Below are 288,358 nucleotides of genomic sequence, written 5' to 3'. Positions count from 1 at the left end.
GGAATACAGTACAGTAGATCCCCGCCTTTTTTGGGGGGGGGGGGGGGGGGGTAATTGTTATGCTAGTAAAAATAGCCATTTTTTACACACAGCTGATTTTGTATCAACATTTGCAATAAGAATGTTGATGATTTGTTTGTAAACAAACAACTAACTTTTTTTGTGGCCACACCAGTTATGGTGCGTTCAAGGACTCAAAAACATAGTCGGTGAAGCACAAGACATAAACATGCTGTACTTTAACTTGTATAATCGCATATGTGATATTTCCCAGCTGTCTTTGGGCGACAGGCGGGGTACACCCTGGACTGGTGGCCAGCCAATCACAGGGCACATATAGACAAACAACCATTCACACTCACATTCATACCTATGGACAATTTGGAGTCGCTAATTAACCTAGCATGTTTTTTGGAATGTGGGAGGAAACCGGAGTACCCGGAGAAAACCCACGCAAAGTCCACACAGAGATGACCGAGGGTGGAATTGAACCCTGGAATTGATCAAATTTACTTAAGATTTGTCAGATCAAAATACAAGACTTCTTCCTGAATCATTCATTCATTCATTTTCTCAGAGATGGCTGAGGATGGGATTGAACCCTGGTCTCCTCGCTGTGAGGTCTGCACGCGAACCACTCGACCACCGTGCCGCCAATTTTTTTTTTTTTTTTAAATTGACCAAAAATTCTTATGTTTGTGGGCTGAATGGTGAAAGTACGGGGATCCACTGTACTGTACTTCCATTATGAAGTACAACGTCTACACTGTGTACTTAGTTCACTCACTAACAACGACGACTGCGGTAGTTTCCCGACGCTTCTTCCTCTCTTCGCTAACGTTTCAGCTCTAGTTGCTTCTCAGCCGCCATTATTTCAAAATGGCGACAACCCAGGGTAGTAAGCGTCCGCATAGTAGGTCCGCATCTTGCTCACCCGGGACCCGCTATTAATTAAACACGACTGAAGTTACTCTGATAATTGTCACTTGAGTTACTACACAAGAAGCTAACTAGCTTATTGATAGTTATAGCGTTTTGGTAGCATAACAAAGCTCTAATTGACGTCTCAGGTCACTAGCCTTACTCGAGATCCGGCAAAGATCAAAACAAACATCCAAAAACTGCTTTGGTCCTTTTTAAATGTGTTGATGGGGGGAAAAAAAAGGGCACCGAAACGGAATCGAACTTCTGTGATGGTGGACCGGAAAATGGTCATTGGGTGTTTTGGTACTGACGGCTGAGAAGCAAAATCACCGTGTCCGTTTGGATCTTCTCCTCTCATATTATTAGAAGTGCAGCATAGAAAAGAAAGTACAATAGCAATAAAAGAATGAATAATAATAATAATAATAATAATAACCGTCATCACACATCATTAGTGTTTCCTAAACGCCTCAGTCATTGGATGAAAACAAACAGAAAAGCTTCATTTACTTTCAACCACCAATAATATTTGGCCTCTTTATAGAGCGGTCAGGTGACTATGCACCGCCACTAACTTTATGGGCCAGTAGGTGGCAGTATCTACAGTCTCTGGGACAAGCAACCCCTTCATGGACTTGACTGACTGACTGACTGACTGGCTGACTGACTTAAAAGGCTGTGTTTCAATTCACTCGCTTCTATACTTAATTAAGACACAGCCGGGTCTCCCATGTTGAAAACCTCATTTTCCTCACTCCGTATTTTAAATGTTCCTTTATGCTAACAAAGTTAGCATATGCAGCTTAAATCACCCTTGTTTTACAAAGGTTGTTTTTTTAACCCTTAGATGCATGAGTGACTGGACCCTACACTCTTCCATAAGTGGGTCAAAAATCACACATACCAGAATCAATGCCTTTTTATGCCATTTTGGTTAGGTTATTATATGAATATTATTATATGAATAATATTATAATATAATATAAAGATAATACTCAAAGGTTCCGATTGGATTCCATAGAAAATACATGCGGGTCATTTTTGACCCACTTATGGAAGGTTGGGGTAGTAACACAAAAACTAAAATTTCTTAAAATTTATAAAAGTTAAAAATTTGAATGGTATGATAGCAAAAACATGTTTTTTTTAGGAATACCTGGACTATGAAATGATAACAATTTTTAATTACGAAGATATTTCAAGAAAACAACCTGACCGAGTCATTTTTGACCCACTTATGGAAGGTTGGGGTAGTAACACAAAAAAATAAAATTTCTTAAAATTTATAAAAGTTAAAAAATTGAATGGTATGATAGCAAAAACATGTTTTTTTGAGGAATACCTGGACTATGAAATGATAACAATTTTTAATTATGAAGATATTTCAAGAAAACAACCTGACCGAGTCATTTTTGACCCACTTATGGAAGGTTGGGGTAGTAACACAAAAACTAAAATTTCTTAAAATTTATAAAAGTTAAAAATTTGAATGGTATGATATCAAAAACATGTTTTTTGAGGAATACCTGTAATATGAAATGATGATAATTTTTAATTACAAAAATATTTCAAGAAAACAACCTGACCGAGTCATTTTTGACCCACTTATGGAAGGTTGGGGTAGTAACACAAAAACTAAAATTTCTTAAAATTTATAAAAGTTAAAAATTTGAATGGCATGATATCAAAAACATGTTTTTTTAGGAATACCTGGAATATGAAATGATAACAAATTTTAATTACAAAGATATTTCAAGAAAACAACCTGACTGGGTCATTTTTGACCCACTTACGGAAGGTTGGGGTAGTAACACAAAAACTAAAATTTCTTAAAATTTATAAAAAGGTAAGTTAAAAATTTGAATGGCATGATATCAAAAACATGTTTTTTTTAGGAATACCTGGACTATGAAATGATAATTTTTAATTACAAAGATATTTCAAGAAAACAACCCGACCAAGTTATTTTTGACTCACTTATGGAAGGTTGGGGTAGTAACACAAAAACTAAAATTTCTTAAAATTTATAAAAGGCAAGTTAAAATTTTCAATGGTATGATAGCAAAAACATGTTTTTTGAGGAATACCTGGAATATGAAATGATAATTTTTAATTACGAAGATATTTCAAGAAAACAACTTGAACTAGTCATTTTTGACCCACTTATGGAAGGTTGGGGTAGTAACACAAAAACTAAAATTTCTTAAAATTTATAAAAGGTAAGTTAAAAATGTGAATGGTATGATAGCAAAAAATGATAATTTTAATTAGAAAGATATTTCAAGAAAACAACCTGACCGGGTCATTTTTGACCCACTTATGGAAGGTTGGGGTAGTAACACAGAAACGAAAATTTCTTAAAATGTATAAAAGGTAAGTTAAAAATTTGAATGGTATGATAGCAAAAAATGATGACAATTTTAATTATGAAGATATTTCAAGAAAATAACCTGACCGAGTCATTTTTGACCCACTTATGGAAGGTTGGGGTAGTAACATAAAAACTAAAATTTCTTAAAATGTATAAAAGGTAAGTTAAAAATTTGAATGGCATGATATCAAAAACATGTTTTTTTTTTAGGAATACCTGGAATATGAAATGATAACAAATTTTAATTACAAAAATATTTCAAGAAAACAACCTGACCGGGTCATTTTTGACCCACTTATGGAAGGTTGGGGTAGTAACACAAAAACTAAAATTTCTTAAAATTTATAAAAGTTAAAAATTTGAATGGCATGATATGAAAAACATGTTTTTTAGGAATACCTGGACTATGAAATTTATAACAAATTTTAATTATGAAGATATTTCAAGAAAACAACCTGACCGGGTCATTTTTGACCCACTTATGGAAGGTTGGGGTAGTAACACAAAAACTAAAATTTATAAAAGGTAAGTTAAAAATGTGAATGGTATGATATCAAAAACATGTTTTTTTTTAGGAATACCTGGAATATGAAATGATAGCAATTTTTAATTATGAACATATTTCAAGAAATCAACCTGAACAAGTCATTTTTGACCCACTTATGGAAGGTTGGGGTAGTAACACAAAAACTAAAATTTCTTAAAATTTATAAAAGGCAAGTTAAAAATTTCAATGGTATGATAGCAAAAACATGTTTTTTGAGGAATACCTGGAATATGAAATGATAATTTTTAATTATGAAGATATTTCAAGAAAACAACTTGAACTAGTCATTTTTGACCCACTTATGGAAGGTTGGGGTAGTAACACAAAAACTAAAATTTCTAAAAGGTAAGTTAAAAATGTGAATGGTATGATATCAAAAACATGTTTTTTTTTAGGAATACCTGGACTATGAAATGATAACAATTTTTAATTACGAAGATATTTCAAGAAAACAACCTGACGGGGTCATTTTTGACCCACTTATGGAAGGTTGGAGTAGTAACAAAAACTAAAATTTCTTAAAATTTCTAAAAGGTAAGTTAAAAATTTGAATGGTATGATATCAAAAACATGTTTTTTTTAGGAATACCTGGAATATGAAATGATAACAAATTTTAATTATGAACATATTTCAAGAAAACAACCTGACCGGGTCATTTTTGACCCACTTATGCATCTAAGGGTTAAACAAAAACATCAAAAAAAAAATCCCAGTATCCGAACATACATACAAAATCCCATTGGTAATACAGCTGTATTTATCTCCCATTTACATGTATGAAAAAACTACACTAATCCTCTGAATTTGAGAGTCGATACAATATAAGCTAAAGATAAAAACGATATGCAACCGACCAGTCACTTCCTCTTCCGCTCGCAGGACATACAAAATACACGATTCCAACGTGACGTCCTCTCCCTCCGTCATTTTAAGGACATCAAAAGGTCCGGCCTCTGATGTTTCGCTCCGTCAAAACATCCACTTCCTTTTCCAGATCCCGAACCCCCCCCCCCACACTTTTATCGTGTCAACTCATTCCCTTCAACTTTCTTCTTCTTCTTCTTTTTTTACCGCGTCTCCATCACTTAATTAGCATATTTTCTTCAAGCCTTGGATAAATATAATAAAGTATAGCATGTTGTTGTAAACTAGCATGATGGCTACTCATGGGGTGTAAAGCTGGCACTCAAAATACGATAACCCATACCTGATGTAGTTTTCTTTCTGTACCCTTTAAAAGTAGCATCGTTATGTAAACAAAGACAAGGGGCCTTTTTTTTTCTTGTACAGGGACCAAATGGGCTTCAATGGGGCCCGGGTCCCCAGGGCGGGCGTCTCCTGCTCCGCTGATGTGTCGGTTGTAGTGCTTCTGATCTCCTGAGAGGGCGCCGTTCTCTCTCTCACACACACACCTGTCAGACCTTGTTCTCTTCCACCCCCCCTACATTGTTGGTCACAACAGGAAGTGTGTTTTTCCGACCCCCCCCCCCCGTCCCCGTCAATGCAGCCAGTGTGATGGCATGTGATTCTTCGACGCCCCCTTTTTGCTTGGAGCTCTACCTTTTTTGGCTACAGGAAGAGGGCACCGGAGGGCAGGTGACCTCAGGGTGACTTGTTGTGGGAGGGCCCCCGCGAAGCTTCTGACACGCTTCTGGCCCCCGTTTCATATTGTTGACGTGCGATCGGCACCGTCTGAGGATGAAGAGCACAGAAAGACGGCTTGTTAGTATCTTTTTACCGTGGATAAAAGGCGGAATTCACACTCGTAATTTCCCGTAAACCCGTAATTTCATTTGAACATGCGTCAGATTACAATTGAACGCATCACATAATCAGTTCCCAGTTCCACATGTCCAAAAGGAGTAGGAAGAAGCAAAGCTTATTAAATCCTACCCCTCCATCTGGTACTTTTACAATCACTAACTGTTACATTTGTTCACTTCCTGCTTTCTTAATATCATTTTTCATTTTCATTCATTCATTTTCTTCCACTTATCCTAACAAGGGTCGCGCGGGGGGTGCTGGAGCCTATCCCAGCTGTCTTCAGGCGAGAGGCGGGGTATACTCTGGACCGGTGTCCAGCCAATCACAGGGCACATATAGACAAACAACCATTCACACTCACATTCATACCTATGGACAATTTGTCGCTAATTAACCTAGCATGTTTTTTGGAATGTGGGAGGAAACCGGAGTACCCGGAAAAAACCCACGCAAACTCCACACAGAGATGGCCGAGGGTGGAATTGAACCCTGGTCTCCTAGCTGTGAGGCCTACATTTAGCCCTCAATTTAGTCATGTTTGTCTATAAGGCAGGAAGACCATTGATCAAATTTACTTAAGATTCCGGTTTCCTCCCACATTCCAAAAACATGCTAGGTTAATTAGCGACTCCAAATTGTCCATAGGTATGAATGTGAGTGTGAATGGTTGTTTGTCTATATGTGCCCTGTGATTGGCTAGCCACCAGTCCAGGGTGTACCCCGCCTCTTGTCCGAAGACAGCTGGGATAGGCTCCAGCACCCCCTAGCAACCTAGCAAACAGGAAGACCTCTATTAAGCTAGGAGAATACACATCTGTTGTTTAAATATTACATGTGGGGTACCCCAGGGGTCAATACTGGGACCAAAATTGTACATAGTCTGCAGTGTTAAAATGTGAAAAATAAGACTATATGTGCCCTGTGATTGGCTGGCAACCAGTCCAGGGTGTACCCCGCCTCTTGCCTGAAGACAGCTGGGATAGGTTCCAGCACCCCCGCGACCCTCGTGAGGATAAGCGGTAGAAAATGAATGAATGAATCTAAAAAAAAATCATAATAGCAATAACAACAACAACAATAAAACCCCTTATAGTAAATATAATTGTATTGTAGTATTCCGGCTTAATTCCGAAGTAAAGTACATGGCTGGGTAACATTTTCCTATCCAGCCCCACCAGAGGCAACAGCTGTCCAACTGTTGGACTGTCAAAGCCTCCATCTGTATTTTGACAGATGTGTTGTTCCCGTACGTGACAGTGAGGGACCTGACCCTTGACCCCTGACTGTCTGCCACTTCCGGGCCTCCTTCCCAAACATCACATGGCACGGTGAAATTCCCTGGTCATCGTACCAGCATCACAAAAACGATTTCACTTCAAATTCAGCTTTGTCAAGGTTACCGCATGCTAGGTTAATTAGCGACTCCAAATTGTCCATAGGTATGAATGTGAGTGTGAATGGTTGTTTGTCTATATGTGCCCTGTGATTGGCTGGCCACCAGTCCAGGGTGTACCCCGCCTCTCGCCCGAAGACAGCTGGGATAGGCTCCAGCGACCCTCGTGAGGAAAAGCGGTAGAAAATTAATTAATTTTCTACCGCATAATTAATGATTAATCATGATTAAATATTTGAATTTATTGACAATAATTAAATGTTTTATTCGGGCTGCACGGCATAATGAATGTGAGTGTGAATGAATGATTAATCGCGACGGATCATGATTAATCACGATTAATCGCGATTATCCATTTGAATTTATTGACAGCTCTGTTATTAACGCAATAATGTTTTATTCACAGTACGATGTAGTTTGGCCCCATAACTACTAGGTTTGCAGCTGGTGTGTGTTACAGTGTTTACAGTCCCCCCCGCTAATTACTGAACGTGATGGCGTCACATACGGTGATTACCTACTAATTCACGATTAATTTTAAAATATGCATCGATACTTGTAAAGATGTCTGCATGCTAGGACGACACGTCTGTGACATGCGTGTTTAAGAGTACTTATATAAGTAAAATACGTTTTAGTTCTTGGACTGGACGTAGTATAGTTCCACCTTAGCGCAGGTTGCTAATGTTTGTGTTTTGAATGCATATGCATATACATACATATGTTGGATGCAAGAGTGGAAGCAAGGTTCTACGTTCTATTAATTGGTGCTGTTCTGTGCCTTCTCGACACACACACACATACACACACATACACACACACACACATATACACACACATATACACAAAGCAGCACTTGTCAAAGGTTCCGTATGGAGAACTGAGGCCCTTCTGTCTTCACCTCGTTGGGTGGAAATGACCGTAACCTTTGGCTAAATCATTTTTCACACACATTCATACTCCCAACCATTACCTGATAATATTTCAGGACTCATATTGGATTGGTTTTCACCTTCTAAATACACTTTTTTAAAAAATATATATTATTAGAGCCCTCCTGACATGAAATAGCACCCCTATGGTCACCTTTCTACTCTTGTTACAGCACAGAATATGATTAACTAACTAAATTATTGTTATTTATTCAAAGTTCTTGAAATGATCTGTGCTGTACATTGGTGTTCATATTTGATGATCTATCTATCTAGTATCTATCTATCTAGTATCTATCTATCTAGTATATATCTATATATCTATCTAGTATCTATCTATCTAGTATATATCTATATATCTATCTAGTATCTATCTATCTATCTAGTATCTATCTAGTATCTATCTAGTATCTATCTATCTAGTATATATCTATATATCTATCTAGTATCTATCTAGTATATATCTAGTATATATCTATCTATCTAGTATCTATCCATCTATCTAGTATCTATCTATCTAGTATATATCTATGTATCTAGTATCTATCCATCTATCTAGTATCTATCTATCTAGTATATATCTATGTATCTAGTATCTATCCATCTATCTAGTATATATCTATGTATCTAGTATCTATCCATCTATCTAGTATATATCTATGTATCTAGTATCTAGTATCTATCTAGTATATATCTATGTATCTAGTATCTATCCATCTATCTAGTATCTATCTATCTAGTATATATCTAGTATCTATGTATCTAGTATCTATCCATCTATCTAGTATCTATCTAGTATATATCTAGTATCTATATATCTATCTAGTATCTATCCATCTATCTAGTATCTATCTAGTATATATCTAGTATCTATATATCTATCTAGTATCTATCCATCTATCTAGTATCTATCTAGTATATATCTAGTATCTATATATCTATCTAGTATCTATCTATCTAGTATATATCTAGTATCTATCTATCTAGTATCTATCTATCTATCTCGTATCTATCTAGTATCTATCTAGTATCTATCTATCTATCTCGTATCTATCTAGTATCTATCTATCTAGTATATATCTAGTATCTATCCATCTATCTCGTATCTATCTAGTAGATACGAGATAGATGGATAGATATCTATCTAGTATATATCTATATATCTATCTAGTATATATCTATCTATCTAGTATCTATCTAGTATCTATATATCTATCTAGTATCTATCTAGTATATATCTAGTATCTATCTATCTAGTATCTATCTATCTAGTATATATCTAGTATCTATATATCTAGTATCTATCTATCTAGTATCTATCTAGTATCTATATATCTAGTATCTATCTAGTATCTATATATCTAGTATCTATCTATATATCTAGTATCTATCTATCTATCTATCTATCTATCTATCTATCTATCTATCTATCTATCTATCTATCTAGTATCTATCTATCTATCTAGTATCTATCTATCTATCTAGTATCTATCTATCTATCTAGTATCTATCTATCTATCTAGTATATCTCTAGTATCTATCTAGTATCTATCTATCTAGTATCTATCTAGTATCTATCTATCTAGTATCTATCTAGTATCTATCTATCTAGTATCTATCTAGTATCTATCTATCTAGTATATATCTAGTATCTATATATCTAGTATCTATCTATCTAGTATCTATCTATCTATCTAGTATCTATCTAGTATCTATCTATCTAGTATATATCTAGTATCTATCTATCTATCTATCTATCTATCTATCTATCTATCTATCTATCTATCTATCTAGTATCTATCTATCTATCTAGTATCTATCTATCTATCTAGTATATCTCTAGTATCTATCTAGTATCTATCTATCTAGTATCTATCTAGTATCTATCTATCTAGTATATATCTAGTATCTATATATCTAGTATCTATCTATCTAGTATCTATCTATCTATCTAGTATATATCTAGTATCTATCTATCTATCTATCTATCTATCTATCTATCTATCTATCTAGTATCTATCTATCTATCTAGTATATATCTATCTATTATGGGAATAAAGTTTAAAAAAGTCAAAATATGAAATGATTTTAAGAGAATCAACTCAAACTCCGACTGAGGAAAAATGATTAGTCATTTAAGTAACGCAGTTATGACAAACAAAATACATAGTTCCGTAAAAGACACTTTTTCAACTAGCGTACATCAAATTGTTGCCAATATAATTTTTTGTTTGTTTTGCATATCCTAATGCGTTTGTTTATTAAAGTAGCTCTTGCGTCTCACTGTGGCCCTCGCGGGAAAAAGTTTGGACACCCCTGATACAAGCCTACGCATACAAATGCCATCTTGACCTTGCATGCAACTCCAATTATACAATTAATCAACAACTATTTTTTGTAGTCTAGATTAATCCTTATTAATTTCATAAATCCTCTAAAATGTCAATATTTGTACATTTTCTTTAGTTAGGGGTCTAGTTAGGGCCCTTCAGCCTCCTTGTTGAGGTTCCCTTTTTCCCCGAGCTGAGTGATTTTTATTTATTTTTATTTTATTTAAGTGAAGGAAATGTGTATTTTTGAAAAGAGTTTGAAATATCCAACTCACCGCATGTCCCTGAATGCATCTAGACTGCGTTCTGACTGCTGATTGGATGAGCAAGGGAAGGGGGTCTGTGTGTTCAGTCAGTGAGACACAAAAAAAAAGACATCTTGTTGAGTCTTTGATAAAAAAAAATGAACTAATCGCTCAAGGACTCGATAATAATAATAATTTTTAAAAAATTAATAAAAAATAATAAAAAATTAGAGCTGTATAAGCTATATATTGCTATATTTTGCCACTCCAAGATATGTTTTATTTTGATGGTAAAAGGTCACCAACCCCTGGTTTACGGCCTAAACCAAACTTTTTTGCTTTACAGTAAATATTGCCGTACATGAAGTACACATGGGTGTGCTCATATTTGTGTAATAATTATGTCTCCAAAAATAATCCACGGTCAAACGCTAACGTTTTTGTCGTAAACATCAACAAGATAAAAACGGTCTTACCTCCCAAGGCGTGCTCCGTCATACTCAGACATAAGGATTCAAGGCGATTGTTGATGTCTGGCTCTGTCGCCGGCAACTGAAGATCTACATGGATGGGGGGGTGGGGTGGGGGGGCAGCATAAGTACTTTAGTAAGCTAAACAAGTTCACTTAAACACTTAACACTTATTCTAAGATCAAAAACGTACTTCAAATGAAGTGAGGTCGAGGGACAAAGAAGCAAAAAAATTACCACTTCCACACTAAACGAGAGGATAACCTTTTGCACTCTCTCTCATTACATGCAATGTTCATCATAGCCAATGTAAAGGGACGACTGTAGGCGGGGAACACCCTGGACTGGTGGCCAGCCAATCACAGGGCACATATAGACAAACAACCATTCACACTCACATTCATACCTATGGACAATTTGGAGTCGCTAATTAACCTAGCATGTTTTTTTGGAATGTGGGAGGAAACCGGAGTACCCGGAGAAAACCCACGCATGCACAGGGAGAACATGCAAACTCCACACAGAGATGCCCGCGGGTGGAATTGAACTCGGGTATCCTTGCTGTGAGGCCTGCGTGCTAACCACTTGAACGCCTTGCAGCCGTAAACTTTTATTTAGGTGATTTTTTTTTCTGACATAAGTCAGGACTTTGACTACGTTTCATTTCAAATGAAGTGAGGTCGATGGACAAAGAAGCAAAAAAATTTACCACTTCCACACTAAACGAGAGGATAACCTTTTGCACTCTCTCTCATTACATGCAATGTTCATCATAGCCAATGTAAAGGGACGACTATAGGCGGGGAACACCCTGGACTGGTGGCCAGCCAATCACAGGGCACATATAGACAAACCATTCACACTCACATTCATACCTATGGACAATTTGGAGTGGCTAATTAACCTAGCATGTTTTTTTTTGGAATGTGGGAGGAAAACGGAGTACCCGGAGAAAACCCACGCATGCACGGACGGGGGAGAACATGCAAAAACAGAGATGGCCGAGGGTGGAATTTAACCTTGGTCTCCTAGCTGTGAGGTCTGTGCGCTAACCACTCGACCACCGTACAGCCAATATTTTAAAAATATAATGTGGGAGGAAACCGGAGTACCCGGAGAAAAGCCACAACCGAAAAATTGCCGCTTTAAATAAAGATGTTTTCTCGTCGATAAGAAGATAAGAAGGTGGTATAAAGTTTTGTATGGGACAAAAACATCCTTGATAAAAAATCAGTCAGGACGTCGGGCTAATATCCACTCGGATTCAGGTCATGGAATTTCCTGTCTCAATTCTACTACAGTCTTCCTACACTTTCCCAGTGCAAAGAATCGGGAATGAAACTCCCAAACGGAGGGGATGTTATGTATGTATGTGAGAGAGAGAGAGAGAGAGAGAGAGGGAGGAAGGGTCTGTGAAGTTGAAGGAGTTCCACAATGAGGTTCTTTGTGCAGCGAGGACAACTCCTTGGCCCACTTGGCTGCCTGACTTGCCTGCTCTCATCTTCCCTTCCTTTGACAAATCAGCACAATCACGCTGACTCAGCACAATAGACATAAAGCATAGTAGGGATAAGATGAGGCCACTGACAGAGTAAATGTATTTGAAGACTGGTGGGAGATCATTGGAGCCTATAAATAGTTGACTGTGGATGACCGCCTAACTTAGCTTCTCTCTCTCTCTCTCTCTCTCTCTCTCTCTCTCTCTCACCACAAGGGATTTTCACTGGCCACACTCGAGCTAAGACTGAATAGCTTGGCCAGGGGTTGCTTGGTTGCAACGGTTCAAAATATACGCCCGACACGCCCTTCTTACACTGCTCAACCTCGAGCTAACCTTCCCCCGTACCAAAAACAGTCAACCCGACTGTTACCTGGGAGATTTAAAAATACAGTAAACCTCGGATATTCATTCATTCATTCATTCATTCATTTTCTACCGCTTTTTCCTCACGAGGCCTGTGATTGGCTGGCCACCAGTCCAGGGTGTACCACCCCCCCCCCTGCAGTCGTCCCTCTACATTGGCTATGACGAACATTGCATGACATGAGATCGAGTGCAAAAGGTTGTCCTCTCATTTAGTGTGGAAGTGGTAATTTTTTTGCTTCTTTGTCCCTCGACCTCACTTCATTTGAAATACTTTTTTGGAGGCTAAGTACCACTGTACTATCCCAGCTGTCTTCGGGCGTAAGGCGGGGTGCACCCTAGACTGGTCGCCAGCCATTCACAGGGCACATATAGACAAACAACCATTCACACTCACATTCATACCTATGGACAATTTGGAGTCGCTAATTAACCTAGCATGTTTTTGGAATGTGGGAGGAAACCGGAGTACCCGGAGAAAGCCCACGCATGCACGGGGAGAACATGCAAACTCCACACAGAGATGGCCGAGGGTGGAATTGAACCCTGGTCTCCTAGCCGTGAGGTCTGCGCGCTAACCACTCGACCGCCTTATACGCATATAACGGATTTCGCTTATATCGGACAAAACCAGTGGGAACAATTGAATCCGATATATCCGAGGTTGGCGGCACGGTGGTCTGGGGGTTTGTCTATATGTGCCCTGTGATTGGCTGGCCACCAGTCCAGGGTGTACCCCGTCTCTCTCTCGCCCGAAGACAGCTGGGATAGGCTCCAGCACCCCCCCCCCGACCCTCATGAGGATACGCGTTAGAAAATGAATGAATGTTGCAAAACCACTGACTGACTATTAATTTGGTTTGTCTGGGGCCAAACCGATAACTCGATTAATCGTAAAACAAGCGTCAGATTAATCGACTAAGAATATAATTGTTAGTCGTTTCCTCCCACATTCCAAAAACATGCTAGGTTATTTAGCGACTCCAAATTGTCCATAGGTTGTCCTCTCATGTAGTGTGGAAGTGGTAATTTTTTTGCTTCTTTGTCCCTCGACCTCACTTCATTTGAAATGCGTTTTTGATCGTACTGCAAATCCTATCGTATCGTGAGGAAAAAGCTTATTATACCAAAGTCGACTTAGGTATAAAGTTGTGAAATCAAAGAAAGTACGTTATGGTTTCCTACCAGCTTGTTGGAACATGACCATCGTTTGTGGCGTCGTGTGAACGGGCAGGGAGCGTGTCCGTTGCACGGAGCTGTGGCTTCGACTGGGCATACTGTTGCTGCCTCCGGGGTTGGCAAACCACAGACCCTAAAGAAAATATGAAAACAACAGGATTTGATGAACATGTCGGAACTACAGTGTATGTATTATCTTTAATTAAAACAGAGCGGGAATTCTGGAAGATCATCGAGATCATTCTGGAAGATCTAGAAAGCTTTCTGTGCGGGTTATTGCGGGTAGCTGTTCTATAGGTGTCCACAACTCAATACAAAAGGGCCGGAAATTAGCATAATGCCGTATTCCGGAGTATAAGTCGCACAAGGGCAAAAATGCATAATTAGGTCGAAAAAAACATACATAAGTAGCACTGGAGTATAAGTCTCACGAGGCCAAAAATGCATAATTAGTTAGGAAAAAACATACGTAAGTAGCACTGGAGTATAAGTCTCACAAGGGCAAAAATGCATAATTAGGTAGAAAAAAACATACGTAAGTAGCACTGGAGTATAAGTCGCACAAGGCCTTAAATGCATAATTAGTTAGGAAAAAACATACGTAAGTAGCACTGGAGTATAAGTCGCACAAGGCCAAAAATGCATAATTAGGTCGAAAAAAACATACATAAGTAGCACTGGAGTATAAGTCTCACAAGGGCAAAAATGCATAATTAGGTCGAAAAAAACATACATAAGTAGCACTGGAGTATAAGTCTCACAAGGGCAAAAATGCATAATTAGGTAGAAAAAAAACATACGTAAGTAGCACTGGAGTATAAGTCGCACAAGGGCAAAAATGCATAATTAGGTAGAAAAAAACATACGTAAGTAGCACTGGAGTATAAGTCGCACAAGGCCAAAAATGCATAATTAGTTAGGAAAAAACATACGTAAGTAGCACTGGAGTATAAGTCGCAGAGTGCTTTTATTTATTTATTGATATGTAATTCTATTTATATATTTATTTTTGTATTTATTTTTAGTTTTTTAATCATGTTTTTTATTTTTGTATTTATTTTTGCTTTTATTTATTTATGTATATATTTTGTTATATTTTTTATATTTTATTTTTTTATATTTTGATTATATTTTACATATATATTTAAAAAAAAAATTTTTTGTTTTTATTTCCATTTATATTTATTTTTGTGTATTTAATTTTTGGAATTTTTTTTTTCATTTTTTGTTTTTATTTTCACTTTTATTTATTTATTTATTTATTATTTTGGCAGTTTTGGTCCTCCATACACACGATGCTCCACATCCAAAAATATGTCCCTGTGACCTGCCTTTTTTTTTTTTTTTTTACCTCTGACACCGCAATTTAGTCCTTCCCTGGTTCCCTCTTCCACCCCCCCACCCCCCACCCCCCTCCTGGCCCTCCAGTGCCGCAGGCCAAGGAAAAACAGGAAATGCCTATGCACTGTTCTCACTGCCTTTCTCTCTCTCTCTCTAATATAAATACTATGTCGCTCTCTCTTTGGCCCCTCCCCTCTACAACACCTCCACCAAACAATGACTCGCATACTTGTCTCGTACGTTGCACACATCTCGCAATGCAGACGAGCGAGGAAGAGGAACTGAGGTATTTCCTCCCATTGTAAGGGATGTGTGTGTGTGTGTGTGTGTGTGTGTGTGTTTCCAATGAAATGGGTCAGCCCAGACCAAAGCGTGCCAGGATGAGCAAGAAACGGCTCCTCCTGTTTCAGCGTCGGGGCGCTGACGCAGGGCTTCTGGTATGCGGCCTGACTTCCCTGCAAGTTCCATCCACCTTCTTTCATTCGTCAAACACCAACACCGACACCAACGCTACACCCTTTTTTTCTTTCCCCCTGCATTCTTATGTTATGAAATAAAAATGTGACTTTATATGGAATAAGTGATGAAGACGTCATTCTGCTATCCGGACTCTTGTAAACATCCTGGAACATATTGTTCCACATCTTCAAATGGTCTGTTGGAGACCACAACTTGCGTATTTCAGGCAGCACAGGAACAAACTGCTGGGGATTCACTCACACTGGTTTCATTTGATGACATTTATTATTAGAAATATACATTTGCAACTAAATACATACATATACATATATATATATATATATATATATATATATATATATATATATATATATATATATATATATATATATATATATATATATGTGTGTGTGTGTGTGTATACATACATATATGTATACGTATATGTGTGTGTGTATATATGTATGTGTATACATACATATATGTGTGTGTGTATATACGTATGTGTATACATACATATATGTGTGTATATATACGTATGTGTATACATACATATGTGTATATCTATGTGTGTGTGTGTGTGTGTGTATATGTATGTGTATACATATATGTGTGTATATATGTATATATGTGTGTATGTATGTGTATATATATGTATGTGTATGCATATGTGTGTATATGTATATGTGTGTGTATATATGTATATGTGTGTATATATGTATATGTGTGTATATATGTGTATATGTGTGTATATGTATATATGTGTGTATATATATATATATATGTATATATTCATATGTATATATGTATAAATGTATATATATATATACACACATGTATACATATATTCATATGTATATATGTATACATGTGTATATATATACACACATGTATATATGTATACATATATATGTGTATGTATTTAGTTAAATAAGTAAAAATATTTGATTGTGATTAATTGCATTTTTTCCCATCCATAGTTAACTCACAATTAATCATATTTAAGTTTTATTTAAGTTTTTAACTATAATAAGTAAATGACCTGCAAAAAATGCGACTTATACTCCAGTGCGACTTATGTATGTTTTTTCCTACGCAATTATGCATGTTTGGCCTTATGCGACTTATACTCCGGAGCGACTTATAGTCCAGAAAAAACGGTATACACACACACACAGTATATGCTAAGCTACAGCGTAGCTTTGTGTAATAGCTGATAAAGCTAATTTGTGTTTATCCATCATTTATGGCGGTTAATTTGAATTTCCGCTAAGTAACATTCCTTGTTTATAATTTGACCTTTTTGAATGTGTTTTTTAATATTATTAGAGCCCTCGAGACATCAAGTAACACCCCTATAGTCACCTTCACACGTGCCCCGTGTAGAATACTACATATTGTCGTACACATTCTTTGAATGCGTCTTTCTGAATGCCTTATATTTGTATTGGACTTCATTTTGGCCATTTGTCCAAAATATGTAATATTTTCCTAAAGATGCATTTTTTTATAGGCCGTATTCAACTACAAAACAGCATGATTTATTAATTATATTTTTTGGGGGAAAAATTACATTTCAAAAAGTCAGATGTAACAAGGGATTACTATGATATCTTATATCTTATATTATATATTATTTTATTTTTATAATATGTTGAGGACCAATAAAAAAAACAAAAACAAGCTGCTGGCCAAAAATGGTCCCCGGTCCGCACTTAGGGGACACCCCTAAGGGTAAGGTAACCCCTGAGGTTGGACTCACCTGTTTCCCTTGCTTGGGCCCTGTGGGTGTGCTGCTGCTGCTCCGAGGCGTCGGCCCCAGCAAGCCTCCGCTGCCCAGCAGGCCCAGCCTTGCTCCTGGTAAGCTCCGAGAGGGCATCTGGAATTGCCGAAGGCTCCTTCTGGCCATGACGCTGCTCCCGACGCAGCTCGTAGTGGGAAGGGAGTTGGACTGACCAAATCCACGACTGCTGCAGAACAAAAACACACATTCATATTCATATTCATACATGCCACTCCAACAATAACAACAATGAAGTGGTCCAACCGCAATATGTAGTACTATAAACACCATATATACTATACCTCCGCTGCGGTCGATAACCTGCTATGTCAAGGAGCGTTTTTCTTGGAATGGCCCGGAACAGCCTCTGGACCTGTTGTTTCCATGACAACAGCCTCTTCTTCTGAGTCTCGCTAAACGACTGATGAGCAGGGGAACATGAGGGGTATAGAGTTGAGTGGAGAGTATATTATATAGAATATATATAATATAATAGTACAGCATTCAACAGAAGTAGAACACCATGCGTACACACCAATACCGTATTTTCTAGACTATAAGTCGCACCGGAGTATAAGTCGCACAAGGCCAAAAATGCATAATTAGGTAGAAAAAAACATACATAAGTCGCACTGGAGTATAAGTCACATTTTTTGCGGGTAATTTATTTTTAACTACCGTATTTTCCGGTCTATAAGTCGCTCCAGAATATAAGTCGCACAGGGCCAAAAATGCATAATTAGGTTAAAAAAAAACATACATAAGTCGCACTGGAATATAAGTCGCACAAGGCCAAAAATGCATAATTAGGTAGAAAAAAAACATACATATGTCGCATTTTTTGCGGGTAATTTATTTTTAACTACCGTATTTTCCGGACTATAAGTGGCTCCAGAGTATAAGTCGTGCAAGGCCAAAAATGCATAATTAGGTAGAAAAAAAACATACATAAGTCGCACTGGAGTATAAGTCGCATTTTTTGTGGGTAATTTATTTTTAACTGCCGTATTTTCCGGACTATAAGTCGCTCCGGAATATAAGTCGCACAAGGCCAAAAATGCATAATTAGGTAAAAAAAAAACATACATAAGTCGCACTGGAGTATAAGTCGCACAAGGCCGAAATTGGATAATTAGGTAGAAAAAAAACATACATAAGTCGCACTGGAGTATAAGTCGCATTTTTTGCGGGTAATTTATTTTTAACTACTGTATTTTCCGGACTATAAGTCGCTCCGGAATATAAGTCGCACAAAGCCAAAAATGCATAATTAGGTAGAAAAAAACATACATAAGTTGCACTGGAGTATAAGTCGCACAAGGCCAAAAATGCATAATTAGGTAGAAAAAAACATACATAAGTCGCTCCGGAATATAAGTCGCACAAGGCCAAAAATGCATAATTAGGTAGAAAAAACATACATAAGTTGCACTGAAGTATAAGTCGCACAAGGCCAAAAATGCATAATTAGGTAGAAAAAAAACATACATAAGTCGCACTGGAGTATAAGTCGCATTTTTCGCGGGTAATTTATTTTTAACTACTGTATTTTCCGGACTATAAGTCGCTCCAGAATATAAGTCGCACAAGGCCAAAAATGCATAATTAGGTCGAAAAAAAACATACATAAGTCGCACCGGAGTATAAGTCGTACAAGGCCAAAAATGCATAATTAGGTAGAAAAAACATACATAAGTCGCACTGGAGTATAAGTCGCATTTTTTGCGGGTAATTTATTTTTAACTACTGTATTTTCTGGACTATAAGTCGCTCCGGAATATAAGTCGCACAAGGCCAAAAATGCATAATTAGGTCGAAAAAAAACATACATAAGTCGCACTGGAGTATAAGTCGCATTTTTCGTGTGTAATTTATTTTTAACTACCGTATTTTCCGGACTATAAGTCACTCCAGAGTATAAGTCGCACAAGGCCAAAAATGCATAATTAGGTCGAAAAAAAACATACATAAGTCGCACCGGAGTATAAGTCGCACAAGGCCAAAAATGTATAATTAGGTAGAAAAAAACATACATAAGTCGCACTGGAGTATAAGTCGCATTTTTCGTGGGTAATTTATTTTTAACTACCGTATTTTCCGGACTATAAGTCACTCCGGAGTATAAGTCGCACAAGGCCAAAAATGCATAATTAGGTTGAAAAAAAACATACATAAGTCGCACTGGAGTATAAGTCGCATTTTTTGCGGGTAATTTATTTTTAACTACTGTATTTTCTGGACTATAAATCGCTCCGGAATATAAGTCGCACAAGGCCAAAAATGTATAATTAGGTAGAAAAAAACATACATAAGTCGCACTGGAGTATAAGTCCCATTTTTTGCGGGTAATTGTCCATAGGTATGAATGTGAGTGTGAATGGTTGTTTGACTATATGTGCCCTGTGATTGGCCGACGACCAGTCCAGGGTGTACCCCGCCTCTGGCCTGAAGACAGCTGGGATAGGCTCCAGCACATAGCAAGGTCGGGGGTGCTCAATGCAACGTTAGATTACTGACGTTAAAGGATGCGCACCTCATGTATAAGGCACCTGTCAATCAGTTGCAGGTAGGAGCTGATGTTGTCCTCGTCTGACCTCGACACGAGTAGTTGAGTGCAAACTGGAAATAAGACAGAAACCGGACGTAAGACGATCTTTATTTATGTAAGATAATAATAGAATCGAACGTTAGCGCTATCAAGCTCACCTTTGCCCATGACACGAATAAACTGGCTGGGTAGATCCCCGTCCGCAATCACGCTCGAGCTCGCCTCCGCCTCCCCGCCTCCTCCAGCGAGGTGGGATCCAGGCGCGGAGCTTTTGGTTTCCGGGGGGCGCTGTAAGGACGCGTCCTCGCCACCGCTGAAAGCCCTGATTGGCGTTATGATGATATTGTGGAGTTCTTGCAGCGGCACACGGAGATTACCGCCTTCTAATACATCCTGGGGGGGTGGAAGGACCCAAGGGAGAGACAAATGGGGAAAAAAAATGAGGTGGCAAACTATCCAAAACCATTCAAAATATGAAGAGAAATACATTCTTTAAAATTATTGTCTACTTTATTTTTACGAGAATAAGGTAATATGAGAATTTTAGCAGTAAAATTGTAATTTTTGGAAAGTTTGGTTATGGAAAAAGTTGTAATGCTTTGAGAATAAAGGCAAAATATTAAGACAAACTGTCATTTCAGTAGCATAGAAATTAAGTATAAAATATGTTTTTAATTTTTTTTTAATTGAAAGCAATTTTTATAAAGGCAAAAATGTAAAACTCGACAATAGTAGTCAAAATATTAAGAGAAATACATTATCTAAAATTATTATCTACTTTATTTTTACAAGAATAAGGTAATATGAGCAATTAAGACAAACTGTCATTTCAGTAGCATTGAGATTAAGTATAAAATATGTTTTTAATTTTTTTTTTAAATTGAAAGCAATTTTTATAAAGGCAAAAATGTAAAAATATGTAAATATTAAGAGATATACATTATCTAAAATTATTATCTACTTTATTTTTACAATAATAAGGTAATATGAGAAAAAAAAATACTGTCATTTTAGTAGTAAAATTGTAATTTTTGGAAAGTTTGGTTATGAAAAAAAGTTGTACTGCTATGAAAATAAAACCAAAAATTGAAAAATTGACAATAGTAGTCAAAATATTAAGAGAAATAATTATCAAATTATTATCTACTTTATTTTTACAAGAATAAGGTAATATGAACAAAAAAATACTGGTATTTTGTAGTAAAATTGTTGTAATTTTTGGAAAGTTTGGTTATGGCAAAAGTTGTAATGCTATGAAAATAAAGGCAAAATTTTTAAAATTGACAATAGTAGTGAAAATATTAAGAGAAATACATTATCTAAAATTATTATCTACTTTATTTTTACAAGAATAAGGTAATATGAGCAAAAAATACTGTTATATTTTTAGTAGTAAAATTGTAATTTTTGGAAAGTTTGGTTATGGAAAAAGTTGTAATGCTATAAGAATAAAGGCAAAATATTAAGACAAACTGTCATTTCAGAAAAATATCTCCTGACTGACCTTTTCTAGACTGCGAAGCAAGTTTTGTCTCTCTTTGAGCTTTTGAATGCTGATAACAATCTTGTGTCTTGCTCCTTTGGTGACTTTCTGTAAAAAAAACAGGAAGAAATACAACATATACGCAGTACATAGTATGTGTACATACACTGGAGTATAAGTCGCATTTTTTGCGGGTAATTTATTTTAATAAAAGAATATAGAACAGGCTGAATAGGTGTAAGATATGCTAACACAATGGTTATTCAGCTACACAAAAATAAACATGAACAGAAAAGGTGTAACATAAACAGTTTTTTTAATTTTTTCAGTTTTTTCGCAAAAACAGCCAACCTATGAAAAAAAAGTGCGACTTATAGTCCGGAAAATACGGTAAATATTCAAAACAATGAAACTTATACTCATTTCAACTCATACTCAACCCGCAAAGCATGCTAGGAAGCTCACATGCACACTTCCAACAGGACGTTCCAACCCCCACAAATGGCAGAAAAAACAAACTATGGGCGCACCCATGGGCGCACCCATAAAAACTATTTAAAAAATGGGGCCATTTTCGGTCCGCAGCTTGTTTTTTATTGGCCCTCGGCGTGAAGAAATCATAATAATAAATTGTATTATTAATGCGATACAGTTTTTTTTCGCAGGAACAGCCAACCTATGAAAAAAAAATGCGACTTATAATCCGGAAAATACGGTATATATTCAAAACAATGAAACTTATACTCATTTACAACCCGCAAGGCATGCTAGGAAGCTCACATACACACTTCCAACAGGACGTTCCAACCCCCACAAATGGCAGAAAAAACTATGGGCGCACCCATAAAAACTATTTAAAAAATGGGGCCATTTTCGGTCCGCAGCTTGTTTTTTATTGGCCCTCGGCGTGAAGAAATCGTAATAATAAATTGTATTATTAATGCGATACAGTTTTTTCGCAGGAACAGCCAACCTATGAAAAAAAATGCGACTTATAGTCCGGAAAATACGGTATATATTCAAAACAATGAAACTTATACTCATTTACAACCCGCAAGGCATGCTAGGAAGCTCACATGCACACTTCCAACAGGAGTTTCCAACCCCCACAAACGGCAGAAAAAACAAACTATGGGCGCACCCATAAAAACTATGGCCTGGGGCCATTTTCGGTCCGCAGCGTGTTTTTTATTGGCCCTCGGCGTGAAGAAATTGTAATAATAAATTGTATTATTAATTATAAATCACACTATTTTTGCTTTATCACCTATAACACAGGGGCTGCACGGCGGTCTAGTGGTTAGCAACCTTGGCCACAAAAAAAAAAAAATCGGATTAAACAGCCTAAAAGCTAAAGATACTACCAGTGTAATTTTAACTTGCGGAACCTTGGTTAGCAATCAATCTGTTCCAAAAAGGTCCGTCTTTAACTGAAACGTACTCTAACCAAATAATTTCCCAAAATAATCAAATAATTTTTTTTTATCACAAAACCTCTCTGTTAGCAGCTTACTAATACATGGAAAACGGAAATAGCTGTCGCTTGTCTATGATGTCATCAGTGGTTGACTGTGTAGTTCTTTGCCACTACTGTTTCACCACAGTGTGAAAACATGTTTTTTTTATAGTTTTACAAATATAGTTTTACATGCACAAAATAATTGTATATTGTATAAATGCATATAAATGATGAATGAACATTAAGGTTACTATTAAGTTCCGCAAACCGGTCTCGGGGGCGTCGACTTAAACGGATTCTGCTGTACCTGTGCTTCAAGTTGTTCTTCCGTAAGTGACATCATTTCATCGTAGGTCATGGTGGAAAACAGCGCCGCATATTTATGGAGACGGAGACCCTTCAGCCATGAAGGAACATCTACGACAGACAGACAAATACAGTCTATTCCACTTGCATTTCATGCCATCAAAAAGTGGAATAAGAAATGGTAAAGAACTATTTATTTCCGTGACTGGACAGTCCACAACAACGGTGATATATGACTTTCATATTTGATATTTGATAGCTTTCAGACAGTTTGTGGAAGGCATCATAATATAATGTTTGCATATTGGGAATAACAAATGTGAACCATGGTGTCCCACAGGGATCAATTCTTTGACCAGTACAGTTCAGTATTTACACAAACTTCCATTGTTATGCTATCCAATCCGACCTTCTAAATACGGTAGCTCCCTAGCCATGCAGTAACACAATGTTGACTTTGTGTTTGTATACAATCTGTTAATCTCTCGTTTATCACTGTTATTATTCCAGATCCGGCCGTGATAAGTGAATTTCCAAAATAAATGAAACATTTTCGCAGTTAGAGTACAGAAAACCTGCTAACGACCTTCTAAATAAGGTAGTCCGGCTGGCCTGATTCAATGTTGACTTTGTGTTCAATGTATACAAACTGTTAATCTCTCGTTTATCACTGTTATATTTCCAGATCCGACCGTGATAAGTGAATTTCCAAAATAAATGAAACATTTTCTTAGTTAGAGTACAGAAAACCTGTTTACGACCTTCTAAATACGGTAGTCCGGCTGGACTGATTCAATGTTGACTTTGTGTTCAATGTATACAATCTGTTAATCTCTCATTTATCACTGTTATATTTCCAGACCCGACCGTGATAAGTGAATTTTCCAAAATAAACGAAACATTTTCGCAGTTAGAGTACAGAAAAACCTGTTTACGACCTTCTAAATACGGTAGTCCGGCTGGCCTGATTCAATGTTGACTTTGTGTTCAATGTATACAATCTGTTAATCTCTCGTTTATCACTGTTATATTTCCAGATCCGACAGTGATAAGTGAATTTTCCAAAATAAATGAAACATTTTCGCAGTTAGAGTACAAAAAACCTGTTTACGATCTTCTAAATATGGTAGCCCCCTAGCCATGCAATAACACCACTTTACACTCCTGTTACTATTATTGTTATTATTGTATTGTTATTATTGTACCATTATTGTTGACATTGAAAAAATTAAGCCATTTAAGATATACTAAACTGCAATACCGTACTGGCCCGTACTACAAGCTATAGCGTCAGCCTCTGTACTCGAAAACTGAAGTTATTCTTAGAGAAGTGAACCATGGTGTCCCACAGGGATCAATTCTTTGACCAGTCCAGTTCAGTATTTACACAAACTTCCTTTGTTATGCTATCCAATCTTCTGGCTTGATATCCAAATATACCAAACACTGGATGACTTATATAAATACACATAAGAGTACTAAATACTGTAGTACTACTCACCCCTCATGCCGCTACCCTCATCATGGAAGGAACTGCGATGCAGACCTGAGCCGCCTCCTAAACTGGCCTCTTCCAGATGCTCACTTCCTCCGCTGCCCGAGGATGCGATGCTGCTTTGAGGGGACAGGGGTGCGTGATCGGGGGCCGGGCCCCTGCTACTACGTAGATCTTCCTGGGACAACCAGACAGGACCCATGGGATGGTTGCTGGGTCCGCTCATTGGGGGTGTGAGAGACACCGAGCGCTTCAGAGGACTGTGCTGCTGATTGCTGCTTGTTAGTACTGTCAATCACAAAACAAGACGCTTTTAAGACCCTTCTGGTCTTCCCAGGATAAAACAGACATTCCCAATGCAAACTTAAAAGGTTAGCAGTTTCCAATCAGTCGCCAATTAACTTAGCATGTTTTTGGAATGTGGGAGGAAACCAGAGTACCCGGAAAAAAACCCACGCATGCACGGTGGAGAACATACAAACTCCATACAGAGATGGCCGAGGGTGGAATTGAACCCGGGTCGCCTAGCTGTGACGTCTGTGCGCTAACCACATGACCGCTTGTGCAGCCCGTAAAGAAAATGGATGGCTGATTAGCCTGCTTACCGGTTTATTTAAGCTTACCAATCGGTTATCAGCCCCAATCAGTCGCTAATTAACCTAGCATGTTTTTGGAATGTGGGAGGAAACCGGAGTACCCGGAAAAAAACCCACGCATGCACGGTGGAGAACATACAAACTCCACACAGAGATGGCCGAGGGTGGAATTGAACCCGGGTCGCCTAGCTGTGAGGTCTGTGCGCTAACCACATGACCGCTTGTGCAGCCCGTAAAGAAAATGGATAGCTGATTAGCCTGCTTACCGGTTTATTTAAGCTTACCAATCGGTTATCAGCCCCAATCAGTCGCTAATTAACCTAGCATGTTTTTGGAATGTGGGAGGAAACCGGAGTACCCGGAAAAAAAACCCACGCATGCACGGTGGAGAACATGCAAACTCCACACAGAGATGGCCAAGGGTGGAATTGAACCCGGGTCGCCTAGCTGTGAGGTCTGTGCGCTAACCACATGACCGCTGTGCAGCCCGTAAAGAAAATGGATGGCTGATTAGCCTGCTTACCGGTTTATTCAAGCTTACCAATCGGTTATCAGCCCCAATCAGTCACCAATTAACCTAGCATGTTTTTGGAATGTGGGAGGAAACCGGAGTACCCGGAAAAAAACCCACGCATGCACGGTGGAGAACATACAAACTCCACACAGAGATGGCCGAGGGTGGAATTGAACCCGGGTCGCCTAGCTGTGAGGTCTGTGCGCTAACCACATGACCGCTTGTGCAGCCCGTAAAGAAAATGGATGTCTGATTAGCCTGCTTACCGGTTTATTTAAGCTTACCAATCGGTTATCGGCCCCAATCAGTCGCCCATTAACCTAGCATGTTTTTGGAATGTGGGAGGAAACCGGAGTGCCCGGAAAAAAACCCACGCATGCACGGTGGAGAACATGCAAACTCCACACAGAGATGGCCGAGGGTGGAATTGAACCCGGGTCTCGTAGCTGTGAGGTCTGTGCGCTAACCACATGACCGCTTGTGCAGCCCGTAAAGAAAATGGATAGCTGATTAGCCTGCTTACCGGTTTATTTAAGCTTACAAATCGGTTATCGGCCCCAATCAGTCGCCAATTAAAATAACCTAGCATGTTTTTGGAATGTGGGAGGAAACCGGAGTACCCGGGAGAACACGCAAACTCCACACAGAGATGGTTAGAGAGTGGAATTGAACCCTTCTCTTCTAGCTGCGTGCTAACCACTCGACCACCGTGCAGCCTGAAAACTGAAGTTATTCTTCAGAATGACAGAAGTGCTGTGAACCGGTTTGTGTTGCTCTGTTTTCTAATCCTATATGTGGTCCTCTTACCGTCGGGTCTATGTATAGGACTTCATGGTCCCCGTTTAAAATAGGTGCCCAGCTAACATTACATGTTCCATTCCCTAAATATTAGCCATTTACCCTAAATACAGTCCCCCACAAAGGCCGCCTTACAAGGGAAAGGATGTATGGCATGCTCCGCTGTGGCTTGGGCTCCAGCTCAAACTGTGAGCGGGGTGGTGGGGGGGGGTCAAGCGGATGGTCCCATCAATAGCACACTCGGTGATGTGATAGGAAAAATAATATTCCGGTAAGAACGATCACAACTGGAGCTTAAGACTCGCTTTGTTACTTATTTAGCACCGCTAGGACGGTTAAATGAAATTAATCACATGACTTTGGAATGGACGCCAACGGGATGGATTACACGCCCGATCGTCATACTCGCGTACTGGAGATTCTCCACGTTTTATTCTGGTTTTTCAAGTAAGGGGTCGTGTTTGACCATGTACTGGTTTCCTGTTTGCAAAGATAACACCGGTTCACGGAGATCTTAGGTCTGAAGCTCCAAGCGGTCCAACGTTTCTCGGTGCTGCTAGCATAGTTTGAAATATGTCTTTATTTATAAACCTCAGCTGTTTCTTTCATGTACCAGGAAGAAAAAAAAAAAAAAAACAGAGCCCTTGCATTCTTGTCTGGAAATACCCTGGTCTGACCCGAGTTCCGTTCGGTTTCAGCGGGCCGGCTTCATCACTGGGGTGTCTTCCACATCGCGTACACGCTCTGCAGGTGAGCTTAATACCTGAATACCTTAATACCAGAAGCAGTACTTGCTTTAAAAGAGTTTTTTTGTGGAGTTCTGAGCGCGTAATATGTCTATTTTGGACTTATTTACTTCTTATCCATATGTACTGTTTGTTTGTTTGAGAACCCCCCCCCCCCCCCAAAAAAAAAAAAAAACATGATTAATCCCAAAGTCAGATGTGAAAATTAGGTTTGAATGATTGTCCAATTATTATTATTTCATGATTTTTTTAGGACTGCACAGTGGTCGAGTGGATAGTGCGCAGACCTCACAGCTAGGAGACCAGGGTTCAATCCCACCCTCGGCCATCTCTGTGTGGAGTTTACATGTTCTCCACGTGCATGCTCCCACATTCCAAAAACATGCTAATTAATTAGCTACTCCAAATTGTCCATAGGTATGAATGTGAGTGTGAATGGTTGTTTGACTATATGTGCCCTGTGATTGGCTGGCCACCAGTCCAGGGTGTACCCCCCCCCCCCCCCCCAAAGTCGTCCCTTTACATTGTCTACGACGATCACTGCATGACATGAGATTGAGTGCAAAAGGTTATACTCTCGTTTAGTGTGGAAGTGGTAATTTTTTTTGCTTCTTTGTCCCTCGACCTCACTTCCTTTGAAAAGCAAAATGAATACTATGGAGTAGCGTAGTCAAAGTCCTGACCTATGTCAGAAAAAAAATCACCTAAATAAAAGTTTACGGCTTCATGGCGGTCGAGTGGTTAGCACGCAGGCCTCACAGCAAGGAGACCCGAGTTCAATTCCACCTTCGACCGTCTCTGTGTGGAGTTTGCATGTTCTCCCCGTGCATGCGTGGGTTTTTTCTCCGGGTACTCCGGTTTCCTCCCACATTCCAAAAACATGCTAGGTTAATTAGCGACTCCAAATTGTCCATAGGTATGAATGTGAGTGTGAATGGTTGTTTGTCTATATGTGCCCTGTGATTGGCTGGCAACGCCTCGTGCCCGAAGACAGCTGGGATAGGCTCCAGCATCCCCCGCGACCCTCATGAGGATACACGTTAGAAAATGAATGAATGAATGTTGCGAAACTGTTTGACTATTAATTTAGTTTGTCTGGGGCCAAACCGATTACTCGATTAATCGTAAAACAAGCGTCAGATTAATCAACTAAGAATATAATTGTTAGTTGTTTCCTCCCACATTCCAAAAACATGCTAGGTTAATTAGCGACTCCAAATTGTCCATAGGTATGAATGTGAGTGTGAATGGTTGTTTGTCTATATGTGCCCTGTGATTGGCTGGCTCGCCCAAAGACAGCTGGGATAGGCTCCAGCATCACCCACGACCCTCGTGAGGATAAGCGGTAGAAAATGAATGAAAAATGAATGAATGGAATTATGGGCTGTGGTTTGCGTGCAGGCCTCACAGCAAGGAGACCCGAGTTCAATTCCATCCTCGGCCATCTCTGTGTGGAGTTTGCATGTTCTCCCCGTGCATGCGTGGGTTTTTTCTCCGGGTACTCCGGTTTCCTCCCACATTCCAAAAAAAAACATGCTAGGTTAATTAGCGACTCCGAATTGTCCATAGGTATGAATGTGAGTGTGAATGGTTGTTTGTCTATATGTGCCCTGTGATTGGCTGGCCACCAGTCCCGGAACCCTCATGAGGATAAGCGGTAGAAAATGAATGAATGAATGAATGCATTATAGCAGTCAAAAGTGCAGTCAACAATGTAGCGACCGACCAAACCAGCAACCTAACCTCAGAGTTGGCCGGCTTTTAGCCTCCAACAAGGAAAAGTCCAAGAACAGGTTGCACGAAGGACAAATCTGTCACATTATTAGGGTCACATTATATTGATATTGATCATAGTGATAACCAAGAGAGCAGAAGCCACTTACTTGCGTTGCTACCTCCACCAGTTCCAACTGTGTTAATGGTTGCTGGTACTGAGGATGACGGGTAAAGAGGAAGGTGTCCGTTCTCGTACGCCTGCTGCTGCCAGCTGCCACCCAATCCCGAATCCCTGGAGCTCTGCCACCCGTTCAGGCGATCATCTGACCCGTAGCGCTGGTGATGGTGATGCGAGGAGTACAGGTTACCCGAAGAAGAGCTGTTGGTGGAGGATCCCGATGACGTGAGCGTGGATGGCGGAGTGGACTGGCGATGATGATGATGATGATGCGGCCCGGTAGGAGATGGCCTTTCCAGCGAGTCTCCCCTAGCGGCCGCTCTCTCCTCCAGGTGGTTTAGCCACAGGGCCAATGCGGCACGGTCTTCCAGGGAGGTGGCAGGATGGATGAGGGCGTAGGATAAGAGCTGGCGGGACTCTTCCAGGTGGCGGCCATGCTCAATCGTGTGAGCAAGGATGCGCGGTAGCAGGCGCATGTACTCGCCCTTGGCTTCGACGTTGCCTGGTTTGAGGAGCGGCAAATGGGTGAGGACGAGCGAGATGACATGTTCTTTTGTCTCGCCTTGCCACTGGCTGATAACCTCTGGAAGAACACAAACGAGGAAAAGGAAGATTGTTATTCATTCCTCAATTAATGTACATCACTTGAGAGGCGAGGTGGCCAGCCAATCACAGGGCACATATAGACAAACAACCATTCACACTCACATTCATACCTATGGACAATTTGGAGTCGCTAATTAACCTAGCATGTTTTTGGAATGTGGGAGGAAACCGGAGTACCCGGAGAAAACCCACGCATGCACGGGGAGAACATGCAAACTCCACACAGAAATGGCGGAATTGAACTCGGGTCTCCTTGCTGTGAGGCCTGCACGCTAACCCCTCGTCCACCGTGCACCCATGTTCCAATCTTCATTCATTCATTTTCTACCGCTTATCCTCACGAGTGTTGTGGGAGGTGCTGGAGCCTATCCCAGTCGCCATAGCCAATCACAGGGTACATATAGACAAACAACCATTCACACTCACATTCATACCTATGGACAATTTGGAGTCGCTAATTAACCTAGCATGTTTTTGGAATGTGGGAGGAAACCCACGCATGCACGGGGAGAACATGCAAACTCCACACAGAAATGGCGGAATTGAACTCGGGTCTCCTTGCTGTGAGGCCTGCGCGCTAACCCCTCATTCATTCATTCATTCATTTTCTACCGCTTTTCCTCACGAGTGTCACGGGGGGTGCTGGAGCCTATCCCAGCTGTCTTTGGGCGAGAGGCGGGGCACACCCTGGACTGGTCGCCATAGCCAATCACAGGGCACATATAGACAAACAACCATTCACACTCACATTCATACCTATGGACAATTTGGAGTCGCTAATTAACCTAGCATGTTTTTTGGAATGTGGGAGGAAACCGGAGTACCCGGAGAGAACCCACGCATGCACGGGGAGAACATGCAAACAAAGGTGGAATTGAACTCGGGTCTCCTTGCTGTGAGGCCTGCGTGCTAACCACTCAAAATAAAATAAAAAAAAAATTAAAACAATTGTATTTTGTAGCAATGTGTGCAGAGGCTAGAAATGTTAGCTAAACGACATCCAAAATACTGGGCAAAATTGGCTAATGATGTATTATATTAATAAATGTAAGGATATTTGCATTTAATTAACAGACATTTTATTTACTGTGATAAAAATAGACACTATGCTGGTAAAATAAGTGTTAATGGTTAAATATTTGGGGAAAATATAATATAAATAATATAATAAGATTATATAATATAATAATATTTATACTGGCGACCAGTCCAGGGTGTACCCCGCCTCTCGCCCGAAGACAGCTGGGATAGGCTCCAGCAACCCCCACAACCCTCGTGAGGATAATAAGAATAATAATCATAATAATTATTATATAACTATAAATATAGTTATAATTAAATATTATAATACATTTTTAATTAATTATAATAATTATCATTATTATTAATTGAAAAATAAATATAGCTATTATATTTTATAATACAAATTATTTATAAATAATTATATAAATAATAATTATTATTATTAATAATAACAAATATGGTAAAATTTAATTATAACTATATTAATTATATTAAAAAATATAATATAATTATAATTAATTATAAAATAATAATTATAAAATAATGATTAATAAAAACTATAATTAATAATAATTAATGATTAATAAATCACATCAAATGAATGATCTCAAAGTGCACATATAGCAGATTGCATGACACTTTTACAGATACAATAATTCCAGGTGGAGTGTTAGGTGTAAAATATATAGTCCGGCCCCCCTGTCAATTGTGCTAAATCAATGCGGCTTGCGAGTCAATAAGTTTGCCCACCCCTGGGTTAGACCATACAATTATCATTTATTAATCAATTATTAATCTATTATTATGGCTAGTGCTATGTGTCTGTAACACTTGACAGGGTGTATTTACTATTGATACCGGGCATAATATAATAATATTGGCTGGCGACTAGTCCAGGGTGTACCCCGCCTCTCGCCCGAAGACAGCTGGGATAGGCTCCAGCACCCCCGCGACCCTCGTGAGGAAAAAAGCGCTAGAAAATGAATGAATGAATTAATATAATAATAATAATATAATATAATAAGATTATTATAAGATTTTAGATTTTCTAGGGCCGCGAATGTCAGTCTTGCATGTCAGCGTGTAACAAGTCACTTTGTGTGTGTGTGGCCTGTAAACCTCCGTCCTGTGATTCTCCTGTTAGCAAAACAAACATGCAACCGGCTCGCTAAGTCCCCAAGTACTGGCATCTCTCGCTGGCCATTGTTGATTCAACACCACATCCGACATCCATGGCTCCCTTTTTCCAGCCAACAAGAGACCAGAGGCTTCATTTAGGACAAAGTCACTCGCAAGTTGAATATGTACTTTCTCAAAACATCGCAGTGAGTAAAAGATCCTGGAATACTCTTTTTTTTAAATAAACACTTTACGACTGGAGAGTCAATGAATTCCAAAAATACAACAGTGGGTAAGCAGAAAATTAGATGGGATAGTGGTGAGGGTGAATTTAGCAGAATGGGCGTGGGGGGGTGTACAAGAGTGGGAGGATGTACTGTATGAAGGAAAAGTTCCCGCTGATGCTTTCTGAGCGGATTCTCCAGCTCAGCAGTTGGGAATGTGCTGGCATACTACGCAACCTGCTGCTGAAGAATGCCGTGATTCCTAACGGACCCGCAGCTGAACTCACTCCAACGCACGCACGTACACAATGACTTGAGTGGAAAAAAATTTTTTTTTTAAGTCATTCAACAAGAGGTCAGATAGGCCTGAACGCTACATACCAAACATGCACTTAAACACATCGATCTCAAGGAATTAAATATATATATATGGTTTTATTTCATTTGAACATGCATCAGATTACAATTGAACGCATCACATAATCAGTTCCGAGTTCCACATGTCCAAAAGGAGTAGGAAGAAACAAAGCTTATTAAATGCTACACCTCCATCTGGTAGTTTTACAATCAGTAACTGTTACATTTGATCACTTCCTGCTTTCCTAATATAGTTTAAGTTTTGTTTTTTTTTGTCAATTCAGATTTTTTTCCTAATTTTTATTTAAATAATATAATTAAATTTAATAGAATAATATATTATATAATATTAATATATAAATATAATTAAAAACATTTTTTATAAATATTTTTTTTATTTTTTATTATTTGGTACTTTTACAATCAGTAACTGTTACATTTGATCACTTCCTGCTTTCCTAATATAGTTTAAGTTTTGGAGTTTTTTTTGTCAATTTTGATTTTTTTTCCAAATTTTTATTTAAATAATATAATTAAATTTAATAGAATAATATATTATATAATATTAATATATAAATATAATTAAAAACATTTTTTATAAATATTTTTTTTAATTATTTGGTACTTTTACAATCAGTGACTGTTACATTTGATCACTTCCTTCTTTCCTAATATAGTTTAAGTTTTGTTTTTTTTTTGTCAATTTTGATTTTTTTCCTAATTTTTATTTAAATAATATAATTAAATTTAATAGAATAATAAATTATATAATATTAATATATAAATATAATTAAAAACATTTTTTATAAATATATTTTTTTAATTATTTGGTACTTTTACAATCAGTAACTGTTACATTTGATCACTTCCTGCTTTCCTAATATAGTTTACGTTTTGGAGTTTTTTTTGTCAATTTTGATTTTTTTTCCTAATTTTTATTTAAATAATATAATAAAATTTAATATAATAATATAATATTAATATATAAATATAATTAAAAACATTTTTTTAATATATATTTTTTATTTTTACCATTTGGTGCTTTTACAATCAGTAACTGTTACATTTGTTCACTTCCTGCTTTCCTAAAATAGTTTGTTTTTTTTTTGTTATTTTTTTTTGTCACATACTCAAGTACCAGGTGATATATATATAAATATATATCAATACTTTCTTTCGATCTTTCGGCTTCAAGTATTGATACGCTGAGTACCATTCAAAATAAATCGAGTCTTTGTTGTCAATTGTGCCTACAGTGTATGTCCACTGGACTGTGTCCATATGTGGTTCTATACCTTGAGGATATGTACCTTAAACCATCGTAGGAAGCACCTGTCTGTGACAACATATTTGTCTTTCCTCTCTACAGGAAAAGGAAAAACATCATCACGGGCTACTGTTCATGCCGGCATCCTGTTGGAATGACGAGAACACTGCAGTATTACACACAGACACACTTGGAATCCCGGCATCCCGACACAGTCAGGGTGTTGGGGGGGGCTGATAACCATTTTGGTAAGATTAAATAAACCGGTAAGCAGGCTAATCAGCCGTCCATTTTCTTTATGGGCTGCATAGCGGTCATGTGGTTAGCGCACAGACCTCACAGCTATGAGACCCGGGTTCAATTCCACCCTCGGCCATCTCTGCGTGGAGTTTGTATGTTCTCCCCGTGCATGCGCGGGTTTTCGCCGAGTACTCCGGTTTCCTCCCACATGCCAAAAACATGCTAGGTTAATTAGCGACTCCAAATTGTCCATAGGTATGAATGTGAGTGTGAATGGTTGTTTGTCTGTATGTGCCCTGTGATTGGCTGGCGACCAGTCCAGGGTGTACCCCGCCTCTCGCCCGAAGACAGCTGGGATAGGCTCCAGCAACCCCCACAACCCTTGTGACGATAATAAGAATAATAATCATAATAATTATTATATAACTATAAATATAGTTATAATTAAATATTATAATACATTTTTAATTAATTATAATAATTATTATTATTATTATTAATTGAAAAATAAATATAGCTATTATATTTTATAATACAAGTTTTAATTAATAATAATAATTATTATTATTAATAATAATAAATATGGTAAAATCTAATTATAACTATATTAATTATATTAAAAAATATAATATAATTATAATTAATTATAAAAATAATAATTATAAAATAATGATTAATAAAAACTATAATTAATAATAATTAATGATTAATAAATCACATCAAATTAATGATCTCAAAGTGCACATATAGCAGATTGCATGACACTTTTTACAGATACAATAATTCCAGGTGGACTGTAACGTGTAAAATATATAGTCCGGCCCCCCTGTCAATTGTGCTAAATCAATGCGGCTCGCGAGTCAAAAAGTTTGCCCACCCCTGGGTTAGACCATACAATTATTATATCTATTATTATGGCTAGTACTATGTGTCTGTAACACTTGACAGGGTGCATTTACTATTGATACCGGGCATAAACCTTTCCATTCACATTTCCATTCGTTCATTTTCTAATCCGCATGTTAAATAGTTGTGTAGTCTGCAGCACATTTACTTAGTATGAACAGCCCCAAATTTCAACATTAACCTAAAAAAAAAAAAAAACAGCACACTAGGCTACTGTACATTTCCAGCAACTGCCTCACAGTGCAGCGTGGAACGGTCTGTGCTCCGATGGTCTAAATGAGGAAACATCGAACGCTTGTACAGTATGTCTGTGCGGCCTGCTGAGAAAACCAGGACTGACTGGTGATCTTTGACACAGACTGCGAGTCCTCACCTGTTGTCACCCTCTGACAATCCATCACACGACTATGCACACGTTTACTGTATAAGCAATAGAATACTGCGCCATATGTAGCTAGCCGATGTTATTTATGGAAGTAGAAGTACAGGTTCGTCAATCAAGCAATCCTCTATATAGATCATAAATGAAATTTTCAAATTTCACACTCACATTCATACCTATGGACAATTTTGGAGTCGCTAATTAACCTAGCATGTTTTTGGAATGTGGGAGGAAACCGGAGTACCTGGAGAAAACCCACACATGCACGGGGAGAACATGCAAACTCCACACAGAGATGGCCGAGGGTGGAATTGAACTCGGGTCTCCTTGCTGTGAGGCCTGCCTGCTAACCACTCGACTCGACTCGACGTAAACTTTTATTAGGATGATTTTTTTTCTGACATAAGTCAGGACTTTGACTACGCTACTCCATAGTATTCATTTTGTTTTTCAAATGAAGTGAGGTCGAGGGACAAAGAAGCAAAAAAATACCACTTCCACACTAAACGAGAGGATAACCTTTTGCACTCGATCTCATGTCATGCAGTGTTCGTCATAGCCAATGTAAAGTGACGACTGTAGGCGGGGTACACCCTGGACTGGTGGCCAGCCAATCACAGGGCACATATAGACAAACAACCATTCACACTCATTCACACTCATTCATACCTATGGACAATTTTGGAGTCGCCAATTAACCTAGCATGTTTCTGGAATGTGGGAGGAAACATGTAAAACTCTAAAACCAAACTCTAAAACGCTAACCACTCGACCGCCGTCCAGCCCCATGCTGGTTCTTGTTTCCCAGAATTCCCAGATTGGTGTCCTATTGCGTTGTTTTGGAGTAGGCCCGTTAGCTTACTGCATCACTACGCCAGAAGTTTACAATTCTTAGCATTAGCTGCTGCAATAACGATGTAGCTGTAGCTTCCTTTATAAATACATCGTTTTTTTGATTTTGATTTATTTAGCGCTAAATAAGTAATAGTCTAAATAATTGTGTCCTAGTACGTGTATGTTAGCTCACACATGCTAGTTGTTTTTCTTCTCTGTAGAACACAGAGAAAAAAAAACGGGTGATCTTGTTTCACATAAGGATTGTGGATGATGGGCGACATTCCCCCAAAAGTGCAGTTTTCCTTTATGGATGCTGAGTGATAATATGGGATTTTTTTTTTTATAAGTGGGAAAATCTTTCTTCTGATGGCTAACCATGTTTATTATTATTATTATTATTATTATTTATTTTTTGTCCCGTCCAGCAATTGGGGCAGATAGTATTGTTGATCTAAATGCCCTTACATGCTAACTTCCCTGTACTGTAAAAAATTATTTGTCGTTATTTGATGTTTTTGTTATGCAAATTTGGAGCGGGCGGACCGGAACAAGAAGAAACAAAAACAAGAAGAAGAAGAGAAACTGGGGTAAAAAAAAATAATAAACGGGTGAATTTTTGTTCCAGAGTTAATGAGTATACAGCTGCGGAAAGGGGGGATGAAAGAACGACGGCGTAGTCGACTGCGAAACCAGGAAGGATCTTCGTTCCCACGACAAAGCTGTGAAGGCAAGTGGCAGTTCCATTTTCACCAAACCACAAATGCGCTGTAGGCTAAAAACACGCAAGCAATAACGAAGTTAACAAAACAAACAACTACGACCGACGAAGACTTAAGAGTTGGTAGGCTTTGACAGACTTGACCCTGTTGACCCCGTCGTAAACAGATGACTATTATTTTCCGATATTTACACCTTTCCCATAATCTGTGATCTGCGATCATCTCCGATGCTTCAAATGGTTTTTTTCGTCACTTCAGGGAACGCAAGCATACTTTTCCCTTCACGCTACACCGCTGACATGAAGGGGCCTTTGGTGTAGAAAGAGGCCTTATTCCGTTTTCCCCTCTGGTCGTTTTGGCAGGCTGTCTGTCCCCATTCCTGAGGTTCAGTACGAGTTCACAGAACCAGCCATCAATTTCCAGAAATAACCTGTTTGCTCATGCTTGGGTGCTGTGAAATACTTGGGTGTCCAAAACCGAGTGGAGTTTTATCTCCTAAAAACAAATTGTCAACGAGGAAAACAGCTTGGATTGTCTGGGAGTGTAGTCCCAGTGAAGAATACTGTGATCCCGGAACAGACTATGAGTATCACTATGAGTATTGCGATGCTAGTTCTCCCATTCAATGAATGACATGCTAACAAGAAAGAAGGCGAACAATTCCACGTTGGCAAATCAACGGACAGCCGTCCTCTACAAGCGTACCCGTGCGTCCTACTGCGACTGGCGCCATGATTCAGTTCAGTTCGGATATTTATGGACCGTGCACAATGGAAACAATAAAATGCATACCATACCGAATCATAATACTTGTTAAAAAATATACTATACTAAAGTTTATGCTGGACATGTCTTTCAGGAAACTAGTATAATTCGATTAAGATCTAAGTTACTCCATTCTCCGGTCATGGATATACTGTCCTTACCAATCCAATTTAAATATATAAAAGTCTTATGTTAATACACTACGGGAGTCCAACCGTGTTCTTAATGTATTTTTTTAACATTTTTTTTAGCATCCGACTAGCTAACTAAACTAAATAACAACTGGAACCGGACGCCACGCCGCTTTAACAAATGTTAACACAAAATATGCGTTTGTAATTTTACATTTCCAACAATGAAAAGGGATGAGGGTTTGCGCGGCGGTCGAGTGGTTAGCGCGCAGACCTCACAGACCTCAATCCCACCCCTCGGCCATCTCTGTGTGGAGTTTGCATGTTCTCTACGGGTTTCTCCGGGTACTCCGGTTTCCTCCCACATTCCAAAAAAACATGCTAGGTTAATTAGCGACTCCAAATTGTCCATAGGTTATCCTCTCACTTAGTGTGGAAGTGGTTAATTTTTTGTCCCTCGACCTCACTTCGTTTGAAAAACAAAATAAATACTATGGAGTAGCATAGTCAAAAGTCCTGACTTATGTCAGAAAAAAATCACTTAATAAAAGTTTACAGCTGCACGGCGGTCGAGTGGTTAGCATGCATGCCTCACAGCAAGGAGACCCGAGTTCAATTCCACCCTCGGCCATCTCTGTGTGGAGTTTGCATGTTCTCCCCCCGTGCATGCGTGGGTTTTCTCCGGGTACTCCGGTTTCCTCCCACATTCCAAAAAAACATGCTAGGTTAATTAGCGACTCCAAATTGTCCCATAGGTATGAATGTGAGTGTGAATGGTTGTTTGTCTATATGTGCCCTGTGATTGGCTGGCCACCAGTCCAGGGTGTACCCCCCCTATAGTCGTCCCTTTACATTGGCTATGACGAACACTGCATGACATGAGATCGAGTGCAAAAAGGTTATCCTCACGTTTAGTGTGGAAGTGGTAATTTTTTTGCTTCTTTGTCCCTCGACCTCACTTCGTTTGAAAAACAAAATGAATACTATGGAGTAGCGTAGTCAAAGATGCTCAGCCACCCAAATAATAATAATAATAATAATTAATAACAACAAACACACTTCCCCCAAACATGTGACTGAAATCGATAATGAAAAAACAAACAAACAGTATGCTACTCTGGTGTCAGTCCTTGGGTCACACAAACAAGGGAGCTTCTCAGTCGCTAAGAAGTAGGCCACTAAGGATTCCATTCATTTGTACGCCGCTTTTCAAAACAGATGCATTTTCCACCCAGCCCGGAGACTTCCAGCTGTAATTTAACCCCAAACCAACTCTTACCATTAACTCATTATGCACTGTAATACGTAACATGAATTCAATACAATAAAAAATAAAAAAACCTACAGTTTAATCACTGATTGGGAAATATGGGCTAATAACTATAAAAGCAATCTTCACTCGCTAAATGTACTGCAAAAAAAGGTCAGTAAGGATAATTCATAATGCCGCCTACAGAGAACATACTAACTCCTTATTTCTAAAATCACAAATACTTCAACTTGCTGATGTAGTCAAATAAAATAAAACTAACTAAAAAAAACTTTTTTTTTAATTTAAAAAAAAATGTGAAAAATTAAAGTTGAAATTTAAAAATAACAGCAGTATTTTTTTTTATAAAGTCAACATTTTAAGCCAAAAGAGTCATCTTCTAATTATATAAATAAAATCAAAATATAATGGTAATAACGTAGTAATTATACAAAAATAAAATTTAAGAATTTTTTTATTAGGAAAGCAGGAGGTGAACAAATGTAACAGTTACTGATTTTAAAAGTACCAGATTTAGATGTAGGATTTAATGTTTTATGTCATTGTATGGTCATATCACCTCAAAATTCTGTATGTGACAAAAAAAAAATCAAAAAATAAATAAATAAAATAAAAAACAAAAATTTTAACAGTATTAGGAAAGCAGGAAGTGAACAAATGTAACAGTTACTGATTGTAAAAGTACCAGATGGAGGGGTACGATTTAATAAGCTTTGCTTCTTCCTACTCCTTTTGGACATGTGGAACTGGGAACCGATTATGCGATGCGTTCAATTTTCATCTGATGCATGTTCAAATGAAATCAAACCATTACCATTACCATTATAAAATGTCTACTTTTGACACACAGCTCGCTCCTACCACCTCTTAACTGCCCTGCTAGCTTGACGTTGGCATTCTGGTTCGATTTTGGATCAACATTCGTAATAAAAGTGACAGCTCCAATTTGAAGTCCTGAATACGTTGTATACATATATCTCTGTATGTGTATAGATACTCATCTCTAATGAATACCAATGTAAGAGTGACGATGTAATAAGTTAGCACACAGGCCTCGCACCTAGGAGACCCGAGTTCAATTCCACACTCGGCCATCTCTGTGTGGAATTTGCACGTTCTCTCGTGGGTTTTGTCCGGGTACTCCGGTTTCTTCCCACATTCCAAAAACATAGATAAATAAATAAACACAAAATAAAAAAAATATTTTTTTATTAAAAAATATATACTTTTTTAAATTAAGAAATATATATATTTTTTTATTATTATTTTATTTAAAAAAAATATATATATATTTTTTTTATTTTGTTACTGAAAATTAAAAAAAAACTTAAACTACATTAGGAAAGCAGGAAGTGAACAAATGTAACAGTTACTGATTGTAAAAGTACCAGATGGAGGGGTAGGATTTAATAAGCTTTGCTTCTTCCTACTCCTTTTGGACATGTGGAACTGTGAACCGATTATGTGATGCGTTCAATTGTAATCTGATGCATGTTCAAATGAAATTCAACCATAACTATTAATTGATCAATGCCAACAAGCCTCGGCCTACTGTTGCTTGAATAAAGTCACAGTGACTTTAAGAACGGTACCGGTCAGTAAACATAATATTAATAATAATAATAATAATAATATATCAGGCAACATTAAAAGTAAAAAAAAAGGAGTTACCACAACATACCAGAGAGCTTACATAAGCGGACAGTCTACCCGATCAGCATTATTCCCGAATGAAATACTGCACTGTGTTACAGACTTCCAGGAGACCCAGTGATTACGTCCTATTTTGCTGATTCAACTCAAGCAAAGACGCCACAAGCAGAAAGCTTGAGAGAGGCGTCACCCCCGAACTCGACACATACACAAAGCTGAAGTGTAGAAAAAAAAATAATTGTTGTCGGTACGAATTGATTACTGCAAAGAAACGTTTCAAAATGATGCGGGCGGCGTCGCTAAACGGTACCGTGACCATTCCGGCAATTTGAGGTCTGTGCTGATTTCGTTCTCGGTTTCCCCCCCCCCACGACCCTGACTAAGCATTCTTGAGCGAGGTAGTAAACCCCCGCAATTACTCTTGATGATCAGTGTGTGAATCTTACGAGAGCGGTCATTAACATTGAATGCACCGCAGCTCAGGGCTTTTGAAGGTTGGGTGTGAATGATGAAACAATGTCAAATACGATTCAACGTTTCCATGACGACATATTTTGACTTTATTCTCGTATAATTAGAGATGGTTTTTCATGTTTTTATTTTCCAACTTTCAACTCTATTCTTGGAAATTCTCCTGTTGTAAATATGACATTAATCTCATAATATTTTGACTTTATTATTTCTTTCTTTTTCTTCTTGTTTCTCCTGTGACGTAAAAAGAATATACAGTATATTTTTTCTTTAGATTATTATTAGTATATAATATTTCTATAATATTTATACAATATTTATACAATATTTACATTATTATACTTTATATTTCTTAATTTTTTCCTGTATATTTTCTTGATATTTCAATATTATGCTACTAAATTGATGTTATTTTTCCTCATGATCTTACAGCGTTATTCTTATAAAATCAATGCTTTCAACTCTATTCTTGGAAATTATAATAAATAAATAATAAATATATAATAAATGACAAATAATAAATAATAAATGACAAATAATAAATAAAAATAAATAAAAAAAAATAATAAATGCCAAATAATAAATAAAAAATAATAAATAAATAATACAAAATAATAAAAAATAAATGCCAAATAATAAATACAAAAATAAATAAAAAATAATAAAAAATAAATGACAAATAATAAATAAAAAAATAAATAATAAATAAAAAATAAAAATTTGAAATAAATACTGCATTATTTCTATTCCAGATGGGCATGTAAAGCAATCCATCTGGAATTGACAGATTTCCTGTCATGCATGTACTCTGGACTATTTAACCTCCGTCCCTCGTTAAGGTAGCAGAAGCGAGCGAGTGACAAGTGCCTCCATTAAAAGCACATATACTCTATGGAGGCTAACTGTCGACATCAGCTTGTATTCTTGTTAAATTATATTTTCATAATGTGCTGCGGGACGATAAAAAAACAGTTGTGAGCTACTAATGGCCCCCGGGATGCACTTTGGACACCAGTGCTTTAATAGCGACTTACAGTACGGCCAATCTACAGTACGAGATGAGTAGTATCAATAAATGTCGACTTCACAAAAGACATTCCGGATGACTTTAGAGTGCGAGAAGTTCGCCGTCCTACCTGGATTGTTGGCATCCGCTTCCAGAACTTGCAGTTCCGTGCAGTCGGCAAGGGAATGCTCCAGACAGAGCTGCAGGAAACGAGCCTGAGTCCGGCTCACCCTTTTCAGCAGAGACAGCAGAGCCACCGTCTGCTCGCATTCGTTCCATCCTTTAAACCAGCCGGCAAGTACGCCCACCTGATCGCGAAACATCATGGCGTTGCGTTTTGCGTTGCGTGACCTCGCCTGAACTGTCCACCGACGTTCTGCTTTGAAGCTGGTGTAGGTTCTTGGTGTTACTCAACGAAGGACATTGCGAGTCTTGTCGTCGCCGCGAGGTATTCCGTCGGTATTCCGTCGTCCGGCGACGCTCCTCTTTGCTATTATTGACCGTTTTAAGCGGGCCGTGAGGAAATTACTCACTCACAGTGCAACGATATTTGATGAGTCAGCTTTCCACCTTGCAGTCCGTCTTATCGGTTTCGGGAACCCCTTTGGGGCCTGCAGAAAGGCATTACACGTTAGTGGACGCCACAGATACATTTTGACACATAACAAAATATTATCCTGTGTCGGTCCCTTTTGCGTCAACAGTAGAGTGACTGTAATGAAGCATTTATAGGCCGCCGACGACGCCAACGCCGCCGACGCCGACGCCGCCAGTGCGTTTAAGCTCGTGGTATTCATTCCCGAGACAAAAATAAATTATTTTCACTCCTGGTATCCACCCATTCCTAAAAATACAGCCGTGTGTGTCGGCTACTCCCGTCGGGCGCTGCATCCCGGAATGACCTACAGGAAGGACGCCAGGTTAGCGGGCGACAAACAGCAAATGTGTGTGTGTGTGTGTGTGTGTGTGTGTGTAAGGGGGCTGGAGTAACTTCCGTTCTTATTTTTTTTTAATGAGCTCGTCTTTTATAAACAAGCACTGAAAGTAGCAGTGTTTTTTTTTTCAGAGGGGACAGAGCAAAAAGTGGGGGGGGGGGGTCCATGTCCATAGGCTAAAATGTCCGTCTAAAAGTGTCACTTTGCTTCATCAGCAACACAAGGAGTGACTTGTGTGTGACTCTTAGTGTGTTTATGTGTCTTTATTCGTGTGTGTGTGACGCTTAAAAACAATTTAAAAACAACACATCCGCGCATTTACCGCGTAAAAGTGTTAGCTAACTGACTTACATGCTAATGCAGATAGACCCGAATACATAGCATTAAACTGCGTCAACAGGTAGCGAACTTAACTCCAATTTAACAAATAAATGAAACTAATTAATAAACCCAGAAGCGATAATAGAGGTAAAACGGGAACGAAAATAGACATTGGGAAATCCGGTTAGAAAATAAGAGCATATGTAAAATTCGTACGAGGTTTATTTACCTTGTTGCGCATTTTGCATCGCTGGCTTTGTCTCAGGAAGGCAAAAAGGCGGTATCTTTTTTTTTGTTTTGTTTTGTTTTGTTTTTTTGAAGGGGGGGAGATGTGCCCCTTTACTCCAGTTCTTTGGGATTCGCCATCTCGACTAACTTTTCCTCCGTCTCTCCTCTGCTGCTCTCCGCTGTATATAAAAAAAAAAGTGCTGCAGTCGCTTTCACGCATTATGCCGTAGTAATGTTTGTTTCCGGTTTTCAAAATAACAGCACAGCAACGTAAGAGTTCAGCGTTTTGTACAAATAAAACAACACACTTTTGTTATAATATCTTATCTCAAGTACTTCTACTTTAATTGCGTGTGTTAATATTTGTGTTAATACTGTGTTGCTGTAAAACACAGCCTGGTGACGATCTCAAAACATTTTATTAAGAATGCATGGATAAAGAGTTTCCGGCGACATTTAAGGAAGCTTGATGCTAACGCCCAGCGCAGCCAGTTTCCACATGCTATTCATTAATAGTGGAGCATGACGTCAGTGGGCTTGGCAGCAAGAGGGAGCACCAAAATAGAGAGAGGGAGAAAGAGAGACCCTGAGACAGAAAGGCGGCCAACCACCAAACGACACCAGAAGAAGGTGGAAGAAAGAAGTATTTAAGTATATAAATAAGTTATTTCATCCGGTACTGATGGTTTATCTTGGTATCGAAACTATCAATATTGTATCAATCCGTTTCCAACTGAAATGTCTGCTAATGTGCTGCTAATTATTCAGGTTTTTTTTTTTGTAATTTATTTTATTTTATCTGAAAAAAATTGCAATTTTATGACAATGAATTCATGATGTTATGAGGCAAAACATAATTGTTTTTATTTTTATTTATTTTATTTATTTTATTTATTTATTTATTTATTTATTTATTTATTTTTTATTTTTTATTTTTTATTTTTTATTTTTTATTTTTTATTTTTTATTTTTTATTTTTTATTTTTTATTTTTTATTTTTTATTTTTTATTTTTTATTTTTTATTTTTTTATTTTTTATTTTTTATTTTTTATTTTTTATTTTTTATTTTTTATTTTTTATTTTTTATTTTTTATTTTTCAATTTGTATACTTCAAAATTATACAAATGGATCAATTAAAATTAAAGAGGAACAAGAAAATGAATACATTTTAATGCAAATAAAGCTGAAATATTAATAGAATAAAGTCATCATTTTTTGTAATTTATTGTATTTTATCTGAAAAAAGTTCAATTTTAGTGCAATTTTATGACAATGAATTCATGATATTATGAGACAAAACATAATTATAAAAATAGAAAAAATATACAAATTGATCAATTGAAATTAAAGATGAACAAGAAAATGAATACATAAATAATAATAATTAATAAAATTGCAGTAATTAAATGCAAATAAAGCTGAAATATTAATAGAATAAAGTCATCTTTTTTTTTATTTATTTTATTTCATCTGAAAAAAGTTGCAATTTTATGACAATGAATTTATGATATTATGAGGCAAAACATAATTATAAAAATACAAAAATTATACAAATTGATAAATTAAAATTAAAGATGAACAAGAAAATGAATACATACATAATAATAATAATAATAATAATAATTAATAAAAATGCAGTAATTTACCAAGAATTATCAGGACAATAAAATCATAATATTATGAGAAAAAAATTATAAAGTCGTAATATTATTAGGAAGAAACATAATTATTAAAAAAGCAAATAAATTAAAAATAAAATGAAATCAGTTGAAATGAAAACGCTGAAATTTGGGAAAAAGAGTAGAATACTAAAAAAAAGTAAAATAATAATAATAATAAAATGATAACATTAAGAGGAGAAAACATCATTCTTAAAGTAAAAAAAAATTATTTTCTTGTTTAATCATATTTTTAGAACATTCCGTGGGCCAGTATAAAAAAAAAACAACTACAGCCAGGCCACCAATGGCCCCTTGGCCGCATTTTGGAGACGCCTACTGTAGTCCTAACACACTGAACTTTTGAATAACTTGTAACGCACCTGATGTCGCTGTGGAAATAAGGTTGGCGATGGAAGCCGACGTGACTACGACCGCAAAATGTCATCGACTATGACATCACATGAGAAAAGGTCACGATGACATCACACAGGGCCTCACGCTAGCAATTAAGCCTCACTTTTCCAGTCAAGTTAACGAGTATAAGGATATTAACTGTGTGTTTTTTCTTGTATTTTCAGGTTTAATTCTTGCTTGCGACTATCATCACTCAAGTAAGTACTATAGTAATATTATTATATAGTGTACTTATATCACGTATTGACAATGTCACTAAGGTTTGTTATGGCAATGGCCCAAACACCTTCAATTTCGGATCAACATTTGCTATAAAAGCGACCTCTTCAGAACTCTAACCTGCTCTCTTGAATTGCCACTCTTAAAAAAAAAACAGTAAGAACAGCAAAAATAGTTTTATGAATATGAAGCCAATATATTAAGAAAAAATCTTTTAAAAGTCCTTATGTTATGAGAAAAATACCAATAAAGTTTTTGGACAATTAGGATGCGGAAAAAGTTATATTATTATGGGAATAAAATTAAAATCTTATTTAAAAAAAAAGTCAGGATATTTTAAATAGAACATTTACAAAAAATATTTAAGATAAAAGGTGAAATATTTGGAAAAATGTAAAGAAAAACAGCAAAAATTCATAAAAAAATATAATAAAATATATATATATCTATTTATCAATTATTACCAACGTTACTGCATAAAAAAATCAGCAATTTGCGACTGCTGAATGCAAATATGATTTATAGGATATGTTGTATATATTTACCAAGTACAAAGTTATGCTATTTGAAGTAGTTTGTTCATAAAAAAATATATTTTATAGTACCAAAAAGGTATGAAAAAACAGGTAAAATATTCCCATATTAACATCTACATAATATATAAAGAATTTACAAGAGAAAGTGATATTACTAAAAAAAATAACCGAGCATCTTTTTTTTACACATCTGTAGTTGCATCTTTAAACCACTAGATGGCAGCAAAGCTATGTAAATGTAGAGCTGTTGGACCAAAAAGCCACAGACATTTATATTTATAAATTTATTTATAAATATAAATTTATTTCTAAATATATATATTTATATTATAAAATTATGTTTATTTTATTATTATTAAATATATTTTTATATTTATAAATATACATTTTTTATATATTTATATTTATTTATACACTGAATTTGCTCAATTAACATCAGTTTAGGGCATTTTTGAATGAAATAATAATAAGTATATATATATATAAATAAAAGTAATTCATTCATTCATTCATTTTCTACCGCTTATCACCATTCACACTCACAAATAGGCAAATAAACAGTAGTAAATATAACACAATATATTAATCTTAAATATTAATCTTTAATATTGTGATATTAGGTTCCGATGCTTGTTTGCCCCACGGTCCTGTAAGGCAACACGGTCACAGTTGTCGAGTAACTAAACTTCTCTTGAAGCCCGAAAACATAATCAAGTATTGATGTTTTGAAGGTTCGATAGCCGGGTTTCCCGACGGTCCCGGAAGGCAGCACAGCCTTTATCGGCAGACAGTGAGGGGTTAACGTGTAATAGGATGAATGGATATTGTGGCGAGCAGCGTCTGATTACAAGCCGGAGAGGACAGTCACGGTTGTGGAGGGAGGGCGTTTGGGTATCGAACACTGTAAACATAGCGGTGAGCACATTATTTCATTTTAGACTCTCATATATTTGTTTTTTTAGCGTTTTACCGACATCGACGTCGCTAACTAGCAACTTAAATCCGGGTATTATTGATGTAAACATGGCGGACGGGAGTACAACTTGGAATATGTTGAAATGAAGACTTAACTTTTGGAACAAAAACTCGGCTTTTAACATCTGATTGTTGAAGACTTCGACCCCGGGAAGGAGGCACATCGGCGGCCAGGTGGATTTTTACTGCTCGGTTGCTCCTCCAGAACGGAGTTATCGATACAGGTAAGCGACTCCACCTGTTGACTGGGAACATACGGTACTTTAAATATTGTATTATCAACGTAGTACTCTTAAATGGAAACTACAAACATATATTTTTGTGTGTTAAAGCCCAAAACTGAAACATATGGTACTTATAATGACGCCTGTACTATGAAGCGGTACTTTTGTTTGAGTATTATTTTATACTGCTACTATTAGTAAGGTATATCAGTGTTTCTTCGATCTAAATTTGGGTATAAATTAAATACTATGTTTTGTTTCCATAACTTGAATTGTTTTCATGGCATTAATTAAATACTATCTTTTGTTTTCGTAGCATTTTAATGCAGTAGTGTGATATTTTTTGTAGCAATCGACACATTTTAGCTAGCCTGAGGTTGCGTTCACAACTTGCAATGTTTGGTCCCGTTAAAACAAATTCAAACCGGTTCTGCTTCTGGAGTTTATTCGTTTTAAGTGTGAAAACAGTCGTTGGCATCGGACTGAACCAAATGCTTGACACACACAAAAAAACAAAACAGTAAAGCATTAACAGTATACTGTATATTTAACCGGTATCAATACATATTCATTATTATTAGCAATTACGGTGATTGTGAACGCACCCTTGAGCTGCTTTTTGACAGCTTATATCACAATATTGACAGTTATTATGGTACACATAATGTCATTGTGTGGTCATATCACCTCGTACTTTGGTACGTGACAAAAATCACAAAATTTAAAAATAAAAAAATAAATAATTAACAAAAAAACTAAGCCTTAAACTCTATTACGGAAAGCAGGAAGTGAACAAATGTAACAGTTTCAAGCCAAAAAGTCATCTTCTAATTCAGAAAAAAAGTTATAATTATAATAATACAAGAATAGACTCATCATATGATAAGTCGTAATTATGCAAAAAATAAAATTTATGAACATTATTTAAGAAAAAAGTAGGAAAAAAACTATATTAGGAAAGCAGGAAGTGAACAAATGTAAGTTTTAAGCCAAAAAAAGTCATCTTCTAATTCAGAAAAAAAGTCCTAATTTTACAAGAATAGACTCATTATATGATGACGAAAAATGATGTCATTTCTGTTGCATAAAATATAAAATAGAAATACCGTATAAAAATAATATTGTTTTTGAAATGCTGTAACACGAGAAATATATACTGTAATATTACGGAAATAAAATCAAAATATTATGGTAATTATGCAAAAATAAATTTTATGAACATTATTTAAGAAAAAAGTAGAAAAAAAACTATATTAGGAAAGCAGGAAGTGAACAAATGTAACAGTTTTAAGCCAAAAAAGTCATTTCTGTTGCATAAAATATAAAACAGAAATACCGTATAAAAATAATATTATTTTTGAAATGCTGTAAAATTAGAAATATATACTGTAATATTACGGAAATAAAATCAAAATATTATGGTAATTATGCAAAAATAAAATTTATGAACATTATTTAAGAAAAAAGTAGAAAAAAAACTATATTAGGAAAGCAGGAAGTGAACAAATGTAACAGTTACTGATTGTAAAAGTACCAGATGGAGGGGTAGGATTTAATAAGCTTTGCTTCTTCCTACTCCTTTTGGACATGTGGAACTGGGAACTGATTATGTGATGCATTCAATTGCAATCTGGCGGTAATGCGTCCATGTCAGTAGTTGGTACAGTCCGCACATCGGAAAAGATAAAGCATGTTTGATGTCTTGTTTTGACTGGAACTCATCCATTTTGGACCTGAATGCATCCCCATGTTTATGACCCCGGTGTCCAGACAAACAGGGTCATCGTGATGGGAGACACCGGAATGTCAATGACATTCCGTGATAATGGGAAGTCAAAATAAGTACATTTGGAGACCTCACAATCGTGTCATTTTCTTTAGGCGGTGGATTCCAACTGGAATCCACGTGGGGGAGCTTGGGAAGCCCTGACTTGCTGCAGTCCGGGTGGGGTTGGGGGTGGGAGGTGGGGAGGGGTGTGTTAGCAGGCACTTAGGTCAAATCCTCCTCCAGCTGCAAGCCGGTGGAATTTTGTGGAAACATGAAACAAGTCAATACTTGATGCTAATTCCCACCCAGTCCGTGTCAGTCCTTTGGTTGGCCTTGTTTACTATCCTAAACGCCATTTTCACATTTTGTGGAAAACTTTGGGAACCTTCAGTAGCCACGTTTACATGACTTTTTCTCTTTTTCCGAATGGAACCTTTTCCGAATGACATTTCCGAAAGCAATAGTATCCATGGAAAGGAATATTCCAATCTCTTGTCTACATGCGCCGCAATAATCAACCAGAATAGTCAATGGGGCATGCCCAGTAAAACGTAAACAGCATTCGCTGAAAGAACGCACCCGGGAACAGGAAAAGATAAAGTTCTTAAATCTTGCTAATATTTTATAATTAAGCTAGCCGCATATTTTATATAGATATGTATTTTCTTTTTTAATAAAACCAGACTTGTGAATAAAGTATAGAAGGGTTTAGATCATGGGGCCTCTGGAGCTAGGGTCTGGGCGAGGCTGGGCCGCATCAGGTTTCCCCCCCCCAAAAAAAACATATTTAATAAAAACAGAAAAATTAATAAACTTTGCTTTGGTTCCGATTTTCGACAATAAAAGCTCTGTTCTCAAATATCTTTTCATTTTTCTACACAAAATAAGATGAAAAATAAATAAACAAATCAAGAATAAAGAAAATCAATCAGTAATAAATAAATAATATAATAATAATAAAACGGCAAAATAATAAAAAATTATAAAAACTAAGACAAATGATTTTTTTCATATTAAAATGAACAAAGCATTATTAGAGCCCTGTAGACATGACAAAACACGACTATAGTCACATTTATACTCTTTTTATTTACAACATATTGCGCAACTGCAGGGTCTCGAGACACATGCTAACTCGCAAACTAGAGAGCTAGCGACCTCAACAGTAGCCTTCAAGTTATTTCCTTTCAACTTAAATCGCCAAAAACTTACCACTTCCACACGGATAGGGAGGATAACTATTAACAGTTATTTAACCTTTAACATGAACATTATTTACAACATATTGCGCAACTGCAGGGTCTCGAGACACATGCTAACTCGCAAACTAGAGAGCTAGCCACCTAAACGGTAGCCTTCAAGTTATTTCCTTTTAAACTTAAATCGCCAAAAACTTACCACTTCCACACGGATAGGGAGGATAACTATTAACAGTTATTTAACCTTTAACATGAACATTATTTACAACATATTGCGCAACTGCAGCGTCTCGAGACACATGCTAACTCGCAAACTAGAGAGCTAGCCACCTAAACGGTAGCCTTCAAGTTATTTCCTTTTAAACTTAAATCGCCAAAAACTTACCACTTCCACACGGATAGGGAGGATAACTATTAACAGTTATTTAACCTTTAACATGAACATTATTTACAACATATTGCGCAACTGCAGCGTCTCGAGACACATGCTAACTCGCAAACTAGAGCGCTAGCGACCTAAACGGTAGCCTCCGAGTTATTTCCTTTTAAACTTAAATCGCCAAAAACTTACCACTTCCACACGGATAGGGAGGATAACTATTAACAGTTATTTAACCTTTAACATGAACATTATTTACAACATATTGCGCAACTGCAGCGTCTCGAGACACATGCTAACACGCAAACTAGAGAGCTAGCCACCTAAACGGTAGCCTCCGAGTTATTTCCTTTTAAACTTAAACAGCCAAAAACTTACCACTTCCACACGGATAGGGAGGATAACTATTAACAGTTATTTAACCTTTAACATGAACATTATTTACAACATATTGCGCAACTGCAGCGTCTCGAGACACATGCTAACTCGCAAACTAGAGAGCTAGCCACCAAAACGGTAGCCTCCAAGTTATTTCCTTTTAAACTTAAATAGCCAAAAACTTACCACTTCCACACGGATAGGGAGGATAACTATTAACAGTTATTTAACCTTTAACATGAACATGAATCAAACATAATAATTTTTTCTGGGTACATGATACCATACAGCATCCGTATCAAACTTGCGCGGGCCGCGCTAACGTTAAACTTTCATATCAAGGCGGGGGCCTCAAATTAGTGTCATGCGGGCCACATTTGGCCCGCGGGCCGCATGTTTGAGACCGCTGGTTTAGATTCCGTTCCGCAGATGGCGCTAACGCACACAACGAAAGCTGCTTGCCAACCGCCGATAAACAACAGAAGAAGAAAAACACCAGGAAGAATCCGATCCCTGTGAATCCGATTATATATTCATTCGGATTGGCACTTTTCTTCGGGAATGAGGTGTACGCAAAAGTTACAATTGGAATATTTAGGTCCATGTAAACGTGGCTAGTGGAACGTTTTTCCTGGTTGAACAGCAGGACAATCAGATTCTGGGTTAATCTCTGTCAGTATCGCATGTGACATGTAGCGGATTACGCCAAGCCACCCTCGGCGAGTGTCCCCGGGAGGGAGCATGGGTGGTTGCTGTTGTTTGTACGGAATGGTAGAACATCTGTATGTGTGGGAAAAAAGGCTGACTTATCCCTTTTCCTCTGCTGTATTTTGCTTCTCCGGGATCCCGTGCATGTCTCTAAACATTGAACTGTCACATGGTTTCTTCCAAGAGGGACACAACGCCTCGGGCTACTAGCATAGCAAACAGTAATATTACTCAGTACTGCAATATTGACATTAACTCCGATATATCGATTTAAGGCTTTGAAGTTCGGGAACGCCGCTTGTTTCTCTCTGTAGTCTGGAATTATCATTCAAATTAGACACCAAAACATAAAATATTTAGCCTTTTGTTGTCTTTATAGCATCTTACATCTCGGTGATACAGTACATGGCTAAATGATAACTTCCTGTTTTCAATTATTGTGTCTCCTATATCCGGTAACACAAGTGTAAAGGTGACGATAGGGGTGTTATTTCATATCTAGAGGGCTCTAATAATCATATATTATTCATTCATTCATATCGTTAATTCATTTTCTACCGCTTATCCTCACGAGGGTCGCGGGGGGGTGCTGGAGCCTATCCCAGCAATCACAGGGCACATACAGACAAACAACCACTCACATTCATGCTAACAGGCTAACAATGAGCATGATAGTGCTAAGTCTTTATATCAGTCTACCTATGAAAATGGCTAAAAATGCTACTATGTAGCATGCTAGCAATACTAACATTAGCATGCAAACACATAACATTAATTCATTTTCTACCGCTTATCCTCACGAGGGTCGCGGGGGGTGCTGGAGCCTATCCCAGCAATCACAGGGCACATACAGACAAAACAACCACTCACATTCATGCTAACAGGCTAACAATGAGCATGATAGTGCTAAGTCTTTATATCCGTCTACCTATGAAAATGGCTAAAAATGCTACTATGTAGCATGCTAGCAATACTAACATTAGCATGCAAACACATAACATTAATTCATTTTCTACCGCTTATCCTCACGAGGGTCGCGGGGGGTGCTGGAGCCTATCCCAGCAATCACAGGGCACATACAGACAAACAACCACTCACATTCATGCTAACAGGCTAACAATGAGCATGATAGTGCTAAGTCTTTATATCCGTCTACCTATGAAAATGGCTAAAAATGCTACTATGTAGCATGCTAGCAATACTAACATTAGCATGCAAACACATAACATTAATTCATTTTCTACCGCTTATCCTCACGTGAGTCGCGGTGGTGGGGTGCTGGAGCCTATCCCAGCTGTCTTCGGGCGAGAGGCAGGGTACACCCCGGACTGGTGGCCACAGCCAATCACAGGGCACATATAGACAAACAACCATTCACACTCACATTCATACCTATGGACAATTTGGAGTCGCTAATTAACCTAGCATGTTTTTGGAATGTGGGAGGAAACCGGAGTACCCGGAAAAAAAAAAACACGCATGCACGGGGAGAACATGCAAACTCCACACAGAGATGCCCGCGGGTGGAATTGAACTCGGGTCTCCTTGCTGTGAGGCCCGCGTGCTAACCACTCGAACGCCGTGCAGCCGCAAACTTTTATTTAGGTGATTTTTTTCTGACATAGGTCAGGACTTTGACTACGCTACTCCATAGTATTCATTTTGTTTTTCAAATGAAGTGAGGTTAAGGGACAAAGAAGCAAAAAAATTACCACTTCCACACTAAACGAGAGGATAACCTTTTGTACTCGATCTCATCTCATGCAGTGATCGTCATAGACAATGTAAAGGGACGACTGTAGGGGGGGGTACACCCTGGACTGGTGGCCAGCCAATCACAGGGCACATATAGACAAACAACCATTCACACTCACATTCATACCTATGGACAATTTGGAGTCGCTAATTAACCTAGCATGTTTTTGGAATGTGGGAGGAAACCGGAGTACCCGGAGAAAACCCACGCATGCACGGGTAACACAAGTGCAAAGGTGACTATAGGGGTGTTATTTATTGTCTAGAGGGCTCTAATAATGTTAAAAACTGTAATTAGAAGGTCGTAAACAGGTAGTATTCAACTAATGAATAAAGAATCCGGGTCTCCTCGAACATGTAAACGCCACACAGAGATGTCCGAGGGTGGAATTGAACCCTGGTCTCCCAGCCGTGAGGTCTTGCTCGCTCATTAAACTCAGCCTACAAAGCTTCCATGTGTGACATTTCTCTCCGACCTCCAAAATGTGCCACCTTCCAAGCACCTCCAAGCCTTTAAATTAGGCGGCAGGTTCCGGCTCAAAAAGGGAGCGTCATCCCGCACGGGCATCGAACTGCATGTTGCCGCTTCGCTGCCGTTTAACAAACATCTTTCTGCTGTCTTCGTCTTTTGCTTGTGCAGGCTTTTTTTCCTCCCGCTCCGCTGTCTCTCAGGCCTGACGAGACATCCTTTGGGACGTCTGTCCATATCTATCTTTGTCTCTGTGAAGGTAAGTTCTGCTGGCTCAGTGTTCAAGTCCGCCCCTTCAGTAATGCTTTGTTGTGTGCTTTGCTGTCCGCATTTATTAATGTTATTTTTTATTGTCTGTTGTCCGGAATTGGACTGTTCAGGTTGTTTTCAAAGACGGCTCTCGACAACCAAACAAAAAAACTACAATTGCATGCAGTACAAATTTTCAGTTAAAATTGACAGAACAAATTTTTGGCCATCCATCCATCCATCCATCCATCCATCCATCCATCGTTACCTCAGATGAGTGAGACGGAATCATCAAATTCAGCAGAAGCTGTTCTAAATTCAAAATTCTACTCTTGATCAAACTTACTTAAGATTTGTCCGATCAATACACGATAGTTGATATCACCTTCTATTATGGAAATGAATTACATAAATAATAAATAATAAATAATAAATAATAAATAATAAATAATAAATAATAAATAATAAATAATAAATAATAAATAATAAATAATAAATAATAAATAATAAATAAAAAATAATAAATAGATGACATCAAATATGAACAATGTACAGTGTAAACAGTCGTTGCCTGGCTCTCGTGTAATAAATAATAAATAATAAATAATAAATAATAAATAATAAATAATAAATAATAAATAATAAATAATAAATAATAAATAATAAATAATAAATAATAAATAGATTATATCAAATATGAACAATGTACAGTGTAAACAGTCGTTGCCTGGCTCCCAATAAATAATAAATAATAAATAATAAATAATAAATAATAAATAATAAATAATAAATAATAAATAATAAATAATAAATAATAAATAATAAATAATAAATAATAAATAATAAATAAATAGATGACATCAAATATGAACAATGTACAGTGCAAACAGTCATTGCCTGGCTCCCGAGTAATCATAAATAATAAATGATAAATAATAAATAATGTGGAGAATAAATAGATGACATCAAATATGAACAATGTACAGCGTAAACAGTCATTGCCTGGCTCCCGTGTAATAATAAATAATAAATAATAAATAATAAATAATAAATAATAAATAATAAATAATAAATAACAAATAACAAATAACAAATAACAAATAATAAATAATAAATAATAAATTATAAATAATAAATAATAAATAATAATAAATAATAAATAATGTGGACCATAAATAGATGACATCAAATATGTACAGCGTAAACAGTAATTAGTACAAATAATTTAAATAATTTAGAATAAATAACAATAATTTAAAGACATTTAAATGTAATTTAAAGACATTACAAAGTGATACAGTGCATATAATGTGTCATATATATATATATATACGTGGTTATGTACTGTAGCTCGATGCAGGCACCGTAACAGTAGCTGCAGCAAAAAATAACTCCAAAGTGCTTCTGTTTATGGATGTTGGGGAGCCACCAGGCCCTAATGACTGCCTTCCAAACCATTCCCAATGTTGCTGGAATGTAGGAAAAGGGAAGCTCGGAGAACACTGGCCGAGTCCTGCCTGTGTCCGACATGTACGTACGTATATAGCAAGGGTGTGTGCGATAATCAGATTAATGACGAGTTTACTAGCGGGGGCTTACGAGGTCTGGACCGGGCCTGTCTGGCCTGACCCACTTTTGGCGTAAACCAACAATCACATCTACTTGTTTTTAGAAGCAGCAGATGTTTGGATTGTGCTTTGGGATGGCACACATATATTTTTTTTCCGTTGTTTACATTATTCTACGAGTAGCATAAATTGATTTACGCTTACAAATGGACAAATAGTATACAGTGTTCCCAAAATAGCCTGCAATTTTCCTATTATGCCCATTATTCCACCCTTTGTATTGAGTATTGAGGACTCCTATAGAGCAGCTACACACAATAACCTGCACATAAAGCTTTCTAGTTCTTCCAGAATCTGCACCTAATCTGCTGTATTTCTTTTTGGATTTTGTGCTTCCCGCGAATACGGTCTGTGAATCCGCCTCCAGGCATGCCCACTCCCGAGTGGTTAGGACTCGATGTGCTGCTAGCTAATTGGTAAACTGTATAGCAGTTGAAAATAAACAGCGATTATTCTTTTTAATTCCAACGCCTGACGGTGGCATCTTTAGGAATTGTAAACAAATGTGGCGTTCCCTTATTGAGCCATTGCTAGCAACGTAAACCGACAAGGAAGCCATTGCTAGCAAACGTAAACAGAGAAGGAAGCCATTGCTAGCAAACGTAAACAGACAAGGAAGCCATTGCTAGCAAACGTAAACAGAGAAAGAGAGCTCGGGGGGCAGGGCATAGATCTCATCTGGCTTACAGTCACGCCCATATAAGGCGGTCTGCTCTTCTGTGACATCACAAAGGGGGCGGTTTTACTGCGACTTCAGAAAACCGAGCGTTTTCAGCCATCCCGAACTTCTTTCAGGGCTCGCGAGTCAATATGATGTGATTTAATTATGAATTAATTATGAATTAATTATGAATTAACTATGAATTCATTATGCATTAATTATGCATTAATTATGCATTAATTATGCATTAATTATGTATTAATTATGCATTAATTATGCATTAATTATGACTTAATTACGAATTAATTACGAATTAATTATGAATTAATTACGACTTAATTATGAATATGACATTCATAACTATGCAATAAATGTCAAAATAAAATAAATGTGAATAAAATAATAAAAAATCTTAAATAAATAATAATAATAAATAAATGTCAGATAAAAAAACATAATTATGAGATGAGTCAGAATAATGATATAAAAGTCAAACTTTTGACATAAAAGCACATGAGATAAGTCATAATTATGAAAGGAGTCAAAATTATGAGATTAAAAAGTCATAATTATCAGTCATAAATATGAGAGAAAATAAATAAAGAGATAAAAAGTCATAATCTAAATATATATGAGAGCAAATAAATTAAGAGATAAAAAGTCATAATTATTAGAAATATATATGAGAGAAAATAAATTAAGAGATAAAAAGTCATAATTATTAGAAATATATATGAGAGAAAATAAATAGAGATAAAAAGTTACCGATACAAACCATGCATATGATAATTTTTGCATTTTATCTCATAATTATGACTTTCTTAACTCATAATTTTGGCTTTTTTTATCTTATGTTTTTGTTTCTTTCAGTGTCGGAAACAGGCTACTGTATTTTTAGCGTTTTTAATGCACAAAAAGTAAAAAGCAAAAAACATTGCGTAACTTTGACATCCGCACACCTTAGTTATTAACAACCACACCCCGACACGCAGACGAGTCGTTTTCTTCCCGTTTTTTAGCGAGTACGCATCAAGGCTGCGACGTTGCCGACTCAACCCGCTCGAATCGTCACAACCGATCCTTTAATGTCGCGTGGAATGCGCCGATTGTGCCGTCCTTTTTTTTTTTTTTTAAAGATGCACAAGCATCAGTTAGCAGCCCGGAGTAAAGTCAGGCTTTTTCCATACACGCTCGTGTTGTAACACGCTAGCGGCAGATTCCTGTGCCGTGCAGATGCCTTCCATTCATACTTGCTTGGTGCCCCCGGGGCCACTTTTTATAGGGCGCCCTTCCTCCATTGATGATTTAAATAAGCTTACAAAATAAATACAAGCTTTCGTTTTCAAAATAAGGTGTCACCTAATTTACATGGTTAGCAGATTATAACTAAATACACTAATAAAGAGGCGGGGTACACTTTGGACTGGTGGCCAGCCAATCACAGGGCACATATAGACAAACAACCATTCACACTCACATTCATACCTATGGACAATTTGGAGTCGCTAATTAACCTAGCATGTTTTTGGAATGTGGGAGGAAACCGGAGTAAAAAAAATAATAAATTACCACTTCCACACTAAACGAGAGGATAACCTTTTGCACTTGATCTCATGTCATGCAGTGTTCGTCATAGCCAATGTACCCGGAGAAAACCCACGCATGCACGGGGAGAACATGCTAACTCTACACAGAGATGGCCGAGAGTGGCATTGAACTCGGGTCTCCTTGCTGTGAGGCCTGTGTGCGAACCACTCGCCCACCGTGCAGCCGTAAACTTTTATTTAGGTGATTTTTTTTCTGACATAGGTCAGGACTTTGACTACGCTACTCTGTAGTATTCATTTTGTTTTTCAAATGAAGTGAGGTCGAGGGACAAAGAAGCAAAAAAATTACCACTTCCACACTAAACGAGAGGATAACCTTTTGCACTCGATCTCATGTCATGCAGTGTTTGTCATAGCCAATGTAAAGGGACGACTGTAGGGGGGGTACACCCTGGACTGGTGGCCAGCCAATCACAGGGCACATATAGACAAACAACCATTCACACTCACATTCATACCTATGGACAATTTGGAGTCGCTAATTAACCTAGCATGTTTTTGGAATGTGGTAGGAAACCGGCATACCCGGAGAAAACATGCAAACTCCACACAGAGATGGCCGTGGGTGGAATCAAACTCGGGTCTCCTTGCTGTGAGGCCTGCGTGCTAACCACTTGATTGCCGTGATTTTTTTCCGACATAGGTCAGGACTTTGACTACGCTACTCCATAGTATTCATTTTGTTTTTCAAATGAAGTGAGGTCGAGGGACAAAGAAGCAAAAAGTTTACCACTTCCACACTAAACGAGAGGATAACCTTTTGCACTGATGCATCTTTTTTTTTTGCATCTCATGTCATGCAGTGTTCGTCATAGCCAATGTAAAGGGACGACTGTAGGGGGGGTACACCCTGGACCGGTTGGCCAGCCAATCACAGGGCACATATAGACAAACAACCATTCACACTCACATTCATACCTATGGACAATTTGGAGTCGCTAATTAACCTAGCATGTTTTTGGAATGTGGGAGGAAACCGCAGAACCCACGCGTGCACGGTGAGAACATGCAAACTCCACGCAGAGATGTCCGAGGGTGGAATCGAACTCGGGTGTCCTTGCTGTGAGGCCCGCGTGCTAACCACTCGTTCGCCTTGACTTTGACACCTGTAGATTAGAGAGTCAGGAGCCTGGAACAGTGCTTGTTTTCCTCTCGGGTTGTTGTGTCTGCAGCAGGAAGTTTTCTAGCCTTGAGCGCTCTGCCCAATGAACAAAAAGCAGGAAGTGGATGTATAGACAAGTTGGGTCACAATGAACTGTGGACCGAGTTCTTCATCATCATCATCATCATCATCATTATCAGATTCCCATGGATGTACTGTTACTGAGCTTTTTTTTTAATCCGTTTTCTATGCCGCTTATCCTCACGCCAATCACAGTGCACATATAAACAAACAACCATTCACACTCACATTCATATCTATTACAAGAATAAATTTCTTATGTTGTAACGTGTGCTTATTGATTATTATTAAAATTATTATTATTAGTTTGTTTTTTTTTTAGAAGACATGAAAAACAAGCAAAACAAAAAATAAGCATGCATAATTCCAAGAACATTTAAGGCAGGGGTCTCAAACTTGCGGCCCGCGGGCCAAATGCGGCCCCGTGAGACGCTACTTTGAGGCCCCCCACCTTGATACCAAAGTTGAATTAACATGATTTTGCCCCGCCCATACTGTTACCCTACCCCGTTACCCCGCCCTGTTTTGCTTTGAATTAGCAATGAAGCTAAAGGCTTAAGACGCTGGGTACAAATAAATGCATCGAAATAAATTATTTCTACTTTTTTTTTTCCAATCTTTCTCAGGTTCAACCCGAGCTGCCACCATTCCGTGCTGTAAGGCCGACCGCAAAATGTCTTCCGACGGGGACCTGAGTAGCCTTGGAAGCTGCGATAGCTTCTGGGAGGTAAAGTTTGTACAACAATCCCGCCCCCCCAACCCCCCCGCTTATTGGGATTGGGATTCTTAACCGCGCTCACCACTACGTATCTTCAAACAGATGTGGGGGTGCTACACTGAAAATGCAAGACTCTAAAAATGTTATTTAGTAAGAAAAAACGGACAAAAGTTGTATTTAATGATTTAATTCATTTAATGAGAATAACATAATAATAGGACAAAAATTATTTTTTTTTAGTAGAATAAAGTTGAAATATTAAGGAAAAAATACTTTTTTTTTTTTAAAGTAAAGTAAGAAAAAAGTCAAGAAAAGAAACAAACAAGTAAAGCTTTGGAAAATTAGGTTAGTCCAGTGCTTCTCAAATATGGGGGGGAGGGGGGGCCCAAATATACTAACATAATAACAAAGATACTAACATGTACAAATTTATAGTACTCGATAGTACTTGCAATTTGACTCTTGAATATGCTTGTTGTACTCTCCATTTTATTGCATTTTCCTGGTTTCATTTTTACATGCAGTCTATACAGTACAGATAAAAGAATAATATAGTATATAGAATAATATAGTAATGATAGTATTTCAGATTGGGGGGGGCGTGAATTTACAAAAAAAAAGTTAAAATAGAAAAAAAAAAAACAACAAATTGAATTATCTCACAACAGGCACAAATAACATCAACATAATAATCTTAACTCCGAAACCCCAACGTCACTTCCTGCCCCCCCCCACCCCCCCACACATCCGGAAAAAAAAATTCCAACACAAATCACATAAGCATGAGCCTTATTTATATTTCATTTTCTATTATTATGTCCGCCATGCTGGCTAATATGAGTGTAAATGTGACTATAGGGGTGTTATTTCATATCTAGAGGGCTCTAATGATAAAACCGTATTTGTTGTACTCTCCATTTTATTGCATTTTCCTGCTTTTGTTTTTACATTCAGTCTGTACAGTACAGATAAAAGAATAATATAGTAATGATAGTATTTCAGATGGGGGGGGGGGGCTGAATTTACAAAAAAAAAGTTAAAATGGAAAAAAAACAAAACAAATTGAATTATCTCACAACAGGCACAAATAACATCAACATAATAATCTTAACAATTAATACATACTGTTGCAAACTCCGAACCCCCCAACGTCACTTCCTGCCCCCCCCCCCACAAGTCCAGAAAAAATTATTTCCAACACAAATCACATAAGCATGAGCCTTATTTATATTTCATTTTCTATTATTATGTCCGCTATGCTGGCTAATATGAGTGTAAATGGGACTATAGGGGTGCTATTTCATATCTAGAGGGCTCTAATGATAAAACCGTATTGCAGTAACTGGCAAAATATTCCATTCTTAAACAATTGTGCATTGTGTGTAACTTCACAGTCGGGTCTGGAACCAATTAAAACGCTATAAACAAGGGATTACTGTTCACCTAAAGGATCCCCAGTAAAGTACTACAGGTTGAAGTATTCTTGTATTATCTCCTTATGTTTCTGTAGTAAAATAAGTCAAATAATGGGTTCCGATGTATGTTTCTTTGGGGGGGGGGGGGGGGGGGGATTGTGTCATGGCCCGCATGAGAGCTCGTAAACACACTGGGATCGGTTCAATCACGCGCTGTTTATGTCTGCTTCGTGTCCCGACGCAGCCAGGAAACTACAAGAGAACAGTGAAGCGGGTCGACGACGGCCACCGACTCTGCAACGAGCTGGTCAGCTGCTTCCAGGAACGCGCCAAGATCGAGAAAAGCTACGCCGTGCAGCTGAGCGACTGGGCCAAAAGGTGGAGAAGTGTGGTTGAGAAAGGTCAGTTCCGATGCTACGACTGGGAAATTGAACGGTTAAGGGGTGTAAATATGGCGGCGGTGTCAAATTGCATCATTCTTGATGAGCCAAAGATTATTCAATCACATCAAAAAACATGGAAAAATGTATACCTGTAATACGGTGGTTCTCAACTGGTGGGTCTGGACATAAAAGTGGGCCACGGGACTTCATTCGTTCACCTAACCCTAACACTGGTGGCCAGCCAATCACAGGGTACTCCATAGTATTCATTTTGTTTTTCAAATGAAGTGAGGTCGAGGGACAAAGAAGCAAAAAATGTACCACTTCCACACTAAACGAGAGGATAACCTTTTGCACTCGATCTCATGTCATGCAGTGAAACCGGAGTACCCGGAGAAAACCCACGCATGCACGTGGAAAACATGCAAACTCCACACAGAGATGCCCGCTGGTGGAATTGAACTCGGGTCTCCTTGCTGTGAGGCCTGCATGCTAACCACTTGACCGCCGTGCAGCCGTAAACTTTTATTTCGGTGATTTTTTTTCTGACATAGGTCAGGACTTTGACTACGTTTCATTTCAAATGAAGTGAGTTCGAGGGACAAAGAAGCAAAAAATTTACCACTTCCACACTAAACGAGAGGATAACCTTTTGCACTCGATCTCATGTCATGCAGTGAAACCGGAGTACCCGGAGAAAACCCACGCATGCACGTGGAAAACATGGAAACTCCACACAGAGATGCCCGCTGGTGGAATTGAACTCGGGTCTCCTAGCTGTGAGGCCTGTGTGCTAACCACTTGCCACCGTGCAGCCGTAAACTTTTATTTCTGTGATTTTTTTTCTGACATAGGTCAGGACTTTGACTACGTTTCATTTCAAATGAAGTGAGGTCGAGCGACAAAGAAGCAAAAAAATTTACCACTTCCACACTCAACGAGAGGATAACCTTTTGCACTCGATCTCATGTCATGCAGTGTTCGTCATAGCCAATGTAAAGGGACGACTGTGGGGGGGGGTACACCCTGGACTGGTGGCCAGCCAATCACAGGGCACATATAGACAAACAACCATTCACACTCACATTCATACCTATGGACAATTTGGAGTCGCTAATTAACCTAGCATGTTTTTGGAATGTGGGAGGAAACCGGAGTACCCGGATAAAACCCACGCATGCACGGGGAGAACATGCAAACTCCACACAGAGATGCCCGCGGGTGGAATTGAACTCGGGTATCCTTGCTGTGAGACCTGCACGCTAACCACTCTTCCACCGTGCAGCCCATGATGGGAATAATAGTTGGGTCATTTGTTTCCAAACAGTAATTGTTCCTCGCTTGCAGGGCCTCAGTACGGTACCCTGGAGAAGGCGTGGCACGCCTTCATGCAGGCCGCCGATCGGCTCTGCGAGCTCCATCAAGAACTGCGCGACCGGCTGGCGGGAGAAGACAGTGAAAAGGTGCGAAACTGGCAGAAAGAAGCCTTCCACAAGCAGATGATGGGAAGTTTCCGGGAGACCAAGGAGGCGGACGATGGCTTCCGTAAAGCCCAGAAACCTTGGGTTCGCAAATTAAAAGAGGTGTGACGCATCTCGGGGTATAATGTACACGGCAATGTGGGTAGGCGGGGCTAAAAGAGCCGTGTGTTTCTATGTTCAGTTGGAGTCGAGTAAGAAGAGCTACCACCAGGCCAGGAAGGAGGAGTGGACAGCGATTAATCGGGAAACGCACGCTAAGGCCGACCCGTCCAAGTCTCAGGAGGAAGTACGCAAGTACACGACCCGGGTGGAGCGCTGCAACCAGGAGGCTGAAAAAGTACGACACACACATACACACACACAAAGATACACACACAGCCTTAAATAGATTTTCCTTCACTCTGATTGGCTGATAATTAGCACAACATATACTCACCACCAGTGGTTGAAAACAATAGATTGTACAAAGAAAAGTATATATTTTTATTTCACAATTATGCATTAAACTTAATTAAGCCCCACCTCCTTTCACACACGCAAAACTTTAAATTATTATTATTTATTCAAAATTATTTCAATTATTTGTGCAATTTACTGTTTACGCTGTACATTGTTGTTCATAGTTGATGTAATTTATTCTATTCTCTATTATTATTATTATTATTATTATTATTATTATTATTATTATTATTATTATTATTATTATTATTATTATTATTATTATTATTATTATTATTATTATTATTATTATTATTATACGGGAGCCAGACAACAACATTGGCAATTTCACTGCTGTGTTATTGTGCAATGACAAGGAAGGAAGGAAGGAAGGAAGGAAGGAAGTGAACGATGGAAGTGAACGATGGAAGGAAGGAAGTGAACGATGGAAGGAAGGAAGTGAACGATGGAAGGAAGGAAGTGAAGGAAGGAAGGAAGGAAGTGAAGGATGGAAGGAAGGAAGTGAAGGAAGTGAACGATGGAAGGAAGTGAACGATGGAAGGAAGTGAACGATGGAAGGAAGTGAACGAAGGAAGGAAGGAAGTGAACGATGGAAGGAAGGAAGTGAACAATGGAAGGAAGGAAGTGAACGATGGATGAAGGAAGTGAACGATGGAAGGAAGGAAGGAAGTGAACGATGGATGGAAGGAAGGAAGGAAGAAAATGAACGATGGAAGTAAGGAAGGAAGGAAGGAAATGAACGATGGAAAGAAAGAAGGAAGGAAGGAAGGAAGGAAGGAAGGAAGGAAATGAACAATGGACGGACGGAAGGAAGGAAGGAAATGAACGATGGACGGAAGGAAGGAAGGAAGGAAATGAACGATGGAAGGAATGAAGGAAGGAAATGAAGGAAGGAAGGAAGGAAGGAAGGAAATGAACGATGGAAGGAAGGAAGGAAGGAAGGAAGGAAATGAACGATGGAAGGAAATGAAGGAAGGAAGGAAATGAAGGAAATGAACGATGGAAGGAAGGAAGGAAGGAAGGAAGGAAGGAAGGAAATGAAGGAAGGAAGGAAGGAAGGAAGGATGGAAGGAAATGAATGAAGGAAGGTAGGAAGGAAATGAACGATGGAAGGAAATGAATGAAGGAAGGTAGGAAGGAAATGAAGGAAGGAAGGAAATGAATGAATGAATGAAAGTTAAAGGGGGGCCTATCATGCTCATGTTCTGTCCTTTGTATTGTGGACTCGTATAGAGTAGCTACACACAATAACCTGCACAGAAAGCTATATTTCTAGATCTTCCACAATCTGCACCTATTCCAGCTGTAATACTTTGGATTTCGTGCTTCCCGTGAAAAACTGTCTGTTTTAATTAAGAAGAAATATACAAACAAGCACCAATATGAGTTTGGAAAACTTACGGTGAACAAGTGGTTAGCACGCAGGCCTCACAGCAAGGATACCCCAGTTCAATTCCACCCTTGGGCATCTCTGTATGGAGTTTGCATGTTTTCTCCGGGTACTCCGGTTTCCTTCCACATTCCAAAAACATGCTAGGTTAATTAGCGGAATCTTGAATGACTATTCCATTACGGCACATTGCTTTAACAATCATTTTCAATTGACACAATTCCAAACACACACATTGGGGACTTACTCTTGTCCCAATCTGGGTGTGTCCGGGAGTCCCCCCCAAAAAAATACCCGTGTATAATTTTGCGACTTTGAAATATGACCCAACTTCCTGTGTTTTCTGCTCCTCGACACAGAAGAAAGAGGGGGGGGTAGTGAGGGAAAGGATGAACCAAAACAGGGAAATCCTGTGACAAATTCTCCATCAGTCGCTAACCAGATGTGAGGCAGCCAAGAAGAATCCAGGATGATGATTCCAGGAAGAATATAGACCATACAGGAGGTCCTTGGTCTACATAAGAATTCCGGAACTAAATGAAGTCACTCAAAGTGTACACAGAACACATGAAGGACATAAAGTACAGTGGATATCCAGGCTTGTTTTGCCTAGGAAGGCGAGGTGCATGTATGAAGTATGTTAGGAAACGGTACCACCGATCGCCGGCGTACAGTTGATTGATCAACGGAATGTCGTACTCTACACTCCAAACTGAAGGTGTTTTTTTTCGTGTGTGTTTTGCAGGCCAAGGAGCGTTATGAAAAGGCCCTGGAAGAACTGAACCGCTGCAACCCGCGTTACATGGAGGACATGGAACAGGTGTTTGACCTCACCCAGGAAGCTGAGCGCAAGAGGCTCTTCTTCTTTAAGGAGGTCCTGCTGGACGTCCATACGCACCTGGACCTGTCCGCCAAAGAAGGGTGGGACACAGACCGACTTTCGTTCATTCGTTCATTCGTTCTTTCATTCATTCTTTCATTCTTTCATTCTTTCATTCTTTCATTCTTTCATTCTCTCTTTCTTTCTTTCTTTCATTCTCTCTTTCTTTCTTTCTTTCTTTCTCTCTTTCTCTTTCTCTCTCTCCTTCTCTTTCTCCTTCTCTCTGTATTTCTCTGTCTCTTTCTCTGTCTCTTTCTCTGTCTCTTTCTCTCTCTTTCTCTCTCGTTCTCTCTCTCTCTCTTTTTCTCTCTTTCTCTCCTTCTCTCTCTTTTTCTCTCTTTTTCTCTCTCTCTTTTTCTCTCTCTCTTTCTCTCTCTCTCTCTCTCTTTTTCTCTCTCTCTTTCTCTCTCTCTCTTTCTCTCTCCCTTTCTCGCTCTCTCTCCCTTTCTCGCTCTCTCTCCTCTCTCTTTCTCTCTCTCTCCTTCTCTCTCTTTCTCTCTTTCTCTCTCTCTTTTGCTCTCCCTTTCTCTCTCTCTTTATCTCTTTCTCTCGCTCTTTCTCTCGTTCTTTCTCTCGCTCTTTCTCTCGTTCTTTCTCTCTCTCTTTCTCTCTTTCTCTCTCTTTCTCCTTCTCTCTTTCTCTCTCTCTTTCTCTCTCTCTCTGTCTCTCTCTCTCTCTTTCTCTCTCGCTCTCTCTCTCTCTCGCTATCTCTTTCGCTCCCTCTCTTTCTGCTTCTCTTTCTGCTTCTCTCTCTCTTTCGCTCTCTTTCTCTCTCTCTCTTTCTCTCTATCTTTCTCTCTTTCTCCTTCTCTCTTTCTCCTCTCTTTCTCCTCTCTTTCTCCTTCTCTCTTTCTTTCTCTCTCTCTTTCGCTCTCTCTCTCTCTCTCTCGCTATCTCTTTCTCTCTCTCTCTTTCTGCTTCTCTTTCTGCTTCTCTCTCTCTTTCTCTCTCTCTTTCTGCTTCTCTCTCTCTCTCTCTCTTTCTCTCTCTCTCTCTCTCTCTCTCGCTACCACTTATCCTCACATTCATACCTATGGACAATTTGGAGTCGCTAATTAACCTAGCATGTTTTTGGAATGTGGGAGGAAACCGGAGTACCCGGAGAAAACCCACGCATACACGGGGAGAACATGCAAACTCCACACAGAGATGGCCGAGGGTGGACTTGAACTCGCGTCTCCAAGTTGTTAGGCCTGCGCACTAACCACTCGTCCACCGTGCAGCCCATGATGGAAATAATAGTTGTTGTTTTTTTCCAAACTCATATTGGTACTTGTTTGTATATTTATTATTATATTATATATAATTATTATATTTCCTTTGAGTGTTAAGTTGATATGTGATGAGCACTTTTTACGCCGCCGTGTTTCTGGGCGACTTTGTCAAGCTCGAGTGGGCGAGGACGGACATCGAGTGGCACAACCGTGCATTCCGACGCACAGCTGCAGATATCTGCTGGGGAAGGTGGGCGGGGCAGTTTTTTGGTCCCAGATCGGGGATCTCACCGCCGAGCTCACCCGGATAGCGTGTTTGTGAACGTGCATTGAAGTTAATGGAAAACCTGCGCTGTTGTCCATTAACTGTTGGCCCAGCATTCTGTTTAAACAAGCCACGGTTACCATGGCAACCGTGACTGGCAACGCACAATGTCTTAGTGTTTACACTGAACACATTCTTTTGATTCACGTTGTGCAGTTAGTGGATCTTCTCACAGAAGGTGTGTCGTCGTGAAGGAATGTATAGTTATATATTTTTTTTATGATTATACTTTTTTTTAAATGTTTGTTTCTAAGGAAAACAAAAACCGAATTTGGTGCCATGACTATGCGTGAAAGACCTCGGTGATCCGGTTCTTACCGGAGCACTTGACTTCCACTGTCACAAACTGTAGTTCCGACGTCTGTAATTAAGCTAACCGGTCTCAAACGTCTTTCAACAAAGTTCGAAGCTCCGCGAAACGGTACATGAACACAACCCAGTAATTATAAGATACTGGAGCTGGGAAAAACCATCTGCAGAAGCCGGTGGGGGGTCATGGGAGGTTTTACGGGTCAGGAATACAGAATTATGTCACATTAAGCGCTGAGTATTAGCATTTACACGTGGATGCATTTTGCTTTGGACACACCTGTTTACGACCTTCTCTTTTTAACATGATTAGAGCCCTCTAGGCAATAAATAACACCCCTATAGTCACCTTTACACTTATGTTGCCGGATATAGTCGACACAATAATTGAAAACAGTTGTCATTTAGGGCTGCACGGCGGTCGAGTGGTTAGTGCGCAGGCCTCACAGCTCGGACACCCAAGTTCAATCCCACCCTCGGCCATCTCTGCGTGGAGTTTGCATGTTCGAGGAGACCCGGATTCTTTATTCATTAGTTGAATACTACCTGTTTTACGACCTTCTAATTACAGTTTTTTAACATGATTAGAGCCCTCCAGACAAAAAATAACACCCCTATAGTCACCTTTACACTTGTGTTACCGGATATAGTAGACATAATAATTGAAAACAGTCGGTTATCATTTAAGGCTGCACGGCGGTCGAGTGGTTAGTGCGCAGGCCTCACAGCTAGGAGACCCGAGTTCGATCCCACCCTCGGCCATCTCTGCGTGGAGTTTGCATGTTCGAGGAGACCCGGATTCTTTATTCATTAGTTGAATACTACCTGTTTTACGACCTTGTAATTACAGTTTTTTAACATGATTAGAGCCCTCTCGACAATAAATAACACCCCTATAGTCACCTCGAGTTTAAGTCGGCCGTCTCTGTGTGGAGGTTGCATGTTCTCCACCGTGCATGCGTGGGTTTTCTCCGGGTACTCCGGTTTCCTCCCACATTCCAAAAACATGCTAGGTTAATTAGCGTGTAGTTAGTTGTTTATTTAAATTAATTGAATAAAATTAAATTAAAAAAATATTTAAATTATTTGTCGAAGTTACTGTTTACGCTGTACATTGTTGTTCATATTTGATGTCATCTATTTATTCTCCACATTATTTATTATTTATTTTTTATTTTTTATTTTTTATTTTTTATTTTTTATTTTTTATTTTTTATTTTTTATTTTTTATTTTTTATTTATTTTTATTTATTTTTATTTATTTTCATTTATTATTTATTATTTATTATTTATTATTTATTATTTATTATTTATTATTTATTATTTATTATTTATTATTTATTATTTATTATTTATTATTTATTATTTATTATTTATTATTTATTATTTATTATTTTGACGAGAGCCAGGCAATGACTATCTATGTATCTAATGTGAGTGTGAATGGTTGTTTGTCTATATGTGCCCTGTGATTGGCCGGCCACCAGTCCAGGGTTGTACCCCGCCTCTCGCCCCAAGACAGCTGGGATAGGCTCCAGCACCGCTTATTTTTTTTTGTCTCTTTTGTATTGAGTTGTGGACTCCTATAGAGTCGCTACACACAATAACCTTTCTAGATCTTCCAGAATCTGCACCTATTCCGGGTGTATTTCTTTGGATTTCGTGCTCACCCTTGTAAGGATACGCGGTAGAAAATGAAAGAATGAATAATAATAACTTTTATAATAATTAATAACAACACACAATCCTCCCATGAAGGACACACACGACTGTGTGAGTGACAGAATTAAACCCTTCTCTTTGTCTGACAGTTTCAGACAGCTGTACCAGGACCTGGGTCAGACCATCCGAGCGGCTAACGAAGCGGAAGATCTGCGATGGTGGAGGAACACCCATGGGCCAGGCATGAGCATGAAGTGGCCACAGTACGAGGTAAGGCAGGGGTGGGCAACCTTTTTTTTTGGGGGGGGGGGGCAGACTATATATTTTACACGTAACAGTCCACCTGGTATTATTGTATCTGTAAAATTGTCATGCAATCTGCTATTATTATTTATTATTTTATATTTATATTTAAATATTTTAAAAATAATAAAATATTATAATAATTACAATAAAATTAAAATAATAATTATTATATTATTATTATGTAAAATATGCAAATATAACAATAATATTATATATAATTAATATAATAATTAGCATTAATATAATAATTATAATAATCATAATAGTTCTAATAATTATTATAATAATCTAATAATAATAATAAGGCGGCACGGTGGTCTAGGGGTTAGCGCACAGACCTCACAGCTAGGAGACCAGGGTTCAATTCCACCCTCGGGCATCTATGTGTGGAGTTTGCATGTTCTCCCCGTGCATGCGTGGGTTTTCTCCAGGTACTCCGGTTTCCTCCCACATTCCAAAAACATGCTAGGTTAATTAGCGACTCCAAATTGTCCATAGGTATGAATGTGAGTGTGAATGGTTGTTTGTCTATATGTGCCCTGTGATTGGCTGGTTAATGTCTACTATATTGTCTGGTAGGAGAGTAACAGTGACTATAGGGGTGTTATTTTATGGCTAGAGGGCTCTGATACAAGGTCGTAAACAGGTTTTTTATACTATAATGATAAAAATATGGTGGTTAGTGCGCATGCCTCGCAGCTAGGAGACCCGAGTTCAATTCCACCCTCGGTCATCTCTGTGTGGAGTTTGCGTGGGTTCTCTTCAGGGACTCCGGTTTCCTCCCACATTCCAAAAACATGCTAGGTTAATTAGCGACTCCAAATTGTCCATAGGTATGAATGTGAGTGTGAATGGTTGTTTGTCTATATGTGCCCTGTGATTGGCTGGCGACCAGTCCAGGGTGTACCCCGCCTTACGCCCGAAGACAGCTGGGATAGGCTCCAGCACCCCCCGCGACCCTCGTGAGGAAAAGCGGAAGAAAATGAATGAATGAATATTTATATTTAAATATTTTAAAAATAATAAAATATTATAATAATTACAATAAAATTAAAATAATAATTATTATATTATTATTATGTAAAATATGCAAATATAACAATAATATTATATATAATTAATATAATAATTAGCATTAATATAATAATTATAATAATCATAATAGTTCTAATAATAATTGTAATAATCTAATAATTATTATTATTATTATTTTGTGCTTGTGTCCCTTTTTTCAGGAGCACTTTGTAAACAACAGACCATGTCAAAAAACGAAATCGATAAAACCATCAAAAGGTTGGCTCAGGCCATGATGCCAGGTTGTATGTTGACTTTAAATGAAATACTTTGGAAAGATTGGGCGGGCCGTATTCAAACACTTGGCGGGCCGGATGTGGCCCCCGGGCCGTAGTTTGCCCACCCCTGAGTTAACGGGACGCACTGCTCAAATTCATACTCATTACAACAATTATGATTGATGTACGAATATAGGATATGGGAATATGAAAATATCATCTCGGAATATATATATTTTTTTACCAGTACCATCCAGTCAGTAGTACTGAATGTGTGGTAGTTTCTGACAAACTGAATGTTAAATAGGCTTTTTCTGTGAAAGCCTTGTTGTTACTGAGTCCTGAGTGGGTCAGTGGAATGTTGGCACACACACACACACACACACACACACACACACACACACACACACACACACACACGGTTTCCCTCAAACTGTCAGTGGAAAACTACTGATTTGGACTGATCCTAATAAAGATAAATATTTACACAATTCATAAATGCAACGGGGATTCTGCAAAGTAAAAAGCATAAATAAAATCCAGATTTTTTTTGTCCTTAAATTCCTCATTTAATTGTTAGATTATGCTTTTCCCTCAAGAAATAATGTATAAAATAATGCATTCAAAATATGAACCCAAAATATTTTCATTGTTTAACATGCAGAAAACAAAGCAAAATACTATAAATAAATAAATGAATGTTTAATATAACTTTTATTGAAGACTAATGAACATTGTAGGCATAAACTTATACCAAAATACCGTATTTTCCGTACTATAAGTCACACTTTTTTTTTATAGGTTGGCTGTTCCTGCGACTTATACTCCAGAGCGACTTATAAATGAAAAAAACAGTTTATGTTACATAAACACTGGACACCTTTTCTGTTTATGTTTTGTGTAGCTGAATAAGCATTGTGTTAGCATATCTTACACCTATTAAGCAAAAATAAATGCGACTATATATATAATATATATATATTATATAAAAGTATAAATGTGACTTATACTCCAGTGCGACTTATGTATGTTTTTTTTCTACCTAATTATGTATTTTTGGCCTTGTGCGACTTATACTCCGGAGCGACTTATAGTCCGGGAAATATGATAGTTAAAAATAAATTACCCGCAAAAAATGCGACTTATACTCTGGTGCAACTTATATATATTTTTTTCGACCTAATTATGCATTTTTGGCCTTGTGCGACTTATACTCCGGAGCGACTTATTGTCCGGAAAATACGATAGTTAATAATAAATTACCCGCAAAAAATGCGATTTATACGCCGGTGCGACTTATGTATGTTTTTTTTTTTTTTACCTAATTATGCATTTTTGGCCTTGTTCGACTTATACTCGGGAGCGACTAATAGTCCGGAAAATACGGTAGTTAAAAATAAATTACCCACAAAAAATGCGACTTATACTCCAGTGCGACTTATGTATGTTTTTTTTCTACCAAATTATGTATTTTTGGCCTTGTGCAACTTATACTCCGGAGCGACTTATAGTCCAGGAAATACGGTAGTTAAAAATAAATTACCCGCAAAAAATGCGATTTATACTCCAGTGCGACTTATGTATGTTTTTTTTCTACCAAATTATGTATTTTTGGCCTTGTGCGACTTATACTCCGGAGCGACTTATAGTCCAGAAAATATGGTAAATTTTTAGAATGGTCCATTGGTCCACAGAAACCAGAAGTAAAAAAAAAACAACAACTAACTCTTCCAATGCTAACACATAAGTCTATATTATGTCTTATTTATATCTGATATATCCTTAATGTGAATAAATATGTAAGAATTATGTGTGTTTTTTAAAGGAATGGACTCCAGAGACCGGTCGATCAATCAGCAGGAAGGAGCGAGGCGCTCAATCGGACGACAACGTAGTCACCCTCACCAACATTGTGACCTCAGGGGGGGACAACGTCCCACCCAGCCCCGTCACCCAAAATGCCACCACCAGGTACAGGACAACCTCGTCACCTCTTTTCAAGTTTTCCCCTGTAATGCATTTGGGGGGCGCTGCAATGACATCAGCCTCCCTCTGGAATCTGAGCTTCCGAGGGTCCTCTGGCTTCCTCTGGTGGACAGAGGCAGCATTGCGGTGACATTAGGCTGAGTGGTTAGCATGCTGGCTACACAAGTCAGACGATCGGGAAGCCCTGGGTTTGAATCTCGAGTGAGGATAAGCGGCATAGAAAATTAAAATTTGAGTCAATCGCTGATGATATCACAGACGGGTGACGTAGCTGATTTTTTCCACGAACTGTTGACGTTTTTTTTAGCTAGCTAAGCGCACGTAAACAAGTGATTAAGGACACAATGTGTTAATAACAACGCAAACAAATGAATGCAAACCGAGGTATTATTCTGGCGTGAAGTTTTGACGTTAAACATGCTAACTGGGGCAGATGCTAACTGCTAAACTTAAGAAACCACATATAGTTGGTGAAAAAAAAATATTTTTTTCCGATTAAAATAAACAAAGCATTATTAGAGCCCTGTAGACATGCCAAAACACAAATAGTCACATTTATACTTTATTTTTATTTACAACATATTGCGCAACTGCAGGGTCTTGAGACACATGCTAACTCGCAAACGAGAGAGCTAGCGACCTAAACGGTAGCCTTCAAGTTATTTCCTTTTAAACTTAAATAGCCAAAAACTTACCACTTCCACACGGATAGGGAGGATAACTATTAACAGTTATTTAACCTTTAACATGAACATTATTTACAACATATTGCGCAACTGCAGGGTCTTGAGACACATGCTAACTCGCAAACTAGAGCGCTAGCGACCTAAACGGTAGCCTTGAAGTTATTTCCTTTTAAACTTAAATAGCCAAAAACTTACCACTTCCACACGGATAGGGAGGATAACTATTAACAGTTATTTAACCTTTAACATGAAGATTATTTACAACATATTGCGCAACTGCAGGGTCTTGAGACACATGCTAACTCGCAAACTAGAGAGCTAGCGACCTAAACGGTAGCCTTCAAGTTATTTCCTTTTAAAACTTAAATAGCCAAAAACTTACCACTTCCACACAGATAGGGAGGATAACTATTAACAGTTATTTAACCTTTAACATGAACATTAATCAAAAGTAATAATTTTTGCAGCCGCGTATTAGTTGGCAATAGATTGAACAACAGCGGCTCCGAGATTGACCCCTGGGGAACACCACAGGTCATACCCATTTGTTCTGAGACACAGTTACCGATTGGAGACAAAGTACTTCCTGTCCTTCAGATAGGACTTGAACCATTTTAGAGTACTAGCAGAGATTCCAAAAGAGACTCATTGCAAGTTATCACAAGTCTTGACTGCAGTTGTTCCTGCTAGCTTTAGCTTTGGATTTTTTTTAATTTTTTTTTTTTGACTTCCACGCACGTACTAAACCATCTCCACCCTCATCTTCTCACCCAGGGTTGCAAAAGACTACTCGTCCGATTGGTCGGATGACGACAACCCGAAGAAGGTGGTGGTAAACGGTGTCGGAGAAGCCGAAGCCAAAGAGGAGCAGGTAGAGGGGGTGCGAGTCCGAGCGCTCTATGATTACACGGGTCAGGAGGGTGACGAGCTCAGCTTCAAAGCAGGTATTAACCCCAAACTAATTCTTGTTGAGAGGCACCACAGCAGGGATTCGAACCTTGTTTGCAAAAAGTGTTCTTGTGTGTTCATCATTTTAACAGGAATTTTATTTCCAAAAAAAAAAAAATATTCTCCTAATATTCAGACTTTATTGACATAATATTTTGACTTAGCTGCACGGCGGATGAGTGGTTAGTGCGCAGACCTCACAGCTAGGAGACCAGGGTTCAATTCCACCCCTCGGTCATCTCTGTGTGGAGTTTGCATGTTCTCCCATGTACGTTTTATAAATGGTGAAATATGCAAATTTTATGCAATTTTTTGGGGGGCCTAAAAGAAGTATTTTTTAGGGGTAATTGCCAATAATATTATGACTTTATGGCCATAATATTTTGACTTTATTTTCATAATATTATAACTTTTTTTAATTAATTTTAATTAATTTTATTAATTACTACTTCATTCTTTTATTTCTCATATGTTTTGAATTTTCACACACGTTTTATTACACGAATATGCAAATTCTATGTATTTTTTTAGGCTTAAATGAAGTATTTTTATGTGTAATTGCCAATAATATTCAGACTTTATTGCCATAATATTTTGACTTTATTTTCATAATATTATAACTTTTTAAAATTAATTTTAATTAATTATTATTAATTACTACTTCATTCTTTTATTTCTCATATGTTTTGAATTTTCACTCACGTTTTGTTAATGGTGGAATATGCAAATTCTATGTTTTTTTTTTGGCTTAAATGAAGTATTTTTAGGTTTAATTGCCAATAATGTTCGGAATTTATTGCCACAATATTTTGACTTAAATTTCATAATATTGTAACTTTTTTTAATTAATTTTAATTAATTTTATTAATTACTACTTCATTCTTTTATTTCTCATATGTTTTGATTTTTCACACACGTTTGATTAATGATGGAATATGAAAATTTTATGCATATTTTTTGGGGGCCTAAATGAAGTATTTTTTTAGGGGTAATTGCCAATAATATTCAGACTTTATTGCCATAATATTTTGACTTTATTTTCATAATATTATAACTTTTTCCCCCAACTCAATTTTCCAAAAAATATTACTTCATTCTTTTATTTCTCATATGCTTTGAATTTTCATTCACGTTGTATTAATGGTGGAATATGCAAATTCTATGCATTTTTTTTTGGCCTAAATGAAGTATTTTTTAGATGTAATTGCCAATAATATTCAGACTTTATTGCCATAATATTTTGACTTTATTTTCATAATATTCTAACTTTTTCCCCCAACTCAATTTTCCAAAAATTACAACTTCATTCTTTTATTTCTTATTTCACTCACGTTGTATTAATGGTGGAATATGCAAATTCTATGCATTTTTTTTTGCCTAATTGAAGTATTTTTTAATTTAATTTAATTTGTAATTGTCAATAATATTCAGACTTTATTGCCATAATATTTTGACTTTATTTTCATAATATTATAACTTTTTCCTCAACCCAATTTTCAAAAATTACTACTTCATTTTTTTATTTCTCATATGCTTTTAATTTCTCACTCACATTTTATTAATGGTGGAATATGCTAATTCTATGCATTTTTTTTGCCTAAATGAAGTATTTTTTAATTTAATTTAATTTGTAATTGCCAATAATATTCTGACTTTATTGTCACAATATTTTAACTTTATTTTCATAATATTATAACTTTTTCTCCAACCCAATTTTCTAAAGAAATGACATAAATACTTTTTTTTTCATATGCTTTGAATTTTCTCACGTTTGATTAATGGCGGAATATGCTAATTCTATGCATTTTTTTGTGCCTAAATGAAGTCTTTTTTAAATTTAATTTAATTTGTAATTGCCAATAATATTCAGACTTTATTGCCATAATATTTTGACTTTATTTTCATAATATTCTAACTTTTTCCCCCAACTAAATTTCCCAAAAATGACAGCTTTTATTCTTTTATTTCTCATATGCTTTATTAATGGGTGTTTCTGTGCCCCCCCCCCCCCCCCCCCTTCATCCCCCCCCAGGAGAGGAGCTGCTGAAGCTGGGTGAGGAAGACGAGCAGGGCTGGTGTAAAGGTCAGCTGACCGACGGTCAGGTGGGTCTCTATCCCGCCAATTACGTCCAACTCACCGATTCCTGATGACCCGCCCTCTTCTACGACTTCCTCTTCTTCTTCTTCTTCTTCTTCTTCTTCGTCACCTCGCCACCGCCAACGGTACACCTTAGACTCGAGACCAAGACCATGTCTATCAAAGCAGACCCCACTAGTGGATTTACTCACCGATACTCAATCATTGAGTTTTTTTTTTTTTTCAATTTTTTTTCTTTTTTTTTTTTTTTATGTCGAGCACATTTCAGTTTTTGCGAACACTAAGGGGGGAAAAACTCGGTTTTGGAGTTTTTATTTTTTTTGTTTTTGTTTTTTATTCGCAAATCACTAAACCGTGTGTAACCGCGCAAACTGTGAATATTTTTATTTACGGTTAGACACGTTCATGTTTTATTCTTAAAAATAATAAGAATTTAAAAAACATTAAAAAAATAAATTAATAAATATATAAAAAAATTATATAAAAAATAAAAAATATATAATAAATAAATAAATAATAAAAAAAAAATAATTTACATGTTCCTTCTCTTCGCTTGGTGTGGGCGACGTGATGCTACTAGCGGTGCCAAGCTAAGCTATCCTGCTGCATAGTTTTATGAAATGCTCTAATATAGTATATTCCTTATTATTCTTTAAATGAGCTCATGTAAAAAAAATATATATATATATATATATATATTTATATATATGTATAAAACCAAATAAGTATTTTAGGTGAAGTTTATGAATTCACCAATAGATTTCTTTATGTTTGTCGCTTTTCCCGGTGGCCGAAAATGGAACTGCATGTAGGTTATAATGACAGAACTGCTTTGCAGTGCAGAGGGATTTGAACCATCAACCGGGCGAGGGCACACTGTATTTCCAAACGCAAACGTTTTTATTTGGGATGTTAGCAGGATGTTTATTTTTTTTTAGCGTCATTTTTTTTTTTTTTTTTTTAGATATGTTAGCTTAACGTTACGAGGCTCGTTGTTGTTTTTTTTAATTATTATTATTATTATTATTTTACTCATGTATAAATATGCTTTTCGGATTTTCCTGTTAAATTTAGCAACGCCGGGGACTCGGATTCAGAGCATGAAGCACGCACGCACACACGCGTCTTTTTATGTTTTGAGGTTTTTGCATGTTTTACGTTCATATGAGGCTAGCTTGCGATTGCTAGCTCGAGCTCCCTTTTTTTTTTGAGTGTTTTTTCCTTTTACTTTGCCCAAATTGTCAACTGTGCAGCTCATAAAAAAGGTTGTCAATTCCAATGTTCTTTTTTTTTTGTCATTTACTCGCACTGACTTACTTACTCACGGTGCAACAAAAACAACACATTTGACAGCAAGTAATCTAAACACAACACACTGACCACGCGGGTTATTAAAACATACTCTTACACAATAATATACATGCAAAAGAGCGCTAAGCCGACAGGAAGTTACCCAGCATACCTTGCGGGTTATGAATGAGTATAATAATTAACATGCATATTTTAGATATCCGACTACTGTTAATGCTGCATTAAAATGCATGTGAATTGCATGGATTTTTATTTTTTTTTTTAAGAAATCTGCAAGAAATCGAGGCAAACTTAAGAAAATGTGAAGACATTTTTTTATTTTTTTTTATTAAATTAACATTTTTTAATCTGTACAGCAAAATGAAATGTCACAATAATTCTCTTCCATTTTCATATTTCACCAAATAACCTGAAAACAAGACGCGGTATATTTGCCTATAAATAGAGAATGGCTATTTTTTTTATTTGGCTTTTATTTTGGACTTGTTCAGATTGGACTTGTGCAGCCTGGGGGGGGTCGGGAGGGAAGGGGAGGGGCCGTGGGGAGGGGCGGGGCGGGGGCGTTGAGGTTACAGCAACAATTTTACATAGCTGCCATCTTAAAAAAAACAAAAAAAAAAACAACTTGAACACACAAATATGGTGCATTTGAGGACCGCCAAAGAACGTGTGAAATCTCACTGCCTGATAAAAAAAAAAAAAACATGTAAAAATGATGGGCTATTTTTTTACATTATTTATGTATGAAAAAGATGTATGTTCTGCAGAAATAGCCGCCATTTTTCGGAGGGAAAAATTAATATTAATAATAGGAAGTCAGCCGTGACCAAAATGTAGCCCATGGCTGATTTAAATTTTTTTATTAGCCTGTGGCACAGTCAAAAAAAATTATTTAACAAAAAAAAAAAATTAGAAAAAATCAGTAATTCTACAAGAATAAAGTCAAAATATTAAAAGAAAAAAAGTTGTATTAGAATAATGTAGTTTGAGGGGAAAAAATGTAGTCAGTAGTATTAAACAGAAATATTAATAGAAAAAATATATATATTTTTTTAAAGTAGTTATAATTTTTGCAACATTAGTTTGCAATTGCAAGTTTTACAAGAATAAACTCAAAGTGAAAAAAAAAAATAATTTTTGTAGCATAAATTTAAAACATGAGCAAAACAAAATAAAATTAAGAAAATTTAATTTGAGGTAAAAGTTATAATACTATGGCAATAAAGTCATAATATTATAAGAAAAATTAAAAAAATATATAAATAAATACAAATTACAAAATAAAAAAAAAATTACCAGAAGAAAGTCCAAGTAATTGGAACATATATTTTTCATAATATAAATATATTCTGAAGAAAATTAAAAAAAAATTGTTAGAATTAAAAAAAATGTGCAAAAAAATGAAAAAAAGAGCAAAAACAAAAGCTGTTTTTTTTAACTATGTGACAAAGCTGAGATGCAGTTATTTCTTGAAATATACTGTGTATGAATATATATATATATATATATATTTCATATATATATATATATGATAGATAACTTCTTAGCATATCTACAAGTGTTGCTGTACAAAAGTATCCTTTCTCTCTGTGGACCCCATTGGACAGCCCCCCCATGTGACAGCCCCCCCATGTGACCGCCCCCACTGGACAGCCCCCAACATCCGGTATGGATTAGTTTGTTGCCATGGGACCATAAAAATCCGTCGTAAAAATCCCGTCTTGGAGCAACGGCCATTGGAAAAGTTTGATACTGCATCCTTTGGCTTTCACGAGTACGAATCCCATCAGAAACAATGATCCGACAATAAAAAAAAAAAAAAGTCATATATGTATAAAATATGAATAGATATTTAATGCAAAGAGAACATGGCGGTCATGGCAAGCAGGTTGATCTTCCTGTACAAGCGGGGAAAAAAAATGTTGCCTCGTGGTTTCAAACTTGTGCGTCTTCTCGAGGCTCTCTTCATGCGCTCTTCCAGTTTTTTATTTTTATTTTTTTTTATTTTATTAACATGAAGTGGGAGGAGCAACGGCTGAACTCTACCGGTCCTTCAGTTCTCTGGTCACATGTTTGGTGATGCGACCGCACAGCAGCCCCACCAGGAAGAGGACGCACATGCTCAGTGCGATCATGAGCAGGATGTAGTTCTTGGAGGGCGACGTCATCACCTGCACCGCCAGGTCGGAGAAACCCTCGGCCGGCGCCACCTACGGGACGCACGGGCATAGTTGTGTTGTTACGTTTTTTTTAAACATTAGAGTCCTCTACAGATTAAATAACACCCCTATAGTCATTTTTGCACTCTGATACCCCAATATGGCCGACGTAACAACAGAAAATTGTGACATTGGTGGTTCAGTCAGGTTTTTTTTGCCTGAAAGATGTTTTCTCGTACGTTTTTAAACATTATTAGAGTCCTCTACAGATTAAATAACACCCCTATAGTCATTTTTACACTCTGATAGCCCAATATGGCCGACATAACAACAGAAAATTGTGACATTGGGGGTTCAGAGTCAAGTTTTTTAGCCTGAAAAATGTTTTCTCATAAGTTTTTAAACAGTATTAGAGTCCTCTACAGATTAAATAACACCCCTATAGTCATTTTTACACTCCTATTACTCAATATAGTCAACATAAGAACATAAAATTGTGACATTGGGTTTCAGAGTTAAGTTTTTTTAGCCCAAATGAGATGTTTTATCATATTATTAGAGTCCTCTAAACACAAAATAACACCCCTATAGTTATTTTTACACTCCTATTACCCAATATAGTCGACATAACATAAAATTGTGATATTGGGGGTTCAGAGTCAGGTTTTTTAGCCTGAATGAGATGTTTTATCATATTATTAGAGTCCTCTAAACACAAAATAACACCCCTATAGTTGTTTTTACACTCCTATTACCCAAATATAGTAAACATAAGAACAGGAAATTGTGACATTGGGGATTCAGTCAAGTTTTTTTTAGCCTGAATGAGATGTTTTCTCATACGTTTTTAAACATTAGAGTCCTCTACAGATGATATAACACCCCTATAGTCACTTTTACACTCCTATTACCCAATATAGTCAACATAAGAAAGAAAATTGTGACATTGGGTTTCAGAGGTAATTTTTTTTAGCCTGAATGAGATGTTTTCTTATACGTTTTTAAACATTAGAGTCCTCTACAGATGATATAACACCCCTATAGTCACTTTTACACTCCTATTACCCAATATTAACAATAGCCCTTTCTAAGGGTAACTCAAACCTGCAAGAAAAAACCTGTTGTTACATTACAGCACCATTGCTGACACCTAGTGGCCAGTGTTGAACATTACAGTGTCTTTGAATGCGTCATTTCATGCTTGGTAATTAATCATTTAGATCATATTTTGCCAAGCATTGAGATTCCGCGCTTTGTTCAGTGGTTCCTGAACATACCACAGTTTGTTGTAGCGGTGAGTATCAATAAAAAAAAGATACGTCAATCATCATGAAAAAAGTCAAATATGGCTTCCTGGTCGGTACCTTAGCGGCGTAGCTCCACATGTCGATGCGATCCTGGAGTCGTTTCTTACATTCAGGCTGCAGGCGAACTCGCTTGTCCTGTAACGCCTCCATCAGACACGACATCTCTGCATCGTGACGGAAAACCACCATCATGACATGGACACGTCTCGTACGCTATAACATCTCTGGATTTGTTTACAAGAAAAGCCACTCCTATTTGTGCAGTAAATTATCGTGGCCACAAGATGTCGCCAAAATCATCCCACTGAAAACTAGTGGAAACATAACAGTTAAACTTACAGGAGAGGCCACTGCAAATAGTGCAGTAAATTATCGTAGCCACTAGATGTCGCCAAAATCATCCCACTGAAAGCTAGTGGAAACATAGTTCAATTTACAGGAGAGGCTACTGCAAATAGTGCAGGAAATTATTATGACCACAAGATGTCGCCAAAATCATCCCACTGAAAGCTAGTGGAAACATAACAGTTAAATTTACAGGAGAGGCCACTGCAAATAGTGCAGTAAATTATTGTGGCCACAAGATGTCGCCAAAATCATCCCACTGAAAGCTAGTGGAAACATTATTTAACAGTTAAATTTACAGGAAAGGCCACTGCAAATAGTGCAGGAAATTATTGTGGCCACAAGATGTCGCCAAAATCATCCCACTAGAAAGCTAGTGGAAACATTATATAACAGTTAAATAAACATTAATAAACATTTACATATTCAATGATGGCCCCGTGTGAAAAACCTAATAACTGGTCGTACCACCCTTAGCAGCAACAACTGCAATCAAGCATTTGTGATAACTTGCAACGAGTCGGCTCTTTAGTTGTTCAGTTGTGGGGTCTTTTGTGACCTCTTGGATGAGTCATCATTTTTGATTTTTATTAACGGCAGCTCCTAGGGAAGGTTCACCACTGTTCCGTGTTCCATTTGTGGGTAATGGCTCTCACTGTGGTTTGCTGGAGTCCCAAAGCTTTTTTTTTTTTTTTTTTTTTTTTTTCAAATGTCTAGTCCAGGGGTCTCAAACACGCGGCCCGCGGCCCAAATGTGGCCTGCAGGACACTAGTTTGAGGCCCCCCCGCCTTGATATGATTAGTGTCATTGTGTGAAATGAAAGCACCTACGTCTTCCTCTGCCGGGTGTGATAGCAGCGCAGTGATGCTTCAGGTCCAGGGCGCAGGCCGTGTGGAGGACCGGGTCTACAAAGATGTCTGCTTTACTCTCCTTCAGCATGTTCAGCACTTCCTGCAGACGAGAAGTAGTCGTAGCAAAATCACCATTATTATTTTTCATGGTATTTTTTTCTTAGTCAGAAAAAAGATTGCACCCCTATAGTTTTAAAGTCAAGTCGAGTCAACTTTTTTAGCCTGAATGAGATGTTTTCTCATGTTTTTAAACATTATTAGAGTCCTCTACACATTAAATAACACCCCTATAGTCACATTTACACTCCTATTACCCAATATGGCCGACATAACAGAAACTTGTAACATTGGGGGTTCAAAGTCAAGTTTTTAGCCTTAATGAGATGTTTTCTCATACGTTTTTAAACATTAGAGTCCTCTACACATGAAATAACACCCCTATAGTTATTTTTGCACTCCTATTACCCAATATGGCTGACATAACGGCAGAAAATTGTGACATTGGGGGTTCAGAGTCAAGTTTTTAGCCTGAATGAGATGGTTTCTCATATGTTTTAAACATTAGAGTCCTCTACACATTAAATAACAGCCCTATAGTTATTTTTGCACGCCTATTACGCAATATGGCCGACATAACAGAAAATTGTGACATTGTGGGTTCAGAGTCAAGTTTTTTTAGCCTGAATGAGATGTTTTCCCATACTTTTTAAACATTATTAGAGTCCTCTACACATTAAATAACACCCCTATAGTTATTTTTGCACTCTTATTACCCAATATGGCCGACATAACAACAGGAAATTGTGACATTGGGGGTTCAGAGTCAGGTTTTTAGCCTGAATGAGATGTTTTCTCATATTATTAGAGTCCTCTAAACACAAAATAACACCCCTATAGTTATTTTTACACTCATATTACCCAAATATAGTAAACATAAGAACAGAAAATTGTGACATTGGGGGTTCAGAGTCAAGTTTTTAGCCTGAATGAGATGTTTTCTCATACGTTTTTAGACATTAGAGTCCTCTACACATTAAATAACACCCCTAGAGTTATTTTTACACTCATATTATCCAATATAGTCAACATAAGAACAGAAAAGAGTGACATTGGGGGTTCAGAGTCAAGTTTTTTAGCCTGAATGAGATGTTTTCTGTGGAAAAAAAACGAGCCTATTTTCAGATGTGTCCTTGAACACATCCAGGCATTTTTCCATACCTTTTTACAGGCGTCCTGTTTGATCTTGAGCAGGTTTACTTTCAGACATTCTTCCACCTGACCAGTCTGCTCCTGGGCGGCGGCCTCCTCGGCACACAGCTTGGAGATCTGGGTGAGAAGGTGCAAATGTCGAGGAGAGGACATTCTATGATTGACAGTCCCTCGACATGCTCACCTCGTCTGAGCAATGCATCTGCAGCTGTGGGTCCAGTCGGTAGTCCAGCGCAGACTCCTGGAGAATCACTCGGATCTGGTCCTCACAGTCCGGAGACAATCTCTGACACGTTGGAAGGTGAGATTTAAGATGTCCTCAGTTAGGACACGAACTTGATCTCCGATGATTGGACTCACCTGATCGGCGTATTTGAGCTTGAGGCAGGCGATCACCTGACCCTCCAGCTCGCTGTCTTCGCTCCCTTTGTTCAGGATGGACTGGCAGAACTTGGGAATGTCCGCTCGGCAAGATTTCCTCAACACCGGGTTCAACCTGTAGTCTGAGGATACATGGCGGACCGCTTTTGGCAGTGACTTCCTGCTCATTATTAGAGTCCTCTAAACACAAAATAACACCCCTATAGTTATTTTTACACTCCTATTACCCAATAGTCGACATAACAACATAAAATTGTGATATTGGGGGTTCAGAGTCAAGTTTTTTAGCCTGAATGAGATGTTTTTTATACGTTTTTAAACATTATTAGAGTCCTCTAAACACAAAATAACACCCCTATAGTTATTTTTACACTCCTTTACCCAATATAGTCGACATAAAAAAATAAAATTGTGACATTGGGGGTTCAGAGTCAAGTTTTTTAGCCCAAAAGATGTTTTCTCATACGTTTTTAAACAGTATTAGAGTCCTCTAAACATCAAATAACACCCCTATAGTTTTTTTTACACTCCTATTACCCAACATATTCGACATAAAAACATAAAATTGTGACATTGGGGGTTCAGAGTTGTTTTCTCATACGTTTTTAAACATTATTAGAGTCCTCTAAACACAAAATAACACCCCTATAGTTATTTTTACACTCTTATTACCCAATATATTCGACATAAAAACATAAAATTGTGACATTGGCGGTTCAGAGTCAAGTTTTTTAGCCTGAATGAGATGTTTTCTCATACGTTTTTAAACATTAGAGTCCCCTACAGATGATATAACACCCCTATAGTCACTTTTACACTCCTATTACTCAATATAGTCAACATAAGAACAGAAAAGTCTGACATTGGGTTTCAGAGTTAAGTTTTTTAGCCTAAATGAGATGTTTTCTCATATTATTAGAGTCCTCTAAACACGAAATAACACCCCTATAGTTATTTTTACACTCCGATTACCCAAATATAGTAAACATAAGAACAGAAAATGGTGAGGTTGGGGGTTCAGAGGCAAGTTTTTTAGCCTGAATGAGATGTTTTCTCATACCTTTTTAAACACTAGAGTCCTCTAAACACAAAATAACACCCCTATAGTTATTTTTTACACTCCTATTACCCAATATAGTCGACATAACAGAACATTTTGACATTTGGGGTTCAGAGTCAAGTTTTTTTTAGCCTGAATGAGATGTTTTCTCATACGTTTTTAAACATTATTAGAGTCCTCTAAACATGAAATAACACCCCTATAGTTATTTTTACACTCCTATTACCCAATATAGTCGACATAACGTAAAATTTTGACATTGTGGGTTCAGAGTGAAGTTTTTTAGCCTTAATGAGATGTTTTTTAATACGTTTTTAAACATTATTAGAGTCCTCTACACATGAAATAGCACCCCTATAGTTATTTTTACACTCTTATTACCCAATATATTCAACATAAAAACATAAAATTGTGACATTGGGGGTTCAGAGTGACGTTTTCTCACACCATGGACTTGCCGTCCTTGAACACTTCTCATTTATCTTTTCAGGAAGTACCACTAAGAAAGCGAAAGCGAAAGTGAAAGTGAAAGCGTACCTGTGTTCTGTGTGATCTGTCTCTTTGTGATCATCTGCTTGCACTTTGGATCCATCAGCTCGCTGTTCTTGTTCTGCTTCAGACACTGAAGAACATTTCTGGCATCGGCTTCAGTGCAGAACCTCTGCAGAAGAGACCGAGTTCCAAATTATGTTTTGGTTTTATTTTTTAATAATATGATCTCAGTTCTTCTCAGCACCTTAATCATCTGCTTGCAGACTCTCATCAACTGGTAGTCCAGCTCGGGGTCTGTCATCTCGGCCTCCTGCAGCCTGAAGATCCTCTGATGGCAACGTTGGCTGAGCTGCTTCTTCTGCTCCTTCAGACACTCGATCATCTGATTGACGGTGAGGAACGGGCCAATGAAAACGTGAGACGTGCGCCACACGTGTCGCCGTCTTTCCCCCGAAACTTTTACCTGGGCGTTGCCAAACGCTACGTTGGGACACAGGCGACCGATGTCCGACTTGCAGGGCTCGTACAATTCCGGGTCCAACCTGATGTCCTCCGACTGGCGAGACATATTTGACATATCATTTTTCCATATCCATATCCCAGATCTATAAATACATCTACCATCTACCATCTCCAGCTCCTCCACACGCAGTTGCTTCCGACATTTGAGGGACACCCGCTGCTCTTTGGCCTCATGCAGCGTGTCGTTCCTGACGGTGGTACTCAGGCAGATGACCACGTCGACCCTGATGAGTCGATAATGGGTAATAAAAAAAAAGATAATGGGAAATTACAGTGTAAAGGTGACTATAGGGATGCTATTTCATGTCTAGAGGGCTCTAATCATGTTAATAACTGTACTTAGAAGGCCTTAAACAGGAACTCAGAAATCCAAATCTAAAATCCCCCCCTTGAGATGAGTCGATAATGGGTAATCATAGTGTAAGGTTGACTATAGGGATGCTATTTCATGTCTAGAGGGCTCTAATCGTGTTAATAACTGTACTAAGAAGGCCTAAAACAGGAACTCAGAAATCCAAATCTAAACCCCCCCTTAAGGTTTGAGATTAGTTGATAATGGGCAATAAAAAAGATAATGGGTAATTACAGTGTAAAGGTGACTATAGGGATGCTATTCCATGTCCAGAGAGCTCTAATCATGTTAATAACTGTACTTAAAAGGCCAAATCTAAAATCCCCCCTTCGGCTTTGAGATTAGTCCATAATGGGTAATTACAGTGTAAAGTTGACTATAGGGATGCTATTTCATGTCTAGAGAGCTCTAATCATGTTAATAACTGTACTTAGAAGGCCTAAAACAGGAACTCAGAAATCCAAATCTAAAATCCCCCCTTGAGATGAGTCAATAATGGGTAATAAAAAAAGATAATGGGTAATTACAGTGTAAAGTTGACTATAGGGATGCTATTTCATGTCTAGAGGGCTCTAATCATGTTAATAACTGTACTTAGAAGGCCTTAAACAGGAACTCAGAAATCCAAATCTAAAATCCCCCCTTGAGATGAGTCGATAATGGGTAATTACAGTGTAAAGTTGGATATAGGGATGCTATTTCGTGTCTAGAGAGCTCTAATCATGTTAATAACTGTACTTAGAAGGCCTTAAACAGGAACTCGGAAATCCAAATCTAAAAGCCCCCTTAGCCTTTGAGATGAGTCGATAATTACGGTGTAAAGGTAACTATAGGGATGCTATTTCATGTCTAGAGAGCTCTAATCATGTTAATAACTGTACTTAGAAGGCCTGAAACAGGAACTCAAACATCTAAATCTAAAATCCCCCCTTAGGCTTTGGGCTGAGTTCGATAATGGGTAATTACAGTGTAAAGTTGGCTATAGGGATGCTATTTCATGTCTAGAGGGCTCTAATCATAACTGCACTTAGAGGGCCTAAAACAGGAACTCCAAATCTAAAAATCCCCGCTTTCCGCTTTGAGATGAGTCGATAATTGAACTTACTTCTTTTTGATGTTTGGACACAAGCGAAGAACATCCTCCTTGCAAGCCATCTTGAATTTATAAGAGAAGCGGAAATCCTTCATCTGAATCTTCATATTGAGGACAACGAGACTTTGTGTTAGACAAAACGCCGTTACACAAACATTCAGTATCAGTGCTCAATATACCGACCATTATGGATGAACCACTTGATAGTAATAATTAAGATATTAAGATAATAATTAATAAATTCAGCAAAACCTTCTCGTCTGATTAGACCTACCAGTTGGAAGTGAGTCACGCCAACCGAACATTTGTCGTTCATTTCCTTTTGGTGTTTGTTCTGAACCAAACACTCCATAAGATCGCCGGTGTCGATTTGGTTGTCTGCCAAATCCTGGCCACAAACACACACAATAAAGTTTTTACAAATTGAATTATCTCACAACAGGCACCATACAAGTGTAAAGGTGGCTATAGGGATGTTACTTCATTTCTAGGGGGCTCTAATAATGTATTTAGGCATGTAAACAGATTTTACATGCTCTGACTATGAAAATATTACATTTTAATAAGGAATCAACAAACTCAGATCAACAAACACTTACTTTTATGTTATTATTTATATATATAAATACATATATGTACATTATATATATAAAATGTATACGAACAAGTGGTTAAATAGACAAAAACAATGGTTTCGTTGACAGCCATGTGCTCTTCTCGCGATTAGACAATCTTTGACGTTTTTTCTTCTCTATATAAGCTAGCAAAGGCAGAAATTACTTGGGTGAAAGACAGTGATGGTCACATGGTTTATGAGTTGATTTAAAATGTATAAATGGCTTTATAATAGGTAATACATATGTTAAACTGCATGGCCCAACTGGTTAAAAAGCTATGATAAAAAGATAAAAGTGAGACATCTCCAAAAACAATCGTTTCAGTGACAAGCAGAGTAAGTGCTGTTCTCACAGAGACAATCTTTGACGTTTTTTTTCTTCTCTCTGTGAAGCATAAGCTAGCAATTGTAAAAATGAAGTTTGAAAAGCAAATAAACAAGCTGTGTTTGTTTTAAATAGTTTGCGCAGTGGGAAACTTTCGTCTTTGTGAGTATCTATGTGTAATTAAAAAAACACTTAAAAGAGGGAATGTGTTTGTAAACTTGACGGTGTGATGTACTGTGGCTGTTAGCCATCTTGTGTTTTAGCTAGCTACTTGTGTTTAGCATATTTAATGTACATTTATAGGTAGTAAATGTATTATCTGTATGTTACAGTTATCGCACGCATACAGGCACGACAAAGAAAGCACTAAAGCAAGAAAAGTAAGCTTTGTGTACGATGTTTTGTTTATTGGTTCTCTGGCGTTCGACGAGTCTGAGGACATTACACTAAAAGTACGCGCTTTCATATTAGAGTCACCAAAGGCCAGAAAAACGTCATTGGATTTGGCCTTGCTGTTTTTTATTCTTCTTAAAAATTATCTAGAGTGGTCTAAATACTTACTAAATACAGCGAATAAGTTGGCAACAATTTATCCCACCGGCTGTGTCTTCATCCGATAAGGTGTGTTTAAGCAGCAGAGTAACGCCGCCATCTAGTGTACAGAATTGGAACTACACACCAGACTCAGTCCCATATTAGGCCTACTGGATGATTATTATTGCCAGTATTATAATAATTCATCTCCAAATGTTACTGTCAAAATGAAAGTTATGCTTGAAATGTATACTCACAAAAAGCATTTTTTTTGTTGAGTACTGATATTTTTTGCTGAAATTTACCTATTACATAGTAATCAGTAACAATGTTACCTATGTATTGATTACTAAAGAACGGAAAATGGTAGAAACAATTTTTTTTTTCTGATGAAAGACAGCCATAGAACACAATATTATGTGTTTCTTGAAAGATCAGTCCAAATCATCAATTTCTTGGTTTAGGTCACTAATAAAGAAGAAGATTGGCTATAGTTTCCAAGATACGATATTGCGTCAAAATAGGATATTCATGCAAAATAAGGCAAAAACGGTAATTTATCAGAAGGTAAAATTCTATCTGAAAGCCTGTCTGCACATTCCGATTGCACATTTTTAATATATCTGGAGTTTTGACATAAAATGTTTTGTTTTCCTTTGCACAAAATGCATGCATGTCGAGAAATTTCATGACCTTTTGATTGAAAACTTAAGGCAGATCATTATAAGCAGCTGGCGGCAAAACTCCTGAAGTCCTACAAAGTCCTTGGCTGCAATATGTCACTGAAGATACACGTTTTGCATTCCTATTTAGAAGTAAGTGATGAGTTTTGATGACTTTTTGTAGTTTTAAATGATACTTTAGCTTGTTTTTTAATAACATATTCAATTAAACATATGCGATTTTGACCACACACACAAACACTAAACCACTGGTTCCCACAGAGCCCGTGTACAAGTGTGCAAGTGGTGTGTGTGTGTGTGTGTGTGTGTGAATATTCTTACACGGCAGTGGGCCTGGATCATGGGCTCGCACGCTCTGATCAGCAGCGCATCGATTTGGATGTCCTGAGTCGGACGACAATACGAAAAGAAGCTAAATGTGTGATTTTCACGACATCAATAACAAAGTCATAACACTGTTGACCTCTGACCTCTGATTCTAACTCCGTCAGGTTGCCCACCACTTCCCTGCAAGCCGACACCAGGTCCTCCAGATGCTCCTGCAGACACTCCAACTCCTGTAACAAAACACCAATCAACTCTTTACTCCAGGGGTCTCAAATTCAATTTACCTGGGGGGGCCACTGGAGCTAGGGTCTGGGTAAGGCTGGGTCAGGTTTTAAAAAAAAAAACAAAAATGCATTTATTAAAAATAGAAAAATATACAAACTTTTTCAGTGCTTTGGTTCCGATTTTCTACAATAAAAGCTCTGATAAAACATTCCACTGTTCTCAAATATCTTCATTTTTATTTTTCTGCACAAAATTAGAAAAAAAAATTAAAAAAATAGAAAAATAAATAAATAAAGAATAAAAAAAAATCAATCAATCAGTAATAAATAAATAAATATAATAATAATAATAAAAGGGCAAATAATAAAAACCTAAGAAACCACATATAGTTGGTGGGTAAACAAATGATTTTTTTTCATATTAAAATGAACAAAGCATTATTAGAGCCCTGTAGACATGACAAAACACGACTATAGTCACATTTATACTCTTTTTATTTATTTACAACATATTGCGCAACTGCGGGGTCTTGAGACACATGCTAACTCGCAAACTCGAGACCTAGCGACCTAAACGGTAGCCTTCAAGTTATTTCTTTTTAAACTTAAATAGCCAAAAACTTACCACTTCCACACAGATAGCGAGGATAACTATTAACAGTTATTTAACCTTTAACATGAACATGAATCAAATGTAATCATTTTTTCTGGGTACATGATACCATACAGCATCCGTATCAAACTTGCGCGGGCCGCACTAACGTTAAACTTTCATATCAAGGCGGGGGGCCTCAAACTGGTGTCCTGCGGGCCACATTTGGCCCGCGGGCCGCGTGTTTGAGACCACTGATTTACTCGATCTCCTTTCTTGTGTTATTGAATGACAAAGTGTCTCCTGACTTTTTTTATTTTTTTACAGTTATGTCCTGTAAACATATATAAAACATATAAATATATATAAACTATAAAATAAGATATAAAATATAAAATAAAATATTTAAAATATTTAACTAAATAACTAAATAACTATAAAATAACTATAAAATATATATATATATACATAAATATATATATAAAATAAATATATAAACATATAAAAGGCCTGACCAGGGTTCAATTCCACCCTCGGCCATCTCTGTGTGGAGTTTGCATGTTCTCCCCGAGCATGCGTGGGTTTTCTCCGGGTACTCCGGTTTCCTCCCACATTCCCAAAACATGCTAGGTTAATTAGCCACTCCAAATTGTCCATAGGTATAAATGTGAGTGTGAATGGTTGTTTGTCTATATGTGCCCTGTGATTGGCTGGCTCGCCCGAAGACAGCTGGGATAGGCTCCAGCAGAAAATTAATGAATGACTGAATGAATAAAAGGCCTTGGTATCGGCATCAGTCCAGTATCTGACCTGTCCGGCGTCTGTCTTCTCGCTGCACCACTTTCCCAGATCTGTCATGCAGCGCTTCTGCAGCTCAGGGTCCAGCTTCACATCCAGCGCCCTCTGGTGGAGAATCCGCTGAACCTCCATTTTGCAGTCCCGTGATAACTGCAAGCAGAAGCGATACAAGTTTAAACAAGGGAAAGCAAAGAGAGCGGTTGCCCTGACAACGTCAACCACAGGTAGGACACTAAGACTTGCACTCAAAATCATTCAAGACATATTTATTTGCCATAAAGCAAATTGTGATCATTTTTTCCGATTCTGACTTTGTACTCTTTGAAACTAAGTGTAATATTTTGACTTTATTCACATACGATTACTGCTGTTTTTTTTCATTCTTGTTGTATTATGATTTTATCTCATAATATTATTATTATTTATATTACATATTTAATTATATTATATAATATTACATATAATAAGATATATTATTATTTATTTATTATTATTTTTCATCAATGAAATTTTCCAAAAATTACGACTTTATTTTGTTTTGCTAGGTTAATAAAAAAACATTTATTTAATATTTAAACTTTTTTCTTCTAAAATGAATTAACTTTTTTCACATTAGAATTAGAATAAATTTATTTTCTATTAATATTTTGACTTTATTCATATACTATTACTGCAGTTATTTTCATTATTGTTTTATTATGATTTAATCTCATATTATTATTATTTATATTACATATTTGATTATATTATATAATATTATATTATTATTTATGTATTATTATTTTTCATCAATGAAAATTTCCAAAAATTACAACTTTATTTTGTTTTGTTAGGGTAATAAAAACATTTATTTAATATTTTAATATAATATATTTATATTTATTTTATATTTATTTAATATTTAAAGTTAAATATTAACTTTTTTCACATTAGAATTAAATGATTTTCTATTAATATTTTGACTTTATTATAATTTAAAAATTACAGCTGCTTTTTTTCATTACTGCTGTTTTTTTCTTTTAATTTTCCAACACTTTCATTTTCATAATATTTTGACTTTCACCACTCTTCCATTTGTGGATAATGGCTCTCACTGCGGTTAGCTGGAGTCCGGAAGCTTTAGAAATGGTGTTATATCCTTCTCCAGACGGGTAATCAGTTAATTTATGTTTTAACGGGGGCGGGGGGTTATAACACTTTTTCTCAAAGGGCCTTTTGTGTTCTAGTGCATTGTGATTTACTAATATTTACATTTATTTGATGATCTGAACTATTTAAGTGTGACAAACATGCAAAAAGATAATAAGATATTATATAGATATGTATAGAGATATTATATAGAGATATTTCACTTACATTCCTGTTGGAAATTTCAATAAAATCAAATAAATGAACAATTAAACAAATAGTATCATCAATCCTTCCAAGCCCATAATCCCATCATAGTGAAAAAATCATAATGGGTATTCCAGATTGTCTCCCAAACTGTAATATCATTGAATTAAGGTCTCTTAAATAAATATAAATATATAATATAATTAAATATAAATTAAATAAAATTTAAAATAATTAAATACAAATTAAATAAAATTTAAAATAAATAATTAAATAAAATTTAAAATAAATAATTAAATATAAATTAAATAAAATTTAAAATAAATAATTAAATATAATTAAATAAATATATAATATAATATGTATATATAAATATACAATAAAATATGATTATATCAAACCATATCATGCCAGATTTAACTCACAGAAAATGACCCAAACAAATGAAAATGTCACTCCAACCCTGATTCACCATCATCAGTCTGATTTTTTTTTTTTAAATCATAACCAGAAATAATAATGAGATTAGCAGGCGGGGGGGGGGGGGGGGGGGGGGGGGGTGTTGACGACTTACCTGTTCATCTGCGTCCACCTGTTCAATTCAAAAAAACGAAACACTTCCTGATTCTTCAGTCAGACAAAGAACAAAATTGAATTGAATTCACCAAAAAAAAAAAAAACAAAGACTGAATTCGGAATCGGAATTTACAGCGTCATCGTACCCGACGGCCCTGCTCCTCGGTGCGGTAGGCGTGGCGGTAAAGGCAGGAGAAGACGGCGCCAGGCGGCATCAGCTCACTGGTCTCGTTCCAGCCGTGTGTGTGACACAGTCGGGCAGCATCTCCTTGACATTTCTTATAGAGGATCGGGTCCAATCTGGGACATAAATGGAATTGTTTTTTTAATCATTGGTGATCCGCTTTTCATGGTACAGTAAACCTCGGATATATCGGACTCGGATATACCCCCGAGACCCTCATGAGGATAAGCGGTAGAAAGTGAATCAATGCATTCTATTGGTGCCTATCGGGGCGCTGCAATGACGTCAGCCTCCCTCTAGGCTCCGGCCTTTTCTCTGGTGGACGGAGGCAGCATTGCAGTGCCATCCATCTATTTTCTAGGCCGCTTGTCCTCCAATGAATTCTGCCGATACCGATACTGATAATCTATCTCGCTTGAAAACAGCTGGGATAGGCTCCAGCACCCCCGAGACCATTGTGAGGATAAGCGGTAGAAAGTGAATGAATGAATATTCCCATCATGTATTGCATCCAAGCAAAGCATTCTATTGGGGCGCTGCAATGACGTCAGCCTCCCTCTAGGCTCCGGCCTTTTCTCTGGTGGACGGAGGCAGCATTGCAGTGCCATCCATCTATTTTCTAGGCCGCTTGTCCTCCAATGAATTCTGCCGATACCAATACTGATAATCTATCTCGCCCGAAAGACAGCTGGGATAGGCTCCAGCAACCCCCGAGACCATTGTGAGGATAAGCGGTAGAAAGTGAATGAATGAATATTCCCATCATGTATTGCATCCAAGCAAAGAATTCTATTGGGGCGCTGCAATGACGTCAGCCTCCCTCTAGGCTCCGGCCTTTTCTCTGGTGGACGGAGGCAGCATTGCAGTGCCATCCATCTATTTTCTAGGCCGCTTGTCCTCCAATGAATTCTGCCGATACCAATACTGATAATCTATCTCACCCCGAAGACAGCTGGGATAGGCTCCAGCAACCCCCGAGACCATTGTGAGGATAAGCGGTAGAAAGTGAATGAATGAATATTCCCATCATGTATTGCATCCAAGCAAAGAATTCTATTGGGGCGCTGCAATGACGTCAGCCTCCCTCTAGGCTCCGGCCTTTTCTCTGGTGGACGGAGGCAGCATTGCAGTGCCATCCATCTATTTTCTAAGCCGCTTGTCCTCCAATGAATTCTGCCGATACCAATACTGATAATCTACCTCGCCTGAAAAACAGCTGGGATAGGCTCCAGCACCCCCGGGACCCTTGTGAGGATAAGTGGTAGAAAGTGAATGAATGAATATTCCCATCATGTATTGCATACAAGCAAAGCATTCTATTGGTGCCTATCGGGGCGCTGCAATGACGTCAGCCTCCCTCTAGGCTCCGACCTTTTCTCTGGTGGACGGAGGCAGCATTGCAGTGCCATCCATCTATTTTCTAGGCCGCTTGTCCTCCAATGAATTCTGCCGATACCGATACTGATAATCTATCTCGCTTGAAAACAGCTGGGATAGGCTCCAGCAACCCCAGAGACCCTTGTGAGGATAAGCGGTAGAAAATGAATGATTGCTTATCAGCAACAACTGCAACCAAGCATTTGTGATAACTTGCAATGAGTCTCTTATAGATGTTCGCGGTAGAAAATAAATGAATGAATGAATATTAAATATTATATAAAAATATCCTTTAATTTTTCTGTGACCAGGTTTTTCATACCCCCTTGCCTTAAAGGTCAAGTCACAGGAAAAGAGAAGCAGTTCCACTCACTTCCAGTCCCTGGAGATGAAATATTGCAGCTCCAGCAACCGATGCTCACAGTCCTCCACCATCTTCTCCGTGTACAGGTGCTCCATCAGACAAGACAAGATCCTACGCACGCAAAAATGGCGGTTAAGACAAGTTATATTTCATAAATATAGCGCACGCGTGTGGCGCTCACATCGGGTCTCCGTTGCGGATATGCTTGCAGGCCGTCTGGATGACGGATTCGCAGGCCTCGTTGAGGGCTCTGTCGATCCTGTAGTCCGCCCCCGGGTCGGCAGACTGGATTAAAGTCTGAAGCTGTGGAGAACAACCGACCCAACTTGCAAAGTTAGAATCCTATATACAATAATTGGGCTTTTGGATCAGATCGGATCGGACTGGGTTATATAGACTGTATTTTTATGATTTTGAATTTATGATCAAAGTAAATTTAGCTATTATCAGAGCGATACCAATCTTAAGTATGGGAATCGGACCATCCCTAATTAACAACAACGACAATGCAAGTCAGCTGCTGTCACATTGTTTTAGAACAGGGGTGGGCAAACTACGGCCCGGGGGCCACATCCGGCCCGCCAAGTGTTTGAATACGGCCCGCCCAATCTTTCCAAAGTATTTCATTTAAACTCAACATACAACCTGGCATCATGGCCTGAGCCAACCTTTTGATGGTTGTATCAATTTCGTTGTTTGACATGGTCTGTTGTTTACAAAGTGCTCCTGAAAAAAGGGACACAAGCACATAATAATAATAATAATAATTATTATTATTATTAGATTATTATAATTATTATTAGAACTATTATGATTATATAATTATTATATTAATGCTAATTATTATATTAATTATATATAATATTATTGTTATATTTGCATATTTTACATAATAATAATATAATAATTATTATTTAAATTTTATTGTAATTATTATAATATTTTATTATTTTAAAAATATTTAATTATAAATATAAAATAATAAATAATAATAGCAGATTGCATGACAATTTTACAGATACAATAATACCAGATGGTTCCAATTTTCTACAAGAAAAGCTCTGATAAAACATTCCGCTGTTCTCAAATATCTTACTTTTTATTTTTCTACACAAAATAAGATGAAAATAAATAAACAAATCAAGAATAAAAAAAATCAATCAATCAGTAATAAATAAATATAATAATAATAATAATAATAAAACGGCAAAATAATAAAAAAATAATAAAAACTAAGACAAATTATTTTTTTCAGATTAAAATTCACAAAGCATTATTAGAGCCCTGTAGACATGACAAAACACGACTATAGTCACATTTATACTCTTTTTATTTACAACATATTGCGCAACTGCAAGTTTGAGACACATGCTAACTCGCAAACTAGAGAGCTAGCCACCTAAACGGTAGCCTTCAAGTTATTTTCTTTAAACTTAAATAGCCAAAAACTTACCACTTCCACACGGATAGGGAGGATAACTATTAACAGTTATTTAACCTTTAACATGAACATTAATCAAACGTAATAATTTTTTTCTGGGTACATGATACCATACAGCATCCATATCAAACTTACATTAAAACTTTCATATCAAGGCGGGGGGGGCCTCAAACTAGTGTCCTGCGGACCACATTTGGCCCGCGGGCCACGTGTTTGAGACCCCTGGCGTAACATCCTGCATTTTTCAGATCAAAATTTTGATGGAGGGAAGGCGGTGACTTACGGCACTCTGGCATACGCTGTCAACGGTGGCACTGCGGTCACTGCGTCCGATCCTCATCAGGCAATGCAGAGTGCGACCTTTGCGGTGAAGCCCCGAGCAGTGAGTCTCAATCTCGGCCCTGCAGTGGAGCACAATCTCTGGACTCAGAGAGAAATCCTCCATCAGCATCCTCCGATAGTCGAGCATCTCCCCTTGGCACTCGCCAGTGACCGGGCGACCTACGTGTGATGTATTAATGCAATATAAGTCAAGTTTTGGAAACATAAACTCATCACACGGCAACTTAACACTCAAAGGGTATAACCTAAGAAATATACAAACAAGTACCAATATGAGTTTTAACGGTTTCCCATAGCAAAAGCATTCATTCGTGCCTACCGGGGCGCTGCATTGACGTCAGCCTCCCTCTGATGAATCGGACCTTTTGAATCATTGCGTTGCCCTGGCAGCCATGTACAATGTTATGCTTTGCTGGGAAGCAAAGTTGCTGTGTGATGATTTTAGCGTCACTTAGTGTAGTGACCTCTGGGTACTCCGGTTTCGTCCCACATTCCAAAAACATGCTAGGTTAATTAGCGACTCCAAATTGTCCATAGGCCACAATAAAAGGCCCCTTCAGAAGTTGATTGGCCTTTGTAACAGGCAAATGTGGTGTCCAAAGTGTAGCACTTGGGGCCATTTCCGGATGGTGGCACAGTCCAAAAAGCAGCTTACATGGAAAAAAATCAGTAGTTTTATGGAATGGAATGACCTTTAACCGGGCTGCACGGCGGTCAGGTGGTTAGCGCGCGGACCTCGCAGCTAGAAAACCCGAGTTCAATCCCACCCTCGGCTATCTCTGTGGAGTTTGCATGTTCTCCCCATGCATGCGTGTTTTTTTTTCTCCGGGTACTCCGGTTTCCTCCCACATTCCAAATACATGCTAGTTTGCTAACATGCTAAACATGCTAATTGGCGACTCCAAATTGTCCATAGGTATGAATGGGAGCGTGAATGGTTGTTAGATCGAGTGCGAAAGGTTATCCTCTCGTTTAGTGTGGAAGTGGTCTTTTTTTTTTTTTGCTTCTTTGTCCCTCGACCTCACTTCATTTGAAATGAAACGTAGTCAAAGTCCTGACCTATGTCACGGCGTACGAGTGGTTAGCATGCAAGCCTCACAGCAAGGAGACCCGAGTTCAATTCCACCCACGGCCATCTGTGTGTGGAGTTTGCATGTTCTCTACCCGTGCTTGCGTGGGTTTTCTCCGGGTACTCCGGTTTCCTCCCACATTCCAAAAACATGCTAGGTTAATTAGCGACTCCAAATTGTCCATAGGTATGAATGTGAGTGTGAATGGTTGTTTGTCTATATGTGCCCTGTGATTGGCTGGCCACCAGTCCAGGGTGTACCCCGCCTCTCGCCCGAAGACAGCTGGGATAGGCTCCAGCACCCCCGCGACCCTGGTGAGGATAAGCGGTAGAAAATGAATGAATGAATGATAAACAAAGGGCGGCACGGTGGGCGAGTGGTTAGCGCGCAGACCTCACAGCTAGAACACCCGAGTTCAATCCCACCCTCGGCTATCTCTGTGTGGAGTTTGCATGTTCTCCCCGTGCATGCGTGGGTTTTTTTTCTCCGGGTACTCCGGTTCCCTCCCACATTCCAAAAACATGCTAGGTTAATTAGCGACTCCAAATTGTCCATAGGTATGAATGTGAGTGTGAATGGTTGTTTGTCTACGTATATGTGTGCCCTGTGATTGGCTGCTCTACAAAATATCAAAGTGTGTAGGCGGTGAGCCCACCTCGGTGCACGGCGGCCTCCAAACACAGCAGCAGGTACGAGAGTCGGGCCTCGCGAGCTCGTGGCAGGTTGCTGTCGATGCTGCACCGATGCTTCCTCAGGTCGAGCTTGCAGGCTTTAGCCAGGGAGTAACTGACCCTGTAGTCCTGCGAGATCAGCTTCTGGCGGGTGGTCAGTGCGTCTCTGCACTTTAGAGGGAAGTAAGGAGAATATTTTTTTTGTGAATCACGAACATAGTAGGTACCGCAATGGGCTCCTTATAAGTCGCCTAAAGCAACAAACGAGCGGTGGACGTTGTGGTGCATGCACACCTTTTCCGACATGGCCTCTTCAAACTTGTGGTTGAACAGACACTTGTAGACCTTTCCTTCTCCTGCTTGAATCTACATGAAAGAGAATAGCAATGATCAGCTCAAACTATCCAATTTCACTAAGAACACTAAACTCATCACACATCGACTTAACACTTAAAGGAACTATAATAATATAATATAATAAGAAATATACAAACAAGTACCAATATGAGTTTGGAAAAAAAAAAACTATTATTCCCATCATGGGTTGCATGGCAGACGAGTGGTTTGCGTGCAGGTCTCACAGTTAGGAGACCAAGGGTTCAATTCCACCCTCGGCCATCTCTGTGTGGAGTTTGCATGTTCTCCCCGTGCATGCGTGGGTTTTCTCCGGGTACTCCGGTTTCCTCCCACATTCCAAAAACATGCTAGGTTAATTAGCGACTCCAAATTGTCCCATAGGTATGAATGTGAGTGTGAATGGTTGTTTGTCTATATGTGCCCTGTGATTGGCTGTACCCCGCCTCTCGCCCGAAGACAGCTGGGATAGGCTCCAGCTGTCTCCCGCGACCCTCGTGAGGAAAAAACGATAGAAAATGAATGAATGAATGAATCACTGGTATACCTTACAAATACACAAACAAGTACCAATACGAGTTTAAAACAGAAAAAAACTAGGGGTGCGCCGATCGATCGACATTGATCAGTACCGTTCGATTTCTGCGAAAAAGCAGAAATACTTGCCTTTAATGTAAAAATGTACACTTAATCTATGTGCTCAGTAGTGGTATCGGCCGACAAGCGGCCTAGAAAATAGAGGGAGGCTGACGTCATTGCAGCGCCCCGATAGGCACCAATACAATGCTTTGCTTGGATGCAATACACGATGGGAATATTCATTCATTCATTTTCTACCGCTTATCCTCACAAGGGTCTCGGGGATTGCTGGAGCCTATCCCGGCCGTCTTCAGGGCGAGATAGGTTATCAGTATTGGTATCGGCAGAATAAAAGGAGCATCCCAAATTTTCATTGGAGGACAAGCGGCCTAGAAAATAGATGGATGGCACTGCAATGCTGCCTCCGTCCACCAGACAGAGAAAGGCCGGAGCCTAGAGGGAGGCTGACGTCATTGCAGCGCCCCGATAGAATGCCTTGCTTGGATGCAATACATGATGGGAATATTCATTCATTCACTTTATACCGCTTATCCACACGAGGATCTCGGGGGTTGCTGGAGCCTATCCCAGCTGTCTTCACTATTATTCTTTGTTTACAGGATCAACACTGCTAGCATAGCCACCTACTAAGCTCACCAGTTAGCCTCCAAATAATGTATTCTAAGATCAAAAAAGTATTTCAAATGAAGTGAGGTCGAGGGACAATGAAGCAAAACATTTACCACTTCCACACTAAATGAGAGGACACTTTGGAGTCGCTAATTAACCTAGCATGTTTTTGGAATGTGGGAGGAAACCGGAGTACCCGGAGAAAACCCACGCATGCACGAGGAGAACATGCAAACTCCGCACAGAGATGGCCGAGGGTGGAATTGAACCCTGGTCTCCTAGCTGTGAGGTCTGTGCACTAACCACTCATCCACCGTGCCGCCATGTTCACTGCATTTGTCCTCAACAGTCCTTACATTCTGGCAGAACCTCTCGCGGTCATCTCTGCAGGAGAAGTAGAGATGTCGATCGAGGTGAAAGTCATCCGACGACAGCTCCGCCACTCGCAGAATGGCCCTTTGACACTCCTCTTTGATTGGATGAACTCCATTTTGTTGCTCCGCCTCCCTCACGAGTGCCTTTTCCAGACAAGCGATGACCTCCCCCTGCGAGTGGATGTCCTGATGTTGCAACAAGAGACGAAACCAGGTTCAATTTATAGCAGAAACATCGAAAGAACTATAAAGTTCTATCAGCTTTCCGATCTTCTCTCCAGAGGTCACCTTGTGTCCCGTATTGATGCTGCCGCAGCGGAGGTTGTTGATGTCTTCTTTGCATTTGTCCATGAAGCCGCAGATCAGTCGGTAGTCGCTGAAGATAATACTGGTCATCTTGGTGATGTACTGGTTACACTGGTACTCGCTGATGTTGCTGCGGTGATCCACCAGACAGGACACAAGGTAGCCCCTCCCGCGCTCCTCCTCATTGCACTCCTTCAGCTACAGGTATTGAACACGAAGAGGGAAAATAAGTCATGGTAATGGTTGAATTTCATTTGAACGTGCATCAGATTACAATTGAACGCATCGCATAATCAGTTCACAGTTCCACATGTCCGAAAGGAGTAGGAAGAAGCAAAGCTTATTAAATCCTACCCCTCTATCTACTACTTTTACAATCAGTAACTGTTACATTTGTTCACTTCCTGCTTTCCATAATACATTTTGATTTGTTTTTATTTTTAAATTTTTAGTCCGAAATTACTGATTGTTACATTTGTTCACTTCCTGCTTTCCTAATATAAGTGATTTATTCATTCAATTTTATTTTATATATTTTTTTATTTTAGCTTTATTTTGGTTTTATTTATTCTTATTTATTTTTATTTTTTGTCCCGTACCGAAGTTACTGATTGTTACATTTGTTCACTTCCTGCTTTCCTAATATAATTTAAGTGATTTATTCATTCAATTTTATTTTTATTTTATATTTTTTTATTTTTGTTTTATTTTGGTTGTATTTATTTTTATTTTTTGTCCCGTACCGAAGTTACTGATTGTTACATTTGTTCACTTCCTGCTTTCCTAATATAATTTAAGTGATTTATTCATTCAATTTTATTTTTATTTTATATATTTTTTATTTTAGTTTTATTTATTTTTGTTTATTTTCATTTTTTGTCCCATACGGAAGTTACTGATTGTTACATTTGTTCACTTCCTGCTTTCCTAATATAATTTAAGTGATTTATTCATTCAATTTTATTTTTATTTTAGTTTTATTTTGGTTTTATTTATTTTAATTTTTTGTCCCGTAGCGAAGTTACTGATTGTTACATTTGTTCACTTCCTGCTTTCCTAATATAATTTAAGTGATTTATTCATTCAATTTTATTTATTTATTTATTTTGTTATTGTAGTTTTATTTATTTTTATTTAGTTTTATTTTTTGTCCCGTACCGAAGTTACTGATTGTTACATTTGTTCACTTCCTGCTTTCCTAATATAATTTAAGTGATTTATTCATTCAATTTTATTTTTATTTTATCTTTTTTTATTTTAGTTTTATTTTGGTTTTATTTATTTTTATTTTTTGTCACGTACCGAAGTACGAAGTGATATGACGAGTTACAAGTGAAGTGACGAAGTAGGTGCAATTCTATTTTATCATATGAAAAAAAATGTTTTGCCCCCTATAAAAATAGCTGTTTTTTTTTTTTTTTTGCACTATGTTGGCGGTCCTTAATATATAATGGTAAGGTGTTAGAATCCCAACAGGCCATCAGTATGAATCATGTGGACGCGGCGGCCTGCAGAAACGCCTACTCCAGCCTGCTAGCCTCCAGCGCTAGCCCCGATGACCATGCACGCTGAAGGCCACACCTTAACTCCCGATTCCATCTGTTCATGGATCATCTTCATTATCGGTGAGTACCTTTCTATTTAATACTTGTGTCTTAAACCAGGACTTAAGTCTGTAAAAAAAAACAGGCATTTTTATGGACACTCACCTCAGTGATGGTGCTCTTGCAAACCTCCACAGCCACGGACTCAAACTTGGGGTCTGTGGTCAGATTAAATTTATAGTTCCAAAGGAGCTGAAGACAAGAAGACAAAATGAATGATTGAGAAGATTCTAAAATAACCTATTATTGTGAAGGCACCGTATGATTGTAGGCATCATCGTCAACTATTCCGTTTTCCCTGTGCATTCTTACCATCCTTCTAGGAAAAGTAAAGAGACATTTTATTCTAAGTACTTACATGGTTGCAAGCAGGGGCAATGTCAGTTTCCTGCAGAAACAAAAAAAAAAAAAAAAAAAAAGCAGAGGTCAAATGTTTGTGGTCAAGAGAAACACAGAGAAAAATGAAATCCCACATCAGAATGCAAACGTCCACATTGAATAAACAGGCTGGGAATATTTCCCCATTTCAAATAATGATAAAGCTAAAGAAATAATATACACTATATGCACACAATTCAAGCTAAATGGCTGTGTTGGCAATGTTCACGTTGTTAGGTCAATTAATCCCAACCATTATAATCCCAGCGCTATACAAATAAAATGTTTAATTTAATTTAATTTAATTTAATTTAATTTAATTTAATTTAATTTAATTTAATTTAATTTAATTTAATTTAATTTAATTTAATTTAATTTAATTTAATTTAATTTAATTTAATTTAATTTAATTTAATTTAATTTAATTTAATTTAATTTAATTTAATTTAATTTAATACAGCTGGGATAGGCTCCAGCACCCCCTCGACCCTCATGAGGAAAAGCGATAGAAAATGAATGAATGAATAAATTAAATTAAATTAAATTAAATTAAATTAAATTAAATTAAATTAAATTAAATTAAATTAAATTAAATTAAATTAAATTAAATTAAATTAAATTAAATTAAATTAAATTAAATTAAATTAAATTAAATTATAAAACGGCAAATAATAAAAACTTAAGAAACCACATATAGTTGGTGGGTAAACAAATGATTTTTTTCATATTAAAATGAACAAAGCATTATTAGAGCCCTGTAGACATGACAAAACACGACTATAGTCACATTTATACTCTTTTTATTTACAACATATTGCGCAACTGCAGGGTCTGGAGACACATGCTAACTCGCAAACTAGAGAGCTAGCGACCTAAACGGTAGCCTCCAAGTTATTTCCTTTCAACTTAAAATAGCCAAAAACTTACCACTTCCACACGGATAGGGAGGATAACTATTAACAGTTATTTAACCTTTAACATGAACATGAATCAAACGTAATAATTTTTTTCTGGGTACATGATACCATACAGCATCCGTATCAAACTTTAAACTTTCAAATCAAGGCGGGGGCCTCAAACTAGTGTCCTGCGGGCCACATCTGGCCCGCGGGCCGCATGTTTGAGACCCCTGATATAGTCCAACCTCCATCTGAATCACCAGTGCTCCAACTCAACGGTGACACACATAAGCAGCATGTTGTAAAAGCCAACCTTGCCCAGAAGGTCATGTGACCCGTTTTGCACTTTACTCAGTACAGCCGAGCGTCTGACAAATGTTCAAATGTTAACATAGCGACCCATGATTTCACCACACCACTCCCTCGTCGTTTCATTGAAGAAAATATGTCATCCATTTTACAATGTTGCTTTTACTGCATGTACTTATCTGGCAACGTAAATGTGTGACTGTGTATTTCTCTCAAGGCAACAGTGTCCAAAGCGGGGACAGGGAGGGACCATTTTCAGCCTGCAGCTCATTTTTATTGGTAGGTATTGGCAGGTTTATTCATTCATTCATTCATTCATTTTCTAACGCTTTTTTCTCACGGGGGTGCTGGAGCCTATCCCAGCTGTCTATATTTTATTTTATTTTCATTCATTCATTTTCTACCGCTTTTCCTCACGAGGGTCGCGGGGGTGCTGGAGCCTATCCCAGCTGTCTCCACTATTATTCTTTGTTTACAGGATCAACACTGCTAGCATAGCCACCTACTAAGCTAACCAGTTAGCCTCCAAATAATTTATTCTAAGATCAAAAAAGTATTTCAAATGAAGTGAGATCGAGGGACAAAGAAGCAAAACATTTACCACTTCCACACTAAATAGAGGACAATTTGGAGTTGCTTATTTTATTTTATTTTATTTTATTTTATTTTATTTTATTTTATTTTATTTTATTTTATTTTATTTTATTTTATTTTATTTTATTTTATTTTCATTCATTCATTTTCTACCGCTTTTCCTCACGAGGGTTGCGGGGGTGCTGGAGCCTATCCCAGCTGTCTTTATTTTATTTTATTTTATTTTATACCGCTTTTCCTCACGAGGGTCGCGGGGGTGCTGGAGCCTATCCCAGCTGCTCTTTTCGGGCGAGAAGCGGGGTACACCCCGGACTGGTGGCCAGCCAATCACAGGGCACATATAGACAAACAACCATTCACACTCACATTCATACCTATGGACAATTTGGAGTCGCCAATTAGCATATTTAGCATGTTTAGCATGTTAGCAAACTAGCATGTATTTGGAATGTGGGAGGAAACCGGAGTACCCGCAGAAAACCCACGCATGCACAGGGAGAACATGCAAACTCCACACAGAGATAGCCGAGAGTGGAATTGAACTCTAGCTTTTCTAGCTGTGAGGTCTGCGTGCTAACCACCTGACCGCCGTGCAGCCCGGTTAAAGGCCATTCCATTCCATAAAACTACAGATTTTTCCCTTTAAGCTGCTTTTTTGGACTGTGCCACCATCCGGAAATGGCCCCAGTGCTACACTTTGGACACCACATTTGCCTGTCACAAAGGCCAATCAACTTCTGAAGGGGCCTTTTATTGTGGCCTGTGGACAATTTAGAGTCGCTAATTAACCTAGCATGTTTTTGGAATGTGGGACGAAAACCCACGCATGCACGGGGAGAACATGCAAACTCCACACAGAGATGGCCGAGGGTGGAATTGAACTCTGGTCTCCCAGCTGTGTGGCCTGCGCCCTAATCACTCCTCCGCCGTACAGCCAATATTGTACAAATATAATATAAAAATATAATGCGGGAGGAAATTGGAGTACCCGGAGAAAACATGCAAATTCCACACAGAGATGGCCGAGGGTGGACTTGAACCCAGGTCTCCTAGCTGTGAGGTCCACTCGGCCACCGTGCAGCCCTAGCAGGTATAGTCTATAATTCAATTAATGCAATATTAGAGTTTTGTATTACAGAATGTACATAATGTATCAAGTGTACAAAATACCTACAGTAAAAAAATATACACAAATTATTATTATTATAAATATTATTATGTTAATATTCTGGGCAAAGGTAAAAATATGGGCTTGAGTACATTATTTGTAAATGTATATCTCTGATATCAGACACTTGTCATATACACGAAGCAGATGTGTTCAATGGCAATCAGACATATTCGGTACCGGTGCTGATTCACCTCCACCCTCCGTCCAATTGACAGCGGGGATGGATGGATGGAGGCACCGGGGCATCACACGCAGCATCATCAGGCGGCGGCCCCTTACCTCTCTGCGGTCCTGGAGGCACTCAAGCACGGACAGGTTGTTAGCCCAGGTGTGTTTGGGGCAGAGCCGGGTCAGGTCCGCTCTGCAGGCCTCCTCTTCCGACAGCTTCCAACCGGTCGTCCTTCGAAGCTGTGAGGCCCCAGCGGCGGCGGCGGCCACGGCAGCCGCGGCAGGTGCATCCTTGGCTTGCGGTTCGGCGGCTCTGAGGACAGCCGGGTTGGGAGGCGCGGCGGGACCGCTGGCAGCCTTCAGGCCGAAGACGGGTCCGAAACCGCAGAGACACACAGATGATAACAGCAGCAGTAGCGGAGAGCGACTGGACGTCGCCATCTTCAGACCACTGTAAAGCTAAGTCTATACGCAGAACAACATTACGCTACTTCCGGTATGCTACTTCACAATAAAAGCCGGCGGAATAACGCTGCTAGGTTTTTATTTCCTTATTTTTTAGATTTTTTTTATATCAAAACACATAGTTTTAAAAAAATTACACTTTTTAATTGGGAGTAACACATAAATAATATTTGTGACTTTTGTTTAAAAAAGTTTGTTATAATATAATATATATATAGTTAGCGCGCAGACCTCACAGCTTCGAGACCAGGGTTCAATTCCACCCTCGGCCATCTCTTTGTGGAGTTTCCATGTACCCCGCCTCTCGCCTGAAGACAGCTGGGATAGGCTCCAGCGGTAGAAAATGAATGTATATATATATATATATATATATATATATATATATATATATATATATATATATATATATATATATATATATATATATATATATATATATATATATATATATATATATATATATATATATATATATATATATATATATATATATATATATATATATATATATATGTATGTATAGGCACCGGACCTCCAACTGCTGGGACTCCTATAGTCAAAATAATTACGAATCAAGCAAATCCGTCAGTCAATTCTCAGTTTCAATTTCTCCCTTTGGATAATAAAATAATAATAATAATCCTTTAGGAATGACTTAAATATAGATAATTATGAAAGGGGTCAGACTGAGTTTAATTAACTAATTAAAATGATTACACACGTAAGAACTAACTGTCATTCTGTTTTTTGTTTTGTTTTTTTGTCTTGAGGCCTCCTGTCCAGCGGGTTGTCGGAGCAGCTGATTGGGAACAAGTGAGCACAATAAATCCTCCTAAATTTAGAAGTGACAGCTGCCTAGAGTGTTTTTTTTTTGTCTGGCTCTCGATAAGCTACTAATCTACCCTGCTCTCTTAGTTACAACTTGCAATTCAAACTATCAAGCAGTTCAACAGTACAACAAATCCTCAATCTGAATAAACAACATGCAAAGTCATGTTGAAAATGAAATGGGAGTCCAAGTGTCCAAAAAAACATCATACCAACAGTAAAATACGATGGTGGTAGTGTAATGGTCTAGGGCTATTATTTCAGAAAAAGAACATCATACAAACAGTAAAATACGGTGGTGGTAGTGTGATGGTCTGGGGCTGTTATTTCAGAAAAAGAACATCTACCAACAGTAAAATATAGTTGTGGTAGTGTGATGGTCTGGGGCTGTTATTTCAGAAAAAGAACATCATACCCACAGTAAAATACGGTGGTGGTAGTGTGATGGTCTGGGGCTGTTATTTCAGAAAAAGAACATCATAGCAACAGTAAAATACATTGGTGGTAGTGTGATGGTTTGGGGCTGTTATTTAAAAAAAAGAACATCATACCAACAGTAAAATATAGTGATGGTAGTGTGACGGCCTGGGGCTGTTATTTCAGAAAAAGAACATCATACCAACAGTAAAATACGATGGTGGTAGTGTGATGTCTAGAGCTGTTATTTCAGAAAAAGAACATCATAGCAACAGTAAAATACATTGGTGGTAGTGTGATGGTTTGGGGCTGTTATTTAAAAAAAAGAACATCATACCAACAGTAAAATACGGTGGTGGTAGTGTGATGGTCTGTGGCTGTTATTTCAGAAAAAGAACATCATACCAACAGTAAAATACGGTGGTGGTAGTGTGATGGTATGGGGCTGTTATTTTTGATCCACTGTACCCTTGCTGGTGAAACTGACTCTATGTGTTTCCTTCCCAACACTGAAGATTGTGTGTGTGGAAAAAGGCAGCATCCTGTGGTGTCTCGCCGTCTAGTGATGCTCCTACAAGAAAATTCCCGGAGCATTTGTTGCTCAGCTGCCGCCGTCAACCCCAGAAGCTTCCGAGGACAACTGGTGTAACACACACATACACAAGCGTGCACACAAGACGCACACTATAAAAGAGAGAGGAGAGGAATGCTGCGTTCACGTTCATCTCCTCGCTTCCTCTACGCAAGGCCGCGTCAGCGTCAGCATGGCAGAGTAAGTCGTCAGCTCGCTCAAATTCATTGTCTTTCTCCGCAAAATATACTGGACATAAATATTGTTTTATATTTTTCTATGAAGGAAAAAGATGACGCTAAGTCGGAGGAATTTCCTGAAGGTACAGTACAACATTGGGAATGGCGGCCATTGTTACTTTTTTTTTTAAACCAACCCATGTAGCTATGCCATTTTTATATTTCAAGAAATTTTTTTTTACAAATATTTCTTAATTAATTAATTTAATTTGACTAAAATGGCCACTTTATTCATTGTTTTCTATTTTTTTTAATATTACAGCATTTTTTAAATTTACGTAATTTAGTCTTTAAAATGTACTTTATGCAATTTTTCTTCTCAATTTAAAATACTTTATTCTTATTCTAATTTATTCTAATATTTTGTCTTTATTCTCGTAAAAACTACTGCCACGTCTGTTTTTAACGTCTGCTCTTTTCCCACAAAATAATAATATTTTTATAAATATTTTTAAATAATATAATTTCACTAAAATTGCTAATTTATTTGTTTTGTTTGTTTCTCATATTATAACCTTTTTTTTAAATTACATATTTATATTTATTCCAATAAAATTACTGGGGTTTTTTTCTTCTCCATGTTTTATGTTTTTTTTTTTAATATTATAATAAAATTTTGCAAATTGCAATTTTTCTATTTTCTTATATTAGAACTTTTTTTTAATGACTTGTTTATGTTTTGTTATTTTGCTTCTGATTAAAATTACAAATAACTGCTCTTCTTTTAGATTTTTTCTGTAGTTTTTTTTAATGGTTTTTCAAAATTACAAATTTATTTTGTTCTGTTTGTTTCTCAGAATATTTAAAACATTTAAATAATATAATAATATTCTTATAATATGCTTTATGCTACTAAAATGACAAGTTTCTTCTCATAAAATTGCAGCTTTTTTCTCTCGTAATTATGACTTAATTCTCATTGTTTTTTACTTTTTAACAAATTTCTGTACACATTTTAACTGTAGTTTTTTTTTCAAAATATTTCTACTTTTTACTGAAATATCTTTGTAAAAAAAAATGTTTTCTTCAACCTAATTATGAGTTTTATTCTCATAATATCCATCCATCCATTTTCTATGCCGCTTGTATTTGCCACTTTGGACTTCAATTTTTGAGGTTCAGTGAGACACACAAGCACCAGAACTTGATCGCAGGAACAACAACTTTTATTGCAGGTTTGAATAATAAAATAGAATAGAATATTCATCCAATTAGTACATTTTTTTTTTCTCTTTGTCATTGAAAGCGTCTTCTCTTGTCATCCCTCAGAGCTTGCTGCTGCAGATTGGCCAGGAGATGTTGGACGAGGAGGCGGAGAAGGTGGAGGAAGAGAAGAGCAGATATATGGAGGAGAACTGCCCCGCCCTCTCTGTGCCGGCGTGCATGCAGGAGCTGCAAGTAAACATTGCCAATACGTGACCATTTAGTGACCATAGTCACCATTTTCACAAAGGATATTAATCATTATTAATCATTATTAATCATTATTATCATTACAAAACCAGGAGCTCTGTCGGAAGCTTCACAAGCAGATCGACTTGGCGGATGAGGAAAGGTACGACATGGATATGAAAGTGAAGAAGTCGGAAAAGGAGGTAAGACTTCCCTTAATAAGGGTGGGCACTATATCACTATATATAGGGCCAATTTCAAATTTCTATATTTTTATTTAACTGTAAATATTTATTATTTGTAAACAATATAACAATATATTATTCGGCATGGAAAATTCTCAGAGTTTTGGTCCAAAAATTTTTTTGTTTTTAATTTTTTCTCTGAGTGGTTAGCGCTCAGGCTAGGAGACCCGAGTTCGATTCCACTCTCGGACATGTCATTGTGTGAAGTTTGCATGTTTTGTTGTAATGAATTTTTATCAGTGATTCAAGTCATATTTGACTGGCTGTAAAAATGAATGATTTTGTGTCTGTTTTCTGGTGTGCCACAGGGATCCATTCTTGGTCCATTACTGTTTTTTATTTGTTGTCCCACAGTTCAGTCACTGACAAACAAATGTATTTACCAATTGTACCAAACAATTCTAACTTTTTTTTTTTTTCAAAAGGCGTCCCACACGGTACCGGCCATTTTTTTTTTTTATGATTTTGACTGATTTTTCAAGGCACACAGAGTATTATCAGAGTATAATTATTTTTTGCTGTTCTCCCCTTCTGGAGATGAATAATTTTCAAAAAAACATGAACAACATAACTCATAACTCCAATAATCCCCACAGTGAAAACATTACACTGATAATTACACGGATAATTATCGATACCGATAATTATCGGCCCGATATCAGCATAAAAATGTGATTAATATCGGTATGAGATTGCCTGATCATGAAAATCGATTTTAAAAAATGCTGTATACACATGTCACACATACCGGTATCGACTGATATCAGTATCGGAAATTTGCGAGTTGGACGATATCGGTTTTCGGCCAAAAAAAAAAAGCCATAGTAGCAAGTGCAGCAAGTGCAAACATCACATAAATCAACGACTTGATACTTAAACCTTAAAACTCGTATTTTACGTATGCCCGCAAGGTATGCTGGGTAGTCCAGCTGCCACAACAATATGAACTATGAAGAATAAAACATCGGATATCAAGACTATGTTAACTCATCCCTGTGTACTTCTCTGAAGACCTCCTTAGGACAAAGCGTAACAAATGTTACCCAGCATGCCTTGCGGCTGGAATATATGGCATTTAAAAATCCATTCACTCCATTCACTGGTGGAAAATATCAATCTCACAAATCTTGGTATCATCTCCATACTATCGATATATGGATGGCTCCTCCCATCCCCTATGAGATACACAAACTAGTATCTTCTTCACTATCAGGTCAACGACCTGAAGCTAATGGTTCAGGATCTCAATGGAAAGTTTAAGAAGCCCGCTCTGAAGAGAGTGAGAATGTCGGCGGATGCCATGCTGGCCGCTCTTCTGGGGTCCAAACACAAAGTATCCATGGACCTGAGGGCCAACCTGAAGCAGGTCAAGAAGGAGGTGAAGGAGGAGGTGGGTCATTGAACATTTATTTGACTCTGCTGACTCTGACTGTAGGATTTAAACGTTACTGACGGATTGGATTGTCCGCGTCTTTCTCAGGAGAAGCAGACCGGTGACTGGAGGAAGAACGTTGAAGACAAAGCTGGGATGGATGGCAGGAAGAAGATGTTTGAGACAGAGGCCTGAGCTACTGTGTATATTTCTTATTTGTGAAAACATTGTTATGTTTTTAGACATTATGTGGATTAGACAAGGTAAAGATATAAAATAAAATACAAGAAGAAATAAAAAAGGAACGAAAACAATTCAATAACATTAGTTTAATTTGTCAATAAAGTTATTTGAAAAAACGTTTTTCCCCTAGCTCATGTGACATCATAAGAGAAGCTGGTGAATCGTGATGGGAAACTCAATTCCTTTGACTGACTCGACTTCTCATGAGTCAGTCAATGAAGTCAATAGGGTACACGACTCAATCACGGTTACTTCTTACAAAGCGTATGCGCATATATCTGCGTGAATCGGGCACTCGATTCATCGTAAAGTTTCATTGGCTCCGTATTGAATCACATTCTGACCTGTTGTCTGTTTAGCTAGCGGTACCCGTGAGTCCCAATTCAGTGAAACACTCGCCGGTTTGAACGAGTCGTTCAATACTCGCACATTTGTGCTCCGGAGACTGGCGGAAGTAGAGGCACTTCTCGGTACACTTATTATCAACAAGAAAAACAGCAGCCATTATATTATATTTAAATAAGGTCTCATATCAATTGCTTGTGTATAAAACTTATCAAAGCGCTCTACTTTGTGCGCGGCTTCACCAAGAATTGCCACAATGACGGCGGCGGTGTTTTTTGGCTGTACCTTCATTGCCTTCGGCCCTGCTATTGCTCTGTTCCTGTTTACCATCGCCAGGGAACCACTGCGTGTTATTTTCCTCATAGCTGGGTAAGATATAATATCTTCTTTCGGCACATTTTAGTCTTTTTTACTCTTTCATTGTGTCATAAAACTTGCAACACGATCGAATTCACGGTAATGAACTCCAGTCACTAGCATGCTAACAGGGCGCTGCATTAGCTTCCTCTGTTGGGGGAAAAACAAACACTGTAATCAAGTCTACGATTAATCAAAACAAACACGTTAAATGCTTTTATTTTAATGTACGACCCAAAAGTCAGAAATACCACCTGAATATGTGCTTTGTTAGTAAATGTTTCATGTGACAATAGATTACATTGAGACACAGGCAAGGAACAATGGACGTCTATTCATCCTTTAGTCATTTCAGTATAAACCAGGGGTGGGCAAACTTTGACTCGCGGGCCGCATTGATTTAACAAAATTGACGGGGGGGCATGCTATACATTTTACACGTAACAGTCCACCTGGAATTATTGTATCTATAAAAATGTCATGCAATCTGCTATATGTCCCCTTTTCAAGGAGCTTTTTGTAAACAACAGACCACATCAAATAACAAAATTGATCAAACAGCTACTTAACCCTTGTATTATGTTGCGGGTCAATTTGACCCGTTTCAGTTAAGGTTAACAAGGTTAACTAGCATGATTTGTTAACCCTTGTATTATGTTGCGGGTCAATTTGACCCGTTTCAGTTAAGGTTAACAAGGTTAACTAGCATGATTTGTTAACAAATCATGCTAGCATCATGGTAGTTAACCCTTGTATTATGTTACGGGTCAATTTGACCTGTTTCAGTTTTTGTGTTAATGACCCTAGATGAGGAAAAGTCACAAAATTTCATGAAGAAAAAGAAAGGATAACCAGTACTTTGGTCAACACAAAAACTGAAACGGGTCTAATTGACCCGTAACATAATACAAGGGTTAACAAATCATGCTAGTTAACCTTGTATTATGTTACGGATCAATTTGACCCGTTTCAGTTTTTGTGTTAATGACCCTAGATGAGGAAAAGTCACAAAATTTCATGAAGAAAAAGAAAGGATAACCAGTACTTTGGTCAACACAAAAACTGAAACGGGTCAAATTGACCCGTAACATAATACAAGGGTTAAACCATCAAAAAGTTGGCTCAAGTCATGATCCCAGGTTGCATATTATTAATAATAATAATACACTTTATTTGTATAGCACTTTTCAAAATACTCAAAGACGCTTTACAGAAAAAATGGACTTGAATAAAAGCAAGTAAACAGAGTAAAAGATACATTAAAATACAACATTCATTCGTTTATACGCAGTTAAAACATGGGTAAAAGCGGGGCACAGCAGTCAAGTATAAAAGTTCATTCATTCATTCATTTTCTACCGCTTTTCCTCACGAGGGTCGCGGGGGGTGCTGGAGCCTATCCCAGCTGTCTTCGGGCGAGAGGCGGGGTACACCCTGGACTGGTCGCCAGCCAATCACAGGGCACATATAGACAAACAACCATTCACACTCACATTCATACCTATGGACAATTTGGAGTCGCTAATTAACCTAGCATGTTTTTTGGAATGTGGGAGGAAACCGGAGTACCCGGAGAAAAAAACCCACACATACACCGGGGGAGAACATGCAAACTCCACACAGAGATGGCCGAGGGTGGAATTGAACCCGGTTCTGGTTCCATTTGGGTACCATGACGAGATTTGAGTGCGTTCGGGAGGTCTGTTGAGTCTAAAACCGGTCTTGGACTATGGTATAGGATTATGGTAACTAAGACTAAATCCATTCATCATAAAAAAAATGCCATTGTTTCAATAACCACGTATACATGGACCCAAATATTCCAATTGCATTCGGTTTATTAGCTAAAACTGAAATAATGTAACTTTTGTATACACCTCATTCCCAAAGAAAAGCGCCAATCTGAATGAATATTTAATCGGATTCCCAGGGATGGAATATTCCTTTCCCCGATCCGATTGAGGTATCTTGTAGCCGCTCAAACGGAAAGTTGTCTTCTTCCTGGTGTTTTTCTTCTTCTGTTGTTTATTGGCGGTTGGCAAGCAGCTTTCGGTGTGCATTAGCGCCATCTGTGGAACAGAATCTAAACCAGGGGTCTCAAACTCAATTTACTTGGGGGGGGGGCACTGGAGCTCGGGTCTGGGTGAGACTGGGCCGCATCAGGTTTTCCAAAAAATAACAATTTTTTAAAAAAATTTTCTGCACAAAATAAGATAAAAAATAAATAAACAAATCAAGAATAAAGAAAATCAATCAATCAGTAATAAATAAATATAATAATAATAATAATAATAAAACTAAAATAAATAAATAAAATAATAAAAACTTAAGAAACCACATATAGTTGGTGGGTACACAAATTATTTTTTTCATATTAAAATGAACAAAGCATTATTAGAGCCCTGTAGACATGACAAAAAAAACGACTATAGTCACATTTATACTCTTTTTATTTACAACATATTGCGCAACTGCAGGGTCTTGAGACACATGCTAACTCGCAAACTCGAGAGCTAGCCACCTAAACGGTAGCCTTCAAGTTATTTCCTTTCAACTTAAATCGCCAAAAACTTACCACTTCCACACGGATATGGAGGATAACTATTAACAGTTATTTAACCTTTAATAATGAACATTAATCAAACGTAATAATTTTTTCTGGGTACATGATACCATACAGCATCCATATCAAACTTGCATATCAAGGCGGGGGCCTCAAACTAGTTTCCTGCGTGCCACATTTGGCCCGCGGGCCGCATGTTTGAGACCCCTGATCTAAACCCTTCTATACGCCATTCACAAGTCCAGTTTTATTAAAAAAAGAAAATATCAAATATTAGTAAGATTGAATTTGATCTAATTTGATGAAATTTATCCCAGATGCGATTGACTACTTTTGATGTTCTATTGGTTCATATATTTTTGTGTATGTGTGTGCTTGTTGTTGTCTTCCAGAGCTTTTTTCTGGCTGGTTTCTCTTCTACTGGCATCTCTGGTTTGGTTCATCTCTGTCCAGATCAGCAATAAGGACAGCGCCGAGCAGCAGAAAGGCCTCCTCATCTTTGGTGTGGTGTTGTCCGTTCTCCTGCAGGAGACCTTCCGCTTTGCTTACTACAAGCTGCTCAAGTAAGCTGACGCACAAAAAAAACCACTAATCCCTCGTTTACCGTAGTTAATAGGTTACAGATTCGACCGTGCTAAGTAGAATTATTATTAATTTTTAAAATAAATTGAATATTTTTGTGGTTGTTTGTCTATATGTGCCCTGTGATTGGCTGACGACTAGTCTAGGATGTACCCCGCCTCTTGCCCAAAGACAGCTGGGATAGGCTCCAGCACCCTTCCGCGACCTTTGTGAGGATAAGCAGTAGAAAATGAATGATGTTGAATTATACAAGAATAAAGTCAAACTATTACGAGAAAAAGTTGTGAGGAAAAATAATGTCATTTTAGTAGCATGGAGCTGAAATATATATATATTAAAAAAAAATAATAATTAAATATGTTATATTTTTTATATATATATATATATATATATATATATATATATATATATATATTACAACTTTATTACTTTTTTCATTTTATTTGTTTAAAAAAATATATGTATATATATATATTTAATTTAAAACAAAATTTGATTAAAAAATATGTATATATAGATTTTTTTAACAAATAAAATGAAATAAAGTAATAAAGTTGTAATTTTTGAAAAATTAGGAAAAAGTCATAACATTACAGGAATAAAGTCTAATTTATTGTGGGAATTACATTAAATACATTAATTTACATAATAAATTTATTTTAAAGTCTAATTTACTGTGGGAATTACAATAATTAATTATATTAAATAATTACATAATACATTTATTTTAAAGTCTAATTTATTGTGGGAATTACAATAATTAATTATATTAAATAATTACATAATAAATTTATTTTAAAGTCTAATTTATTGTGGGAATTACAATAATTAATTCTATTACACAATAAAGTCTAATTTATTGTGGGAATTACAATAATTAATTCCATTACACAATAAAGTCAAATTTTTTGTGGGAATTACAGTAATTACATTACATAATAAAGTCTAATTTATTGTTGGAAATACAATACTTAATTACATTACACAATAAAGTCTTATTTATTGTGGGAATTACAATAATTACATTACATAATAAAATCAAATTTATTGTGGGAATTACATTAATTACATCGCATAATAAAGTCTAATTTATTGTGGGAATTACATTAATTACATTACATAATAAAGTCTAATTTATTGTGGGAATTACAATTATTAATTATGTTAAATAATTACATAATAAATTAATTTTAAAGTCAAATTTATTGTGGGAATTACAATAATTAATTACATAAAAAAGTCAAATTTATTGTGGGAATTACAATAATTAATTATATGAAATAATTACAAAAGAAAGTCGAAATATTAAAAATAATAAAATATAAAAATAAACAAGTTCTTGTTAATAAACTTATTGTTTATTGTGTTTGTGTGTTTTCCTGCAGGAAAGCGAATGAAGGTCTTCTGACCCTGAGTCAGGAGGAGACCATGCCCATCTCCATAAGACAACTGGCCTACGGTATTTCAACACAAACAGTCCACTTGGCCAATATCCTGACTCGGTCATCGAGGACAAGCTAATAACGATCGAGCTAATTCAAAATGTCTGCTTGTGATGTGTCTCAGTGTCCGGCCTCGGCTTCGGCTTCATGAGTGGAGCGTTCTCCGTGGTCAACATTCTGGCTGACTCTGTCGGCCCGGGAACTGTTGGCATCCATGGAGACTCGCAGCATTACTTCTTGTCTTCAGGTAGCGCTTCGCTCTCATTCAGCATTGTTACGTTGGTCGCTTTTCCTCACCAGAGCCGCGGGGGTGCTGGAGCCTATCCCAGTGGTCTTCGGGCGAGAGGCGGGGTACACCCTGGATTGGTCGCCAGCCAATCACAGGGCACATATAGACAAACAACCATTCACACTCACCCATCAGCATTTTCTTTAAAAAAAATATATATATATATTGTAATTGTTTTAATTATTATTATATTATTTTAATTATTGTTTATTATTTATATAATTATATGTAATTATTTAACTTCCATTATTATTTAATTATTGTATATTATATTTATTTATTCATTCATTCATTCATTTTCTACCCCTTATCCTCACGAGAGCCACGGGGGTGCTGGAGCCTATCCCAGCTGTCTTCGGGCGAGAGGCGGGGTACACCCTGGACTGGTCGCCAGCCAATCAGAGGGCACATATAGACAAACAACCATTCACACTCACCCATCAGCATTTTATAAAAAAAACAGCAAAAAATTATTTTAATTGTTTGAATTATCATTTTATTTTAATTATTGTTTGTTATTAGTTTATATAATTATACATAATTATTTAATTGTCATTATTATTTAATTATTGTAGATTATATTTATATCCAGAATATTTAATATAAATATAGGGGAAAAAAAGTCATAACGAGAAATTTTGGAAAATTTCAAAAATTGGGTTGGGGAAAAAAAACACATTGCAATAATAATAACGTTAAAATATTATAAGAATGAAGTCAGAATATTACGTGAAAAAATGGACAAGAAGAAATTTTTTTTCATATTTTTCTAGCAAGCTGAGATACAGTTTATTTGTCTTTAAATATAGGTATGAATAAGCGGTAGAAAATGAATGAATGAATGAATGAATAAATATAATATACAATAATTAAATAATAATGGAAATTAAATAATTACATATAATTATATAAACTAATAATAAACAATAATTCAAATAATATAATAATAATTAAAACAATTAAAATATTTTTTTTCTGTTTTTTTTTTTTTTAAAGAAAATGCTGATAGGTGAGTGTGAATGAATGTTTGTCTATATGTGCCCGGTGATTGGCTAGCTCACCCGAAGACAGCTGGGATAGGCTCCAGCACCCCCCCGCCGTGACCCTCGAATGAATGAATATTCTATTCTATTCTATTGTTTCTTCGATCAAGTTCTGGTGCTTGTGTGTCTCACTGAACGTAGATCCATGTAGTAGTAGTTTTGTTGTAGTAGTTTTCACGTAGTAGGATTTTCCTAACGTTTCCTGACGTTCAAGCAGGAAATACGTCACATTCGGCATTCAAAGTGAAAACGGGAATTTTTCCATTGAAGTCAACTTTTCCCTTTTCCAGCATTCATGACGATGGCCATCATCCTCCTGCACATGTTCTGGGGCGTTGTCTTTTTTGACGCCTGCGAGAAGAAGCGATGGTGGGCGGTGGCTTCTGTTGTCGTCAGTCATCTCCTCGTTTCCTGTCTGGTGAGTGATGATGCAAGACTTCTAAGGTCGCTACTTATAGGTTATCACATGGTTTGTCTGGTATCAGGCCAGGTATCATGCCCCCCAAGTTGTCAGTATCAGCCCGAGACCGAAGGTCATGATACTGGGTTCAATCCCCACCCTCGGCCTTCTCTGTGTGGAGTTTCCATGTTCTCCCCGTGCATGCGCGGGTTTTTTTCTCCGGGTACTCCGGTTTCCTCCCACATTCCAAAAACATGCTAGGTTAATTAGCGACTCCAAATTGTCCTCTCGTTTAGTGTGGAAGTGGTAAATGTTTTGCTTCTTTGTCCCTCGATCTCACTTCATTTGAAATACTTTTTTGATCTTAGAATAAATTATTTGGAGGCTAACTGGTTAGCTTAGTAGGTGGCTATGCTAGCAGTGTTGATCCTGTAAACAAAGAATAATAGTGGAGACAGCTGGGATAGGCTCCAGCACCCCCTGCCACCCTCGTGAGGATAAGCGGTAGAAAATGAATGAATGAATGAACATTACTAGAGCCCTCTAGACATGAAATAACATCCCTATAGTCACCTCCATAAGAGAAAAGAATACATAAGTATGGGCGGTTTCTAGGGTACAGGGCCAATTAATACTGTAGTATGTGATATACAGTTGGATCCATACTTTTCCATACTTTTTAAACGTGCCTTGTCTCATGTGACAGACTTTCCAGAATCCGGAATATGTCGGAAGTTTGGTTCCCACCTACGTCATCTTGTTCCTAATGGGAATGTGGGCCTTTTACTCTGCCGGTGGCTCGCTGAGGAACCTCAAACTTTGCCTCACGTGCAAGGACAAGGACTTCCTGCTCGCCAATCACCGGCCCAGATAACGCAACACTCCCGGGAGCGTGCGGGACTCTACATCCAAAGATAACACACACACACACAAACACACACACACACAAACACACACTAAATCCATATGAGAGATAATATGAGTTATGAATTGAATTTTGGAACATAATGGTATTTTATTGTTAAAAAAAAAAAAAAAGGTACCGTAAAAGCAGTGAATGTTTTGCAGAAGAAATCTAACATTCCCATGGAGGTTCACATCTAAAATCACTGAGCATGCACGGTGCACCATGTTTGATTCCTACCACTTTTTCACGTTAAAGTCTCAATATTATTACATTCATGTCCGGTGTTTTTTTTTTTTTTTTTTTTCTCTCAGGCTGCATGGTGGTTGAGTGGTTAGGTCACATGTCTCACAGCTAGGAGACCCGAGTTCAATTCCACACTCGGCTATCTCTGTGTGGAGTTTGCGTGTTCTCCCCCTGTGCATGCGTGAGTTTTCTCCGGGTACTCCGGTTTCCTCCCATATTATATTTTTAAAATATTGGCTGTACGGTGGTCGAGTGGTTAGCGCACAGGCCTCACAGCTAGGAGACCCGAGTTCAATTCCACACTCGGTTATCTCTGTGTGGAGTTTGCGTGTTCTCCCCCCGTGCATGCGTGGGTTTTCTCCGGGTACTCCGGTTTCCTCCCACATTATATTTTTAAAATATTGGCTGTACGGTGGTCGAGTGGTTAGCGCACAGACCTCACAGCTAGGAGACCAAGGTTAAATTCCACCCTCGGCCATCTCTGTTTTTGCACGTTCTCCCCCGTCCGTGCATGTGTGGGTTTTCTCCGGGTACTCCGGTTTCCTCCCACATTCCAAAAACATGCTAGGCTAATTCTAATTAGCGACTACAAATTGTCCATAGGACAGCTGGGATAGGCTCCAGCACTGCCGCGATCCTCGTGAGGGTAAACGGTAGAAAATGAATGAATGAATGAATTTGGGCCGCATGGTGAATGAGTGGTTAGCACGCAGGCCTCACAGCTAGGAGACCCGAGTTCAATTCCACACTCGGCCATTTCTGTTTTTCCCGGGTACTCCGGTTTCCTCCCACATTCCAAAAACATGCTAGGCTAATTAGCGACTCCAAATTGTCCATAGGTATGAATGTGAGTGTGAATGGTTGTTTGTCTGGGATAGGCTCCAGCACCCCCCGCGATCCTCTTGAGGATAAGCGGTAGAAAATGAATGAATGAATGAATTAATGAATTTGGGCTGCATGGTGAATGAGTGGTTAGCACGCAGGCCTCACAGCTAGGAGACTGGGGTTCAATTCCCCCCATCTCTGTGTGGAGTTTGCATGTTCTCCACCGTGCATGCGTGGGTTTTCTCCGGGTACTCCGGTTTCCTTCACATTCCAAAAACATGCTAGGTTAATTAGCGACTCCAAATTGTCCATAGGTATGAATGTGAGTGTGAATGGTTGTTTGTCTGGGATAGGCTCCAGCACCCCCCTGCGATCCTCTTGAGGATAAGCGGTAGAAAATGAATGAATGAATGAATGAATGAATTTGGGCCGCATGGTGAATGAGTGTTTAGCACGCAGGTCTCGCAGCTAGGAGACTGGGGTTCAATTCCCCCCATCTCTGTGTGGAGTTTGCATGTTCTCCCCGTGCATGCGTGGGTTTTCTCCGGGTACTCCGGTTTCCTCCCACATTCCAAAAACATGCTAGGTTAATTAGTGAATCCAAATTAACTAATTAATTAATTAACTAATTAATTAATTAGCGACTCCGGAGTAAAAACCCGAAAAAAAAAACACGCATGCACGGGGAGAACATGCTTAACTCCACACAGAGATGGCCGAGCGTGGAATTGAACCCTCGTCTCCTAGCTGTGAGGTTTGTACGCTAACCACTCATCCACCGTGCAGCCATTATTATTATTATTTTAAAAAAAAAGTGCAGCCAACACAAACAAACGAGCTGTAAAATTGTGATCTCCGAATGTTCCATTTCTTTCTTGCCTTTCTTTTTAATATGATTTCGTCTCATTTTTGTTGTCGTAATTTTAACATGAAAATGATTTTACGTGTTAAATGTTTTTTTTCTCACGAGTAAGTGTAAGTTATAAGTGCTTCCTGTTTACATCTTTTAAACAGCAGGCAATTTGTTGCAAAATTTCACCGTCAAACTTCTAGACAAGCGTGCCAATTTCTGTTTGTTCTGTAAGTTTCGTAGAACTAAGAAAAAACAAAAAAAAAGTGCAAAAAAAACAAAAGAGCAAAATAGAAAAATTTCACTTGTTTGCACCGCCTTTCTAATAAATCTGTTGTTCTGTTTTCAAATGTTGCATATTCATATTTTTTCATTTTAACTTGCCTTGTGTTTCAAATGCTTTCACAATTTAATAGGAAATACTGCAAATACCGTCGAGTTAGCATTTAGCATGCACACCGTGACTTCCTGTTCAATGCCAAGCAATCTGTTCAGAAGACTCTTATTACAACACACACAAGCTAGAGTTCTTATTTACGTCTTATATTGCTTCTTTTCTCAGATTATATCCATTATATAAATATCAATGTGACTCTAGGGGTGTTATTTCATGTCTAGAGGGCTCTAAAAATGTTAAAAGTGTTTTTAGAAGATTGGAAACAATTTTTTTGTGCCCCAACTACAAGGAATATATAATTCATGGAGAAGGAAAGTTACTTAGGTTAGTTAGCATGCAGGTCTCACAGCTAGGAGACCCGGGTTCAATTCCACCCTCGGCTATCTCTGTGTGGAGTTTGCATAAAAATGCGTATTTTCCCCATTCGGGTGTTTAAAAAAAAAAAAAAAACACAACAAAGACAACAAACATGTTCACCAATTCTGTTCATAATTTTCATGGATAAAATCTCTATATAGACGCAGCCAAGGCATCAATGGGGTCCGGTTCTGGGGGGCGGATGATGTGGTGTCAATTTCCCAGCCGATCCATGTTCCCACCCTCACCGTGATGGTTATGAGGTTTAGCTTGTGACCGTAAGAACGAGATCGGGTGAGGACCTCAGTCATCCGGGATCCTTAAGTTAATCACAAAAATAATAATTTAAAAATAAAAATCTTACGCCCCCATTTTTTATCCTGTAGAACTATCTCTGAGAACCCCCACCCCCGCACCACCCCTGTCTTTTTTTTCTCCATTTATGAAAGAGGAAACCCCCTTGCTGTAGGAAACAAAGCCAACGGGGGTCTCTGAGGGCCCCATAGAAGTCAAAGACCTTTATAGAGGGCATAGAAAGGAGACATTCAGGAAGTGTGGCCGCCGCCAATAGAACCCGGGGCGGCTGGGGGGGGGGGGGTGGTGGTTAGCCTATGTTCATATTTTGAACTCCCCCCACCCCAAATGTAAGTTTGACGACGGTAAATATTTGTTGTCCTTTCACAAGGTCACTCGGTGTCAGTAATGTTAGTGGAATGATTTGACGGCCAAAACAACAAGCCTTTATTGCAGGTTGGAATGAACTCACTACAGGCACGATAATACGTCAAAAATCAGACAAAAAAAGGTTGCACGGTGGATGAGTGGTTGGCACACGGGTCTCGCAGCAAGGAGACCCGAGTTCAATTCCACCCTCGGGCCATCTCTGTGTGGAGTTTGCATGTTTTCACCGGGTACTCCAGTTTCCTGCCGCATTCCAAAAACATGCTAGGTTAATTAGCGACTGAATGTGAGTGTGAATGGTTGTTTGTCTATATGTGCCCTGTGATTGGCTGGCTCGCCCCGAAGACAGCTGGGATAGGCTCCAGCAGGATAAGCAGTAGAAAATGAATGAATATGAATAATACAAAAATATGTAAAATTGTGGCACGGTAGGTGATTTTCATATTATATATGAAAATCGAAATATTCTCATATTTTTTCTCTTACAATTTTTATTTTGTTGTTATTTATTCAGTTTTTTTAATATTTTATTTTAATATTTTATATATATTTATATATTATATATTTCAACTTTTAATTTGTAATTATGACTTCATTTTTTTTACCTTATTCTTGTAACAGTGTCATTTTTCCCATAATTTAATTTTCCAAAATTCATTATTATCAACACTTTATTTGTTGTTTTATCATGTTACAACTTAAACAAAAATAACATCTTTGTACGACTAAAATATGCATTTTTTTCCCACATTATATTTTGATTTAATTCTTGTAAAATAACTGATTATTTTATTATTTATTTATTTATTTATTTATTTATTGAAGTGATACTAAGTAATCCAGGGGTGTCCTAACTTTTTCCACCGAAATATTCTCATTAGGATATTTTTTCTCTTACAATTTTTATTTTGTTGTTATTGATTCAGTTGTTTTTTTTTAATATTTTTATTTTAATACATATTTTTTATATTTATATATTATCTATTTCAACTTTCTTGTAATCATAACTTCATTTTTTTTACCTTACAGTGTAATTTTTTCCACAATTTTTTTTAAAGTTTTATCATGTTACATCTTTGTACGACTAAAATATGCATTTTTTTCGTATTATATTTTGATTTAATTCTTGTAAAATAACTGATTATTTTATTATTCATTTATTAATTGGAGTGATACTAAGTAATCCAGGGGTGCCCTAACTTTTTCCACCGAAATATTCTCATTAGGATATAATAATTTTATAATAATTTTTATTTTGTTGTTATTTATTCAGTTGTTTTTTAAATATTTTATTTTAATATATTATATATTTTTTATATTTATATATTATATATCTCAACTTTCAATTTGTAATCATGACTTCATTTTTTTTACCTTATTTTTTCCACAATTTAATTTTCCAAAATTGATAACTTTATTTGTTGTTTTATCATGTTACAACTTCAACAAAAATAACATCTTAAATATGCATTTTTTTTGCATTATATTTTTATTTAATTCTTGTAAAATAACAGATTATTTTTATTTTTTTCCCACATTTTTTCCTTTTTTTAAAATTTTTTTTAGCTTTATTGTTTTGTTTAGTTTTTATTGCATGCCAATAAAAAACATCCATGGACCCGCAAATGACCCCTTGGGCTGCACTTTGGACACCCCTGAAGTAAACTCTTTCCAACACCGATGATGGTATCATAGACGTCGGCTTGGCCCCGCCCACCTCCTTGTGCATATTTTATGCTAATGAGAAGGTGCCCCCGGCTCTCGAGGCTCTCGGGCCGGCTGCCGGAGGATGAGCCGGATGGCGCAGAGCTGGAAGAAGCTGGAGTCCAGCCAGAAGGTTTTCACCGGGTGATGCTGTCGAAACCTGACTGAATGGATCGGTACTTAGGACTTAGCTGGAAAAGGCTTTTGCACTTATTATTTTTATATTTCATACTAATTTATCCAGGTGAGTTATGTTGACACTTTTCATAATGCGTAGCTGTGTTTGTGTGTAATTATTTTTGATTTTTTTTACTTTTATTTCAGTGCAACTATCAAGCAATGAGGTGGAAGTGGACCATTTCAACTCAGATGAATTTGATAAGTAAGATGTTATTTGTTTATTCATGTCAATTATGTTTTTTTTAAAAAAAAACAAAATGCTAAAAAAATTTGAATAAATTATTATTTATTTTTTAAAAATATTTAAGAATATATTTAACATGATTCAAATGATACTATTAAGAATTGAGAGTTTGGTTAGTTCTTGACGGTTTTATGGTGTCACGGAGGAGAGCAGCAGAAGCAGGAACAAATCTGTCCTTGTTCTCTTTCTCCCAAACAGCCACAGCAGCAGGATAAAGCAGCAGAAATGGGACACCGCTTCCCAGGGAGGGCAGGTAGGCAGCGGCATTCACCGTGCTTGCTGATGGATGCGGGACACAACCAGAAATATACACAAATTGCTACGCAACATGGAGCACTTTTAGGCTATTCTTTGTCATATTCCACATATTTACCATCCACTTTTTCTTCCCCCCATGTGTGGATCTTTGGTTATTTCTGTTATTGTTATTTATTTAGTTTTATTTAGTATTTAGTTATTTCGGTTATTATTATTTATTTAGTTTTATTTAGTTTTTATTTAGTATTTAATTATTTTGGTTATTATTATTTATTTGTTTTTATTTAGTATGTAGTTATTTCGGTTATTATTATTTATTTGTTTTTATTTAGTATTTAGTTATTTCTGTTATTATTGTTTATTTAGTTTGATTTAGTTTTTATTTATTATTTAGTTATTTCGGTTATTATTATTCATTTAGTTTTATTTAGTTTTTATTTAGTATTTAATTATTTTGGTTATTATTATTTATTTGTTTTTATTTATTCTTTAGTTATTTCGGTTATTATTCATTTAGTTTTATTTAGGTTTTATTAAGTATTTAGTTATTTTGTTATTATTATTTATTTAGTTTTTATTTAGTTTTTATTTAGTATTTAGTTATTTCGGTTATTATTATTTATTTAGTTTTATTTAGTTTTTATTTAGTATTTAGTTATTTCTGTTATTATTTATTTTGTTTTATTTAGTTTTTATTTAGTGTTTAGTTATTTCTTTTATTATTATTTATTTTGTTTCATTTAGTTTTTACTTAGTTATTTCGGTAATTATTATTTATTTAGTTTTTATTTAGTTATTTCTGTTATTGTTATTTATTTAGTTTTATTTAGTTTTTATTTAGTATTTAGTTATTTCGGTTATTATTATTTATTTAGTTTTATTTAGTTTTTATTTAGTATTTAGTTATTTCGGTTATTATTATTTATTTAGTTTTATTTAGTTTTTATTTAGTATTTAATTATTTTGGTTATTATTATTTATTTGTTTTTATTTAGTATGTAGTTATTTCGGTTATTATTATTTATTTGTTTTTATTTAGTATTTAGTTATTTCTGTTATTATTGTTTATTTAGTTTGATTTAGTTTTTATTTATTATTTAGTTATTTCGGTTATTATTATTCATTTAGTTTTATTTAGTTTTTATTTAGTATTTAATTATTTTGGTTATTATTATTTATTTGTTTTTATTTATTCTTTAGTTATTTCGGTTATTATTCATTTAGTTTTATTTAGGTTTTATTAAGTATTTAGTTATTTTGTTATTATTATTTATTTAGTTTTTATTTAGTTTTTATTTAGTATTTAGTTATTTCGGTTATTATTATTTATTTAGTTTTATTTAGTTTTTATTTAGTATTTAGTTATTTCTGTTATTATTTATTTTGTTTTATTTAGTTTTTATTTAGTGTTTAGTTATTTCTTTTATTATTATTTATTTTGTTTCATTTAGTTTTTACTTAGTTATTTCGGTAATTATTATTTATTTAGTTTTTATTTAGTATTTTCGGTTATTATTATTTATTTAGTTTTATTTAGTTTTTATTTAGTATTTAGTTATTTCTGTTATTATTATTTATTTTGTTTTATTTAGTTTTTATTTAGTATTTAGTTATTTCCTTTATTATTATTTATTTAGTTTTTATTTAGTTTTTTCGGTTATTATTATTTATTTAGTTTTATTTAGTTTTTATTTAGTATTTAGTTATTTCTGTTATTATTATTTATTTTGTTTTATTTAGTTTTTACTTAGTTATTTCGGTAATTATTATTTATTTAGTTTTTTCACTTTTACCGTGTCCGTTACTGATCTTTGATGAATAATTGATGCTATAGAGACCCCCCCTCTCCCCGCCCCCCCCTCTCCATTGCCCCTAAAGATCACCTTTGCCATCTGCTTTGTTCCGACTGCATGGCTTGAAAGCCTTGGTTTTAGAGCTCAGGTGTCCAAAGAGAGCTTTTTTTTTTGTTTTTTTTACTGCTGTTATTTTTAAATTTCAACTTTCATTTTGTAAAATTTTTTTTCTCGTAATTATGACTTAAATGCCACATTTGGCATTTTTATACGGTATTTCTATTTTATATTTTATGCAACAGAAATGACATCATTTTTCGTCATCATATGATGAGTTTGTTCTTGGAAAATTCTGACTTTTTTTCTGAATTAGAAGATGACTTTTTTTGGCTTAAAATTTTAAAATTTTTTAAATGTAAAAAAAAAAATGTTATTAAAAAAAATTCTTAATTTTTTTTAGGTATGATTATTGTATCAATTTCTTTCTTTTAGGAACCCCAATCAACGTCTGTTCCGTTAGTCCCTAACACATCGGAACTTCGGAAAACTCCAGTCGGTCGGACCAATATGACCTCTAACGACTTTCCGCCCACAAGTTCCAGCTCCCAAAGAATAATGAACTTTACCACTTCCTCAACAATTCATGCTACGACACCACCAAGAACCGAACTAGCTACCATGCTATCTCTAAACCGGTCCGCAACCGGAACAACAACTCCGCCCACCAAAGAACCACCGACTCAATCCTCTTCGAAGAACAGTCTTACGGATTCGGTACCCATCGGCTCATCAGGCGGCGCTACAGCATCGACTCCGGTACCGCCCAGACCGATCAAAGAACCGGAACCGACCAACACCGACCAATCGATATCGAAATCTCCCGGAGAAACCGTGACGAATTCGGTAAAACCGAATTCTAACGCAACACAAAACCCTACCAGCGGAGTCGTCTCTGCGGACCGTGGTCCAGTTCAGGATTCAGTTTTCACCCGACAGGCCAAGGAAGCCCTGAAGTGGAGATTCCACAGGATGTCAGGTAACAAAACAAAGTTCCCACGTTCAGGTCTTTGTGTTCTTTGTGGGTTAGCTTCCATTGGTTCCCATGTGTTCCCGCTTTAGATGGTCCTTAGACCCCCTTCGATACCTAAACCTGTGATATCTGTACCTTTGTTTGACGCAGCCGAGTGGGCACACATGCTACGCTGCAAGCCCACTCGGCAGATGGTGGAGCAGGCAGGACGAGGATGAGTGACTGCCTTTCTTTATATCCACTATATAAATATCAATGTGACTATAGGGGTGTTATTTCATGTCTAGAGGGCTCTAAAAATGTTAAAAGTGTATTTAGAAGATTGGAAACAGTTTTTTTTTGACAAACAACCATTCACACTCACATTCATACCTATGGACAATTTGGAGTCGCTAATTAACCTAGCATGTTTTTTGGAATGTGGGAGGAAACCGGAGTACCCGGAGAAAACCCACGCATGCACATGGAGAAGATGCAAATTGAAAATTGGAATTGAACTCGGGTTACCGGGTTACCGGGTGGTTGTTAATTGGCTGTTTTTTTGCTGTCTTTTTCAAGAGTCATGTGACTTCCCCTGCCTGAACGGTGGTTGGTGCACTCGGACGGATTCGTGTGACTGCAGCTTGTTTCAGGCCACAGGACACAGGTGCCAGACAGGTAATATTTTTTATTTTTTATTTTTTATTTTTTATTTTTTATTTTTTATTTTTTATTTTTTATTTTTTATTTTTTATTTTTTATTTTTTATTTTTTATTTTTTATTTTTTATTTTTTATTTTTTATTTTTTATTTTTTATTTTTTATTTTTTATTTTTTTTTATTTTATTTTTTTTATTTTATTTTTTTTATTATTTTTTATTTTATTTATTCTTAATATTTTGACTCTTTCTCGTGAAATTACAGCTTTTTTTAAACAAAATTTTATTCTTAAAAAAATTACTTATATTATATTATATATTTACTTATATTATAATTATATTATACTTATATTATTGCCATAATATTTTGTCTTTATTCTAGTCACCTTATAACTTTTTCAGCAAGCTAATTTTCCCCAAAAAGTACTTTATTTCATGTTTTGTTTGTTTCTTATATAACATTATATTGTTTCTAATAGTACATTTATAATATTTATTTATAATATAATAATTATAATATAATATAATATAATATAATATAATATAATATAATATAATATAATATAATATAATATAATATAATATAATATAATATAATATAATATAATAGAATACAATAGAATACAATAGAATACAATAGAATACAATAGAATACAATAGAATACAATAGAATAGAAATATAGAAAACAATAGGTGCAAAAGCCTATTTTTAGTATCAACTTAATTTTTATTTATTTATTTATTTAATTTTATTAATTTTATTTATGTATTTTGTCTTTATTCTAGTCACCTTTATAACTTTTTCAGCAAGCTAATTTTCCCCAAAATTACATTGTATTGTTTCTGATAGTACATTTATAATATTTATTTATAATATAATAATTATAATATATAATATAATATAATATAAAACCTTTTAAAAATATTATATGAATAAAATGTATAATAATATAATATAATAATAATATAAAAATCTTCTCTTAATATTTTAACTTTATGCTACTAAAATTATTTTTCTTCATAATATTATGATATTATTCTTGTAAAATTACAACTTGTTTACATTATATTGCAACTTTTTTTCCCTCAAAAATTTGACCCTTGTAAAATTATTAATGATTTTTCCATATTTACTAATGTTTTTGTTTTTGTTTTTGTTTTTTTTTGTTAAATTCCACTTTTCAAATGTGCCGCAGCCGCACTTTGGACACCCCTATTCTACACCCCGTAATATTTTTCTTCATAATATTATGATATTATTCTTAACTTTTTTTTTTTTCTAAACTTTTTTACATTATATTGCAACTTTTTTTTCCTAAAAAAATTTCACCCTTTTTATCAATATTATTGATGATTTTTCCATATTTGCTAATGTTTTTTTTTTTTTTTTTTTTTTTTTTTAAAGTTTTCTTGTTAAATTCCACTTTTCAAATGTGCCGCAACCGCACTTTGGACACCCCTATTCTCCCCACACATCATAATCCAGCCTATTTTGTGTGCCCCAGTTCCAAATCCTGGTTTTGAGAGGGACATGACCTGCAGGACTTGGGGTCAGTACAACTTTGAGACCTTTGACGGCCTCTACTACTACTTCCCTGGTCGATGCACGTACACGCTGCTCAGAGACTGTGACGAAACCACCCAGACCGCCATCGTAGTCCAGGTGAGCTCCGATAGCAGTACGGCTCATTCATATCGGTTTTGGACAAAAAATCGAAACCATGAAATACGAAATACACCACATGGTTTTAGCATCCTTCTGTTTGCAGGTCCACAATGACCCGGACTGTGGTTCTGAACCGTATAGCTGCCAGCGTTCAGTCAGCCTCTTCCTTCCTTGGGAGGGCGAGGTCCGGTTGCACGCCACCAATGTCACGTTCAAAGGGCAAAGGTCAGTGAAACAAACGTTTATTTTCCTTTATGGTGGACCACCAGGTTCTTTTTATATCGGGCAGAGAAATAAATAACATTTTAAAAATGATGTAGTGGGACTTAAGAACATTTTAGGGGGGCCTTCAGGCTTTCTTATTAGCCTGCTTTTGCCCTATTATATGAAATTTGTCAGAGATTTTTTTTGTAAAAAAAAAAAATTAAAAAAGAATCAATAAAAAAAAATATTTAGGGGGACTATGAAATTTGTCAGATATTTTTTTTGTAAAAAAAAAAAAATTAAAAAAGAATCAATAAAAATATTATTTAGGGGCACTATGAAATTTGCCAGATATTTTTTTGTAAAAAAAAAAAAAAAAGAATCAATAAAAAAATTATTTAGGGGGACTATGAAATTTGTCAGATATTTGTTTTGTAAAAAAAAATTTAAAAAGAATCAATAAAAAAATTATTTAGGGGGACTATGAAATTTGTCAGATATTTTTTTTTGTAAAAATTTTTTTTAAAAAAGAATCAATAAAAAAATTATTTAGGGGCACTATGAAATTTGTCAGATATTTTTTTTGTAAAAAAAAATCAATAAAAATATTTAAAAAGTCAATAAAAATATCAAATTATTTAGGGGGGCCTTCAGGCTTGCTTATTAGCCTGCTTTTGTCCTTTTATATGAAATTTGTCAGAGATTTTTTTTGGATTTTTTTTTTAAAAAAAGAATAAAAAAATTATTTAAGTGGACTTAAGAACATTTTAGGGGGGCTTCAGGCTTGCTTATTAGCCTGCTTTTACCCTATTATATAAAATTTGTCAGAGATTGTTTTGTATAAATAAATAAATAAAATGTTAAATTTTTTTAGGGGGACTTAAGAACATTTTTAGGGGGGCCTTCAGGCTTGCTTATTAGCCTTCCTATTATATGAAATTTGTCAAATTTGTAAAAATAAAATAAATTATTTAGGGGGACTATGAAATTTGTCAGATATTTTTTTGGAAAAAAAAATCAATAAAAATATTTAAAAAGTCAATAAAAAATATAAAATTATTTAGGGGGGGCTTAAGAGCATTTTAGGGGGGCTTCAGTCTTGCTTATTAGCCTGCTTTTGCCCTATTATATGAAATTTGTCAGAGATTTTTTTGTAAAAAAATAATCAATAAAAATTTGTCAGAGATTGTTTTGTAAAAATAAATAAAAAATTAAAAATTATTTAAGGGGACTTAAGAACATTTTAGGGGGGGCCTTTATTTGTAAAAATAAATAAATAAATAAAATAAAATAAAATATATTATTTAGGGGGACTATGAAATTTGTCAGATATTTATTTTGTAAAAAAAATCAATAAAAATATTTAAAAAATCAATAAAAATATCAAATTATTTATGGGGGACTTTTAGGAACTTTTAAGAACATTTTATGGGGGCCTTCAGGCTTGCTTATTAGCCTGCTTTTGCCCTATTATATGAAATTTGTCAGCGATTGTTTTGTAAAAATAAATAAATAAATAAAATAAATTATTTAGGGGGACTATGAAATTTGTCAGATATTTTTTTTGTAAAAAAAAAAATCAATAAAAATATTTAAAAAGTCAATAAAAAATTTAAAATTATTTAGGGGGGACTTAAGAACATTTTAGGGGGACTTTCAGGCTTGCTTAAAAATAAATATAAAAAATATATATATCATTTAAATCATACGATGTGTTTTTTTTTTTTTTAACTCTTTCTGTACTGACAACAAAACGACATCTCCAGTTTGCAGCTTCCTCATCACATCCACGACCTGCATCTCCAGCAGATCTCCCACAACGTCTTAGTGACACAACCCCAAGGCTTCACGCTGGCCTGGGAGGGTCACAGTGGTTCGGTCTACATCAAACTTAGCCCGGAATATGCGGGAAGAACCTGCGGCCTCTGTGGGAACTTCAACGCAGATCCTCAGGATGACCTCAGGACCAGCTATGGTGAGATCTTTATGTTTATTGGTTGTAGTCCTATCTGGGACTGGATTTGCAAATATTATGTCAATAGTATACATCAGGGGTCTCAAACATGCGGCCCGCGGGCCAAATGTGGCACGCAGGACACTAGTTTGAGGCCCCCTGCCTTGGTCTCAAAGTCAATTTACTTGGGGGGCCACTGGAGCTCGGGTCTGGGTGAGACTGAGCCGCATCAGGTTTTCAAAAAAAAAAGAACATTATTTACAACATATTGCGCAACTGCAGGGTCTTGAGACACATGCTAACTCGCAAACTCGAGAGCTAGCGGCCTAAACGGTAGCCTTCAAGTTATTTCCTTTCAACTTAAATAACCAAAAAACGTACCACTTCCACACGAATAGGGAGGATAACTATTAACAGTTATTTAACCTTTAACATGAACATTATTTACAACATATTGCGCAACTGCAGGGTCTTGAGACACATGCTAACTCGCAAACTAGAGCGCTAGCCACCTAAACGGTAGCCTTCAAGTTATTTCCTTTCAACTTAAATAACCAAAAAACTTACCACTTCCACACGGATAGGGAGGATAACTATTAACAGTTATTTAGGGTCTTGAGACACATGCTAACTCGCAAACTAGAGAGCTAGCCACCTAAACGGTAGCCTCCAAGTTATTTCCTTTCAACTTAAATAGCCAAAAAACTTACCACTTCCACACAGATAGGGAGGATAGCTATTAACAGTTATTTAACCTTTAACATGAACATTATTTACAACATATTGCGCAACTGCAGGGTCTTGAGACACATGCTAACTCGCAAACTAGAGAGCTAGCCGCCTAAACGGTAGCCTCCAAGTTATTTCCTTTAAACTTAAATGGCCAAAAACTTACCACTTCCACACGGATAGGGAGGATAACTATTAACAGTTATTTAACCTTTAACATGAACATGAATCAAACGTAATAATTTTTTTCTGGGTACATGATACCATACAGCATCCATATCAAACTTTAAACATTAAACTTTCATATCAAGGCGGGGGGCCTCCAACTAGTGTCCTGCGGGCCACATTTGGCCACATACTATTGCCATAATGGCTATTGACATAATATTTGCAAATGATGATTAATCAATGTTAACTATAAAAAGTGATATTGGATACTATGTAATACTTTTGTGTCTCTTTCAGGAATACTGAGCCATGAGTTGGAAATGTTTGGGAACAGCTGGATGGAGACGGCGGCGTTCCGACCCCGATGTCCAACGGTGCTTTCTGGTTTCTCGTCACCTTGTGCAGATGTTGATGTGAATGTTCTACTGGTAAGACTAACATCAAACGGCTTCATTGAAATACTAATAATAATAATGTCGCTTTAAGTATTACAATATATTTATTTTTTCGGTACCAGAAAGTGGAGGAACTTTGTTTAATGCTGCTGGATCCACCATTCCAAAGCTGCCATGACTTTGTCAACCCTTTGTCCTACATGGCCAGCTGTTTCAACACCCTCTGCATGTAAGAAATCCAATTAGCATGTTAGCATCTATTCCATGTGTGTAATTATTAACTCATTCGCCGCCAAAGACGTATTTATACGTTACTTTAACCCTAGCGCCATAACCCAAGGAGGTAGAAGAAATGATGTTTATAAGAGCTCGGTCTGCATCTTATGTATGTGAAAATCGAAATATCGTATTTTCCGGACTGTGATATTTTCTAAAACAACACAAGTTATACAGTATATAGTATTTCTAGAAATAACTGCATTTTGGTTTTATCATATAAGTGGAAAATAGTATTACTGCAGCGCCTTGGTTAGCGTCATTGATTCGTTCCAGAAGGTTAGACGCAAACCAAAGCAGACTCTAAACCAAGGCAAATTTTCCCACAGAAAATAATGTACTGTATTTTTTTAAATGTACCATAAAGTTACATTTTTTTCATAGGTTGGCTGTTCCTGCCACTTATACTCCAGAGCGACTTATAAATGGAAAATTATTTATTATTATTTATTTATTTATTATATATATTATTATAAATTATTTATTTATTATTATATATATTATTATAAATTATTTATTTATTATTAAATTATTTATTTATATTTATTAAAATTTATTTATGTTACATAAACACTGGACGCCATTTCTGTTCATGTTTATTTTTCATTCATTTTTCAATATAATTTAACATGAAAATTTTAAAAAAGCAAGTCATTTTTAAATAAATAAATAAATGAATAAATACATTTTTAAAAATTATTTAGGGGGACTTAAGAACATTTTAGGGGGGCCTTCATGCTTGCTTATTAGCCTGCTTTTGCCCTATTATATGAAATTTGTCAGCGATTTTTTTGTAAAAAATAAATAAATAAATAAATAAATAAAATAGATTATTCAGGGGGACTATGAAATTTGTCAGATATTTTTTTTGTAATAAAAAAAATCAATAAAAATATTTAAAAAGTCAATAAAAAATATCAAATTATTTAGGGGGGACTTAAGAACATTTTAGGTCATTAAGTCATTTTACACAAGAAAAAGTCAGAATTTTACAATAATTATATTTAAATTTTTTTTTAAAAAAAGACAAAATTAATGAGACATTTTTAAAGTTCAAATATTAGGAAAAAATAAGAAAAACAAAATGGTAATATTTTGAAAATTATGTTATTATGACGCTGTGTGGCCTCACAGCTAGGAGACCCGAGTTCAATTCCACCCTGTGTGGAGTTTCCATGTTCTCCTTGTGCATGCGTGGGTTTTCTCCGGGTACTCCGGTTTCCTCCCACATTCCAAAAACATGCTAGGTTAATTCTAATTGGCGACTCCAAATTGTCCATAGGTATGAATGTGAGTGTGAATGGTTGTTTGTCTATATGTGCCCTGTGATTGGCTGGCCACCAGTCCACAACCCATTATGAAAAATGTCTGGTATCGAATGAGTTAATATTATTTAATGGAGGAAAAATGCAGCCTATTAATGTGACCTTTCCCATCTTCGTTATGCTTCCTTTCAAGGTCGGGTCCTACAAGCGAGGCGGTGTGCCAGGCGTTCACCGAGTACTCCAGAGCCTGTTCCCATGCCGACAAGTCCCTGAACGACTGGAGGGACCACATTCCTCAGTGTGGTATGGTAGACTTTGCCGAAAACCGGAATATTCTCGGAGTTTGCATGTTCTCGCCGCATGGACCACGCGGTCATTAAAACATACTCTTACGCAATAATATACATGCAAAAGAACACTACGGCAACAGGAAGTTACCCAGCATACCTTGCGGGTTAAGAATGAGTGTATTAATCACCTTAATTAACTTAACATGCATATTTTTTAACACAACTTCTGTTGCTTCAGAAAATAGTTTTTACTGAATACTTACTCATCACACAGGAACTTAACACTCAAAGGATATATAATATATAATATAATAAATAAATAAATAAAATAATAATATAAATAAATATAAATTAATATATATAATAAATATAAATTAAATACATATAAATTAATATATAATAAATATAAATGAAATACATATAAATTATAAATAATATAAATAAATATACAAACAAGTACCAATATGAGTTTAGAAAAAAAAACTATTATTCCCATCATGGGCTGCACAGTGTCCGAGTGGTTAGCATGCGGACCTCACATCTAGGAGACCCGGGTTCAATTCCACCTTCGGCCATGTCTATGTGGAGTTTGCATGTTTCTCCGGGTACTCTGGTTTCCTCCCACATTCCAAAAACATGCTAGGTTAATTAGCCACTCCAAATTGTGAGTGTGAATGGTTGTTTGTCTAAATGTGCCCTGTGATTGGCTGGCCACCAGTCCAAGGGTGTACCCCGCCTTTCTCCCGAAGACAGCTGGGATAGGCTCCAGCACCCTTTGCGACCCTCGTGAGTGAATGAATGAATAATAAGAAATATACAAACAAGTACCAATATGAGTTTGGAAAAAAAACAACCATTATTCCCATCGTGGGCTGCACAGTGTATGAGTGGTTAGCACGTGGACCTCACATCTAGGAGATCCGGGTTCAATTCCACTTTCGGCCATCTCTGTGTGGAGTTTACATGTTTTCCCCGTCCGGGTACTCCGGTTTCCTCCCACATTCCCACATCGGGGCTGTCGGCTGTGGCGTCCATTCACTCCACTATAGAACCAATGAAATGAAACACATTACATGAACGTCAATTTATCGAGGATTTTGTGTTTTTTTTTTTTTTATGATGGCAACCAGCAAAGCAGTGTCCTCCGGGTCTACAGTACCTTGAATGCATCAGTGTTTGCCCGGCATCATGCAACAAAGAGAGGACATGCATTGATAGCGGGCTGGCCTGCCTGGATGGATGTTATTGTCCCAATGGTGAGTCGGTATTCATTTTCCATTTTTTTTTTTAATAATTTGTAATAATTTTGACTCTCCGTCTCGGTGGGCAGGTTTGATTTATACAGAAGGGGGGTGTGTCGCCCCCTCGGAGTGTCCCTGTGAGCACCATGGTATCTTCTACCAATCTGGACAAACAATACAGGAGGAATGCAACAACTGGTGAGCCCCCAGAATCTGCCACCTTTAAAAAATAAAAAATAAAATAAAATAAAATAAAAAAATAAATACATAAATAAATTAATTTTTTTTTAAATTTTTTCTCTTCATTTTTTGACTATTTTTCTAAAAATGTTTTTTATCCATTTCTGCTGTTTAAAAAAAAACAAAAAAACATCTATTTCAACTTCCTGCCTGTAATTGTGATTCCCTAGTTATGATCTTAGATTAAAATTAAAAAAAATATATATTATTATTTTTTTAAATTAAATTAAAAATTAAATTAAATAAAAAAGTAAATTCTTGCAATTTTTCAACTGGTCTTAAAATTTTGATTACATTTCCTTTGTGTTTCAGCACATGCCTGGCTGGAGTATGGAACTGCGTTGACTTCAGCTGCCCAGGTAAGTCAAAAATCAACCACATTGATTCCTTCCCAGGCATGTACAAAAGCACCATAGCCGCCCCCCCTGCCCCCCCCCCAAGAATGACAACCCAACCGAATGTTAAAATTGTCTTTCTCCCTTCTTCTGTAGGCGAATGCTCGGTGACCGGCGATATGTATTTCGAGTCATTTGATGGGCGTGTCTACACCTTTCCCGCCACGTGTCAGTACGTCCTGGCTAAGAGTCGAAAGTCGGGGAAGTTCACCGTCACCATCCAGAACGCCCCCTGTGGAGCTGTGAGTCGACTTTGTCAATTCCGAAATTTACATAAGAAAAAGTCTGAATTTTACCATAATTATTATTATTATATAACGTTATTATTATTATAAAAAATATTATAAAATTATTCTAAATTTATTTTAGTAATAATTAATAATGAACAAATTATTTTATAATTATTATTAAAAAATAAATAATAAAGACAAATAAAAAAACATCAATTTTAAAATTTGTAATATTAGCAAAAAATAACAAAACAACAAACAAAGTTGTAATATTTTGAAAATGATGATGTTATAACGCTGCATGGTGGATGAGTGGTTAGCGTGCAGGCAATTTCACCTCCTGTGTGGAGTTTGCATGTTCTCCCCGTCCGGGTACTCCGGCTTTTTCCCACATTCCAAAAACATGCTAATTTTAATCTAAGATCATAACTACGGAATCACAATTACAGACAGGAAGTTGAAATAGATGATTTTTTTTTTAAATAGCAGAAATGGAAAAAAAAAACCTTTTTAGAAGAATAATCAAAAAATGAAGAGGAAAATGTTCCATTCCTAAACTGAATGAAACCAGCAGCAATCCTATTATTACATGTCTTGTTTTCATGGCAGAATCTGGACGGGTCCTGCATCCAGTCCATCAACTTGGTCATTGATGAAGATCCAAAAATGGAGATTACGCTAAGCCACATCGGTGAGGTCTTCATGGCCGGGCAGTATCGCATCTCCTTGCCTTATTCCGATGGTAACCATTCTTTGACTACCTTTCCATGCGTACTCACAGCTGCTAGCATCTCAAAGCCATGTTTTATACCATATGATGCCACCAGCTGCTTATAAATATCTGTCTTGTAGTTTCTGATGCAAAAATTTCCTGTAGCATATCAGTGACATATTGCATTCAAAGGCTTTTTTAGGACTTCAGGAAGTTTGCCACCAGCTGCTTATAAATATCTGCCTTGAAGTTTCTGATGCAAAAGTCAATTTCCTGTAGCACATCAGTGACATTTTACATCCAAGGGCTTTGTAGGACTTCAGGAGGTTTGCCACCAGCTGCTTATAAATATCTGCCTTGTAGTTTCTGATACAAAAGTCAATTTCCTGTAGCACGACAGTGATATTTTACATCCAAAAGCTTTGTAGGACTTCAGGAGGTTTGCCACCAGCTGCTTATAAATATCTGCCTTGTAGTTTCTGATGTAAAAGTCAATTTCCTGTAGCACATCAGTGACATTTTGCATCCAAGGGCTTTGTGGGACTTCAGGAGGTTTGCCACCAGCTGCTTATAAATATCTGTATTGTAGTTTCTTTTGCAAAAGTCAATTTCCTGTAGCACATTAGTGACATTTTACATCCAAGGGATTTGTGGGACTTCAGGAAGTTTGCCACCAGCTGCTTATAAATATATGTATTGTAGTTTCTGATGCAAAAGTAAATTTCCTGTAGCACACCAGTGACATTTTACATCCAAAAGCTTTGTAGGACTTCAGGAAGTTTGCCACCAGCTGCTTATAAATATCTGCCTTGTAGTTTCTGATGCAAAAGTCAATTTCCTGTTGCACATCAGTGACCTATTGCATCCAAGGGCTTTGTAGGACTTCAGGAAGTTTGCCACCAGCTGCTTATAAATATCTGTCTTGTAGTTTCTGATGCAAAAGTCAATTTCCTGTAGCACATCAGTGACATATTGCATCCAAAGGCTTTTTTAGGACTTCAGGAAGTTTGCCACCAGCTGCTTATAAATATCTGCCTTGTAGTTTCTGATGCAAAAGTCAATTTCCTGTAGCACATCAGTGACCTATTGCATCCAAAGGCTTTTTTAGGACTTCAGGAAGTTTGCCACCAGCTGCTTATAAATATCTGTATTGTAGTTTCTGATGCAAAAGTCAATTTCCTGTAGCATATCAGTGACATATTGCATCCAAAGGCTTTTTTAGGACTTCAGGAAGTTTGCCACCAGCTGCTTATAAATATCTGTATTGTAGTTTCTGATGCAAAAGTCAATTTCCTGTAGCACATTAGTGACATTTTACATCCAAGGGCTTTGTAGGACTTCAGGAGGTTTGCCACCAGCTGCTTATAAATATCTGCCTTGTAGTTTCTGATGCAAAAGTCAATTTACTGTACCACATCAGTGACCTATTGCATCCAAAGGCTTTTTTAGGACTTCAGGAAGTTTGCCACCAGCTGCTTATAAATATCTGTATTGTAGTTTCTGATGCAAAAGTCAATTTCCTGTAGCATATCAGTGACATATTGCATCCAAAGGCTTTTTTAGGACTTCAGGAAGTTTGCCACCAGCTGCTTATAAATATCTGTATTGTAGTTTCTGATGCAAAAGTCAATTTCCTGTAGCATATCAGTGACATATTGCATCCAAAGGCTTTTTTAGGACTTCAGGAAGTTTGCCACCAGCTGCTTATACATATCTGCCTTGAAGTTTCTGATGCAAAAGTCAATTTCCTGTAGCACATCAGTGACATTTTACATCCAAGGGCTTTGTAGGACTTCAGGAGGTTTGCCACCAGCTGCTTATAAATATCTGTATTGAAGTTTCTGATGCAAAAGTCAATTTCCTGTTGCACATCAGTGACCTATTGCATCCAAAGGCTTTTTTAGGACTTCAGGAAGTTTGCCACCAGCTGCTTATAAATATCTGTATGACACCCTGGGTTGCGTGGGGGTGCCAGAGCCCATTCAACATCGTTCGCAGATGTTTATTATTATTATATTACTAAATCCTGAATATTTTTTTTTTTTGTTTCAGACATTTTCCAAATTCAGGAGCTGTCCTCCATGTTCCTGCAAGTGAAGACGACGTTTGGCCTGCGTCTTCAGTACAGCTGGAAGGAGTTTCGTCTCTATCTTCAGGCCAATGCATTGTGGAAGGACGACACGGTGGGACTGTGCGGAACCTTCAACGGCAACATCCAAGACGACTTCTTGTAAGTGTGAGCATTCCTTGGCCGTGACGGTCGTGCGTGTATTCTGCGCTTAATGTCACTCGAGTTCACGAGATTACGTTTCCAAACTCCGATAACGTTACAATATAATCGCGCGGTCCTCAATGTCGATTTCTTTTCTCACACTCTGTAATGCACACTGCTTGGTCTGCTTGGCATCAAAAGTCAGACGGGCAAGGCGAGACAGCCCCCTCAACAAGGGAATTTACTGTTCGATGCCCACTGTTCCGTGTCGTCATGGGCGGCCATGAAGGGCGGATGTTGTCTAACAGCTGTAAAAGGATATACATCACAGTCTCGAGGAAAAGAAACTGGAATTTCCTCCACTTGTGGTGACAAAAACTCTGTAACCTGTTTACAATAGTCTAAATATGCTTTTTAACATTATTAGAGCCCTCCAGACATAAAATAACACCCCTATGGTCACCTTTACACTCCTATTTTTCAATATAGTAGACATAATAACATAAAACAAGATTAATCTGTGTTGCTATAAATGTGCTCTATTCTGCTTATCCTCATTTTCTATTCCGCTTATCCTCATTAGGGTCGCGGGAGTATGCTGGAGCCTATCCCAGCTGACTTCGGGCAAGAGGCGGGGTGTTATGAGAAACACATAAAACAAAATAAAGTTAGTTTGGTGAAAAAGCAACAAAACGTAACCCGCAAGACATGCTGGGTAACATCCTTGCAGACTTCCCAGGATGCCTGGCAAGTTGTTACTGTATGAAACGGTAATGTATTTCATGTATATATGATCATGTAACCTGTTTACAATATTCTAAATATGCTTTTTAACATTATTAGAGACCTCCAGACATGAAATAACACCCCTATAGTCGCCTTAACACTCCTATTATCCAATATAGTAGACATAATAACATGAAACAAGATTCATCTGTGTTGCTATAAATGTGTTATATTCCGCTTATCCTCATTTTCTATTCCGCTTATCCTCATTAGGGTCGCGGGAGTATGCTGGAGCCTATCCCAGCTGACTTGGGGCAAGAGGCGGGGTATTATGAGAAACACACAAAACAAAATAAATTACTTTGGTGAAAAGTACAACTTAACATAAGCGGGTGTTCACTCACAGTGCAACAAAACATAACCCGCAAGACATGCTGGGTAACATCCTTGGATGCCTTGCAAGTTGTTACTGTATGAAATGGTAATGTATTTCATGTATATATGATCATGTAACCTGTTTACAATATTCTAAATATGCTTTTTAACATTATTAGAGACCTCCAGACATGAAATAACACCCCTATAGTCGCCTTAACACTCCTATTATCCAATATAGTAGACATAATAACATAAAACAAGATTAATCTGTGTTGCTATAAATGTGTACCATTCCGCTTATCCTCATTTTCTATTCCGCTTATCCTCATTATGGTCGCGGGAGTATGCTGGAGCCTATCCCAGCTGACTTGGGGCAAGAGGCGGGGTGTTATGAGAAACACATAAAACAAAATAAAGTTAGTTTGGTGAAAAAGCAACAAAACGTAACCCGCAAGACATGCTGGGTAACATCCTTGCAGGCTTCCCAGGATGCCTTGCAAGTTGTTACTGTATGAAATGGTAATGTATTTCATGTATATATGATCATGTAACCTGTTTACAATAGTCTAAATATGCTTTTTAACACTATTAGAGCCCTCCAGACATGAAATAACACCCCTATAGTCGCCTTAACACTCCTATTATCCAATATAGTAGACATAATAACATAAAACAAGATTAATCTGTGTTGCTATAAATGTGTTCTATTCCGCTTATCCTCGTTAGGGTCGCGGGAGTATGCTGGAGCCTATCCCAGCTGACTTCGGGCAAGAGGCGGGGTATTAGGAGAAACACATAAAACAAAATAAATTACTTTGGTGAAAAGTATAACTTAACATAAACAGGTGTTCACTCACAGTGCAACAAAATGTAACCCGCAAGACATGCTGGGTAACATCCTTGCGGGCTTCCCAGGATGCCTTGCAAGTTGTTACTGTATGAAATGGTAATGTATTTCATGTATATATGATCATGTAACCTGTTTACAATATTCTAAATATGCTTCTTAACATTATTAGAGACCTCCATACATAAAATAACACCCCTATGGTTGCCTTAACACACTATTATCCAATATAATAATTATAATAATATAATCCCCCCCCCCCCCCTTCAGGTCGCCTGCTGGTATGATAGAAAGCACTCCTCTACTGTTTGGAAATGCGTGGAGGGTCTCGTCGGCATGTACGCTCAGCCTGACCACGCCCCTGCTGGAACCATGTGACACACACCAACAGGCAGGTCAGTATTAGTATTAGTATTAGTATTAGTATTAGTATTAGTATTAGTATTAGTATTAGTATTAGTATTAGTATTAGTATTAGTATTAGTATTATTTCAATATTGGACGTGGAACCCAAAAAACAACAATTCATTTGTCGTTATTGGAAAATTAGGTTGCCGAAAAAATTCTAATGTTACAAAAATAAAGTCCAAATATTATGGAAATAAAGTAATTAGATTAGGGAATATAAGATGAAAATTTTAATATTTGGATAATTTAAAAAAACAAGAAAAATGAAGTAGTAATTTTACAAAAATAAATTTAAATATTTAGAGATAAAGATCATATTCTAATGAGAAAAGAAGCAATTTTACGACAATAAACTTATGATACAATTTAACATAATTTTAGTAGCATTCATAATATTATGAGAAAGAAACAAAAAAAATAAAGTTATAATTTTTTGAAAATTAGTTTTTGGACAAATTATATGAAATAAAGTTAAATTTGAAAATATTTTTTAAATTAAAAAAACAACAGCAGAAATGAAAAAAAACATCTGTATAAAAAAAAAAAAACAAATTCTTAAAATAAAAAATCGTATTCTACCAGGAGGGGAAAAAAAATCGCAATTTTACAACACTAAACTTATGAGAAAATTTATATCATATTATATCAATTATATATATCAATTATATCATATCATATGAGAATAAAGTCAAATTTGGAAATATTTTTTTAAATTAAAAAACAACAGCAGAAATTAAAAAAATAAAAAAACAAAACAAAATATTCTACCAGGAGAAAAAAGAAGTTGCAATTTTACGACAATAAACTTATGAGAATTTTTTTATCATATTATATAAATTATATCATATCATATGAGAATAAAGTCAAAATTGGAAATATTTTTATTTTTATTTTTATTTTTATTTTTATTTTTATTTTTATTTTTATTTTTATTTTTATTTTTATTTTTATTTTTATTTTTATTTTTATTTTTATTTTTATTTTTATTTTTATTTTTATTTTTATTTTTATTTTTATTTTTATTTTTATTTTTCATTTTTATTTTTCATTTTTATTTTTATTTTTATTTTTATTTTCATTTTTATTTTTTATATTAAATAAAACATTACTTTTTATAAGTCATATTATTATGAGGAAGAAACAAAAAAAATAAAGTTGTCATTTTTGGAAAATTAATTTGGGGCAAATTTTATCAAATAATTAAAAAATAAATTTGAAAATATCTTTTTTTAATTAAAACAACAACAGCAGAAATAAAAAAAACACAACAAAATATTGAGAGAAAAAAAAGTCCCAATTAAAAAAATCATAATAATCATAATCATCATAATCATAAAAAAAATCATAATATACATTTTTCACTATGTGGCCCTCAGTGGAAAAAGTTAGGACACCCCTGCTCTAATTGCTCTGTTCCTTTTAACGCTGCTTTCTTCTCTCTCTTCCTTGTTTGTGTTCAGTGGCTTACGCGTCCGAGATGTGCGATATACTGAACCAGGATCTGTTCTCTCCCTGTCACGGGTACATCAGTCCGGTTCCTTTCCATCGCCAGTGTCGCTCGGACACTTGCAAATGCGGAACACCTTGCTTTTGCTCTGCCGTCGCCCACTACGCTCGCCACTGCCGTAGATTCTCCGTCATCATCGATTTCCGATCGCATATACGTGACTGTGGTGAGTGATCAGGGCGCTATTTTGGTCCCATAATTCATCAAGATACCCCCACTTAAAACCTGATTATTGATTTTTTTTTAATTTTTATAACCCTGCAGTGGTCACATGTCCCAACACCATGCAGTATGGCGTCTGTGTGTCGTCCTGTCAACACCGATGCTCCGCCATCTCTTCTTCGCCGCACTGCGAGGACGAGTGTGAGGAAGGCTGCGTCTGCCCGACGGGACTCTTCTACGACGAACGAACACACACTTGTGTGCGCAGGTCAGGCGGGATTGAAGACGAACACGAGCGATGTTCATGTAAAACATGACAGTGAAATCGGGGTTGCACGGTGGTCGAGTGGTTAGCCCACAGGTCTCGCAGCTAGGAGACCCGAGTTCGATTCCACTCTGTGTGGAGTTTGCATGTTCTTCCCGTGTGGGTTTTCTCCGGGTACTCCGGTTTCCTCCCACATTCCAAAAACATGCTAGGTTAATTAGCGACTCCAAATTGTCCATAGGTATGAATGTGAGTGTGAATGGTTGTTTGTCTATATGTGCCCTGTGATTGGCTGGCCACCAGTCCAGGGTGTACCCCGCCTCTATGACTTTATTCTTTTTTTAAAAAAAAATCCCAAATTGTTTGTTATGACATATATTAAATAATCTGAATATGAATATAATATTCAATAATTAAATAATACTGAAAATTAAATAATTACACATAATTATGTAAACAATAATCAACAATAATTCAAATAAAATAATAATAATTAAAACAATTAAAATCTTTTTTTGCTGTTTTTTTCTTAAAAAAACAGCAAAAAAAGGTTAGGGTTTTAAGAAAATGCTGATGGGTGAGTGTGAATGGTTGTTTGTCTATGTGTGCCCTGTGATTGGCTGGCCACCAGTCCAGGGTGGACCCCGCCTCTCTAACTTTATTCTTTTTTTTTTTTTTATCCCAATTTTTTTGTTATGACATATATTAAATAATCTGAATATGAATATAATATTCAATAATTAAATAATACTGAAAATTAAATAATTACACATAATTATGTAAACAATAATCACCAATAATTCAAATATAATAATAATAATTAAAACAATTAAAATCTTTTTTTGCTGTTTTTTTTTTAAAGAAAATGCTGATGGGTGAGTGTGAATGGTTGTTTGTCTATATGTGCCCTGTGATTGGCTGGCCACCAGTCCAGGGTGTACCCCGCCTCTTTGACTTCATTCTTATAATATTTTAACCTTATCATTGCAATGTGTTATTTTTTCCCCACCCAATTTTTGAAAATTTCCTAATTTTTAAAATTATGACATATATTAAATAATCTGAATATGAATATAATATTCAATAATTAAATAATACTGAAAATTAAATAATTACACATAATTATGTAAACAATAATCAACTATAATTCAAATAAAATAATAATAATTAAAACGATTAAAATCTTTTTTTGCTGTTTTTTTCTTTAAAAAAACAGCAAAAAAAGGTTAGGGTTAGGGTTAGAGTGTGAATGGTTGTTTGTCTATATGTGCCCTGTGATTGGCTGGCCAACAGTCACATAGCTTTTTAATAAAGGTTTTTATCTGATTTATTTACCAACTATGACTTTATTGACATTTTAAATCAACCCAGAAATCAAGTTGTGCCCTGTCTTGCTTCAAAAAAAAAAAAAAAAAATCCCCGCCATATTGCGAAAAAATACCTGGGAGACTTGACTAATTGAGCTCTCCCATTCATGCTGTCCCGCCGTGAAAGACATACACCTTACTTACTCTTAACCGTCCCAATGCAGCATTACTTACCATGTACTAGAATTACTTCAAGGAAGTCACCGTGAAAAACCTCTTTCATTCCCACTTAGGGCTCGGGACAACACAGATATCCGATAACCACTGAGAGAGAGAACTTAGGACCGAGGTCTAATGTGTGGCCCATATGTCGCTAAGGCTGACATGTAGCATGTTAGCTTCCCTTTCCACACCATGTATTTACAAATCCGGCTTATTCTAAGTCCAATTCCGTGTTTGGTGTTTTACAGGAATGAGTGTCCCTGCACATTCCTTGGAGCTGATTATGAACCCGGAGATGTGATCATGACATCAGCAGGTGTTCAGTAAGATCCTCCTCCTCTCCGTCTCCGCCTCAACTCGATGAGAAGAACTGCTTTAATGTTCATGTTTCACTGAATCGATCCTTAATTGGACTATTCTGGTCTCGGAAGATCTTTAGTCTCTCATCCAAGCAGGGTTTTTGTTTACTTCAAGATCAAAGACTAGCTAGGACAGCCTTAGTCTCCAGCACTTTATGTTCAAAGACTAGATACTGAACGTTCATTCTTGAGAAGAAATTCCACATCCAGTTCGAGCAGGCTTTATCAGTTCATGGTCAAAGACTAGATAGGACAGCTCTTGTCTGAGTGTATAGTCAGAAGACGACATTTTGCCTCTCATTGAGCACGTTTTATCAGTTTATGTTCAAAGACTAGATAGGACAGCTCTTGTCCATTCTTGAGAAGATGTTTCCCATCCAGTTCGAGCAGGCTTTATTGGTTCTTGTTCAAAGACTAGATAGGACAGCTCTTGTCCATTCTTGAGAAGACGTTTCCCATCCAGTTCGAGCAGGCTTTGTCAGTTGATGGTCAAAGACTAGATAGGACAGCTCCTCTGAGTGTCTTGTCTGAAGACAACGTTTTGCCTCTCATTGAGCACTTTTATGTTCAAAGACTAGATAGGACAGCTCTTGTCTGAGTGTCCATTCTTGAGAAGATGTTTCCCGTCCAGTTTGAGCAGGCTTTATCAGTCTATAGTCAAAGACTAGATAGGACAGCTCTTGTCTGAGTGTATAGTCAGAAGACGACATTTTGCCTCTCATTGAGCATGTATTATCAGTTTATGTTCAAAGACTAGATAGGACAGCTCTTGTCCATTCTTGAGAAGACGTTTCCCATCCAGTTTGAGCAGGCTTTATCGTTTTTTGTTCAAAGACTAGATAGGACAGCTCCTCTGAGTGTCTAGTCTGAAGACTAGCACTCATCAAGCACGTTTTATCAGTTCATGTTCAAAGACTAGATAGGACAGCTTTAGTCTGAGTGTCCATTCTTGAGAAGACGTTTCCCATCCAGTTTGAGCAGAATTTATCAGTTCATTTTCAAAGACTAGATAGGACAGCTCTTGTCTGAGTGTATAGTCTGAAGACGACATTTTGCCTCTCATCGAGCACATTTTATCAGTTCATGTTCAAAGACTAGATAGGACAGCTCCTCTGAGTATCTAGTCTGAAGACGACATTTTGCCTCTCATCAAGCACGTTTTATCAGTTCATGTTCAAAGACTAGATAGGACAGCTTTTGTCTGAGTGTCCATTCTTGAGAAGAATGGACACTTCATGTTAAAAGACTAGATAGGACAGCTCTAGTCTTAAGTGTCCATTCTTGAAAAGATGTTTCCCGTCCAGTTTGAGCAGGCTTTATCAGTTCAGTTTCAAAGACTAGATAGGACAGCTCCTCTAAGTGTTAAAAGACTAGATAGGACAGCTCTAGTCTTAAGTGTCCATTCTTGAAAAGATGTTTCCCGTACAGTTCGAGCAGGCTTTATCAGTTTATGTGGAAAGACTAGAAAGGACAGCTCTAGCCTGACCTTAGTCCTTTCTAGTCCTTGAGCATGAAATGATGACGTTTGATCAGATGAGCGATAAAACTCTTTCTTAGACAAGCTGAATAATCCAGTGATAGATTCACTGCCCTGTGACTAAAGCGGTACGTCATTCGAAAGCGAAGGCGGCATAAAAAGTTCGAAATCTGCTAGTCCTGACTGAGGCATAGAACAGTGCGCTTGCTTTTTGTAAAATAGTTAAAAACGCTAAAAAAAATAATGAATTTCAAATGTCTTTTCTTGCAGGTTGTGTGTGGATGGGACCTTTGTGTTGCAAACAGCAGACATCGGTAAGTGTTCAAAGACTAGATAGGACAGCTCTCGTCTGAGTGTCCATTCTTGAGAAGACGTTTCCCATCCAGTTTGAGCAGGATTAATCAGTTCATTTTCAAAGACTAGATAGGACAGCTCTTGTCCATACTTGAAAAGATGTTTCCCGTGCAGTTTGAGCAGGCTTTATCAGTTCCTTTTCAAAGACTAGATAGGACAGCTATAGTCTGAGTGTCCATTCTTGAGAAGACATTTCCTATCCAGTTTGAGCAGGCTTTATCAGTTCATTTTCAAAGACTAGATAGGACAGCTCTTGTCTGAGTGTCTAGTCTGAAGACGACGTTTTACCTCTCATCAAGCACTTTTTATCAGTTCATGTTCAAAGACTAGTTAGGACAGCTCTCGTCTGAGTGTCCATTCTTGAGAAGATGTTTCCCATCCAGTTCGAGCAGGCTTTATCAGTTTATGTTCAAAGACTAGATAGGACAGCTGAGTGTTTCCCGTCCAGTTTGAGCAGGCTTTATCGTTTTTTGTTTAAAGACTAGATAGGACAGCTCCTCTGAGTGTCTAGTCTGAAGACGACGTTTTGCCTCTCATCAAGCACGTTTTATCAGTTCATGTTCAAAGACTAGATAGGACAGCTCTCGTCTGAGTATCCATTCTTGAGAAGATGTTTCCCATCCAGTATGAGCAGGCTTTATCGATTTATGTTCAAGACTAGGTAGGACAGCTCTTGTCCGAGTATCCATTCCCGAGAAGACGTTTCCCGTCCAGTTCGAGCAGGTTTTATCAATTCATGTTCAAAGACTAGATAGGACAGCTCTCGTCTGAGTGTCCATTCTTGAGAAGATGTTTCCCATCCAGTTCGAGCAGGCTTTATCGTTTTTTCTTTAAAGACTAGATAGGACAGCTCCTCTGAGTGTCTATTCTGACGACAATGTTTTGCCTCTCATCAAGCACGTTTTATCAGTTCATGTTCAAAGACTAGATAGGACAGCTATAGTCTGAGTGTCCATTCTCGAGAAGACGTTTCCCGTCCAGTATCAGCAGGCTTTATCGGTTTACGTTCAAGACTAGATAGGACAGCTCTTGTCTGAGTGTCCATTCTTGAGAAGACATTTCCCATCCAGTTCGAGCAGGATTAATCAGTTCTTGTTCAAAGACTAGATAGGACAGCTCTAGTCTGAGTGTCCATTCTTGAGAAGACGTTTCCCGTCCAGTTTGAGCAGGCTTTATAGTTTTTTGTTCAAAGACTAGATAGGACAGCTCCTCTGAGACAACGTTTTGCCTCTCATCGAGCACGTTTTATCAGTTCATGTTCAAAGACTAGATAGGACAGCTCCTCTGAGACAACGTTTTGCCTCTCGTCAAGCACGATTTATCAGTTCATGTTCAAAGACTAGATAGGACTAGGAAAAAATCGGCATCGGCCCCCCCGAAAAACCCATATGGGTGGATCCCTACTCCAAAGGACCCCCAATAACCAAGTGTTGGTCTTCCCGCAGGTAGCTTGTGTCCAGACGGTCAGTCGTACCACAACTGTTCAGAGGGTCAGAGTGGCCATCTTCCAGGAAGAGGCGTGGCCTGTGAACGCACCTGTGAATCTCACCTGCTCAACCTCACCTGCTCTGCTCATGAACCGTGTGTGAGTGGATGCGTCTGCCCCGCCGGGTGAGTTTTAGTTGGTATCTCCCATCTGCCTCACTTAGCGTTCTGATAATAACTTTCCATAGATGATTGGAAATTTGGAGATAATTAAATTGTGGCTGCACGGTGGTGGAGTGTTAAGCGCAGGCCACACTGCTAGAAGACCCGAGTTCAATTCCACTTTAGTAAACTAAAGTCAACTAAAGTAAACTAAAGCAAAGATGGTCTAGTGCCTAATCAATTATTCGATTAATCTAAATGATAACTGAAAACCACAACATCCTCGGGCAAATCTTAGATGATCTAAACTAAAGTGAACTAAAGTGAACTAAACTAAAGTAAACTAAAGTCAACTAAAGTAAAGTAAAGTAAAGTAAACTAAAGTAAAGTAAAGTACACTAAACTAAAGATGGTCTAGTGCCTAATCAATTATTTGATTAATCTAAATGATAACTGAAAACCACGACATCCTCGGGCAAATCTTAGATGATCTAAACTAAAGTGAACTAAAGTGAATTAAAGTCAACTAAAGTCAACTAAAGTAAAGTAAACTAAACTAAAGTAAAGTAAAGTAAACTAAAGATGGTCTAGTGCCTAATCAATTATTTGATTAATCTAAACGATAACTGAAAACCACGACATCCTCGGGCAAATCTTAGATGATCTAAACTAAAGTGAACTAAAGTGAACTAAACTAAATTAAACTAAACTAAAGTCAACTAAAGTAAACTAAACTAAAGTAAACTAAACTAAAGATGGTCTAGTGCCTAATCAATTATTCGATTAATCTAAATGATAACTGAAAACCACGACATCATCGGGCAAATCTTAGATGATCTAAACTAAAGTGAACTAAACTAAAGTAAAGTAAACTAAACTAAACTAAATTAAACTAAACTAAACTAAATTAAATTAAACTAAACTAAACTAAAAGATGGTCTAGTGCCTAATCAATTATTCGATTAATCTAAACGATAACTGAAAACCACGACATCCTCGGGCAAATCTTAGATGATCTAAACTAAACTGAACTAAAGTGAACTAAAGTAAACTAAAGTAAACTAAACTAAACTAAACTAAACTAAACTAAACTAAACTAAACTAAACTAAACTAAACTAAACTAAACTAAACTAAACTAAACTAAACTAAACTAAACTAAACTAAACTAAACTAAACTAAACTAAACTAAACTGAAGATGGTCTAGTGCCTAATCAATTATTTGATTAATCTAAACGATAACCGAAAACCACGACATCCTCGGGCAAATCTTAGATGATCTAAACTAAAGTGAACTAAAGTGAACTAAAGTGAACTAAAGTGAACTAAACTAAAGTCAACTAAACTAAAGTCAACTAAACTAAAGTCAACTAAACTAAACTAAACTAAAGATGGTCTAGTGCCTAATCAATTATTCGATTAATCTAAACGATAACCAAAAACCACGACATCCTCGGTCAAATCTTAGATGATCCACGAGACAAATGTTCTCATAGCCGGCCTGTTCACGGTTAATCCGATCCCTTTAATCCAGATTGGCCGCGTTCCCAAAAGGAGTGTTAAGTGGTTTCGTTCTGTGAGAGCAAGCAAAAAGTCATCGTGATAACGCTTGAACAGGCGGGGTTCAAGAACTGCATCCTGGTTAATGACCCCGTCAACAGATTACAGGGATGATTGACATGTGCAGTTGTTTGCCAATGGTCGAATGGGCATGGCTGCACGGTGGACGAGTGGTTAGCGCGCAGACCTCACAGCTAGGAAACCGGGGTTCAATTTCACCCTAGTGAAACTTTCATCTAGTCTGAAGACGACATTTTGCCTCTCATCGAGCACGTTTTATCAGTTTATGTTCAAAGACTAGATAGGACAGCTCTTGTCCATTCTTGAGAAGATGTTTCCCGTCCAGTTTGAGCAGGCTTTATCAGTTCATGGTCAAAGACTAGATAGGACAGCTCCTCTGAGTGTATAGTCTGAAGATGACATTTTGCCTCTCATCAAGCACGTTTTATCAGTTCATGTTCAAAGACTAGATAGGACAGCTTTTGTCTGAGTGTCCATTTTTGAGAAGATGTTTCCCATCCAGTACATGGTCAAAGACTAGATAGGACAGCTTTTGTCTGAGTGTCCATTCTTGAGAAGATGTTTCCCATCCAGTTCATGGTCAAAGACTAGATAGGACAGCTCTTGTCCGAGTGTATAGTCTGAAGACGACATTTTGCCTCTCATCGAGCATGTTTTATCGGTTTATGTTCAAAGACTAGATAGGACAGCTCTTGTCCATTCTTGAGAAGATGTTTCCCGTCCAGTTTGAGAAGGCTTTATCAGTTCATGTACAAAGACTAGATAGGACAGCTCTAGTCTGAGTGTCCATTCTTGATAAAAATGTTTCCTATCCAGTTCGAGCAGGGTTCATCAGTTCATGTTCAAAGACTAGATAGGACAGCTCCAGTCTGATGTTGCCCCTGTAAAGAAGATGGATGGATTAATCTGTTGGCGCTACGGGTGTAATGGTACACGCTGCTGCTTTTCGTGTAAACGGGTTTGATTCCCAGACTGGGCCCCCCCCCCCCAACAACCAGTCACTGGATATGTCCAGTGTCGGTTCCAAACCTGGATGAATGAGAGAGTCACGTCAGATTCGGGGAATGGCATCCGGAGTAAAAACTAAACCAAATCAAACAAGTGATTGACTCACTGTGGTGACCCCTGATGGGAAAGGCCGTGCAAAACAAAACAAACCTAAACTAAAGTAAAGTCAACTAAACTAAAGTAAAGTAAACTAAACCAATGTAAACTAAACCAAAGTAAACTAAACTAAAGTGAACTAAACTAAACTAAAGTCAACTAAACTAAAGTGAACTAAACTAAACTAAAGTCAACTAAACTAAAGTCAACTAAAGTAAAGTAAACTAAAGTAAAGTAAACTAAAGCAAACTAAACTAAAGTAAACTAAGCTAAAGTAAACTAAACTAAAGTGAACTAAAGTAAAATAAACTAAAGCAAAGTAAACTAAAGTAAACTAAGGTAAAGTAAACTAAACTAAAGTCAACTAAACTAATGTCAAGTAAACTAAAGTAAAGCAAACTAAAGTAAACTAAGCTAAAGTAAACTAAATTAAAGTCAACTAAAGTCAACTAAACTAAAGTAAACTAAAGTAAAGTAAACTAAAGTAAACTAAAGTAAAGTAAACTAAACCAAAGTCAACTAAACTAAAGTCAACTAAAGTAAAGTAAACTAAAGTAAACTAAAGTAAAGTCAACAAAACTAAACTAAAGTAAACTAAACCACAGTAAACTAAACTAAAGTAAACTAAACTAAAGTCAACTAAACTAAAGTAAATTAAACTAAAGTAAAGTCAACTAAACCAAAGTCAACTAAACTAAAGTCAACTAAAGTAAAGTCAACTAAAGTAAAGTCAACTAAAGTAAACTAAAGTAAAGTCAACTAAACTAAACTAAAGTAAACTAAACCACAGTAAACTAAACTAAAGTAAACTAAACTAAAGTGAACTAAACTAAACTAAAGTCAACTAAACTAAAGTAAATTAAACTAAAGTAAAGTCAACTAAACCAAAGTCAACTAAACTAAAGTCAACTAAAGTAAAGTCAACTAAAGTAAAGTCAACTAAAGTAAACTAAAGTAAAGTCAACTAAACTAAACTAAAGTAAACTAAACCACAGTAAACTAAACTAAAGTAAACTAAAGTAAACTAAACTAAAGTAAACTAAACTAAAGTGAACTAAACTAAAGTGAACTAAAGTAAAGTAAACTAAAGTAAAGTAAATTAAAGTAAACTAAAGTAAAGTAAATTAAAGTAAACTAAAGTCAACTAAACTAAACTAAAGTCAACTAAACTAAAGTAAACAAAACTAAAGTAAATGAAAGTAAATGAAAGTAAATGAAAGTAAACGAAAGTAAACTAAAGTCAACTAAACTAATGTGAACTAAACTAATGTGAACTAAACTAATGTGAACTAAACTAAAGTCAACTAAACTAAAGTCAACTAAACTAAAGCCAACTAAAGTCAACTAAACTAAAGTCAACTAAACTAAACTAAACTAAAGCCAACTAAAGTCAACTAAACTAAAGTCAACTAAACTAAAGTCAACTAAACTAAAGCCAACTAAAGTCAACTAAACTAAAGCCAACTAAAGTCAACTAAACTAAACTAAACTAAAGTCAACTAAACTAAACCAAACTAAAGTCAACTAAAGTCAACTGACCTTTTTTGCAGTACATTTAGCGAGTGAAGATTGCTGGTCTCGGGCAATGGAGCTGAAAATGTTTGCGACATCGATGTTAGTAATCGATCCAACAAGTTGGCAAGTAAATAAAGGAAACTGTTAACACAATTTTATCCGGGCCGTAACTCGAGTCACTTGAACCTGAGGTTTGATGGATGGGGGGGTGGGGGGGGGGGTCATTCAGTTTGTCATTTTATTGTTTGCGGTCTCACAATATGACTCATATTTATCTTGCAGATGGGGGGGGGGGGTGACTCTTCACTGAGTCTTTAGTGAACCCAATAATTCTCGGTTGGCGTCGACACAAAAACGGGGCATCGCATTTCCTGCCCCCTTTTTAGCTATTTATTTCTATTCTATGCTCACAAAACAATTTTTTTTTTTTTCCTCGTACCAGCTTCCTGAAACACGGAGACGAATGCTTTGAGCCTGAATCCTGCCCGTGTCTGTGGAAAGGAAAAGAATATTTCCCTGGAGACAAAGTGTCTTCCCCTTGCCATCAGTGGTATGTATGCACCAGAATTCAACGTTTTCTTGTATTGTGGTGCTAAAATTGTAAATTTGGCGTATAAAGTCCTGATGTCCTGGTCACCTGATATCATAACCGTATGATGACACGACAGAAAAGGCTGGGGAACAAACAGTCTCTTGTATAAAACTCTTGGATGAATGAAAATACTCACTACTTTTCTTCCATTAGCTCAATTAAACATGGCGATGAAAACCTTGCAATGCAATGTCAGTCAGTCAGTCAACAATAAACAATAAAATGATGTTGCAATCTTGTTGTTTTTATAGCGTTTGCCAACACGGGACGTTCCAGTGTGCGTTTCGCCCGTGTCCGTCCATGTGTACGACGTATGGGGATCGTCATTACAGAACCTTTGACGGCTTGCTCTTTGACTACGTTGGTGCATGTCAAGTTTATCTTCTAAAGGTAATGAGCATTTATTTACTGGGTATGCTAAAGATGGCGGAACTGTGGTTCATTCATTCATTCATTCATTCATTTTCTACCACTTATGCTAACAATGAGCATGATAGTGCTAAGTCTTTATATCCGTCTACCTATGAAAATGGCTAAAAATGCTACAATGCCAATGTTAATATGCTAGCATACTAACATTAGCATGCAAACATATAACATTCATTCATTCATTTTCTACTGCTTATCCTCACAAGGGTCAAGGGGGGTGCTGGAGCCTATCCCAGCTGTCTTCGGACACCCTGGACTGGTTGCCAGCCAATCACAGGGCACATATAGACAAACAACCATTCACACTAATGCTAACATGCTAACAATGAATATATGATGCTAAGTCTTTATATGGTACTCCGGTTTCCTCCCACATTCCAAAAACATGCTAGGTTAATTAGCGACTCTAAATTGTCCATAGGTATGAATGTGAGTGTGAATGGTTGTTTGTCTATATGTGCCCTGTGATTGGTTGGCTTGCCTGAAGACAGCTGGGATAGGCTCCAGCATCCCCCCCGACCTTCGTGAGGATAAGCGGTAGAAAATGAATGAATGAATGTTGCAAAACAACTGACTGTTTGACTCATATTCATTTGGTTCGTCTGGGGCCGAACCGATTACTCGATTAATCGTAAAACAAGCGTCAGATTAATCGACTAAGAATATAATTGTTAGTGGTTCCCTCCCACATTCCAAAAACATGCTAGGTTAATTAGCGACTCCAAATTGTCCATAGGTATGAATGTGAGTGTGAATGGTTGTTTGTCTATATGTGCCCTGTGATTGGCTGGCTCGCCCGAAGACAGCTGGGATAGGCTCCAGCATCCCCCCGACCCTCGTGAGGATAAGCGGTAGAAAATTAATGAATGAATGTTAGGGCTTGTTCAATTAATGTTGCCAAAAAGCCAAAGAAAAAGCAAAACATGTCCAGTCCAGGGTGTACCCCGCCTCTTGCCCGAAGACAGCTGGGATAGGCTCCAGCATCCCCCCCGACCCTCGTGAGGATAAGCGGTAGAAAATGAATGAATGAATGTTGCAAAACCACTGACTGTTTGACTCATATTCATTTGGTTCCTCTGGGGCCGAACCGATTACTCGATTAATCGTAAAACAAGCGTCAGATTAATCGACTAAGAATATAATTGTTAGTCGTTTCCTCCCACATTCCAAAAACATGCTAGGTTAATTAGCGACTCCAAATTGTCCATAGGTATGAATGTGAGTGTGAATGGTTGTTTGTCTATATGTGCCCTGTGATTGGTTGGCTCACCCGAAGACAGCTGGGATAGGCTCCAGCACCCCCCCCCGACCCTCATGAGGATAAGCGGTAGAAAATGAATGTAAGGGCTTGTTCAATTAATGTTGCCAAAAAGCCAAAGAAAAAGCAAAACATGCAAAACATGTCCAGTCCAGGGTGTACCCCGCCTCTCGCCCGAAGACAGCTGGGATAGGCTCCAGCATCCCCCCGACCCTCGTGAGGATAAGCGGTAGAAAATGAATGAATGAATGTTGCAAAACCACTGACTGTTTGACTCATATTAATTTGGTTCGTCTGGGGCCGAACCGATTACTCGATTAATCATAAAACAAACGTCAGATTAATCGACTAAGAATATAATTGTTAGTCGTTTCCTCCCACATTCCAAAAACATGCTAGGTTAATTAGCGACTCCAAATTGTCCATAGGTATGAATGTGAGTGTGAATGGTTGTTTGTCTATATGTGCCCTGTGATTGGCTGGCTCGCCCGAAGACAGCTGGGATAGGCTCCAGCACCCCCCCCCCCCCCCGACCCTCATGAGGATAAGCGGTAGAAAATTAATGAATGAATGTTAGGGCTTGTTCAATTAATGTTGCCAAAAAGCCAAAGAAAAAGCAAAACATGTCCAGTCCAGGGTGTACCCCGCCTCTCGCCCGAAGACAGCTGGGATAGGCTCCAGCACCCCCCCCCCCGACCCTCGTGAGGATAAGCGGTAGAAAATGAATGAATGAATGTTGCAAAACCACTGACTGTTTGACTCATATTCATTTGGTTCGTCTGGGGCCAAACCGATTACTCGATTAATCGTAAAACAAGCATCAGATTAATCGACTAAGAATATAATTGTTAGTGGTTCCCTCCCACATTCCAAAAACATGCTAGGTTAAGTAGCGACTCCAAATTGTCCATAGGTATGAATGTGAGTGTGAATGGTTGTTTGTCTATATGTGCCCTGTGATTGGCTGGCTCGCCCGAAGACAGCTGGGATAGGCTCCAGCACCCCCCCCCCCCGACCCTCGTGAGGATAAGTGGTAGAAAATTAATGAATGAATGTTAGGGCTTGTTCAATTAATGTTGCCAAAAAGCCAAAGAAAAAGCAAAACATGTCCAGTCCAAGGTGTACCCCGCCTCTCGCCCGAAGACAGCTGGGATAGGCTCCAGCACCCCCCCCCCGACCCTTGTGAGGATAAGCGGTAGAAAATGAATGAATGAATGTTGCAAAACCACTGACTGTTTGACTCATATTAATTTGGTTCGTCTGGGGCCGAACCGATTACTCGATTAATCGCAAAACAAGCGTCAGATTAATCGACTAAGAATATAATTTACTCCCACATTCCAAAAACATGCTAGGTTAAGTAGCGACTCCAAATTGTCCATAGGTATGAATGTGAGTGTGAATGGTTTGTCTATATGTGCCCTGTGATTGGCTGGCTCGCCCGAAGACAGCTGGGATAGGCTCCAGCACATACAGATTGAAACAATGGTTTAGTTTGTTTTGACTATGCTGAACTCAATTCTATTCCGGCTTTACCGCGTTTACACTTGCAGTATTTGTTGTGTTTTTTTTCTCATCCGCAGAGCAGCGCTGATGTGATTCTCAGTGTGACGGCTGAGAACGTTGACTGTTTTGATAACGGCGTCGTCTGCAGGAAGTCCTTGTTGATTAACATCGGAAGATCATTCGTCGCTTTTGATGACGACACCGGACAGCCTGTCAGTCAAGTCATCCATTTTCCTGTCACCTGTCTCTTTTCATATTTGGTGACTTGAGTGTATGACTTATTATGAATTATTACTATTGTATGTTTTCCAGAACCATTCCAGTGTCATCGGAAGGAATCAGCGGATGCTCATATGGCCTGCTGGTTTATTTACCGTAGTTCAATTCCCAGAAGAGGATGTTACTATCCTGTGGGACACTAAAACCACCATTCACATCCAGGTTGGACCTCGTTGGCAGGTAGGCGGCATTGTTCATACTAAGAATTGTCCTATCTAGTCTTTGAGCATGAATTAGACTAGAGTTGTCCTACCTAGTCAATGAGCATGAATTAGACTAGAGTTGTCCTACCTAGTCTTTGAGCATGAATTAGACTAGAGTTGTCCTACCTAGTCAGTGAGCACGAATTAGACTTGAGTTGTCCTACCTAGTCTTTGAGCATGAATTAGACTAGAGTTGTCCTACCTAGTCAGTGAGCATGAATTAGACTAGAGTTGTCCTACCTAGTCTTTGAGCATGAATTAGACTAGAGATGTCCTACCTAGTCAGTGAGCATGAATTAGACTTGAGTTGTCCTACCTAGTCAGTGAGCATGAATTAGACTAGAGTTGTCCTACCTAGTCAGTGAGCATGAATTAGACTTGAGTTGTCCTACCTAGTCAGTGAGCATGAATTAGACTTGAGTTGTCCTACCTAGTCAGTGAGCATGAATTAGACTAGAGTTGTTCTACCTAGTCAGTGAGCATGAATTAGACTAGAGTTGTCCTACCTAGTCAGTGAGCATGAATTAGACTTGAGTTGTCCTACCTAGTCAGTGAGCATGAATTAGACTTGAGTTGTCCTACCTAGTCAGTGAGCATGAATTAGACTAGAGTTGTCCTACCTAGTCAGTGAGCATGAATTAGACTAGAGTTGTCCTACTTAGTCAGTGAGCATGAATTAGACTAGAGTTGTCCTACCTAGTCAGTGAGACTTGGGCTGTCCTATCTGGTATTTGAGCACAAACTAGACTTGAGCTGTCCTATCCAGTATCTCAAAATGAACTAGATGAGACTGACTAGACTTGAGCTGTCCTATCCAGTATCTCAAAATGAACTAGATAGGACAGACTAGACTTTGGCTGACTAGACTTGGGCTGTCCTATCTAGTATTTGAGCACAAACTAGACTAGAGCTGTCCTATCCAGTATCTCAAAATGAACTAGATAGGACAGACTAGACTTTGGCTGACTAGACTTGGGCTGTCCTATCTAGTATTTCAGCACAAACAAGACTTGAGCTGTTCTATCCAGTATCTCAAAATGAACTAGATAGGACTGACTAGACTTGAGCTGACCTATCCAGTATCTCAAAATGAACTAGATAGGACAGACTAGTCTTGGGCTGACTAGACTTGGGCTGTCCTATCTAGTATTTGAGCACAAACTAGACTTGAGCTGTCCTATCCGGTATCTCAAAATGAACTAGAGAGGACTGACTAGACTTGAGCTGTCCTATCCAGTATCTCAAAATGAACTAGATAGGACAGACTAGACTTGGGCTGTCCTATCTAGTATTTGAGCACAAACTAGACTTGAGCTGTCCTATCCAGTATCTCAAAATGAACTAGATAGGACTGACTAGACTTGAGCTGTCCTGTCCAGTATCTCAAAATGAACTAGATATGACAGACTAGACTTGGGCTGTCCTATCTGGTATTTGAGCACAAACTAGACTTGAGCTGTCCTATCCAGTATCTCAAAATGAACTAGATAGGACTGACTAGACTTGAGCTGTCCTATCCAGTATCTCAAAATGAACTAGATAGGACAGACTAGACTTTGGATGACTAGACTTGGGCCGTCCTATCTAGTATTTGAGCACAAACTAGACTTGAGCTGTCCTATCCAGTATCTAAACCAATTGTAGTGCTACTTCACGTGTCCATGATATAGTTCTGGTAATGGTGTGTTCAGGGAAAATTGGGCGGTCTGTGTGGAAACTTTGACTCGAAGACTGCGAACGAGATGCGAACTCCCGACAACATTGACTCCTCAACTCCACAAGAGTTTGGAAACAGTTGGACAACAACAGAGGTGAGTTACGGATCATTTTCTTAATATGGATATAATAGACGTATCGTTCACTAACTCCCCATCGGTCTGATGTGCGTTCAGTGTGCGAATAGTCCAGACATGAGACAGCCGTGCAGCATCAGTCCGCTCAGAGAGCCCTTTGCCAAGCAGCAGTGTGCTATTCTGCTCAGTGAGGTGTTCCAGGCCTGCCATCCGGTGGTGAGTGGTGGAATTACAGTCACACAATTACTGTATATGTATAATAGAAATATCATATCAATATGTGTCTTATCTACTTTGGTCTCAAAGACTACATAGGACAACTCTATTCGAGCTCATGCTTGCGTACTAGCTATGACAGCTCAAGTGTAATTCATGCTCACTGACTAGGTAGGACAACTCTAGTCTAGTTCGTGCTCAAAGACAAGATAGGACCGCTTTAGTCTAGTTCGTGCTCAAAGACAAGATAGGACCGCTTTAGTCTAGTCTGTCCCATCGAATTGAAGCTTAAAAGCTCGATAGGACAACGCTAGTCTAGTTTGTGCTTAAAGACTAGGTAGGACAACTCTAGTCTAGTCTGTCCCATCGAATTGAAGCTTAAAGCCTCGATAGGACAACGCTAGTCTAGTTTGTGCTCAAAGACTAGGTAGGACAACTCTAGTCTAGTTCATGCTCAAAGACTAGGTAGGACAACTCTAGTCTCGTTCATGCTCAAAGTCATGATAGGACCGCTTTGGTCTAGTCTGTCCCATCGAATTGAATTGAAGCTTAAAGGCTCGATAGGACAACGCTAGTCTAGTTTGTGTTCAAAGACTTGGTAGGACAACTCTAGTCTGGTTCATGCTTAAAGACAAGATAGGACCGCTTTAGTCTAGTCTGTCCCATCGAATTGAAGCTTCAAGGTTAAAGTGACTATAGCCGTCCTATCTTGTCTTTGAGCACAAACCAGACTTGGGCTGTCCGATGTAGTATTTGAGCATGAACTGAAATCCAGTCTTTGAGGATAAGACAGACAAGACTAAAGCTGTCCTATCTTGTCTTTGAGCGCAAACTAGACTTGAGCTGTTCTATACAGTATCTCTGATAGGAACTAGATAGGACAGATTAGACTTCAGCTGTCCTATCTAGTAAGGACAGACTATCCTTGAGCTGTTCTATCTAGGAGTTGAGCATGAGCAAGAAGAAAGCTGACCTCTATAGGTTTTGATCACGAACTAGATAGGATAGACCAGAATACAGCTGTCCTATCTAGTGTTTGTGCATGAACTCGATAGAACAGATGTGACTATAGCCGTCCTATCTTGTCTTTGAGCACAAACCAGACTTGGGCTGTCCGATCTAGTATTTGAGCATGAACTAGATAGGACAGATTAGACTTCAGCTGTCCTATCTAGTAAGGGCAGACTATCCTTGAGCTGTTCTATCTAGCAGTTGAGCATGAGCTAGAAGAAAGCTGTCCTCTATAGGTTTTGATCATGAACTAGATAGGACAGACCAGAATACAGCTGTCCTATCTAGTCTTTGTGCATGAACTCGATAGGACGGACGTGACTATAGCCGTCCTATCTTGTCTTTGAGCACAATCTAGATTTGGGCTGTCCAAGCTAGTATTTGAGCATGAACTAGATAGGACAGACTAGACTTGGGCTGTCCTATCTAGTATTTGAGCATGAACTGAAATAAAGTCTTTGAGGATAAGACAGACTAGACTAAAGCTGTCCTATCTTGTCTTTGAGCACAGTAAGCACAGTATCTCTGATAGGAACTAGATAGGACAGATTAGACTTCAGCTGTCCTATCTAGTAAGGACAGACTATCCTTGAGCTGTTCTATCTAGGAGTTGAGCATGAGCTAGAAGAAAGCTGACCTCTATAGGTTTTGATCATGAACTAGATAGGACAGACCAGAATACAGCTGTCCTATCTAGTCTTTGTGCATGAACTCGATAGGACAGATGTGACTAAAGCCGTCCTATCTTGTCTTTGAGCACAAATCAGACTTGGGCTGTCCAATGTAGTATTTGAGCATGAACTAGATAGGACAGACTAGACTTGGGCTGTCCTATCTAGTATTTGAGCATGAACTGAAATCCAGTCTTTGAGGATAAAACAGACTAGACTAAAGCTGTCCTATCTTGTCTTTGAGCACAGTAAGCACAGTATCTCTGATAGGAACTAGATAGGACAGATTAGACTTCAGCTGTCCTATCTAGTAAGGACAGACTATCCTTGAGCTGTTCTATCTAGGAGTTGAGCATGAGCAAGAAGAAAGCTGACCTCTATAGGTTTTGATCATGAACTAGATAGGACAGACCAGAATACAGCTGTCCTATCTAGTCTTTGTGCATGAACTCGATAGGACAGATGTGACTATAGCCGTCCTATCTTGTCTTTGAGCACAAACCAGACTTGGGCTGTCCGATCTAGTATTTGAGCATGAACTAGATAGGACAGCTTAGACTTCAGCTGTCCTATCTAGTAAGGACAGACTATCCTTGAGCTGTTCTATCTAGGAGTTGAGCATGAGCTAGAAGAAAGCTGACCTCTATAGGTTTTGATCATGAACTAGATAGGACAGACCAGAATACAGCTGTCCTATCTAGTCTTTGTGCATGAACTCGATAGGACGGACGTGACTATAGCCGTCCTATCTTGTCTTTGAGCACAATCTAGATTTGGGCTGTCCAAGCTAGTATTTGAGCATGAACTAGATAGGACAGACTAGACTTGGGCTGTCCTATCTAGTATTTGAGCATGAACTGAAATAAAGTCTTTGAGGATAAGACAGACTAGACTAAAGCTGTCCTATCTTGTCTTTGAGCACAGTAAGCACAGTATCTCTGATAGGAACTAGATAGGACAGATTAGACTTCAGCTGTCCTATCTAGTAAGGACAGACTATCCTTGAGCTGTTCTATCTAGGAGTTGAGCATGAGCAAGAAGAAAGCTGACCTCTATAGGTTTTGATCACGAACTAGATAGGATAGACCAGAATACAGCTGTCCTATCTAGTGTTTGTGCATGAACTCGATAGAACAGATGTGACTATAGCCGTCCTATCTTGTCTTTGAGCACAAACCAGACTTGGGCTGTCCGATCTAGTATTTGAGCATGAACTAGATAGGACAGCTTAGACTTCAGCTGTCCTATCTAGTAAGGGCAGACTATCCTTGAGCTGTTCTATCTAGCAGTTGAGCATGAGCTAGAAGAAAGCTGTCCTCTATAGGTTTTGATCATGAACTAGATAGGACAGACCAGAATACAGCTGTCCTATCTAGTCTTTGTGCATGAACTCGATAGGACAGATGTGACTATAGCCGTCCTATCTTGTCTTTGAGCACAATCTAGATTTGGGCTGTCCAATCTAGTATTTGATCATGAACTAGATAGGACAGACCAGAATCCAGCTGTCCTATCTAGTCTTTAAGCATGTGAGGATAAGCGGTAGAAAATGAATGAATGTTGTGGTACCAGTAGTACTTTTGTACTCAGGTGGACGTCACCTGGTTCTACACGAACTGCCTATCAGACACATGCGGGTGCAGTCGGGGCGGCGACTGTGAATGTTTCTGCACCAGCGTGGCGGCGTACGCCCAACGGTGCTGCCACCAGGGCGTTCCCGTCGACTGGCGTTCCCCGTCCGTATGCTGTGAGTTCAAATGCAACGCTTTTTATTCATTCGTATTTTAACAATTATGGCTAACTTTGTTACAGTAAACCTCGGATATATCGGATTCAATTGTTCCCACTGGTTTTGTCCGATATAAGCGAAATCCGTTATATGCGTATACCGGAAAATGTCCGTTTTTTAAGCATATATGGGATTTATATCCGGTATATGCGTAAATGGGATTTTATCCGTTATAAAAAGGCACTTCCTTGACTATGTTTCCAATGTACCTGGACGCGCAGGCAACGCTGCAAACGCTGCAAATGACGTCGTATAGCGGCCATGTCACGATTCGGTGAATCGGAGCGCCACGATACGGCCATCCGATATATGCCAGGGAAATTTAATGGAAATGCATCGGAACGGGACTGGAGATTTTGTCCGAAATAGGCGAAATCCGTTATAAAAAATCCGATATGCATTACAGAAAAATCGCTTCTTTTTTTATCTGTCCGTTGTGAGCGAATTTCCGATATATCCGAGTTCGATATATCCAAGGTTTACTGTATATGGAACATATAATCATATTTGTATATCTGTGCTTCTTCTCTGCAGCGTATGATTGTGAATTCTACAACAAAGGTATAGTAGCTTTTACTTTTTTTTTCGAGGTTCACATGCTGTAATTTTTATGCTTTAATAATTAGATGTCATTATCCACGTATACATGGACCCAAATATTCCGATTGCATTCCGATTTGCTGAAAGGGAAAGAACGTAACCTTTGTATACACCTCATTCCGAAAAGAAAAGGGCCAATCCGATAGGGAGGATAGGGAGGATAACTATTAACAGTTATTTAACCTTTAACATGAACATTATTTACAACGTATTGCGCAACTGCAGGGTCTTGAGACACACGCTAACTCGCAAACTAGAGCGCTAGCGACCTAAACGGTAGCCTTCAAGTTATTTCCTTTTCAACTTAAATAGCCAAAAAACTTACCACTTCCACACGGATTGGGAGGATAACTATTAACAGTTATTTAACCTTTAACATGAACATTATTTACAACGTATTGCGCAACTGCAGGGTCTTGAGACACACGCTAACTCGCAAACTAGAGAGCTAGCGACCTAAACGGTAGCCTTCAAGTTATTTCCTTTAAACTGAAATAGACAAAAACTTACCACTTCCACACAGATAGGGAGGATAACTATTAACAGTTATTTAACCTTTAACATGAACATTATTTACAACATATTGCGCAACTGCAGGGTCTTTAGACACACGCTAACTCGCAAACTAGAGCGCTAGCGACCTAAACGGTAGCCTTCAAGTTATTTCCTTTCAACTTAAATAGCCAAAAACTTACCACTTCCACACAGATAGGGAGGATAACTATTAACAGTTATTTAACCTTTAACATGAACATTATTTACAACATATTGCGCAACTGCAGGGTCTTGAGACACATGCTAACTTGCAAACTAGAGCGCTAGCGACCTAAACGGTAGCCTTCAAGTTATTTCCTTTCAACTTAAATAGCCAAAAACTTACCACTTCCACACAGATAGGGAGGATAACTATTAACAGTTATTTAACCTTTAACATGAACATTATTTACAACATATTGCGCAACTGCAGGGTCTCGAGACACATGCTAACTCGCAAACTAAAGCGCTAGCCACCTAAACGGTAGCCTCCAAGTTATTTCCTTTTCAACTTAAATAGCCAAAAAACTTACCACTTCCACACGGATTGGGAGGATAACTATTAACAGTTATTTAACCTTTAACATGAACATTATTTACAACATATTGCGCAACTGCAGGGTCTCGAGACACACGCTAACTCGCAAACTAGAGCGCTAGCGACCTAAACGGTAGCCTTCAAGTTATTTCCTTTAAACTTAAATAGCCAAAAAACTTACCACTTCCACACGGATAGGGAGGATAACTATTAACAGTTATTTAACCTTGAACATGAACATTATTTACAACATATTGCGCAACTGCAGGGTCTCGAGACACATGCTAACTCGCAAACTAGAGACAGCTAGCGACCTAAACGGTAGCCTTCAAGTTATTTCCTTTCAACTTAAATAGCCAAAAACTTACCACTTCCACACGGATAGGGAGGATAACTATTAACAGTTATTTAACCTTTAACATGAACATTATTTACAACGTATTGCGCAACTGCAGGGTCTTGAGACACACGCTAACTCGCAAACTAGAGAGCTAGCCACCTATTTTTTTTTTTATTTTCCGTCAGCAACATGGAATAACGCAGCTTCCTTTCTGCAGTTCTTGGCAAAGGACCCTTCAGGTTGATCCCCTTCAGGGATCGCGCGACGGTCTTGGTCGCCCGCCATTCAGGCAGCTCGGTGTTAATTAAACGAGGAAACTTCAGCGATGTCGCTGGCACCTTCTCCCACTTCATGATGACACCAGGTCTCAGCAGAGTCCGACCACATGGTGAGTTATTCCGAGGAATTCTTCTCCTGATAGCATGCTCCTTTGTGGACTGTAATTTGATTAGCATCCTGTAGCTAAAAGCTAGGAGTGGCCGTCTTCAGCTGTCTTCAGGCGAGAGGCGGGGTACACGCTGGACTGGTGGCCAGCCAGCCAATCACAGGGCACATATAGACAAACAACCATTCACACTCACATTCATACCTATGGACAATTTGGAGTCGCTAATTAACCTAGCATGTTTTTTTTTGGAATGTGGGAGGAAACCGGAGTACCCGGAGAAAACCCACGCATGCACGGTGGGAGAACATGCAAACTCCACACCGAGATGGCCGAGGGTGGAATTGAACCCTGGTCTCCTCGCTGTGAGGTCTGCGCGCTAACCACTAGACCGCCCGCCGTGCCGCCCGCACTTTGTTCAGTATTGTCTTAAAACTTCGTCTTTTGGAAAAGAAAACAAAGCTACAGTGCAACTCGGATTCTGTAAACATCCAGCAGCAACACAACATTTTGCACGACTGCTATTTTGATGAAAATATACAGCTGGGATAGGCTCCAGCACGCTACCCTCTAATGAATGAATAAAACTGATTTTATGTATGGCTAAGGAAATAATATAAATATTCACATTCGAGAGGCTTAAAATCAGAAAATAAGTAAAAAAAAAAATAAATTAATCGAAGACTAACATAGTTGTTGATTAATTAGGTAATGGATTAATCATCAATTAATTGTTACAGCAAGCAACCAACCAAATAATATGCTCTAAATATCTCACATGAACGAGTATCTCCTGGTTGTTTGATAGACGTATTCAGGCTGCACGGTGGAGGAGTGGTTGCAACGCAGGTCGAGAGTTCGATTCCACTCTCGGAATTCTGTGTGTTTGCATGTTCTCCCCGTGCATGCATGGGTTTTTTCTGGGTACTCCGGTTTTTTCCCACATTCCAAAAACATGCTAGGTTAATTAGCGACTCCAATTATCCGTTGGGCGTACACTGCCACATGATGCTAACCTGACCGAAATTATGTATTTATTTATATGATTGAAAAATTACAATTATTTTTTTCTTCAATTTACATGTCAGTAAATTTCATAAAAATAAATTTTTGGACAAAATGTACATTTTTATTTTTATTATTTTAATTTTATTCGTTTTTATTTTGAACAGACACGTCACGGATCTCCTTTGAGGCAGCCAGCAGACCCAATCACTTCCTGTATGTGAGCCCCGGTGGCCAGTTGAAACTGGCCAAGTGGGAGGAGAGCAAGGAATTCTGGGATCGAGCCACCTTCGTGCTCCACACGGACACCTGGATCTCGGGCTACGACTCCCTGGAGTCCCAAGCGAAGCCAGGATTCTTCTTGCACGCCACCATCCCCCGCCTACACCTGCTCAAATATCGTCACAGCGACAGCTTCCGCAAGGCCATTCTCTTCCGACTGACGGGTATTAATCACTGACTCCCTAAAGTGGCACATACATTTTTATTTATTTACAACATATTGCGCAACTGCAGGGTCTTGAGACACATGCTAACTCGCAAACTAGAGAGCTAGCGACCTAAACGGTAGCCTTCAAGTTATTTCCTTTCAACTTAAATATCCAAAAAACTTACCACTTCCACACGGATAGGGAGGATAACTATTAACAGTTATTTAACCTTTAACATGAACATTATTTACAACATATTGCGCAACTGCAGGGTCTTGAGACACATGCTAACTCGCAAACTAGAGTGCTAGCGACCTAAACGGTAGCCTTCAAGTTATTTCCTTTCAACTTAAATATCCAAAAAACTTACCACTTCCACACAGACAGGGAGGATAACTATTAACAGTTATTTAACCTTTAACATGAACATTATTTACAACATATTGCGCAACTGCAGGGTCTTGAGACACATGCTAACTCGCAAACTAGAGAGCTAGCGACCTAAACGGTAGCCTTCAAGTTATTTCCTTTTCAACTTAAATAGCCAAAAAACTTACCGCTTCCACACGGATAGGGAGGATAACTATTAACAGTTATTTAACCTTTAACATGAACATTAATCAAATGTAATAATTTTTTCTGGGTACATGATACCATACAGCATCCATATCAAACTAATATTAAACTTTCATATCAAGGCGGGGGCCTCAAACTAGTGTCCTGCGGGCCACATATGGCCCGCGGGCCGCGTGTTTGAGACCCCTGGTGTAGACATTGAAAGGGTGAAGGAAAATACATTTCTCAATAGATCACAATAGATGAAAATATACTGTATACGTATATATAGCAAGCAACAAAAGTGGCGTTTATTCAATATACTCAGCAGGCTACTCTCCAAAATGCTTGATGAATTATTTCACTCAGCTGTCTTTGAGTATTTGACCGCAGCTTCAGCTGGTGTCGGTGATCCTCATTCGGGGTCAAAGGTCATCACTTCTAGCGGTCATCGTATTGCAGCTAAAAACGGAGCGCCATTTGTTTTCACAATTGTTACATAGTGTCGGAAGTAAACATAGTACACTAGAAATAATATGTTAATGATAAATATATAAAATAATAATAACTATTGCAGAAAGATGACTGGAAAGGGATGTCCTAAGTGTGGCCCGAGGGACCGTTGCAGCCCACGGCTGTTTTCTTTTTGTCCCGCCGCATTCAAGAAAACTTAAAGAACAACAACAGCAACAATAGAAAATCAGTAATTTTTACAAGAATCACTCTTAGTCTTACTTGGATTACAAACAATGCTAAACTCATCGCACAGCAACTTAACACCCATTTGGTAAATCTGACAAAAAAGGGTAATACAAGATGAAAATGAAAAGAACAATTATTTGAAGGTTTCACCATCATGCATTGCATTCGTTGGAGCACTGCAATGACGTCAGCCTCTCTCTGGATTCTCGCTCTCTATGCTCTTGTGAAGTGGAATGAAAGTGAATTTCAAACTGAAACTTTTTTTTTTTTTTTTTTTTCCCATGAGGCTCTGGTCCAGATGCCCCACCAGGTCCTCGGTGCCAGTGGAGGTACGACTCCTGCTCAAGCCCCTGTTTCAAAACCTGCAGCGACCCATCAGCAGAAGCCTGTGTCTCCATCCCACAGTGAGACCTTTGACCTTTTCTTCCACTCTAATTAACTAGTTAATTAGTTGATTAATTTTTTTTCCACTGACAATTCATCCCCTTCGCCATAACTCCGTAATCATTTATAAATATGTGATAATAAAGCACCATTTTTACATTTTTTTTAATGTCTGATGATATTATTTGGGAATCAAATTTCGTGATGTCGTACTTTATTTGGCGGTACTTGAATGCACCATAGTTGTGTGCTGTGACTGGCTACTTCGGGATCCCAATATTCATTAATTACATTCATTAGTGGTGAGTACATTTGATACTTTGAATGCATTTAATTGTAAAAAGTGTCATGAGTGACCAATGGCAATTAAAGAGAAGAGGGGGAGGGTTATGGAGCTGAATCGAATAATTACAACAATAACCATGGATGGATGGATGGATGGATGGATTCATGGATGGATGGATGGATGGATGGATTCATGGATGGATGGATGGATGGATGGATGGATGGATGGATGGATGGATTCATGGATGGATGGATGGATGGATGGATTCATGGATGGATGGATGGATGGATGGATGGATGGATTCATGGATTCATGGATGGATGGATTCATGGATGGATTCATGGATGGATGGATGGATGGATTCATGGATGGATGGATGGATTGATTCATGGATGGATGGATGGATTGATTCATGGATGGATGGATGGATGGATTCATGGATGGATGGATGGATGGATTGAATCATGGATGGATGGATGGATGGAAGGATTCATGGATGGATGGATGGATGGAAGGATTCATGGATGGATGGATGGATGGATGGATTCATGGATGGATGGATGGATGGATGAATTCATGGATGGATGGATGGATGGATTCATGGATGGATTGATGGATTGATGGATGGATTCATGGATTCATGGATTCATGGATGGATGGATTCATGGATGGATGGATGGATGGATTCATGGATGGATGGATGGATGGATGGATTCATGGATTCATGGATTGATGGATGGATGGATGGATGGATTGATGGATGGATGGATGGATGGATTCATGGATGCATGGATTCATGGATGGATGGATGGATGGATGGATTCATGGATTCATGGATGGATGGATTCATGGATTCATGGATGGATGGATTCATGGATGGATGGATGGATGGATGGATGGATGGATTCATGGATGGATGGATGGATGGATGGATGGATGGATGGATTCATGGATTCATGGATGGATGGATTCATGGATGGGTGGATGGATGGATGGATGGATGGATTCATGGATGGATGGATTCATGGATTCATGGATGGATGGATTCATGGATGGATGGATGGATGGATGGATGGATGGATGGATTGATGGATTCATGGATGGATGGATGGATTCATGGATGGATGGATGGATTGATGGATTGATGGATTGATGGATGGATTGATGGATTCATGGATTCATGGATGGATGGATGGATTGATGGATTCATGGATGGATGGATGGATTCATGGATGGATGGATGGATTCATGGATTCATGGATTCATGGATTCATGGATTCACTCACCAACCAACCGATGCTGTCTTATATGTGCAGAGTGGAGGGCTGCTTTCCTTTCTGCCCGCCACACATGGTCCTCGATGAAGTGACTCGCCGATGCGTCTACGCCAAAGACTGTGAGTACCAGACTGAAACACCAGAACTGTTACATTTTTTCAAACAGTGGTCATATTCAGTACACCCAACTGGGAGTCCACCACAGAGTAGACCTAGGACATTCTGGGCGGATCATTTCTGGCCAGCGTTCCCCTGGTGGAACTAGAAAAATCTGGTAGACCGGGAAGTCTGAGGCTGATGTTCAAATCTCTTATATATTTTTTATTCCCTTTAGGTATTAAAGCCCCGGTCATAAAACCCATAATCCCAACCGGTACCGAGACAACCTCTGCGATTCTTTCTTCAACAACCACCAAAGTTGAACTCAAGACCGCCACTGTCCCCTCGATCTCCTTAATGACCAAAACCACCACCAGTCCGACCACATCAGCATCTGCTCCCACAACACCGCAAATTCCTGATCGGTCAACCAAACTAAGCATCCCCGAACCAACTCAACCAGTTGCTGAACCATCCAGTACCACGTTCCTCCCTGCTGTAAGACCAGAAGCGGATGAACCTCTTTCGACCATGAAAGTCACTGAATCCGATTCCGCAGCTGAGACTCCTACCGTTAGCCCTTTTGCATCGAGCACCTTCAGTTCCAGCCGTGCTCCCTTTGGAATCACTTCTATTTTCTGGTCCACTGACTCCCTCCAACCCCTCGTAACCACCAAAACTACTCCCATGCAAACATCTACCGGTACAGTACCAAGTACAAGGACTCAGGAGTCCACAGAAGGTACACATTCAGTAGTGGTGTTCCCATTTGGAACCACTTCTCCGGTGACCGAACGGACCGTTGTTCCCAAATCTACTACCACCGCGCATATGGAAACCGGCAGCACAAAACCGTTAACGGTCGAGGGAGTTCCTTCTGGACCCGTCACTCCGGTTTTCCGAAGCACGGCATCACTTTCGACTGTACCTGTCAAAACAGCAGTACCGATGTCAACAGTCTCTTCAGCAAAGACTGTAGACTCGGTCTCTACAGTTGAACCCGTTAAAACCAGAACCACGCAGTTTCTCGGTCCAGAGACTACAGCGCCTCTCATTTCTGCGCTTACTACCGAGACGATACTTTTGACCACTCCGGTTTCTTCTGAAATACCGCCATTAACGCCGGTTCACGTCTCTCTGACTACAACTGTGCCAAGTCCTACCTTGTCGGTTTCAGACTTGCAGACACCAAAAAAGACAACAACCATACTTGAATCTACTGAGTCCAAAAAACCTGCTGCCGTCACAACACTAGCTCCCGTGTCCACTGCGACTTCGAGACCGCCAAAGGTAGCTACAGCGACAACTTTGGTCACCAGACCTACAACCGAACCATCAGTTCCCGCTGTTGCATCAGTATCACCAAGTTCTACCACGATGACCTCCAAACCGTGGCGTCTACCCCATTGGGACACGTCTTCAACGTGGTTGTACCGCCCGACGGCAAAAACTACACCGGCGCTCACCTCTCAAGGTGTTCCGCATTTGGTCAGTGTGACTAAAACAACCGAAGTACCTCGTTTTTCGGTATCACAACCGGTCATCACCTCGACTGTACCGGATACTCTCGCAACCACAACCGCTAAAACCATCAGCATCCCTACGATAGAATTTCATACCAAGACAAAAGTTACACCCGGAACTGGTGTTCCCGATACTCCGTTTACCGTTGTTTCGGCCGGAGTACCACCGATTTCAACCACGATTGGACCCGTCACAGTAAAACCAGTCACAGAAACGGGAACATCTACTTCGCCTGCGACGCCGAGAACAACAACCACAGGACTTGTACCGAGTGTAAGATCTACATCTACCGCAACATCGACAACAATCACAACCACGGCTTTCATCGGGACAACAGTCGCGGGAACTACACCCCAGATCACGTCAACCGAGAAACCAGTCACAACACCTTCGGTAGTCACCACTGAATCCAGATCGGCTTCCACGCCTCAACCAGAAGTTCCATCTGGAACCATCTCTAAACCTTTGACTCCATTGACCGCAAAAACACCGGTGTTTGGTTTGACCACTTCAGTGGCCCCGCCATTAGTACCCGATTCCGCTCTCACAACAGTGACTGTATCTTCACCCGTAACTTCAACCACAGCAGTATCTGTCCCGAAAACCACTGAACCCCCAATCGCTTCCCAACCTGCGACTTCCCAGTCTGATATTCCTGGTCTTACCGTAACTCCGACTCCTACAACGGCAACGCTTTTCACAACTGTGCCAGATAGGAGAAATCTAACCAGTACTCTTGTCCAAGTCCAAATAACAAGAACGTGCACGGTGGGTTCAGTTTATGATATTTTGAATCTTTCATTCAGATTTAAGATGATGATATTTTTTTTTTAGCCTCCATATGCTGAGATTGTGGACGAGTGCAGCAAGTACATCTGTGTCAACAACCAGCTGGTCTTCTTCAACAAATCCCAAAGCTGCCCGTTCTCCTCTCAACCACCGAACTGCGGCCTGCTTGGCTTTGCCGTCCTGGTCAATGGAGACAAATGTTGTCCTCAGTGGGATTGTCCATGTAAGAGAAACAATTCATTCATTCATTCATTCATTTTCTACTGCTTTTTCCTCATGAAGGTCGCAGGGGGTGCTGGAGCCTATCCCAGCTGTCTTCGGACGAGAGGCGGGGTACACCCTGGACTGGTGGCCAGCCAATCACAGGGCACATATAGACAAACAACCATTCACACTCACATTCATACCTATGGACAATTTGGAGTCGCTAATTAACCTAGCATGTTTTTGGAATGTGGGAGGAAACCGGAGTACCCGGAGAGAACCCACGCAAAGTCCACACAGAGATGACCGAGGGTGGAATTGAACTCGGGTCTCCTAGCTGCGAGGCATGCGCACTAACCACCATATTTTTATCATTATAGTATAAAAAACCTGTTTACGACCTTGTATCAGAGCCCTCTAGCCATAAAATAACACCCCTATAGTCACTGTTACTCTCCTACCAGACAATATAGTAGACATTAACCAGCCAATCACAGGGCACATATAGACAAACAACCATTCACACTCACATTCATACCTATGGACAATTTGGAGTCGCTAATTAACCTAGCATGTTTTTGGAATGTGGGAGGAAACCGGAGTACCCGGAGAAAACCCACGCATGCACGGTGGAGAACATGCAAACTCCACACAGAGATGGCCGAGGGTGGAATTGAACCCTGGTCTCTTAGCTGTGAGGTCTGCGCGCTAACCACTCCTCCACCGTGCAGCCCTCAATTTTTGTCATGTTTGTCTATAAGGCAAGAGGACCATTGATCAAATTTACTTAAGATTTGTCAGCTAGGAGACCAGGGTTCAATTCCACCCTCGGCCATTAAATTGTTTTTTTTAATTAATTTTTTTTTTAATTAAAATTTTTTTTATTTAAAAAAAAAAATAATTTTTAATTAATAATTTTTAATTAATTTAATTACTGAAAAAAAAACTTAGACTATATTAGGAAAGCAGGAAGTGAACAAATGTAACAGTTACTGATAGTAAAAGTACCAGATGGAGGGTTAGGATTTAATAAGCTTTGCTTCTTCCTACTCCTTTTGGACATGTGGGACTGGGAACTGTATGGATACTCATCTCTAATGAATACCAATGTAAGAGTGACGATGTAAGTTAGCACACAGGCCTCGCAGCTAGGAGACCCGAGTTCAATTCCACACTCGGCCATGTCTGTGTGGAATTTGCACGTTCTCCCGTGTGTTTTTTTCCAGGTACTCCGGTTTCTTCCCACATTCCAAAAACATGATAGATAAATAAATAAACACAAAATAAAAAAATTAAAATTATTTTTTTAAAATAAAAAAATATATTTTTTTAAATAAAAAAAAATATTTTTTTTTAAATTGTTTTTTAAATTTTTTAAATTAATTTAATTACTGAAAATAAAAAAACTATAATAGGAAAGCAGGAAGTGAACAAATGTAACAGTTACTGATTGTAAAAGTACCAGATGGAGGGGTAGGATTTAATAAGCTTTGTTTCTTCCTACTCCTTTTGGACATGTGGAACTGGGAACTGATTATGTGATGCATTCAATTGTAATCTGATGCATGTTCAAATCCAATTAAACCATTACCAATTACCATTACCATTACATTTCATGAGTATTTTTCTTCGCTTCCAGGTCGCTGCTCCGTGTTCCCAGACTTGAACGTGATCACATTTGATGGGAACAGCGTCGGCATCCATAAAGCGGCTTCCTTCATAGCGGCCCAGCAGCCCAATGAGACCGTCAGTGTTCTGGTTCAGGAGTGTCCTGCTGAGTCAGCAGTAAGTCATTATTATTATTATTATACTTATCATACATATTATTCATAATAATATCACTTTTTTTTTCATATGTCAATTTTCTTTAAAAGCTTCTGGGGAATTTGACCAACCTTTGTTTGGTTTCGCTCAACATCACTCACAATTCCCACCACGTCGTCATCAACCGGCTTCAGAGGAGGGTAGGATAAGGCGCCGCTTATGTTGACATAACAACTCCCATGTGTGGATATGTCAAAAATAATTTGAAAAAAAAAATAAATTATTTTTTTTTTCACCAGCTCTTTGTCAACTCACGCTATGCCAGGCCTCGATTTAAAAAATTTGGTTTCGAGATCTACGACACGGGCAACATGTACCTGGTTCGAAGCCCGGCTGGTCTTAAGCTGCAGTGGTATCACAGCACCGGAATGATGGTGATCGACGCCGACAACGCTAGCAACAAGCCGCCCACCATGATGGGACTCTGTGGTACGAAGTGTTTGGAATTATTAGTACTTAATTCGGGTAGAGGCTGTACGGTGGATGAGTGGTTAGCACGCGGGGCTCACAGCTATTAGACCTGAGTTCGATCCCACCTTCTGTGTGGAGTTTGCATGTTCTCCCCGTTTTGTTCCGGGTACTCCGGTTTACGGCCACATTCCAAAAACATGCTAGGTTAATTAGCGACTCCAAATTGTCCATAGGTATGAATGTGAGTGTGAATGGTTGTTTGACTATATGTGCCCTGTGATTGGCTGGTAGGAGAGTAACTGTGACTATAGGGGTGTTATTCTATGGCTAGAGGGCTCTGATACTTTATACTGTAATGATAAAAATATGGCTGCACGGTGTGGGAGTGGTTAGTGCGCAGGCCTCACAGCTAGGAGACCCGAGTTCAATTCCATCCTCAGTCACCTCTGTGTGGACTTTGCGTGGGTTTTTTTTTCCGGGTACTCCGGTTTCCTCCCACATTCCAAAAACATGCTAGGTTAATTAGCGACTCCAAATTGTCCATAGGTATGAATGTGAGTGTGAATGGTTGTTTGACTATACGTATGTGCCCTGTGATTGGCTGGCTAATGGCTACTATATTGGCTGGTAGGAGAGTAACGTTGACTATAGGGGTGTTATTTTATGGCTAGAGGGCTCTGATACAAGGTCGTAAACAGGTTTTTTATACTGTAATGATAAAAATATGGCCTCACAGATAGGAGACCCGAGTTCAATTCCACCCTCGGTCATCTCTGTGTGGACTTTGCGTGGTTTTTTTTTCCGGGTACTCCGGTTTCCTCCCACATTCCAAAAACATGCTAGGTTAATTAGCGACTCCAAATTATCCATAGGTATAAATGTGAGTGTGAATGGTTGTTTGACTATATGTGCCCTGTGATTGGCTGGCCACCAGTCCAGGGTGTACCCCGCCTCTCTGACCTTAGTCTTATAATATTTTTACTTTAATTTTTTTTTTCCACCCAATTTTTGGAAAATTTTCCCAAATTTCTCGTCATGAATTTTTTCCCTAATAATTATATTAAATAATCTGAATATAAATATAATATACAATAATTAAATAATACTGAAAATTAAATAATTACACATAATTATATAAACTAATAATTAAATAATTAAAATAAAATAATAATAATTAAAAAATATATAATCTTTTTTTGCAGTTTTTTTTTTTTTTTTAAGAAAATGCTGATGGGTGAGTGTGAATGGTTGTTTGACTATATGTGCCCTGTGATTGGCTGTGGCCACCAGTCCAGGGTGTACCCCGCCTCTCTGACCTTTGTCTTTATTAGTAACGGTGACTATGAATGTGAGTGTGAATGGTTGTTTGACTATATGTGCCCTGTGATTGGCTGGCTAATGTCTACTATATTGGCTGGTAGGAGAGTAACGGTGACTATAGGGGTGTTATTTTATGGCTGGAGGGCTCTGATACAAGGTCATAAACAGGTTTTTTATACTGTAATGATAAGAAAAATAAAATGAAAATATGGCTGCACGGTGGATGAGTGGTTGGCGAGCAGGAATAGCCAACCGATGAAAAAAATTGCGACTTATATTCCGGAAAATCCAGTATTTTGTAATCCTGGAAATTCAATCAGATCATAATTTCTTTATGATTTGTAATTTTTTTTTTTTTAATTTTTTGACAGGTTTCTGTGACGGAGACCCAAGCAACGACTTGATTTTACCCAATGGCACCACTCTTGAACGGGGCGAGGACCCGTCTCTCTTTATTGACAGCTGGCAGGTTCCCAACACCACCAGCTACGTCAGTCCCAGTCGGCGTCGCCAGTTCAATTGCTCCACCAGTGACTGCTCTCGCTGCTTGGTCATGCTGCGGAACCCCGCCTTCTTCCAGTGTCACACCTTTGTAGGTTCTCAGACCCCCCCACCCCCCTCCACCCCTATCATATTATATATGTTATATATATATATTTTAAATTCTTCTAGGTCTCTCCAAGCACATTCTGTGAGGTTTGGGTCCAAGATGTCGAGTATGTAAACAACCATTGTGTGGCGCTAGCTGCCTACGTAGCCTCTTGCCACAAGTTCAACATCTGCATTGAGTGGAGGAGACCAGATTACTGTCGTAAGTTTTCATCCTCTGTAAAGTCACACTAAAAACTTCAAACTAAACTTAAATAAAACTAAAATCATGCTGTTTGGTAACAGTAGAAAGCAAATACAAATAGACGGTGTAGACATTGAAAGGGTGAAGGAAAATACATTTCTGGGGATCACAATACATGAAAATATGAGCTGGAAACCTCATATTACAAATATATATAAAAAAAACAAATATTCACTATATCACTATATTGACGGTTACTATGGTATCCATTATGTCATTGTATGGTCATATCACCTCGTAATTCGGTACGGGACAAAAAAAAAAATAATAAAAAAAACTTAAAACTATATTAGGAAAGCAGGAAGTGAACAAATGTAACAGTTACTGATTGTACCAAATAGTAAAATTTTTTTTTTAATGTATATATTTTATTTTTTAAATTATATTAATATTATATATATATATATATATATATTAAATATATATATTATATATTATTATATTAATTTAATTATATTATTTAAATAAAAATTTGAAAAAAAATAAAACAATTACAAAAAACCCCCAAAACTTTCAGGAAAGCAGGAAGTGAACAAATGTAACAGTTACTGATTGTACCAAATAGTAAAAATAAAAAAATAAAAAATGTAAAAAATATATATATTTTTGATTTTTAATTATATTAATATATTATATATATATTAATATTAAATATATATATTATATATTATTATATTAATTTAATTATATTATTTTTTTTAAAAATTACAAAAAAAACCCAAACTTTTAGGAAAGCAGGAAGTGAACAAATGTAACAGTTACTGATTGTAAAAGTACCAAATAGTAAAACTAAAAAATCTAAAATATATATATTTTTTAATTTTTAAAAAAAAATATATATATTAATATTATATATGTATTATATATTATTATATAAAATTTATTTATAGTATTTAAATTAAAAAAGATTGACGAAAAAAAAAACAAACTTAAACTATATTAGGAAAGCAATGAAGTGAACAAATGTAACAGTTACTGATTGTAAAAGTACCAAATGGTAAAAAAAATGGAATTATATTAATATATTATATATAAATATTAAATTATATATATTATATATTATTATATTAAATTTAATTATATTATTTAAATAAAAATTAGAAAAAAATCAAAAAATTGACAAAAAAAAACCAAAACTTAAACTATATTAGGAAAGCAGGAAGTGAACAAATGTAACAGTTAGTGATTGTAAAAGTACCAGATGGAGGGGTAGGATTTAATAAGCTTTGCTTCTTCCTACTCTTTTTGGACATGTGGAACTGGGAACTGATTATGTGATGCATTCAATTGTAATCTGATGCATGTTCAAATCTAATTAAACCATTACCATTAGCATTAGCATTAGCAAGTATAAAGCACATGTGTACCACTGTGTACATTTTTCTTCTGTATGGATGTTTTGTGTCTTCCTGCAGCCTTCACGTGTCCTGACACGCTCCGTTATAAGGCCTGCCTGCCGGTCTGCACATCCCAGTCTTGCCCCCACCCGGACTTTGACTCAGACCCAGACCCAGACCATTGCTCAGGGCTCACCGAGGGTTGCGTGTGTCCCCAAGGAACGCTACTTCATCGACCTTACTCCGCTCTCTGTATTCCTCCCAGCAAGTGCGGTAAGATCCCACGTATCTATGTATCTGTATCATGATTAATTATAATTAATTCCTGATTAATTGTGGCGTGTTTGTAGCCTGCACTGACAGTTCTGGGATTCCACGTGCACACGGCGAAGTGTGGAAGGCCTCAAAGGACGCTTGTTGTATGTACCGCTGTGACAAGGACACGGTTGTCCCCGTGGAGTTCAACTGTTCCACCGTGGACGCGCCCGTGTGTCGGCGGGAAGGGGAAGTGGTCGTTAGCCTAGCGGAAAACGCGAGCTGCTGCCCCCGGAAAGTCTGCGGTAAGGCCACAGTGCGACTATATTTGCGGCTATATTTAATACATAGCATATTATAGCAGTACAACAACAGTGCAATGCAGAATAATACGTGCTTTCACTTTTGAGTCCCCAAAATACCTGAAAACTCCCCAAAGATGCCAGAAAAAGTCGCTAAATTTGTTGTTAGTGGCTTTTTTTTTTTTAGAAAATTTAGTGTTTTTTTTAGTAAAAAATACCCAATGTACATTTTTACCCGCTTTTGTTGACATTTGAGACCCAAAGGGGTCAATTTTTACGAAAAAACTACCTATTATGATGACCTTTATAGTTAAATTTATCATTATATAACACGCCTGATTTAGCTAACCTCGCGTTCCCCCCGTGGGCTGGAACCAATGTTTGCTGAATAAGTCGTTGAACGGGGCGGATCTGTCAACAACACAATGCAGAATAATACGTGCTTTCACTGTTGAGTCCCCAAAATACCTGAAAACTTGAAAAAAAATGCCCAAAAAAGTCACTAGATTTGTTGTTAGTGGCTTTTTTTTTTAGAAAATTTTGTGTTTTTCTTTTTAGTAAAAAATATCCAATGTACATTTTTACCCGCTTTTGTTGACATTTGAGACCCAAAGGGGTCAATCTTTACGAAAAACTACCTATTATGATGACCTTTATAGTTCAATTTATCATTATGTAACACGCCTGATTTAGCTAACCTCGCGTTCCCCCCGTGGGTTGGAAACAACGTTTGCTGAATAAATCGTTGAACGGGGCGGATCTGTCAACAACACAATGCAGAATAATACGTGCTTTCACTGTTGAGTCCCCAAAATACCTGAAAACTCCCCAAAGATGCCAGAAAAAGTCGCTAAATTTGTTGTTAGTGGCTTTTTTAGAAAATTTAGTGTTTTTCTTTTTAGTAAAAAATATCCAATGTATATTTTTACCCGCTTTTGTTGACATTTGAGACCCAACGGGGTCAATTTTTACGAAAAAACGACCTATTATGATGACCTGTATTGTTGTATTATTAAATTTATCATTATGTAACGCGCCTGATTAAGCTAACCTTGCGTTCCCCCCTGGGGTGGAAACAACGTTTGCGGAATAAGTCATTGAATGGGGCGGATCTGTCAACACAATACAGAATAATACGTGCTTTCACTTTTGAGTCCCCAAAATACCAGAAAACTCTCCAAAGATGCCAGACAAATCGCAAGATTTGTTGTTAGTGGCAAATGATTTTTTTCATATTAAAATGAACAAAGCATTATTAGAGCCCTGTAGACATGACAAAACACGACTATAGTCACATTTAAACTCTTTTTATTTACAACATATTGCGCAACTGCAGGGTCTCGAGACACATGCTAACTCACAAACTAGAGAGCTAGCCACCTAAACGGTAGCCTTCAAGTTATTTCCTTTCAACTTAAATAGCCAAAAACTTACCACTTCCACACGCATAGGGAGGATAACTATTAACAGTTATTTAACCTTTAACATGAACATGAATCAAACGTAATAATTCATATCAAACTTACATTAAAACTTTCATATCAAGGCGGGGGGCCTCAAACTAGTGACCTGCGGGCCACATTTGGCCCGCGGGCCACGTGTTTGAGACCCCTGGTGTACAGTGTTCCGTGAGTTAATTTTCAGTAGAAATTCAACCAATGACATCACGGTCTACAGATGGACTTGGTTGATAAACCGAGGAAGTACAGCGTTTAATGAGATGCTATGACCTTGCAGTGTGTAATCAGACCCTGTGTGACCTTGTCCCCCCTGAGTGTGAACCTGAGGAGAGGCTGGTGTCGTACTACAGACAGGACTCCTGCTGCCCGGACTATGAGTGTGGTGAGTAAACACAGCAGTTTTCAATCAGTTTTCTTGCTAGAAAACCCAAAGGTTCGGTAAATCACTTAGTTTTCTTGAGAACTTGTGGGTTTTTGATCTGGTTGGACTTGATCCTTAGATCGACCAGTAAGACCCGGTTCTGGTAGGATGTAGTAATTAGTAGATTAGCCTAATTCGGAAAACCCATCGCGGAACCTTGGTGTTTCCAATCCGGAGGAGTTGAGACTCCAAGATCCTTCCTGGTTCTATTCCCAGTATGTTCTTCAACATTGGATGTGCTGGGTGTTTTTTTTTTTGAAGTTGCGAAGTTTCTCAAGATGGATGTTTGGTTTTTTTTCCGATGTTCGTTCTTGCACTTGACCAGAGTTTGGATGAATCAGTTTTCAATCAGTTTTCTTGCTTAAAAAAACCCAAACGTTCGGTAAATCACTTAGTTTTCTTGAGAACTTGTGAGTTTTTGAGCTGGTTTTTTAACTTGATCCTTAGATCGACCAGTAAGACCCGGTTCTGGTAGGGTGTACTAATTAGTAGATTCGCCTAATTCGGAAAACTCATCGCGGAACCTTGGTGTTTCCAATCCGGAGGAGTAGAGACTCCAAGATCCTTCCTGGTTCTATTCCCAGTATGTTCTTCAACATTTTTGAAGCTGTGAAGTTTCTCAAGATGGACGTTTGGTTTCTTTCCGATGTTCGTTCTTGCACTTGACCAGAGTTTGGATGAATCAGTTTTCAATCAGTTTTCTTGCTTAAAAAAACCCAAACGTTCGGTAAATCACTTAGTTTTCTTGAGAACTTGTGGGTTTTTGATCTGGTTGGACTTGATCCTTAGAGCAACCAGTAAGAACCGGTTCTGGTAGGGGGTAGTAATTAGTAGATTAACCTAATTGGGAACACTCATCAAGAGGGGATACTTGAATCAGGTGTTGTTTGGTATCATCTCGGTCAACTGCGAACCTATTGAGCGAATTCGAGAACGTTTTGTTCTGGAATTCCTTGAGTTGTTGTCAGAACGGAATCCATGTGAAGTAAATCCTCTTCCGTGTGAGGAATATTCACTCTTGCGGTTTTTGGTTCGGTTGTCTGAACCATGCAACCAGTCGGTCGGTCTTCGGTGTTGACTTGAGAGACGCCGTTTTTGACGATTTCGATTTTTGATGCATCAGGACTAATGAAAGTGCCTGATTTGTTTGCGGAAGATTTCTTGGTGTCGAGCGACAAGAACTTTCTGGCTTCCTCGATCCCTTCCGGCGACAAACTGGACAATACTCGTATCTGTTCGTTGGTGAGAGTACCGGTTCAATCTTTTCTTCTTTGACTTCCCTTGACTTTTCTCGGGCGAAGAAAGTAGTGATGATCCATTTTGCATTTTTTATGGTTGCAGTTTTTCAGCTGGTTGGATTTGATCCTTAGATCAACCAGTAAGACCCGGTTCTGGTAGGATGTAGTAATTAGTAGATTAGTCTAATTTTGAAAACTCATTGCGGAACCTTGGTGTTTCCAATCCAGAGTAGAGACTCCAAGATCCTTCCTGGTTCTAGGGAACCTATTGAGCGAAATCGAGAACGTTTTGTTCTGGAATTCCTTGAGTTGTTGTCAGAACGGAATCCATGTGAAGTAATTCCTCTTCCGTGTGAGGAATATTCATTCTTGCGGTTTTTGGTTCGGTTGTCTGAACCATGCAACCAGTTGGTCGGTCTTCGGTGTTGACTTGAACGACGGTGTTTTCGATTTTTGATGCATCAGGACTAATGAAAGCGCCTGATTTGTTTGCGGAAGACTTCTTGGTTTCGAGCGACAAGAACTTTCTGGCTTCCTCGATCCCTTCCGGCGACAAACTGGACAATACTCGTATCTGTTCGTTGGTGAGAGTACCGGTTCGATGTTTTCTTCTTTGACTTCCCTTGACTTTTCTCGGGCGAAGAAAGTAGTGATGATCCCTTTTGCATTTTTTATGGCCCCAGTTTTTGAGCTGGTTGGATTTGATCCTTAGATCAACCAGTAAGACCCGGTTCTGGTAGGATGTAGTAATTAGTAGATTAGTCTAATTTGGAAAACTCATTGCGGAACCTTGGTGTTTCCAATCCAGAGTAGAGACTCCAAGATCCTTCCTGGTTCTAGGGAACCTATTGAGCGAAATTGAGAACGTTTTGTTCTGGAATTCCTTGAGTTGTTGTCAGAACGGAATCCACGTGAAGTAAATCCTCTTCCATGTGAGGAATATTCACTCTTGTGGTTTTTGGTTCGGTTGTCTGAACCATGCAACCAGTCGGTCGGTCTTCGGTGTTGACTTGAGTGATGGCGTTTTCGATTTTTGATGCATCAGGACTAATGCCTGATTTGTTTGTGGAAGACTTCTTGGTTTCGAGCGACAAGAACTTTCTGGCTTCCTCGATCCCTTCCGGCGACAAACTGGACAATACTCGTATCTGTTCGTTGGTGAGAATACCGATTCGATCTTTTCTTCTTTGACTTCCCTTGACTTTTCTCGGGCGAAGAAAGTAGTGATGATCCATTTTGCATTTTTTATGGTCGCAGTTTTTGAGCTGGTTGGATTTGATCCTTAGATCGACCAGTAAGACCCGGTTCTGGTAGGATGTAGTAATTAGTAGATTAGTCTAATTTGGAAAACTCATTGCGGAACCTTGGTGTTTCCAATCCAGAGTAGAGACTCCAAGATCCTTCCTGGTTCTAGGGAACCTATTGAGCGAAATCGAGAACGTTTTGTTCTGGAATTCCTTGAGTTGTTGTCAGAACGGAATCCACGTGAAGTAAATCCTCTTCCGTGTGAGGAATATTCACTCTTGCGGTTTTTGGTTCGGTTGTCTGAACCATGCAACCGTTCAGTCGGTCTTCGGTGTTGACTTCAGCGACGCCGTTTTCGATTTTTGATGCATCAGGACTAATGCCTGATTTGTTTGCGGAAGACTTCTTGGTTTCGAGTGACAAGAACTTTCTGGCTTCCTCGATCCCTTCCGGCGACAAACTCGACAATACTCGTATCTGTTCGTTGGTGAGAGTACCGATTCGATCTTTTCTTCTTTGACTTCCCTTTACTTTTCTCGGGCGAAGAAAGTAGTGATGATCCCTTTTGCATTTTTTATGGCCCCAGTTTTTGAGCTGGTTGGATTTGATCCTTAGATCAACCAGTAAGACCCGGTTCTGGTAGGATGTAGTAATTAGTAGATTAGTCTAATTTGTAAAACTCATTGCGGAACCTTGGTGTTTCCAATCCAGAGTAGAGACTCCAAGATTCTTCCTGGTTCTAGGGAACCTATTGAGCGAAATCGAGAACGTTTTGTTCTGGAATTCCTTGAGTTGTTGTCAGAACGGAATCCATGTGAAGTAAATCCTCTTCCGTGTGAGGAATGTTCACTCTTGCGGTTTTTGGTTCGGTTGTCTGAACCATGCAACCAGTTGGTCGGTCTTCGGTGTTGACTTGAACGACGGCGTTTTCGATTTTTGATGCATCAGGACTAATGAAAGCGCCTGATTTGTTTGCGGAAGACTTCTTGGTTTCAAGCGACAAGAACTTTCTGGCTTCCTCGATCCCTTCCGGCGACAAACTGGACAATACTCGTATCTGTTCGTTGGTGAGAGTACCGGTTCGATCTTTTCTTCTTTGACTTCCTTTGACTTTTCTCGGGCGAAGAAAGTAGTGATGATCCCTTTTGCATTTTTTATGGCCCCAGTTTTTGAGCTGGTTGGATTTGATCCTTAGATCAACCAGTAAGACCCGGTTCTGGTAGGATGCAGTAGTTAGTAGATTTGCCTAATTTGGAAAACTCATCGCAGAGCCTTGGTGTTTCCAATCCAGAGTAGAGACTCCAAGATCCTTCCTGGTTCTAGGGAACCTATTGAGCGAAATCGAGAACGTTTTGTTCTGGAATTCCTTGAGTTGTTGTCAGAACGGAATCCACGTGAAGTGATTCCTCTTCCGTGTGAGGAATATTCACTCTTGCGGTTTTTGGTTCGGTTGTCTGAACCATGCAACCAGTCGGTCGGTCTTCGGTGTTGACTTGAGCGACGGCGTTTTCGATTTTTGATGCATCAGGACTAATTCCTGATTTGTTTGCGGAAGACTTCTTGGTTTCAAGCGACAAGAACTTTCTGGCTTCCTCGATCCCTTCCGGCGACAAACTGGACAATACTCGTATCTGTTCGTTGGTGAGAGTACCGATTCGATCTTTTCTTCTTTGACTTCCCTTGACTTTTCTCGGGCGAAGAAAGTAGTGATGATCCCTTTTGCATTTTTTATGACCGCAGTTTTTCAGCTGGTTGGATTTGATCCTTAGATCGACCAGTAAGACCCGGTTCTGGTAGGATGTAGTAATTAGTAGATTAGTCTAATTTGGAAAACTCATTGCGGAACCTTGGTGTTTCCAATCCAGAGTAGAGACTCCAAGATCCTTCCTGGTTCTAGGGAACCTATTGAGCGAAATCGAGAACGTTTTGTTCTGGAATTCCTTGAGTTGTTGTCAGAACGGAATCCATGTGAAGTAAATCCTCTTCCGTGTGAGGAATATTCACTCTTGCGGTTTTTTTTTCGGTTGTCTGAACCATGCAACCGGTCGGTCGGTCTTCGGTGTTGACTTCAGCGACGCCGTTTTCGATTTTTGATGCATCAGGACTAATGCCTGATTTGTTTGCGGAAGACTTCTTGGTTTTGAGCGACAAGAACTTTCTGGCCTCCTCGATCCCTTCCGGCGACAAACTGGACAATACTCGTATCTGTTCGTTGGTGAGAGTACCGATTCGATCTCTTCTTCTTTGACTTCCCTTGACTTTTCTCGGGCGAACAAAGTAGTGATGATCCATTTTGCATTTTTTATGGTGGCAGTTTTTCAGCTGGTTGGATTTGATCCTTAGATCAACCAGTAAGACCCGGTTCTGGTAGGATGTCGTAATTAGTAGATTAGCCTAATTTGGAAAACTCATCGCGGAACCTTGGTGTTTCCAATCCAGAGTAGAGACTCCAAGATCCTTCCTGGTTCTAGGGAACCTATTGAGCGAAATCGAGAACGTTTTGTTCTGGAATTCCTTGAGTTGTTGTCAGAACGGAATCCACGTGAAGTAAATCCTCTTCCATGTGAGGAATGTTCACTCTTGCGGTTTTTGGTTCGGTTGTCTGAACCATGCAACCAGTTGGTCGGTCTTCGGTGTTGACTTGAACGACGGCGTTTTCGATTTCGATTTTTGATGCATCAGGACTAATTCCTGATTTGTTTGCGGAAGACTTCTTGGTTTCGAGCGACAAGAACTTTCTGGCTTCCTCGATCCCTTCCGGCGACAAACTGGACAATACTCGTATCTGTTCGTTGGTGAGAGTACCGATTCGATCTTTTCTTCTTTGACTTCCCTTGACTTTTCTCGGGCGAAGAAAGTAGTGATGATCCATTTTGCATTTTTTATGGTCGCAGTTTTTCAGCTGGTTGGATTTGATCCTTAGATCAACCAGTAAGACCCGGTTCTGGTAGGATGTAGTAATTAGTAGATTAGTCTAATTTGGAAAACTCATTGCGGAACCTTGGTGTTTCCAATCCAGAGTAGAGACTCCAAGATTCTTCCTGGTTCTAGGGAACCTATTGAGCGAAATCGAGAACGTTTTGTTCTGGAATTCCTTGAGTTGTTGTCAGAACGGAATCCACGTGAAGTAAATCCTCTTCCATGTGAGGAATATTCACTTTTGCGGTTTTTTGTTCGGTTGTCTGAACCATGCAACCGGTCGGTCGGTCTTCGGTGTTGACTTGAGCGACGGCGTTTTCGATTTTTGATGCATCAGGACTAATTCCTGATTTGTTTGCGGAAGACTTCTTGGTTTCAAGCGACAAGAACTTTCTGGCTTCCTCGATCCCTTCCGGCGACAAACTGGACAATACTCGTATCTGTTCGTTGGTGAGAGTACCGATTCGATCTTTTCTTCTTTGACTTCCCTTGACTTTTCTCGGGCGAAGAAAGTAGTGATGATCCCTTTTGCATTTTTTATGACCGCAGTTTTTCAGCTGGTTGGATTTGATCCTTAGATCAACCAGTAAGACCCGGTTCTGGTAGGATGTAGTAATTAGTAGATTAGTCTAATTTTGAAAACTCATTGCGGAACCTTGGTGTTTCCAATCCAGAGTAGAGACTCCAAGATCCTTCCTGGTTCTAGGGAACCTATTGAGCGAAATCGAGAACGTTTTGTTCTGGAATTCCTTGAGTTGTTGTCAGAACGGAATCCATGTGAAGTAAATCCTCTTCCGTGTGAGGAATATTCACTCTTGCGGTTTTTGGTTCGGTTGTCTGAACCATGCAACCAGTCGGTCGGTCAATTTCGATTTTTGATGCATCAGGACTAATGAAAGTGCCTGATTTGTTTGCGGAAGACTTCTTGGTTTCGAGCGACAAGAACTTTCTGGCCTCCTCGATCCCTTCCGGCGACAAACTGGACAATACTCGTATCTGTTCGTTGGTGAGAGTACCGATTCGATCTTTTCTTCTTTGACTTCCCTTGACTTTTCTCGGACAAAGAAAGTACTGATGATCCCTTTTGCATTTTTTATGACCGCAGACGTAGGCTTTATCGTAATGTTCGTCTTCATCCTGGCATCCCGGACACATTTCCGATGTTCCGAATCTTGCCACTGTAGACTTTTTGTCATATAGTCCGAATCCCTTGAACTGCTTAACGAGGTTTTTATCATAATGGCGATCATCTCCGCACATAATACAGGAACTCTCAGAGTCTTTCCTTGAAGATGACGATCTGGTGAACGCTTGTTTTCGTTCAAAAGAATAGTCAGACTCGTTCGGGTAATGGATGTTGTGTTGGTAGTTTTGTTCAAAACCGTTTTCTTCATCGTTTTGATATGCCCATCTGTTGTGGTCTCTGAAAACCGGTACCGGACGCACTGCGACTAGCTGTGGTTGAACTAACCTCTCTTTCTCGGTCTCCAGGGTACGGAATTGGGATTTTCTATGGTCCAGGAAACTTTTAGTTTCCAGGATTTTGCGGACCCTTGCCTCGATTTCGTTTTTCTCGTTCGGCGGTACCCACATTCGCCATGCTGATAAAGCTTGTGTCGTTTCCGTCACCCGTTTTTCCAAGTCGTCTAAATGTGTTTTGTAGTCATTCCGGTTTATGTCAGCTGGGGAGAGTCGTTTCACGATATCGCATTCTATTTCGGTTCTTCGGAATACCGATATAAGGCTGTGCTCCATGTGGTTCGTGACTAAACTGGATCGGACGAGTTCCTCGGCTTCCTCGAGTTTCAGTTTTGTTTTCCTCGCGTCGTCTTCCAAGATTTTTATGACGTCTTTTCCCGCAGTTTCTCCATCCACGGTTTCCATTTCGAGGAGTCCGGTTTTATAGTCTTCGCTTGTGTCGCTGACTTTCCAGTAATATCTGGACAACGCAGCGAGTTCCTCTTGAAGTTCTTTCTCGGTCATCTTATCCGCCATCTCTTGAATGAAGTTAAATTTCTTTGTGAAGGAAATTTTAGCGGTAGCTTGTTTCCTTTTAAGGGTCGTTAGTTCTGTGGCTTGACCTTCCATTTCGGTAGATCTCAGATCAGTTTGGAACATGTGTGGAATTTCTTTCTACTTGTAGTACTTTCTGTTGTCTACTAGATTTACCAATTGCTTACTTTGTCCAAGCACCAAGTATTACATAATGCGTGTCATAGTTATGTCACATGGGTATTAAACATGGCGTCGTCATTGTATTAGGGGTTTGAAATTTTAGCATCATAACTGTCATAAGAATTGTTATACTTATTGATAAATACATATAAAGTCCTTTTTAACTATATATACTCTTCTATTATATATAAATATATCTTATATTATAATTTTATTTTTTGTATAATTATGACTTTATTACCATAATATTTTGACTTTATTTCAAAAATAACATTATTTTTATACTGTATTTCTATTTAATGTTTTATATTAATATTAATATTTTTATTCTATTTTGACAGAAATTACATTTTTTTCATCATCATATGATGTGTTTATTCTCGTAAAATTGTGACTTTTTTCTGAATTAGAAGATGACTTTTTTTTGTCTTAATATTTTGACTTTATTCAAAAAAAATTACTGCTGTTATTTTTAAATTTTAACTTTCATTTTGTAAATTTTCTACTCATAATTATGACTTAAATGCCATATATGGACGTTATTCTGATAAGACGGTAACTTTTTCAGCAACTTAATTTTCCTAAAATGACAATTAATTCATTCTTTAATATGAATTTTCTCTCTTAATATTTTGACTGTTTCTCGTGAAATTACAGCTTTTTTTTCGCAGTTTTTTTTTAAATTAAACTTTATTCTTTAAAAAATAGCTTCTTGTAATTCTGATTTATTGCCATATATTATTATATAATATATTAATTATTATTATTATTATTATATATTGAATGTGAGTGTGAATGGTTGTTTGTCTATATGTGCCCTGTGATTGGCTGGCTAATGTCTACTATATTGGCTGGTAGGAGAGTAACGGTGACTATAGGGGTGTTATTTTATGGCTAGAGGGCTCTGATACAAGGTCATAAACAGGTTTTTTATACTGTAATGATAAAAATATGGCTGCACGGTGCAGAAGTGGTTATTGCGCAGGCCTCGCAGCTTGGAGACCCGAGTTCAATTCCACCCTCGGTCATCTCTGTGTGGACTTTTGCGTGGGTTCTCTCCGGGTACTCCGGTTTCCTCCCACATTCCAAAAACATGCTAGGTTAATTAGCGACTCCAAATTGTCCATAGGTATGAATGTGAGTGTGAATGGTTGTTTGTCTATATGTGCCCTGTGATTGGCTGGCTAATGTCTACTATATTGGCTGGTAGGAGAGTAACGGTGACTATAGGGGTGTTATTTTATGGCTAGAGAGCTCTGATACAAGGTCTTAAACAGGTTTTTTTGATACTGTAATGATAAAAATATGGCCTCGCAGCTAGGAGACCCGAGTTCAATTCCACCCTCGGTCATCTCTGTGTGGTCTTTGCGTGGGTTTTCTCCGGGTACTCCGGTTTCCTCCCACATTCCAAAAACATGCTAGGTTAATTAGCGACTCCAAATTAGTCCATAGGTATGAATGTGAGTGTGAATGGTTGTTTGTCTATATGTGCCCTGTGATTGGCTGGTAGCAGAGTAACGGTGACTATAGGGGTGTTATTTCATGGCTAGAGGGCTCTGATACAAGGTCGTAAACAGGTTTTTTATCCTGTAATGATAAAAATATAGTGGTTAGTGTGCAGGCCTCGCAGCTAGGAGACCTGAGTTCAATTCCACCCTCGGTCATCTGTGTGGACTTTTGCGCGGGTTCTCTCCGGGTACTCCGGTTTCCTCCCACATTCCAAAAAAAACAAGCTAGGTTAATTAGCCACTCCAAATTGTCCATAGGTATGAATGTGAGTGTGAATGGTTGTTTGTCTATATGTGGCCTGTGATTGGCTGGCTCTAAATATTTGAATGAATGAAATTGTACTTTATCTTCATCTTGGTCTTCCAGAATGCGATCCCACTCGTTGTGAGTCCGAGCTTCCCACCTGTAGAAGCGACCAGATATTAACTTCCACCAAAAGTCATCATAGCTGTTGCTTGGATCACATCTGCAGTAAGTATCAAGTATGAAATTCTCTATTATAATATTTCAAAAATATATATATATATTTAACTTGTGATATGCAATATGATAATAAAATGTTTTTGCTAATTTGTTTAGTGTGTTCTTCCTGTACGGATGTACCACCTCGCTGTCAGGATGGGGAGGTGCTAACAGTAGACGGGAACGCCACGGATCGCTGCTGCCCCATTTATCAATGTGGTCAGTGTACACACTCACACACGTATTACTCCATAATTTTAAAATATTAGTACTTACATGCTGTACTGCGTAGTATGTGAGCCCTCCAGGTGTCCCCACCTCACGTGTCCAGTCGGAATGTCGGCTGTATCAGTTCCCCGTGCGGACGACTGCTGTCCCAACCAAACATGCGGTATTGAACCTGTGATACTAATAATATTATTCATATTATCGGTAATTATTTAGTCTGAAATATATGTCAAATGTCATTTTTAGAGTGCTCCTGCGACAAGATCACCCCTCCTAAATGTGGATTGGTACGTTCTATGAAGTGTACAGTCGTCCCTTCGCTATATTATATACGTTCAAAAATTGCGACATCGCGCTAAAAATTAATAAATTATTGTTATTTGGAGGTTGAATACAGCCTATTATTCATTTTTATACATTTTCAAGCAAAAAAAAATGGTTCCAAATTACAAATACAAGGCAGAAGAAGCATTAAAATTGTGAATGTAGTATTCTACATTGGCCACTAGGTGTCAGTAATTAATTCAGTTAGACAGCATTTATTGTTTAAGTTTAAATGTCATTGACAAACTTTTCCCCCAAAAAAATTTAAAATGGATTTTTTTCTTATAATATTACAAATTTTAATTTTTAAAAAATATTTTTAATATATTGATTTTATTAATATATTAATTTATTTATTATAATATAAATATAATATATTTATATATAATATAAATATTATATATATATTATATAATATAAATATTTTTATTTTATTTAATATTTTTTCTCATATTATGTTTTTTTTACTCGTTAGACTACAACTTTTTAATGTTTTGATTTTACAAATTTAAAATTGATTTCTTATAATATTACTTTGTTTAATATTACTTTCTGTTTCTTTAATATTTTTATTAATTTTATTCGAATTTTATTAATTTTATTAATATATTAATTTTTTAAATATAAATATTTGTATTTTATTTAATATTTTCCCTCATATTATTATGTTTTTTTTACTCGTCAGATTAAAATTGATTTGTTTCTTATAATATTACAATTTTTTACAAATTTGTTTCTTTAATATTTTCAACATATTAATTTTATTAATGTATTATTTTTTTTATAAATTAATATTTTTAATATTTTTCCTCATATTATTATTTTTTTTACTCATTAGACTACAACTTTTTTTCTTTTAATGTTTTGACTTTACTCTCATAAAATAAAATGTTGCAATTTAAATTTTCTTAATGTAAATTGTCGTCTCAATTTATGACTTTGTTGTCATAATATTTTGCCTTTATTAAAAATAATAACAAATGTAGAATTGCAGTAAACAAGAGGTAGTATTACACATATTGTACCCGAGTTTCACTTAAGAGGCCTCTAATTTTAAATACATTTTTATGCCATATTTACAAAAAAAATTACGTTTATTAATATCGAATCCGACTTTGCGGAGTTTCGAGCCAACTAACCGCCACATACGAGGAAGGACTGTATAATATTGTCTGACATCATACTGCATTATTTATTTATTTATTATCTGTTATGAAGGGAGAGACGCTTCAGTTGGACGGCGGCGTAGTCCCGTCTGACGCGCAGAACCCGTGCGGGTGCCAACGACACAAATGTAGTGAGTATGCCCTCTGTATTCATATATAAGCGTTTCACCATCAAAGCCCCACCCCCCCTCGTCCCCGTAACGCCATCTTTTGGTTCATGCGTGCAGTACGAGAAGCGGTCTGCGTGTACGGCGAGCGGAGGGTGCTGCGGCCCGGCCAGACGCTGGTAGAACATGGCGAGGACGGTTTGTGTTACAGCCGACAATGCAGCCGAGTGCTGGACGCCACCAGCGGTTTGCATTTACTACGCACCAGCAGCACCAACTGCTCCGCCCACTGCCAACTGGTAAGAACATTATGAATTTATTGTTATAATATTTTCACTTTATTCACATAATATCACTTTTTTGCACAAATTAATTTTCTAAAAATTGTAACTTTTTTGGGGAGGTCTTTTAAAAACAGGTACTATTTCAATTATGTGCTACTAAAATTATATTATTTTTCCTCGTAATATTATAATTGTATTGTTTATCATCAATTTCAAGTTTATGCTTAAAAATTGAAACTTTTTTTCTCAGCATTTTTGACTTTGTTTTCTTAAAATCACAGTTTTTTTCTAACTATTTCAACATTCTTCTTCTTTATTTTTTTCATAATATTTTGACGTGATTCTTGTAATATTATAATATTTTCCGCATCCAAATTTTCCAAAAATTACAAGTTTGTTGGTTTGGTTTTTCAACTTTATGAAATAATATAATATAATATAATATAATATAATATAATATAATATAATATAATATAATATAATATAATATAATATAATATAATATAATATAATATAATATAATATAATATAATATAATATAATATAATATAATATAATATAATATAATATAGTTATACATTATACATTATACATTATATTATATTATATACATTATAATATTATTATATTAATATTATATTATATATATATTATATATATTATAATATAATCATACATTATATTATACTATATATATTATATTATTATTATAATTATATTATATTATAATATATATATATATAATACATATTATAATATATATTATATTATAATATAATATTATATATTATATATATAATATAATTTTACATTATATTATATATATATATTATTATATTATATTAATATTATATTAATATTATATTATAATATATATAATACATATTATAATATATATTATATTATAATATAATATTATATATTATATATATAATATAATATAATTTTACATTATATTATATATATATATATTATTATATTATATTATAATATAATATATATTATAATATGTATTATATATATATTATAATATAATATAATATTATATATATAATATAATATAATTTTACATTATATTATATTATATATATATTATTATATTATATTATATTATATTAATGTGTTTATTTGTGTTTTTTATTTATCATTTTTCCTTGTAATATTACAAGTTATGACCTTTTATTGTTAAATTACATATTTTTCTTTCAATATTTTTACTTTATTCTTGTATAATTACTGCTGATTATTGCTGTTGTTTTTCTGTTTTGCAGTTTTCTTGTTAAATTATATTTTTGTAAGGAGCCACGCAACAGTTAAAAAAAAAACAAAAAAAACAGACCTAGAATGTTCTTGAGCCGCATTTTGGACACCCCTGATCCCCAACCTTGAATCACTTTCAGAATCAGATGTACGTCCCTTCAAAGGAGGCGTCGACCTGTTGTGGCGTCTGTAAGAATATTTCCTGCCTCTACACTCACGACAACGGATCCACTCTCCTCTACAAGGTGTGTGCTAGGAATGTTGGGAAGCGGATAGTCGGAATACGTGTGGTTGGTTTATGACTTATGATTTATCATTGATGTAATTTTTCAGACCGGGAAGTCTTGGATGTACAACTGCATGAAGTTTGAATGCATCGATACTTTTTCCGGGCCGACGCTCGTCTCCTATCCCTTCAGCTGCCCTCCCATCAATGAAACGGAGTGTATGAAGGTCTGGAGAACATTCCACTCTTCTCAAATATCTTACTTTTTATTTTTATGCACAAAATAACACATGCTAACTCGCAAACTAGAGAGCTAGCGACCTAAACGGTAGCCTTCAAGTTATTTCCTTTCAACTTAAATAGCCAAAAAACTTACCACTTCCACACAGATAGGGAGGATAACTATTAACAGTTATTTAACCTTTAACATGAACATTATTTACAACATATTGCGCAACTGCAGGGTCTCGAGACACATGCTAACTCGGCAAACTAGAGAGCTAGCCACCTAAACGGTAGCCTTCAAGTTATTTCCTTTCAACTTAAATAGCCAAAAACTTACCACTTCCACACGGATAGCGAGGATAACTATTAACAGTTATTTAACCTTTTAATGAACACGATTTACAACATATTGCGCAACTGCAGGGTCTCGAGACACATGCTAACTCGGCAAACTAGAGAGCTAGCGACCTAAACGGTAGCCTTCAAGTTATTTCCTTTCAACTTAAATCGCCAAAAAACTTACCATTTCCACACGGATAGGGAGGATAACTATTAACAGTTATTTAACCTTTAACATGAACATGATTTACAACATATTGCGCAACTGCAGGGTCTCGAGACACATGCTAACTCGGCAAGCTAGAGAGCTAGCCACCTAAACGGTAGCCTCCAAGTTATTTCCTTTCAACTTAAATCGCCAAAAACTTACCACTTCCACACGGATAGCGAGGATAACTATTAACAGTTATTTAACCTTTTAATGAACACGATTTACAACATATTGCGCAACTGCAGGGTCTCGAGACACATGCTAACTCGGCAAACTAGAGAGCTAGCGACCTAAACGGTAGCCTTCAAGTTATTTCCTTTCAACTTAAATCGCCAAAAAACTTACCATTTCCACACGGATAGGGAGGATAACTATTAACAGTTATTTAACCTTTAACATGAACATGATTTACAACATATTGCGCAACTGCAGGGTCTCGAGACACATGCTAACTCGGCAAGCTAGAGAGCTAGCCACCTAAACGGTAGCCTCCAAGTTATTTCCTTTCAACTTAAATCGCCAAAAACTTACCACTTCCACACGGATAGGGAGGATAACTATTAACAGTTATTTAACCTTTAACATGAACACTATTTACAACATATTGCGCAACTGCAGGGTCTCGAGACACATGCTAACTCGGCAAACTAGAGAGCTAGCGACCTAAACGGTAGCCTTCAAGTTATTTCCTTTCAACTTAAATAGCCAAAAACTTACCACTTCCACACGGATAGGGAGGATAACTATTAACAGTTATTTAACCTTTAACATGAACATTATTTACAACATATTGCGCAACTGCAGGGTCTCGAGACACATGCTAACTCGCAAACTGGAGAGCTAGCGACCTAAACGGTAGCCTCCAAGTTATTTCCTTTTAAACTTAAATAGCCAAAAAACTTACCACTTCCACACGGATAGTGACGATAACTATTAACAGTTATTTAACCTTTAACATGAACATTAATCAAACGTAATAATTTTTTTCTGGGTACATGATACCATACAGCATCCATATCAAACTTGCGCGGGCCAGGCGGGGGGCCTCAAACTAGTGTCCTGCGGGCCACATTTGGCCCATCGACGTTGGATGGAGGGAGGCTGACGTAATTGCAGCGTCCTGGCAGGCACCAATGGGAAAACGCTACAGTAGTTTTGTTCTTTTTTTTTTACTCATATTGGTACCTGCTTAGGAATACATATTTTTATGATAATATTATGAGCAGAAAATTAACGATTTTTTTTTTATTTGAAAAATTTCCAAAAACATCGAGCTGAGATACATTTTTTTCTTGAAATATATATATATATAACTTCTTAACTATGGATAATCCTCGGTTTACGACGGGAGGCTAACGTAATTGCAGCGTCCTGGCAGGCACCAATGAATGCTTTGCTTGGATGCAATGCATTATGGGAAAACGCTACAGTAGTTTTTTGGTTTTGTTTTTACTCATATTGGTACCTGCTTAGGAATACATATTTTTATGATAATAATATGAGCAAAAAATTAACAAAAATATACTTTTTTTAATTTCAAAAATTTTCAAAAACATCAAGCTGAGATAAAAAAATTTCTTGAAATATGTATAACTTCTTGAGTTACCATAATCCTCGGTTTACGACATTGGATGGAGGGAGGCTGACGTCATTGCAGCGTAACATAATTAATTAACTAATAATTCTTCATGTTTTTTTTTACTCATATTGGTACCTGCTTAGGAATACATATTTTTATGATAATAATATGAGCAAAAAATTAACAAAAATATATTTTTTTTAATTTGAAAAATTTCCAAAAACATCAAGCTGAGATAAATTTTTTTCTTGAAATATGTATAACTTCTTGAGTTACCATAATCCTCGGTTTACAACATTGGATGGAGGGAGGCTGACGTCATTGCAGCGTAACATAACTAATTAACTAATAATTCTTCCTGGTTTTTTTTGCACCCAGATGGGAGGAAGTGTCCTAAGTTACATGGACGGATGTTGCAAGACATGTGAGTATGCGACACGTAAACACGGCGTAGTTTCCCGTAGCGCTGTAGACCGACAGCTGACACTCACCCCACAAAGAATCCCAAAAACACTTTTACCCTGAAGCACCTGAAGACATGTACTGTACTGTACTGTACGTGGCTTACTTACATACGTGCCGCAGCTTAATATCATGTACTACCGATCCCACCAGGTACCGGATCCCCTCTGTTCCCTTTCTCTGTTAGCTCCCTGACTCCCGCAGTAAACACAAACTGTGAAAAAGGTACTAAAAAACACCATAATCGCTTGTGATATTGTTGATATTCGACAATGTACTCCCCTTTTTCAGTGAGTAAAACAAAAGTTGAGCCCCCCCCCCCCCCCCCAAAAAAAAAAAAAAACACAAAAACAATCCTCTTTTCTACATTTAGCACTGTCCGGGCAGTGCATTGTTGATTGGCAACAATGTGCTGTTATTAGAAGCCCAGTCGTCCGGGCGTAGATGTTTGCATGTTTCCATAGATCAGGGGTGTCCAAACTTTTTCCCACATATTAACAAAAAAAATGGAAGTAGAGAATATTTTGTAAAAAATGGGCTGAGAAGTGAGGGTGAGAAGCTCAGTCATCCACAGGAGCCAAATAAGGTGGCTCCATGGTGATGTGTTATGGGCATGCCCAGCTGGGAGAATGTCTGGGAGAAGTTGTGTTTTTTTCTTGCTATTTTTTTTTATTAATTTTTTTTTTTTTTACATATTATTATTTTTAATTCTAACATAAATTTTCCTCTTGTAATATTATGACTTCATGGTGGGGTGTTATGAGCATGCCCAGCTGGGAGAATGTCTGGGAGAAGTTGTTTTTTTTTCTTGCTGTTTTTTTTAATTAATTTATTAGTATTATTTTTATTTTTTATTATTATTATTATTTTTAATTCTAACATAATTTTCATAAATTTTCCTCTTGTAATATTATGACTTCATGGTGAGGTGTTATGGGCATGCCCAGCTGGGAGAATGTCTGGGAGAAGTTGTTTTTTTTTCTTGCTGTTTTTTTAATTAATTTATTTTATTTTTTTTTTTAAATTATTATTATTTTTTTTAATTCTAACATAATTTTCATAAATTTTCCTCTTGTAATATTATGACTTCATGGTGAGGTGTTATGGGCATGCCCAGCTGGGAGAATGTCTGGGAGAAGTTGGTTTTTTTTCTTGCTGTTTTTTTAATTAATTTATTATTTTTTTATTTTTAAAATTATTATTATTTTTTTTAATTCTAACATAATTTTCATAAATTTTCCTCTTGTAATATTATGACTTCATGGTGGGGTGTTATGAGCATGCCCAGCTGGGAGAATGTCTGGGAGAAGTTTTTTTTTTTCTTGCTGTTTTTTTTAACTAATTTATTAATATTTTTTATTTTTTTTTTAATTATTATTATTATTTTTAATTCTAACATAATTTTCATAAATTTTCCTCTTGTAATATTATGACTTCATGGTGAGGTGTTATGAGCATGCCCAGCTTTTTCTTTTTTTTTTCATGCAGTTTTTTTTCATTTTTAAAATTAATTTATTTTTAATTCTAACATAATTTTCATAAATTTTCCTCTTGTACTATTATGACTTCATTTTAATATTATTATAATCTTTCCCCAAACCTATTTTTCAAAAAATTACAGCTCTATTTTTTTTTTCCTAGTTTTGTTTTTTTCTCACAATATTTGGATAATATTAGGAAAATATTAGGTATAAGGATATTAGGAAAAATATATTTTTAGCGACTAAAATTTCAATTATTTATTAAAGATTTTCTCATAACATTATAACTTTACTCTCATAAAATTGCCACATTTTCATCAATAGAATATTTTTTCCATTTTTGCTTTTTTTATTTTTCCAAAATTTTCAGTGTTTTGAATTGTTTTGTTGTCATTATTCTCATAATATTTTGACTTTATATTGTGGCATTATACATTTTTTCCACAAACTTTTTCCCCCCGCAAAATTTTAAATTGATTTGTTTCTTATAATATTACAAATTTTTAAAAATTTTTTTCTTTTTACTACAACTTTTTTTCTTTTAATGTTTTGACTTTATTCTCATAAAATGTCATTTTTTTTATTTAAAAAACTATTTCAATTTTCTTAATGTAAATTGTCTTCTCGATTTATGACTTTGTCATCATAATATTTTGACTTTATTCTCACAATATTATAACTTTATGGACAACCTAATGTTCCAAAAATGACAACTTTATTTGTTTGTCTTTTACATTATTATTTCCTTTAGTCTTTTTATTAATATTTAAACATCCTGCTATGAAAATGATTTTTACTCATTATTCTCTAAAAATTCCGACTTCCGAAATTTTTTTTCTCTTAATATTTTGTTTTTATTACAAGACAAGTTGCTAAGTATTTTTGATTTATTTTAGTTTTATTGTTGAATAAAATTTTTTAGCATGTGCCGTGGGCCGCATTTTGGACACCCCTGCTATAGATGATAGTGATAATGAGTTTCTGTTTGCATCCATTTTCAAGTAGTGTCTGTAGAATATTTGCATGCTGCTTGTTTGCTTCCAGCGCTTCCAGACAGCGTTAGCCGTTAGCTTAGGGGTAGCGCTAACAGGAAACATTATGACGACTGACTCATTGTTTGTACTTCCTGGATCAGCCAAGGTTTTTTTCTCATAGGAGTCATTTTGAGTAATGAGTCGTTTTTTTAAATCAGCAGGGTTCCACAGGGTACCGGTTTAAGTCCCTTGCAGAATTACTATAAAGTAAATTTGAATATATCCATCATATGTCCAGACTTTTAAGATATAACCTGAGCTTTTTTTTTTTTACACGCAAACAAGACCGTTACTTTGAAAAAAAAAAAACATGACGGGGCAGACCACCCCGCCGTGGGAGCTCGGGTCCCACCGACTCCCACGTAACCGGAAACCTGGCGGCTGTGCCGCATGTTTCTGACAACAAAGGGATTCATTGAGTTGATTCTGCGGCTGACTGATGGCCGCAGTCGTTTTTAGAACCCATCGCTCGGGATTGAAACAACGTTGTACATCGGTAAGCTAACGTCTGATCGGTGATTGATGCCGCGTCTCCGCCCGCGATGTTTTGCTATTATGTTACGGTGTTGGTGTCCTTGACGTTTGGTTTGTGGACAGGCAAAGAAGACGGGAAGCCCTGTCAGAAGGTGACCGTCAGGATGACCATCCGGAAGAATGACTGTCGAAGTAACCGGCCGGTACGTGACTCGCTTCCTTCGCCAACTCTTTGGCTAATAAATGGATGAAGCAAAAATCGAAAAAATCTGCAAGTTGTAATCTAACGAGTAAAAGTTGAAATTTTTCCGAGAATAACAATATATTAAATAATAAAATATAATAATAATATTGTGAGGAAAAACAATATCATTTCATCATTTAGTTGAAATATTAAAATGACATGTTATTGTTTTATTTATTTATTTTTTGTTGTTTTTATTTTATTTTTTTGTTATTTTTTGTTTTTTTTAATTTTTAAATTTTTTAAATTTTGTAAAAAAAAATTGTTTTCTTTTTTCTTTTTTCTTTTTTCTTTTTTCTTTTTTATTTTTTATTTTTTATTTTTTATTTTTTATTTTTTATTTTTTATTTTTTATTTTTTATTTTTTATTTTTTATTTTTTATTTTTATTTTTTATTTTTTATTTTTTATTTTATAATTATAACTATCGGTAATCCTCGGTTTATGACGTTGGATGGAGGGAGGCTGACGTAATTGCAGCATCCTGGCAGGCACCAATGAATGCTTTGCTTGGATGGGAAAACTCTACAGTTGTGTTTTTTTTTTTTTTTTTTTTTTTTTTTACTCATATTGGTGCCTGCTTATATACATTTTAGGAATACATATTATTATGATAATATTATGAGCAGAAAATAAAAAAAAAAATTTTAGAAATTTTTTTAAAATTTCCAAAAACATCAAGGTGAGCACCCCTCCAACTAGAAATTTTCTAATAAAATATTGTTTTTCATGATTGTATTTTTATACTGATATCAGGCCCATAATTACCAGTACCCATAATTAACGTCCATCAATACATAATATACCGAAATATATTATAACTGCAATTATAGCGCCAATAATTCTTCCGCCAAACGTCTTGTTGTTTCTGGACTGGCAGCTGACATAATTGGCTGCAATGCATTATGGGAAAACGCTACAGTAGTAGTAGTAGTTTTCTTTTACTCATATTGGTACCTGCTTATATACATTTTAGGAATACATATTATTATGAAAATATTATGAGCAGAAAATTAACAATTTTTTTTAAAGAAATTTTTGAAAATTTTCCAAAAACATCAAGCTAAGATACATTTTTTTCTTGAAATATGTATAACTTCTTGAGATACCATAAACACCCCTCCAACTAGAAATTTTTAAGTACTTATGTTGTGTATTGTGCTTTTATTTTATTTAACTATAGATAATACTTGGTTTACGACATTGGATGGAGGGAGGCTGACGTAATTGCAGCATCCTGGCAGGCACCAATGAATGCTTTGCTTGGATGCAATGCATTATGGGAAAACTCTACAGTATTTTTTTTTTTTTTTTTTTACAAATATTGGTACCTGCTTAGGAATACATATTTTTATGATGATAATATGAGCAGAAAATTAACAAAATTTTTTTTAAGAAATTTGAAAAATTTCCAAAAACATCAAGCTGAGATACATTTTTTTTATTGAAATATGTATAACTATGTAGTGTATTGTGATTTTATTTTATTTAACTATAGGTAATCCTCGGTTTACAACATTGGATGGAGGGAGGCTGACGTAATTGCAGCATCCTGGCAGGCACCAATGAATGCTTTGCTTGGATGCAATGCATTATGGGAAAACGCTACAGTATTTTTTTTTATTTTTTTATTTTTTTACTCATATTGGTGCCTGCTTATATACATTTTAGGGATATATATTATTATGATAATATTATGAGCAGAAAATAAAAAAAAAAAAATTAAGAAATTTTTGAAAAATTTCCAAAAACATCAAGGTGAGATACATTTTTTTTATTGAAATATGTATAACTATGTAGTGTATTGTGATTTTATTTTATTTAACTATAGGTAATCCTCGGTTTACAACATTGGATGGAGGGAGGCTGACGTAATTGCAGCATCCTGGCAGGCACCAATGAATGCTTTGCTTGGATGCAATGCATTATGGGAAAACGCTACAGTATTTTTTTTTTATTTTTTTATTTTTTTACTCATATTGGTGCCTGCTTATATACATTTTAGGGATATATATTATTATGATAATATTATGAGCAGAAAATTAAAAAAAAAAATTTAAGAAATTTTTGAAAAATTTCCAAAAACATCAAGGTGAGCACCCCTCCAACTAGAAATTTTCTAATCAAATATTGTTTTTCATGATTGTGTTTTTATACTGATATCAGGCCCATAATTATCAGTACCCATAATTAACGTCCATCAATACATAATATACCGAAATATATTATAACTGTAATTATAGCGCCAATAATTCTTCCGCCAAACGTCTTGTTGTTGTTGTTCTGTGCTGCAGGTGAACATCGTGTCATGTGACGGGAAGTGCCCGTCGGCCAGCATCTACAACTACAACATCAACACGTACGCTCGCTTCTGCAAGTGCTGCCGAGAGATGGGCCTGCAGCGGCGCTCGGTGCAGCTCTACTGCAGCGGCAACTCCACCTGGGTCAGCTACGCCATTCAGGAGCCCACCGACTGCTCCTGCCAGTGGACTTAGAGCAACTATGGCCGCCGACCACCCCCCCCCCCCCCCCCCCGCCCCCCCGCCACTCCGCTACACAATGTACTGTATGTACAATACTGTAAATTGCATTGCTTCTCTGGCAGGGAAGTAACGACTGCAGTTGTGCCTCGGTGGCAGCTGTAAACACACACACACACACACACACAAACACACACACACACACACATGGCACTATGACATTTGACCTCTGACCTCTCGGGTTACTAGAGACAGATTTACTTTGCAGGGATAGAAATCAACACAGTCACAAGAAGTAGCCAATAAAACCCACGAAAGCATGACTTAAGTTAAGAAAATCCATCATGGCGGCGCTCGGGTTACCTTCTAGCGTTCAAATCCTCATCGCCGTCGAGCAGCTGGGACTAAAAAAAAAAAAAAAAAAAAAAGGCGGCCAATGTCGATGTGCGTTTGTATGATGTTTATTTTCACTTGCATGGTGATTGCATGGCTTTCCTTTTCCTTGGCGCACCGGCGCTGGGAAGACAAGACATAATAAAATGTAAAAAGTGAAGTGTTTTTTTTTTTTAATGTAAAAATGTAATTTAAAAAGACAAATTTACACAAATAAAAACAACAAAAATAAGAATTAAGAAAAAAAAAGTTGTACGTAAAAAATAATGTCAATTTTAGGAGCATGAAGTTGAAATATTGATTTATAATATTATCAAAAAGGAACAAAATAACGTCATTTTGTGTAAATTAATTTGCGGAAAAAGTAAGAAAAATCTAATTAATTAAAAAAAAAATGATGCGGGAATAAAGTCACAATAATGTCACAATAATCACAATAATGTCACAAAAATGTAACTTAAAAAGACAAATGTACACAAATAAAAACAACAAAAATAAGTAAAATTTGTACATTTACGATAATCACATCTTAAAATTATGAGGAAAAATAATGTCATTTTAGGAGCATGAAGTTGAAATATTGATTTATAATATTATCAAAAAGGAACAAAATAACATCATTTTGTGTAAATTAATTTGTGGAAAAAGTAATAAAGTCTAATTAATTAAAAAAAAGAATGATGCGGGAATAATAATGTCACAATAATCACAATAATGTCACAAAAATGTAACTTAAAAAGACAAATTTACACAAATAAAAACAACAAAAATAAGAATTAAGAAAAAAAAATGTGTACATTTACGATAATCACATAATAAATAAAAAAAAATTTACATGAAGAAAGAGAAAAAAACAGCAGCAGTAATGACAAAAAAACAGCTCTAATTTTACCAGAATAAAGTCAACATTTTAAGAGAAGAAGTCAAATTTTAGTAACGTAAAGTTCAAATGTTTACAATGTTTATATACAGTTTAAATACAGTCTACTGTTGATGCAATCATCCAGCTAAAACTCACTTCCTGTCCACTAATCCGAAAAACACATTTATTTCAACACACACAAGACTCTCGAGTGAACATAGGGGTGTTATGTCATTTCAAGAGAGCTCTAATGTTTAAAAAGTCAGTTTTTTCTAGACTCTAACAACAAAAATATTACATTATATTAATTCACTTATCACGGCCGGGTCTGGAACCAATTAACCGCGATTAATATTAACATTCCAATTAAATAGTAAAATATTTTTCACTATAATCAATCTATACTATATAACATGAACAATAGTGAGTTAACTGATTTGAATCCAGCTGTATGCGGAGCACTTTATTAATTTATTGGAGATGGATAAAGAATAAATGTGTAAATGGCCTTGTCACCACTTTTGGTTTTATTTACTTTTAAAGTCTGACATTGGTGTAATTAATACACGTTTAAAGCAACTTGTCATGAATAATAATTGAGTTGGAAAGTGTTTGTGTTGGAAGTGCAACAATTTGTGGCCGCTAGATGTCGCCAAAAACAAGCACATCCCCAACTTGAATTTTTACAAGGCAGTATTTTTGTTTCATACACATTTTACAACTGAATATGCAAATTATATGCAAATTATATAATGCCGTCAACGACTTCTAGGACTGCCAACAGTTACTTTTCTTACTTCTTGAGTTTCATTCTTTTGGAGCAGAATCTTTCACTTGTTCTTAACGCTACAATCCTTCATTAAAGGGAGACCAGTTAGGACAATTCCAAGTTGCCTTGACTAACAGGGATCCCGATAAATAGGAAACAATATTTTGGTTTGTGGCTGTGATTTTTTTTTAATATATACAGTAAGAAATTCATTAAAACAAATATATTGTATTTGGTAGTAACAGTTAAGTATCCAAATTGACCAAAAGTAAGCCTCAATATTGGCTGAACACCCATATACACCCCCGCTACATAAAATGGTTTGGTCCACTACTAGTCGGTCGGAAGTTGTGACAGCAGATTGATTCAAACTATACTTCTACTACCAATTATAATGAAGTCTTGTTGTCAAAAAAAAGAAAAGATAAAGGTGAGAGAAGAGAGCAAAATGTAAAGGTTGTCAATATGTGACCCGGTATTTTATAGCTTAGCTGGTTTGTGTGTTGTGGAAATGAACCTGTTAGCTTAATGTCGACGAAGAAATAAGCTAGCAGAGTGTTAGCAGGTTGTGTTAGCCTTCATAAATGTTTATCTAAAGTATTATTAAATCAGTTGTCCCTCCCTCGTTTACCAGATTTAATAATAGAAGATAGAATATATGAATGTAAGATATGGTCTACTATTAGTATATGTTACATATTTTTGTTTAAGCTAACAATGACTATTGTTAGCTTAATGTCGACGAAGAAATAAGCTAGCAGAGTGTTAGCAGGTTGTGTTAGCCTTCATAAATGTTTATCAAAAGTATTATTAAATCAGTTGTCCCGCTCTCATTTACCAGATTTAATAATAGAAGATAGAAGATATGAATGTAAGATATGGTCTACTATTAGTATAAGTTACTTATTTTTGTTTAAGCTAACAATGACTATTGTTAGCTTAATGTCGACGAAGAAATAAGCTAGCAGAGTGTTAGCAGGTTGTGTTAGCCTTCATAAATGTTTATCTAAAGTATTATTAAATCAGTTGTCCCTCTCTCATTTACCAGATTTAATAATAGAAGATAGAAGATATGAATGTAAGATATGGTCTACTATTAGTATATGTTACATATTTTTGTTTAAGCTAACAATGACTATTGTTAGCTTCATGTCGACGAAGAAATAAGCTAGCAGAGTGTTAAGCAGGTTGTGTTAGCCTTCAAAAATGTTTATCTAAAGTATTATTTAATCAGTTGTCCCTCTCTCATTTACCAGATTTAATAATAGAAGATAGAAGATATGAATGTAAGATATGGTCTACTATTAGTATATGTTACATATTTTTGTTTAAGCTAACAATGACTATTGTTAGCTTCATGTCGACGAAGAAATAAGCTAGCAGAGTGTTAGCAGGTTGTGGTAGCCTTCATAAATGTTTATCAAGTATTATTAAATCATTTGTCCCTCCCCCATTTTCTAGATTTAATAATAGAAGATATGAATGTAAGATATGGTCTACTATTAGTATATGTTACATATTTTTGTTTAAGCTAACAATGACTATTGTTAGCTTAATGTCTATGAAGAAATAAGCTAGCAGAGTGTTAGCAGGTTGTGTTAGCCTTCATAAATGTTTATCTAAAGTATTATTAAATCAGTTGTCCCTCCCTCATTTACCAGATTTAATAATAGAAGATAGAAGATATGAATGTAAGTTATGGTCTACTATTAGTATATGTTACATATTTTTGTTTAAGCTAACAATGACTATTGTTAGCTTAATGTCGACGAAGAAAAATTAGCTAGCAGAGTGTTAGCAGGTTGTGTTAGCCTTCATAAATGTTTATCAAATATTATTAAATCAGTTGTCCCTCCCTCATTTACCAGATTTAATAATAGAAGATAGAAGATATGAATGTAAGATATGGTCTACTATTAGTATATGTTACATATGTTTGTTTAAGCTAACAATGACTATTGTTAGCTTAATGTCGACGAAGAAAAATTAGCTAGCAGAGTGTTAGCAGGTTGTGTTAGCCTTCATAAATGTTTATCGAGTATTATTAAATCAGTAGTCCCTCCCTCATTTACCATATTTAATAATAGAAGATAGAAGATATAAATGTAAGATATGGTCTACTATTAGTATATGTTACATATTTTTTGTTTAAGCTAACAATGACTATTGTTAGCTTAATGTCGACGAAGAAATAAGCTAGCAGGTTGTGTTAGCCTTCATAAATGTTTATCAAGTATTATTAAATCAGTTGTCCCTTCCTCATTTACCAGATTTAATAATAGAAGATATGAATGGAAAATATGATCTACTATTAGTATATGTTACATATTTTTGTCCTAAATGAAGCATTTTCAAGTATAAAAATGAAAAAAAAAAAGCTAACAACCAATGATGTTGATGAAATGTAGTATTCTACTTTAGTCACCAGGTGTCACTAATGTTACTGTAATGTTGCATGGCGCCAGAACAACAACACACCAACATGGATATCATTTATGTTTTAAATGGCTCATTTACTCTTTATTATGTTTACTACATTAGGTAACGGATCGCAACAGATTATGTCGTAAGTATGAGCCCGGAGTTAATATAGAATATGGCTAAATTTGTGTCAAAGTGTATCTTTTCACAAAAACTGCTACTAAAGAAGTAAAAAAAAGTGGTAAACTTTTTTCTGATGGAAGTCTAATCCAATCAAGGTCCCTAATATTCTGTGGACACACCCCCTCGCCATACAGCAACCCGTCAGTGATGTCAGCACTTCTGTCTCTGCTCCAGTTCACGCGGCGTCTTTGAACCGAGTCCCTGCGACGCTCCTGATTTACATCCATGAGAAGGAGGAGTGGAAAAACATCCCAATGTCAGAGGCTGCTGACGACAAGGCCAGACCGCGTCCACCATAGAGGGAAAGAGAGAGAGAGAGAGAGAGAGAGAGGGAGCGCTGGACATTTGTCCCCTGGACAGGAAGTAAGCTGATGGCTTTGTCACAGCAGGAGCTGATAGAGAGAGTCCGTTGAATTGATTTAACCTTTGACCCGCTCACAGGAGAACGGTACCTGATCTGTTCTCAAGACCAAATCCCAATGAAAAGGTTCATAATAGTATCGTTTTAACATTTATACCAAATTTTGCCTCAGTTTTGCGTGCATTGTGAGACAAATAGCCCCTTTTTTTAGCGGCCATTTTAGACGATTTTGACAGATTTTTCAAAGAAAAAAGAATATTGATGTAAACATGGCAACCAAAAAAAGATTAGACTCCTGTCTTTCATCATAAAAAAAACACTTTCCGCCTTTGTCCATTCTTCAGTCATCAGCGGTAGAACATAGATAAGTTACAGGTAAATATCAGTTCCCAACTACTTCCCAATTACAAATATTTTTTTTCCTTTTGCGGCAACTCGAATATCTAAACAACCATAACACATGTAGCGTAGGCTTTTACCAAAGGTATCAAAACGATTACAAATAGGAACAATGGTTGGGCGCCAGACAGGGAAAAGATAAACTGACCTGTCAATTAACAAGATAACCTTTGGATTTATTCATCCGGCTAGCCTAACCTGTGCTACAGAAGTGAATAAAAAAAATACATAAGATACTCCAAGTCAATATAACTTATATATTCAAATCCAGAAAAAGAACATTCAAATTATTCAAATCATCATTTGCATTTCATGTAATCACAGAAAAAATCCCTCAAATTCTCATAATGAAAAAATTCATATTCACAAAATAATCTACTGCAAACTCAAAAGCGGATTCACAAAAAATAAATTAAATGTCCATTAATTAAATTCGATGAATTAGGAACCCAGATAGTCTGTTCTCTCCGTGAGGCGTGGGAGTGTGTGTGTGTATGTGTATGTGTGTGTGTAGTGTTTGCAGGGGGGTTAAATAGTTCACAAGTCCTTTCACAATCAGTTCCGTCCAGTTCGATATGAAAGAAGGGGCAATGATTAGTGTAGGTGTATGGGTTGGGAGCTGTAATGTTCCAGGAGCTGAGGAAACCAGAAGGTAAGGGGAATGTGAGGAGAAAGGAAAATGGAGGAAGCCAGGAGAGTCAAGGGAAGGAGACCAGACTTAGCTTTTGCCGACAAAAGAGGAGGGACAAAACAGCCACGGACAGCAGGTCCAACAGAGCCTCAGATCCAACCTGCTTCAAGAAACTTTCTTCTTTACCGCTGATAATTTGTCTTGTCTCAGTTTCTCCTTCAGTTTCCACATTTACTTGAGTTCATTCCTTGTTCGATTAGTGTCTTGAATGACTTAAAAATAATCTGCTCTTAGTTCTGATCGTCTCCTTTCTTTTCCACTCTCACTTCACACGCTGAATCTCCTTTTACTCTGCCCTTTGTTCTCTTCATGCTCACAGGTGTTCCCTAATTAAATCACTTCCCCCTCCTTCTCCTGCTCAGGTGGCCAGAATTATTTGAGGTTTCCTCTCTTCTCTGCCACACACAATATTAACAATACCAAAAAACTTTTTATACCGCTTATTCTTAGGGTTGCAGGGGGTGCTGGAGCCTATCCCAGCTGTCTTCGGGCGAGAGGCGGGGTACACCCTGGATTGGTTGCCAGCCAATCACAGCGCACATATAGACAAACATTAAATACCTTTTATAAATAATTATATTTTCAAACGCAAACAAAAACAGCAAATAAATATGATTTTTTTTAAAAATTAGGTTATAATGTTACAAGAATAAAGTCAAAATATTATGGAAAAAGGTATGAAAAGAAAAAAAGTGTAATTATTTGGAAAATGTAATTTAAAAAAAAACAGAAATGGAAAGGAACAGCAGTAATTTTATGAGAATAAAGTCAAAATTTTATGGAAATAAAGTCATAATTACAAGAAGAAAACGTACAAAAATAAAGATGAAATTGTTGGAAATAATAATAATTTAAAAAAATAATAATTTGAATAATATATAATAATAATTTAAATAATAAAAAAAACTCCACAAATTTTATGACAATAAAATAAAAATATTTAAAAAATAAAAGTGGGGGACTATTATAACCCCGTCTGTTGCATTAATGAAGTAATGGTAATTATTGGACAAAAAAGTCAAAATATTAACAGAAAAAAGTTGTATTCTAACACAAAAAATGTATGCAAATAAAGTAATAATATTATGATAAAATTTAATATAATTTTGGTTTATATGCATGAAGCAATTATGAATAAAAGGGATAAATGAACATGACTTTTACCTTCATTGAAGATGTTTCCAAAGACACCATGACATCACCACCTTCCTGTTTTGCCATGAGTTTTTTTTTTATTCAATTTAATTACTAATAGATATGATACGTTTCATATCTTTACAGTATGCTAAAGTAGTAGTTGAAATAAGGTTAGCATTACACAGTGATTGCGTGCGAAACCAAAGTTGCCATGTCATCATCATGGCGGGATCCCAAGGAACAATCTGCTGACATCGGCGGTCAGAAAAAGAAAGATGTAAAAACAATCTGCCCGTGCGCGTCCCAGCGGGCTAAATACGTCCTATTAGAGCAGCGGCTGACACTCGGGTCACTCACAAAGTACCCAAAGGTCAAGCGCCTCACTTAGACAACAGGAAGTAGTCGTTCGCAGTACCAACTGCGACGTTGTTCCACCTGTCAGTGGGGGGGAGGGGGGGGGGGGACAAGTTGCGCACCTGTCTAACTCCCGCTTCCGCCTCGCCATTCGTACGCCTCGCGGCAGCTGTGTGCACTTCGAGGGGGTCAGTACATGATACAACCAATAATGGAATCTTTTTATTCATCTGTGTCACCTCGGTCATAAACGTGAAAAAGAAGATTATTACTACTAACCTCATGTTTTGCGTATTTCCCCCCATAATTTTGCTTTTTTTTTTTAATTTTCCAAAATTTTCAACTTTTTTTTTCAATAATCTTTGTGAATTTTCCTCTTGCTTTACATAATATTATCACTTTTTCAACAACCTATTTTTTCCCCTTTTTAAACTGTATTCTTTTTGTTTTCTTGTAATATTCTGACAGTATAATATTATTATAATAATATTATATCATTATATTATTTATATATTAATTATTATTATAATAATATTATTATAATAATATTATTATAATAATAATTAATAATATTTATATAATTAATATAATAATATAATAAATATAATATAAATATAATTAATATAATAATAATATTTTAATAATAATATAATAATAATAATTAATATAATAATATTATATTATTATATTAATTATTATTATAATAATATTATACTGTTTATTATAATAATATTATATCATTATATTAATTATATATTAATTATTATTATAATAATATTATATTATTATATTAATTATATATTAATTATTATTATAATAATATTATACTGTTAATTAATTAATAATATTGACAGTATGGTATTAATATACTATTGACAGTAATTTAACAAGAATAAAGTCAAAATACTAAGAAAAAAAATATGTATTCTAACAATAAATAAGTGGTATTTTTACACAAATAATGTTGTAATATTACAAGGGAAAATAACATCATTTTAGGAGCATAAAGTTAAATTTAAGAAGTCAATGTATTATCGAAATGAAATCATAATTATGAGAAGAAAATTTACAAGAAACAATTTGAAATACTTGGAAAATTAAAACAAACAGCAGAAAAGAAATGAAAAGAATAAACTCAAAATATTAACAGAAAAAAGACAGATTTTTAAAAGTTTCACTTTTAATATTATGAGGGAAAATAATATGATTTTATTAGCATAGAGCTAAAATGTTAAATTCCTAAAAAAAGTGAAAATATTATGAGAAACAAAGAAAATTTGGTTTTGAAAAATGTTATAATATTTAGAGAATGAAGTCATAATTATGACTTTAAATTTAAAAACACACAGTAACAGCAGAAATTGAAAAAAAATGCTGTAATTTTACAAAAATAAAGTCAAAATATTAAAGGACAAAAGTTATATGCTAGTGAAAAAAAGTTAAAATTTTAATATTTTCACTATGAGGCCCACAGTGGACCCCCGCCTTCCAACCCAGACTTGGACTCATCATGGGATGGGATTCACACCATCTGGAATCCTCATCAAGATCCGTCCCTTCCTGCAAGTCCCAATTTGTCGTCTCACAGGATATCAGACCTGATTGAGCTTTTATGGTTTCCTCATTTAAGCTTTGATGGTCAGGTTGCTGACACGGGAAGATTTATTCAATGTTTGTTTACATTGAACAAAGAAACAACAACAGGGACACATTTTTACTTAAAAAAAAAAGGGAATTGGGAATGTTCTACCTTACCAGAGGAGAACATGCCGAGAGCAGCAGCAGCAGTACATTTTGTAAATTTTACCTTATGCCTTTCTGTCTCATAATTATGAATTTTTATCTGGCAATTGTGAATTTTTTGTTGAAAAATTATGACTTTTCAATGTCGCGATGATTATTATTTTTTGTCTTGTAATGATGCATTTTTATATCATAATTATGACTTTTTAGCTCATAATTAGGACTTTCCTCTCCCACAATTATGATTTTTTTTTGGTCAGAATAACTTATTTTTTCCTCTCATAATTATGACTTTTCAGCTCATAATTATGACTTTCCTCTTTTACAATTATCATTTTTTTGTAAGAATTATGACTTTAAATCCTGTAATTTTAACTTCTTTTTTCTCTCATAATTATGACTTTTCAGCTCATAATTATGACTCTCCTCTTTCACAATTATGATTTTTTTTGTCAGAATTATGACTTTATATCCTGTAATTGTAACATCTTTTTTCTTTTGTAATTTTGACTTTTTAGATCATAATTATAACTTTCCTCTCACACAATTATGATGTTTTTGTCAGAATTATGACTTTATATCCCGTAATTTTAGCTTCTTTTTTTCTCTCATAATTATGACTTTTCAGCTCATAATTATGACTTTCCTCTTTCACAATTATGATTTTTTTTGGTCAGAAGTATGACTTTATATCCTGTAATTGTAACATCATTTTTCTTTTGTAATTTTGACTTTTTAGCTCATAATTATGACTTTCCTCTCTCACAGTTATTATTTTTTTGTCACAATTATGACTTTATATCCTGTAATTTTAACATTTTTTTTCTTTTGTAATTTTGACTTTTTAGCTCATAATTATAACTTTCCTCTCTCTCAGTTCTGATTTTTTCGTCAGAATTATGACTTTATATCCCGTAATTTTAACTTATTTTTTTCTCTCATAATTATGACTTTTCAGCTCATAATTATGACTTTCCTCTTTTACAATTATGATTTTTTTTGTCAGAATTATGACTTTATATGCTGTAATTTTAACATATTTTTTTCTTTTATAATTGTGACATTTTAGCTCATAATTATAACTTTCCTCTCTCACAGTTCAGATTTTTTTGTCAGAATTATGACTTTATACCCCGTAATTTTAACTTACTTTTTCTCTCATAATTATGAATTTTTTGCTCATAATTATAACTTTCCTCTCTCACAGTTCTGAATTTTTTTTGTTAGAATTATGACTTTATATCCCGTAATTTTAACTTCTTTTTTTCTCTCGTAATTATGACTTTTCAGCTCATAATTATGACTCTCCTCTTTTACAATTATGATTTTTTTTGTCAGAATTATGACTTTATATCCTGTAATTTGAACATCTTTTTTCTTTTATAATTATGACTTTTTAGCTCATAATTATGACTTTCCTCTCTCACAGCTTTTACTTTTTATTGTCAGAATTATGACTTTATATCAGGTAATTTTAACTTCTTTTTTCTCTCATAATTATGACTTTTTTGCTCATAATTATAACTTTCCTCTCTCACAGTTCTAATTTTTTTTGTTAGAATTATGACTTTATATCCCGTAATTTTAACTTCTTTTTTTCTCTCGTAATTATGACTTTTCAGCTCATAATTATGACTCTCCTCTTTCACAATTATGATTTTTTTTGTCAGAATTATGCCTTTATATTCTGTAATTTGAACATCTTTTTTCTTTTATAAATATGACTTTTTAGCTCATAATTATAACTTTCCTCTCTCACAGTTCTGATTTTTTTTGTCAGAATTATGACTTTATATCCCGTAATTGTAACTTAGTTTTTCTCTCATAATTATGATTTTTTTGCTCATAATTATAACTTTCCTCTCTCACAGTTCTGATTTTTTTTGTCAGAATTATGACTTTATATCCCGTAATTTTAACTTATTTTTTCTCTCATAATTATGAATTTTTAGGTAATAATTCTGACTTTCCTCTCTAACAATTATGTTTTTTTTGGTCAGAATTATGACTTTATATCCCGTAATTTTAACATCTTTTTTCTTTTGTAATTTTGACTTTTTAGCTCAAAATTATGATTTTTTTGGGCAGAATTATGACTTTATATACCATAATTTTAACTTATTTCTCATCTCATGCTGAATATGCTGAGCGCAGCAGCAGCAGTGAATCAATTCCAAGGGAAGCTGAGTGGGGGACGGTGGGGGGGGGGGGGGGGCGACACGAAGGGCCCCGCTCACTCCAATGGAAGCCAGCGGTGTGTGAATGAGAGCAGGGGGAGGATTGTTTCCAGGCATCACACTCATCCAAGTATGATGACCAGCATGCCGAGGAGTGATGCAATTCACATTGGACTGAACTACTTCACATTAGCAGCTGAGTATCACAAGCCGACCGATGAATCACGACGTTATTGTCACTCTTGTCACAGTCATCGACACTGGGAAATAGAAATAGTGACGGGCTGCACGGTGGTCGAGTGGTTACCGTGCAGGCCACGCAGCTAGGAGACCCGAGTTCAATCCCAAATTATCCATAAGGTATGAATGTGAGTGTGAAAAAAAAAATGAATGTGAGTGTGAATGGTTGTTTGTCTATATGTGCCCTGTGATTGGCTGGCTCGCCCGAAGACAGCTGGGATAGGCTCCAGCACAATAAGCAGTAGAAAATAAATGAAATGAAGTGACTTTCTTGGCTTTAATTGCAGCTTTCAATGATCTCACAACAGGCACAATAATCCGTCATAGAAAATAGTGACGGGCTGCACGGTGGACAAGTGGTTAGCGCGCAGGCCACACGGCTAGGAGACCCAAGTTCGATCCCAAACAGGCACAATAGGCACAATAATCCATCATCTCAATCCCGAACCTTAACGCCACTTCCTGTCCGACCCCTCCACACAATAGAAAATAGTGACGTGCTGCACGGTCGACAAGTGGTTAGCGTGCAGGCCACACAGCTAGCCAGAGTTCAAACCCAAATTATCCATAAGGTATGAATATGAGTGTGAATGGTTGTTTGCCTATATGTGCCCTGTTATTGGCTGGCTCGCCCGATCTCACAACAGGCACAATAATCCGTCATAGAAAATAGTGACGGGCTGCACGGTGGACAAGTGGTTAGCGCGCAGGCCACACGGCTCAGTAGACCCAAGTTCGATCCCAAATTATCCATAAGGTATGAATATGAGTGTGAATGATTGTTTGTCTATATGTGTCTCAATCCCGAACCCCCAACGCCACTTCCTGTCCGACCCCCCCCCCCCATCCCCCCACTCAGGAACACATTTACAGCAACACACATGAGCACGAGTCTTACTTAGTATGTCATTATGTCTCTAATGTTGGGTAATTGGAGTGTAAAGGTGACTATAGGGGTGTTATATCATGTCTCTAGGGCAATGCTAGCATGCTAACATTATGTAGGTCTAATATTTATAGTGTAAATCGCAATACGGGGGACTATGGTGCTTTTCTGATTCACTATGTGGCCCTTGTTGTGGACACCCCTGCATGAAAAACTCACTTTCTACATAGAAAAAAAAAACACAGCAATTTTTGGGATGATGCAAAAAAAGGCTCCTGGTGTTGCGTCATCACTGTGGTGACTCTGAATCACGTATTGCGAAACAAACCCGGAAGAAAAAATGACTGTAAATACTGGCAACATGCATTCATTTAATAAGGCTATCGACCCTGTGTCTGGGTGAGACTGGGCAGCAACTAACTTGTCAACAAACCACCATCAGACGTTGTCACAAATCTTATAATACCTAATACCACTTCCACAAAACAATGAGAACTTCAAATGAACCCTTAAAACAAATGAAAAGTAAATGTGTCAGTGAGTTTGGATCAGGTCACCTGTTCAGACAAATTGTCTTCTTAAACTGTTGTCCAGGGATGACCCCCCCACTCCCCCCCCCCCCCCCCAAGTGGGGAGGGGGGGGATAGGGGTGCTTGTCCTCCTCAGATCAGAGACAATCTCATGACCTTGTGACCCGCTCGGTGGGACGCTAGACTGAAGCACTTAGCAGCCGCCATGCTTGTCCAGGCTCTGGTTACTCTATTCAAATCCATTTACCGACAATTTACATGCAATTATTTGTACATTTGAAAAAGTTTTTTTTTAATGTCATAATTATGTTTTTAATATTTTTTTTAAAATTTTCACTTTTTATTTTGTAAATTTTACCTTATGCCTTTTTGTCTCATAATTATGATTTTTTATCTGGCAATTGTGAATTTTTTTTGTTAAAAATTATAACTTTCCTATCTCACAGGTATGACTTTTTAATGTCATAATGATGATTTTTTATATCATAATTGTGACTTTTTAGATCATAATTATGACTTTCCTCTCCCACAATTATGGTGTTTTTGTCAGAATTATGACTTTATATCACATAATTTTAACTTATTTTTTCTCTCATAATTATGAATTTTTAGCTCATAATTATGACATTCCTCTCTCACAATTGTGATTTTTTTTGTCAGAATTATGACTTTATATCTCGTAATTTTAACATATTTTTTCTTTTATAATTATGACTTTCTAGTTCATAATTATGACTTTCCTCTCTCACAGTTATTATTTTTTTGGTCAGAATTATGACTTTATATCCCGTAATTTTAACTTCTTTCTCATCTCATAGTTATGACTTTTTAGCTCATAATTATGACATTCCTCTGTCACAATTGTGTTTTTTTTTTTGTCAGAATTATGACTTTATATCCCGTAATCTTACTTATTTTTTCTCTCATAATTATGAATTTTTAGCTCATAATTATAACTGTTCTCTCTCACAGTTGTGATTTTTTTTTTTGTCAGAATTATGACTTTATATCCCATAATATTAACTTCTTTTTTCCTCTCTCACAATTATGATTTTTTTTTGGGTCAAAATTCTGACTTTATATCCTGTAATTTTTACTTCTTTTTTCTTTCATAATTATGACTTTTTAGCTCATAATTACGACTTTCCTCTCTCACAATTATGATTTTTTTTTGGTCAGAATTATGACTTTATACACTATAATTTTAACTTCTCATCTCATAATTATGAGCTCATAATTATGATATATTTTGTCAGAATTATGACTTTATATCCCGTAATTTTAACCCTCTTTTTTCGCTCATAATTATGAATTTTTAGCTCATAATTATAACTGTTCTCTCTCACAGTTGTGATTTTTTTTTTCGTCAGAATAATGAATTTATATCCCATAATTTTAACTTGTTTTTGTCTCTCATAATTATGACCTAAAAAGTCATAATTATGACTTTCCTCTCTCACAATTATGATTTTTTTGGGTCAAAATTCTGACTTTATATCCCGTAATTTTAACTTATTTTTTCTTTCATAATTATGACTTTTTAGCTCATAATTATGATTTTCCTCTGTCACAATTATGATTTTTTTTGGTCAGAATTATGACTTTATATACCATAATTCTTCTTCTTTCTCATCTCATAATTATGAGCTCATAATTGTGATATTTTTTGTCAGAATTAAGACTTTATATCCTGTAATTTTAACTTTTCTCATCTCATATTTATGACTTTGCTATCTCATAATTATGCGTTTTTATCTAATAATTTTGACCATTTTAATAATTAATTGGAAACAATAAATTGGCTTCCATAGAATATTTTGTTCAGTCCAAAAAAAAAAAAAAAAAGTTGTTTCCTTTTAGTTGTTCTTCACCAAGCCTTCCTATACAAACGTAACCAAACCCCATTTTATTGGCCAGTCTCTCCTTAGCCCCGCCCCATATGCAAATGCTATAAAAGCAGTCACCGGGGAGGTGAGCTTCCACAGTCGCTGCTCATTAGACACTTCAAGCACGTTGAGGTTTTTCCTTTTGATTTGATTGTCGTCCATGTTGAGATCCACCAGGAGAACATCTGAAGTGAGACTCCCCCGCTGAGACAAATGGATCTCTATGACTTTTCCTTCCCCCCCACCTCCGCTGACGACCTCTACGACGACCCCTGCTTCAGCAGCGGAGACATGAACTTTTTTCCCGACACGGAATCCAAACTCAGCAACGTCGAGGAGCTGAAGTCAATGAACCATCTCAGTTATCATTACCACCATGAAGTCCCAGTGGCCGGGGAGGAAGACACGCATGTGAGGGCCCCGGGGGGCCCCCACCAGACGGGGAACTGTCTACTCTGGGCCTGCAAAGCCTGCAAGAAGAAGTCGACGCACGCAGACCGGAGGAAAGCGGCGACAATGAGGGAACGACGGCGTCTGAGCAAGGTCAACGACGCCTTCGAGACCCTGAAACGCTGCACGTCCGCCAACCCCGACCAGAGGCTCCCCAAGGTGGAGATCCTAAGAAACGCCATCCACTACATCGAGTCCCTGCAGGCTCTGCTGAGGTCGGACGGGGATGACGGCTTCTTCCCGGTGCTCGAACACTTTGGCGGAGACACGGACGCCTCCAGCCCGCACTCCAACTGCTCGGATGGAATGGTGAGTATTCTTGGCGGGTAAAAGTAGGGGGTCTCAGGGGTCTCAAACTCAATTTACCTGGGGGGCTGGGCCGCATCAGGTTTTCCAAAAAAAACAAAAAAACGCATTTATTCATTCATTCATTTTCTACCGCTTTTTTCCTCACGAGGGTCGCGGGGGGTGCTGGAGCCTATCCCAGCTGTCTTCGGGCGAGAGGCGGGGTACACCCTGGACTGGTCGCCAGCCAATCACAGGGCACATATAGACAAACAACCATTCACACTCGCATTCATACCTATGGACAATTTGGAGTGGCTAATTAACCTAGCATGTTTTTGGAATGTGGGAGGAAACCGGAATACCCAGAGAAAACCCACGCATGCACGGGGAGAACATGCAAACTCCACACAGAGATGGCCGAGGGCGGGGACCGAACCCTGGTCTCCTAGCTGTGAGGTCTGCGCACTAACCACCAGACCGCCGTGCCGCCAACGCATTTATTAAAAACATAAAAATATACAAACTTTTTCAGTGCTTTGGTTCCGATTTTCGACAATAAAAGCTCTGATAAAACATTCCACTGTTCTCAAATATCTTCATTTTTATTTTTCTGCACAAAATAAGATGAAAAATTAATAAACAAATCAAGAATAAAGAAAATCAATCGGTAATAAATAAATATAATAATAATAATAATACGTCAAATAATAAAAACTTAAAAAACCACATATAGTTGGCGGGTAGACAAATTATTTTTTTTCATATTAAAATGAACAAAGCATTATTAGAGCCCTGTAGACATGACAAAACACGACTATAGTCACATTTATACTCTTTTTATTTACAACATATTGCGCAACTGCAGGGTCTCGAGACACATGCTAACTCACAAACTCGAGAGCTAGCGACCTAAACGGTAGCCTTCAAGTTATTTCCTTTCAACTTAAATAGCCAAAAACGTACCACTTCCACACGGATAGGGAGGATAACTATTAACAGTTATTTAACCTTTAACATGAACATGAATCAAACGTAATATTTTTTTCTGGGTACATGATACCATACAGCATCCATATCAAACTTTAAACGTAAAACTTTCATATCAAGGCGGGGGCCTCAAACTGGTGTCTTGCGGGCCGCATTTGGCCCACGGGTTGCGTGTTTGAGACCCCTGATTTAAACCAACATCATCTTACAATGACAGCGGAACCTTGGTTAGAGTCGGGGTGTCTGACTCTAACCAAAAAAAAAGCTAACTGTATCAATTTTTTCCATTATAAATCATATAAATCCAATTAAATCCACACCAGAAAGACAAAAATATGAACAAAAAACACATTTCTATACTTTCTATACTTTCTAGACATTCATAGTTTTCCTTACCATTACTATTTCTAAAGATTTGGGACTCCAGCAAACCACAGCGAGAGCCACTTTCCACAAATGGCAAAAACTTGGAACACCTTTCCAAAATTACCCCGAGAGCAACATTAGCCAGCCAATCACAGGGCACATATAGACAAACAACCATTCACACTCACATTCATACCTATGGGACAATTTGGAGCCGCTAATTAACCTAGCATGTTTTTTGGAATGTTGGGAGGAAACCGGAGTACCCGGAGAAAACCCACGCATGCACGGTGGAAAACATGCAAACTCCACACACTGTGGAATTGAACTCGGGTCTCCTAGTTGTGAGGTCTGCGCGCTAACCACTCGAACACCGTGCCGTCCTTATTTGACTCGCGCGTGGGCGTAGGTGGCGAGGCGCGCCGGCCCTACCCGGGCTGGGACCGGGCTACCAGTACTGGAGGGCGACTGTACGGCGGAGGGTTGCCAAATGTACTTCATTCTTCTTCTTCTTCTTCTTCTTATTATTATAATAGAAACTTCATTATTATTATTCATTATAACAACATTAATAGGTCAGAAAAGCGCAAAAAGCATAATCAATTTGGATATTCAAGGTGAATGTTTATTGACTGACGGTGTCGTCTTTGTCTCCAGGCGGATTTCTTCTCTCCATGCACCACCAGAAGTGAAACCTATGATGCTTTCTACTGCGGTCAGACAGCCGATGGTCAGTTTCCCTTTTCAGAGATTCATTCATTCATTCATTTTCTACCGCTTATCCTCACGAGGGTCGCGGAGGTGCTGGAGCCTATCCCAGCTGTCTTTGGGCGAGAGGCGGGGCACACCCTGGACTGCCTTTTCAGAGATTCTCCCTTAAATGCTTTACATAACTTATTCAGGAGCGACCAAAACATCCTGTCCTGGTTTTCATTGAGATGTTAGATTGAGCCGGGCTGCACGGTGTGAAAGTGGTTAGCACGCCGGCCTCGCAGCTGGGAGACCTGAGTTCGATTCCACCCTCGAGTTTGCATGTTCTCCTCGTGCATGCGTGGGTTTTCTCCGCGTTTCCTCCCACATTCCAAAAACATGCTAGGTTAATTAGCGACTCCAAATTGTCCATAGGTATGAATGTGAGTGTGAATGGTTGTTTGACTATATGTGCCCTGTGATTGGCTGGCTAATGTCTACTATATTGTCTGGTAGGAGAGTAACGGTGACTGTAGGGGTGTTATTTTATGGCTAGAGGGCTCTGATACAAGGTCGTAAACAGTTTTTTTTTATACTGTAATGATGAAAATATGGCTGCACGATGGAGAAGTGGTTAGTGCGCAGGCCTCACAGCTAGGAGACCCGAGTTCAATTCCACCCTCGAGTTTGCATGTTCTCCTCGTGCATGCGTGGGTTTTCTTCGCGTTTCCTCCCACGTTCCAAAAACATGCTAGGTTAATTTGCGACTCCAAAATCGTCCATAGGTATTAATGTGAGTGTGAATGGTTGTTTGTCTATATGTGCCCTGTGATTGGCTGGCTAATGTCTACTATATTGGCTGGTAGGAGAGTAACGGTGACTATAGGGGTGTTATTTTACGGCTGGAGGGCTCTGATACAAGGTTGTAAACAGTTTTTTTTTTATACTGTAATGATAAAAATATGGCTGCACGATGGGGAAGTGGTTAGTGTGCAGGCCTCACAGCTAGGAGACCCGAGTTCAATTCCACCCTCGAGTTTGCATGTTCTCCTCGTGCATGCGTGGGTTTTCTTTGCGTTTCCTCCCACGTTCCAAAAACATGCTAGGTTAATTAGCGACTCCAAATTAGTCCATAGGTACGAATGTGAGTGTGAATGGTTGTTTGTCTATATGTGCCCTGTGATTGGCTGGCTAATGTCTACTATATTGGCTGGTCGGAGAGTAACGGTGACTATAGGGGTGTTATTTTATGGCTAGAGGGCACTGATACAAGGTCGTAAACAGGTTTTTTTTTATACTGTAATGATAAAAATATGGCTGCACGGTGGTGGAGTGGTTAGTGCGCAGGCCTCACAGCTAGGAGACCCGAGTTCAATTCCACCTTCGGTCATCTCTGTGTGGATTTTGCGTGGGTTTTCTCCGGGTACTCCGGTTTCCTCCCACATTCCAAAAACATGCTAGGTTAATTAGCGACTCCAAATTAGTCCATAGGTATGAATGTGAGTGTGAATGGTTGTTTGTCTATATGTGCCCTGTGATTGGCTGGCTAATGTCTACTATATTGGCTGGTAGGAGAGTAACGGTGACTATAGGGGTGTTATTTTATGGCTAGAGGGCTCTGATACAAGGTCGTAAACAGGTTTTGTCATACTGTAATGATAAAACTGACATTTTTGTCTTATTTTCTCAATTTTTGTTCCAGATTTAAACAAATCCACGCCATCACTGCTTTCAAGTTTGGACTGTTTATCCAGCATAGTGGAGCGCATTACCACGGAGCAGGGGGTGGCCTCCCTGGGGGATAGCGTGGTTCCCCGTGGGCCGGGATCCCCGCAGAACAGCCCTTGGAGCTGTGGACTTTTTGAAGAACCCAACAGCATCTACGAGTCTCTCTGAAAACTGATGGGACCGAGCGCTATTTTCTCCCAAAACTATGAAGAAAATGAAGGTGTACAATTGTAAATAAGAGTTGTGCTTTGAGATGTATGAACCTTTTGCTACGTATTTTATCAATAATTTATGAGTGATTTACATTTATTAAAGAAATATTACAATCTGAGGGACAAACTGTTTTTTTTTTAACAATCCAGTAATCCCCCGCACTTTGAATTTCACAGCTTCAATCTATCATTGTTTTCAAAAACATCGTAATTAATAAACCATCACTGTTTCGTGGTTGAATAATATGATGGAGTATTATTATTGGAGTATTATTATATTATACAGTATTATATTATTGGAGTATATTATTGAAAAATGTAATAATATAAAATTTGGAGAATGAAGTCATAAATTTACAAGAAAAAAAAGACGTATTGTAAATTACGGAGAAAAAAAGTAATACACTTACGAGAATAATGTCAATGTGTGAGGAAAAAAAGCCCCAAAAAGTCACACTTCAACAAGGACGCAAAAACGCTACAGCCGAACAGTAAAGAGCCACACCCAGCAAGACACGCCTTAATAATTTATTGTGTTGTTCATTAAAATTATAAATAATTACGAGAGGAACATAAGGACATGTTAATGCCTGATTGAGAAGAATGTATAAAGTGTTTAAAAAAAAAACCTACGTACATAATGATGTCAATCAAGTACATTTGGCTACATTTTCAAGTATAAAAATGCCTAAATATAATGAAAATACAATAAATATATATAAATATAATATAATAAAATCCAATAATAAATCCAGTTCTTAATGTGTGTATTATATGTATATGTATTATATTTTTATTAACAAAACAAACTATAGCTTCTAAAAAAAAGAGCTAGCTAGCTTGCTAACAAAATTATGGCATCCGTTGCTAATAGTTTTACATACAGTAAACCTCTGTAACACAGATGGAAAACAAAGTTATATAAATAATAATATAAATATTAATTAAATTTACCGTGCGTGCCATGTCTCGGCGATGTAACGTCATTAGGTCACGTGACAATGCCTCGCCAAATCACGTGATTATGCGCGGCCAATCAGTGTCGTGTATATGTAGTCCGGAAGAGATGACACACCGGAAGCGGTGAGAGACGCTTGTGAAGTGTCGCTACAAGTACGTAAAAGTTGTTTTTGTTGAAGTTTACAAATGTCTAGACATAAAAAAGTCTAAACATTATACAATACGTGGTCGGTGTATTGAAAGGAGTAGTGTTTGATTACAACTACGGAATCGGTGAGTGTTTGTTTGGCATCTCGTTGCTAACAGCATTAGCAGCGTTTTATTAGTAGCTTTTTTTTATATCAGCCTGTTCTATGAATGGTACATTTAATTATTTAAAAATTATTGTGGTGTGAGGCATTGTAAAATCATCTTTTGTTTACCAGTCGGTGCCATTTTACTGACACACATAACACATTTAAGTTATTTGAATTGCAAGATTAAGACTACTTTTGATTATTATAATGAAAAATACTATATTGCAATTATTTATTATATATGATAACACATATTGTACAGTATTGAAGTTATGATACGATTTGTTTTATATTTTTTTGTAGTGATTAGAACGCTTGTGTGCACATTGAGCCTTCAGTGGTGATGTGATTCCCAAAGTGACGTCACAAGGACACGAACTTCCTGTTTCTGACCCCAGGAACTATGAATGTTAAAGTATAGAAATTTGTTTTTTTGTTAATATTTTTGTCTTTCTGGTGTGGATTTAATTGGATTTATATGATTTGTAATGGGAAAAAAATGATACAGTCAGCTTTTTTTTTGGTTAGAGTCAGACACCCCGACTCTAACCAAGGTTCCGTTGTTATTTCCGTTAAACTTAAATAGCCAAAAAATTACCACTTCCACACGGATAGGGAGGATAATCCAGTCTCATCCAGACCCGAGCTCCAGTGGCCCCCAAGTAAATTGAGTTTGAGACCCCTGGTTTAAATGAACATTTCTTATTGGAGTTATTTTTTTTATATATATGAAACACACAAACAATAAATAATAATTGCAGATGTTTATTTTCTGGACAGTTACATCATCCTTAAACAAACACAATGATGACTTTGTCTGCGCTCTAGCGAAGCTAAAGCCATCCAGACCAATCATTTCACGCAAGCAAACGCGGGCAAGTAAGACGTCCGGTTGTGGTTTTAGTACTGGCGCTGCAGGTTTTTTCATGGGTGTGGTGGTCACAAGTGTTTCCTGTCCGGGCCTTACTGGCCGAGACCTCACTTCCTGCGGCGTGTGGCGGCTCCTTTCTTGCTACTGCAAAGGCGCAGGAGGACAAAATGTCAGATCTGCTAACGGATTTTTTTTAGCATTTGATGACAGGAAAGTGTCATAGCATGTGGTCAAGATAAATTTGCATATTAATGCATATCCACATAATATAAATATTTTTAAAGAAATGTTTACAAAACACGCATAGTTGTATAGCATAGCATTCTTACTGTTTTTGCAGCTCATCAATGCGATTCCTAAGGGAGATGACCTGAAAGAGAATATGATGACATATTTATTTTCATTTATTTATTCATGCTTTCTTCATAATCTTAACCTTTTGAACCTCTGTTGCAATTTTACCAGAATAAACTAGTAATATGATGTGAAAAAAATATTATTTTTAGGGATAGTCATATTATTACAAGAAATATTATAAAATATAAAATGTGAAAAATTTTGGAAAATTACATGAGTGGGAAGGAAGACTAAATTTATACAAATAATATGCAAAAAAAAATTTATTAATTCATTCATTTTCTATTGCTTATCCTAACAAGGGTTGCGGCAGGTGCTGGAGTCTATCCCAGCTGTCTTCAGGGCGAGCCAGCCAATCACAGTGCACATATAGACAAACAACCATTCACACTCTCATTCATACCTATGGACAATTTTGAGTCGCTAATTAACCTAGCATGTTTTTGGAATGTGGGAGAAAATGACTAACAATTATATTCTTAGTCGATTAATCTGACGCTTGTTTTACGATTAATCGAGTAATCGGTTTGGCCCCAGAAAAAACAAATTAATAGTCAAACAGTCAGTGGTTTTGCAACATTCATTTTTCTAACGCGTATCCTCACGAGGGTCGCAGGGGTCGCTGGAGCCTATCCCAGCTGTCTTCAGGGCGAGCCAGCCAATCACAGTGCACATATAGACAAACAACCATTCACACTCACATTCATACCTATGGACAATTTGGAGTCGCTAATTAACCTAGCATGTTTTCGGAATGTGGGAGGAAACCCGGAGAAAACCCACGCAAAGTCCACACAGAGATGACCGAGGGTGGAATTGAACTCGCGTCTCCTAGCTGTGAGGCCAGCGCACTAACCACTTCCCACACCGTGCAGCCATATTTTTATCATTACAGTATAAAAAAACCTGTTTACGACCTTGTATCAGAGCCCTCTAGCCATAAAATAACACCCCTATAGTCACTGTTACTCTCCTACCAGCCAATATAGTAGACATTAGCCAGCCAATCACAGGGCACATATAGACAAACAACCATTCACACTCACATTCATACCTATGGACAATTTGGAGTCGCTAATTAACCTAGCATGTTTTTTGGAATGTGGGAGGAAACCGGAGTACCCGGAGAAAACCGAGATGGCTGAGGGTGGAATTGAACTCGGACCTCATATCGCTGTCTCTTGAGCCTCTCGCAGTGGTCGTATTTAATCTCCTCCAGGCTGAACAGTACCTCCCACAGCTCCTGGGCCTTTTCCCTGTAAACACAAACCAGCAATTTTGTCATTTTTGCTGTTTTTATTCTTAAATTACCATATTTTCCGCACTATAAGTCGCACCTTTTTTCATAGGTTGGCTGTTCCTGGTGTGACTTATGTATGTTTTTTTTTTACCTAATTATGCATTTTTGGCCTTGTGCGACTTATATTCCGGAGCGACTTATAGTCCGGAAAATACGGTAGTTAAAAATAAATTACCTGCAAAAAATGCGACTTATACTCCGGTGCGACTTATGTATGTTTTTTGTTTTCTACCTAATTGTGCATTTTTGGCTTTGTGCGACTTATACTCCGGAGCGTCTTATAGTCCAGAAAATACGGTAGTTAAAAATAAATTACCTGCAAAAAATGCGACTTATACTCCAGTGCGACTTATGTATGTTTTGTTTTACCTAATCATGCATTTTTGGTCTTATACTATGGAGCGACTTATAGTCTGGAAAATACGGTAGTTAAAAATAAATTACCCGCAAAAAATGTGACTTATACTCCAGTGCGACTAATTGTGTATTTTTGCCTTTGTGCAACTTGTACTCCGGTGCGACTTATGTATGTTCTTTTTCTACCTAATTATGCATTTTTGGCCCTTGTGCGACTTCCGGAGCGACTTATAGTCCGGAAAATACGGTAGTTAAAGATAAATTACCCGCAAAAATTGCCACTTTTTGGCTTTGTGCGACTTATACTCCGGTGCGACTTATGTATGTTTTTTTTCTACCTAATTATGCATTTTTAGCCTTGTGTGACTAATACTCCAGAGCGTCTTATAGTCCGGAAAATATGGTAGTTAAAAATAAATTACCCGCAAAAAATGCAACTTATACTCCAGTGCGACTTATGTATGCTTTTTCTACCTAATTATGCATTTTTGGCCTTTTGGTCTTATACTATGGAGCGACTTATAGTCCAGAAAATATGGTAGTTAAAAATAAATTACCCGCAAAAAATGCGACTTATACTCCGGAGCGACTTATGTATGTTTTTTTTTTCTACCTAATTATGCATTTTTGGCCTTGTGCGACTTCCGGAGCGACTTATAGTCCGGAAAATACGGTAGTTAAAAATAAATTACCCGCAAAAATTGCCACTTTTTGGCTTTGTGCGACTTATACTCCGGTGTGACTTATGTATTTTTTTTCTACCTAATTATGCATTTTTAGCCTTGTGCGACTAATACTCCAGAGCGTCTTATAGTCCGGAAAATACGGTAGTTAAAAATAAATTACCCGCAAAGAATGCGACTTATACTCCAGTGCGACTTATGTATGTTTTTTTCTACCTAATTATGCATTTTTCGCCTTGTGCAACTTATACTCCGGAGCGACTTATGTATGTTTTTTTTTCTACCTAATTATGCGTTTTTGGCCTGTGCGACTTATACTCCGGAGCGACTTATAGTCCGGAAAATACGGTAGTTAAAAATAAATTACCTGCAAAAAATGCGACTTTTTGGCTTTGTGCGACTTATACTCCGGTGCGACTTATGTATGTTTTTTTTCTACCTAAACATGCATTTTTGGCCTTTTGGTCTTTTGGACTATTGAGCGACTTATAGTCCGGAAAATATGGTATATTTTTAGAATGGGCCACAAATGGCCCTCGGTCCGCATGATGGACACCCATATTTTATTCATGTTTCATCTTTCATGAGTTTTTTTTACCTCAAACTGCCGTCACTGAGATTGTCGATGACCAGAGGTTGGCACCTTTCTGCCAGGACCTTCTTCTTCTTTTCCCTTTCAGTCTGCTTCTTTCCTCTCTTCTGGTCCACCTGCCAAATTCCGAGACACCTCCACTGACTCTTCCATTTTCATTTTCAGATGTTTTGCTACTGCCAACAGAAATAAAAGCTAATAAATAATAACAACATACCCTCTGCAGGTGGCTGCTGAAGCCGGATCCCATGCTGGACAGGGCGATCTTCTTCTTGGCTTCATCCTCGGCTTTCCTCTGGGCATCGGCTTCCTCCTTTCTTATCCGCTCCGCCTGCCACATGAATATGAGCGATCGGTATGAAACTTAAAAAAGTGCAATCTAATAATAATAATAATAATAATAATAATAATAATAATAATAATAATAATAATAATAATAATAATAATAATAATAATAATAATAATAATAATAATAATAATGCCTTTTCTGCGTCACTTCTGTTTCTTGAGGAGAAACATGGTTTTGCTGCCCTCTAGTGGATTTTATTATTCTTACACCTTCACATAGCTGAATACATGAAGGAAAATACTCAAGTGCTGACAATCCTATTCCACTATTACACTTTTCCACATCAAGAAAAAAATAATCTGAGATTTTGAGAAAATTTTATTTTAAGGAGTATTTTAAGGAGTATTTTAAAGAGTATTTTAAAATTAAAAATTTAAAAAGATAAAAAAAATTAAAAAGAGTAAAATTAAAAAAATAATTTAAAAAAGTATTTTAAACAGTATTTTAAAATTTAAAAATTAAAAAGATAAAAAATTAAAGAGTAAAATTAAAAAAATAATTTTAAGGAGTATTTTAAAGAGTATTTTAAAGAGTATTTTAAAATTAAAAAGATAAAAAAATTAAAAAGAGTAAAATTAAAAAATAAATTTTAAAGAGTATTTTAAAGAGTATTTTAAAATTAAAAAAATTAAAAAGATAAAAAAATTAAAGAGTAAAATAAAAAAATAATTTTAAAGAGTATTTTAAAGAGTATTTTAAAGAGTATTTTAAAATAAAAAAATTAAAAAGATAAAAAAATTAAAGAGTAAAATAAAAAAAATAATTTTAAGGAGTATTTTAAAGAGTATTTTAAAGAGTATTTTAAAATTAAAAAATTAAATAGATAAAAAAATTAAAAAGAGCAAAATTAAAAAATAAATTTTAAAGAGTATTTTAAAATTAAAAAGATAAAAAAATTAAGGAGTAAAATAAAAAAAAATAATTTTAAGGAGTATTTTAAAGAGTATTTTAAAATTAAAAAATTAAAAAGATAAAAAAATTAAAAAGACTAAAATGAAAAAAATAATTTTAAGGAGTATTTTAAAGAGTAATTTAAGAGAATTATTAACCGTGATAAACGAGGGAAAACATCCCAATATTTTGATGACATCATTCCCAACAATCACTGCAAAAGTACAAAAGTGTCATCGTCGTGGTCCACCAGCATCGAGCTCAGAGACCGAAAGCGGCGTACCTCCCGTCTTGCTTGTCGCTCCTTATCCTTCTCGGAACGAATCCTCTGCTGCTCCGCTCGCTCGGCGCGACGCTTCTCCTGTACGTACGTCAGCCCAACGACATGATTAGATACCGGGCAGTGAACACAACACGGATATAAGAGCAGTTTGAGGCGTGTAAAAAAAAAAAAAAAAAAAGCTCACAATTCTTTCTTTAAGAGCGATTAACTCCTCTTCCTCCTTCTTCCTGCACTCGAAGTGGGCATCGATGAGCGACTGGAGCTCAATCAGGTCTTTGTTTTGACGTTTCTTCTGGATGTCCTGCAATATGTAGAACAATGGCGGATTATAACATACTATGGCTTCATTTTCCATAAATAACTTTATTTTTTTTGTTCCCAATAGTACCACTTTAATATTTCAATTCCATGCTATAAAATGACATCATTTTTCTAGTAAAAATTTGACTTTTTTTTCTCAGAATATTTTGACTTTATTCTTATAACATTGCATTTTTTTTTTCACTTTTTTACTGCTTTTTAAGCGATTTTTCCGACAATTTCATTCTTCCCTATAATTATGACTTTATTCTCATAATATTTGGACATTGTTCTCAACAATTTTTTCCACAACAAAATTTTCCAAAAATTGCAACATTAGTTATTATTTTGTTTTTTTTTAATAATAAAGAAAAATAATATATTTCTTTAAAATTTCAACTTTATGCTACAAAAATATTTTTTTTCATAATATTACGCTGTTATTCTCTTTAAATTAGACTTTTATTATTGTAAAATTAATGATTGTTTTCCCGGAAAAATAAGGGAAAATATAAATAAATAAATATGTTGTATGTAATATAGTTTCCCTAATTTTAATAATAAAGAAAAAATATATATTTCTTTAAAATTTCTACTTTATGCTACAAAAATATTTTTTCTCATAATATTAAGCTGTTACTCTCTTTAAATTAAACTTTTATTATTGTAAAATTAATGATTGTTTTCCCGGAAAAATAAGGAAAAATATAAATAAATAAATGTGTTGTATGTAATATAGTTTCCCTAATTTTAATAATAAAGAAAAAATATATATTTCTTTAAAATTTCAACTTTATGCTACAAAAATATTTTTTCTCATAATATTACGCTGTTATTCTCTTTGAATTAAACTTTTATTATTGTAAAATTAATGATCGTTTTCCCGGGAAAAATAAGGGGAAATATAAATAAATAAATATGTTGTATGTAATATAGTGTCCCTAATTTTAATAATAAATAAAAATAATATATTTCTTTAAAATTTCAACTTTATGCTACAAAAATATTTTTTCTCATAATATCACACTGTTATTCTCTTTAAATTAAACTTTTATTATTGTAAAATTAATGATTGTTTTCCCGGAAAAATAAGGAAAAATATCAATAAATAAATGTGTTGTATGTAATATAGTTTCCCTAATTTTAATAATAAAGACAAATAATTTATTTCTTTAAAATTTCTACTTTATGCTACAAAAATATTTTTTCTCATAATATTACGCTGTTATTCTCTTTAAATTAGACTTTTATTATTGTAAAATTAATTATTGTTTTTCCGGAAAAATAAGGAAAAATATAAATAAATGAATGTGTTGTATGTAATATAAGTTTCCCTAATTTTTTCCAAATTTTAATTATTTAAAAATATATATATTTTCCTGGTACATTTAATGTTATTTTCTTCTTGGTTCAGACCCAATTGCCTACTATGCTGCTACCCACTGGTGAGTGGATGAGAATTTCCTTTAATTTTCCCTTATTTAACTTTTACAAAATGTATTATTTTTATTTAAACATTATTTTAAAAAAAATTCTAAATATATTATTGATTGTTTTGTATTATATATATATTTTTATTTTCCCCAACTAATTTTCAAAAATAAATATTTATTAGACATTTAAAAAATTGTTGTTAATACGAGCAACTCAGTGCTACTCAAGTAAAAATTTTTTTTTACTATTTCAACTTTATTCTTGCAAATGTTCTTCTCGTAATGACGACATTATTCCCACAGTACTTTATTCTTATTTTGTTAAAAAAAAATTTTATTATTTATTACTTGATATTTTGACTTTATTCTTGTAAAATTACTGCTGATTTTGAAGTTGTTTCTAAACTAGACTAAACTATTAAAGATGGCCGATTGTCAACCGAGATACTTACATCAAAGTCTACTTTCTCCCCGTCGGGGATCTTGGGAGCAGTTGGCCTGTGGAGATGAATTACGTTATATTTTTCACTACCGGTTATACTTAATAATTAATACATCACCGCTACGGGATTCCTCACTTGAACTTTGGCTTTTCTTCTGAGTGATCGGCGTCAGGGCAACGTCAGGGAGAGAGAAAAAAGAGAGAGAGAGAGATCACACCGTTAAACGGACAAATATTTATGAAATATGAAATATGAATTCCTGTCGGTTAATTGTAGGGAGGGGGGGGGGATCCATGTGGAGTAGCGGAGTTACAAGACAGGGGCTTTCACACCTCCAGTAGTAGATTCCTGCGGGGTTGATACCGTCACTTGATTTTATTGAGTTAATTTAGTGTGTATTAGTCACACCAAATTTACCTCATTTATCTGAATTTTTTTTAAATTTTATTTTTTTAAAAAAACATACGTAAACACACATTTGACACCAAGGAGTCAAATTACTGTTAATCGATGTGCATGGTAAAAACCGGGACTGTTCATACGGTTCGTGATGAGTTTAGGGCAGCGATTCCCAACAGATTTGGGGGGGGGGGTCACTTAATTGGTCTAAAAAATTTTAAAAATTTATCTTTACTCATTCATCAACGTCAACAATGAAAAGTGACAAGCGGAACATTTTTAAAAATTGCAAGAATTGCAAGAATTAAAATTTTGCACTGTTGGATCTTAAGGAGGTTTTAAGTAGAGCTTAAAAATACAAAAGTTGGTCAAAGAGCCACAGCCTTTTAGGGGCCAAAATCTTGGATTTAGTGTCAGGTCTTTGAACCGCATAAGAATCTTCAAAAATCCCAAGTGTTAAGAACAAAAATTCAAGTTGTAGACCACCCCAAAATGTCCCGTTGGCTGTCCGTCAAGACATGGCACCATCGTTGATCCAAATTGGTCTAAAAAATTTTAAAAATTTATCTTTACTCATTGATCAACGTCAGCAATGAAAAGTGACAAGCAGAACATTTTTAAAATTAAAATTTTAAAAGAATTGCAAGAATTAAAATTTTGCACTGTTGGATCTTAAGGAGGTTTTAAGTAGAGCTTAAAAATACAAAAGTTGGTCAAAGAGCCACAGCCGTTTAGGGGCCAAAATCTTGGATTTAGTGTCAGGTCGTTGAACTGCATAAGAAAAAAAATTATTCAAAAATCCAGAGTCTTAAGAACAAAAATTCAAGTTGTAGACCACCCCAAAATGTCCCATTAAGTAGAGCTTAAAAATGCAAAAGTTGGTCAAAGAGCCACAGCCTTTTAGGGGCCAAAATCTTGGATTTAGTGTCAGGTTGTTGAACTGCATAAGAAAAAAAATCCTTCAAAAATCCCGAGTGTTAAGGACAAAAATTCAAGTTGTAGACCACCCCAAAATGTCCCATTGGCTGTCCGTCAAGACATGGCACCATCATTGATCCAAATTGATCTAAAAAATTTTTTAAATTTATCTTTACTCATTGATCAATGTCAGCAATGAAAAGTGACAAGCAGAACATTTTTAAAATTAAAATTTTAAAAGAATTGCAAGAATTAAAATTTTGCACTGTTGGATCTTAAGGAGGTTCTAAGTAGAGCTTAAAAATGCAAAAGTTGGTCAAAGAGCACAGCTTTTTTAGGGGCCAACACGGTGTGAATTTTTGAACTGCATAAGAAAAAAAATTTCTTCAAAAATCCCGAGTTTTAAGGACAACAATTCAAGTTGTAGACCACCCCAAAATGTCCCATTAAGTAGAGCTTAAAAATGCAAAAGTTGGTCAAAGAGCAAAATCTTTTAGGGGCCAAAATTTTGGATTTAGTGTCAGGTCTTTGAACACGGTGGGAATTGTTGAACTGCATAAGAAAAAAAAAATTCTTCAAAAATTCCGAGTTTTAAGGACAAAAATTTTGTCCTTAACACTGTAGACCACCCCAAAATGTCCCATTGGCTGTCCGTCAAGACGTGGCACCATCCTTGATCCAAATGGAGGTTGTTACTACTAGCGTTGAGCGCAATCCAATAACCATCAGACGGTTTGTAAGAAAAAAAAAAAAAAAAAAAAATTCAGATTCCAAAATACGGGACATTGACAGATGGAAGGAACATTTTTTTCCATGATGGCTTCCATCGTTGCTGGTATAACAACGAGATCAACCTGAGATGTTTTCCCATGCATCGCCATTATGATCCTTCAATGGAACAATGGAGGTTCAGGTTGTGCAGGGGCGTCAAACGGCTGTGGTACATGTGACTTTTTCAACTCTCAACAGTGCAAAATGTAAACATTTTTTAAAAATCTAATTAACCACCTGTTAATACAACATTTTGATTGTTGTGATTTGTTGGAATTCCGAATGAAGGTTGGGAAAGACTGGCTTAGATAACCGTTTTTTTTTAGATAAGCACTCCAACAAGGAAGTAAAAAGCAAGCACGGCAACGCAACACGAATCCAAAGTACCATCTTGATCTCCCTCCTCCACTGGCGGGACACAATTCATGCAAAGAAGAGAAGAGGCAGACATGAGTAGTTGAACCATGAGTAGTGCAGCGTTTCTCAAGCTGTGGGGCGGGGAGACTTTTTTTTTTTTTTTTTTTTTTCCTTCTGTTGTTTTGTCGTCACAGTAATACGTTTGAAAGATAAATACACATTAGGTACTTAAAAAAATCTAATAAAAAATCTTTAGATTTTGCATACCTTCTGCACACCAAATGTATAAGCAGTTATGGAGATGTTTGACTTGACTTGAAATTGGTGTAGCGACCCTCTAGTGTTTTTTTAATGTACATGTCGGTGAACAATCTATTCCCGATTTTTAATAATAACAACTATTTATTTTAATTAATAAATAATAATAGTAGTAGTAATAGTGTTAATGCATAACATCAATATATTACATTTATTACAATTTAAGTACTGAATTAATATATGAAATATTATTTTAAAAAAATAATAAATTTATATTATTGAAAAACAATTAATATGATTAAATTATAATATATATATTTTAACTATATTGAATTAATTTAAATTTCAGTGATTAATTTATCTAGTAAACAAATAAAAATTAATGACATTTTAAATCAAATATAATTTTTTAGAACTAAATATAATTCATAAAATACAACTGAATTAACAAAATTTTAATTAAATTAAGAAAATGAAATAACATAAATAAAAATGCACTAAATTAAATGTATTTAAATTTCAGGGGTATGCTAACAGTAGCTATACATTTAGCACTCAAATGAGGCGCTTTTAGCGGAGCTTTTCGGTGAATTCATTATATTGAACTAATTAAGATTAAATTAATATTGAATTAATTTAAATTTCAGTGATAAATTTGCATAACATCAATATATTGAATTAATTACAATTTAAGTGCTAAATTAATATATTAAATATTTGTAATAATAATTATTAAATATTATTATATTATTGAAAAAAACATTAATATAATTCAATTAATTAATTCACTATATTGAATTAATTTAAATTTCAGTGATTAATTTATACAGTAAACATTAATAAAAATTTCAAATAAAGTCATTTTTTACAACTAAATATAATTCATAAAATACAACTGAATTAACAAAAATTTAATTAAATCAAGAAAATGAAATAACATAAATAAAAATGCACTAAATTAAATGTATTTAAATTTCAGTGGGATGCTAACAGTAGCTATGCATCTAGCACTCAAATGAGGCGCTTTTAGCGGAACTATATTGAATTAATTAATATTAAATTAATATTGAATTAATTTAAATTTCAGTGATAAATTTGCACAAATTTGCAACATCAATATATTAAATTAATTACAATTTAAGTGCTAAATTAAAATATTAAATATTTTTTTAAATAATAATTAATTTTTTTTTTTTTTTTACATAAAAAAAATCACAATAATATTTGAAAGAGCAGTAAAAATAAAACAATCTAGATGAACATACCTTCCTCTTCATAGGCGTCTGCATGCAGCAAGCGTCCAAAAGCAAGAGCAGAACAGAAATTATTAGCGGTCACATTTGCTTCCTGACATTTAAACATTGCACCGCACATGACGCCCATTTACCAAACTGGGGTATTGGGTATTGGACAGTGGATAGTGCAAGCCACCGCATGTGTCCAATTGCTTTGAATGACAACACCCCAGTGTAAATGTTATGCTTGCCGCAATCTGCTTCTCAACCACTCACAAAAAAAAAGCGCTAATGCTAGAATTAAGGGAGTCGAACAAATGTCATTTACGTGATTAAATCAATCAATACAAAAAAATTTAAATTTTTTTTCATTTAATAAAAAAGCGGATTCGAGGCCTCAGATGAAACCATGTAAAGGATTTTATTCTTCTCCCTCTTTTAAAATGACATAATTTTTCTCGTAAAAATTTGACATTTTTTTTTCAGAATATTTTGACTTTATTCTTATAACATTAAAAAAAAATTTCACTTTTGACTGCTTTTTAAGCGATTTTTCCGACGATTTCGTTCTTCCCTATAATTATTACTTTATTCTCATAATATTTGGACATTGTTCTCAACAACTTTTTAAACAAATTTTCCAAAAATTGCAACATTAGTTATTTTGTTTTTTTTTATAATAAAGAAAAATAATATATTTATTTAAAATTTCAACTTTATGCTACTAAAATATTTTTTCTCATAATATTACGCTGTTATTCTCATAATATTTGAACATTGTTCTCAACAACTTTTTCCACAAATTTTCCAAAAATTGCAACTTTAGTTATTTTGGGTTTTTTTTATAATAAAGAAAAATAATATATTTCTTTAAAATTTTAACTTTATGCTACTAAAATATTTTTTCTCATAATATTACGCTGTTATTCTCTTTAAATTAAACTTCTATTATTGTAAAATTAATGATTGTTTTCCCGGGAAAAATAAGGGAAAATATAAATAAATAAATGTGTTGTAAGTAAAATAGTTTCCCTAATTTTAATAATAAAGAAAAATAATATATTTCTTTAAAATTCCAACTTTATGCTACTAAAATATTTTTTCTCATAATATTATGCGGTTATTCTCTTTAAATTAGACTTTTATTATTGTAAAATTAAAGATTGTTTTCCCGGGAAAAATAAGGGAAAATATAAATAAATAAATGTGTTGTATGTAATATAAGTTTCCCTAATTTTTTCCAAATTTTAATTATTTAAAAAAAATATTTTCTTGGTACATTTAATGTTATTTTCTTGGTTCAGACCCAATTGCCTACTATGCTGCTACCCACTAGTGAGTGGATGAGAATTTCCTTTAATTTTCTCTCAATTAACTTTAAAAAAAACATTATTATTTTTATTTACACATTATTTTTAAAAATTTCTAAATATATTATTGATTATTTTGTATTATATAATTTTTTTATTTTCCTCACCTAATTTTCAAAAATAATAATTTATTAGATATTTAAAAATTGTTAACGCTAGAATTAAGGGAGTCGAACAAATGTCTTTTTCGTGATTAAATCAATCAATACAATAAATTTCAATTTTTTTTTAATTTAATAAAAAAGCGGATTCGAGGCCTTAGATGAAACCATGTAAAGGATTTTATTCTTCTCCCTCTTAACATTTTATGCATATTTAATTTCACAATCATAACACACTCCAATGCAGAGAACTGGACAGACATTTTTTGTTGTTGTTGGAACTATTTGTTGTCGTTCACTCCAACAATGGTTCATGAGGGAGCACTTTGGGGTTCTTTTAAATTGAACCGGATTAAAGTGCCAAGTGCAACAGAGCCCCCCCCCCCCCCCCCCCCCCCCCGCGTAGTCAACCCACACACTGGATGGCGTTTTTAGTACTACGTTGGTAGTACTAAATTTTCTCCGCATTCAACATTTTGATGACTCTGACGGTGAACGGATAATGTGTGACTTAAAGCGGAGGTGTCCAAAGTGAGGCCTGGGGGCCATTTGAGGCCGGAGGCTGTTTTTTTTATTGGCCCGCAGAACACTCTACATATATAGTTTAATAATTTAATAAAAACATTAGAAAAAAGAAACGGCAAAAATGGAAACAAAGTACAACTATTAAAAGAAAAAAATTGTAAACTTACAAAAAAATCCATATTTTTCGAGGATAACATCATAATATTAGGAAAAATAATGCAATATTAGTAACATAATATTGATATATTAAAGAACAAAGAATGGTAACTTAACGAGAATGATATGAAAACATTTAAGCTGTAATTTTATGAGAATTAATTTTTTTAAAAATAGGAAAAAAAGTTACAATTTTAGGTGAATAAACTGGTTACATAATGAGGTATAAATAATGTCATAAAGTGGAAATATTAAAGAAAAAGATATTTCCAAAAAAAACAAAATACAGTACAAATACAAAATAAAGTCAAAATATAAAAAAAAGTTGTAATCTAATGAAAAAAAAATACTTTTATGAGAATGACATAACATTTTAAGGAAAAATAACATTATTTTAATGAAACATAATGTTAAAATATTAAAGAAGAAATATGTTTTTTTTCAGAATATTATAAAAAACAAACTTTTTCAAAACATTTTTGAAAAATGTGGTGAAAAAAATTTGTATGACTCGGAAAGAAGTTGTAATGTTGTTAGAATGAAGTCAAAATATTATGAATATCATTTTAGTAATGTGGAAAAAAATACAGTAAACCTCGGATATATCGGACTCGGATATATCGGAAATTCGCTCATAACGGACAAATAAAAAAGAACCGATTTTTCTGTAATGCATTTCCAATAAAAATTCATTGCATATATCGGATTTTTTTATAACGGATTTCGCCTATTTCGGACAAAATCTCCAGTCCCGTTCCGATGCATTTCCATGAAATTTCCCTGGCATATATCGGATGGCCGCATCGTGGCGCTCCGATTCGCCAGAAATCGTGACATGGCCGCTATACGACGTCATTTGCAGCGTTTGCAGCGTTTGCAGCGTTGCCTGCGCGTCCAGGTACATTGGAAACATAGTCAAGGAAGTGCCTTTTTATAACGGATAAAATCCCATTTACGCATATACCGGATATAAATCCCATATATGCTTAAAACGGACATTTTCCGGTATACGCATATAACGGATTTCGCTTATATCGGACAAAACCAGTGGGAACAATTGAATCCGATATATCCGAGGTTTACTGTATGTCCTTTATATAAAAAAAGTCTTAATATTGTTGTAAATTTGGGGAAAAAATTTGGAATAATGTCATTACAAAAGGAAAATTTACTAAGATTAGTTAAGAAGAAAATAGAAGTCTGGAAAATGAATAAAGAAAATAACTGCAAAAATAATTGTAAAATTGATTAATTGGATTTATTTTTTACAGGAAAAATTGATTTGTATGTTTTTTTTCCTGCAAAATTTTAACGATGCAAAAATCGAGATTCCGCTGTATTTTACGTTTGAGTTACCAAATACGGTCCCTTAAAATATGGTCCCTAAAAGCAGCGTGGGTTAATAACGTTGGTTATTCCGATTGGCAGTTGCCGACAGTCCGACGGAGCCGACAACAGAGCTGAGAGAGGGTAAGCAGGAGAAGGGTGAACAAGGCACCCCAAAAAGGGCCCCCCCCCCCGAGGCACGTACCTTCCTCCTCATGAACCACTTCCTGTGGCTCTGGTTCTGCCTCTGCTTCAGGCTCTACCTCGGGCTCTGCTTCTACCTGGGCCTCCGCCTCAGGGGCTACTTCTACTTCTACTAGCTCCTCCTGGGCTACGGCCACGCAGCATGCACCAAACCGCCGAGGAGAGCGAGGGTGTCGGAGGACGCCATTAATGAAGACCACAGACATGACAGAGCCATTAAAAAACAGAAGTGAGAGATCGCTTTAGTTACACAGAAGATGGATTGGTGAGCGAAGGATGGCGCTGCTGGGAAAAAAAAACAAGAAGAGAAACACGTGATGATGATGATGACGATGGGGAGTCATGTGACCTTATTCACACAGAGGCCATGTTGACCTTGGGGTCCGCCATGTTGTTTAGTATGACGGCGTATGCTACATCGATCCAAAGAGTCACTTTTAGAGTGACTTTGGTTTGAGTCGGACCTTCTGGAATAAATTTATGACGCTAACCAAGGTTCCACTGTTTAGATTTAGTTTTTATTATTATTATTATTATTATTATTATTATTATTATTATTATTATTATTATTATTATTATTATTATTATTATTATTATTATTATTATTATTATTATTATTTGTATGTATTGATCGACTGGGATAAATCACAAGGATGTACTGCCTTTTAGTGAGGCCATTACAGTGGAACCTCAGTTACCGTGTTTTGGTTTACATACAAAATTCTAACGTAACAAACTCGTAGCGTATTTCTCTCACAAAACAGGAAGTTGACACTCATTTCCAATTGTTTACTGCTTTTAAAACGAAAATTGTAAAATCGATTAATTGGATGTATAGTGAGGCCATTCTCAGTTAATGTGTTTTGGTTTACATACAAAATTCTAACGTAACAAACTCGTAGCGTTTTTTTTCTCACAAAACAGGAAGTTGACATTCATTTCCAATTGTGTACTGCTTTTAAAACTAAAATTGTAAAATCGATTAATTGGATGTATAGTGAGGCAATTACAGTGGAACCTCAGTTACCGTGTTTTGGTTTACATACAAAATTCTAACGTAACAAACTCGTAGCGTATTTCTCTCACAAAACAGGAAGTTGACACTCATTTCCAATTGTTTATTGCTTTTAAAACAAAAATTGTAAAATCGAAAAATTTGGTTTACATACAAAATTTTGCCTTGGTTTGCGTACATTTGCTGGTTAACTTGTGTGAATCCAACTCTAACGTAACAAAGTTGTAGCGTATTTCTCTCACAAAACAGGAAGTTGACACTCATTTCCAATTGTTTATTGCTTTTAAAACAAAAATTGTAAAATCGAAAAATTTGGTTTACATACAAAATTTTGCCTTGGTTTGCGTACATTTGCTGGTTAACTTGTATGAATCCAACTCTAACGTAACAAAGTCGTAGCGTATTTCTCTCACAAAACAGGAAGTTGACATTCATTTCCAATTGTTTACTGCTTTTAAAACTAAAATTGTAAAATTGATTAATTGGATGTATAGTGAGGCCATTACAGTGGAACCTCAGTTACCGTGTTTTGGTTTACATACAGAATTTTGCCTTGGTTTGCGTACATTTGCTGGTTAGCTTGTGTGAATCCCGCTCTAACGTAACAAACTCGTAGCGAGCGTATTTCTCTTTCAGATGTATTTCACTTTTAGATGTAAAATCGGTTTCATTAGATGTTGACTGACAACGTCCGAGTGCTGCAATCGCACGATTAGCGCGTTAGCGTCCGTACGACACACAGCTGCAGATATCTGCTGGAGAAGAGCGTAGCATAAAGAGAGGGCAGAGTAGTGTTTTATGGTTTTGGAGGGTTTGGACGTTGCTGTATGTTTGTCCACTTAGGCCACCGTACGAAGAGTACAGTGCCCACCAGAAGTACAGTTCTTCAGAACAGTTGCTGGAGACCGAGGAGCAACGTTTCAGCTTTCATTTTTATTTTTATTTTTATTTTTTTTAATTTTTATTTTTATTTTTATTTTTATTTTTATTTTTATTTTTATTTTTATTTTTATTTTTATTTTTATTTTTATTTTTATTTTTATTTTTATTTTTATTTTTATTTTTATTTTTATTTAAATGAAATAGTTATGAGCATAGAAAACCTGTTTATGACTTTCTAAATATGGTTTAAAAAATGATTAGAGCCCACTTGACGTAAAATAACACCCCTACAGTTACTTATACCCTCATATATACAAAATTTGGACTTTTATTTTTGTTAGAGTGCAACTTATTTTGACTTTATTCTCAGAAAATTGTTTTCAATTTTTGCTGTTGTTATTATTTTTTATTTAATTTTCCAACTATTTCAGCTTTATTGTTGTCAATTTTCTTCTCTGGACTATGACTTTATTCCCATAAAAATTTTGATTCTATTCTCATATTATAACTTTTAAGCTAATTTTAACTTTATATGTTGTTTGTCGTAATATTACAAATTGCTGTTTTCATAAATAATTCAAATAATAAATGAATAATAAATAATAAATAATAAATAATAAATAATAAATAATAAATAATAAATAATAAATAATAAATAATAAATAATAAATAATAAATAAATAATAAATAAATAATCAAATAAATAATCAAATAAATAATCAAATAATAAAAATAATAATAACAAATAAAAAAAAATCTAATAATAAATAAATCTCATAATATTATGGCATTATTCTTGTACAATTTTGTCCAATTTTTTTTGTTAAATATCCGCTTTTCCTCTTAATATTTTAACTTATTTTATTTGTATTTTTTATTTTCTTGTTAAAATATCTTTTAAAAATGTGTTTTTTTTTGGACACAACTTTTTTTAAGGTGTGTATCCAATCCAGCTCAATTGTTGCCGTTTTTTTCGGTCTGCAGCAAAAGCAAAAAAAAAAAAAAAATGGACTCCACAATCTGCTCATGTCATATTTCGGATAAGAAATATGACAAAAACAGAATAATCCAACGGAATTGGAGACTATGGGACACACCCCCGTGGCCTTTGTGTGAAAGACGTCAATGACAAACGCACAAAAGTGTAACAGATCACATGACAAGAAAAGAAATCCCAGTGAGCCTGCGAAGCTCACTGCCATTTTTTTGCTTCACCATGTGATGGAAAAGATCACTCAGAAGACCACAGTACACCCTTAACTTAGAACTATTTGACTGACAGCTGGGTCTTACTTTTTGGGACTAACCTACTAGACTTGAAATCTATCTCAAAAATCCAAAAATTGCACAACGACACCAGATGTCGGCGTCAAATACTTCAACTTAAGCGTGGAACCCAGATGCTAACAAATTAGTGTAGACCAGTTCTCGTAGCTTACAACCGATTCGGTCATCTTTACCTTCCTCGTCTTCGGTTTTGCAAAGACAGCATGAAATGGGAAAAACACAAAACATAAACATTTTTTTTACGAAACTTACAAAACTATGTGTGATATTTTGTAATGTGGTATTTTCTTAGTGTAATAGAAAAAAAAACTAACATTATTCTAAGAAACTGTATTGATGCCTAGGGTGATGATATCAATCTTTTTATGTCTACTTTTGTTGTTTTTTTAGGGTTAAAAGTCCAAAATATTTGAATAAAAATATTTCATGTACTTATTTTGCATTATAGTTATCTCTCGTTTATTGCAGTTAATTGGTAATGGTTTAATTTGATGTGAATGCATCCCATAATCAGTTCACAGTTCCACATGTCCAAAAGGAGTAGGAAGAAGCAAAGCTTATTAAATCCTACCCCTCCATCTGGTACTTTTACAATCAGTAATTGTTACATTTGTTCACTTCCTGCTTTCCTAATATAGTTTAAGTGATTTATTCATTTTATTTTAGTTTTATTTTTTTTATTTTAAAAAATTTATTATATTTATTTTATTTATTTTTATTTTTTGTCACGTACCAAAGTATGCGGTGATATAACCATCCAATGACTAATTTTAATTTTAATTTTAATTTTAATTTTAATTTTAATTTTAATTTTAATTTTAATTTTAATTTTAATTTTAATTTTAATTTTAATTTTAATTTTAATTTTTTTAATAATAACAATTTTACATTTGTCATTTTTCTATTTCTATTTTTTTATTTTATTTTTATTTTATTTTATTTTATTTTATTTTTTTTATTTTTTTTATTTTATTTATTTTAATTTTACATTTGTAATTTGTCATTTTTCTATTTCTATTTTTTTATTGTTTTTTAATTTTAATTTTAATTTTTAGTCACATACTAAAGTACGAGGTGATAATTGGTTCCAGACCAGACTGTGATAAGTGAATTCCTCCAAGTAGGATTCCTCATTTATAAATAAAATAGTTATGAGCGTAGAAAACCTGTTTATGACATTCTAAATATGGTTTAAAAAATGATTAGAGCCCACTTGACGTAAAATAACACCCCTACAGTTACTTATACCCTCATATATCCTGATATAGTAAACATAATTGGAGGAAAAGTTGGATCCCTCATTTATAAATAATAATTATGAGCATAGAAAACCTGTTTATGACATTCTAAATATGGTTAAAAAAATGATTAGAGCCCACTTGACGTAAAATAACACCCCTACAGTTACTCATCAGTTGACATGGGAACATCATCGACTCCTCGACTCGGCTCGTGACATCAAACGTTCCCAAATGGTCACTCACCCTCGAGTTGATCCCTGAAATATGAAAACAAGTCAGAAGTCAATCAAACGTGAAGACGCAGCTGCTTGAAAACCATCAGTCAACACGTGATTGACAGCGCGTCGTCCACTTACACTTCTTCGGTGTCCGACATGGTGACGGCAGAACTCGCAGCTGAGGGGCAAAGACAAAGAACATCATGTGACCGCCGTGTTTTGAAATAGCCGCTTCCAAGTCACCTTCCTCTTTATTTTTGTGTTTGGTGTGTCACGTTGTTTTGATGGAAATTTTTATTTTTATTTTTATTTTTATTTTTATTTTTATTTTTATTTTTATTTTTGTTTTTGTTTTTGTTTTTGTTTTTGTTTTTGTTTTTGTTTTTGTTTTTGTTTTTATTTTTGTTTTTATTTTTATTTATTTATTTTTATTTTATTTATTTATTTATTTATTTTATTTGTTTATTTATTTATTTTATTTGTTTATTTATTTATATATTTTTATTTATTTATTTTTTAATTTATTATAAAATTATAAAATAGTTATGAGCGTAGAAAACCTGTTTATGACATTCTAAATATGGTTTTAAAAAATGATTAGAGGCCACTTGACGTAAAATAACACCCCTACAGTTACTTATACCCTCATATAGTAAACATATTTACAGGAAAAGTAGGATTCCTCATTTATAAATAAAAGTTATGAGTGTAAAAAACCTGTATATGACATTCTAAATATGGTTTAAAAAAATGATTAGAGCCCACTTGACGCAAAATAACACCCCTACAGTTACTTATATCCTCATATAGTAAACATATTTAGAGGAAAAGTAGGATTCCTCATTTATAAATAAAAGTTATGAGTGTAAAAAACCTGTTTATGACATTCTAAATATGGTTTAAAAAATTATTAGAGCCAACTTGACGTAAAATAACACCCCTACAGTTACTTCTACTCTCATATATCCTCATATAGTAAACATATTTAGAGGAAAAGTAGGATTCCTCATTAATAAATAAAAGTTATGAGTGTAAAAACCTGTTTATGACATTCTAAATATGGTTTAAAAAATGATTAGAGCCCACTTGATGTAAAATAACACCCCTACAGTTACTTATACTCTCATATATCCCGATATAGTAATCACCTTCCAAGTCACCTTCCTCTTTATTTTTGCGTTTGGTGTGTCACATTGTTTTGATGGAACGGTGTAAAAATAAGATCTCTTCTGGGAATTCACCTGTCATCGTTACAGCAGGGGGGGTTCCATTGAAGTAGGATGCTGGGGGGGGGGGCTTTGATATGTACATTCGAGATAGGAAAATCAACCCAAAGTAGCTTAGTATACGCCGTCTTAGCTTGGTGTTATTGGCGATAAAACAAAATAATGTATCAATAATAAACTCGTTCAATACCAACCATTTTTTAAAAGACACCCCCTTCAGTACCGGCCATGGAACCTTCCAAAAAAAACTATTATACTCTCGTCTTTCATCAGAAAAAAAAACTTTCGTTCTACCATTTTGCGTTCTTTAATAATGAGCAGTAGAACATGGGTAAGTTTCAGGAAAATATCAGTTCCCAACTAAAAAATTTTTTTTTTTTTTTTTGCTTTTGTGACATACCTATGGACAATTTGGAGTCGCTAATTAACCTAGCATGTTTTTGGAATGTGGGAGGAAACATGCAAACTCGAGGGTGGAATCGAACTCGGGTCTCCTAGCTGTGAGGCCTGTGAGCTACCCACTCGTGCAGCTTAATTAAAATACAATTAATTAAAAATAAAACAAAAATAACATAAAAATCTAAAATTAATAACAATACACCTAATAAAAATGTATGAAATTAATTAAAATATTACAAAATATAAAAATAAAATTAATTAAAAAGTATAAAATACAAAAATAGTATAAAATTAATCACAATAAAATAATAATAATTATGTAAACAAACAAACAAATACAGTATATCCCCACACATTCACATTCTCGACCCAGATTTTTGGTACAAATTTTTGCAGTATATAATTTTTGCAGTATGGCATACAAGTACAAGTACAAATACAAGTACACTTGCCCGACGGGAATATCACTGATTGGATTTACTTGCCCCAATTTAGTTTTAACTTGACCCGGGCCATCGGTACATCGTTATTGTCGAACACTGGACTACGGACAAATAACATGTTTTTGCCACTACCTGTTTTCGCTTTGTTTTATTTTTTTAAAAAACAATAAATAAATCATCTGTATGACACCCGAACATTCATACCTCAGTAGTATCGTATATATATTGGATTTATATATCGTAAAATGATAAATCGTAAAAAAATAAAAATAAATTGGGAATCGAACTGCAGGGTTTCAGCCACAAAGCCATTGTTGGCTGGACTGAAGTGTGAAAATGTTCCTACACTTCATTTGGATGTCGAACACAACTTCCAACACCGATTCTATTTCCATTCCAGGGGAGACGAGTCGAGCCAGAGTGTCAGGATTTCTACCAACTGTATCATATTTGATATATAAATATAAATATAAATATAAATATAAATATAAATATAAATATAAATATAAATATAAATATAAATATAAATATAAATATAAATATAAATATAAATATAAATATAAATATAAATATAAATATAAATATAAATATATATATATATATATATATATATGGATGACTCCTTCACACTTTGTGGCGGGCACAGGTGCAGAGGACTTAAAAGGATTAGTTATGGATCATATTATCATATTTCCAGCCATCAGCTGAGAAAGCCAGTCCAAATAGCCACTTTAATCCTCAGGAATTGGACCGGAGGGAGGATCCTGTGCAATCCGTCAGCCAATCAGAATGCGCTTCCAACTTTGACTGACTTACAGAACGTCTCCTTTATGTGTGTGTGTTTGGTATCCAGTCAGTACATACCGAAACATCAACACTCTGTATATATTTATATATATATAAATATAAATATATTTAGTATTCAGACGCTTCGTTTTTTTTTTTGAAATGCTGAGATGCGTTTCAGTGTCTTCCGTGAAATCCAAACTCGTAGATGGAAATGCCAATATGAGATGTATTTATAGTCGGCCAACGGGACTTAGTATGTTATTACCGCATCAAAATCTCATATGTCACTCAAGTGACAGCCGCTGGGTTCACATATTTATTCATGTAATAAATATTTTTTTAAAAAATATTTACAATTATTGTAAAATTAATTCATGGAAGAATTTTTTTTTTTAAATTGGAATATTGATTAATTATAATATTGTAATATAATAATTATTTTGGTAATGTTACATTACATAAATTAATTATTATATTATTATTATTTTAATATTAATTGTAATAAATTGAATATTGATTAATGAATTATAATATTCTAATATTACCATTACCAAATCAATTATTTATTAATTGTAATATTATATTAGAATACTATAATTCATTAATTATTTTTTTTTTAATTGGAATTGTTGTTGGAATATTGTTATTATTTTTTAAATGGAATATTGATTCATGAATTATAATATTCTAATATTACCATTACCAAATTAATTATTATATTATTATATTATTATTAATTGTAATAAATGGAATATTGATTAATGATTTTTAATATTCTAATATTATCATTACCAAATCAATTATTTATTAATTGTAATATTATATTAGAATATTATAATTCATTAATTAATTTTTAATTGGAATTGTTGTTAAAATATTGTTATTATTTTTTAAATGGAATATTGATTAATGAATTGTAATATTCTAATATTACCATTACCAAATTAATTATTTATTAATTGTGATATTATATTAGAATATTATAATTACCATTACCAAATTATTTATTTATTAATTGTAATATTATATTAGAATATTATAATTCATTAATCAATATTCCATTAAAAATAATAACAATATTCCAACAACAATTCCAATTAAAAAAAATAATTAATGAATTATAATATTCTAATATAATATTACAATTAATAAATAATTGATTTGGTAATGGTAATATTAGAATAATAAAATAATAAAATAATAATAAAATGGTAAAATTAATTATTATATTATTATATTATTATTAATTGTAATAAATGGAATATTGATTAATGAATTATAATATTCTAATATTACCATTATCAAATCAATTATTTATTAATTGTAATATTATTATTATTATATTAGAATATTATAATTCATTAATCAACATTCCATTTATTACAATTAATAATAATATAGTAATAATATAAATAATTTTACCATTTTATGACCATTACCAAATTAATTATTTATTAATTGTAATATTATATTGGAATATTATAATTCATGAATCAATATTCCATTTAAAAAATAAAATATTAAAAAATAACAATAATTCCAACAACAACTCCAATTAAAAAAAATATCTTCCATGAATTAATTTTACAATACTTTTACAATATTTTACAATACGCTTCGTTTTTTTTTTTCGAAATGCTGAGATGCGTTTCAGTGTCTTCCGTGAAATCCAAAGTCGTAGATGGAAATGCCAATATGAGATGTATTTATAGTCGGCCAAACGGGACTTAGTATGTTATTACCGCATCAAAATCTCATATGTCACTCAAGTGACAGCCGGGTTATATTCATATTCATATTGGGCATTCCATATCATGGTTCCGATATGGTACGTCCCAAATGTGCAAGTGATGAGAATGTAATACTTGTTATTGGGCTTCAATCAAGTAGAAATCCCTTTTCCCATCCGCCGGCGTAGAACCTGAGACCTGTTGCTAAATCCGTGAACACACACGGGCCTGGTGTGCAGATGTTCCGGGTACAAGCTTTGCCCGCATTGCTGTCGTGCTAAAGAGCCAGTCCGTTTCGGAAGAAACTCGGAGTACCGTGAGGGAATGATGTCGGAAAAAGAGAGAGAGATAAGGACCGTCGGGATTTTTTTTTTTTTTTAGCATCTCGAGTATTCAAGCTTAGGAAAAGATGCATGTTCGTTATTGAAGACGCTGAATTGTCGATATTTTTTTTTGGGGGGGGGGGGGTGATCTCAGCTCATCTATGGGTCCTAATGTGGCGTAGAAAATGGCATAGAAACCCATTTAAAAAAATATTTATACATTTTATTATTATAAGAAATAAAGTATTTTTAATGAAATAAATATTGTTTGTTATTGTAAAAGTATTGTAAAATTAATTAATTCATAAGTCATAATTCATTCATTCATAATTCCATTTTTTAAATTGGAATTGTTGTTGGAATATTGTTATTATTTTTAAAATGGAATATTGATTAATGAATTATAATATTCTAATATAATATTACAATTAATAAATAATTACTTTGCTAATGGTTACCATTACCAAATTAATTATTTATTAATTGTAATAAATGGAATATTGATTAATGAATTATAATATTCTAATATAATATTACAATTAATAAATAATTACTTTGCTAATGGTTACCATTACCAAATTAATTATTTATTAATTGTAATAAATGGAATATTGATTAATGAATTATGGAAGATTTTTTTTTTACATTGGAATTGTTGTTGGAATATTATTATTTTCATTTTATTTTATTTATTATATTACAATGAATAAATAATTGATTTGGTAATGGTAATATTAGAATATTATAATTCATTAATCAATATTCCATTTAAAAAATAATAATATTCCAACAACAATTCCAATAAAAAATATTCCATGAATTAATTTTACAATACTTTTACAATATTTTACAATATTCAATACTTTTATAATATTCTAATATTACCATTACCAAATCAATTATTTATTAATTGTAATATTATATTAGAATATTATAATTCATTCATCAATATTCCATTTAAAAAATAATAACAATATTCCAACAACAATTCCATTAAAAAAAATCCATGAATTAATTTTACAATACTTTTACAATATTTTACAATATTCAATACTTTTATAATATTCTAATATTACCATTACCCAATCAGTTATTTCTTAATTGTAATATTATATTAGAATATTATAATTCATTAATGGATATTAATCAATAATGGTAACCATTACCAAATGAATTATTTATCAATTGTAATATTATATTAGAATATTATAATTCATGAATCAATATTCCAGTCAAATGTATTCATATTAATTAATCATATTATTAAATTAAAGAAAGTAAATATTTTAATGACATACATATTTTTTTTATTTTATTTACTGTGTTTTTAAAAAAAAAATCATGAAAGATATTATTGGTGTTACATTTTGAAATTTTGAAAAAAAATGTATATTAATATGAATGTTTATTATGTGTTCATATTAATATTTGAACTAATTCGTAATCACGTAAAATTCCATATTTCAAATGAAGCATCGGCCCTGAGATCAGAAGATCAGAAGATCATCAAATGATGCAAATTTCGGCGATATCGTTATCACAACCGCATTTATCATATCAAAAATAAAAATCAATCTTTCTACGGCATATTTCATATTTCATGAATTGTGTGTGTGGCGGTCCGCTTACCTCCGTGAGGAAGAGAAGAAGCTCCTGTGAAGATGAAGGTGTGCACAATCTGCTGTCCCCCAACTCCGAGAATATGTCCTTGTGTTCCACTGATACTTGAGCTTATCTGGCCCTTATTGGCTGTGGGATGACAGTGAGGTGTGTGTGTGTGGGAAATGTGGGGAGTGGGGGGAGGGGGGGGCAACCGTGACCCCCCCCAGAGAAGGAGATGGATGAAATACTGTGGATGGAAGAGGAGGGCTTGGGTTTTGGAAAGGAGCAGCTGAGAAGCTTCTGATGCTAAATTTACAATGATGGAAGGCTGGGGGGATGGGGGGGGGGGGCAGGGGCGGGGGGGTTACACATCAGCTTGGCATCCAGACAATGGAGTGTGTGTGTGTGTGTGTGTGTGTTTGTCAGCTACTTTATGAATCAGTCCGTCAACCACTTTGGAATGTAGTTAGAGAGGGGAAAAGAAGAATATTATTATTATTATCATTATTATTATTATTGTTATTATTATAAGGCATTGACCCTTTTTTTCCTCAATTTTTTAAACAAATATTTCATATAAAATATTTTTATATATTATTATATTTATAATATTTTTAATATATTTTATATTAAATATTTTAACTTTTTTCTAATATAATCTTTTTCATTTTTTTTCAAATTTTGAAAAAATAAGCTAACACATTTATTTTGGTTTTCTCACAATATTGTATTATTATTAGTATTATTATTATTATCATTATTATTATTATCGTCAGGCATTGACCCTTTTTTTCCTCCATTTTTTAAACAAATATTTCATATAAAATATTTGTTATATTATATTGTTATATATGATTGTATTATATTTAGAATATTTCATATAAATATTTTTATATTATATTTTTATATATTATTGTATTATATTTAGAATATATTTTTAAATATATTTTATATGAAATATTTTTACTTTTTTCTAAAATAATCTTTTTAAATTTTCTATTTTTTTTTTCTCATTTTGAAAAAAATTATTTAACACATTTATTTTAGTTGTTTTCTCAGAATATTTTATTATTAGTATTATTATCGTCAGGCATTGCCCCTTTTTTCCTCCATTTTTTAAAACAAATATTTCATATAAAATATTTTAATATTATATTTTATATATTATTATATAATATTTATAATATTTTTAAATATATTTTATATTAAATATTTTAACTTTTTTCTAAAATAATTTTTTTAAATTTTCAATTTTTTCTCATTTTGAAAAAATAAGCTAACACATTTATTTTGGTTGTTTTCTCAGAATATTTTATTATTATTATTATTATTATTATTGTTATTATCTTCTTCTTATTCTTCTTCTTGGTTGTCTTCTTCTTCTTCTTCTTCTTCTTCTTCTTCTTCTTATTATTATTATTATTATTATTATTCGTCTTCTTCTTCTTCTTCTTCTTCTTCTTCTTATTCTTCTTCTTCTTCTTCTTATTATTATTATTATTCGTCTTCTTCTTATTATTATTATTGTGATGAAAAATGTGTATTGGTCATGGAGGATGATCACCGGCTGCATGTGTGAGTGATGGCGTCATCTTTGCACCGCATTTAGCACATTGTGGTCACACCTTTGTCTCCATTACACTCGTCTGAAAAACACTTCTATCGCTAAAAAAAAGGTCTGGAAATTCTCCTCAGAACGTTTTGTAATAATATGTATAAATATATATATAAATAATAATAATAATAAATAATAATATATAATTATATATAATATAATTTATATAATTTCTTGATATAATTTATATAATTTAATTATATATAATTTATATATATTATTTATATAATTATAATTTTTATAAATATATAATTTATTTATATATATATAAATAAATATAACAAGCCCTATTGTACACTAACCGGAGAATTGCGGCGTAAATTTTTGCTGACTTATCTGTTCTCGGAATAAACAAACTTGAATGTTCCATTTTTTCCTTAATATTCCGAAATTAAATGGCATAATTTTTCTTCATAATATTACTTTATTCTTGTAAATTACAACTTTTTTTTTTGAATAATTTTATTATTCTTGGATTTTAAAAAATCAAGCTAAAAAAAATAATTTACAATATTCTTGTAAATTACAACTTTTTTTTGAATTTTTTTTATTATTCTTGGGGTTAAAAAAAATCAAGCTAAAACAATAACTATTATTTACAATATTCTTGTAAATTACAACTTTTTTTGGGAATATTTTTATTATTCTTGGGTTAAAAAAATCAAGCTAAAACAAAAACAATAATTTACAATATTCTTGTAAATTACCACTTTTTTTTGAATATTTTTATTATTCTTGGGGTTTAAAAAAATCAAGCTAAAACAAAAACAATAATTTACAATATTTTTGTAAATTACAACTTTTTTAAAAATATTTTCTTTATTCTTGGGTTTAAAAAAAATCAAGCTTAAACAAAAACAATAATTTACAATATTCTTGTAAATTACAACTTTTTTTTGAATATTTTTTATTATTCTTGGGGTTAAAAAAAAATCAAGCTAAAACAATAACTATTATTTACAATATTCTTGTAAATTACAACTTTTTTGGGAATATTTTTATTATTCTTGGGTTAAAAAAATCAAGCTAAAACAAAAACAATAATTTACAATATTCTTGTAAATTACCACTTTTTTTTGAATATTTTTATTATTCTTGGGGTTTAAAAAAATCAAGCTAAAACAAAAACAATAATTTACAATATTTTTGTAAATTACAACTTTTTTAAAAATATTTTCTTTATTCTTGGGTTTAAAAAAAATCAAGCTTAAACAAAAACAATAATTTACAATATTCTTGTAAATTACAACTTTTTAAAAAATATTTCTATTATTCTTGGGTTTAAAAAAATCAAGCTAAAACAAAAATAATTTACAATATTCTTGTAAATTACAACTTTTTTTTGAATTTTTTTTATTATTCTTGGGTTTAAAAAAAATCAAGCTAAAAAAATAATTTACAATATTCTTGTAAATTACAACTTTTTTTTGAATATTTTTTATTATTCTTGGGTTTAAAAAAAAATCAAGCTAAAACAAAAAGATTAATTTTCCAGGCTAATTTTCCGTGAACTGTTGTGTATTCCTTCCCGATGTAAGCTAATCTTTGGATCTGAATGAGGATAATGAGATCTATTCCAAATAACAGGTGCAAAACCAAAGGCAAGATTGGATTGTTTATCATCTGGATAACGTGTCCGAACACGGATCCCGTTTTAATACCGCTTGTAAATGGGATCAAAGACCGGTGGACTGGACTGAACCTGGACCTGGACCTGGACGCTTTTGCTACGACTCCTTGTGCTAGCTTATTCTCACCAATTTGGGAATATTTCTTGCATTGTAACGAAACGCCAACATTCATTTCTTTACATAGAATGAAACCATTTCTAATTCTGTACTAAATAACATTGTGGCGTGTGTAAACAATGTGGGTGTCATCAGTAGGCTTAGCGCCTTTGCAGGCATTCCAGAATGCATTGGTGTGTTCAGTCAGGGCCAGCAAGGCCTTCTCTGCTGGCCCGAAAGCACTCAACATACATTTATAACTTTGATTCTATTATTATTATTATTATTATTTTTTTTTTACATGAAATTGTATTCATTTATTCTCAACAGTATATTTTCAACAAGGCTGCACAGTGGTCGAGTGGTTAGCGTTGCAGAGCTCACAGCTTGGAGACCCGAGTTCAATTCCATCTCTTTGTGGAGTTTGTATGTTCTCCACCGTGTATGCGTGGGTTTTCTCCGGGTACTGCGGTTTCCTCCCACATTCCAAAAAACATGCTAGGTTAATTAGCGACTCCAAATTGTCCATAGGTATGTCACCAAAGAAAAAAAAAAAAAAAAAATTTTTTTAGTTGGGAACTGATATTTTCCTGAAACTTACCTATGTTCTATGTATGAATGTGAGTGTGAATGGTTGTTTGTCTATATGTGCCCTGTGATTGGCTGGCTAATGTCTACTATATTGGCTGGTAGGAGAGTAACGGTGACTATAGGGGTGTTATTTTATGGCTAGAGGGCTCTGATACAAGGTCGTAAACAGGTTTTTTTATACTGTAATGATAAAAATATGGCTGCACGGTGATTGAGTGGTTCGTGCACAGGCCTCACAGCTAGGAGACCCGAGTTCAATTCCACCCTCGGTCATCTCTGTGTGGACTTTACGTGGGTTTTCTCCGGGTACTCCGGTTTCCTCCCACATTCCAAAAAACATGCTAGGCTAATTAGCGACTCCAAATTGTCCATAGGTATGTCACAAAAGCAAAAAAAAAAAAAAAAAATTTTTAGTTGGGAACTGATATTTTCCTGAAACTTACCCATGTTCTATGTATGAATGTGAGTGTGAATGGTTGTTTGTCTATATGTGCCCCTGTGATTGGCTGGCTAATGTCTACTATATTGTCTGGTAGGAGAGTAACGGTGACTATAGGGGTGTTATTTTATGGCTAGAGGGCTCTGATACAAGGTCGTAAACAGGTTTTTTTTATACTGTAATGATAAAAATATGGTGGTTAGTGCGCAGGCCTCGCAGCTTGGAGACCCGAGTTCAATTCCAACCTCGGTCATCTCTGTGTGGACTTTTGCGTGGGTTTTCTCCGGGTACTCCGGTTTCCTCCCACATTCCAAAAACATGCTAGGTTAATTAGCGACTCCAAATTGTCCATAGGTATAAAATGTGAGTGTGAATGGTTGTTTGTCTATATGTGCCCTGTGATTGGCTGGCTCGCCCGACTTTACCCAAGTCCGGTGAACAGCCATCAGCCACCGGTAGGGGGCTGCACCTTGATCCCCTCAGGTGGTCCGGGGGAAAAAAAACCTCCGACCTATGCCTTGCAACACGCACCGTAGGGAAGAGGTTTATTTTTGGAGCGCCTCTCTCCTTAAAGCTCCAGTTCACTTGAGGATGCCCGTGGCACTCCGAGCCCGGGATTAACAAGCAGGGAGCAGTTTGTCCCGACATCCGCTCGCCAAAAAGGTAAAGCAAAGTGTGTGTGTGGCTTGATGGACAAGCTGGTGATGTGTCCTTGAAGTGGCCGGATGCCATTGGCTTACCTGCAAAACATGGAATTGCTAGCAGCATGTATGCTAACTTTAAATCTTGATATGAAATGCATGATACATACAATAAAAAAAATGATTTCTAGAACGATACATTGGTAATGGTAATGGTTGAATTTCATTTGAACGTGCATCAGATTACAATTGAATGCATCACATAATCAGTTCACAGTTCCACATGTCCGAAAGGAGTAGGAAGAAGCAAAGCTTATTAAATCCTACCCCTCCATCTGGTTACTTTTACAATCAATAACTGTTACATTTGTTCACTTCCTGCTTTCCTAATAGTTAGTTTTTTTTGTAATTTTTTTAAAGAAAATTTTTTGTTTTTTTTCTAATTTTTATTTAAATTTAATTTCATAATTAAAGTTTTTATTTATTTTTTTGTCAATTTGATATTTGGTGACAATTGAATCGCCGGTACAATACCTAATTTCAGCGTACAATCAATAACTGTTACATTTGTTCACTTCCTGCTTTCCTAATATAGTTTGGTTTTTTTTGTAAAAAAAAAAAAAACGAATTTTTTTGTTTTTTTTTCTAATTTTTATTTAAATTTAAGTTTAAGTTTTTATTTTATTTTTTGTCAATTTTTTTTATTTTTATTTTTTATCGCTGGTTCTTGAGTGAAATCAACAAGTGGATCAGCGTAGCATCTGCAGTCTTACTTGAAATTTGACATTTGGTGACAATTGTGAATCGCCGGTACAATACCTAATTTCAGCGTTCCACATGTCCGAAAGGAGTAGGAAGAAGCAAAGCTTATTAAATCCTACCCCTCCATCTGGTTACTTTTACAATCAGTAACTGTTACATTTGTTCACTTCCTGCTTTCCTAATATAGTTTAAGTAATAATTAATAGTTTAAGTTTTTTTGTAATTTTTTTTTCGAAATTTTGTTTTTTTTTCTAATTTTTATTTCAATTTAAGTTTCTTTTTTTTCAAGTTTTTTGTTTAAGTTTTTATTTTATTTTTTGTCAATCAGTAACTGTTACATTTGTTCACTTCCTGCTTTCCTAATATAGTTTGGGTTTTTTTGTAAAAAAAAATTTCGAAAAATTTTGGTTTTTTTTTCTAATTTTTATTTAAATTTCAGTTTAATTTAAATTTTTAATTTATTTTTTTGTCAATTTGTTTTATTTTTTATTTTTTATCTCTAGGTCTTAAGTGAAATCAACAAGTGGATCAGCGTAGCATCTGCAGTCATACGATTGTTTTGTTTGTAAATTTTTTTGTTTGTTTTGTTTGTAAAATTTTTCGTTCAAAATTTTTTGTTTTTTTTCTGATTTTTATTTAAGTTTAATTTAAGTTTTTATTTATTTATTTTTTTACATTTTTTTAATTTTATTTTTTATCTCTGGGTCTTTGACCGTCGTGCTGAAGGCAAAGCTCTCAATTTACCGGTCGATACTTGAAATTTGACATTTGGTGACAATTGAATCGCCGGTACGATACCTTAATTTCAGCGTTCCACATGTCCGAAAGGAGTAGGAAGAAGCAAAGCTTATTAAATCCTACCCCTCCATCTGGTTACTTTTACAATCGGTAACTGTTACATTTGTTCACGTCCTGCTTTCCTAATATAATTTAAGTGATTTATTCATTAAATTTTAGTTTTATTTTAGTTTTATTTTAGTTTTTTTAATTTGTTTTAATTTTTTTAAACTTTTAAAAATTTTTAAAAAATGTTTTAAATTTTTTTACATTTTTAAAAATGTATTTAAATTAATTTAAATTAATTTTTATTTTTTGTCACGTACCAAAGTATGCGGTGATATGACCATACAATGACATAATAATAGTAAGTACCAATACAGTGATATATATAGCACATCATGACTGGTTCAAGACTCTTCATCCTTGTATTTAGCAAACATCAACTGCTTGTATTGTTTCTTGAATTGGCTCATCGCTGTGCATTGTTTGATTTCCTTACTCAATCCGTCCCATAGTTTGATTCCACGTACTGAAATGCTATGCTAACGCTAACGTAGTCCTAGCATAGAAGCGTTTCAAATGTAGTTTTTCCCTGAGATCATATTTCTCCCGGATGACATTTTTAGCTAATTGGTTATTTTTAGCCTTATGCTAAAAAAGATTAACTATATCAGCAAGTTTTTGTGATTTTAGAAATAAGGAGTTAGTATGTTCTCTGTAGGCGCCATTATGAATTATCCTGACTGACCTTTTTTTTGCAGTACATTTAGCGAGTGAAGATTGCTTTTATAGTTATTGAAGTTATATATTTTTTTTATACTTCGCAGTAATATTTTGGTCTTGTACCAACAGGATTGAAAGCAAAACAAAGCCGACACCGGCGTCTACCGTCAGGTACTGTATGCATTCCTTACAAATTTAAATTATATTAACATTACCATAAAAATGAATAAATGAATTTGGATTTAATTTAGTTTTATTGACTTGTTTAAATTTAGACCGGTTGAGGTCACGGCACATTTTTATGAAAGATTATCTTACGCTTTTTCCACTTTTGAGCCGCTTCACAACATAAGCCAAGACACCCAAGAACCGCAGCCTTAAAAAAAGCGACTTCTCATGTATCAGTTCGCCGCCTCGCTATGGCGTCTCTCAGACAACGCAAATTAATATTTACTCCACAGCACCATGTAAAAAAAAAAAAAAAAATCATTTTTAAAGCATAATGTGTGGTATTATTCTTATGCAAAACTTTCAGGAGATACAAAGTCAACGCTTATGGAAGCTCTGAGTGGATTTAGCCCCCCCCCCCGGTATTGATTTCCAAAAGTTGTTTCTGTGAGTGGAAGACATCGAGCAGCAGGTGCTGAATGTCAGAATGTTTGCTGTTATTTTTTCCCTCGGACTAAAATTAGACCGCCCGACCCTGTCTAGCCCCCCGCCTCAAAATGAGACCCTTCCACATGAAACAACTAAGGAAGTATAAGGAGTATAATAAGGAAGTATAAGGAGTATAATTCACATAAAAAAAACATACATTATGTATTATGTGGCATTGTTATTTTACGTCAGGGGAAAAAAATAATAATATTATGGAAAAAAAAAACTATTATTGGAATAAAGTCACAATATTATGAGGAGCAAATTTACGGAGATTATTTAACAAGAAAGCAAAAAACAGCAAAAAAATATATATATTTAAAAAAGTCATATTCGAGTTGTCATTTTATTAAAATAATAATATTCATAGTAATAAATAGTAATAATATTACGAGGAAAAAATATTTATAAATAAACTATAAAATAAAATTAATTAATTAATATATTTTTAATTAATATTTTATAATAAATTATGAATTAAATTCTAAAGCAATAATGTGAGAAGTAAACCAAGATAAAATAATTATCAGGTTGTGGATAAATTTTATAATGATTAATAATATTGTGGGAATAAAGTCTTAATATCACGAGAAGTCATATTCTGATTTTTTAAATTGGAAAATAAATGCTTAAAAAGCAAAAATGCGTAAAAAAATACTAATAGTTTTTTTTTCATTTTTAATAGCATAAAGTTTAAATATTAAAGAGGAAATGTTATTTTTTCAGTATTTTTTCAATATTATGAGAAATAAAACAGTATTTTTTTTTTTTTTTAGAAAATGTGGTTTGGAAAAAAGTGATTATATTGAGGGAATAAAGTTAAAATATTATGGGAATAAAGTCAGAATATTAGGATAATTTTGTTAGAAGAAAGTTGCAATATTTGGAAAAAAAAATTTTTAAAAGCAAAAATGCGTAAAAAATACTAATAATAGTTTTTTTTTTTCATTTTTAGTAGCATAAAGTTTAAATATTAAAGAGGAAATGTTAGTTTTTCAGTATTTTTTTCAATATTATGAGAACTAAAACAGTATTTTTTTTTAGAAAATGTGGTTTGGAAAAAAGTGATAATATTGAGGGAATAAAGTTAAAATATCATGGGAATAAATTCAGAATATTAGGATAATTTTGTTAGAAGAAAGTTGCAATATTTGGAAAAATTTTTTTTTAAAAAAGCAAAAATGCGTAAAAAAATACTAATAATAGTTTTTTTTTCATTTTTAGTAGCATAAAGTTTAAATATTAAAGAGGAAATGTTATTTTTTCAGTATTTTTTTCAATATTATGAGAAATAAAACAGTATTTTTTATTTTTATTTTTAGAAAATGTGGTTTGGAAAAAAGTGATAATATTGAGGGAATAAAGTTAAAATATTATGGGAATAAAGTCAGAATTTTTGGAGAATTTTGTTAGAAGAAAGTTGCAATATTTGGAATTTTTTTAAAAAAAAAAAGCAAAAATGCGTAAAAAAATACTAATAATAGACTTTTTCATTTTTAGTTGCATAAAGTTTAAATATTAAAGAGGAAATGTTATTTTTTCAGTATTTATTTTCAATATTATGAAAAATAAAACAGTATTTTTTTTTTAGAAAATGTGGTTTGGAAAAAAGTGATAATATTGAGGGAATAAAGTTAAAATATTATGGGAATAAAGTCAGAATATTAGGAGAATTTTGTTAGAAGAAAGTTGCAATATTTGGAAAAATTTTAAAAAAAAAGCAAAAATGCGTAAAAAAATACTAATAATAGTCTTTTTCATTTTTAGTCGCATAAAGTTTAAATATTAAAGAGGAAATTTTTTCAGCATTTATTTTCAATATTATGAGAAATAAAACAGTATTTTTTTTAAGAAAATGTGGTTTAGAAAAAAGTGATAATATTGAGGGAATAAAGTTAAAATATTATGGGTATAAAGTCAGAATATTAGGAGAATATTCTTAGAAGAAAGTTGCAATATTTGGAAAATAAAAAAAGCAAAAATGTGGAAAAAAAAACTTCTTTAAAAAAATACTTTTTCATTTATATGTAATGCATTTTTTTTTTCTTGAAATATAAATAATATTTAATACACCCCTGATTTAATAGTCTAATCATATCCTGGCTTTCATGAATACGATTTTATTTGTCATCTCAGTTCACCACGTTCACTTCAGCTAACATTTGAGGTTTTTAGGTCGCCGATCGTCACGCCGCCGTGCCCCGTCTTGCGTACTTACACCCTCCTCTCTGTGTGCCGCTGACTCTTATTTCACGTCAAGGTCATTCTCAAATCTGACTGAGAGACTTGAGAGACTATTTTCATGAGGATCTTGTCATCCTTGCCCCGAGACAACAACGGCTTTACATGCCTTTCTATTTCTAATAAGCCGGATATCATCTTCGGGGCTTTTATGAAGACATTTAAGATGTAGAAATCATACTCTAATTTTAGCTGACATGACTCCGCCCCATCTTTTACTGGTTACTAGCGGTAAAAACACACAGAAAATACATCATTTTATTAAATTCCAGGATATAGCTACACTGTAAGTGTTATTAAAAACAAATCATAGCAAAGAAAGTACAGTTTTAGCAATAAAACAAATTAATTTGTTGTTTTAAAATCCAAAATGGCGCATCCAGCTTTTGTTTTTCTTTATGCTGAAAAAAAAAAAAACAATAAGCTAGCGTATGAGTCTATGGTACGTCTTATATGTTTATTTTTTGTTCATATATCTACTATATTGGGGGGAAAAAAGAGTGTTAAGGTGATTATAGGGGTGTTATTTTATGTCTAGAGGGCTCTATTCATGCTCCAAAACATATTTAGAAGGTTATAAATATTTAAAAAAAAATAATTAAAAAGGTTATAAAAGTTGTCATTTGGAAAAATGTGGAAATAAATCCAAAATATTATGGGAATAAAGTCATAATATTATGAAAATAACAACAACAAAAAACCAGCAAAAATGTAAAAAACAAAGGTAATTTTACAAGAATAAAGTCAAAATATTAAGAGAAAAAAAATCATTCTAATAAAATAGAGTTGGATAAAAATTTGCCAGATTTGCTAAATTACGTTGGGGAAAAGTTATAATATTGTGGGAATAAAGTCAAAATATTATGATATATAGTCATAATATTACACTTCTAAATTTGAAATATTTGGAAAATTTTAAAAAAAACAAAATAAAAAATGTAAAAATTTGCAGTAATTTTACAAGAATTCAGTAAAAATCTTAAGAAAGGTTGTAATTTACAAGAATACAAGAAAAATATAATAATTTTTGTAGCATAAAGTTTAAATATTAAAGAGGAAATGTTATTTTTTCAGTATTATTTATATTCAGTATTATTTTTTTTAGAAAATGTGGTTTGGAAAAAAGTGATAATATTAAGGGAATAAAGTTAAAATATTATGAGAATAAAGTCAGAATGTTAGGATAATTTTTTTTAGACGAACGTTGCAATATTTTGAAAACAACAAGCAAAAATGCGTTAAAAAAATACTAAAAATAGTCTTTTTCATTTATATGTAATGCATTTTTTTCAATATCAATCAATATTAATAAAAAATATTAAACAAAAAAAATAATCTTCTAAAAAGAAAAAGGTTTTGTAAAATTGTAATTTTGGGGGAAAAATGTGGAAATAAATCCAAAATATTATGGGAATAAAATATTATGAAAAAAATACGTTGGAAACACACAAAAAAGCAAAAATGTAAAAAAAAAAAAGGTAATTTTGATGGATTTGATTTGAAGAAGGTGAAAAAACATTATTCAAGAATTCAAGAAATAACTCATGTAAAAACAGTAAGGTGGTATCCGTGTTGATCTGGTTGCCAGATTGTTATTAATTTATCTTATCGTTAGTCATTGATGATAAAAATTGATGATTTGTCGTGGACAACATAGACGGGCGACAACTGAGTTCCACTTCCTGTTTCCACGTATTAGCAAAGCTGCTATGATTAAAAATACATTGAAAATATTATAACAGGTTTTATTACTGTTTTTTGTTTTCGTTCTCTGTTTCAATCAATCAAATTGACCGATGTTGTCTTGTGTAGGACGTGACATGCTGATGGACGTAAGCCCAATGCTGGAGTCTGGTCAATATCCTCCACCTTTACTACCGAAACCGGGCAAAGACAACGCCAGACTTCAGAAACTAAAGAAGAAGAGAACCAAGAAAAAGGGCAGTCTCTCGCAGACGCCCGTTCCGTTCCGTTCTTGCTTATCTCCCGTCAACGAGGCCAGCACGGATCTCGAACACAGCGACCAGTCCAGTCCGCCTAAGACGCCCGACTCGGTCTGCACTGTGGAATCTTTGTGGTCCGGTTTACAAGATGCCCCCCTTTGCGGTCGTTTTGATCAAACTACATCTGCATTCCGTTACCATGAACGCAACTCCGACGTTGGCAGGCGGATCAGGACTTCTGAAGAGCAGGTGGCACCTCTGTATGAATGTTCCTCGTTTTTATTTGACGAATTAACTCCCTGCGCGGTGCCACCCGCGGAATCAAACCTAAGTCTGAATTTAATTTCATCAAATTCCCTTGGGTCAGCCACAACAATCCATCCTGTCACCGTGTCACAGTCCGGTCCTAAAATATCCGCGCATAACCTGCCACGATCCCCGGCTATCCTCAACCCTGGCCAAGGTCCAAGACCTTCTCAAATTGCAGGTCCGCCTCCCGTTCCGGTGCTGCTATCAGTTTCCGGAACGCAGTCGGAATATTTCACTCCCAACCAGAGGGAGACAAAGACCGCTTTGAAGGAACAGGTTCTACCCAATGGGAACTTGGTTAGCAAGACATTACCACATGACCCCCAAGACACAACACCTGAATGTTACCAGATCCCAAAACCTACTTCCTCACAAAACCTGGAAGAATCATTAGAATTTGGATATTTCATGAAAAAAGATCCAAAAGAAGATTTTCCGAAGATCTTAAGGAAACCCAACGCTACCTCTTCCACGGAATCGTCCACTAGTTCTTGTGAAGTATCTAAAACTTATCCAGTTTTTATAAGTAAAGCACCGAAGTCCTCCCAAAATGGATTCGCTACTTCAGTTTCGGTCAAGCCGGTCGAAAAAGAAGTAGAACAAAATGACAAGAAAAGGAATAACCATTCCAAAGATATAGCAATTGAAGTCGGGAATACCGCGAAAATAGGAATTTTCGATGAAGAGAACTTAACATCAAAGACTTCGACAACCGGTTTTGCCAAACCAGCCCTCAAAGACCACAACCCAAAGGACACATCAGGACATTTACCAAAGATCCCGTCATTTCTGTGCACTGTACCACAGAATCCTAATCTTACCCCGGTACAACGGATTCCAACTCAAGGATCGACAAGTTCGAGCCCCCTTTTGCCCGCTAATCACCGTCATCACATGGACGCACGGAAGTCTTTGTCATCACTACTGGAAAGTCAAATATCCCTAGCCAACTCAAAATCCAAATCCCGGTCTACATATTACGGACTTATTCCTGTTCAGTATGCTGCCCATGGTGGAATTCGAACTTTAACGTCATATCAGAGTCTTTTACCCCGCAGAACTGAATCGACATCTTTGACTAAAACGCAATCCGATGCCGTAGACGACTCGACAAAACATCCGGATCTTCCGTCCGCAGAAAAGGATTCAGAGTTCCAAAGAGAACGGACCATTCAAAATTCCAAAGACAAATTTGAAGTCAAAACTCTTCAATCTGCGACATCTAGTTTGGATGTAACAAAACCTGAGCTTCCCGTCGGTTTGGTACATAAAAATATGTACCAATCCGCAAGTGACGTATCTCCGTGTGTATCCATTCCGAAAACAGGTGAGGTACACACACAAACCATGACAAAGTTTCCCACGACCCCCAATCGTGATCTGAATACCGAAATAAAACGTATTCAAAATCTTTCCGATTTACACAGACTCGCAATTTCCGAATACAACAAAAATTATCAGGTAGAATCGGTTGACTTAACGACAACGCAAAACTTGAACGGAAATATCGATGTTGTAATTTCGCCGCCAGTCAATAATAATCTACCAAATACCAAATCTTTTAAAGACCGAGTTGAACAAAAACTAGTTTCAGATCGTTCATCGACTATAGCGGCAAATAAAACTGCGTTATGCGACCAAAAGGATGTCTTAAAACCCAAACAAAGTAATATTAATACACATGAAAAAGTACACCGTGGATGTGTATTTAAAACCGTATCGGAAAAAGAATTAATAGCGGAAAATAAGCAATTGTCTAAGACTCGCAATTCTCGGATCAATGAAATTGTCGCATGTAATACGTCCTTGGAGAAGAACCCTAACCCTAACCCCGTTAATGATTTATCGACTAAGAATCCCTTACCACATAACAAAATCTACGACGTACCGATGATTCCGACCAAATCACTGAACAAATCCCCCTGGGAACGAGACCAACACATTCACAAAACCAGTTCGAGTTTAGACTCCATCGAGGTCTCGGAGTGCACACTGCGGGCATCTGTAAATATTCAAAGCGACCTTGCTAAAAATATCTTTTTGACCAAAAACTCAACCGCGGAGTCTTTAACTGTCAAGTCAGTTATGCCGGAAAACAAAATAACCGGACTTACCGATCCGAAGAATACCCAGACTATTTTAAAAAGAACAACACTAAACCTGGTGGGTAGTGAACATCCGACCAACGGCAGTGTCTTTTTGACCAAAAACTTAACCACAGAGTCTTTTCCCGTCGAGTCACTTATGCCGGAAAGCAAAATAACTGGACTTACCGATCCGAAGAATACCCAGACTATTTTAAAAAGAACAATGCCCCACCTGGTAAGTAGTGAACATCCGACCAACGGCGGAGTCTTTTTGACCAAAAACTTAACCGCAGATTCTTTTCCCGTTGAGTCAGTTATGCCGGAAAACAAAATGACCGGACTTACCGATCCGAAGAATACCCAGACTATTTTAAAAAGAACAATGCAAAACCTGGTAGGCAATGGACATCCGACCAACGGCGGTGTCTCTTTGACCAAAAACTTAACCGCAGAGTCTTTTCCCGTAACGTCAGTTATGCCGGAAAACAAAATAACCGGACTTACCGATCCGAAGAATACCCAGACTATTTTAAAAAGAACAATGCAAAACCTGGTGGGTAGTGAAACTCCGACCAACGGCGGAGTCTTTTTGACCAAAAACTCAACCGTGGAGTCTTTTCCCGTTAAGTCAGTTAGGCCGGAAAACAAAATAACTGGACTTACCAATCCGAAGAATATCCCGACCATTTTAAAAAGAACAATGCAAAACCTGGTGGGTAGTGAACATCCGACCAACGGCGGAGTCTTTTTGACCAAAAACTCAACCGCAGAGTCTTTACCCGTCACGTCAGTTACACCGGAAAACAAAATAACCGAACTTACCGATACGAAGAATACCCAGACTATTTTAAAAAGAACAATGCTGAACCAGGTGGGTACTGAACATCCGACCAACGGCGGAGTCTTTTTGACCAAGAACTCAACCGCGGAGTCTGTTCCCGTTAAGTCAGTTATGCCGGAAAACAAAATAACTGGACTTACCGATACGAAGAATACCCAGACTATTTTAAAAAGAACAATGCAAAACCTGGTGGGTAGTGAACATCCGACCAACGGCGGAGTCTTTTTGACCAAAAACTCAACCGCAGAGTCTTTACCCGTCACGTCAGTTACACCGGAAAACAAAATAACCGAACTTACCGATACGAAGAATACCCAGACTATTTTAAAAAGAACAATGCTGAACCAGGTGGGTACTGAACATCCGACCAACGGCGGAGTCTTTTTGACCAAGAACTCAACCGCGGAGTCTGTTCCCGTTAAGTCAGTTATGCCGGAAAACAAAATAACTGGACTTACCGATACGAAGAATACCCAGACTATTTTAAAAAGAACACCGCTAAACCTGGTCGGTAGCGAACATCAACGTTGCAACACACCATCCGTGAGATCAATTGCTTCCGGAAAAACCGTCACAAACACGACTTCAGGTGTTCTAAATACCGATTCAAAAGTTGATCCGGAAGAACAGTCGAAAAAAATTAATTTTGTTGACGATCTCTCAAGTAGTCCTGTCTATGAAGTTCTAATAACAAGCTCAGTAATGAGTTCTAATGCACCCGGCATCAAACCTGCACTGAAACATATTACCGATACTCGAAAAAGTCCTCATCTGGGAAGATCAGAACCTGCAGCCGTTAATTCAACCAAAACCAAACCAAACCAACCAAATTTCACACAGGAAATGAAAACTGAAATGAATTCTACTTCAAATATATCGAGTAAAGGTGTAGCTAATCGTTTGTCCGAGGACAACGTTCCGATTTCGGCGACTCTGGAAGACTTTCAGACGAGATCGGAACAAATGACGAGCGTTTCCGTAGAAGCTGACCCTGAAACCACTGAAGTCACCGAATCCGATGGCGCCACACCGAGTTCGCTAATACAAACCAAATCCTCGATCGTGCAAGAAGACTCTTTCTTGCAAGAACCGAGACTGTGTAGTACCCCGATAGAAACCTTTGATTCGGTTCTACCCCAGTCCCCAAATACTTCTGCGTACAATACATCAGCTAGCAACGAGTCTCTGGTAAAAGCCAAAGTTGCTAAAATGTCTTCAAACACAATTTCCGATCGACCCCAAAACGTAAAAACAAAGTCGCTATCAAATCCAGAATCGGATTCGAACACCAAAACTAAAACTATCCCTCCCATTTGTCACTCGATTGGTCTAAACGCAAATCCGCATTCTGCCACTGATTCTACCACTCCTGCCTCTCTGCCTCAGGACTCAGTCTCAGTCTCAGTCTCAACTCCATCCCCAAACCGAGGAACGTCACCGCTATCTCAGCCAAACACTGGAATCAAACCCAAAGACGTTTTGAACATCAGGGTTACACCAGGAAAGACCGAAGTCCAGGCAACCGAAGCCTTCACGAAGTCAGTGACATCAACTGCATCTTCAATTTCTGAGACGATAACCAGGACAGGAACAGATCCCAAGGCTGTGGAGAAGTCTAAAGGTCTGAAGGGTAAGCTCAGTGGATGGACGCGGCTTAAGAAACATCTGGTGGTCGAACCGGAGGAACCTTCCTTTCCGTCCAATCCACCGGCTAAATCACAGAACGGAAGTACAAACCGTAGTCCGTCTAAGGATGAACTTCCGGCACATGAATCGGATAATCAAGACATGGTGAAGAACAACGAGAATCCCAGAGCGCTAAAGATGTGGGACGCGCTCCTTTTTCAGATGTTCTCCACAAAAGACCGAATCCTGCACCAGATCAACCTCGCAAAAAAGGACTCAAAAGATAAATCAGATCAGAAAAAACCCTCAAAGGACACCCAAGCAGAGATTCCGTCCTTTGTCAGTCGTCTACCGGTTTTGCTCTACAGCCCTCGATTTGATGCCAGGAAACTAAAAGAGGCAGCGGAGAAACCGCTCGCAAAAATAGCAGCAGTTTTTGAACGGGGACTGTTAAAACGAAAAACTCAGGACGAGGATCAGAAGGACTTCAATAGAACAGCCAGAGGATTTGGCTCGACTAAAATTCAAGAACCGTAACTCGGACTTGAGATTTGGTTTTATTGATATTATTTTTTTTTAGCAGATACACCGTACAAACAGTGAAACCTTGGTTAGCATATGCCCCAGTTAGCGTGTTTTTTTGGTTAACGTTGACGATTTAGGCCAGAATTTTGCGCGCATTCTCCGGTTAGGGTATGTCTTGTCGTGTTATTAATACACGCTATTTGTTTTATTACGAAGAATTGTTAGCATATTAGCTAGCGAAATAAAATGGCAACCAGAATCGGAAGTTACGTACGTCGTCGTACATCGTTTGGTAAAGTCCGTTTTGGTTAGAGTCGAACCATCTGGAATGAATTTCCAATTATTTTCCGCATGTAAATCTATCAAATATTTTCTATCAGATTATTTGGATTTGCAACATTTATTGGAAATTTTGATTCGGTTAACATCCGTTTTGGTTAGAGTCGAACCATCTGGAACCAATTTCCAATTATTTTCCGCATGTAAATCTACAATTGAAAATCTATCATCTATCTATTTTGTATCAGATTATTTGGATTTGCATCATTTCTTGTGGGAAATTTTGTTTTGGTTAACATCCGTTTTGGTTAGAGTCAAGCCGTCTGGAACAAATTTCCAATTATTTTCCGCATGTAAATCTACAATTGTGTCAGATTATTTGGATTTGCATCATTTCTTATGGGAAATTTTGTTTTGGTTAACATCCGTTTTGGTTAGAGTCAAGCCGTCTGGAACGAATTTCCAATTATTTTCTGCATGTAAATCTACAATTGAAAATCTATCAAAAACTCAAAAGAAAAATCAGATAAGAAAAAACCCTCAAAGGACACCCAAGCTGAGATTCCGTCCTTTGTCAGTCGTCTACCGGTTTTGCTCTACAGCCCTCGATTTGATGCCAGGAAACTAAAAGAGGCAGCGGAGAAACCGCTCGCAAAAATAGCAGCAGTTTTTGAGCGGGGACTGTTAAAACGAAAAACTCAGGACGAGGATCACAAGGACTTCAATCGAACAGCCAGAGGATTTGGCTCGACTAAAATTCAAGAACCGTAACTCGGACTTGAGATTTGGTTTTTATTGATATTATTTTTAGCATCTCTTGTATCATTGCAGATACACCGTACAAATGTGTATGGCATGTACAGTGAAACCTTGGTTAGCGTATGCCCCAGTTAGCGTGTTTTTTTTGGTTAACGTTGATGATTTATGCAATAGTCTTGTCGTGTTATTAATACACGCTATTTGTTTTATTACCAAGAATTGTTAGCATATTAGCTAGCAAAACAAAATGGCAACCAAAATCGGAAGTTACGTCGTTTGGTAAAGTCCGTTTTGGTTAGAGTCGAACCATCTGGAACAAATTTCCAATTATTTTCTGCACGTAAATCCACAATTGAAAATCTATCAAATATTTTGTGTCAGATTATTTGGATTTGCATCATTTCGCATGGGAAATTTTGTTTTGGTTAACATCCGTTTTGGTTAGAGTCGAACCGTCTGGAACGAATTTCCAATTATTTTCTGCATGTGAATTGAACAATTGAAAAGTTTACAATTGAAAATCTATCAAATATTTTCCAACAGATTATTTGGATTTGCATCATTTCTTATGGGAAATGTTGTTTTGGTTAACATCCGTTTTGGTTAGAGTCGGCCTGTCTGGAACGAATTTCCAATCATTTTCTGCATGTAAATCTACAATTGAAAATCTATCAAATATTTTGTGTCAGATTATTTGGATTTGCATCATTTCTTATGGGAAATTTTGTTTAGGTTAACATCCGTTTTGGTTAGAGTCGAACCATCTGGAACGAATTTCCAATTATTTTCCGCATGTAAATCCACAATTGAAAATCTATCAAAAACTCAAAAGATAAATCAGATAAGAAAAAACAGTTTTTGAAAGGGGACTGTTAAAACGAAAAACTGATGATCACAAGGACTTCAATAGAACAGCCAGAGGATTTGGCTCGACTAAAATTCAAGAACCGTAACTCGGACTTGAGATTTGGTTTTATTGATATTATTTTTTTTAGCAGATACACCGTACAAACAGTGAAACCTTGGTTAGCGTATGCCCCAGTTAGCGTGTTTTTTTTGGTTAACGTTGACGATTTAGGCCAGAATTTTGCGCGCATTCTCCGGTTAGGGTATGTCTTGTCGTGTTATTAATACACGCTATTTGTTTTATTACAAAGCATTGTTAGCATATTAGCTAGCGAAACAAAATGGCAACCAGAATCGGAAGTTACGTCGTCGTACATCGTTTGGTAAAGTCCGTTTTGGTTAGAGTCAAACTGCCCGGAACGAATTTCAAATTATTTTCTGCATGTAAAACTACATGCAGAAAATCTATCAAATATTTTCTAACAGATTATTTGGATTTGCAACACCTATTGAAAATTTTGATTCGGTTAACATCCGTTTTGGTTAGAGTCGAACCATCTGGAACGAATTTCCAATTATTTTCCGCATGTAAATCTACAATTGAAAATCTATCATCTATCTATCATTTATCTATTTTGTATCAGATTATTTGGATTTGCATCATTTCTTGTGGGAAATTTTGTTTTGGTTAACATCCGTTTTGGTTAGAGTCAAGCCGTCTGGAACAAATTTCCAATTATTTTCCGCATGTAAATCTACAATTGTGTCAGATTATTTGGATTTGCATCATTTCTTATGGGAAATTTTGTTTTGGTTAACATCCGTTTTGGTTAGAGTCGAACCATCTGGAATGAATTTCCAATTATTTTCTGCATGTAAATCTACAATTGAAAATCTATCAAATATTTTATATCAGATTATTTGGATTTGCATCATTTCTTATGGGAAATTTTGTTTCGGTTAACATCCGTTTTGGTTAGAGTCGAACCGTCTGGACCGAATTCCCAATTATTTTCTGCATGTAAATCTACAATTGAAAATCTATCAAATATTTTATATCAGATTATTTGGATTTGCATCATTTCTTGTGGGAAATTTTGTTTCGGTTAACATCTGTTTTGGTTTGAGTGGAACCATCTGGAATGAATTTCCAATTATTTTCTGCATGTAAATCTACAATGAAAAATGTATCAAATATTTTATATGAGATTATTTGGATTTGCATCATTTCTTATGGGAAATTTTGTTTGGGTTAACATCCGTTTTGGTTAGAGTCGAGCCGTCTTGAACTAATCAATGGCGCTAACTAAGGATCCACTGTACTGCATGTACTATGTACTATTATTTCATACCGACTGATTCTTTAAGTTTACTGAAGTTTAAAACATGAATAGAATTTGATTGGAGGTTTGCTTTAGCAAGACAGAACCCCCCCCCCCCCCCCCTCATTGTAGGTTACAACAGTGTTTTTTTTTTCAGCATAGATCCTTGGTAGATAATTTCCCTTTTTGTCTAAAGATTTATACTAAATAAATTGCTGGGCTGTATTGACATCATTTAATTTTTCATTGTTTTGTTTTTAAAATAGGTTTGTTGTAGAATTAGACCACTGCTACTAAAGATAAACTGCACTCTATTTTGTGTGCGTTCTAAATCGACAAACCGCTAGCATGACGCAGCTAACAAGTCACATAACGGGATTGACCTCGTGCACCTATTGAGCCCCGTACTAAAACAATATTTTATAGCCTATGTATTAAGAGGCACGTTCAATACAATATTTCACTGCAGTTATGTAGTATTTTTAAGCATTACCGGAACTTACGTGCAATGTAGCGGCAGATGTGGTAGCTAACGTAGCATTGCGAGTGGAGGCACTGGTGTCACTACACCAGAAAAGTAGTTCTTCGGTGTTATGCTCGACAATAACAATGTTTGCTTTATAGTCGAAACAGGTGTGTGCATTGTTAGCTGATTTATGCTAGCTGTGATTTAGATATTTTTCAATGTCGGTTTTCAGATTTCCCTTTCATTTTTTTCACGGTTGTTGTTTTTCGATCTCAGCTACCATTTTTTTTTTTTTAATAAATTTTTTTTCAATCTAGGAAAAAAACTAGGAGTGCATGAATTGGGTTTTAAGACCGAGATAAGAGCTGGTCTCTGCTAAACGCGAGCTAAATGTGACTTGTTAAATACTGTGTTACCAGAAGTTTTAAGCTAGTTGGCACGCTAGCTAACTAGCAGCAAAATTAGCAGTTATGCTACATGTTTATGTCATCGCTGTGAGCAAAATATGTGTTTTTTTGTTATTGGAAAGCGCTTTTCCAGACAAATACTGTGAAGTGTTACCAGAAGTTTTAAGCTAGTTGGCATGCTGGCTAACTAGCAGCAAAATTAGCAGTAATGCTACATGTTTATGTCATCACTGTGAGTAAAATATGTGTTTTTTGTTATTGGAAAGCGCTTTTCCAGACAAATACTCTAAAGTGTTACCAGAAGTTTTAAGCTAGTTGGCATGCTAGCTAACTAGCAGCAATATTAGCAGTTATGCTACATGTTTATGTCATCGCTTCGAGCTAAATATGTGTTTTTCTGTTATTGGAAAGCGCTTTTCCAGACAAATACTGTGAAGTGTTACCAGAAGTGTTAAGCTAGTTGGCATGCTAGCTAACTAGCAGCAAAATTAGCAGTTATGCTACATGTTCATGTCATCGCTGTGAGCGAAATATGTGTTTTTTTGTTATTGGAAAGCGCTTTTCCAGACAAATACTGTGAAGTGTTACCAGAAGTTTTAAGCTAGTTGGCATGCTAGCTAACTAGCAGCAAAATTAGCAGTAATGCTACATGTTTATGTCATCACTGTGAGCAAAATATGTGTTTTTGTTATTGGAAAGCGCTTTTCCAGACAAATACTGTCAAGTGTTACCAGACGTTTTAAGCTAGTTAGCATGCTAGCTAACTAGCAGCAAAATTAGCAGTTATGCTACATGTTCATGTCATCGCTGTGGGCGAAATATGTGTTTTTTTGTTATTGGAAAGCGCTTTTCCAGACAAATACTCTAAAGTGTTACCAGAAGTTTTAAGCTAGTTGGCATGCTGGCTAACTAGCATCAAAATTAGCAGTTATGCTACATGTTTATGTCATCACTGTGAGCAAAATATGTGTTTTTTGTTATTGGAAAGCGCTTTTCCAGACAAATACTCTAAAGTGTTACCAGAAGTTTTAAGCTAGTTGGCATGCTGGCTAACTAGCAGCAAAATTAGCAGTTATGCTACATGTTCATGTCATCGCTGTGAGCGAAAAATGTGTTTTTTTGTTATTGGAAAGCGCTTTTCCAGACAAATACTGTGAAGTGTTACCAGAAGTTTTAAGCTAGTTGGCATGCTAGCTAACGAGCAGAAAATTAGCAGTTCATAAAAAATGTGCAGGCCACAAAAACAACAATATTGTTAGCATATTTTTATATGCACACCTTTGTATTGTATTAGATACGCAATAAAGAATGTCCTTTGGTGTTTCACTGTGGCTTTTCTTCACGAAATCAACTTTAAAATATAACGAAATATATAAATATTACAAAAATATTTTTTGGAAATATGCATTTTTACACCCGCAAACGTAATAAACCACAAACGTAATACAAATCTGGAGACTCATTCACGTGTTTGACGTCTTCATTCTCCTCCTTTCTGCCTGCTTTCCGGCTGCATCCAAGAAGGCGTCTTCTCCTTGACCCTGAAGTGCTCACGGTTATTACGGTTCTCCAATCTGTGGCTCCAGTCACTGAAGCCCTCCAGTCTTCTTCCACAACAAGACAGCAGCTTGGCTTCACTTCCTCAACAGGGGACCGAGAAGCATCCAAAAATGGCATAAAATTTTTGAAAAAAACGTAAGGGGTTAGTATGTCGTTTTTTTCATTTTTTTCAACTTGCTTTTAAAGCACTTTTCTGTCAAAAATAAAAGTGGAAACCTCACACACACTCAACAGGGGACTGAGAAGCACCCAAAAATGGCATAAAATGCCATTGTTTGAATTTGGTGATTTTTGACAAAAAAAAACGTAAGGGGTTAGTATGTCGTTTTTTTTCATTTTTTCAACTTGCTTCTAATGCACTTTTCATTCAAAAATAAAAGTGGAAACCTCACACACGCTCAACAGGGGACCCAGAAGCATCCAAAAATGGCATAAAATGCCAGATTTTGAATTTGGTGACTTTTGAAAAAAACGTAAGGGGTTAGTATGTCGTTTTTTTTTTTTTTTTCATTTTTTCAACTTGCTTTTAAAGCACTTTTCTGTCAAAAATAAAAGTGGAAACCTCTCACACGCTCAACAGGGGACCCAGAAGCACCCAAAAATGGCATAAAATGCCAGATTTTGAATTTGGTGATTTTTGAAAAAAACGTAAGGGGTTAGTATGTCGTTTTTTTTAATTTTTTCAACTTGCTTCTAATGCACTTTTCATTCAACAATAAAAGTGGAAACCTCACACGTGCTCAACAGGGGACCCAGAAGCATCCAAAAATGGCATAAAATGCCAGATTTTGAATTTGGTGATTTTTGAAAAAAACGTAAGGGGTTAGTATGTCGTTTTTTTTTCATTTTTTCAACTTGCTTCTAATGCACTTTTCATTCAAAAATAAAAGTGGAAACCTCACACACGCTCAACAGGGGACCCAGAAGCATCCAAAAATGGCATAAAATGCCAGATTTTAAATTTGGTGATTTTTGAAAAAACGTAAGGGGTTAGTATGTCGTTTTTTTTCATTTTTTCAACTTGCTTCTAATGCCCTTTTCATTCAAAAATAAAAGTGGAAACCTCACACACGCTCAACAGGGGAACCAGAAGCATCCAAAAATGGCATAAAATGCCATTGTTTGAATTTGGTGATTTTTGAAAAAAACGTAAGGGGTTAGTATGTCGTTTTTTTTCATTTTTTCAACTTGCTCCTAATGAACTTTTCATTCAAAAATAAAAGTGGAAACCTCACACGCGCTCAACAGGGGACCCAGAAGCATCCAAAAATGGTATAAAATGCCAGATTTTGAATTTGGTGATTTTTGAAAAAAACGTAAGGGGTTTGTATGTCGTTTTTTTTTTTCATTTTTTCAACTTGCTGAAAATGCACTTTTCTGGTCAAAAATAAATTGTAAACCTCACACACACTCAACAGGGGCCTGAGAAGCACCCAAAAACAGTATAAAATGCTAGGTTTTTAATTTGTTGATTTTTGAAAAAAACGTAAGGGGTTAGTATGTCGTTTTTTTTCATTTTTTTCAACTTGCTTTTAAAGCACTTTTCTGTCAAAAATAAAAGTGGAAACCTCACACACGCTCAACAGGGGACCCAGAAGCATCCAAAAATGGCATAAAATGCCAGATTTTGAATTTGGTGATTTTTGAAAAAAACGTAAGGGGTTAGTATGTCTTTTTTTTTTTCATTTTTTTCAACTTGCTTTTAAAGCACTTTTCTGTCAAAAATAAAAGTGGAAACCTCACACGCGCTCAACAGGGGCCTGAGAAGCACCCAAAAACAGCAAAAAATGCCAGGTTTTTAATTTGTTGATTTTTGAAAAAAACGTAAGGGGTTAGTATGTCGTTTTTTTTCATTTTTTTCAACTTGCTTTTAAAGCACTTTTCTGTCAAAAATAAAAGTGGAAACCTCACACACGCTCAACAGGGGACCCAGAAGCATCCAAAAATGGCATAAAATGCCAAGTTTTTAATTTGGTGATTTTTGACAAAAAACGTAAGGGGTTAGTATGTCGTTTTTTTTCATTTTTTTCAACTTGCTTTTAAAGCACTTTTCTGTCAAAAATAAAAGTGGAAACCTCACACACGCTCAACAGGGGACCCAGAAGCATCCAAAAATGGCATAAAATGCCAAGTTTTTAATTTGGTGATTTTTGACAAAAAACGTAAGGGGTTAGTATGTCGTTTTTTTCATTTTTTCAACTTGCTTTTAAAGCACTTTTCTGTCAAAAATAAAAGTGGAAATCTCACACACACTCAACAGGGGACCCAGAAGCATCCAAAAACGGCTTAAAATGCCATTGTTTGAATTTGGTGATTTTTGAAAAAAACGTAAGGGGTTAGTATGTCGTTTTTTTTCATTTTTTCAACTTGCTTCTAATGCACTTTTCTGGTCAAAAATAAAGTGGAAACCTCACACACGCTCAACAGGGGACCCAGAAGCATCCAAAAATGGCATAAAATGCCAGATTTTGAATTTGGTGATTTTTGAAAAAAACGTAAGGGGTTAGTATGTCGTTTTTTTTCATTTTTTCAACTTGCTGAAAATGCACTTTTCTGGTCAAAAATAAAGTGGAAACCTCACACACACTCAACAGGGGCCTGAGAAGCACCCAAAAACAGCATAAAATGCCAAGTTTTTAATTTGGTGATTTTTGACAAAAAACGTAAGGGGTTAGTATGTCGTTTTTTTTTCATTTTTTTCAACTTGCTTTTAAAGCACTTTTCTGTCAAAAATAAAAGTGGAAACCTCACACGCGCTCAACAGGGGACCCAGAAGCATCCAAAAATGGCATAAAATGCCAGATTTTGAATTTGTTGATTTTTGAAAAAAACGTAAAAAATAAAGTGGAAAATAAAAGTGGAAACCTCACACGCGCTCAACAGGGGACCCAGAAGCACCCAAAAATGGCATAAAATGCCAGATTTTGAATTTGGTGATTTTTGAAAAAAACGTAAGGGGTTAGTATGTCGTTTTTTTTCATTTTTTCAACTTGCTGAAAATGCACTTTTCTGGTCAAAAATAAAAGTGGAAACCTCACACACACTGAACAGGGGCCTGAGAAGCACCCAAAAACAGCATAAAATGCCAGGTTTTTAATTTGTTGATTTTTGAAAAAAACGTAAGGGGTTAGTATGTCGTTTTTTTTCATTTTTTTCAACTTGCTTTTAAAGCACTTTTCTGTCAAAAATAAAAGTGGAAACCTCACACACGCTCAACAGGGGCCCCAGAAGCATCCAAAAATGGCATAAAATGCCAGATTTTAAATTTGGTGATTTTTGAAAAAAACGTAAGGGGTTAGTATGTCGTTTTTTTTCATTTTTTCAACTTGCTTTTAAAGCACTTTTCTGTCAAAAATAAAAGTGGAAACCTCACACACGCTCAACAGGGGACCCAGAAGCATCCAAAAATGGCTTAAAATGCCATTGTTTGAATTTGGTGATTTTTGAAAAAAACGTAAGGGGTTAGTATGTCGTTTTTTTTCATTTTTTTTAACTTGCTTCTAATGCACTTTTCTGGTCAAAAATAAAGTGGAAACCTCACACACGCTCAACAGGGGACCCAGAAGCATCCAAAAATGGCATAAAATGCCAGATTTTGAATTTGGTGATTTTTGAAAAAAACGTAAGGGGTTAGTATGTCGTTTTTTTTCATTTTTTCAACTTGCTGAAAATGCACTTTTCTGGTCAAAAATAAAGTGGAAACCTCACACACACTCAACAGGGGCCTGAGAAGCACCCAAAAACAGCATAAAATGCCAGGTTTTTAATTTGTTGATTTTTGAAAAAAACGTAAGGGGTTAGTATGTCGTTTTTTTTCATTTTTTTCAACTTGCTTTTAAAGCACTTTTCTGTCAAAAATAAAAGTGGAAACCTCACACACGCTCAACAGGGGACCCAGAAGCATCCAAAAATGGCATAAAATGCCAGATTTTAAATTTGGTGATTTTTGAAAAAAACGTAAGGGGTTAGTATGTCGTTTTTTTTCATTTTTTCTACTTGCTTCTAATGCCCTTTTCATTCAAAAATAAAAGTGGAAACCTCACACACACTCAACAGGGGCCTGAGAAGCACCCAAAAACAGCATAAAATGCCAGGTTTTTAATTTGTTGATTTTTGAAAAAAACGTAAGGGGTTAGTATGTCTTTTTTTTCCATTTTTTTCAACTTGCTTTTAAAGTACTTTTCTGTCAAAAATAAAAGTGGAAACCTCACACACGCTCAACAGGGGACCCAGAAGCATCCAAAAATGGCATAAAATGCCAAGTTTTTAATTTGGTGATTTTTGACAAAAAACGTAAGGGGTTAGTATGTCGTTTTTTTTCATTTTTTTCAACTTGCTTTTAAAGCACTTTTCTGTCAAAAATAAAAGTGGAAACCTCACACACGCTCAACAGGGGACCCAGAAGCATCCAAAAATGGCTTAAAATGCCATTGTTTGAATTTGGTGATTTTTGAAAAAAACGTAAGGGGTTAGTATGTCTTTTTTTTTTCATTTTTTTCATCTTGCTTTTAAAGCACTTTTCTGTCAAAAATAAAAGTGGAAACCTCACACACGCTCAACAGGGGACCCAGAAGCATCCAAAAATGGCTTAAAATGCCATTGTTTGAATTTGGTGATTTTTGAAAAAAACGTAAGGGGTTAGTATGTCGTTTTTTTTTCATTTTTTTTTAACTTGCTTCTAATGCACTTTTCTGGTCAAAAATGAAGTGGAAACCTCACACACACTCAACAGGGGCCTGAGAAGCACCCAAAAACAGCATAAAATGCCAGGTTTTTAATTTGGTGATTTTTGACAAAAAACGTAAGGGGTTAGTATGTCGGTTTTTTTTCATTTTTTCAACTTGCTGAAAATGCACTTTTCTGGTCAAAAATAAAGTGGAAACCTCACACACACTCAACAGGGGCCTGAGAAGCACCCAAAAACAGCATAAAATGCCAGGTTTTTAATTTGTTGATTTTTGAAAAAAACGTAAGGGGTTAGTATGTCGTTTTTTTTCATTTTTTTCAACTTGCTTTTAAAGCACTTTTCTGTCAAAAATAAAAGTGGAAACCTCACACACGCTCAACAGGGGACCCAAAAGCATCCAAAAATAGCATAAAATGCCAGATTTTGAATTTGGTGATTTTTGAAAAATACGTAAGGGGTTAGTATGTCGTTTTTTTTTCATTTTTTCAACTTGCTTCTAATGCACTTTTCATTCAAAAATAAAAGTGGAAACCTCACACACGCTCAACAGGGGACCCAGAAGCATCCAAAAATGGCATAAAATGCCAGATTTTGAATTTGGTGATTTTTGAAAAAAACGTAAGGGGTTAGTATGTCGTTTTTTTTTATTTTTTTTAACTTGCTTCTAATGCACTTTTCTGGTCAAAAATAAAGTGGAAACCGCACACACGCTCAACAGGGGACCCAGAAGCATCCAAAAATGGCATAAAATGCCAGATTTTGAATTTGGTGATTTTTGAAAAAAACGTAAGGGGTTAGTATGTCGTTTTTTTTCATTTTTTCAACTTGCTGAAAATGCACTTTTCTGGTCAAAAATAAAGTGGAAACCTCACACACACTCAACAGGGGACCCAGAAGCATCCAAAAACAGCATAAAATGCCAGATTTTGAATTTGGTGATTTTTGAAAAAAACGTAAGGGGTTAGTATGTCGTTTTTTTCATTTTTTCTACTTGCTTTTAAAGCACTTTTCTGGTCAAAAATAAAAGTGGAAACCTCACACACACTCAACAGGGGACCCAGAAGAATCCAAAAATGGCATAAAATGTCAGATTTTGAATTTGGTGATTTTTTGAAAAAAACGTAAGGGGTTAGTATGTCGTTTTTTTCATTTTTTCAACTTGCTTTTAAAGCACTTTTCTGTCAAAAATAAAAGTGGAAACCTCACACACGCTCAACAGGGGACCCAGAACCATCCAAAAATGGCATAAAATGCCAGATTTTGAATTTGGTGATTTTTGAAAAAAACGTAAGGGGTTAGTATGTCGTTTTTTTTTTCATTTTTTTCAACTTGCTTTTAAAGCACTTTTCTGTCAAAAATAAAAGTGGAAACCTCACACACGCTCAACAGGGGACCCAGAAGCATCCAAAAATGGCATAAAATGCCAAGTTTTTAATTTGGTGATTTTTGACAAAAAACGTAAGGGGTTAGTATGTCGTTTTTTTTCATTTTTTTCAACTTGCTTTTAAAGCACTTTTCTGTCAAAAATAAAAGTGGAAACCTCACACACGCTCAACAGGGGAACCAGAAGCATCCAAAAATGGCATAAAATGCCATTGTTTGAATTTGGTGATTTTTGAAAAAAACGTAAGGGGTTAGTATGTCGTTTTTTTTCATTTTTTCAACTTGCTCCTAATGAACTTTTCATTCAAAAATAAAAGTGGAAACCTCACACGCGCTCAACAGGGGACCCAGAAGCATCCAAAAATGGCATAAAATGCCAGATTTTGAATTTGGTGATTTTTGAAAAAAACGTAAGGGGTTAGTATGTCGTTTTTTTTCATTTTTTCAACTTGCTGAAAATGCACTTTTCTGGTCAAAAATAAATTGGAAACCTCACACACACTCAACAGGGGCCTGAGAGGCACCCAAAAACAGCATAAAATGCTAGGTTTTTAATTTGTTGATTTTTGAAAAAAACGTAAGGGGTTAGTATGTCGTTTTTTTTCATTTTTTTCAACTTGCTTTTAAAGCACTTTTCTGTCAAAAATAAAAGTGGAAACCTCACACACGCTCAACAGGGGACCCAGAAGCATCCAAAAATGGCATAAAATGCCAAGTTTTGAATTTGGTGATTTTTGAAAAAAACGTAAGGGGTTAGTATGTCGTTTTTTTTCCTTTTTTCAACTTGCTTCTAATGCCCTTTTCATTCAAAAATAAAAGTGGAAACCTCACACACGCTCAACAGGGGACCCAGAAGCATCCAAAAATGGCATAAAATGCCAAGTTTTTAATTTGGTGATTTTTGACAAAAAACGTAAGGGGTTAGTATGTCGTTTTTTTCATTTTTTCAACTTGCTTTTAAAGCACTTTTCTGTCAAAAATAAAAGTGGAAACCTCACACACGCTCAACAGGGGAACCAGAAGCATCCAAAAATGGCATAAAATGCCATTGTTTGAATTTGGTGATTTTTGAAAAAAACGTAAGGGGTTAGTATGTCGTTTTTTTTCATTTTTTCAACTTGCTCCTAATGAACTTTTCATTCAAAAATAAAAGTGGAAACCTCACACGCGCTCAACAGGGGACCCAGAAGCATCCAAAAATGGCATAAAATGCCAGATTTTGAATTTGGTGATTTTTGAAAAAAACGTAAGGGGTTAGTATGTCGTTTTTTTTCATTTTTTCAACTTGCTGAAAATGCACTTTTCTGGTCAAAAATAAATTGGAAACCTCACACACACTCAACAGGGGCCTGAGAGGCACCCAAAAACAGCATAAAATGCTAGGTTTTTAATTTGTTGATTTTTGAAAAAAACGTAAGGGGTTAGTATGTCGTTTTTTTTCATTTTTTTCAACTTGCTTTTAAAGCACTTTTCTGTCAAAAATAAAAGTGGAAACCTCACACACGCTCAACAGGGGACCCAGAAGCATCCAAAAACAGCATAAAATGCCAAGTTTTGAATTTGGTGATTTTTGTAAAAAACGTAAGGGGTTAGTATGTCTTTTTTTTTCATTTTTTTCAACTTGCTTTTAAAGCACTTTTCTGTCAAAAATAAAAGTGGAAACCTCACACACGCTCAACAGGGGACCCAGAAGCATCCAAAAATGGCATAAAATGCCAAGTTTTTAATTTGGTGATTTTTGACAAAAAACGTAAGGGGTTAGTATGTCGTTTTTTTCATTTTTTCAACTTGCTTTTAAAGCACTTTTCTGTCAAAAATAAAAGTGGAAACCTCACACACGCTCAACAGGGGACCCAGAAGCATCCAAAAATGGCATAAAATGCCAAGTTTTTAATTTGGTGATTTTTGAAAAAAACGTAAGGGGTTAGTATGTCGTTTTTTTTCATTTTTTCAACTTGCTTCTAATGCCCTTTTCATTCAAAAATAAAAGTGGAAACCTCACACACACTCAACAGGGGCCTGAGAAGCACCCAAAAACAGCATAAAATGCCAGGTTTTTAATTTGTTGATTTTTGAAAAAAACGTAAGGGGTTAGTATGTCTTTTTTTTTTCATTTTTTTCAACTTGCTTTTAAAGCACTTTTCTGTCAAAAATAAAAGTGGAAACCTCACACGCGCTCAACAGGGGACCCAGAAGCATCCAAAAATGGCATAAAATGCCAGATTTTGAATTTGGTGATTTTTGAAAAAAACGTAAGGGGTTAGTATGTCGTTTGTTTTCATTTTTTCAACTTGCTGAAAATGCACTTTTCTGGTCAAAAATAAAGTGGAAACCTCACACACACTCAACAGGGGCCTGAGAAGCACCCAAAAACAGCATAAAATGCCAGGTTTTTAATTTGGTGATTTTTGACAAAAAACGTAAGGGGTTAGTATGTCTTTTTTTTTTCATTTTTTTCAACTTGCTTTTAAAGCACTTTTCTGTCAAAAATAAAAGTGGAAACCTCACACACGCTCAACAGGGGACCCAGAAGCATCCAAAAATGGCATAAAATGCCAAGTTTTTAATTTGGTGATTTTTGACAAAAAACGTAAGGGGTTATTATGTCGTTTTTTTTCATTTTTTTCAACTTGCTTTTAAAGCACTTTTCTGTCAAAAATAAAAGTGGAAACCTCACACGCGCTCAACAGGGGACCCAGAAGCATCCAAAAATGGCATAAAATGCCAGATTTTGAATTTGGTGATTTTTGAAAAAAATGTAAGGGGTTAGTATGTCGTTTTTTTTCATTTTTTCAACTTGCTGAAAATGCACTTTTCTGGTCAAAAATAAAGTGGAAACCTCACACACACTCAACAGGGGCCTGAGAAGCACCCAAAAACAGCATAAAATGCCAAGTTTTTAATTTGGTGATTTTTGACAAAAAACGTAAGGGGTTAGTATGTCGTTTTTTTCATTTTTTCAACTTGCTTTTAAAGCACTTTTCTGTCAAAAATAAAAGTGGAAACCTCACACACGCTCAACAGGGGACCCAGAAGCATCCAAAAATGGCATAAAATGCCAGATTTTGAATTTGGTGATTTTTGAAAAAAACGTAAGGGGTTAGTATGTCGTTTTTTTTCATTTTTTCAACTTGCTTCTAATGCACTTTTCATTCAAAAATAAAGTGGAAACCTCACACACACTCAACAGGGGCCTGAGAAGCACCCAAAAACAGCATAAAATGCCAAGTTTTTAATTTGGTGATTTTTGACAAAAAACGTAAGGGGTTAGTATGTTGTTTTTTTTCATTTTTTTCAACTTGCTTTTAAAGCACTTTTCTGTCAAAAATAAAAGTGGAAACCTCACACGCGCTCAACAGGGGACCCAGAAGCATCCAAAAATGGCATAAAATGCCAGATTTTGAATTTGGTGATTTTTGAAAAAAACGTAAGGGGTTAGTATGTCGTTTTTTTTCATTTTTTCAACTTGCTGAAAATGCACTTTTCTGGTCAAAAATAAATTGGAAACCTCACACACACTCAACAGGGGCCTGAGAAGCACCCAAAAACAGCATAAAATGCTAGGTTTTTAATTTGTTGATTTTTGAAAAAAACGTAAGGGGTTAGTATGTCGTTTTTTTTCATTTTTTTCCAACTTGCTTTTAAAGCACTTTTCTGTCAAAAATAAAAGTGGAAACCTCACACACGCTCAACAGGGGACCCAGAAGCATCCAAAAATGGCATAAAATGCCAGATTTTGAATTTGGTGATTTTTGAAAAAAATGTAAGGGGTTAGTATGTCGTTTTTTTTCATTTTTTCAACTTGCTGAAAATGCACTTTTCTGGTCAAAAATAAAGTGGAAACCTCACACACACTCAACAGGGGCCTGAGAAGCACCCAAAAACAGCATAAAATGCCAAGTTTTTAATTTGGTGATTTTTGACAAAAAACGTAAGGGGTTAGTATGTCGTTTTTTTCATTTTTTCAACTTGCTTTTAAAGCACTTTTCTGTCAAAAATAAAAGTGGAAACCTCACACACGCTCAACAGGGGACCCAGAAGCATCCAAAAATGGCTTAAAATGCCATTGTTTGAATTTGGTGAATTTTGAAAAAAACGTAAGGGGTTAGTATGTCGTTTTTTTTCATTTTTTCAACTTGCTTCTAATGCACTTTTCTGGTCAAAAATAAAGTGGAAACCTCACACACGCTCAACAGGGGACCCAGAAGCATCCAAAAATGGCATAAAATGCCAAGTTTTTAATTTGGTGATTTTTGACAAAAAACGCAAGGGGTTAGTATGTCGTTTTTTTTCATTTTTTCAACTTGCTGAAAAATCACTTTTCTGGTCAAAAATAAAAGTGGAAACCTCACACACACTCAACAGGGGCCTGAGAAGCACCCAAAAACAGCATAAAATGCCAGGTTTTTAATTTGTTGATTTTTGAAAAAAACGTAAGGGGTTAGTATGTCGTTTTTTATCATTTTTTTCAACTTGCTTTTAAAGCACTTTTCATTCAAAAATAAAAGTGGAAACCTCACACACACTCAACAGGGGCCTGAGAAGCACCCAAAAACAGCATAAAATGCCAGGTTTTTAATTCGGTGATTTTTGACAAAAAACGTAAGGGGTTAGTATGTCGTTTTTTTTTTTTTTTTTTCATTTTTTCAACTTGCTTTTAAAGCAGTTTTCTGTCAAAAATAAAAGTGGAAACCTCACACATGCTCAACAGGGGACCCAGAAGCATCCAAAAATGGCTTAAAATGCCATTGTTTGAATTTGATGATTTTTGAAAAAAACGTAAGGGGTTAGTATGTCGTTTTTTTTTCATTTTTTCAACTTGCTGAAAATGCACTTTTCTGGTCAAAAATAAAGTGGAAACCTCACACACGCTCAACAGGGGCCTGAGAAGCACCCAAAAACAGCATAAAATGCCAGGTTTTTAATTTGTTGATTTTTGAAAAAAACGTAAGGGGTTAGTATGTCGTTTTTTTCATTTTTTTCAACTTGCTTTTAAAGCACTTTTCTGTCAAAAATAAAAGTGGAAACCTCACACACGCTCAACAGGGGACCCAGAAGCATCCAAAAATGGCATAAAATGCCAGATTTTGAATTTAGTGATTTTTGAAAAAAGCGTAAGGGGTTAGTATGTCGTTTTTTTTGTTTTTTTTTTCAACTTGCTTTTAAAGCACTTTTCTGTCAAAAATAAAAAATAAAACCTCATACACGCTCAACAGGGGACCCAGAAGCACCCAAAAACAGCATAAAATGCCAGATTTTGAATTTGGTGATTTTTGAAAAAAACGTAAGGGGTTAGTATGTCGTTTTTTTCATTTTTTTCAACTTGCTTTTAAAGCACTTTTCTGGTCAAAAATAAAAGTGGAAACCTCACACATGCTTAACAGGGGCCTGAGAAACACCCAAAAATGGCATAAAATGCCAGATTTTGAATTTGGTGATTTTTGAAAAAAATGTAAGGTGATTTTATGCTGGCATTTTATGCTTTATGCATTTTATGCTGTTTTTGGGTGCTTCTCGGGCCCCTGTAGTGTGTCTGTGAGGTTCCACTTTTATTTTTGATCAGAAAAGTGCATTAAAAGCAAGTTGAAAAAAATGAAAAAAACGACATACTAACCCCTTACGTTTTTTTCAAAAATCACTAAATTCAAAATCTGGCATTTTCTGCTGTTTTTGGATGCTTCTCGGTCCCCTGTTGAGTGTGTGTGAGGGTTCCACTTTAATTTTGACCAGAAAAGTGCATTAAGACAAGTTGAAAAAATGAAAAAAAAAAACGACATACTAACCCCTTACGTTTTTTGTCAAAAATCACCAAATTAAAAACCTGGCATTTTATGCCATTTTTGGGTGCTTCTGAGGCCCCTGTTGAGCGTGTGTGAGGTTTCCACTTTTAGTTTTGACAGAAAAGTGCTTTAAAAGCAAGTTGAAAAAATGAAAAAAACGACATACTAACCCCTTACGTTTTTTTCAAAAATAAAAAAATTCAAACACTGGCATTTTATGCTGTTTTTGGGAGCTCCTGGGGCCCCTGTTGAGCGTGTGTGAGGTTTCCACTTTTATTTTTGACAGAAAAGTGCATTAAAAGCAAGTTGAAAAAATGAAAAAAACGACATACTAACCCCTTACGTTTTTTGTCAAAAATCACCAAATTAAAAACCTGGCATTTTATGCCGTTTTTGGGTGCTCCTGGGGCCCCT

General features: G+C 36.2%; 9 protein-coding genes across 27 annotated transcripts in view; 6 read left to right on the top strand and 3 right to left on the bottom strand.

The window, feature by feature from the left end:
• Positions 1–44,070, bottom strand: part of samd4a (sterile alpha motif domain containing 4A) — a 48,355-nt gene extending 4,285 nt beyond the window's left edge. The window contains exons 1-15 of one of the 5 annotated variants that reach the window (XR_009130279.1): positions 43,904–44,070; positions 42,549–43,029; positions 29,432–30,025; positions 24,901–25,182; positions 23,401–23,510; positions 21,656–21,742; positions 20,310–20,544; positions 20,137–20,222; positions 17,906–18,024; positions 17,583–17,790; positions 14,027–14,153; positions 10,984–11,067; positions 10,538–10,602; positions 4,432–5,535; positions 1–4,243 (exon numbers count right to left, since the gene is read on the bottom strand). The exon at positions 1–4,243 is cut by the window's left edge and continues 4,285 nt beyond it. Coding sequence is in view for 4 of the 5 variants with exons in the window: in XM_058077009.1 (XP_057932992.1) it covers positions 5,446–5,535; positions 10,538–10,602; positions 10,984–11,067; positions 14,027–14,153; positions 17,583–17,790; positions 17,906–18,024; positions 20,137–20,222; positions 20,310–20,544; positions 21,656–21,742; positions 23,401–23,510; positions 24,901–25,182; positions 29,432–30,025; positions 42,549–42,744 (2,283 nt within the window). In the remaining variant the exon portion in view is untranslated. Of the gene's footprint in view, positions 5,536–10,537; positions 10,603–10,983; positions 11,068–14,026; positions 14,154–17,582; positions 17,791–17,905; positions 18,025–20,136; positions 20,223–20,309; positions 20,545–21,655; positions 21,743–23,400; positions 23,511–24,900; positions 25,183–29,431; positions 30,026–42,548; positions 43,030–43,903 lie in introns of all 5 variants that reach the window. The other 4 variants (XM_058077009.1, XM_058077010.1, XM_058077011.1 and 1 more) reach the window with 4 other exon arrangements.
• Positions 44,071–47,523: 3,453 nt separating this feature from the next.
• pacsin3 (protein kinase C and casein kinase substrate in neurons 3) lies at positions 47,524–79,290 on the top strand. 4 transcript variants are annotated; one of them, XM_058076846.1, is made up of 11 exons: positions 47,524–47,933; positions 54,761–54,848; positions 60,544–60,644; positions 62,295–62,451; positions 63,781–64,016; positions 64,096–64,251; positions 66,509–66,684; positions 70,303–70,423; positions 73,577–73,722; positions 75,198–75,367; positions 77,404–79,290. In XM_058076846.1, exons 3-11 carry the CDS (start codon positions 60,591–60,593, stop codon positions 77,517–77,519), a joined length of 1,332 nt encoding a protein of 443 aa, XP_057932829.1. In that variant the 5' UTR covers positions 47,524–47,933; positions 54,761–54,848; positions 60,544–60,590; the 3' UTR covers positions 77,520–79,290. The 4 variants fall into 4 exon arrangements, with proteins under 4 accessions (XP_057932829.1, XP_057932831.1, XP_057932828.1 ...); XM_058076848.1 differs by lacking the exon at positions 54,761–54,848 and having other exon boundaries at positions 73,577–73,718; positions 75,197–75,367; XM_058076845.1 differs by lacking the exon at positions 54,761–54,848.
• Positions 79,291–80,418: 1,128 nt separating this feature from the next.
• LOC131131866 (Golgi apparatus protein 1-like) lies at positions 80,419–107,862 on the bottom strand. Of its 2 annotated transcripts, XM_058076843.1 has the most exons (27): positions 107,488–107,862; positions 104,216–104,245; positions 103,963–104,049; positions 102,236–102,451; positions 101,930–102,133; positions 100,305–100,376; positions 99,995–100,181; positions 98,211–98,428; positions 96,668–96,789; positions 96,496–96,597; positions 94,708–94,861; positions 94,560–94,577; positions 92,663–92,800; positions 91,180–91,266; positions 91,031–91,093; positions 88,826–88,939; positions 88,564–88,652; positions 87,213–87,330; positions 87,048–87,140; positions 86,829–86,966; positions 86,630–86,753; positions 85,012–85,154; positions 84,836–84,937; positions 84,661–84,768; positions 83,422–83,542; positions 82,304–82,410; positions 80,419–80,990 (listed from the first exon to the last, which is right to left on the bottom strand). In XM_058076843.1, exons 1-27 carry the CDS (start codon positions 107,815–107,817, stop codon positions 80,823–80,825), a joined length of 3,453 nt encoding a protein of 1,150 aa, XP_057932826.1. In that variant the 5' UTR covers positions 107,818–107,862; the 3' UTR covers positions 80,419–80,822. The 2 variants fall into 2 exon arrangements, with proteins under 2 accessions (XP_057932826.1, XP_057932827.1); XM_058076844.1 differs by lacking the exon at positions 94,560–94,577 and having other exon boundaries at positions 107,488–107,861.
• A 1,832-nt stretch (positions 107,863–109,694) lies between these two features.
• Positions 109,695–113,238, top strand: LOC131131868 (troponin I, fast skeletal muscle-like). 2 transcript variants are annotated; one of them, XM_058076851.1, is made up of 7 exons: positions 109,825–109,858; positions 109,943–109,979; positions 111,019–111,071; positions 111,166–111,294; positions 111,402–111,491; positions 112,747–112,923; positions 113,014–113,238. In XM_058076851.1, the coding sequence occupies exons 4-7, from the start codon at positions 111,193–111,195 to the stop codon at positions 113,098–113,100; spliced, it is 456 nt and encodes a 151-aa protein (XP_057932834.1). In that variant the 5' UTR covers positions 109,825–109,858; positions 109,943–109,979; positions 111,019–111,071; positions 111,166–111,192; the 3' UTR covers positions 113,101–113,238. The 2 variants fall into 2 exon arrangements, with proteins under 2 accessions (XP_057932832.1, XP_057932834.1); XM_058076849.1 differs by lacking the exon at positions 111,019–111,071 and having other exon boundaries at positions 109,695–109,858.
• Positions 113,239–113,582: 344 nt separating this feature from the next.
• On the top strand, positions 113,583–124,670 carry aph1b (APH1B gamma secretase subunit). The gene is made up of 6 exons (XM_058078562.1): positions 113,583–113,862; positions 116,806–116,976; positions 118,381–118,454; positions 118,562–118,684; positions 120,060–120,187; positions 120,876–124,670. The coding sequence occupies exons 1-6, from the start codon at positions 113,750–113,752 to the stop codon at positions 121,041–121,043; spliced, it is 777 nt and encodes a 258-aa protein (XP_057934545.1). The 5' UTR covers positions 113,583–113,749; the 3' UTR covers positions 121,044–124,670.
• Positions 124,671–125,848: 1,178 nt separating this feature from the next.
• Positions 125,849–207,731, top strand: otog (otogelin). Its single transcript, XM_058077618.1, has 56 exons — positions 125,849–126,377; positions 126,458–126,515; positions 126,756–126,810; positions 129,101–129,644; positions 130,197–130,295; positions 131,782–131,939; positions 132,046–132,167; positions 133,913–134,121; positions 135,295–135,425; positions 135,515–135,621; positions 137,127–137,236; positions 138,354–138,479; positions 138,554–138,662; positions 139,017–139,063; positions 139,196–139,341; positions 139,939–140,071; positions 142,094–142,271; positions 144,475–144,599; positions 146,073–146,285; positions 146,384–146,549; positions 148,324–148,398; positions 150,182–150,225; positions 151,711–151,876; positions 156,494–156,601; positions 156,895–157,033; positions 159,914–160,048; positions 160,149–160,295; positions 162,010–162,129; positions 162,211–162,327; positions 165,600–165,756; positions 166,333–166,359; positions 168,028–168,198; positions 169,368–169,646; positions 171,175–171,292; positions 172,875–172,954; positions 173,170–175,226; positions 175,293–175,470; positions 177,091–177,236; positions 177,326–177,415; positions 177,515–177,704; positions 179,378–179,598; positions 179,679–179,817; positions 181,275–181,469; positions 181,547–181,756; positions 183,491–183,595; positions 193,087–193,191; positions 193,300–193,401; positions 193,475–193,573; positions 193,657–193,697; positions 194,953–195,031; positions 195,128–195,306; positions 196,692–196,796; positions 196,885–197,004; positions 199,510–199,555; positions 202,706–202,785; positions 205,120–207,731. The coding sequence occupies exons 1-56, from the start codon at positions 126,302–126,304 to the stop codon at positions 205,318–205,320; spliced, it is 9,483 nt and encodes a 3,160-aa protein (XP_057933601.1). The 5' UTR covers positions 125,849–126,301; the 3' UTR covers positions 205,321–207,731.
• Positions 207,732–210,174: 2,443 nt separating this feature from the next.
• LOC131132207 (myoblast determination protein 1 homolog) lies at positions 210,175–225,135 on the top strand. Its single transcript, XM_058077619.1, has 4 exons — positions 210,175–210,296; positions 220,506–221,096; positions 223,086–223,158; positions 224,821–225,135. The coding sequence occupies exons 2-4, from the start codon at positions 220,551–220,553 to the stop codon at positions 225,012–225,014; spliced, it is 813 nt and encodes a 270-aa protein (XP_057933602.1). The 5' UTR covers positions 210,175–210,296; positions 220,506–220,550; the 3' UTR covers positions 225,015–225,135.
• A 991-nt stretch (positions 225,136–226,126) lies between these two features.
• On the top strand, positions 226,127–275,841 carry LOC131132146 (mucin-2-like). 3 transcript variants are annotated; one of them, XM_058077494.1, is made up of 4 exons: positions 257,913–257,983; positions 260,356–260,397; positions 264,937–266,703; positions 269,691–270,015. In XM_058077494.1, exons 3-4 carry the CDS (start codon positions 264,945–264,947, stop codon positions 269,873–269,875), a joined length of 1,944 nt encoding a protein of 647 aa, XP_057933477.1. In that variant the 5' UTR covers positions 257,913–257,983; positions 260,356–260,397; positions 264,937–264,944; the 3' UTR covers positions 269,876–270,015. The 3 variants fall into 3 exon arrangements, with proteins under 3 accessions (XP_057933476.1, XP_057933477.1, XP_057933475.1); XM_058077493.1 differs by lacking the exon at positions 257,913–257,983 and adding an exon at positions 226,127–226,171 and having other exon boundaries at positions 264,937–275,841; XM_058077492.1 differs by having other exon boundaries at positions 264,937–275,841.
• LOC131132147 (troponin T, fast skeletal muscle-like) lies at positions 227,064–253,120 on the bottom strand. Of its 8 annotated transcripts, none has more exons than XM_058077496.1 (16): positions 252,976–253,120; positions 246,575–246,614; positions 246,462–246,475; positions 245,130–245,159; positions 241,795–241,920; positions 238,142–238,159; positions 236,649–236,669; positions 234,309–234,327; positions 234,183–234,228; positions 232,182–232,298; positions 231,998–232,075; positions 230,692–230,805; positions 230,481–230,590; positions 228,708–228,798; positions 227,515–227,555; positions 227,064–227,329 (listed from the first exon to the last, which is right to left on the bottom strand). In XM_058077496.1, the coding sequence occupies exons 2-16, from the start codon at positions 246,592–246,594 to the stop codon at positions 227,293–227,295; spliced, it is 882 nt and encodes a 293-aa protein (XP_057933479.1). In that variant the 5' UTR covers positions 246,595–246,614; positions 252,976–253,120; the 3' UTR covers positions 227,064–227,292. The 8 variants fall into 8 exon arrangements, with proteins under 8 accessions (XP_057933479.1, XP_057933480.1, XP_057933481.1 ...); XM_058077497.1 differs by having other exon boundaries at positions 234,309–234,324; XM_058077498.1 differs by lacking the exon at positions 236,649–236,669.
• Positions 275,842–288,358: the final 12,517 nt, after the last annotated feature.

Source organism: Doryrhamphus excisus, chromosome 7 (genome assembly GCF_030265055.1).
Source record: "Doryrhamphus excisus isolate RoL2022-K1 chromosome 7, RoL_Dexc_1.0, whole genome shotgun sequence".
NCBI classification, from domain to species: Eukaryota; Metazoa; Chordata; class Actinopteri; order Syngnathiformes; family Syngnathidae; genus Doryrhamphus; species Doryrhamphus excisus.
Note: the sequence above shows the minus strand (reverse complement) of the source record. Positions and strands in the feature narration are given on the sequence as shown.

Excerpts from the sequence above, each read along its gene's own strand:
- pacsin3 (XM_058076845.1), top strand. The coding sequence starts at position 60,591 with ATGTCTTCCGACGGGGACCTGAGTAGCCTTGGAAGCTGCGATAGCTTC. Across the intron at positions 64,017-64,095 it reads GGGTTCGCAAATTAAAAGAG|TTGGAGTCGAGTAAGAAGAG; the intron begins GTGTGACGCATC and ends TTCTATGTTCAG. Across the intron at positions 73,723-75,197 it reads ACCCAAAATGCCACCACCAG|GGTTGCAAAAGACTACTCGT; the intron begins GTACAGGACAAC and ends CTTCTCACCCAG.
- LOC131131866 (XM_058076843.1), bottom strand. The coding sequence starts at position 107,817 with ATGGCGACGTCCAGTCGCTCTCCGCTACTGCTGCTGTTATCATCTGTG. Across the intron at positions 91,267-92,662 it reads AGAAGACAGACGCCGGACAG|GAGTTGGAGTGTCTGCAGGA; the intron begins GTCAGATACTGG and ends GTTTTGTTACAG. Across the intron at positions 83,543-84,660 it reads AACAGGACGCCTGTAAAAAG|GAAGTGCTGAACATGCTGAA; the intron begins GTATGGAAAAAT and ends TCTCGTCTGCAG.
- LOC131131868 (XM_058076849.1), top strand. Across the intron at positions 109,980-111,165 it reads GTCGGAGGAATTTCCTGAAG|AGCTTGCTGCTGCAGATTGG; the intron begins GTACAGTACAAC and ends GTCATCCCTCAG. Across the intron at positions 112,924-113,013 it reads AGAAGGAGGTGAAGGAGGAG|GAGAAGCAGACCGGTGACTG; the intron begins GTGGGTCATTGA and ends CGTCTTTCTCAG.
- aph1b (XM_058078562.1), top strand. The coding sequence starts at position 113,750 with ATGACGGCGGCGGTGTTTTTTGGCTGTACCTTCATTGCCTTCGGCCCT. Across the intron at positions 113,863-116,805 it reads GTTATTTTCCTCATAGCTGG|AGCTTTTTTCTGGCTGGTTT; the intron begins GTAAGATATAAT and ends GTTGTCTTCCAG. Across the intron at positions 118,685-120,059 it reads GCATTACTTCTTGTCTTCAG|CATTCATGACGATGGCCATC; the intron begins GTAGCGCTTCGC and ends TCCCTTTTCCAG.
- otog (XM_058077618.1), top strand. The coding sequence starts at position 126,302 with ATGGATCGGTACTTAGGACTTAGCTGGAAAAGGCTTTTGCACTTATTA. Across the intron at positions 193,574-193,656 it reads CTGTCCCAACCAAACATGCG|AGTGCTCCTGCGACAAGATC; the intron begins GTATTGAACCTG and ends TGTCATTTTTAG. Across the intron at positions 199,556-202,705 it reads GGACGGATGTTGCAAGACAT|GCAAAGAAGACGGGAAGCCC; the intron begins GTGAGTATGCGA and ends GTTTGTGGACAG.
- LOC131132207 (XM_058077619.1), top strand. The coding sequence starts at position 220,551 with ATGGATCTCTATGACTTTTCCTTCCCCCCCACCTCCGCTGACGACCTC. Across the intron at positions 221,097-223,085 it reads CCAACTGCTCGGATGGAATG|GCGGATTTCTTCTCTCCATG; the intron begins GTGAGTATTCTT and ends CTTTGTCTCCAG. Across the intron at positions 223,159-224,820 it reads CTGCGGTCAGACAGCCGATG|ATTTAAACAAATCCACGCCA; the intron begins GTCAGTTTCCCT and ends TTTTTGTTCCAG.
- LOC131132147 (XM_058077495.1), bottom strand. The coding sequence starts at position 241,999 with ATGTCTGTGGTCTTCATTAATGGCGTCCTCCGACACCCTCGCTCTCCT. Across the intron at positions 230,806-231,997 it reads AGCGACAAGCAAGACGGGAG|GCGGAGCGGATAAGAAAGGA; the intron begins GTACGCCGCTTT and ends TTCATGTGGCAG. Across the intron at positions 227,556-228,707 it reads TCAAGAGACAGCGATATGAG|GTCATCTCCCTTAGGAATCG; the intron begins GTCCGAGTTCAA and ends ATTCTCTTTCAG.
- LOC131132146 (XM_058077493.1), top strand. The coding sequence starts at position 264,945 with ATGCTGATGGACGTAAGCCCAATGCTGGAGTCTGGTCAATATCCTCCA.